The sequence below is a fragment of the Amblyomma americanum genome, chromosome 5 (genome assembly GCF_052857255.1).
Source record: "Amblyomma americanum isolate KBUSLIRL-KWMA chromosome 5, ASM5285725v1, whole genome shotgun sequence".
Classification (NCBI taxonomy): domain Eukaryota; kingdom Metazoa; phylum Arthropoda; class Arachnida; order Ixodida; family Ixodidae; genus Amblyomma; species Amblyomma americanum.
Genome location: NC_135501.1, coordinates 82,556,438 through 82,844,795, shown reverse-complemented (window position 1 = coordinate 82,844,795; position 288,358 = coordinate 82,556,438). Strand labels below are relative to the sequence as shown.

Here is a 288,358-nt window from a genome sequence, read left to right as displayed (position 1 = left end):
CTCGCTGCTATGAAGAGGTGAACGCCCAGCACACGACTACGGAATCATTTTTTGACGGAAGCGTACCTGGGTATCACGGTCGTCATCATCATCAACAATAACAGGTTTTTTTTTTGCAAGCGTCGAGGGTGATGCATTCAATGTAAACACTTGCACACAAAAATCCAATCCTCGATTCGATTCTGGTGCTCTAAGCATAAAGTAAGAAGAACCACGAAGCATATTGGCCCACTTCGGGACCAAGACATACTTTTATGGTGTAACGAGTAGCAACAATTTTCGTGTGCTTTGAAGAGTCAACCACTATGAGAAAAGCGGTTGTGTTTGTTTTTTTGTTTTGCGCCTCCTCCAAGAAATGCTTTAATAGAAGGTTCGTAAAAATAACGAGACAAGTTCGAGATTACTAAACCTATATAGCAGCAGTGATGGCCAAACGTTACATTCGTTCGCCATTCAAGGATTTAGTGTTTCGCTATAGAGCTTCAGTGTCCAGTTAATCTCTAATTGCGCTTATCCATAACCTAATGAACTCATTTTCCCAAACTTTACTGACCTATGAAGTCGTTTTCGTTCTGCAGGAGAATGTCCCGCGTTGATAACTTAGGAATCACCGAAAAGTATTGTTCTAATCAAATGGGTATAACACGCCTATGGGTAAGCACAGGGTAATGGGTAAACACAGCCTTTAAACACAGCCTGCACAAATGGGTAAACACAGCCTGCATATCTATTTGAGTTATCCACACGAACTAGTTGTCCGTATTTGAATTGCTGAGATCGCTCCAATGCATTGTGAAGCAAGGTATGTTGCTGGGAGAGTTGTTTGGCTACAATCATGCTTAGAAAAGCAGTCCTGGCGGACGAGAGCATGAAGTAGACACAACTGCGCTGACGCAACTAGTCCTTACCCTCGTCCGCCGTCCGCCAACGCTGATTTTCTCAGCGTGACAAGATTCCGAAGCCGCTGACTGCAGAGCTACATAGGACAGATATTGATGTTTACGTGGTTGGTACATTTTCAAAGCAGTTTATATTCCGGATACGCCTGAAAAAGGGAAGGTCAGACGTGCTTCACAGTTGTTCCTCGTTTAAGTACCAGCTTATTTACACCTATCCCGTTCATCGCCTTGCAACTCGGCTCGTTGGTCTAGGGGTATGATTCTCTCTTCGGGTGCGAGAGGTCGCGGGTTCAAATCACGGACGAGCCCGTTTTTTTAACTTTTATACCCGTGCCACACGTACACGAGAAATTGCTTGAGGCCGTAAGTTTGTTAGTGGCATTAGTTTCTGAGTCAATGCTACACATCCACTTTTGATATCATTATACCAAGGTTACAATAACGCCTGCAGGGCAGTCAGACAATTAACCTCAATATAAATAGTTCGAATGAGCACAATATCTCGTCGACGTCATTCTAACGTAATGTAAAAGTTTTTATGTACAAAACGCTGCATGCTTTTCGAATCGAAAAAGTAGCCATGAACTCCAATGTGCAAGCCGAGAGTACCTGCCAGAAGTGCAGGTAAAAATGGCTCACCTCGCATCAGAAATGCCATATAGAAACCTCATTTCACTGAAAAGTGTGAATTAACTATTTGCTATTGGATAGGAAGTAATCAGTAACAAAATTGGATGCATTTCTGCGTGTCAGATGGCAACGACAGTACGCGTTGCTCGGACGAATCTGCCGAACTCGGTCGCAAATAACAGTACGGCTAATGTCATTAAATTACTCGTGTTGCACCTGGCGAATTACATTAAAACTTGAAGCAGTTAGCACTTAATGACAGTGAATTTGTCTGTGTGCCACGGGTATTAGAGGCTCGAAGACGGAGAATCCAAGAGGTGAACTGACCGGTTTTCTTGAGTACGTTTTCAGTATTCCGCTCTGCGACACGTAAGACGCGTGGATGTTAGGACGCGAGAAGCTTCTGTGTTTTGGACCCGACCGTAAACCTGCTTTCCTACGTCGTCAGCGTGTCAGGGCAAAATAGGGAACCGGAAATTGTCCCTTAGTGGCCACATGTGACCTTCTAGCGATGACCCCTTATGCGGCATAGTATCTTATTTTTCAAAATTTTCTCGTGATACTGAGAGTTCTCCAGCTATCGCCAAAGGTAAATTTAATGTTTATGAGCTCCACAATCTAAGTTAATATTTCGAGAACTGCATGCACGGCTGGTTTGGTTCTTCTAGATTAGATTCCAGGATTGTCGCGATGAACTACGGGAAGCTGACAGACTTCATTTTCGGAAAGGGTGCTGCCGATATTGAGTCTGTAGATCTTGTCCTATACCGTGCTTTTCACAAACTCTTTATTTGTGCGTTGCACGCTGAATGTGCTCAACGCAGTGTTAGACCACGACCTCACCACGCAGTCCAGTTCATGTACTATGAGTTGTCATTATGAATGCGTGCTCAACGAACTTTTTAGGGGATAACCACTTCTGCTACAGGCAAGTCATTTCTTGGAAACAGCAAAAGCCGAATCTCTATTCTCGTAGGCCCTCCTTGTGTGATGTGGACACTGGTTGAATGGGAAATATCTTTGCAGTTTAGAGGCAATATATTTGATACAGAGACCCATCTACCACTTCCATGATGTCGTCATGTCGGGTACCAACGGAAGCTCATGCCTTGCTGCTTTAGGAGCGTTCAACCGTTGCCGCCTTAACGTCTCCGGGCTGCGTTGCTTACTGCCGCGGTGCAATGCTTAGTTTGTCTTTACATGCGGACATGGCCGTAGGAGGCACGTCTGGGGTCTTCTGCAATGCACCGTCACCTGTCGCCACTCCAGCTTCTTTCGCGTTGGCCTCGTCTATGACTGTAGTTCACCAAGGCGGCTGCAATTGGGTAATGCTAATGAGTAATTACTCCTTTAATACCAATCTATTTGACCTTGAGCGATTCCTACAAACACTGGAATAACTCGCGTGCCTGAGAACGCAGCTGCTCTTCATGCCAGTAGAGGCGACAGGCACCACAAAGTGGAGCCTTGCGCTGTCAGCGAATGTACACATTGCTGTGGCGGTGCACACAGAGCGAGGCTCTACACGGTACAACCACGGGAGCCAGCTCTCCGTCAGCCTTGAATTCATGGGGCAAGCCCTCCAGCTTCATTCACATCAGCCTTCATTTTCTATGAAACCAAACTTGTCGTTGACCCCCTTGTGGGAAACTTCTTAGGCGTGCCACCGTTCGTTAATGACTTTGCTCACCTTGCAGTATGGAGCCAATACTACCTGCATGTCTTTAGCGTTGTCACCATTGTGTTCAACGTGTGGTGTGTGTGGTGACATAGAACATTACCTCTTGTGCTGTACTTTGTACAACGCGGAACGGGCTGTGTTATTCGGATCCCTCAAGAAGGCAGGAGTTCCTCACAGTTCTCTTCAGGACATTGTTTTCCCGCGCGGGAGCCAATCGAGTAGAAGGGATGCTTCTCGCCTTCTTCTACTTTACCTGCAGGACACGGATTTGGCCTCCACATGGTGACCTCAGGAGTGTCTATTTGGGTTTTTGCGGACAGTGTTTCTGTGATTTCTATTTAAGTGTCTCTACGGTGGAGCAATTGCCGGCAGCAACTGCAAGGCTAATCCCACCGGTAGTTTACAACCACTCAACTCAACTCAACTCGTCAAGCGCGTTGTGTAAAAGACAGCGTAATTTCAGGCAAACGCTCTGGTCGGTAGAGTGGATGATATGACAGCGGCGGCCCTTGAAATTAACTTTACTGGCAGGTAAAATTTTCATAAGCACTTCTTCAGCTGCACATATATGGCTCATTTAATTTAAGGCGATAACAACGACGAACAGCAGGAGTCGAGCCATCACGTCTCTGAAATGTTCAACACGATAAAGGCGCGACCGCACGTCGATGTGTAAAAAGACAATTTAACACAACATATCCTGTGGGAAGGATTGGCAGAATCACCTGGTATTATCTGATCCAACAGACCTGTTTCCCAAAGATCCGCTTTAACAACCCTGGTCATTACATGTCGGTACGTTGTGGCAGACAGAAGTGGAATTCCTAACCAACGAGCCGAGGGTGACAGATTGCGTTGACCATTCCCTCCGCGTCATGGGACACACTTGGTGGTTAAAAAAACGCACCCTTCCGAAATTTGAACACGGGACCTCGCGCACCTATCTGCCGCGGTGGCTCAGTGGTTATCGCGCTCGGCTACTGATCCGGAGTACCCGGGTTCGAACCCGACCGCAGAGGCCGCGTTTCGATCGAGGCAAAACGCAAAGGCGCCCGTGTGCTGTGCGATGACAGTGCACGTTAAATATCCCCAGGTGATAGAAATTATTCCGGAGCCCGCCAATACCGGCACTTTCTTCTCTCAGTCCCTCCTTTATCCCTTCCCTTACGGCGCGGTACAGCAATCCGCCAAGACGTGAGACAGTTACTGCGCCATTTCCTTCCCCCAAGAACCAATTTAATTTACTACATCATGCGAAACATGGTCAGACGATTTTGAGAGATCGGGTTGCACCATCGAAACTCGTTCAGCAAGTGGGTCAGAATGATTCCAGCACCCTTCGCGCTACGCTAACATGCCAACACTGCGGACGGCCGGCCTCAACGCCGTGAGAAGCAGACGACACGACTATTGGCGTCTCCATCTCTACAGCAACTATAGTGTACTAAATTAGCAATGGGAGTGAGATCAAGAGAGCAATGGGAGTGAGATCATCAAACTTACTTTTTTCCTCCATGTGCAGGTGACAACAATCTGTCCCTAGCAAGTGCGCCCGCAGAATTTTTTTTTTTTTTGGGGGGGGGGGGGGCGTTGGTTGTTGGCGCCGGAGGGGTGGGGGGCAGCGGTATGTTCGCACCAAAACGCACAGTTTGTGGAGTACATATATTTATTTTTTTTATAAATAAGCAAAACACACACATGAAAGAAAAATTACAAACAGCAAATTAATGCGTGGCTTCGAGAGATACATTGGAGTTTATTAACGAACAAACAATTAAAATTAATAAAAAATGCAAAAAGATAGTATCACTTCGTGGAGAAGACTGCTCAGTCTTGCTGCATGCGGGTTCTCGATTCACCCGAGTTATGACCAGCACACAGCACAATATGTTCACAAACACGCAACTATACAGTCACAAGTGACGTCTTCCTTGAACAGCAACTGCAGACGCCTCGGATTTTTCTAAGCGAATTGCATGATCACACGAGGGATAAAGTCCATTCTGTGCTTCATTACACGCTCTCGGTGCACACTCATCATACAAAGGCCGTCTAACCTCTCGTTTGCCATCGTGGAGCGTAGCCAGGTTTCCACTCTCCTCATCGTACTGGAGGAGCGTTCGACCATACAGGTAGTAACTGGCAAAGCCAGAGCCACCTCAAAGGCTTTTGCAACACCGGGGAAGAATGTCTTGGCCTGATGTAGAAGCTCGCAGTAAGTTATTTCTGATGGGTCCCCAGTTTTGTTGCACCACATCTCGTACCAAGAGGTGGCTTCTTCCTTAACTTGTCGATGCCGTAAATGCATTGGAGTTCATCGGCGAGGGTAGAGAACTCAACCCGGCATAAGAGCTTCATTTTTTATGGATGCAGCTGGAGAAGTTTGAAGCTCCCCTCATTGCTTTCAGAAAAGCGGTGAGCTAAATAAGCAGTTAAAGGTGAGCTAAATAAGCAGTTAAAGAGTCTAAGTACGGCACATATATTGCCAAACGGTAGTTTTCCTTCGGCGACTGAATCCCGCAGTTGTCTCGGTGAGCCTGGCGAGAGACTTGTCTTGGTACAGAGATGTCACCACATTTAAGTTATTGGCTGCCTCCCTTGCTGCATTCATGATGTCAGAGAACTCCTCTACAGCGTTTGTCCGGTGGCCGCGAAAAATAAGTTGCAGCTCAGTGATGTGGTCTTGCACAGAATGGAAGTCCATGGATACACCTTGCAGAACGTTCGTAACTTGTTCGAGCCGAGCGCTGGAGTTCGCTACAAAGTGCAAGCAGACGATGAATGATGAGCTTGTTGTTGCGCAGTAGAGGATGTGAGCGCGTTGTCTAGTTGGAGCGTTCGAGCATGATTCAGTCGACGTCAGCTCCTCGAGTGCTTCGACTATGGCCACGTAATGCTGAGAGAAGATCCTAATAGGCTTGTATTTTGCAGACCATCTTGTCTCACACAGCATCGGAATGCTTAGCAGCCATTTTCTCCGGAGCACGCTTTCGCAGAAGAAGTTTATGGCTTGTTTGATTACCCGAATTGTGTTTCGAATTTCAGAGACGCCGTTCACATCGTTGATGACGAGATTTAGTTTGTGACTTGCGCAGTGGAAAACGAGTGACTTCGGGAACTGTTTCTGTATTATTTTGTTCACTCCAGCTTTTCCAGCCATTGTAAAGCATCCATCGTACCCCTGTCAAACGAGGTTCGAAAGAATCAACCCAGCATTCGTCAGAAGCTTCAAGATTACAGCGGTGATGCAAGCGGAGTTTAATTGCTACAGGTCTACAAATCACAAAAACTGCTCTCGAACGAACACTTCGGTTCCTGCCCAGTCAATAAAGCGAACGTCTACAGACCTCTGCTCTTTTCCTGAAATATCTGCAGTTTCGTCACCGAGAACGGAAAGAAGCAAACGCTGTGTTAGCTTCGGCAACTATCTGCTCTCTCGGGATGTCGTCACAGATTGTGATGATCTCGTTCTGGACGCGGACAGAAGTGTATTGAGCATTGCCAGCCAAAGAAGTGAAGTGCTCTTGAAGTCGAGTATCTCCAGATTCTACTCGAAAGTCAAGGAGTTGAATACTCCACTATCAGACTGCTTGCCGCGAATCGGCAAGTCATGCGTCGCGCAGAAGACAATGGTGGAAACTATTGGAAATAGTTCCTCACGATTCCTTTCAAAATGCTCGTGCAGAGCTCTATTCAGCTGCAGTACAGCGGGCAGCTGCTTGCATTTCATCACATCCATAAAGTTCTGTAAGGCCGTCATTGCCTCACGCCTCGTGCATTTTTCTGTAGCTACTGAAAGCGCGCACGATAAAACTACCTTGAGTAATCCGGTGAACAAGCGGAGGAAATGTGAGGCAAAAACGACAAAGGGCGCCTTTCGCTGTCACTGGGTACGCCAAGGGGTGTAACCTCCCAGCCATTGCTGGCTAAAAGGCCTCTTTCCAGGCGTTGTACCCTTCTTAAAGTCGTATGAGACATTTGGCGACCATGGCTAAGTAAGAAAACGTAACTTAAAGAAGTCCGGAATGCCAGTGAGTTTAGCTTTGTCCAGAAACTCTCCGAAGTCATATTCTTGAGGCAAGTTAGTTGTTTTCTTGCTGCTGTCTCCGGCTTACTGCGTGACTGGAGCTCGCTGATGGTGTAGTTCCTTCCATGGAGTCGACGACATCAGCTACTGTCCGGTGATCAAATCTTGCATCACTCTGGTCAAATGCAACACCGTTCTCCCATGTCACACCAGAATCTTCAGGGGCGCAATTGGATAACGCTTCGTCAGGCAGCCGCCGACCCTTCAAGAAGCGTCGGATGTCTATCATTCGGGACCGCGCGAGACAAAACTGGCTATGAAGTTCCTCGTGGTTGACAGTCTTAGAAATTATATATACATTGATCGGAAAAACAGTTGAACGCGTACGTTGAAAACAAAAAATGGCTATATATTGTCACGCGTGAATGCGGGAGATCACTGATCACAAGAGACAGCGGCGAGCTTCGACGAACGTCTTGACCACAGCTTCAGATCGCTTCTTCTTATTCTTCTTTTTGAGGCGGCGCATGGTTCAGGTCAGCGCTAAGCGAACATGCGGAATGCACCATGTCACTGGCCCTCCGGAAAGAGCATCGTCCCGATGCGTTGCCTGTGTGTTTAAAAAAAGTTCACTAGGCGATGCATGATGTGCGTGCGTAAGTCCAGCTCTACCGCTACCGCTCGTAGTACGGCTTGAGACGGACAACGTGTACCACCTCAGGGTGCAGGGATCGCCGAGACTTCTGAAAGCTGTCAGTAACGACCTCATAGTTGAGGTTTCCAATTGGCCTGATCCCTTTGTAGAGTCCGAAATACTGGCAGAGGAGCTTTTCGGTAAGTCCGCGTCGGCGAATGGGAAACCAGACCCACACATGGTCTCCTGATGTGTATCGGGCATCCCGGCGTCGGAGGTTATAGTGTTTGGAATCTCGGCATTGTTGGTCGAGAATCGGCACTCTGGCCAGCTGACGAGCCTCTTAAGCGACGTGCAGGAAGGTGTGAACATCCGTATTCTGGTCGATGTCGTCCACATGCGGTAACATGGTGTCCAGCATCGTGGTCATGTCGCGGCCGTAAACGAGACGGAACGGTGGCATGTTTGTCGTTTCCTGTACGGCCGTATTGTATGCAAAGGTGGCGTGTGGGAGCACTTTGTCCCAAGTTCTGTGCTGAGCGTCGACATACATCGAGAGCATGTCACCGAGCGTTTTGTTAAATCGTTCTGTAAAACCGTTCGTGTGAGGGTAGTAAGATGCCGTCTTTCGGTGGTCTGTATGACTGAGGCGCAAAAACTGCTGTAGGAGGTAAGCCACGAATGCTGTACCCCTATCGGTGATTAGGATCTCCGGTGCACCGTTACGCAAAACGATCTGATGGATGAAAAATTTTGCCACGTCAAGGGCTGTGGCGCTTGGCAGAGGTATGTTTCCGCGTATCGTGTCAGGTAGTCAGTTGCCACGATGATGCACTTGTTTCCCGAATGTGAAAGAAGGAATGGGCCCAGCATGTCCATCCAGATCTGCTGGAAAGGCCGCGATGGTGGTGCTATAGGCTTCAAGAATCCAGCTGGTTTTGTTGAGGGCACTTTGCGACGCTCACAGCCTCGGCACGTTCTGACGTAGTGTGCAACGTTCGAGCGAAGGCAAGGCCAGTAATACTTCTCTTTGATTCATGCAAGCGTGCGGGCTACACACAAATGTCCAGAAGTTGGTTCGTCGTGTGAAGCTTGAAAGATGTTGTCATGTAGGCTCATCGGTATGACAATAAGGTATTGCTGATTGTATGCGGCGAAATTTTTCTTCACGAGGACACCATGGCGAACGCAGAGTGACGCTATCGAGCGCTTGAAAGCCTTCGGGACAGTCGGGCGGGTACCGTTAAGACACTCCATGAGGTGCCGAAGTTCCGGGTGGGCGTATTGTTTTTCAGCGAGGCTCGTTGCACTGACCGCATTTAAGGTGATATCGTCGTTGTAGTTACCGTCCTTCGAAGGGATTCGACCGGGGCGCGCGAGAGGCAATCGGTGTCCGAGTGCTTCCGGCCGGACTTGTACGCCACTGTCATGTCGTATTCTGGGAGGCGCAGACTCCATCTGACAAGGCGGGCTGACCGATTTTTGAGGGTCGCGAGCCAACACAAGGCATGATGGTCCATAACTACAGTAAAACGTTTTCTATAAAGGTAGTGTCGAACTTTCGACGTTACCCGCACTATCGCTAGACACTCTTTCTCAGTTGCTGAGTGGTTAGCGTCAGCGTGAGACAAAGAGCGGCTGGCGTAATCGATGACTTGTTCTCGACTGCTCTGTATTTGAACTAGAACGGCACCCAAGCCGACGTTGCTTTCGTCAGTATGGAGCTCCGTATCTGCGTTTTCGTCGAAGTGAGCTAGAAATGGAGGTGCTTGCAGGTGGCGTTGAAGAGTTTGAAATGCTTGTGCTTGAGGGGCGTCCCACGTGAAAGGCGTGTCTGTCCTCTCCAAACGCGTCAGGCGCTCAGCGATTCGAGCGAAATTTTTCACAAAGCGACGGTATTAGGCACATAATCCTAGAAAGCGGCGGACTGCCTTTTAGTCCTGCGGTCGAGGGAAATTGGGAATAGGTTTGGTTTTGTCTGGGTCCGGCCGAACTCTCTCGTAACTAACGATGTGACCCAAGCACTTTCGCTCTGTATAAGCAAAGTGGCATTTCTCATTTTAAACGTTAGCCCACAAGACTTTATGGCTTCAAGCACAACTTCGAGACGCTTAAGGTCCTCCTCAAACGTTGGGGCGAACAAAACAACGTCATCAAGGTAGACGAGGCATGTCTGCCACTTCGGGTCTGCCAGAACCGAGTCCATCAACCGTTGGAACGTTGTGGGTGCAGAACACAAACCAAATGGTATTGCCTTAAACTCATAGAGGCCGTCCGGAGTAATAAATGCGGTTTTTTCTCGGTCCCGTTCATTTACCTCGACTTGCCAATATCCTGATTTGAGGTCCATGAATGAGAAATATTTTGCATAGCAGAGGCGATCGATAGCATCGTCGATTCGAGGAAGGGCATAAACATCTTTTTTAGTTACTTTGTTTAGGCGACGGTAGTCAGCACAAAACCGCAGTGTACCATCTTTTCTCTTCACGAAGACGACAGGTGCCGCACAGGGACTACGGGAGGGCTTAATGACGTCGTCTCGAAGCATCTCTTTAATTTGACAGCTGATTGTGGCGCGTTCAGTGGAAGACACACGGTAAGGTGACTGTCGGAGAGGGTGCACGGCGTCATCCGTAATTATCCGATGCTTGGCCAAGTGTGTTCTTCCGACGCGGGAAGAAGTCGAGAAGGTATCGCCGCAGTGCTGGAGGAGATTTTCTACTTGGCCTCGCTGCTGCGGTGAAAGCGCGGGATTAATGTCGTACTGGAAGTCGGGAACACCGGTGTGAACTTCTGTTGACGACACCATGGCAAGGCTGGGCGCTCGTGGAATGTCGGCAATACCATGAATGTGTGCCACAGTGGTCCAAAGGCTGAGATGTCGGTGCTCACCTCCGAAATTCGTAAGTATAGTACTTCGGTTTCTCCGTTTTCGAGGCAGACGACCCCTCTGGTGACAGGAAGACAGCGGTCGAAAAGCATAATTTGTTTGCTTTCGACGACACCTTCAAACTTCCGCAGCGTCTTCGCGCCGTCGGATACCAGAACGCTCGAACGGGGTGTAATGGTGACGTCATCAAGGATGTAAAGAGCAGCGGGACGCTCGGAAGCACTGTGGATTCCGTTCTCGGTGGATTACGTCACTGACTTTGATTTAAGGTCAATGACCGCGCTATTTTCTGTTAGAAACTCCATTTCGAGGATTACGTCCCGGGAACAATGGTCGAGTACGACGAAGGTGGCCAGGTACGTGTCCTTTTCGATGGTCACTCGTGACGTGCACTTGCCAGCTGCTGTGATCAATTGGCCCCCGGCAGTACGAAGCTGTGGGCCCGTCCAAGGTGTGTTCACCTTTTTCAGAGACTTGGCAAAAGGTCCACTGATTACCGAGTAGTCGGCGCCGGTGTCCAAAAGTGCGGTGACGTCGGTCCGTCGATTGAAATGAACTTCAATAAAACGGAGAGTTGAGCGAGTTGGTACATACAGCTGGGAATAACAGCGCGTAGACGAGGGACAAAGAAAGAATAAGACGACAGGACCGGCGATTGAAATGTTCAGATCAGCAGTTGTGGCCGTAGGCGTGCGGGAACGTCGCGGAGTCCGCACACGACTGCGGTGCGGCGCCTGGCGGTTTCGTTGCGGCGGAGAATTGATGCGGCGAGGCATGTTATCGGGCCGGTGATGGCGGTGCGTCGTAGAAGCGGTCGGTCATATCTGTGCAGCGGTCGAGGATCTTAGACGTGTCGCCGGTGAGCAACCTTCCCCCCAAAGGTTGCCGCTTCTAGTTTTCCCGACGGGGACTAGGAGACCTTCCACGCGAAATGTCGGCGGAAAAACGTCGCGAAGACGAGAAACGACGTGGAGACGGCGACCGGGCATAGCAGTGTGGTGCTTCGGGTGTCGCGGCCAGGTAATCGCTTATTTCTGGAGGCAATTCACCACGCTGCGGTAGGGGCGCATCGGCACTATATCCCTGCAGACCCGTACGTCGGTAACGATAGTTGCGGCAGACGTGACCCGGCCCGCCGCAGTGATAGCACAGATTTGCGATGATCGGCAGTACGCCAGGCGTCGCTCTTCCGAGGGGGGACCTGAGAAAGATGAGGAATGAGTGGTTGGCGGCGAATGTGTACAGCTGTATCGGGGCGACTTGGAGGAGGCGGTGGGCGGCGAACGGCTGCGGCGTATGTCATCATCTGGGGTGTTGTGTTCGGGTGAAGAGGGGCTGGCGGCGCGAGCGCCTGTTGGACCTCTTCACGAATAATGTCCGAAATGGAAGAAACTTGCGGTGACACCGGGGCTGGAAAGAGCTTTTGAAGCTCTTCGCGTACGACGGTCCGGATGGTCTCCCGAAGGACGTCGTGGCTAGAAGCATCGACACCGTAGACATCAGCGACGGCGGATGTCCGTACTGTCTGGATCTTATGTCGAGCATCTTCTCCATCGTAGTGGCTTCGGAGACAAATTCGGCGACTGTTCTGGGCGGGCTTCGCACTAACCCAGCGAAGACCTGCTCCCTGATGCCCCTCATAAGAAAACGCAGCTTCTTCTCTTCGGACATGTTGTGATCAGCCCGGCGGAGGAGCTTCGCCACGTCCTCGGAGTAAACGAGGACGGTCTCGTTTCTGGAGGAGCAGCTCGGAAAGTTCTTCCGGAGGACGGTGGTAAAATCTTTCAAAAATTGAGTCTTGAAGGAACCCCACGTTGTTATTGTCGCCTCTTGGTTCTCAAACCAAATACGAGCTGCACCCTCTAGCGAAACAAATAAGTGCTGCAGCTCCGAGTCGTAAGCCCACCTGTTGTATTAGGCTACGCGCTCGAACTTCTCGCGCCAGTCGTCCGGGTCCTCGCCTGGAAAACCTTGAAAGGTGGGTGGCTCGCGTGGCTGCAGCAGCACGACGGATGGCGAAGGGATGGCATCCGGCATGCTGACGGGGGTTTGTGTGGACACTGATGGTCGCGATGAATTGGAAGTCAGTGTTCTCACGGTCGGACGAGACTGCAGAGGATCGAACTGTGGTTACAGTCTGCAGCTGCCGGCTACCTTGCTCGGGGGCGTAACTTCGACTTTCAAGGATTCAGGCGGGCTGGAGTCCCGGCTTCGTTGAGGGCTCCTGACATGGGGTGCGTTAACCAGTGAACCTCCATCAAGATGCCACGCGTGAATGCGGGACATCACTGATCACAAGACAGCGGCGGACTTTGACGAAGGTTTTGACCACAGCTCCAGATCGCTTCTTCTTCTTTTTGAGGCGGCGCGTGCTTCAGGTAAGCGCTAAGCGAACATGCGGAATGCACCCTGCCAATATCCAACGAAAACTTAGTTACAGGATAAATGCACGCTTGTAGCTTCATACACCTCGCTCGATCTTGCTCGCGCATCTGCACAGTCGAGCAACCACACACACCCTGCTCGCCGCTCGTCGCTCTCTCGTCCGCTGTCTTCGTTGTTCCCAGCTCCGTTGACAACCGGCCACCTAAAAAGATCGAAGCACAAACAAACACAGATGAGCGCACATGTGCAAGGGCTTACTTGCGGCAATATCCCCGAGTGAGCACTTTGGGGCTGAAACTAACGCAGAGCGGCTTCCGAGGGGAAGACACACTCGCCACTCTGGTCGTAAAATTTGTATTGTGTGTTTTTATGGGGTTTAGAGTCCCCAAAAACGACTCAGACTATATCCCTGTTTGCATGAACCCGGCAGGACCGGGTAGAGTCAGCATCGGGCTAGGTGACTCGCCTCTGACTCGCCCCGATTGCTGTCTACATGAACTCTGTTGAAGCGCGTATCGCAGCGGCGCCTATAGCGTCGAGGTTCGCAGTTATTGTGCAAGCTTCCGGTTCCTGTTTTTGGCCCGCCGGTTCCCGCGCGTTTGCAATGGCAGTGTCGTCTGCTGTTTTGATCATGATGCTCACTCTCCATCAGCTTTATTTCATGACCCTTCTGATGTCATGGATAAGCGTTCATTATGTGCTGCTCTCTGCAGTGGTGATTCATTACCGGGCTTGTTGCCAACGTATACGGAGTTTGTCAACCAGCCGAACACCGCTCACCGCCGGTTGGTCCGTCCACGAAGTCGCCGTCATCTATGGTTAGTATCTATTTTTCTATGCCTGTCCTCGCTAATCCTGGTGGGCAGAAACAAATATAGCGGATGATGTGGCATTCCTAAAATCGCAAGCTACATCTCTCGAATACGGTAGGCTGCATGAGTTTAAACGGTGGAGTGTGAGATGAAAAATGAAGCGCGGAAGTGCCGTCTTTTCCAAAACTAACCGATTGACAGGTTTTGCATCTCAGCTGAGTAGCATGGCAGTTATAAGCTAACCCTGTTGCTTGCTTGGTTCCTTTTACAAAGGAGGTACCGCTTGTTACCAAACATGCACGGCGCTGTTACGGGAACACCTTCTCCTGTGTTTGGTGTAGTACTAAACAGCATGGTGACGCGGCTGCAAATGATCGCATTACATAATATTAAAAATCGTGACTTTTTGACACTCCATCAATCGCGAGGTTTTCATAAATTGCTCCTTGGTTTCCATAGGATTGCAGGATGCAAGCACATGTACGTAAAAGTAATTATATAACGTAGCAGGATTTTGGTAAGTGCTGCATAAGTTCATTAACCTCATAACGATGGAGTAACCTAAAAAAATATGCAATCCTGCATTTTCAATGATTACTTTTAATGACTGCACTAAAATCTAACAGCAAGCGAATTGGAAATACTCAAAATCAAGCAACAGGGTTCATGCTTTCCAGTACCTTATATAGCATCATGGCATCTTTTGTGCCACTCGATGTTTAGGACTGTGATATACACGCACTAGTCTCGAGTTTCTGCATATTCATGAAAAGGTAGTGAAAAAAAAGTTCATGTCAGATTGATAACACCAGGTATCTTGCAGGACTGGAATCCCTGGCACCACCACCAATGTGGCGCATGTGGATGAAGAACAGAAGCAGTGATAAGTGGGACAATATTGTTTGCTCAACTTTTGATGAAGGTGAATGGCAGGAAAACTTCAGGATGTCACGAGCAAATTTCTGTGAATTGGTTGCTGCCCTTGCTCCATTTATGTCACCAGATTGTAATTACGTTCGAGAGCCAGTACCAGTTGACAAAAGAATTGCAATTGCACTGTACAAACTGACTAGCTGTTGTGAGTACAGAGTAGTAGCAAAGCAGTTTGGAATTCACAAAAGCACTGTGCAGAAGTTTGTGTACCTTTTCTGCAGTACTGTAAAAAGGCACCTTGCAAACGAATTTATCTATCTGCCATTAACTGAAGAGGCCCCACTGACTGGCAGGAGGTTCTCCGAGAAGTGCCACGTCCCACAGATATGTGGTGCCATTGGTGGCACTCATATTCCCATCACTGCACCAAAAAAAGGGTACAGAGACTTTATTAACCGCAAAATGTGGGCATCCAAAACATGCAGGCAGTCGTGGACGACCATGGACTGGAAGTGTATTTGTTTATTCATTATTGGAACTAAGCTTTCCTGCTGTTTGTATGCAACACCAATAAATTAAAACTTATGGAAAACAGTATTGAAGCATTGTGCTGTCCCGAGTTGTGTTTCGAATTTCCCGCCCAGGCGCCGGCTTCATCTGCGAACACTGGACTCCTCTCTTCTTCGCTCTGTTTCTTCCTTCTCCCCGTGCGCCTTCAACCTCTCGCCTGCGTTCTTTCTCCCTCTTAAGTGCTCCCTCTCCCGGTGTTTTCATGTCAGGGGACTTGTGACTCATTCGTTGTTTCAACCGCGCTGCACAACTGTGGCAGCACCGTGTTTTTACAAATTTGTAAATGCAAGATAAAGTTTTAATTTTCCTTGTGTTTGCGACCTGTTAACTACCTGAGGAGTGGCCGCAGCCCCAACGCGTGCCGCGGAATCAGAACAGTAAAAACGCGATGAACGTCGAGTCGGTGTCTCACGCGCTCTTCGAAAGCACCTAGGCCTAGGCGGCTCCGCTGGCTGGCTTTGCTCTTCAGAAGTTCAGTTTTCGCATCGCAGCCATGGACGGAATGGCATCGCAAGACAGCAAGTCGCCCGCCGCTCAAGTGAGTCCGGAACATTCTCATCTCGCGTGCTCTAAGAAAATGGCAAGCTCTGTGCAGTCGCGGCATTCGTCGCGCTCAGCTCGTTAGGAGCGTTCGACCGTCTCGACAACGCCAAGCATGCTCGCCGCCAGAGCAAGAGCGGAGGCCGCCGCGGCGCGACTACAGGCTTCTCTTACGAAGAAAGAAGCCGCGGTGAAATTGGAAAAGGCCAAACTGGAAGAACAAGAACAAAATTCGGCTGCGGAAATCGAACGCAAGAAAGTGGAGCCGTACACTGAGCTACATGTGATGCAGTTGGAAAGAGAAGCGGCCGCCGCGGAAGCACAAGCAGAGATCCTGGAGTCTGCCGTAGATCAGCACGGCGGGGAGCATCACATCTGTCGGACTGTCTCCGAGGCATCCGAAGACCGCGCTCAACCTACATTTGACTACGTGCTTGACCAGGCTCACGTGCGACTCGGCCCGCGCCAGCAATCGCAGCAGCATGACGGCGGAGAGCATTGCGTCTCTCAGAACGTGGATGAAGCACGTGAGGACCACGCTCCATGTACACCAAGCGCTCACATCCAAGGGATCGCGCAGGACATTGCTCGTCAGCAGGGAGATGAAGCGAACGCCCCCGAACTGACCGCCATGGCAAAGTATCTGACTCGGCGCGACCTTGTGAGTACCTCGCTTACGAAGTTCGACGACTGCCCTCAAAACTACCGGTCGTGGAAAGCTACGTTCAAATGAATGGCACGGACTCTCGAAGTCAGGGCAAGGGAAGAACTTGACCTTCTTCTGAAATGGCTCGGGGCCGAGTCGTCAAGCTATGCAAAGCCTCTGCGTTCCGTGCACCTCGACAACACCGAGGCCGGGTTAAAGGTAGATTGGGAGAGACTTGAGGAATGCTACGGTCGACCGGAAATTATAGAAGAGGCCATCTTCAGGAGAATTTAAAGTTTCCGGAGGCTGTCCGAGAAAGACACCCAGAAACTGAGAGAGCTCGGAGACCTGCTTCTTGAAGTTGAGGCTGCAAAATGTGACCCTCACCTGACTGGGCTTTCTTAACTAGACACCGCGAGAAGGGTAAACCCCATTGTAGAAAAGCTGCCCCAGCGCTTGAAAGTCACGTGGATCGCGAAAGGCTCGAAATACAAACAAAATCATCAGGTTGCCTTTCCCCCTTTCTCGTTCTTTGCCAGCTTTATCAGGGACCAAGCGAAAACGAGAAACGATCCTAGCTTCAAACTCAACTCCGCAAGTAGCACCCCTTCAAGGCTCCCAAGAGCAGACAGATGGGCAACGAATGACAGCACGAGAAGAACGCCCATCTCAGTGCAACTGACGGACGTGGAGGCCAGCACTGACCATCTGCCCTCAAACGCACCAAAGTGGCATGATACAACCAAGTATTGTCCTCTGCACAGGAAACCTCACCCCCTCCGGAAGTGCCGCGCCTTCAGAGAAAAACCGCTGGATGAACGAAAATCTCTGCTGAAAAATTATGGGATATGCTTCAGGTGCTGCGCTTCCACAGACCACTTTGCAAGAGACTGCAAAACAGTTCTCAAATGTGACGATTGCGGTAGCGATAGGCATGCCACAGCACTTCATCCCGGAAATATCAGCCATAAGTCTCCTGTAGCTCATAACGGTTCTGAAGATGCAAGTCTAGACCAAGATTCCGCACCTGAAGTGTCTTCTAAGTGTACAGAGGTCTGCGGTCAAAGCAGCGGTGGCAAATCCTGCTCTAAGGTCTGCTTGGTGAAAGTCAGTCATCCGACTAAGCCTCACAACACTGAAAAAATGTATGCCATCTTAGACGACCAGAGCAACAGGTCCCTTGCAAGAACAGAGTTCTTCAACATTTTCGGGCTCAATGGTGACAGTTCCCCCTACACACTAAGGACATGAGCTCGAACTACAGAGGCGACAGGAAGAAGGGCATCCGGCTTTCTCATTGAAGACATTCATGGCTTCGTGAAGCTACCCTTGCCAACACTCATCGAGTGCAACGAGATGCCTAACAGGAACGAGATTCCAACACCGAAAGTGGCATCGCATCACCCTCATTCCTCGTTTGGACCCGGAGGCCAAGATTCTACTTCTCCTCGAGAGAGACATCCTCAGAGTACACAAGGTTCGACAACAGCGCAACGGACCGGCTGATGCTCCATTTGCTCAGAGACTGGATCTGGGATGGGTCATCGTAGGGAACGCCTGCATAAGTCGAAGTCGCACACCGGACTGTGTCAGCAACCTCAAAACAAACGTCCTTGAGAATGGACGTCCCTCCCTTTTCGAGCCATGTCAGAGTCATTTTCTAGTCAAGGAGAAGCTCGCTGGCACGCAAGGGTCGACACACTGGTTCCAACCAGCTCAGCACGCTGCTAGCAAAAAAAAGCTATGATGATGAAATTGCTGAAACGCTGTTCCAGACAACGGAGGATGACAACAGACCTTCCCTTTCTGTTGAGGACAGGAAGTTCTTGAAGCTGATGGACAACGAGTTCTCAAGGGAAAAATCCAACAGTTGGGTAGCGCCTCTTCCCTTTCGTTCTCCAAGACCTTGGCTTCCTCATAACAAATGCTTGGCCGAGTGACGCCTCACTGCTGTCCAACAGACCTTGAAGAGAAAGCCAGAACTGAGGGAACAATTCGCGAGCTTCATGGACAAGATGTTCAAGAACGGCCATGCCGAGGAAGCCGCACCGGTTCGAGAAGAAGAAGAATGTTGGTACCTCCCCATCTTCGGCGTTTGCCACCCACGAAAGCCCGGGGAAACACGAGTCGTGTTTGACTCCAGTGCACAGTTTAAGGGCGTGTCTCTAAACAGTGTGCTGCTTACCGGTCCAGACTTGATCAACAGCTTGCTTGGAGTACTCATCCGATTCCGAAAGGAAACTGTGGCCATAACTGTGGACATTAAGCACATGTTCTACTGCTTCCTGGTACGAGACGACCACCGAAACTAAGATTTCTGTGGTTCCGCAACAACGACATCTACAGTGACGTGGTGGAGTATCGAATGAAGGTACATGTGTTTGGAAATAGCCCTTCACCTGCAGTAGCAACGTACGGGCTGCGGGGAACAGCACGAAAAGGAGAGGAAGAATTTGGCAGCGACGTCAGGCAGTTCATCGAGAGGGATTTCTATGTTGACGATGGGTTGAAGTCTCTCTCCAAAGACAAGGACGCCATCAGCCTAATACGCCGCACGCAACAGATGTTGGCCGCATCAAACCTTAATCTCCACAAGATAGCCTCTAACTCCCCTACAGTGTTGGAAGCATTTTGAGAAGAAGACCGCGCCAAAGAATTGAAGGATCTTGACTTGTGTAATGGCTCACAGCCGATCCAACGTAGTCTGGGAGTTTCTTGTAATCTGAAGAAGGGTGTCTTCACATTTACGACTCCAATCCAAGAAAAGCAATTCACTCGGCGCGGTGTCTTGTCAGTGGTGAATATCCTGTACGGTCCACTTGGGTTTGTTGCTCCAGTCATCATTCAAGGAAAGTTCCTCCTCCGAGAGCTAGTCGCTGAGACATGCGACTGGGACTGCCCACTTCCTGACGACAACAGAGCCGCCTGGGAGACGTGGAAAGACTCCTTGCAAGTACTCGAGCAGCTGGACATAGCTCGCACCTATGCCCCTGCCTCACTCACTACTGCAGAGTGCAAGGAACTGCACATATTCTCTGATACATCAACCAAAGCTGTGGCTGCAGTGGCTTACCTCAGAGTGACATATCCAGATGGTGCGTTTCATGTCGGGTTCGTCATAGGAATGGCTAAGCTAGCCTCGCATCCGGAACACATTATCCCAAGGCTTGAACTGTGCGGCGCTGTGTTGGCAGTGGAGCTAGTAGAGCTTATCAGTCGTGAAATAGATATGGAACTTGATGCTGTAAACTTCAATACTGACAGCAAAGTCGTCCTAGGCTATATACATAATGAGACGCTAAGGTTTTTTGCGTATGTCAGCAACAGGGTGGAACGCATCAGGAGCTCTACACGGCCAGAACAATGGCACTATGTTCCTTCTGACATGAACCCTGCGGATCTCGGAACCAGGTCTGTGCCAGCAGCCCAAATGGCAGGATCGACCTGGCTGACAGGCCCGGACTTTCTGTATCGTCAAGATCACTGCTCACAGGTATTGAAGGGCAAGTTCGACTTAGTCGATGCGGATTCCGACACGGAGGTGTGGCCCCAGGCAAATGTTCTCACAACCAGTGTAGACGTGAAACAACTCGGCAGCAAGCGGTTCGAGCGCTTCTCAAGTTGGATTAGGCTGAATCACGCAGTTGCAATGCTCATACGGCTAGCGGACAAAATTCAGGGCACTTCTGAAAACGTGTCAAACTCCCCGCATAACAGCTCATCTCACCAACTGCGACCTTCTGCAGAACACCTAGCCCGAGCAAAGGCAGTCATTATTCTATCTGTACAGAAGGAAGCCTTTTCAGAGGAGTTGAAAAGCTTGCAACGAGGAAAGCGACTACCGAAGTCAAGCCCTCTGTGGAGACTGGATCCATGGGTTCATTCCGACCGCCTTTTGAGAATTGGTGGCCGACTAGGCAGAGCCAACCATTTCGACCAGCAACAGCAGAAGCCCGTCATCATGCCAGGGCGACACCATGTCACCACCCTGATTGTGCGGCATTATCACGAACAGGTCAAACATCAAGGACGCCATTTCACTGAGGGAGCAGTCAGGGCAGCTGGGTTCTGGATCGTCGGAGCTAAGCGTAGCATCGCCTCATACATACACAGTTGTGTTAAGTGTTGTAAGCTCAGAGGAAGGCAGCTACAGCAGAAGATGGCAGACCTGCCCGCAGAAAGACTAAGCACCGAGCCACCTTTCACTTATGTAGGACTAGATGTATTTGGTCCGTGGCAAGTCGCGTCTCGTCGCACCAGTGGCGGTGAGGCCAACAGCAAACGGTGGGCCGTACTCTTCACTTGCATGAGCATCCGCGCTGTTCATATCGAAGTAATCGAGAGCATGGACACCTCAAGTTTTATTAATGCGCTCCGGAAATTCGTTGCCATAAGGGGCCCGGCAAAGCAACTGAGGTCTGATTGCGGGACAAATTTTGTTGGAGCATGCTCCTAACTAAAAGTGAGCACCAGTGGCCCAGACCACGAGAAGCTAGGAACATTCCTGTCAGACCATGGATACACTTGGGTATTCAATCCCCCTCATGCTTCTCACATGGGAGGAGTGTGGGAAAGAATGATAGGAATCACACGGCGAATTTTGGACTCCATGCTTCTTGAGAGTACCTCTCGTCGCCTTACTCACGAAGTCATGGTAACCCTCTTGGCAGAAGTCTCAGGAATCAAATTCGCGTCCCCTCGTTCCTGTCTCAACGTACCCCGAGTGCTGGGAAGTGCTAACTTCTGCAATGCTTCTGACCCAGAAGGTCGGCGGCAACACAGTGGCACCAGTCTTAAATGACAAAGATATATATCGGCGACAGTGGCGGCAGGTTCAGTGGCTGGCCGACGCCTTTTGGTGCCGCTGGCGACGCGAGTTCCTTACTACCCTGCAGAGTCGTCGTAAGTGGCAGGGCCCAACTCGAAGTCTCAAGGCAGGTGACCTCGTTCTCCTGAGATACAGCCAAGTTCATCGCAATGAGTTGCCTATGGGACTCATTGTGAACGCTATCGCGAGTGCGGACGGCAAGGTGCGAAAGGTCGAGATCAAGACGGCAACACGGGGAGTGTGCAAGACGTTTCTCCGTCCTGTGACTGACACAGTCCTGCTTATTCCTCGTGAGGACCGAAAACATCATATAGTGGTTATATGTATAACCAGACGGGGAGTGTGCTGTCCCGACTTCAGTTTCGAATTTCCCGTCCAGGTGCCGGCTTCATCTGCGAACACTGGACTCCTCTCTTCGCTCTGTTTCTTCCTTCTCCCCGTGCGCCTTCACTTTCGCCTGCGTTCTTTCTCCCTCTTAAGTGCTCCCTCTCCCGGAGTTTTCATGTCAGGGGACTCGTGACTCATTCGTTGTTTCAACCGCGCTGCACGACTGTGGCAGCACCACGTTTTTATAAGTTTGTAAATGCAAGATGAAGTTTTATTTTCCTTGTGTTTGCGACCTGTTAACTGGGGAGTGGCCGCAGCCCCAACGCGTGCCACGGAATCAGAACAAGCATGCTGATGAAGTGTTTCACACTAAGTACTCTGGAGTTCGAAGCTAGATAATTATTTTTTGTGCTTGTATGCAAGGACTGGCATGACGAATTTTCAAACTTGATATTCTCGTGTGCTAGGACCTCTCCCAAGATATGCTTATGATTTACTAGCATGGCATCCATTTATTGGTACCGTAGTGCATGTATCTTATTCTATGTAAACTGTGGGACATTCATAAGTAATCTATTTGCCTTTAAAATCTCGCAACAGACTTCCAGCACACTTCCCGCCTAGCAATCTAGCGGTGTTGTATAGTTTGCTTGTGAACTATTTCTGTCAAACCTGTACTAACTTTTTGGCACTTAAATAGAAACAACCTATATGAATGCAACACATGGATAATTTGCAATTATAATCATAGCTATAGCAAAAAGATATATAAAGATTGCAGAAAGGAGCTCAACACAGCTCCTGTGGATGTGCCCAGTGGCATATTTTGTGGCAGTGATGCCACAAAGTTTTTAGAATGCAATTCAGAGTGGTCTACAGTTTGTTTTTGCTCTTTCAATATATTTTGTAATTGCTTCTATATTCTTTTTGACATTGTTTTGCTGGCTAATTTTGCTTCCCTTTGGTGCAATTCACCTACAAACGTATTGCTTTTATTTTGCACCAGTGCTCTAGCACCTAATAGATAGTGTAAATGATAGCCTTCAGAAGCTTCTTTGTCTGGACGGGCATCCATTTTTTCTGCATTCAGGTTTCGCAGCCTTTCATGCCTTGCGCCAGGCAGTGCGCATGACTCGACAGCATTCAAGAAGTCGAAGCTATACAAGAACAGCGACCAGCTGTTGCCCAAGGGCAGCCGGCTTTTCGAGGGGAAGCTTCTTCTCTTCGTGCTTCTCGCTGACCCTGCGTATCCCCCCTACCCTGGATCTTGAAAGGCTACACAGGGAGGCTATCCAAAGAAGCAGAGTCCTTCAACGTGCACCACAGCACTGGGAGGAATGTTGTAGAACAGGCATTTGGCAGGTTAAAGGGGCGTTGGCGCGTTTTATTTAAGCGCACAGATATAAATTTTTAAGTTTGGGTCTACCGTTGCTCTCACAGCATGCGTGCTGCACAATTTTTGTGAGCAGCATTCAGAAACCTATGAAGACTCCAGGGGTGCCATTGTTTAAGCTACTGAATCGGAAGACTTTCCGCAGCCCGTCAGCAAGCCTTATGCAGGCACCCAACAGTCTGACGTAAGGGACTGCCTGAGCAATTATTTAGCCCATAACTTCCCGATTCGCACAAGCAGCTTTCGCTAAAGTGAAAATGAAAACTGGTTTTGGGAAAAGAAAATGGCGCAGTATGTCTCACATATCGGCGGACACCTGTACCACGCCGCAATGGAAGGGATAAAGGAAGGAGTGAAAAAAGAAAGGAAGAAAGAGAGTAGAGGGCTCCGGAATAATTTCACCACCTGGGGATCTTTAACGTGCACTGACATTGCTCAGCAGATTGGCGCCTTAGCGTTTCGCCTCCATCGAAACGCAGCCGCCGCGGTCGGGTTCGAACACTAAAGCGCATTTAGCAGAAAATTGTTAGCACAGAAGACCGGAACGATGAGCGCAGTAACACAGGATAGGCATGAGATGTCAATAGAGCTTTGTTGTCAAGCAATTTTTACGGCATTTACCACATACAACTTGCATCTTGTGAAAGTAGACAGCAAAGAAGATCCCACGCATTATATCAAGCACGTCCATTTTGCACAGCCACTTATGTGAAGAGCACCACAACAAGCAATAATCAGGCAAAAGGCATTTGTTTTCAGTAGCCTGAAAAATCATTAATGCTTTCAGTATCTCAGCAATCTTGGGATTATTTTATATGGCTGTACAATAATGGCTGCTCTTCTGGTCTTGGTGATAACTGAACTACAGTGCCTGTGGACTGAATGGGCTTGAGATGTGCTCTGCTGCAGACAGACTATCATGATAGTCCTCATAGTATATGCGACTGTGTGTGCCACATGTTGCTTCAGATTTATCATGTAGAATCCTGTGTACTGCCTAGTTCCTTAGGTAGTGGATTGTATCTGGCAGTGTGTGATTGTCACCGAGAGCTTAGCTCGGCAATACTCTTCACTTCGCAGCTCGCGCCTGTCCTGTGTTATTGTGTTCTCTGTCATCTTTTGGCTTGGTTTGGTTTACGAAGTTTAACATCCCAAAGCGACTCAAGCTATGGGGGACGCCGTAGTGACGGGCTGCGGAAATTTCGACAACCTGGGATTCTTTAACATGCAGTGACATCGCACAGCACATGGGCCTCTAGAATTTCGCCTCCATTGAAATTCGAGCCCCGCGGCCGGGATCGAACTTGCGTCTTCCGGGTCAGCAGACGAGCGCCATAACCACTGATCCACTGCGGCGGCTACTCTGGCATCTTTAGTACTGAAAATAGTTTTGCTTTCGTAGCATGCGTCACTTACTCGAAACCAAAGTATTAGCGCATTTTGCAGTTTGTGCAGACATACTAGTACCCGCCGCGGTGGCTCAGTGGTTAGGGCGCTCGACTACTGATCCGGAGTTCCCGGGTTCGAACCCGACCGCGGCGGCTGCGTTTTTATGGAGGAAAAACGCTAAGGCGCCCGTGTGCTGTGCGATGTCAGTGCACGTTAAAGATCCCCAGGTGGTCGAAATTATTCCGGAGCCCTCCACTACGGCACCTCTTCTTCCTTTCTTCTTTCACTCCCTCCTTTCTCCCTTCCCTTACGGCGCGGTTCAGGTGTCCCACGATATATGAGACAGATACTGCGCCATTTCCTTTCCCCAAAAAACCAATTATTATTATTATTATAGTAGTACTGCCAGCCTGATCTTGAACAGCCCTACTATGCATGCATTAACCGAGTGTTGTTCAAAATTGCTTGACAGTGATTTGCCCAATGATTGGAAAATGGCGTATGTTGTGCCGATTCATAAATCAGGGCCACGTAATCTGGTTTCAAATTATCTCCCAGTGTCCCTCACAAGTGCAGTTTTCAAGGTTTTGGAGCATGCATCTTTTACAAACTTCGTACACCATCTTATTAAGTTTTCCCTCATAAATAATAACCAACATCGGTTTCGTAGTGTTTCCATGTGTCACACAGTTAACTGAACTTACCCGTGATATAGCTAGTTCTTTAGATAAAGGAGTTTCTGTTGAGTGCGTGTTTCTCGATTTTATGAAAGCGATTGACGTTGTACCACATACTCCATTCCTAGAAAAATTATCATTGTATAACATTAGCAGTAAAGTAGTAGCATGGATCAAAGCGTACCCTCATTGAAGAAAGCTAAGGGCGGTGGTTAGTGGTGAAATATTGGACGAAGTTGCTGTAACCTCAGGAGTACAGTCACGAGTAAAAGAGATAAGCACACATGATGGAACACCGGAGCGCCGGAATGACAACGCGTGGCGCTGCGGGTGACGAAGAGGCTGACAACGAGAGTGCCGGGCCGTTCATTCTGCAGTATTAGAGGGGTTCAGCGGACTGTCACGGCCCAGGAACATTTATTTTTCTGTCTCGCCCTCTCTCTTTGTTTTTAGCGCAGCCTTTCTCCCTCAGGCAACAGGTGAGGAATAGGATAGTTGTTTTTTTGCTTGTTTGGCAGTTATTTTTACGAGCAGCCTCAGCCGCGCTGCGCTTGGTAACTGCTTGAACAGCTCTGCATCCAGGAGCTGCCATGGCCTCCCAAAGGAGCAGGTTTGAAAATATTTGAAAATATATGGGGGTTAATGACTAGCTATACGGCAGCTGCACGAATCATCGCCAGATATTCTTTGGCCAGCGGTTCAGGAGGAATGGAGAAGGCTCCAGGCTCTTCCTGACCTTGCAAGCAGCCTGTTTGACTCCTTCCGTGAGCGCCTTCAAAGCGTTTTGAGGGTCGGTGGGACCTATGCACGCCATTATTGCAACGATGTGTTTGCTCTCGCATCACGACAGTGAGCTGGCTGTCCTCATTACTTCTTTTTTTGAATTGATGGGATAGTGTTCCTGTTAATAATGTTACTACACTTTAGAAACTAAGTTACTTCTGTGAATTAGTTGCATCGGGAAAATAAACTCTATCTATCAAGCTTATGTAACACTGCCTAAAAGTAGCTCTATCATCTCCAGCGAGTTCCTTTTGACAAACCATCACGGACATAAAAAAACAGTAATAAAATGAAGCCGTCCTCGCTCGCGATAACCGGGCCAAAGTAAATGCCGCACGCACAGTCGCATAGGGTCGGCACTTCGACGCTCGGCGATGGCACGCTTCATAACGTTTACTTCCTGCCGTAAATATGGAAACGGCCCTATAGGCAGGTCTGCGAACCACAGCGCCGCGTGGTGAGATATACAAATTCTGATCGCCAGTGATTTGTGCTAATGTTTTTTATTCGCGACTGTACCACAAGGGTCAATTCTGGGATACACTTTTATTTGTAATTTTTATAAATGACATTTTAGCTGGTATACCGTCTACATTGAGGCTGTTCGCAGATGACTGTGTTTTGTACCGAACTGTTTCTGATACTGCTGACCATGATGCTTTGCAATGTGACCTTGGCAGAAATTCTAAATGGTATGATAAATGGGGCGTCACTATTAATCTCCATAAAAGTCTCCATATGTGTTTTAATAAGAAGAAATCACCTTGTAATTTAATTTACAGCATTTACTCCGTGAATTTGTTGTCCGTCACTGAATACAATTATCTCAGTGTGTATTTAAATAGTGATCTGTGTTGGCATAGGCACATCAATTACATAACTGCAAACGCAGGTCGAATTTTGAGTTTCCTATGCAGGAATTCCAAGCGTTTTTCTTTACAAAGTAAAGAACTGCTATACACAACTTACGTAAGGCCTACACTGGAGTATTCTTGCACAGTAAGGGGCCCTGAAACTAAAAATATTGATAAATTAGAAAAGGCCCAAATCCTGGCTGTTCATTTTGTTTTAAATACTTACAGCAGAAATGTCAGTGTTTGAGCAGCGCAGAAGTCCTTCGGATGGGTTTCACTGCAGGGACGCAGATATGCACTTGGGCAGAAATTCTTGCAAACTATATACCATCCAAAAACAGGTATTGACCATGACCATTATTTCCACCAGACTATGCACCTGCAAAAAGGGACCACACTTTCAAAGTAAAGAAAAATGCCATTTTTTTCCAAAAACAATAAACGAATGGAATAGGTTGCCCCAGCAAGTCGTTTCAACAAAATCTAATGAATCATTTGCCGCGTTGCTGCTATTTTATGCTTGTGTTTGTTTGTATCAAATTATGCTGCAACGTATTTTCCGTGAGTTTTTTTCCCTGCCACTGTGTTATATGATTATGTTGTAAATCCTCCCCCCCCCCCCCCCCCCTGTAATGCCAAACAGGCGCTGTGGGTAATGTGATAAATAAATGCATTATACAGCCGAGTTTGGAATGTAGGTCTTCTGATATATTTGTCTCAGAAACCACATACAAGAAATATAAATGTGTTTTAGAACAACACAATGTGTTTTAGAACAACACAAGGGGTGCAGAAGTAAAAAACTGTCAGGAGGATCCCTGATTATTAATGTCATTGCTATTGTTTTCGCATCACATAAACACACCACTGTTTGTACCTCTCCGGTCAAGCAAAATAAATGTCACCCTTTGGCATGTAATAAAAGGAAAGCACGCACAAATACAGTTAATTAAAAGATACCCACAAAAAGCAGACATCACTAAATTGAAGGTTGTCACTTATTTGAAACAAGATTAGCAATATCTTAAAATCAAATTAGGAACTGAGAAACAGATCACACTGTTTTTACGTCTTTGGTGAAGGAAAACAAATGACCTTTAGCAAGTACTAAAAGAAAGCATTCATAAATATAATACATTAAAAGACACCAACAAAAAGCAGATGTCAATAAAATTCGCGATTATCACATATCTGAAACAACATTATCAAAAATCTTGAAATAAAATTAGGAACTGAGACACAGATCACACAGTTTGTACCTTTCTGGTGAAGGAAAACAAATGACCTTTGGCAAGTACAAAAAGAAAGCATGCATAAATATAGTTCATGAAAAGGCCCCAACGAAAAGCAGATTTCATTAATTAAAATTCGAGATTATCACATATCTGAAACAAGATTATCAGAAATCTTAAAATCAAATTACGAACTGGGAAACATATCACATAGTTTGTACCTCTCCAGTCAAGTAAAATAAATGACTTCGGCAAGTAATACAAAAAAACATGCATAAATACACTTCAATAAAAGACTCCAACATAAACCTGGCATCATTAAAACTGAAAGTTATTACATTTGAAACAAGATTACCAAAAATATACTAAAATCAAATTAGGAACTAAGAAACAGATCACATAGTTTGTACCTCTCAGATGGCGGAAAACAAGTGACCTTTGGCAAGAAACTAAAAGAAAGCATGCATAAATATAGTTCATTAAAAGACACCAACAAAAAGCAACCTTCATTAAAACTCTTAATATCTATATCTGAAAAAACATTGCCATTATCTTGTAAACAAATTAGGAACTGACAAACAGATCACACAAAAACACAAATTCAACCAATTATTATTAATTATTAAACTGAACAAGGACGCATGAAAAACCGCCACCTCGATAGATAATACTACTACTCCTACTAATAATATTAATAATAATAAAAATAATGAAAATAATGGAAATAGAATCCTATTATTAAAAACAAGAAAATACATTTACTTACTGCACACTTTTCGACTTGTCAGGAATCTAATAATGCACTTATGCTGTTTGTGATAATTCCCCATCCTTATAGTTACCCATAAGCTATTAGGGTAGATTAACGGGACACTGAGGACAAATGGAAGCTGGCCTGTATTGTAACGGGTTCGTGTTCAAACCACAAAGAGACCATTCTCACCAAAATTGGAGCTTTTGTAAGCTAAAAAAGAAAAACGCGTTGCCGTCAGCGGCCGATTTCTGAAGTGGAGTGCAGGTATCAACAAAGATTTTTCGGCGCGGATACCAGAAGCGAAGCTGCACCACCATTCACTTGTACACGGTGGCAGCCCGGTGGCAGAAAGTAAAGATGTCACGAATTTGAATTGATTGCTGGCAAGGTTATTTAATCCAATTTTCTATGCTACAGATGCATCTTTTGGTGCTAGAGAAATGTCAACACAACCAGAAACAGGAAAAGAATCAGCCGCTGCGGTAGCTCAGTGGTTATGGCGCTCCGCTGCTGACCCAAAAGATGCAGGTTCGATCCCGGCAGCGGCGCTCGAATTTCGATTGAGGCGAAATCGTGGAGGCCCGTGTACTGTGCGATGTCAGTGCACGTTAAAGAACCCCAGGTGGTCGAAATTTCCTGAGACATTCGCTACAGCATCCCTCATAGCCTGAGTCGCTTTGGGACGTTGAACCCCCATAAACTATAATTTGTATCAAAAACAATGATTGGATGGATTTGTCCTCGGCGTCCCTTTAATATTTCCGAGGCTGCTGCACGTTAAGGAGGCATCAGTCGCTATTTTGTATTCTCGAAGTGATTAAAGGAAACTGAGAAAGGTGGCAAGGTTACGGGTGTAGTTCACCGCAGTGTTTAGGTGTTGGTGGTGTGTTGGTGGCTCGTGGCGGTGGTGGAAATAGGCATTGAAAGTTCCTGTTTGGTGGTCCCATAAATTGTGGGAAGCTGGGCGCATGTTGTAGGGATGCCACCAATGCTGCCTGCTGCGAAAAAAACTGCCCCATTAAACCCTGTGGGCCCTGCACAAAGGTGCTGGAAATACCTTAGAGGAGCTCCTGCATGTGTTTGTTTTCATCTCCAAGCAGTTGTATTTGTCGCTCAAATTGCATGTCCCCTCTCTTCGTCAAAAATTCTTCGTTTTTGCGGTGCATACTCAACAGCACCTTTTCCTATTTCGCTTCTTCTATGCGGCGTCGTTTCTGTGGCGGTGATCTGCTTGAGGTGCTTGCTACAAAAAGAAGGAAAACACATCCAAATGGTAACATCAACCTTCCTTCGTTGACTATTCACACTTTGCTGAAAAATAACGAATTGTAGAGCAAAAAAAGGCAGGTTTGCTAAAAACAGGTTCGAACTTTTAACATTTTATACGTGCTGTGGCTGAAGCAACCAATTCTAATAATAATAATAATAAATGTGATAATAATAATAATAATAATAATAATAATAATAATAATAATAATAATAATAATAATAATAATAATAATAATAATAATAATAATAATAATAATAATAATGTCTTTATTTGTGTCGTAGTGTACATGATCGACACTGGAGGCCGGCAGTAAAAGCTGTCACAAACGACAGCTTGACAGAGCCGCGGGCCCCCATGCACTTGCAAACGGTAGAGCGGCAATACTTCAACGCAAGAAAAAAAGATGTAATACACAGCACAGCTCACAGTACACCCTGATAAATAAATTACATTTTCCTAGACTAAAATACAACATAAAATTTTGTATATACGGCAGAAATGATTAGATAGAACATAAAATAGAACATACAACCTAATAGAACATAAAATTATCTTGATTTAAGGCATGAAAGAATGATAAATCCAATTCTATGAACTAATAAGAAAAAAATGCATATGCGGTTATAGTCTTGTAAGGCAAGAAAACAGTCATATTTATAGTTCACTCGTCAGGAGGAAATAGTATGGATACAATACAGTAAAAAACCGGTAGGTAAACATGGTCACTTGGGGTAAGGATAAATGATTCAATTGAAAAAGATATAGGTGTAGAAACAGACTCAAGTGTTAAGAAACAGAAAAAAAAGGTGTAATTGCGGATTGTCAGTAACAATCAGGCATGATCATTTGGACATGAAGCATTTTCTGATTTCTTTAAATGCATATATTTCTAACTGTACATTTTCTCTGTTCAATTTATTTAATAATCTCGGCAACAGATTTTGCAGTGTTTGATGACCGTATGTTGTGCGGTATGTTTTGACATTCCAGTATTCGCTATAACGGGTGACGTGACTCGGGGTGTTGTTTTGTAAGTTCGCTAACTGTTTTAAAAATCTTCCACCATTCTTTACTTTCTGTTTATAAAGATTACTCAGTCGGTAGACATGTATTGTCATTATAGGCATCCCATTGTAATTTTAATGAGCTCACGGGTGTGAAAACGACTATGTACATTTTCTACTGTACGAAGAAACCTTTTCTCTAGTATATGGAGCTTTTGTACATTTTCCTTTGTTGTTGGCACCCAGACTAACTGACAGTAGTTTAACCTTGAGGAGAACAGGGTGTTATAAATGGCCAGCATAACCTTTCGGGGCAGAATACAATGGTTGCGATATATGAGGCCTATAACTTGAGAGAGTTTTGCTACTAGATGATTGATATAATAATCCCAGGATAAAGTTTCATGAAAAATAACTCCTAAAGTTTTAAAAGTATAAACAATTTCAATCGGAATAGAGTTTAAGGCTATATTTCTGTTTACTGTTATATTTCTCTCCTTAGACCTGAACAAAATGCATCTAGTTTTGGACACATTGACCGTCAGGCAGTTTTTCTGAGTTCATTCCTTTAAAGCAAGCAGTGTGGATTGTGCGGAGTCAAGTAATTCTTCAATATGTTTTCTTGCGAAAAAAATGCTCGTGTCGTCGGCATATATAATAAATTTGGCAGTGGAGGAAATGTTTGTAATATCGTTTATGTACATGTTGAACAAGAATGGACCCAAAATACTGGCCTGCGGTTCACCACTACACACCTCTAGTTGTTCAGAGACAGAGTCAGCGATTTTAAATATTTGTTTTCGATGTTCCAAGTAAGATTGCATTAGATGTATGGCTTTGCCACGAAAACCATACCGCTGACATTTAAGAATTAATATTTTATGATTTATGAGGTCGAACGCCTTGGAACAGTCTAGAAATATTCCAAGTATAAAGTTACCTTGCTCGAAATGTGCTAAAGTATTTTCCTTTAGTGTCAGAAGAGCAAATTCTGTACTTAGACTTCGCCGAAAGCCATACTGAGAGTTAGTTATTATCTTAAGTTTTTCTTCAAATTTGCTAAAACGGCTCAATATCACTTTCTCGAAGGCTTTAGATAAAATAGGCAAGATAGAGATAGGCCGATAATTGTTCATGTCATTCTTGTTGCCCTTGTTATGAACAGCAGTTACGCGTGGAAGCTGCATTTTGTGGGGAAAGACACCTTGGTTAACACCAAGGTTGAAGATATGTGTTATAACTGAGGCAAGGAGATCAGCTACGTATTTAAGAGGTTTCGTTTTAAAACAATCGACATATCTAGCATTACTGCTGCTTAGGCTCGTTATAACTGTAAACACTGCAGCCTCGCTTGTTGGGTGCCGAAAAATTGTCTCTCTTCCATCGAAGGTTTTCCATATTGTTCTGAACGCAATCTTGCACCATAAGATTGACTAGATATTTATTAAACACATCTTCAAGTGGTTTTCCAGTTAGTTCGGCGCCGTCTATATTCAGTTTCTGAATCACATTCGGTGATGCCTTATAATTCAATAGTGAAGATAATCTCTTCCATGTTACATCTGTGGATCCTGGTTTAAATTCCAGAAGATTTGCAAAATGTTCACGACGTGCTATTGCTAAGTCTTTGTTCAGGCGATTTCGATAGACTTTAAAATCTTTATATTTATTCAGATCTTTAGTTTTTATAAAGAGATTGTAAAGGTAATTTTTATAGTGAATTCTTGTTCTAAGTTCAGCTGTGACCCAAGGCTTTCTAATTTTCCTGTTTTGTTTAATACGCACTTCAGGAAAGCTAGCCGCATATACAGGCTGCGGTATTTCAAGAAACGTATCATAAGCTGCGTTGACATCATCACTTTCTAAAATCCCTTCCAGTATAGTTTTTCTATTTTTTCCCGAAATATAGAAAGGTTTTGTTCGGTAATATGTTGGACTTTTAATGTGGGTCTTGACAGCTTACTCCGTACATATCCTTTAGTGCAAAAGAATATCGATAAGTGATCAATTAAGTCGAAAGAAAGTACTCCCGACCTAAGTTTATCTTGGCTTATATTTGTAAGAAACATGTCAGTAAGCGACTGTGAATTCGCAGTTACTCTTGTCGGGAGGTTAATTACATTTATAAGCCCATTAACAGTTAACAAGACTTCAAAACTGGTTTTCGTAGTATCATTTTTAATCATATCAATATTCATGTCTCCACCGCAGATGAGACTCAGGTTATTATTAGTAATAAAGCTAAACAGTTTATCTAAATCGTTGATAAAACGCAATGTTGAACCATTCGGCGGCCGGTAGCACAAGACAAGTGCTGTGTTTTGTAGTTATCTACAAAACACAGCACTCTGAAACACTCTGAAACACTCTGAACAAAACACTCTGAAAGTATTTCGCAGTCGTAGTCCTTTCTAAACAAAATACATATCCCGCCACCTCGACCAAAGGGACGATTTAAATATAACGTTTCATGGGACGGAAGTCGGTAGATGTTTGTTTCATCAGTGCTCCACGTTTCCGTGAGAATAATGACGTCAAAAGGTTGCCCTATTTGATCAAACAGCAAGCTTAAATCCGATTCCTTATTGCTAACAGATCGAACATTAAGGTGAAAGCATTTAATTGACTTGAGGAACTGTTTTCCGATGCAGTTTCCAAAGGAATGTGGAAGTAGGTAGGCGTCAGTGTCGGAGCCTGCCATAGTATGTGACATTAACTGAGTTTTTCAAGATCAAGGCAGCTTGAGATGACCACTGCAGTTTCTCCGACATCCTTTCTGAGTAGAATTCGACCATTTGAGTGCCAAGCCTACGTACAGTTGTTCTGTTTGGCCCAGTTCTTTACATGAAAAAGTAGGTCGCGGGCCTGTTTTGTCAAATTTTCCAGCACGTATATTTTATCGTCACTTTTCTGCAGTTCCTTTCTGCTCTGCCACCATTTGTCTTGATCAGCTTGTTTGGCGAAACGGCAGGATAATACCCGGTGTTTTATCTTTCTTAGATCGAAGGTGATGTACAGCAACCACATTTTGATCCGATAACTGTGGCAGTTGAGTCTGCGCAGCCAGGACTTTTATCTTAGTCAGCAGATTTTCATTCTGGGTTTCTGGAATTCCGTGGAATTCAAGATTCAATTTTCGGCTTCGCCATTCAAGAGCATCAAGATCGGCTTTGAGCTTGGTTACTTCTGCGTCCTGTTTTTCTACTTTTTGTAGCCTTTGTTTGGCATCTTTTATGTCTTTTTCATGCTGTTCTGTACGCACTAAGAGGGTGTCGTATTTTTTACTCATGAAATGCAACGCCTCCTCAATGCTGTGAACAGTTTCAGTCAAGGGCAACAAATGCTCAAGTTTGGCACTGATTTCCTGCAACCATAGTGGTACATCTCGTGAGTCTGGTTCGGTGCTCGGTAGTGTGGTTGCTTCTGCATGAGTTTTTGCGCGTCGGCAGGCTGTGCAGCGCCACGCTTTGCGATAAACTTCACCCTTAGCTTTCAACGTGGCGTCTGAGGTTCCCGCACAATTTCCTGTGTGGTATGTACCATTGCACCTAATACACTCAATGACAGCTTCTTCTTTAGAAATCTACTCATCACATCCTAGACAGTTCATAACTGAAGGTAATAAGTACACCTTGGCAGCAGCAGCAGCAGTAGCAGGAACACTAGGAAGCGCGATATTCAATGGAAGGAAATGAACACTAACCTGCAATGATACAGGGCAGATTCTTAGCACAGGTGCCTCCGGTGCCACTGCCGCTGCCAAAGTGTCGGTCGCCTCCTTTCGTGCTTCCTTTAAACGGTTGTCTCGTTGACGGCAGCGCTCTCTCGATGCAGCGACGATGTGTGCGCTGTGACGTGTCTTCAGGCTGGCTTGTTGCACGTTCGTCGAAAAGCGGCGATATCACCGCGGCCGGGCACGGTCACGCTGGCCTCGTCGCTTCCTGCAATGGTGCAGGGCAGATTCTTAGCACAGGTGCCTCCGGTGCCACTGCCGCTGCATGAAAACTACATGGATTTTAAACGGAACAGTGCTACAGCTAACCTGCCACGCAGGACACTGTTTGTTGCTGGTGTAAAAAAAAAGAAGGGGTACTAGCAGTTTTCACTGACATTCTATTGAAGAAACGTAACTTGTTGGGCCGGAAAACCAGTGGAAAGGACGTGTTCACAAGCAGAAGTAGTACACAGGACAACTTTGCCCATTGTACTCCTCCTGCCTGTGAACACGTCCTTTCCGCGGGTTTTCCATGCATTACCGACATTCTTATTGCGTGCAGCGCGAATCAGAAAGTTTCTGAAAACAGCTCACAGCTTTCCCTCTGTGTTTATGCATATCCTAGAAATAGCCTTACCCAAATGTGACAAGTACCCATTACATTTCTAGCATCCTGCCAGCTGACCCCTTTAGTGAACAGACAAACACTGCCTCATGTTCTTGAACAGCACGCATTCTATACCAGGGTGCTCACTTCTTTGCACATAGTTTGCTTTTTCTTTGCTTGAGGAACCGGTGTTCTGAGTTCATGCAGGTTGGAAACTGAAGACAGCTCTGATTTTGTGTCATGACTATCATTCTGGTATATTGTTACGTGACGGCCAGCCGAAGAATGAGACGAGATGTCTGATGGCAATGAGATGATTTAATGGCCGCTGGCCTAGCCCGAGCGCTCCGTCCCACGCCACAGGCAACTTCGTCTTCTTCGTCACACTACCCGGGGTCACCGAGCGATCGTCCCGATCGGTGACAAAGAGACGCGCGAACTGGCGATGGACTTAAGAGGATGGCGGGACAGGAAGCAGAAAGTGGTGAGGTGCTGGCCACCACGATGAAGGAGATGGTTGAATGATTCCTGGCCCGCGAAGCTTCCGGGCCGCTGGTCACCAGGAGCCGACGGCCGAGGCCTCAGGACTCGCCGAACGGCATGGGCAGGGGAACGGTGTCGCCACGTGTGGGCAGCGTCTCGGGTCGATGGGGTCGGTTCCTTGCGTCAGGTTCAGGTCGTCGTGTGGAGTGGTGTGGGCGGTGGACGGGGCGGGGGAACAACGGCCAGATCGGTTCGGGTTTGAAAGGCTGGGGCACGCCCGAGAGACGCAAGCCAAGAACTCACGGCCGATGACCACGACTGACGCAGGACGCCGAAGCTCCCCGAACCAGGATGTCGATGATACCCCGCAAGCTCCACCAAATGTTACGTGACAGCCAGCCGAAGAATGAGACGAGATGACTGATGGCAATGAGATGATTTGTTGTTGTTGTTAGCCTATCAAAAGGTGGCACATACCCACACTGTGGGATCGGCCAAGAATCAGGTGACTATTCACCTGAACGCAGTTAATAAAAAAGAAATGCACGTGGGAGCGCAGCACCGGTGAATTCGTCGTGAACAGAAAAGGAATGAAAGTTTTGATTTCAAAATTATAAGAATAATAATAAAGAGAGGGAATAAATTTAACGGCCGCTGGCCTAGCGCGAGCGCTCCGTCTCACGCCGTTTCCAGCTTCGTCTTCTTCGTCACAATATAACACTCTCTGGATGCAGCAATAACTACAGACTCCTGCTGCCGGTGCTTGCCCAGGCAATTTGTTTTTTGTTGTAAAACACATTCTAGAATGCTACGACTCCGAAAGAGAGGAAAGATGCTGTGGCAAGGTACTGGACCTAGAATTTGAGACTACGTCCTCAGTCGTGATGTCCCGCTTTCACTAGTAAAATTTCTGTGCGATTCATGGCAATGCCCATGTTTAAAAGTGAGTTTTCAAAAGAGAGGTAACAGATTTAGCCATGTTCAATAAACCAAGAGACAATTTTCAATTAAAGGTAAAAAAAGTGAAATATTGCAGGCGCATACTCACCCTTAACCTTATGCAAGGGAAATTTTACCACCAGACCTTGTGGTACAAAGGTTACAGACAGTTTAGATGAAAACAATAAAATTACCAGATTGGGAAAATGCCATGTTATGCATAAATCCTGACCACCTCAGCATTGCGCATCACATGCAATCTGATCCTTTCACCATAAAAGAAAGATTTTTGTCGAAACACTGGTCACATATGTATTTAAGTTCGCACTACCTAAATATTCGTGGCAATACAACACATCAGTATTCTTCAAACAACCGCACTAAAAGAAAGCAAGTCACATAGCTTTACTTTGACAACACTTGCTAATAGCATAGGTATATTAGCTTTGTGCTGTGTCTGAATGATTTTTCTTGAATAAAATTTGTCTGCTACCCTTGTTCTCTCATTACTGCTGCATATAGATGAGCACCAGCGATGCCACTAGGCGTTCAGGGTGCAGTACAGTGGCCACTATAGTGGCCAGTTCAGTCGATACTGTGGTGGCGCAGAGGTAGAGCATCCGCCTCGCGTGCGGGAGACCCATGGTTCAAATCCTAGTGCCGCCACAATTCTCCACCAGAAAAAGAAAGATTGAGTGTTGAGGAAATTGAACAACAAGGTCTGTGGCGTAGAGTGATGTACCAAAATTCCAATCAGAAAGGGTGCTAGAGTAAGGCGACACAAGCTCTTTGATGCTATACACTGCATGTTTACAAGATTCAAAGGATTGGACTGGGAAGAGCTTGGGATAAAAATTAATGAAGGAAATTCTAGGAACCTCCAATTTGCTCGTTTCCCAGCGACGTAACTCAGAAGGAGTTCCATTGCACGACTCAGGGCTTCAGTATTCAAGCAGAATGGTAGAGCTAAAAGTTAATAAGAAGAAAACTGAAGTCATGTCCAGCAGTTTGGCAAGAGACAAACAGTTAAAGATATTCAGCAAAGTATTGTATATTGTAAGAAAATACATATATCTTGGGCAAGTAATTACCGTAGAGTTGGACCATGACAGTGAATAGCCAGGAGAATACAAATGGAACGGAGGGAATTTGGCAGGCACTTGCGTCATTTAGATCAGCACATAGTATGTGTGGAATGGTATGGTATTTGGTTTTGACATTCGAAAGCAACAAATGGGCCATGAGATATGCCATACTGGAAAGCTGTGGATTAATTTGAACCACCTCGTGTTCTTCCAGGATGCAGGAAAGACTAAAGTGCACGAAAAAAATTGATTTTTCGTTTTTCTACTAATATCAAACTCCAAAACCTTCATGAATATTATTCAGCGTCTCGCATGCTTTTCTGCCCTTCAATAGAGCCAGGACAGCCTTTTCTTTCGAAGCCAATTTCTTTGAAGCTTGCATTTGCTCACATTTCTGCCATAGAAAAAATGTCAGAATAAACACTGGAAATTTCATAAATTCAGCTGATCCAATAACTGCCTCCAGGCAATGCAAGAAAGGCACTATGCATGTTTTACTCAGTGCTGACAACATTTTACTCTGCGCTATTCTTTCCTCACGTGAAGCGTAAGACCTCGCTTTTGTATGGATGTATTTAAAGATTTCTTTTCCTTTTAGTGGGCACATAGAAGTTATGCGTAAGGCTGTTTGGCTCAGGTATTTCCACATGTTGGCTATGAACAGCAATGTCTGTCAAATGCTGTGTTCAAAAGATTGAGGAACCTGCTGTGCTGACAAGAGCCAAATGATGAACAAACCTTTCCTGCATAAGTAGTCGCTCAAATCAGTTCTTCACACCATAAAGCCTGCTCCCCAGCAAGTAGCGCAACGCGCAAACAAAGCTTCTAGAAAAGTGTTTCTACAGGAGAAGCAAAAATACTTACGAGTCATTTAATCATGCAGTTTGGGAATGTGCACCAAAGAATGCCTTCCTTACCAGGCACACACCCAAACTACCATCTTCGAGGCAGCACTCACATTCAGTCACGAGAGCATAGCCCAAATTGATGCCCTTTGATAGACCCGGTGTCATCCCAATGTATTTCGTGCATCACCGTGACGCTACGTCGTGGCATAGCTGTGTGAGATGGACCGTAGTAGAAAGTACTTCACTGAGAGAGATGCAGAACAGATCACAAAGGAAGCTCAGCAGAAAAATGACAAGCAAAGCAGAGTAAAATTTGCTTTCGTATTGACTACATGGCTAGTAGCTGTAGATTGAAGTTTCGGTGCTTGTTGGTTGTTTTAAAAAATTGAAGCAAATATGTTTTTGTCTTCATCTCGAAAGACTCAAAATGTCATTTTTGTTATATCTGAACAATTATTGGATCAACAAGAAAAGAAATGAGGTTGTTTTTTTCTTTCTTCAGCTACACAGAGATGCAAAACTACTGAATCAAAATCCTACACAGGAAATATGAAAGCAGGGCAAATATTCTAATTCCGACCTCTCGAGAGACTCGCAAGCATTCTTTGATTGATTGAAGCAGCAGAAGCAGTTGCGGCACTTGCATCGTCTGCACCTGCGGGTGAAAAGCCTGAACGGTGCCACAGTAGTGTAAACTGTTTATATAAAAAATAAAATGCAGTCACCTTGGAAACAAAACTCTGCGCCAATGAAATCATCACCATCCCACTCAAACGATGTCTGGAAATAATATTTTGCTCGTTAAAAAAATAAATATTTTAGCTGCTGCATTGGATCACAGCTGTATACATAAACGCCATGAGCACTTGTTCCAGAAACGGTGTGTCTCAAGACACTGCAGCCCCTGCAGACATCTGCATTGTCAGTAGCTATGCAGCAAAAAACAGGATTGCCAAATTACGTGCACTTCGATAATCACGTATACCTCATTATATTCAAGACTGATCCGACGACACTTTGCAGTGCAGCCGAGCAGTACATCCGCATCCGCTGCCTCGGTCAATCGTTGAGCACCTCTAGGGATCAATACCCGAGAGATCGAAATGTGAACATGGGCCCAGGGAACGAAATTTTGTCACTGTTCCTACAGTAAATATAATATTCGACTAGCTGTGCGTTGCAACTAAATCTCTTATATTTTCCCTGCCATGCATTCTATGTACAGCTCCAATACTTTGTTAGTAAGTTTTCTTTATTACACATTCGTCACTATTACTCACCAGCCACCCGTTGGTAACGCGTGTATAGGCGTGACACGATAGTACCCGTCCGGAGGCGAATGTATGATTTCCATGCTGTGATCTGTGTGGAGCTCAAGTGCCGCCACCGTAGTTCGTCTTTGAAAAGGATCCACTTGTGTACCGTCCCAACTGGTGGGCCCGCATGCTCGTGGGAGGCTGCGTTAACATTTTCGGTAATGTTGCATTTATTTTTATTGATTTTTAAATAGTGCTATAAAAACGTTTATTATATAACATTGCAAAAACATTAGAAAAAGTACATCATGAACTTACAATTAACTCTCGACTAAAGCAAAGAAAGTAACAGTCTTATGATCTTTCAGTCCTATATGGGATCAATATCAACGGATATGGTGCAAAGATGTGGCGGGCAGTTGCTTACGATTTTTTACTGCGTGGTAGCAATTGCCTCATCTAGCTTGGAATATGTCCTTCCTTTCCCAGTTTTATCATTTTTCTCGTGCCCTGACTTTGTTGATGACCATTTGTGAATTTTCAAGGTAGCACCAAAATCTTATAGCAATGTTACTTTTTGTTTGGTCGAACATTAATTCAATGTTCGTAATGTATTTGTAAGGCCGATGCATGTTCGGGCTACATTCACTTTAATTAGTGTATGGCGCCTACCCAGAACAAGATAGAGCGGTGCCACTCTGCCGGAGACGAGCCTGCCAAGGATCTACTCAAAAGGTTTCTCCTTGTACGACGATGCACGTGCTGGGAAACACGTGGCCGTGTCGGCTCCCCTTGTGGGAAGATGGTCGGATTCATTTACTCGCTGCCGCCGCTGTGGCAAGGCATCTCACGCCGCAATGGCACTCAGCCAAATGCACATTCACAATTGTTGCCGGTTCGGTGGCCGGCGTACGAACGTATTCTGATTATAGCGAGCGACGAAGGCGAAAACAAGATGCCCTGTGAACTGTCTGCCTCCGTGTCGCTATCTCTATAGAGATCACAGAAACAGACGCCCATCTCAAGATGGCTCGAACCACATACTCGCCGGTGCCGGTGTATGTCTGCAACAGGTCGCCCTTCAGCAGAGCTAACGATGGCGTCGTTTGAAAACGGCGGAACGACGCGTATCTGGACGCGGCACTTCGCAGACCTGTGACCCAAAGCGTGGAAGCGGGGCTGCTTTTGCCCTTTTGGCTGAGCGCACCGCCGTCCCTGGCGTGCGGTGCTTTCCCCTACGTTTTCCCCATTGACGCAGCCAGCACTCACGGTTCGAGTGAGCAGGTGCGTCGCAGTAGCACTCAATGCGACAATGACGGCGGCGATGTGCGGAGGTGGGGGGGGGGGGGGGGGGGGTAGAGAAGGCTCCCGACTAAAGAGAGCTCGGATGCCTTTCCTGGAAAGAGTATCTTGTATTTGGTCACGGTGTAGGAACATACTGTATCGTGTATTTGGTTTTACTTCGCTTTGTGTTACTGGCTAGGCGCTGGGGATGAGTTTTATGGTTTATGGTTTATTGGAGGTTTAACGTCCCAAAGCGACTCAGGCTATGAGAGACGCCGTAGTGAAGGGCTCCGGAAATTTAGACCACCTGGGGTTCTTTAACGTGCACTGACATCGCACAACACACGGGCCCCTATAATTTCGCCTACATCCAAATTCGACCGCCACGGCCGGGATAGAACCCGCGTCTTTCGGGCCAGCAGCCCAGCGCCATAAGCACTCAGCCACCGCGGCGGTCGGGCTGGGTTTGGGGCTGTAGTGTGGCGGCCGTTTCGAAAGCAGAATCTGCTCGTTGTCGGTCCCCTCGGCTCCCTGTTAAGTCGTTGATTCACTGGTCATTAAAAGCGTCCTGACGTATGCCAGCTCCCGCTCTCGAAGAGTGCTGGCTATGTTTTGTGGCCGTCATTTCCCCTCTTTTGCCGTTTCATATGCTTTTACTCGTTCTCTCCGAAGCCTACCTGCGGCGTTCCTTTATATCTGTTTTCATTACAGTACAGAAAAAGTGCTTGGGCCTCCATTTTTGGTGTTTCTCGCGAACACTTTTTATATATCAGAAAAAACGTTGTCTCGTTTCCTTTTCTCCAGCAAATCATACTGCAGACGCACTGCAGCTGTTTTCATGGCAGTTTGGCTCTTTGGGTGTTTAAACTGTATAATTTCGTCGGAAGCGCTTGACAATCCTTTTCGTAACAAGAAAATGAAGCAAAACATAGACTCCTATGAATTACACTCTTGCATTAATTAAAAAGCTTACTTAATAGACTATCCTATTTTGATAGGTAGCCATACACAAAATTTAATTGCGGTTGCATTTATCTTTTACCAAAATAATTATGTGGTCCAGTCTTAATTCGTTGAAATGGATTGCACAATGGCACAACTGGTATCGGCTTTCACTGCAATACAAGCGTAAAAGGTTTTTGAGGAGCGGATTTTTATAGGCTTGGTTTGGGTAGCGGGGTGGTCGAAATTTCTTCATTTCGGCAAGGAGTGTCTACCAGCAAGCATGACGCCATGGGAAGGTGTCACTTTTCTTACTAAGTGTGGCAGTCTAGACTTTTTCCGAAATGTAGCCGGCAATTTATGTCAAAGGGGAAGTTCTCACGATAACACTCCGTAGATCTCGAAGTTCAAAAAAGAAAACCTAAAGCGTTGCTGTCAGAATTGTTCCCTATCTTCACCCTGTCATTCTTTCACTGCCGTGCCATCACCAGCAAGATTACGTCATAATGTACAGAGTGCAAAGTTTGCTCGCAATCCTGAATGGCGCTTCTACGGATATCAAGAACATCAGTGTGCTAATCAACTTTTTTAGCTCGAGCGAAAAAATTATTGTCCATATTTCCAGAGGGATGCAGCCGCCCCCTCTTGTCCCCCCCCCTCCCCCCCCCCCAATCCGGACGCCCATGCTCCCTAGTCTTTAAGAGGCTGGATGCATTGGCCTAAGTATTTCTAAGGGCCATTTTAAATTTCAAGGCGCTAAAGCCTCTCTTGCAATTAAACTGATAACTCTCTAGTACCTTTAAGACAAAAGCTTCTAGTTCAACATGCGTTAATTATAAAAAAAAACATAACACAGGTTAAGTAAGAAATCGTACTAGAGGGCTACAGGGCAGTTATAAAAAGTTTGCAGCATGTATATATGTCCGCTTTAAGCGGATACAGTCAATATACACGATGCATTGTCTTATCCTTTTTCATCTTTGACGATTTCTTTAAGACATCAGAATGTGACATTCAACCAAGAAAAGGTGTGACTGGCAGCAGTCCGCCAACAGGGCACGGCAAGCGACCGAAATCTAGTTCACTGTATATAGTAGGATACAACTTAAAAAAAAACAGCAGTTGCTAACACTGGGCCACGGTTCACGGCGTACTGTATTACTCCGCTGATAAACGAAATGGACGTGTTAACGTTTGGTTATATTAAACAAGCAACGTATCAGAATTCTAGCTCCTATACTTTTTTCTTGTGATTAGTTTTATTTAGGCAACAAGAACAGTTTTAACAAGGGTCAACTTTTTTGTCTTGGAGAAATTCAGTGCCCCGGTGCTGAATGTGGGCGGAGGTTCACTGCTGAAATAAGTTGTATCCGACTATAGCAAACAAAACGAAGCTACATTCACTCTTAGGGCTTGTGTTGCCATCTAGCGAAGGGAGAGAAAACTACCTCCGAAATAGATTGGCCGCGCGGGAACTGTCTGTTTGGTTACATGACACGTATGAATAAAATGAATGAATAAGAACGCATGCGCGGTTTTAGCAACTTCAGCGCGAAACACGTCTGCAGCTGTCGCACAACGCCCCATTGATAATAACCCAGCTTCATTGAAGTTGAATAATCATGGTAAGCGCCTGTGGCATTCACCGCAGTTGTGGCCGAGGGGCTTGGGCGTCCGCCTCAGCTGCGGGAGGTGGTTGGTTCGAAACCCACCGCCGGCAACCCACCGGTAAAAATGGGTACAAGCGTCCCCCGGCCCGGCGCCGGCTTCCTCAGGGGTGTACGTTTGGAAGAAGCTCCACAAACCCCGCTGCGCCCTACGGGGCAAAACCAGTTTCGAACGCAATCAGCCTGCAAAGGTGGTTCGTAATGCACTTGAGGGTTGACAGGCTCAACACAGTGTCGATAGTTCGCTGCGCTCTGCGAGAGTACAGCAGATGAGTCTGTCTTCGAAGCGACTTCGGCACTGCGCCAACAGAAAAGAAAATCCTAGGTGTGGCCGTGACAACGGCAGGGGCTGCTGCTGATGATGATGATAACGATGTGCTCAGGCTTAATAATGGCACATACCCCCAGCGGGGGATTGCGGTCAGATCGCCCGCGGAGCTTCTTTTCTTTTTTTTTTTTGAAGCGTTTTGTTCAATTATGCTTCTTTGGCATGCGTCGCACAGGCGCCGTTCATTGCAACCCAATCCATCTTGTTCACCACTGAAAATTACTTATACTGCATGCAGGTCACTAGAACACAGAGATAATATGAGTTTCAGGAGGGAAAGCAAATATCCATGGCTTACTATGCGAAGTGGTATTGCCGCAACTGCACGAGGTTTTGGAGAGATAGATGGGAATTAAAACAGAGCAGTGAAAGCGCTTGATTGGATTTGAATGAATTTGAACGCATTCGCGGTGAACAGGCTGGAAAGCGCGTAGCATGCAGCATGATCTATTTTAGGACGTGACTCTTACCTTGGACCTACAGCGGCGTCCGCCGTATCTTTAATGATGACCAACTGGGTATGTAGGGTGTTTGTCTACACACTTCGATTTAAAAACAAAACGAAAATGGTGCGGAATCGAACTTTGAATGAAGCCGAGGGTAATAGACCGCGCACTGCTTGAAATTTCGATCGCCAGTGGGATGTACGGCATTTTTCTTCTAGCACCATGACCGTAGTAGAACGAAACATACCCCAAATTTTTGTAGGTGTAAAAACAGTGTTGAGTTTTGCGTAACAGCGTGTCAGAAAGCTCAAAACTCACGCAGCATGCATCTTTATCGCGAAGATTTTAAAAATCATCGCGGCTCAGCCGCTGGCTCGTTTGCAGCGAAACTGCGCGCCGAAATTTGATATTGTGGTAACTTTTGTCTCGTAAAAAGTTTAACAACGGTATACTTCCTTGCTTCAGCCGTGCACGATGCAACCGAGACCGTTACGCGCCGAGGCTCAGGGTTCAAAACCGGCCAACTAAATATTTTCGCAAAGTGGAGCTCGTGGCGGCATCTGTTGTTTGCAGCATAAAGCGCCACGGAGTGAAAGACGCCGAGGCGAGCGCTGCAAGGTGCGCGGGTCCCTCGATGGATGGATGGATGGATGGATGGATGGATGGATGGGCGGATGGATGGATGGATGGATAAGGCTGAACCCTTTATATTGGGCGGTGGCTCAAGCCACCTAGCCATGACTTACGTCTTCACTATGACCTAGCCATGACTTCGAGCAGCGTAGTGCGACCCGCCGTGGCGGCACCCGAGGTGACTGCCCGACTGCCCCCTAGCAGCCGTTACGTCACACGTCACGCCGCCGCCGCTGCTGGCCGTCGCCATCGTCGCTTTAGCCCATCGAGTTTCGAGTCTGCATCGAGTCTGCTGCCCACGATACTCAATGAAGCAGTATGCCGAGGCTCAGCTCGGCTCAAGGCTGTAAGAACGCTCCGTTCGGCGGAGACACACCATGTCACTGCTTTCCAAAGGATGCCAAACTATTGCAGAAGGATGATGAGTTGGCCGAGTTGGATGTAGTTCATTTTGGCGGTAAATTCAACGCAGAGGGACGAACGACACTGGAAGAGGACAGCGCTTGTTTTGTCCCCCTTCCAGTGTCCTTCGACCCTCCGGGCTGAATTTACCGCCAAAAATGCAAAACTACGACAGATATGCAAGCGTGCTGCTCTAATCCATCAAGACCAATGTGTGGGCACCTGCCGAGCGCGGTTTTCTTTGTTTCGACCATTTCGTCGTTACGAGCATGAAACAAGTCTTGTTTTGCTGCGGAGCCTCGGCATGTCCCTCAAACGACTGCGCCAGAAGCCTCTACGCTGTGCTGTCCGTGTTCTCGAGAGAACGCAATCTAGAAAGGATCAGCAGTGCATTTGAATAGAGGAGACGGAAGGAGGTACACACCTGTTTAGTTTCTAAGTAATTAAAAAGGGAAAGAACTGCTAGCGGGTGTTCATTTATGCGCCGTGTAAAAGACAGAAACCGATCGTACCGCGGAGCTTTCGGCGCGTTGTGAACAGATCCGATCACATTTGTCTTCAGCGCTCGAGCTGTGTGCTTCGGAGCAAATATGCTGAAAGCTTATCGCAGCTGTTTTTCTGGACGTAAGGCTCTTACGCAAGCACGGTTGTCATATGTGTTTGGCTGCGCTTGAGCGCAAATATTAACCGTGAAAGTGAGTACCTGCTCTAAAAATGATTTATTTCCTCCGCACAGCAACACTCGAGTAGTTAGACAAGCGTTATCGGGTGTGCATAGCTACTGTTTGATAATTTTAGCACCTTGGTAACTTATGGCCAACGCCGTCACGCTTTGTCGTATCTCCCGTTACCGTACCAAACCCAAACACGCTTAATACGAACGCTAGCTGAGCGTCCTGCGCTCGTATTACAGCCCCTGAGCGCTGGGCGCTTACTCCGAGACCACGCCGCGCGGTGTGTTTGCGGCGGTTGGAACAAGTTAGTGCTCCGCTTCCGCCCTAGTATTAATGCGAAAGCATTACTTGGCTATGTTCGCGAATTCGTGTCCCGAGAAAGTTGACGCACAAAGTGTCGGCAGCCCTTGCGTCGTTCGAAAGAGAATTAGAAGCAAATGAATAATTATATATGATAGAAGATGATAAAATGACAATGCGTGGCAAATTTGGTTGATGTGGAGTAATTATTTATTAGAGGCGAAAAAGTTGACGAGACGTCGAAATAGACCCAGAATTCTATATTGGGTCTGGACAGAACAGTCTGGACATGGAAACACTAGGAAAATAGGCAACCAAGCCGGATGAAGGTTCGAAATAGAATAAAATGTGATTAATAAACGATAATTAATCAAAGAAAGAAGTTTTTGTTCTGTGGAGTAATTATAGGTGAAAAAACCTACAGATGTCGATGTGGGAGGACGTCAAAACAGCCACGGACGTCGAAAGACTACAAAACAAAAAGAGGGTAAAAAAGAGTAAACTAATTTAAAAAGTGTTAATTCATGTAAAAGTAATAAAGAAAATCATAAGTAGTAGAAAAAATGCTGAAGAACAGAAACGAACGACATAAAAGCGCTTAGATGTCACCATAGTGAAGCGAAGAAAGGCGACGAGTGTGGAAGAGGCGTCAATTCTTTCCCATCTCACAATGAGAGTCGCCGCAGTGATCTCTAACCTTTTTGTCTCTCATACCCAGCGGCCGACGCCCAACGGCGCTAATGTCAATGGAAGACTCACGTCCGAGCGTTCATGTTAAGCGTGCTGACGATGGCACATGCTTGCCAAGCCCAATTAGCCGTATGGTCGTAGTTACCGTAGCATTCGTATTTACCGCGCGACAGCGCTCAAATTTTCGTCGGCTTAGCGCGAAAGCGCGCATCCAGACCTGAAAAGTTATAAAACCATAAATGCTATCCCTTACTATGTACTATCCCGCTTCGTAGGGCTTGCAACAAGCATCAGGTGTTGCGAGCTCACATTGTCAAGCCATGCAAGTCGGGCAGTGCTGCCAAGTTCTCTACATAGCTGCCCATCAGTGTTCCCGCGTACTCTGCCCATGCAGCGTGGTGGATTCATTTTGCTATCAAGCAGAAACCAGGAAAAGGTTGCCACCAGAAAGGTGTAAGTCATAATAAGCGCGATTGCGCCTTTATTTTACTGTGCATAAGAGTTAAGGCTCTGGAACATATGAACCGTAACTGCGCAAATTACTGCCGTCCCAGTGCGATTGTTTTGCCACATATTGGAAATTATTAGGCTTTATTTGGCACTTTTTTTTCTCACATGCTTCCAACGTTTACGCTATGTGTAAATAGGGTGGTAAAGGCATGAATATGTTTTCTACTGTTACAAACTTTCTGGCGGAGCATACTTTTGCGATGCAGATCTTTGAGCATCTCTTTAAGGACGACATGCAAGAAACAGTGAAAGAAGCAACAGAGCATGCTGCCTGCTTCAGTGGTGTTTTTCATGAGTCAACAGGAGATTGCGGAGCTGAACAGGAATTGGAATATGGACAACTTTAGCACATGGAAGGAATGCAAGGAGGATGGAGAGAAGAAAAATGATTCTGAGCGACCTGCATGCCAGCAAAACGCTTCCGCAGGCATGGAATAAGTGTCAGTCAGATATGCCACTGCCAAAATATGCATTTCTGTGCTACCACGCATTTGTGTGTGCCATGTTGTAACCCTATACGTCCTTAATCACTCTTTGGAGCAGCATTTGTCATCTTCTTGCTTGCACTGGAGCCGACACATGCGACTCATGCAAACACCATCAACACAGTGCCTGCTGGCGGTGTTTCATGACTTCATTAAAAAGATGAGCTCTGATTGAACAGTCCAAAAATATGGAGACAAGCCTTGTGTCTCGCAGGAGCAGCAAGTTACATACTACGTCCAGAACTGTAAGCATCTGTGGCAGTCCAAGCATCAATGATTTGTTGTAGCCAGGGTATGTGTCGATTAAACAATGCCTCCTTATGAATGGTATAATACTGGTTACCTGCTACCAATTACCGACACTGCTAGTTGTTTTGTGCCAAGCTGTGTGTTATAGAAAAGAAGGAGACTCAGATATAACTGAGTGACAACATCCTATGTCTAAAACCGAACAGAGAAACATATATATGAAGAAAAGGGTCATGGCATGAGTAAATTTTGAAGGTAAAATCAAACGATAACTCTGGACACTGTTCTAGTTTATCAGCACAGTAATTATTAGCTTTGTGCTGTGTATAACGTGTGTGCTTCACATCAGCTGTAGATAGCAACAGGTCATAAACAATTTTCCTTGCTTGTTTTCAACTAATTCGTGGTATATTTTTTGCACACTTTTCCAAACTACTTACAGTTCAGCCTTATGTAAATATGGAAGGACTAGATGACTGCATTTTATGTTTCAAATTGTTTTCAATTGTGCACCCTGCCGTCATTACACAATCACGAGGTGTACAGCTATACTGTTTTGAAATTCCACCATTTACATTGTACCCTGATGTCCATTGAAACATGTGACGAGGAAGACGATGAGAGAGTAAAGAGTGATTCGACCTACAGTCTTTCAACTTACAGCAGCCTAAGGTACGCTAATATATAGATAACACTGTAAAGCAATGGCATAACATACTGTTTCAGATGATTATATTAAGAACATCTGTCCCTTCACGAAGAATGTTCATCGTGTTTGAATCTGCTCTAGATAAGCTTTTTTAAAGTTCCTACTCTGCGCAGAAAAATGCACTTATGTGGACGAAGCAGTAAGTGGCACACTACTTTGGGTCAAGTGCATTCGTCAAAATAGCCATGCTTTTAGTTAAGCAAATCAACCATTGAACCACATTGCTGCCAGCAGCAGCACATTTTTTCCGGTTGCAACATTGCTCAGTTCCTTACAACATTGAAAAGCGTCCGGATAGTATGTGGCAGCTATCGTCCATAGTTTCCAGTTCAAAAATGCTATCTCTCGTCAGCAATCACGAAGGTAGGTGGAACGATAGTCGGCTTATTTATGTTAGTTGAAATTTGAGTTGTTTTGGGCAAGCCTTTATTTTTTGAATGCAGCTGTGGACGAAGCATCAAAGTCACTTTTTTGAAAACGTTGCTGGGCAGCCACTAAATATCGCAGGAGATGACAGGGCTGACTCCCCTGTCCATTCTGCAAAATATAGAACATACTCCTTTGTCGACATTGATCGCAACAAGTTCTGCACGTTGAAACTATGCAGGCATTTATGTTTTAGCGTAGAGAATGTTCGGACGATCATACTTCATTTGCCTACCTGCGTACAATATATCTTATGAACTGTGCGCACATTTCCTCATTTTGCAGTCAGATGAAACGAAGAGCAGTAGCCACATGGAACTTGAGCGTATTAAGAGAGTGCTGCTAACACATGGGGCAAACGGCTTGATTGTCAACCCGCTTCTCACAGATCGCCACCCCACATGCATACACGTACATCATCACACATGCAGCATCACTTGGTTGTTCCTCCATCTTTGGCAGGCTACATTAAAAAAAAAACTCCTTGAAATTGTTGTAAAACAGTGTCTTTCACAAGGAAGCGATGCAGCAAGCCAGTGTTGAAGTGCCACGACCTCTTAGCGCCATTTTCGAGCGTGCTGACAAAGGCTTCCTTGTGGTCACACATACAAGGCGTTTCAATGTTTCGAGAAACTATGTTGGACTGCTGGGGTGATGCATCATGCACTTGCTAAATGTATCATGTACAGTAGGTAGATATTCTATAATTTGTGGTTGATTTATGAAATAATGTTCTTGGACTCGAATTAAGGACTGCTTTAATTGCCAGTACAATATGAACACGTCTCAAATTAAAGACTCTTGCAGACATCCTATTATAAGCAACGAAAAGACATGAGACAACAGATAGCTGGTGATAATAAAAAGAAAGGTGCATGAATAAATACACCGCATAAGTAAGCCAACCAAAGGCAAACATATAAATTTAAAATGGTTACACAAAGCCTAAAACTCAATGTAAACAAATTGGCTTATTTGCCGCGAATCTTAGCAGTGTTTGTTCATTCTTAAAATCTGCCGCAACGCCGCTTTATTGCTTTGTTTGCGACGCAAGGCATGACTAGATTTATCTCGATTGATCGCAGCCAGGCAGAGCTAATTCTACGTTGTTCCGCAATGTTCTATTAACTTTGCGCGTTTAATCTCGAAAGTTCGCTATCAGCTTTAAATTGAGAACGGCCGGCAGCGGCGGGCATTCTGTTCGACGACCGCCGAGCACGTTTGGTGCTACGCCGCCACCGAGTGATTCAGTCCAATGTGGGCTCAAGTCAGTCCCAAATAAAGTTTTGCTTAGACGCCATCTTCGCTGTCGTTCTGCTCCTCGGATTGCAGTCACCACTTCGTGAAAATATCAAGTATTTATAGCAGCAACTAATGTGGTGTCAGTAAACAACATCATGTAGTAACTCATGGGCACAGGATTAAATAGAAAACAAACAGTGGTACAAACTAATGTTTTACTTCCGTTCTAAATTATGATTTGGAGGGCCGAAACTCCAGGTTGGTAAACTTGAAAATAATTACCATCTGTTTGCCATAGTTAGTTTCCACTTCAGGTAACATATATCCTTCCTTGAAAAGCACATTTTCAATAATCTATACGGGGCGCAATGGGTTTTGTCTCATTTTTTGTTTACACGAGACAGTACACTCCGGAGAGACAAAGTTAATTTGTCTGCCTTTTTATTTGTGTTTCCTTTTTAGTGAAAATAGCCTCTAAAATCTCCTCTTCTGATGGCAAGTGCTGCCTAATGCAGTGCACAACACAGCTCGGAAGTTTCGCCCTGTTCCTTCTTCCCAGCCTGCAGTGCATCCACCTTGTGATCTGCCTCTACGCGGTATGCCTGCACTGCCTGAAAGATAAAGCAACAATTTGTGTAATAATATTTTCCTGCGGCATACTAATACTTTCATAGCAGCGCTGCCATAGTAGCGAAAAACGTTCCCCAATGTTTTTGTGGGTGATAAACAAGGTTGCAGTTTGCGTAAGAGCATGCCAGTATGTTTGAAATTTACGCAGCGCATGAAGAACGGGGAGAAGAAGACGAAGTGCTTCTCTTGCGGAACACATCTCGCCCGTGTCAGTGTTTTTCTGGACTTCTTACTGCACCTGTGGGGTCTTCCGCCCCCTCCATCGCGGTGATAGATGTACAACACCCCGAGGATCCTCCCGCTTCCCGTTCACCCGCGGACATCGGTTCGCGGAAGCGAGGAAATACGTCGAGTGGTAGCGAGGACACACAGCTGTACTGCGCATCAGGTGACGAGTCCTCGGAAGACAGCTTTCGACTTGTCCAGTACCGCAAAGCCAAACGAAGAATTATCAACTCATCTTCGGCGTCCAGCTCGGACTCTGTGAAAACAGCTCCTCAGCGATGGCCTCACTCCATCCTGTTTGTGCCACAGAACGCTACCGACAGCCTGCGCGTCCTCAACAGGCAAGCACTCTCCGTGTATCTAGAAAACACCGTGCCAAATGAGATCAAGGATGTTAGGATAAACACTAGGCGAAACATCCTGGCAAACGATGTGATGAACCCGAGCGCACTGACCATACTACAACATGTAACGCAGCTGGGAAACATCAAGGTCCGATCCATCGTGCCAAAGAATGGTGCCACAATAACAGGAGTCATATATGACATTGACAATGAAATATCTAATGCAGACCTACCAATTGTCATAAAACCAGCAAGCGAACACAACGTGATTGTGCATGTTGGTCGCCTCGGCAACTCACGTTGTGTGAGGATAACCTTCAAAGGCGACTGCCTTCCACCCTACGTGAAGGTCGGCCACTTTCGCCACCCGGTTCGACCATTTATTCCAAGACCTATGCAATGCTTCAATTGCCAGAAGATTGGACATGTGAAGGGTGTTTGCAGAAATTCGGCCGTGTGCCCTCGATGTGCCGAACCCCACTCAGAAGACAACTGCAGCGCAACCACGTTGAAGTGTCCTAACTGTCAAGGTGATCACTGCGCCTCTTCCAAAGACTGTCCCCAGATCAAGAAAGAGATCACCATTCTTAAACAAATGGTGAGAGACAACTCTACCCACAAAGAGGCCGCTGTGAAAGTACGGCGAAGACGACGTCACCGACGAAGGTCTTTACGGCGGAAAACATCAAGCTTTCGTGAAAAGTCACCTCGTCAAGCATCATCATCAGCGGACGTTTCCAGCACTCCGAACACCGATGTTGGAAGGGAGAAAACTGCCAGATCTTTTTCCACAAAGTAATGGCCGCCACTTCCGCGTACACGACCGCCAGAAGAGCCGCAAAAGAAGCCGCCCCCAGTACAGCAAGGTGCTGTATCCGAGGAGTCGCGGAATACAGATTAGCAAGTGATAGCACTTATTAGGCATTTAATGAATGCCATTCGCGTGCTGCTAAGCAACATGCACACACCGTCTGCCAGAAGTGCGCTTCAAGTACTGGACGCTCTGAGTCCGGTGCTTGCAACCCTTGAGTAGATCATGGCTCCACAGCCTTGGTCTTTTACGGAAGAGGTCCGACAAGCAGCAATTTTTCAGTGGAATGCCCGCGGACTCAAAGCGCGCCTTTCGGATTTCCGTCGCTTCGTGTACGCCAATATGTTTCCCATTATCGTCATTTGCGAGCCGAACTTATCGAACAAAATCAGACTTTCTCGATATGAATCATTTATGTCGTCAGATGTTTATGAAAACAGTAAGGTATTGGTGTTTATTCGCCGTGACCTCACCTACACTCATCAGCCTGTACCACCTAATGACAGTAATCAATATATATGCCTAAACGTAAGGAAAAGGAATCTGGCCTTTACTTTTGTAGGCGCCTACCTATCTCCGTCAAGTCGATTTGATTACAAAAGACTACAAGACATCCTTTCCTCAACTTCCAATCCCTGGGTCATCATTGGAGATTTCAACGCCCATCATACACTCTGGGGAAGTCGGATCATCAACGCAAGAGGCAGAACTCTGGTATCTTTCGCCTCCAGTAATGAACATTGGCTGCTGAATGATGGAAGTCCTACGTTCTTACGTGGTTCCACGTACAGCAGCTGTCTTGACTTGGCTTTCGTCTCACGAAGCCTAGTCAGACGTGCAGGGTGGTTTGCGGACATAGAGACGCACGGAAGCGACCACATCCCCACGTATATCAAGATCAGAGGATTGACCGCTTCCAAAACACAGGATACGATCCAAAGAGTGGACTGGCCTAAATTTCAGTCTATTATGGAAGCACACTGCGACGCCAATTCATCTTTCGACTTGGAAGAGGCAATCAAGAGCGTGGTGCAAGACACTATGTGTACTCTAACATGCTCCTCGAAACTTAGTGATTTTGATGTGGAACTAGAACAACTACGAGCAATCCGACGACGTGCTGAACGAAGGTACCGACGTATGAAAACAATGGACGATCTACGAACCGCCAGGCGCACGCAAAAGAAGATACAGCGCCAGTTAGACAAGCTCGAATCACAACGTTGGGCTGCCTTCTGTGAGTCGCTAGATCCACGCAAGCCTTTATCTCAACTATGGAGAACGGTACGCGGGCTGCGGACACTTCCCGTACAGCGATTCCCATTCAAGGCGCTTGCCCTCTCTCAAAAGAGATCGGAGATTGACGTGGCAGAGGATTTCTGCGCCACATTATCCGGCCAACTCACAGCTACCAACATTCCATCGCCTTCGAGCAGCTACCCGCCACCACGTGATTTCCGGTTGGATCTACCATTCTCGATCCACGAACTTAAGGCAGCATTAGCTTTGTGTAGCCGCACATCAGCGCCAGGACCTGACGGAATTTCCTACCGAGCTCTGTGTCACCTGGGGGAGCGAGCGAGAGTTCTTCTAGAGGTATACAATGAATCTTGGAGAAATGGCACGCTACCAACAACCTGGAAGACAAGTCGCCTTGTTCCACTGCTGAAGCCTGGCAAGTCGCCGTTGGAGCTCTCATCACATCGCCCGATCGCTTTGGCGAGCTGTGTGGGTAAAGTAATGGAGAGGATAGTCCTAGGACGCCTGGAGTGGTACTTGGAGTACCACAACACCTGCCCAGATGCCATGGCGGGCTTCCGACGCGGTCGATCATTGATCTATAACATCGTCGACCTGGTGACCTACATTCAACATGAGAAATGCCGTAAGCGTCTCTGCGCATCCTTATTCCTCGACGTTAAAGGGGCGTATGACAACGTTACGCATGAAGCCATCCTCTCTGCTCTCGCAGAGGTAGGAGTGGGTGGTCGGATGTTTCAATGGATACGGAGCTATCTATCCATGCGATCCTTCTTTGTAAGCACTGAGGAAGGCCATACTTTTCTTCACTATAGCTACCGCGGCATCCCCCAGGGCGGTGTACTTAGCCCCGTGTTATTTAATCTAACACTAATTGCTCTCCTTGAGCACGTGCCAACCACAGCCAGGCTATCAATGTACGCGGATGACATCTGCATATGGACATCTGCAGTAACACGCCTACAGTTGCGAGCGAGAATTCAGAGAGCCGCCACACAAACTGTTATCTACCTCCGTAATCGAGGCCTGGAAATTTCCTCCGAGAAATGCGCACTAGTGCCATTTACGCGCGAACCCATGGCAAACTACAGTGTAATGATAAATGGCCAAATAATACGATGGGTCCGATCGTACAAGTTTCTAGGTGCCATAATCGACAGGGACTTGTCATGGAGCCCACACATATCATACGTGAAAAAACGGTTGACAGGCATCTGCCACCTGTTTAAGTTTTTCGCTGGCAAGACCTGGGGAATGTCGCCTAGTGCCATATTACAACTGTACAGGGTGCTTTTTCTAGGATTTCTGCGGTACAGCTTGCCAGCAATAAACAACACAGGCAAAACGAATCTACGCACAATACAAAGTCTCCAGGGTCAAGTGCTCCGGATCTGTCTAGGCCTGCTTCAAAGTGCTTCAATAGTGGCTACGATAGCAATCGCTAGAGACCACCTTGTCAGGACCCACATTGAAATTGAAGTATTCAGGACCCATATAAGGCATCTAGCCAGGAATCCTCGTCACCATTTAGCCTCTATACCAGCGGACAGGCCACACACATCTTTCAGCCAAACGATAACTGCATATGAAGAATCATTGCCAGCTTGTTTCACTCCGGCTGCGAGACCTTCGATCCCTCCATGGTGCCTCGCTCAGCCAAAAATCAACCTCGCAATACCAGGTATCTCGAAAAAAGCTGATCTGTCATCACCAGCCCTTAGACAGCTCACGCTACTACATTTGTACGAGAACTACCGTGACTCAACGCATATTTACACTGATGGATCTGTCCTTCCAAGCAGCTCCGCGGCGGCAATCTTCATTCCAGCGAAAGCTACACCAATCAAATTTAAGACGACCCACGCGACAACATCGACGGCAGCAGAGCTCGCAGCGCTCTTAACTGCCCTTCATCACATTGGTGATGAACCGTCACACAAATGGACAATATTCTGCGATTCGAAGCCGGCACTGCAGTCTCTACTGTCACCTCTACGACGCGGACCGCACGAACAACTAATCTTCCATATTACAAAGACGTTACACCATATAAGTGATGCCGGCCATGAAATAACGTTCCAGTGGCTTCCAAGTCACTGCGGGATTATCGGCAATGAACGGGCGGATCACGCTGCCCGCTCAGCCCATACTGATGAGCGCCACGTCCGAATTCCTCTTTCTAGAACTGACGCGGCACGGAAGCTCCGCCTACTTGCTCGGCAGTGCACCAAGTCGCAATGGAATGAGCCACATTTAAGAAATACGCGACTGTACTCACTTGATCCAACATTAAGTCTTCGAGCGCCATCACAGCTTCGCCGTAGAGACGCCACGCTTTTATATCGACTTTGGTTGGGTGTTGCCTTTACTAAAGCCTATGCCTTCCGCATAGGGATGACCGACCCCCCAACCTGTGACCACTGCGGCCATGAAGAATCAATTGGCCATATATTGTGCTCCTGCCCGCAGTACAGTCCACAGAGGGCATGCCTTAGCCACGAACTTGACCAACTGGACGACCAACCGCTATCAGAAAAAAGAATGCTACAACATCGAAAGGACCTACCGTCGCAGAAGAAGGCCGTGCAAGCGCTTTTGCGCTTCTTACAATCTACCGGCCTGTGTGAAAGACTTTAACTGGAACGCCTTGTGTGTGTGTGTGTGTCTCCATGTGTGCACGTTCCTTTTTTTTGCGTTTTCCTCTCTGTCATCTTTCTAACCCCTATCCCCCATCCCCAGTGTAGGGTAGCAAACCGGAGACTCACATCTGGTTAACCTCCCTGCGTTTCCTTCATTCTCTCTCTCTCTCTCTCTCTACGCAGCGCGTGTGCTATGTGTGGAAAACTTGATCATAGCGGCAACGCATTATTATTACAGTACACAAACGCCCACAGCTGGTTATACTTAAAGGGACACTGAGGAGAAATTGAAGTTGGCTTGTATCGATAGAACATCAGCTCCTGATCACAAAAACGCCGCTCTTACTTAAAACAAAGCACTTGTAAGGTAGGAAATAGCAAGAACCAAAATACAGGTATCGCCACCACAGGCCAATCTCGCAAGTGCAAGCGTGGTGACGCCATAGGACAAGAGACGCCACCTTGGAGGAATTTTCCATCCTACTTGGTTTCGCGAATCTCTGAGGCTGACAAAGGTAGGTTGCGCCGATCAATATTGAAGTAAGTTTTGTTTTAAAACCAATAGTGCACTTTTATCACACAAGAAAGGCAGGCAAAAGACAACCTGAATGTTGGAAGCAAAGAAAACCGATGCTTGGCGGCGCCACGGGCGGCCAGGAGAGAGTCGATTTTTTATGGCGCTTCGCGTCTATGAGCTTTGCGTGCCCCGTGGTTTTGTTTTTGACGCGCTTCGATTTACAAGCGCCGAACAGCAGAGGAACTCCAAGTGCCGCTTCAAGTGCTAGTTAATTTTTGAAGGAGCCTGTTAAGGCTTGAAGATGATTGCCACGGTCGATGAAAAGCTATGATGGCACGATGGTCGGTGCTCGTACAAGGCAAGGTGCTCGCACGCTTGCCCGGCGAAACATTCCCGGCTGTGCCAGTCAACTTCAAACTACTTAACGGAAATCGTTTATTAGGGACGGGAGACAAGGTACAAGGCAGTTCCGAAAAATTGTTGATGGCCTAGCTCTGTTAGGCCAGAATATACCTAGCGAAAGCGCGGAAATCGTTGCATCAGAAGAGTGCATTCACTAGATGCGCCTTTATCGACGGCTGTAACTTGAGCCGTCGTGGCGGAGCGGCAGCGTTTCCACCTCAAACGCCGAAGGCCCTGGTTTGATCCCGAACCCCGGCACCGGACTTCTTTTCTTTTATTCAGTGAGTGGGCGGGGGGTTTCAGTGGCTCCCATGGATGCCGCCGCTGAATACGTTGGTTAGCGGTTAAGCGCAGGCTCTGTTAAGGTGCGTTTATGCTGCGGCGAGGCGCGCGCCCTGCTCGGCGAAGTCACGTCGGTCAAAGCGAGACCCTCTATACTCCAACTGCGCTTGACCGCCGACGCGTTCGGCGGCTTCGGCGCACTCTGACCGCATTGGCGGGGAGATTGCAGCATGTATCTATTTCGCGCCGAGTGCGCTAGCCGCCGCCGGCCCGGCCAGACTGATTTGGCTCCGCGGCGAGGTGCGCGTTATATTCAATAGCTGCGGCAGCTCGGCGGAGCTGTTCTTTTCGAGCTCGGCTATTTTAATCAATTCACAGTACATATCTGAAGGTACATGCAAGTTGGCGAGATGCCACATACAGTGGACCCGTTGGATCTAGCGGAAGCCGTTGAAGCGTCGTGCGCCGGCTTTGGTTTCAAGCCGCCGACTTTAAACGCGACCGCCCTCGAGCACCCATTTGTTTTTTTTTTTGGCAAAAAAATAAATAAATAACTTTGCCCTTGCAACCGCGGGAGACCTCGACGCTGCCTGCTGCGCCGTGCAACCGCTCCGTTCAAGGAATCACAATCCGTTGGCCCCCACGCCCCGGCCAGCCTCTGATGGTCGCAACGCACCCCTCGCGACTCCCCGTACTGGGGTTATGATATTTAGTTTGCAACGACTGCTCTCTGAGGAAGGGGGAAACCACCCGCCGGCGCCTAGCCTAACGGTGCTCCCTCAAAAGCATCGCACGCTCTGTGGGGCTGAGGTCGCTGAAATGCAGGCCAGAGTTTTTGCGAGAACTACGTCGTCGGGTTCGGGAACGGGATCCATCGTAACGCTGGCAAGACGCCGGTGCAAACGTAAACGAAGTGACGGTGGCGACCCCCGGTAGATGCCTTCAACGTGCGGCGGCGGTAGCTTTCATTTCGGCAGCTGCTAGACCGCACCGCTAGCCGCCAGAAATCACGGAGTCTCCGTTTACGTCACGTTTCACGTCACTCCGTTCTGTGTCGTTATAAGAGTTATCCGTGTCGTCATAAGAGTTCTCGAGTTTGAATCGGAGCGGCGGGAAAAAATTTTTCGACTTCGAATCCAAATTTCTTTGAAATAGATGCGTCTTTCGCTCCCGGACAAGCGTCAGCAAAGCCATGAAATGCCGAACTATCAGATATTGCTAACAAAAAAATTTTGATAGGGTTCTCCTCAGTGTCCCTTTAACTACATTGTGGTCATTAGAAGAAGTCCTCTATGAAAAGTGAGACGTGTGTACAGCTTTAGGCATTTCCTCATCGCAAGTACCACAACGCAAGAAGCACGCGCGTGGCCTCTGGAACAGTTTGTGTATGTGCCCGCAGATGACGTAATAGTCTTATATGATTTTGTATAACTTAGCAGAGAGGTTTTTATCACCTTATTTCTACCCAGCACCACTCTCTGCGCATGCGCACCGTTGCTTCAGCGACGGAGACGCGATTGGGCGCGTCGCCTGCTTCCCACGCCGCCTCGTCCCCAATAGCCGTTGGCGGTGCTCACATGCGCTGCAAGTTCCATACACCTGCTTCTGCATTCTGCTTAAGCAGCGCTGGCGAGAAAGCTGAGAGTGTGATCGAGTCGTCTGCTTCCACGACGGCGTTAAATGAATATGGTAGCTTTGCAAGATCGCATGATATGATTTTGAACATAACAGCAGTGATAAAGGTCTACTCAAAGTCATTTTCACTTCTAGACGCACGAATTTTTGTTTTCATGTGAATTTTTGCGGAGGGCAAGCACTCCCTCCCCTCCAGCACCACGCGCTGCACAGCAGAAACTTTGAAAAATAAATGATCGGTAGTCCTTGTGGACTTCGTAGGCGCCGTTAGAGCAGTGCGCGAGCATGTTCGTGGCGATGCTGCGACCCTTTATAACACAGGTCTGAAGTGGGCCAACCAGCCTTGTTATCACTCTCTGCAGTCTACTGGCCAAAACCTTCATCAACATCTTCTAGTCCACATCAGTGAGGCTTATCGGGCGATAAGACCCCACCAGCAGTCGTTTTCCCGGTGCTCCAGTTTTAGGAATGACAACAATCTAAGAAGTTGCAAAGGAGAGTGGTAGGTGGTTTTGCTCGTAAGATTAGGCGAGAACTTTGAGCTGAACATGGGCTATCATTGTTTTGAAAGTTCTATTAAAAGCTACCCCCGGGCCATCAGGGCCAGTTGAATTACCAACTGGCAGTGCGTCTATTGCGCCCTCTATTTATTTTACTGAAATCGCCTGTTCCAGGCGCGTTTTTACTTCTTAGTCAAGATTTGGCATTAATGGCAAAACTTGCGCTTGAAAACTACCTACAACATAGCGCGAATGGCCAAGAAATTCTTTGAAATGATCGGATATCACGCTTTTGATAACACTGCTGTCAGCCGAAATGTCGTTCCCGTTTCTTATTTCCCGTAATTCCTTTTGGCACGCGTATTTTTTCTCGTCTGATAACGCATGCTTTGTTGGCGTTTCTTCGGCCAACAGCTTCTTGGACCGTCAACGAATAACCGCCGCTCTGTACCTGTCTTCATCCAGTCTTTCTAACCGATTTTTGATGTCTCTTAATTTTCCGCGGTATGTGCCAGGTTGGACGCATTCTATATCCGCAAGTAATTCAAGTTGCTCCCGAAACTGTGTTTCGCTTCCTTTCTCCTCATGCCGCAATGTGCAGCTCCTTTGGATGGCTTTCATTTTTGCTACCTGCTTAAATTCCTCCTATTCAACACTAACGTTTATCAGCTGCGTTTAGAGTAGCTTCTTTAGCTCCTCCTGTAGATAGTTAACAAAAGCCTCATCTGCCAACAATTTCGTATTCAATTTTCGAAGGCCGCAATTAAAATGCTTTTTGTTTTATTTTACAGCAAAGGTTGCAATCACAAGGATGTAATCAGTGAAAGACACTGGCTTAAATTCATACGTTGTACATAGTGGCACACGTTCAGGTGACACATACAACCTATCTAATCATGCATGGCTGCCGATTTAGAAATGAGTGTATTGCGGGCGAGCCCCACTTGTGAAAACTCTACCAGTACCTTTCATGCTGTGGTCGTGAACGAGTGCATTCAAAATTTATGGACTTTTATCTCGCACTGGCAAACATTTCACACAATATACCGCATGACAAACAAAGTTGAAATCACCCAACAGAACTAGTACTTTTTCATAATCCAAGTATATCTGGAAACATTCAAATAACAGTAATTTCTAGCTCTGCCATTCGGCGCGTATGCGCAAATTACTCTGAAGTTTAGGCCAAAATGCAGAAGATAGGTAGGTAAAAACGTTATTGATGAACCAAGTAAGGCAAGACGCTAAGGGAGGTTTGATTGGCTTGGTTCTTAAACCCGGATGGCAGCCATTAGTCCATGACTTCTGGCGACTTTCTCCGCCCATTCCACCTGCCTCTTCTATGAGGTAGAGACCGCGATCTCCCAACCTTCTAGGTCCACCAACGATATGGTGGTTGGAGTTCTCGGCATATGAAGAGCACGTGTTCGAAGTTTGCTCTCAGAGCCTCACAAAGAGAGCATGCGGGCTTGTATTGACCCGGGTGCGTTAGTGCCAGACAGGGTGGTGAAGGAAATGTTCTGTTGTTCCTTCGTGAGGGCGTGGTGTGGCGGTGGATATGTGAGCATTTCCTCTCTAGTGTGTAGTGTGATTTCAATGTAGGTGTTTAGTCTGTCCCTCGCGCAATCCCTGTCGAGTGTTTGGCCAGCTAGGTTGATGTACCCTCGAACAATAGAGTGCGCCTCCTCGTTTCCGGGGTTTCCTGCTTGGGCTGGCAACCAAACCAGCGAAATCCCTATCAATCAGCACAAGCAATCGGCCCAATATTGCAAAAGGACAGTCCCGCCCTGTTCCTTTGTAGGGCCGGCCTTTGCCGATACGATTTCGATATTGGGTAAATTACCTGTGCTAGCTCTAGACTGTTAGGCCTGCTCGGGTGACGTACACTCGAGCAATATAGTGCGCCTCCTCGTTTCCGGGGTTGCCTGCGTGGGCGGGCACCCAAATTAGTTGAATTGATTTCAGGTCATGGTATCTTTATAGGAGAACTTTGTAGGTGACAGAATGGATCTGTCCCTTAGCAAAATTCCTGGAAGATGCTATGGCCAGCGCTATATCACCTCGTTTAGCCGCCTATGGTGGCTAAACGAGGTGATATGGTGGCTAAACGAGGTGGTTGCCCTTATCTAGCCCGAAGCCCAGTGCTTGAGATCGTGTGACACCATGCAGAAAGTCCACAACAAGCAGGCGGCCGCTTTGACAAGAAAAAAAACGACTCCACCGTTACACCGACGTTATTGCGTATGAAAAGAGCACAACCGTCTTAGGCGCCTACAGAGTGGCACACACAAACATCAAAATGCAGACGGAAAGCGGGCACCAAACGACCGGTCGCTTCTTGGTTCTCAATTTTGGCTTCTACCCCTAGACGAATGATCCGACTTTTTTCTTTATTGAATGGAAATAGTGCCGAAAAGAGAAATCTGAGACAAAAGAGCCGAGGACGACGCCTTGTATTCGCCATTCAGTGTCATGGGATGCATTTGGTGGCTAAAGGAAAAAATACGGGCTCTCCGGGATTTTAAACTGTGACCTCTGGCACCCTGAGCGAGAATTATGCCCGCAGACCAACAAGTCGACTTTTTTGTCTTTATTGACTGTTTTGACAGTTTACACTAGACCAACGAGCCAAGGACGACGCCGTGCGTTGGCCATTTAGTGTCATGGGATGCATCTGGTGGCTAAAGAAAAAAATACGGGCTCGTTCGGGATTTGAACCCGGGACCTCCCGCACCCTAAGCGAGAATCATACCACTAGAGTGGACTTCCGGCCACTGAGCGTGACGGACGTGCGATCATGGGCTCCGTTGGAGCGGCTGAAGCGGCCATGTCCGGCCGCGCGAACCAGGTGCCTGCTACGGAAGAATATCAGGTGATTTTGCCTACTTTGCCAACCTGTCGTTTAGCTTTAAGTACTGTATTTCTGCACGCTGATACCCATTCTCGCCCCTACCGAGTCGAAGATTTCCGAGATATGCTTGCGCGTCAGTCGATGCTTGCTGACGTTTTGGCGCTAGGGGCGTATCGAATGAGTCACGTATGGGCGGTGACCTTCAAGGATGCGGAAGCGACTAAAAAGATGATGAGCCTTGGCGAAGTGAAGGTGAAGCGACGCCGCTGCGTTGTCATAGATCCGGCCAACCAAGGAACACGCATAAAGGTGCACTGGCTCCTTCACACGGTTCCAGACGAAGATGTTGCGGGTGGCTTTCGCTCCGTATGGCAAGGTCACCGAAGTGAGCAAGGAACGATGGCGGGTGCAAGGAATTTCCGACAAGGGATCAACGACACGCTAGGTGACGTTGATTCTGAAGGCTGGAACCAAGCTGGAGGACCTTCCGCATCAAATGAGCATCGCGGGTGAGCTGGCACTCGTCGAAGTGGCAGGTAGACAACCACTGTGCCTTCGTTGTCGCAGTCAGGACCACATACGCCGTGACTGCCGTGTGCCGCGGTGCAACACCTGTCGCCACTTTGGGCAGAGTGAGGAGCAGTGCGTACGTACGTACGCCAATGCCGTAGGAGTGGTGAGGATACATCCGAGCTGTTCATGGATGAAGCGGATGCCGAAGAAGTGGCGAAGACTGCAGAGAACAAGGCCTCGAAAGTGGTACCGCCAGCTCCGCCTCTCGAGCATACCACAGAGTTGAAGGAGAAGCTAGTCGAGGCGCCGAGGGCACAGGCTTCGGGGGCGGATAATTCTGCCAGCTCAAAGGAGGCTGTAAGCGATACCAATAACGTGCCGGTGACCACCCAGAGCCAACAGAACGATAACATGGAATTATGCGAGGATGGCGTGACCAACCAGACAGCCAAGCGCCCTTGGGATGACACCGAAGAGGCGAAAGGGACCAAGGAAGACTGCTCAACTGAGGAGCCACCTTCAAAAGCGACCGCAGATAGGCGGCCGTCGTTCAAACCGCGGCCGAATATACCGGCCGAACCACGGCCAGCGCCTAAACCGCCGTCGTAGTGCCCTACTTGTGTCCGGCAAGGTGGTACGACGCGGCATCAGAATTTGTGTCTATTATTAATTTGTGTGGTGCTGTGCTGACGGCAGATCGACTCTTCGCCAAAGATGGCAGAAGGAAGGACACGCACGTATATGATCTCATTGGCATCGATTCGTCAGTACGAGGTGGGCCCGGTTTTTTTTTTCTTCTGGCGGCTAACTTCAACTGATGGCTTATAAACTACGATCTCCTCTGCTGATTCCCACACTGAACGTGCGGGGACTGGGTGCCAGGAGAAGGCAGTGTCAACTCAGCCGCCTCTTCCTTGAAAATGAGCTTGACTTGGTGGCAGTCCCGGAAACAAAGTTGGAAAGCGAGGAGCAAACTGAGAGAAGGATGGAACCATTCCGAGCTCAGTATGACGTATGCGTATGGCACTCCAGTGGACGTGCTTTGTTTATAAGAAATAATTTGGGAATAATCGTTGAGTCTTTCACGGTCTGTCAAAGCGGGCGGCTACTTGTTGTTGATTTATCTTTTTCTGATAAGTGCTGGCGTGTGGTACATGTTTATGCTCCAAATGCTGAACGCGAGCGTAAAATTTTTTTCGAAGAGCTTGACATGTATATGAGCTGTGAAAAAATGATTATTTTGTTAGGGGATTTTAGCTGTGTTTGCAAAGCGGAAGACAGAGCGAACTGTCGCATTGTGCGTGACAAAAGTGCTCAAGTGTTGAACATATTGGTTTCAGAAAATAACCTAGAGGATCTAGGTAGTGTTATGACGGACGGTGTGCGCCCACAGTTCACACACTTCCAGCGGGGAAGTAACGCTAGGCTGGATAGGGTGTATGTTTCTTTGGAGATAGCGGCACTGTGCACCGGCTACGACGTTAAGCCGGTACATTTTAGTGACCACTGCTTCATAATACCCACGTTAGGGAATAAGGAGAGGAAGGCATGCTTTAACTGGCAGACCTGGAAACTGAATACAAAACTGCTGGACGACGAAGTTTTCGAAATATTCGTGGCGGAGGAAATTAAAAAGTTGCTGGTCGCCACGTCAAATTACAGCAAGGAATGGGAAGAATTTAAACAAAAAGTAAAAATAAAAGCTATTGAGATAAGTTCTGTAGCCAAGTACAACGAAAGAAAACAAGAAAAAGAATTATGCGATGAACTTGAGCACCTGATTGGACTGGAATCTGATCAACCAGGCTGCTTCACGAAAGAAATACGGGACGTTAAAAGCAAGCTCTGCCATATCAGCAGTGACTAGTATAGAGCCGCAGTGATTAGAGCGAGGGCCGAAACGCTCTGGGCAGGCGAAGCGCCGACAAAGCGGGCCCTAGCCGACGAAAAAAGGCACGCATGCAGAAAAGATATTAAGCAGATCATGTACAATAATGAGGCAGCAAATGAAAAAGAAAAAAATCCACGGATCCTTCAAAGAGTATTTTCAGGAGTTGTTTGCTCTCAAGAGCGTAACAAAAAATGATTTTGAGCAGGATTTTTTGCAATTGATGCCGAGGCTTGAAGATGAAGTTAAGGAGCGCCTCGAAGAACCAATCACTATTGGGGAGGTCGAATGCGCAATCGATGACGTGGCAGTTGGAAGATCAACCGGGCCTGATGGCCTCGGCGCGGCTTTTTACAAAGCCTTTAAGAGCACGATTGGTCAATTCCTGCTGAAGGTATTTGCTGAGGTCTATGAAACGAGGCATGCCCCTCCTTCGTTCCGCACGTCTCACACTGTGCTCATTCCAAAAACAGATGATCCACGGAAGAGATTGCCGATGGAGTCTTATCGTCCGATAAGCCTCACCAATGCCGATTAAAAATTTTCATGAAGATACTGGCGAAACTATTGAAAACTGTTGTAAAACTAGTTGTCGGACCTCACCAAACCTGCGGAATTAAAGGATGGACGATTGCCACCAATATTCATGTCGCTCGAAATGTTTTAGAGTGCTGTGACGCTTCTTCAGCCCGCATTGCAATGATGCAGCTTGACCTGGCGAAAGCCTTCGATCGCGTATCGCATGATATACTTTTCTGCATACTTGAACACTTAAATGTCGGGTATGTAATAGCTGAAGGCGTGAAGATGGCGTATGCTGACTGTACTACACGTGTCATGGTGAACGGGACCTCATCGAACCTGTGCATGTACATTCTTCAGTGCGGCAGGGATGTCCGCTCTCGCCTCTACTTTTTGCCCTTTATCTTGAACCGTTCTGCCTGGCGCTTTTCAATAGCAATAGGATAGTCGGCTACAGGCTAGAGCCAACAGAAGCAAAAGTACTTGCTTATGCTGATGATATTGCTGTGTTTTGCTCCGATAGAGACAGTGTCCGAGAAGTCGTTGCAGTTGCAGAAAAATATTGCAGACAGACCGGCAGTAAAATAAACTGGGATAAGTGTTCCGGTTTTTGGCATGGAAACTGGGATTCCACGCCTGAGCTTTCTGCTCAAATGCAGTTGTTGGTGGTGCCGCGGAAATATTTAGGAGTGCCCCTTGACAGTTACCGTGAAACCGAGCCTTACTGGAATGAGCAAACGAATCGGGCAAGAGAAAAAGGGAATGGATGGCAGGGCAGACAATTGTCAGTCTTTTCACGTGCCACTGTCTGCAACATCTTTCTGGTCTCCAAAATTTGGTATGTTATGAGCGTTTTGTGCATGTCGAGAGTCAATGTGCAGAAAATTCATCGTGTATTTGTGGTTTTCATTTGGGCTTCAACGTGGGAGAAGTCCAGCCGATGCAATTTGTTCCGCCCTGTGAAAAGCGGGGGCCTTGGCCTTGCACATTTATTTCTACGCCAGGTTGTGTCGCGATTTATGTACCTACGTGACCAGAATCATGCCTTGATACGGACCGCCATGCAACTTCGCTTATGGAAACATATCGCAGACTTCATTGTGTCGACTGCTCAAGGATCTGTATGTGCTGTTACTGGGTACCTGCGCGAGGTTGTGCTTGCATACCAACTGTTGCACGTGCGATTTTCGATGGAGTACCTCGCTACGGTGTCTAGGAAAAAACTATGCAAAGACCCAGTTGACACACTAATGCCAATACTCCTGTACCGCGCACCATACCGTGGAGGTCCAGGGCACGCTGTTCTGAAGAGATTGAAAAAGATGCCCGTTAAACCTTCTTTTAAAACCTTTTTCTTTAAATTGCACTCAGGGACACTTCCTGTGAGTACTTGGCTTGAAGAAAAGGGAATATATGTGCCATGAACAACAAATTGTTTACTTTGTAAAAAGCCGGAATCCCTAGAACACGTTTTATAGACCGCTGGGGCCCAATACTTCACTTGGACGTACTCCAGCGTACTAATAAAAAAGAGCTCCCCATAGACCCGTACGGAATAAGGTTTCTACCAACAGAAAACACAGGAGGTATACCCTACGACCTAATAATGCCCTTGGGTCTTCACAGTTTGTGGAGAACAAGAATGCAGGTGCGGCACGCAGACGTAAACATACGATCTGTGCGAGAAAATTTTAGAGTGTGCCGTGTCTATGAGAGAAGTGTGTCGAGCTCAGCCCAATCCGCCTGACTGGATTAGCCTTTTTGATGATTTGGCTGCTCAAATGAAAGTTGAGCCGATTCACGGCAGCTGAAGAAAGGCTGACGTGATTTATTTATTTGTATTGTGCTTCTGTGCTGCGTTGAAAATCAGGCAATAAATAAAAAGAAAAAGAATCATACCCCTAGACCAACGAGCCGAGGACAACACCGTGCGTTGTCCATTTAGTGCCATGGGATGCGTTTCGTGGCTAAAGAAAAAAAGACGGGCTCGTCCGGGATTTGAACCCGGGACCTCTCGCACCCTAAGCGAGAATCATACCCCTAGACCAACGAGCCGAGGACAACACCGTGCGTTGTCCATTTAGTGCCATGGGATGCGTTTCGTGGCTAAAGAAAAAAAGACGGGCTCGTCCGGGATTTGAACCCGGGACCTCTCGCACCCTAAGCGAGAATCATACCCCTAGACCAACGAGCCGAGGACAACACCGTGCGTTGTCCATTTAGTGCCATGGGATGCGTTTCGTGGCTAAAGAAAAAAAGACGGGCTCGTCCGGGATTTGAACCCGGGACCTCTCGCACCCTAAGCGAGAATCATAACCCTAGACCAACGAGCCGAGGACGACACCGTGCGTTGGCCATTTAGTGTCATGGGATGCATTTGGTGGCTAAAGAAAAAAAAGACGGCCTCGTCCGGGATTTCAACCAGGGACCTCTCGCACCCTAAACGAGAATCATACCCCTAGACCAACGAGCTATTTTTTTCTTTATTGCCTGGCTCTGACATAAACATAACATGAACACACGCCAACATATATACACAGCGTTGGAACAGCCTAAAACCCACGAGGGGCAGGCATTGTCATGCTCAAATTCCGTGAGTACCGTCAAGGGCTCCAGCCTTGACAGCCACTCGGGAACGCATGGTTGCAACTTCACCGTCTCCAGCCATATCTGTACGCTCTCACAGAAATACATGCGTGCCGGTCTTGCATCCGAATCGCAGTGATAACCGGCCATTCGACAGCGCCATATACTGTGGAGGAACAACATCAGTTGGTCTAATGGGACATCATCCTGGTTGTCGGTTGGTAAGTATCTTATTCCATGAGGATCTAGTGGCAACTCTTTTTTAATTGTTCTTTGCAGCACATCGCACAAATACACACCCTCCCAGCAATGAAGAAACACATGATTTACTGTCTCCGGCTGTTTGCAAATGATACAGTTGGCACCCCACGGAAGGAACAGGCCATTTTCCTCCAAAAATGATTTTGCTGTCAATGTACCGGTGTGTAACATGAAGAAAAATGTTTTGCTCCTGCTGAAACTTGCATGTTCTTTACGCCTTTCAACATTACTTCCTTTGCCTCCAGAGTATAAGGCCCTGTACAAAGGCACCGGGAACACTACATCACGAAGATTCTTGTATAATTTTTTCTAATCAACCGTACTCAAATACCCCATCGAAAAACGTACGCTGAGGAATTTCACACTTAGAACAATCTCTCTATAGAATCCAAAAATATGGCCAGGCATACATCGGGTAGGACTACAACATTAGGCAAAGCTCTACCAAGCCTTTGTTGTCAAACAGTTCGCAGGAATGGGTTTCGTACATCCCCAAAAAATATAACCGGTTTACGATCTGGCGTACAATTAAATAGCCCAACCTAAGGCCACCATCCTTCACATACCTAAACAAATTTGTCCTACTACTCCTCTCCCAGCTGGAGGCCCAAACAACACGGTAAAAATTCGGTGCAATTTTTGCACATTAACACGGGAGCAATGCAACGCTTCCATTATATATCAACTTGCTTATTAAAAAAAGATTACTAACTGTTGCTTTTGCAAATATTGACAAATGAGCGTTTTTCCATCTATCCGCTTTCTCGCGGATTTCTTGGATCAGCTGTGTGCGGAATGGCTCGGTGTCCTTATAAAACTCTAAAGGCACTCCTAGGTATTTGACAGGCGTTGTAGACCATGACATATTAGCGAAGGTGTCGGGGGTTGACTGCCATTCTCCATGCCAAAACCCCAGGCACTTACCCCCGTTAACTTAATTCCTGTGACTTCATTAAAATGCTTCACAGCATTGACTGTCCTCTTTATACTTCCCTCGTTTACACAAACAACCGCGATATCATCTGCGTAGGCCAGTAGTTTAATCTCAGTCGCCTGCAGTCGGAATCCATCAATGTCTTTGTTTTGTAGAATGCTTAAGCACAAAGCTTCAATATAAATACAGAACGAAAGAGGGCTGAGGGGGTAACCCTGGCGAACAGAACGTCGTACGTTGAAGGGGGGCCCCCATGAACTTATTGACAATTAATCTCATAGTGCAGTCACGGTACGCCAAGGCCACTCCTTCTCGAATGGCTTTACCAACATTAATGTAGTCTAAGATACTGAACAAAATGTTATGTGACACACAATCGAAAGCCTTTTCCAAGTCCAACTGCAGTAATGCTACACATGCTTGTGTTGCATCGCAGCATTCGAGCACACTTCTTACTTTATGAATGTTCTGAAAAACAGATCGCCCTTTGATGCCACACGTTTGGTGGGGGCCAACTATTTCGGTTTTAACTGTTTGTAGCCTGCCAGCAAGCACCTTCATATAAATCTTATAGTCAACGTTCGTCGGAGCAATGGGCCTGTATGACGACACCTGCTTAAGCTTATCCGGTTGGTCAGTTTTTGGGATAAGCACAGTATTAGACGACCTGAACGATGCTGGCAATGACTTCAGTTCATAGGCCTCATTAAATAAGGCACACAACACTGGTGATAATTGTTCTTTGAATGCTTTGTAAAAAGCCGCACTCAGGCCGTCAGGCCCGGGTGATTTTCCCGGATTTAGGTTATTTATTGCCTGCTGCACTTCTTGTTCAGTAATTGGCCGCTCAAGGCTAGCTTTTTTCTGGTCGTCAATTTTTGGCATTGCCTCAAGAAAGGATTCCTTAAATCGATCGAACTTGACACTTTGGTAACAAAAGAGCTGTTGGTAGTGTTCAAAGAAAGCTTTCACGATTCCTTCGTTATCTGTTTCTGTGCGGACCGCCCATTCTATCTCTCCTACGTGATTGCGCCTTGTGTTCGCTTTTTCAATTCCTAAAGATCTCTTTGTCGGCGCCTCGCCCACGGCCAGTTTCTCCGCTCTCGCGCGCACAAGTGCACCGCGATAACGGGCCTCATCGATAGTTGAAGCTTTTGTTTGATTTTTCTAACATCGTCCATGTATAAACCAGGCGCATTACAGTCCAGAGATAGCCATTTCTCAAGCAATGTCGTTAAATCCCTTTCATTTTGTTTTTCTTTATACCTAGTTCAGCTGGATTGTTCATTAGCTTTTACCTTAATCTCTTGCTTGCACAGTTACCATTCTTGACCCAGTCCATTATTGTTATCGAGAACAATGTTATTAATATCCACTTCTACTAGCCTAGTAAATAGATCATCATTTAACAGTTTATCGTTTAACTTCCAAAGGTCCCACTTAAAGCAACCGCCTCTCTTTCTGGTTCCAATAGTGCAATGAACCAAGCAGTGATTCGAATACGTTACGGGTAGAACATCATAACATTGGCACTTTGGGACCAGTTCCGCCGATATGTAAATCCTGTCGAGGCGGGCGTGGCTAGAACGCTGAAAATGCGTGTAGTGAAGCCGCCCGTTGCTTGTAAGACATTCCGCCACATCTTCCAAAACAAACTCGTCAATCGCGCGAGACAAAATTTCTGTGCTCTTATCTCTAAAAGCGCGCGGGCTAGTTTTGTCAGCGGAGCTCAAAACGCAATAGAAGTCGCCCATAACGACGAGTTGCTTGTCCGTGTTTAAATACTGCTGAACGAAATCAAACAGAACTGCCCTTTCATCAACAAAAGCAGATGCATATATACAGACAACACGCCATTGGGTAGAACAAAAACAAAAATCGAGGACCACTCCCCTACCAGACGAAAAAAAAACATGCGCTTCAACAACAAGACGTGGCAGCTTTTTAACGAACAAGACGCATCCTCCCGAAGTGCCAACCGCGTGACTCACAAGTGCATAAAACCGGGACGTGAAACGCTGCACCATGCTCTCGGTCTCTTTTTTTCCCTGTCACATATATTAAGGAGCCTAAATTAAATTTTAAAGGAAAAAGGTGTGAAGAAGACGACGCGAATTAACCGAAGAATAAAGAAGAGGAAGAAAAAGCATTCGCTGAGGTGGAGAGAGATGATTGGTGGAGAAGCATTCGGTGAGGTGGAGAGAGATGATTGGTGGAGAAGAGAAGAAGACGACGACAAGGCTTACGTGGACTAACACCAAGGCTATAAAAGGGGGAGTGAGAGCGAGGAACTGGGGGAAACAGCAGAGAAGCGGAGGCTCCGGCAGGTCAGGGACACATCGGCCGGAAGAGAGCGACGCCGGCTACTGCTCTGGTGAGCTCGCGTTCTACGACATCGCATCGTGGACTGCCTGCCGTGCCTGAGCCCGTTCCGGGGAGTCAACAGAGGACGCTACCACCTGCTACGGCCAGGGGTGTCTCCAGCGCTGTTGCCACCCATCCGGGTGGTGCCCCCAACGCCAACAACACCGGAATCACCTCCACGGGCGCTTGGACCTGGAGCTTGTACGACGCAGCCAGCGACGCCAACCTAAGCACGTCGGACGTCGCCAGCAACGCTAGCCCAAGCACGCCGAACGCCGCCTCGACGCCGGCTACGGGATCCATACAACGCCGCAGCCGCACCGAACCAACCGTGAGCCCGAACGCCGACCGCTAATAGTAGAACACTAGTAGTAGACGCTAGTAGCAGTGTGCCCGGGTCGTGTGTATTTATAGCCTTTGTTCTTTGTGTTAGTTTTGTTAGTTTTGTGTTCTAGTGTGTGTGCCACGTAGGGTCTATTAAATGTGCGTTTGTGTGGGTACACCCGTCGCCTAGTCCATTCTTTCGGTCCGAGTGTTCTCCGGTGAGATCCGTGACAAAGATAAGTGGCGAGCCTGTGCCAGGATACATTTCTTTTTTCTTGTTTGCTTTGTCTCGTATATTTCCGATCTCTCGACGGCAGAAAGTATGGATTTGGCAAGAACGTTAGAACTGCGCTCAAGCTTGGGTTAAGCAAGGAAGAGGCGATGTATCCATATGAGGAGGAGGGAAAGAGGCAGAGAGAGGAAAGGGCGCAAGCACGCGCAGACGGTCGTAAAGCAGAAGAACGCGAGGCGAAAAGAGCTCGCGAGGCAGAAGAGCGAGAAGCTAGTAGAGCTCGCGAGGCGGAAGAGCGTGGAGAGAAAGGAGCTCACGAGGCAGAAAAACAGGAGAAAAGGATAGAACGGGAGAAGGAGTTTATTTTGTGGAAACAGGCGCATGTCGCGGGAGGATATGAGGAGATCACGGACAATGATCAGCATTCCTTAGCGGGTACAGAATCTCCTAGACCGGCAAGAGTTTGTCCAATAAAGCTGATGGCTCCTTTTGATGACAAGAGAGATTATTTGGATGCATATCTGCAACGATTCGAGCGGATAGCTTTGGGGCAAGGCTGGGAGCGCAGTGAATGGGCCACGGCATTAAGCATGTGTTTAGTCGGAGAGGCGCTGAATGTGTTTGGAAGGATGCCTGCTGCTGATTCCATGGACTACGAGAAAGTCAAAAAGGCACTCCTCCAAAGATTCAGGCTTACGGCAGAGGGTGCTTTCGTGAGAGATTTCGCACCGCGAAACCTGAGGATTCGGAAACCGCTAAGCAATTTTCTTCCAGGCTATCCAACTATTTTGATAGTTGGCTTGATATGTCAAACACAGAAATGAGTTTTGAAGGTGTGCGTGACAAGCTGGTCCCAGAGCAATTTTTAGCGTATTGCAGCTCAAAGCTGGCGCTATTCCTGAAAGAAAGAAAGTTGTGTTCGTTGGAGGAGTTCGCCGACACTGCACACCAATTCCTCGAGGCTCAAGGGTTAAGAAATCTGAGCAAGGCAAAGGAGGTAACCCAAGAGACCCTAGAGACAGATGCGGCAAAACCAAGAGCATATGGCAGTGCATCTAAGGCGCCAGTAAGGTGTTTTCTCTGCGGCAAGGTGGGACACCGTGCAGCTGACTGCCGGACTAGTAGCGCTGCCCAAATAACACAGGTTGTTTGTCAAGGTTGTAAGAGGAGGGGTCATACACTGGATGAGTGCTGATACAGAACGCAGGACCGAGCTGCATGCGTTGTCTACTCAAGGGTAGAACTTGTCACGCCATCCGAAATTCCACAGCTGAAAGGAAAGCAAACACCACTGGAAAATGAGGCAGTGATTGGGACACCCAAGTCGAAAGCAGCAATGCCAGTGGTGGTTGGGCAAATAGGGGACCGTCCTATATTGGTGCTTAGAGACAGCGGAGCCAACACAGTCTTGGTTCGGAGAATCCTGGTGAAGGACGAGGATCTTACAGGGGAAGCGTCGGCCGTCACTCTTGTAGAGCGCACAGTGAGGTACCTTCCTGAAGCAAGGATTCTAGTGTCCACGCCATATTATACTGGGCAGGTAGTGGCAAAATGTGTAGAACAACCCATCTACGATCTCATCCTGGGAAACATTACGGGTGCAAGAAGTGTCGAAGACCCTGATCCCGAGTGGAGGATGCTCGACGTTGAAGAACATTCAAAGGAGGAAAGGCCTGCGACAGCTCAGACGGGTGCAGTCAGTTTCTCGTCGGCAATGGAGACAAGAGCTCAAGCGACAGCCCGAGCAACGCAGCGTCCGCTCTCTACTCCTGTTGCGATGTGCTTGAGCGTAACACCGGGCGAAATTGCAATTAGGCGAAAAGAAGACCCGAGCCTGAAGACCTGCTTCGAAAGAGTCGGGGAAAAGGTGAAAAGAAAGAAGAGTCGGACGTCATTCGAGTTTCAATTGGTAAATGGTCTTTTGCACAGGGAATGCATATTTAGTTCAGGAAGGCGGGTCCAACAGCTGGTGTCACCGAGAGATATGCGAGAGACCGTGCTACGCTTAGGACATGACGCCATTATGGCCGGACACCAGGGTGTTCAAAAAACGGTGTCTAGGATCACCGAGGAGTTCTTTTGGCCGGGTGTTCAGAGTGACTTTAAGCGCTTTGTTCGCTCATGTGATGTGTGCCAGCGCACAGTTCCGAAGGGAAGAGTTGGTCCTGTACCTCTGGGAAAGATGCCAGCCATCGACCTACCGTTTCAGCAAGTGGCTATTGACATTGTGGGGCCAATCTCTCCAGTATCCGCCAAAGGCAATAGATATGTGCTTACTCTAGTTGACGTGGCCACTCGTTATCCTGACGCTATTCCACTGAGAACTATTGACAGTATCCAAGTGGCGGAGGGTCTCGTGGAAATGTTTTCGCGTTATGGGTTCCCGAGGGAAGTTTTGAGTGACGGGGGCTCGAACTTCACATCGGAACTAATGAAGGAGGTTAACCGCCTTTTGTCAGTGAGGCAGTTACTGACGACGCCTTACCATCCCATGTGTAATGGGCCTGTAGAGCGTTTCAACGGCACCCTCAAAAACATCATCAAGAAAATGTGCCAGGAGAGACGTACTGATTGGGATAGATATCTCCCAGCTCTTTTGTTCGCTTACCGCGAAGTACCGCAAACGAGTCTTGGTTTCTCGCCCTTCGAGATGTTGTATGGGAGAACCGTTAGAGGTCCACTTACAATAATCAAGGAGCTGTGGGATAATAATGAGATTGCATCAGATCTCAAGACAACATACACATACGTTCTTGAGTTGCGGGACAAGTTGGAAGAAACATGCAGGCTTGCACATCAAGGCCTGGAAAGGGCGCGCGAACGCTATAAGGGCTACTATGACAAGAGAGCCACTCACAGGAATTTGAGTCCGGGAAACAAGGTTCTCATCCTGCTACCCACGGATCATAATAAGTTACTGATGCAGTGGAAGGGCCCTTACCTTGTGACGCAGAAGAAAAACGACATGGATTATGAGTTATTGATAACACCAAGAAGGTTTTCCATGCAAACATGTTGAAAAAGTACGAAGAAAGAGTTCCCATACAGTGCGCCCCCAAGGTAGTATGCTCGGTAGTAGCCGAGGAGACAGATGATGTTGTCGAGATGCCCACATGCAGTGGGAAGAAAACGGTAGGTTGGGATAAGGTGCTATTAAACCCCAATTTGAATGAATCCCGAAGCTCACAGATAAAGGCCCTACTCCAAAGCAAAGAGGTTGTGTTTTCAGATGTGCCGGGCAAAACGGATGTCATATGTTGCAGACTAGATCTCTCTACAGATAGAACAATCAGCGTGAAGCAATACCCACTACCTTTAGCAGTTCAAGAATCAATAGAAAAGGAGGTGCGGGATATGTTGGAGCTTGGTGTGATTGAGAGGTCGTGGTCAGCATACAATGCGCCTCGCGTGGTTGTCAAAAAACCCGATGGTACTAACCGACTGTGTGTAGATTTTCGTCGGCTAAATGACATCATAGTACCCGATGCAGAACCCATACCAAGAGCGGACGTGGTGTTCGCTAAGTTGGCTCACAAAAGCTTTTTCTCTAAATTTGACTTAGCTAAAGGGTATTGGCAAATACCAATGGAAGATTCTTCTAAAGAGAAGACTGCCTTCTCGTGCTCGGCGGGTTTATTCCACTTTAAATTCATGCCTTTTGGTTTGAAGACAGCGTCTGCAATATTCACGAAGCTGATGAGGAAGGTTTTGGATGGGCTCCAAAAGGTAGAACACTATATTTATGACATCCTGGTGGCAACAGATACGTGGGAAGAGCATGTAATTACGCTGGAAAAACTATTTGATAGAATTCAGCAAGCCAGGTTGGCCATAAAACCGGCAAAATGTGAGGTAGGCTTTGAAGTCATTTCTTTTCTCGGACACAAGCTGGGGATGGGCCGTATCGCGACGAAAGACGACATCTTGGACAAAATACAGCAGGCCGAGACACCGACGACCAAGAAAGAGGTACAGTCGTTCCTGGGTCTGACGGGATACAACGGGAACTTTATTCCCGATTATGCCCACATAGCCGACCCGCTTGTCGAACTAACTAAGAAGGGGGCAAGCAATAAGCTGAATTGGACTGCTGAACGTGAAAATTCATTCGTAATGTTAAAAGGGTATATGGCAAAACCGCCCGTTCTGCTTGCTCCTAATCTGGCTAAAGAGTTTGTGCTTCGCACTGATGCGTCAGACCGAGCTTTAGGAGCCGTACTCTTGCAAGAAGAGAATCGCGTGCTACATCCGGTATTTTTTGCAAGCAAGATATTATCGGCTGGTGAACGCAACTACTCCACTGTTGAAAAGGAATGTTTGGCGGTAGACGCTAGTAGCAGTATACCCGGGTCGTGTGTATTTATAGTCTTTGTGCTTTGTGTTATTTTTGTTAGTTTTGTGTTCTAGTGTGTGTGCCACGTAGGGTGTATTAAATATGCGTTTGTGTGGGTACACCCGTCGCCTAGTCCATTCTTTCGGTCCGAGTGTTCTCCGGAGAGATCCTTGACACTCCCCCGACTTTCGTCTCTAGAACACCTATAATATCTATGTCGCTGTCATTTAAGAGGCGCAGAACTTGGTTCTGTTTCATTTTCGCGGCAAAAGCTCGTAAGTTAAATGTGGCAATTTTTAGCGACTGTGCAGTAGCCATTTTATTGCAGTGAAAAGAGGCCAAGAGCATGGTGCTTACCTTTCACGTCTAGCATGAAGCTAGACGCCTTCGTTGACACCAGAGCCATGCGCTTGGACTGGCGTAGCTTGCGTCGGGGGCGGTTCTTCGACGGCTCTCTTGTCCGTCGAGGCATTCGGTTTGGGTTTAAAACTCGGTCTCCCCCCTAGTGGCGTTTTTGGTGGATCGATGCTAGTTGCCTCCGTCTTATCCTGTCCGCTGCCGTTCTCGTCGTGGGCTCGCTTCGCCGGTCCTAGGACGCTGGTCACTCGGCCGCCACTCTTCTCGAGAGGTTCCTGCTTGCTGGCTGACTCCGGTATCTCAGAATTCGGAGAGCGCTCAGCCACGCCCTCCATGCCTTCCACCGCATCTTCGTTTCCAGCTATTGCGGTTTCCTTGCCGGGCACACAGGGCGCCTCGTTCCCACCCCCCAGAGGTACCAGCTTGCCCGTAGTTCCAGCTGGCTTTCCCGCATCACCGACGCCACTTGCTGCTTCTTCTGTCTCGGCGACATCCATTTCGTGCTCCGCCAAGTCCCCCCTCGATGGTAGTCCTGTAGCCACCGCGTACGTTCGTACGCATTCAGAGTCAGCATGGCCGAACCGCTTACATATCGAGCAGCGCGGAATTTTACATTCCCGGCGTACATGACCGGTCCCGTGGCAGCGCAGGCACTGCATTGGCCGACCAGGCGCCACCACGAGGGCCAACTCTCCTGCAACACTTATCTGGTGGGGCAGGTCCTCTGTCTTCATCCCCGGCTTCATCTTTAGGAGCACGGTCCTTGTCGTTGAACCCTTTTTGTGAACGCCTTGGACGCGCCACCGCTCACGGGTAACTTCGGTCACCTGACCGGATGCCGCCAATGCAGTTCGAATGTCCTCATCGGCAACTGCATGCAACATCCAATGGAGCCGGAGCTTCACCTGTTGATCCTCAGGGTCGATGATGATGCACCGGCGCCCTTTCACTAGAAGCTCTTTGAAGGCAAGCAACCGTTTAGTTGCTTCAGCGCTGCTCAAATTCACGGCCCAAACGTGGTTGATTTGATACGCCCCCAGGGCCACCACGTCTGGGAGCGTACCAGTCTTCGCCAAGGCGTCCCGGAAATCTTCCACTCTAAAGGGTCGCACACGCATGTCTCCGTGCAAAAAAACTGTTCAAAACAACACGTCCGGTGGGCAGGTTCGGCAAAATGATCTGATATTCCTTATCGCCGTTTCCTTCAAGCCTGTTACCACGGCCGGCTTAGGCCGCTATCGCCGCTCCGCCGGAGCTCATGATCCTGCGTCCGCACTCGGCAGTGGCCGGAAGTAGAATGACCCTAGACCAACGAGCCGAGGACGACGTCGTGTGTTGGCCATTTAGTGTCATGGGATGTATTTGGTGGCTAAAGAAAAAAGACGGGCTCGTCCGGGATTTGAACCCGGGACCTCTCGCAGCCGAAGCGAGAATCATACCCCAAGACCAACGAGCCGAGGACGACGTCGTGTGTTGGCCATTTAGTGTCATGGGATGTATTTGGTGGCTAAAGAAAAAAGACGGGCTCGTCCGGGATTTGAACCCGGGACCTCTCGCACCCGAAGCGAGAATCATACCCCTAGACCAACGAGCCGAGGACGACGTCGTGTGTTGGCCATTTAGTGTCATGGGATGTATTTGGTGGCTAAAGAAAAAAGACGGGCTCGTCCGGGATTTGAACCCGGGACCTCTCGCACCCGAAACGAGAATCATACCCCTAGACCAACGAGCCGAGGACGACGTCGTGTGTTGGCCATTTAGTGTCATGGGATGCATTTCGTGGCTAAACAAAAAAAGACGGGCTCGTCCAGGATTTGGACCCGGGACCTCTCGCACCCTAAGCGAGAATCATACCCCTAGACCAACGAGCCGAGGGCGACGCTTTTGTTTTCTTTATTGCCTTCTTAGACAACAATTAAACAATACAGACACGGCTAAAATACACCAGTACAGGCAGGTCTGGCGTGGTTAAAATTTTCTCAGTCTGACCAAATCGTCACGAACAGCCATCCATTGCGGCGGCTCCTTTTGTGCGCGATACACCTCTCCAATGCATGTAACACTATCAATAAATTTTCACGCGCAGACCGAACAACAATGTCTGCATGTCGCGCAGCCATCCTTGTCTTCCACAAACTGTTGAGGCCCAGGAGCATGAGCATGTCATACGGTGTGCCATCATCAGTCTCTGCAGTTAAAAACCTGATTCCTGAAGGGATAATTGGTAGTTCCTTTTTAAGTGTGCGTTGTAAAATGTCCCAGAGAAAGATAGGATCCCAGCATTCAATGAAAACATGTTAAATTCTTTCTGGTTTTTTGCACAAAAGGCAATTTACTGTCCAGGGCACAAAAATTCCTTTGTCCTCGAGCCATGTCATTACTGGAAGAGCATTAGTGTGCAGCTTGAAAAAGAAAGTTTTAATTGAAGCTCTTACTGGCATCTTTTTCACTCTTTTCAGATCGTCATCTCCTGGGCCTCCGCAGTTCATCATTCTGTACAGTGGGACTGGCATCATGATGTCAATTAAGTCTTTGTACAACTTCTTTTTGTCAACCAATGACAAGTACTCTAATGAAAAATATGCCGTTAGTACGCGATATGACACAACAATTTCGTGCAGATAACCAGTTACACCACGATTCACAGCATTACTAGTGGTAACAATGAAATCAGGTAAAGTTTTAGCCAGTCGAACATGCAACATTGTGCGCGAAGAACCATCACTTTGGTCCCGTAAGAAAAAGAACCGTGACACAATTTGTCTAACAAACACATTTGATAAGCCAAGTCCTCCGTTGCGAACAAATAGAAAAAGATTTGAGTGACTAACCCTCTCTCAACTCGAGCCCCAAATGAACACTGCAAAAGCTCTGTGCATTTTTTGCACATTTGCACGAGACATAAAAAGAACTTGCAATACATACCAAATCTTAGCCACAAGAAATACATTGCACACTGTAGCCCGCGCAAACATCGAGAAACCACGACCTTGCCGTGATGGTCTTTTCTTTCAAGGTCTCCATCTCTGCCTTCCAATATTCGTTATTTCCTTTGTAATACTGCAGCGGGACTCCCAGGTATTTAGTTGGTGTCGCCGTCCACGCCATATTTGCAAAATAGCCGGAGTCATGTCCCAGTTGCCGTGCCAGAAGCCAACGCTCTTTTCCCAATTAATCTTGGAGCCTGTCTGTTAGCAAAATTTGTCGGCTACTTGAACCACCTCAAGGACACTGCTTCTGTCCCCGCAAAATAAAGCGATATCATCCGCGTAAGCTAAAACTTTAACTTCTGATGACTGCAGTTTGAAGCCATGAATGCTTTCATGACGTAACAGGGCCACACAAAAAAGTGCAAGATACAAGGCAAACAACAGTGGGGAGACTGGGCAGCCTTGCCTCACTGAGGACTGAACGGGAACAAGTTCACTAAGCGTCCTGTTTATTACAGTACGCGTTGTAAAGTCACTGTAAGCCATCCTGACACCTTCAGTAATCACGTTACTGATATTGATGTGTTTTAACACCTCGAACATTATTTCATGCGAGACCTTGTCGAAAGCTTTCGCAAGGTCGAGCTGCAACATGCAACTCGGCATGCAAACGCGTCACAACACTCTAACACACTTCTCGCAATATGAGTATTAGTTGTGATCGTGCGGCCCTTGATTCCGCATGTTTGGTGAGGCCCCACAAGACTTTTATTACTGTTCGTGTTCTCTTCGCCAAAACTTTCAGTAAAATTTTATTATCGGTGTTTGTTAATGTAATTGGCCTGTATGACTGAACCGACATCAGCTTCTCTGGGTCTTCTGTTCTTGGTATTTGCACCATGGGACTTGTCCTGTAAGAAGGGGGCAGACTATTTTGCTCATATACTTCAGCGTACACACGGTGTAAGCTCACTGACAGTTCGGGCACAGAAGCGTTGTAAAAGGCTGCTCCTAAGCCATCGGGCCCGGGCGACTTGCCTTCAGCTAATTCCTTTATCACCCTCACAATTCTGTCCGTGCTTATGGCACCTTCTAGGTTTCCTTTAGTTTCGTCATCTAATTTAGGCTTGTCAGCAAGAAACTGCTCTTCAAACCCACTTTGAACTTATTTTGCGCCGCCAAAAAGATACATATAGTGCTCGACGAATGCCCTTGCAATTACCGCGCTATCAGGACTCACTTCATTTTGATATCTGTTTGATTTCCTTCTTCGTAGCGTTTCGTTTTTCATCGCCCAACGCCCGTCCATTTCGAGTTTCCCCCAGCCACAACCTTTCTGCGCGTGCGCGAATCACTGCTGCTTTGTATTTTCCCACATCAAGCAGTTCCAATTCGCTTTTAATTTTGCTTACTTCTCTAGTGTACGCACCGGGTTCCGCTCCATTCATCTTTACAAGCCATTCAAGCTACCGGTTGAGCTCTTTTTCCTTTAACTTTTTGTTGTAGCATCGGATAGTGCCCCTTTCAATCGCAATCATTTTTACTTGTATTTTTATTTCCTCCCACGCGACCGCATATTGCGCGGGCTCTCTTGCCAACACATCGTCAACCCTTTCTTTTACTCTATCAGCAAAAGTGACATCTTCGAGCAGTTTCGCATTAAGCTTCCACATTTGCTAATTAAATTTTGACTGCTTTCGTTTCGTCCCTAGCGTAAATGAGGTTATACAGTGGTCACTAAAGGATACGGGCGTAACGGAGTAGCCGCTGCAATGAGGTATCAGATCCAGTGACAAATACGCTCGGTCTAGTCTCGCATGACTTTTCCCCTGAAAATGTATGTATTGTCATCTTCCCGCGTTCGACAAAATCATGCCGACATTTTCCAGGTTGCGGTCATTGATTAGCTTGCTCATAAGTTCAGCGCTTTTATCGCTAACGTGGCGATTGTTCGCACGATCTTCCGCACAACAGACACAGTTAAAATATCACATATCAGTCGCCATTGCGAACCGGAAAAAAAGGCATTTAAAACAATTAATGCCAGCGCATTTACGTGTTAGGACGGCACAACCACCAGATGTACCTACAGTACCTACAGCATGGCAAATAGAAACATTATATTGCGCCGTAAACGCTGCAACCATAGGATCAGTCTGCTCCTGGCTCTCAACTTTCGTTTCTTGCACAGCCACAATGTCAAGCTCATCGTCTAAGCAGATGCGTCTTAGCTGGTATTGTCGCCGCCTTGCTGAAAGACCTCGAACAATAATAGTGGCAATCCTTAGTGCTTTCTCCATATGTGCCGTGATTTAAGAGCAGGAACAGACAGCTCGTGCAGTGGAGAGAGACATGTGACGCGTAGCAGTAGTCAGAATTACTCTTTGCGTGCAGCATACAGTACTACATGCCCAACACTGTCTCCTCTCTTGTACCTTGGTAGCGTCACGCGAGCACACCGCTGCTTTTCCGTATATTGCTAGGCGTTGTGCTCCTAGGAGCCTTTCGAGGCACAGGTCGCGGCGTCTACGGGGGCGGTGGTGCCGCCGGTCTTCTGTCCGGCGGGATGGTAGGTTTCGGGCGAAAAGATGCCCAGTGTCCCCCCACCGTTTTGGGCGGTGGTTCATCGTTGCTGAGGGAAAGGAGCTCGCCGTCGTCTAACGTTTCCTTGCGCGATCTTTTGGCCGCTGCTCCGCTTCCGCTTGCCTCAACGCCGTCCATATCGACGACGCCCTCCTCAACCCCGGGCGTTTCCTCCGGCTCACCTACGCTTTTGGCTTCCAGGTCGCTGGAACCTGCTTCGAGGTGCTTGACGTCCTCCTGCTTTCTGTCCGTATCGGTGCTCTCAGGAGGCAGTTCAGGTGCAACCTTTGGCACGCTGTCGTTGCCACCTGAAACTTCCTCGGCGTCGGCCTCGTCCAGGAGCAGCTCGGAGACGTCCTCTTTCCCTCTCAGTCCAATGACACTGGCGTACGTTCTCACGCACTCAGACTCGTCGTGCCCGTAGCGTCGGCAAAGCGCACAACGTGGAACACGACAATCCCGCCGCACATGGCCTGTGTTACGGCACCGGAGGCAAAGCGGAGCAATCCCCGGGACAACAACGAGTGCCTGCTCCCAGCAATGTGTACTTGATGGGGCAAATCTTCGACCGACAGGCCCGCTTTGAGCCTAAGAGTCATGAGTCGCGTCGACGACCCTTTGTCCTGGACGCCTTGTACTCGCCACCGTTCCCTTGTAACTTCAGTCATATTTCCATATGTTGAAAAGGCATAGCGTATGTCTTTATCCGGCACGTTATGCAGCATCCAGTGTAGCTTCAAATGAATGTCTTGATTATTAGGGTCGATGACCACACAACGTCGCTTTTTCACTTTTATGTCGCCCTCGCCGAGTTTCTTCTTCACACCTTCGCCACTTTTAAATGCCACTGCTCACACGTGGCTCATCTGATACGCCCCCAAGGTGACTACGTCGGACAGCAGAGATAAGCCAGCCAGCGCATCTCGGAAATGTTCGACACGATACGGTCGATACCGCACATCTGCATGCAAAAAAACGGTATTTAAAGCAATACGACCTGTTGGTAGAAAATGGAATCCCGAGCCGAGGGCGACGCCCTGCGATGGCCATTCAGTGTCATGGGATGCTCTCGGTGGCTAAAGAAAGAAAAGACGTGCTCGTCCGGGATTTCAACCCGGGACCTCTCGCACCCTAAGCGAGATTCATACCCCTAGACCAACGAGCCAATGGCGACGTCTTTCGTTGGCCATTCAGTGTCATGGGATGCATTTGGTGGCTAAAGAAAGACTGAATCTTCCGGGATTTGTACCCGGGACCTCTCGCACCCTAATCTAGATTCATACCTGTAGGCCAACTTTTTTTATTTATTGCCTTTCTTCAAAGGGTAAAAACAAATAAAGCATATAAGCAACACTTGCAGTGACGCGGCGAGTTAGAATATTTCAAGTTCAACCACGTAATCAAGAACATTTATTCATGTTGGCTGATGAGGCAGTGCCCGATACACTTCCCTCGGACGTATCACACCTTCAATGAAATGCTTGCGTACAGGTCTCACTACTGCATCTACATTTCTTGTGTCCTCGTTGGCCAAGGAGCACAATAGTGTCAAAAGGGATGTCCTGTTTTCCTACCAGTAAAAATCTGATGCCATACGGACGTAATGATAACTCTATCATTAAAGTTCTTTGAAGCACACCCCAGAAAAAAACCCACCCCAACAATCTAAAAATACGTGATCTATTCTTCCAGGTTTTTTTACATAAAAAAAGACAATTTGTCGAGCAAGGGACAAGATACGTTTGCCATGCATCCATGTTTTAAACGACATTTTACCGGTGTGAAGTTTAAAGAGGAAAGTTTTAGAGATGGGTATACTGGCATTCTTTAACCCCTTCGAGCACATCTGCTCCTGAGCCTTCACAATTTGGCAAACGGTAAAAAGGTATAGGCAGCATTGTTTGTAATAAATCTGGATACAGATTTTTCCCAGTGACATTGCAGAGGTACTACATTCAAAATCGCACATGTGACATTCTGTACGCAAGCCCAACTTTACGCACATAACCTCTGACGGCACCACGCATTTCTTCAACCCAGCATCTACAAATCCTAGTAGCAATTGACATAAACGAACTTGCTTAATTGTGCGAAAAAAAATATTGCTTTTGTCGCGAATCCGTGTGCTGTGCGATGTCAGTGCACGTTAAAGATCCCCAGGTGGTTGAAATTATTCCGCAGCCCTCCACTACCGCACCTCTTTCTTCTTTCACTCCCTCCTTTATCCCTTCCCTTACGGCGCGGTTCAGGTGTCCAACGATATATGAGACAGATACTGCGCCATTTCCTTTCCCAAAAAACAATTATTATTATTATTATTATTATTATTATTATTATTATTATTATTATTATTATTATTATTATTATTATTATTATTATTATTATTATTATTATTATTATTATTATTATTATTATTCGCGAAGAAACAAAGCGCTGCACGATTTCTCGTAAATTGAAATGAGCAAGACCGAGACCTCCTCCGTTCACGGGCAAGAATAAGTTTGTTCGACTGGTTCTTCCCATGCCGACGCCCAAACAAAATGGCTAAAACCCGGTGGTTCTTTTCAATATTGACCCGCGAGGCGCTCAACACATTCATGACATACCATATCTTGGAGATGAGAAACTGGTTATACACAGTGGCGCGCGAGAACATTGATAGTCGTCGCCCTTGACACGCACGGGTCTTTTCCTTTGACGTTGCCGCCCCTTCATTCCAGTATGGTTGGGGGCTGCTGTAAGAGTCCAGTCACATAAAGGTACGTTGCCGAAATTGTCGCCTACCGCAGACGAGAGTGAGGGTCTGCCGTTTCCTCCCAGTCACAATGCCCGAACCCATAACATCTCTCCCAATTCATTTGCGACTCGAACTCTCAACAGCAGTCGTGGCATCACAGATACTTTGTCTACTTTAGCAGAAAACGGCTATGTCGTCTGCGTAAGCCAAGATTTTTACATGCGTTAACACTTTAGTATAACCAGACAAAGGGCTCGAAATAGACTGCGTAGAAGAGGGGTGCCAAAGGACATCCCTGCCTCACTGAATAGCGCACGTGCAGACTTTCAGTGAGCTCCCCATTAACAATGATGCTGCAATTCGCGTACGCCATTCGTGCGCCCTCCGTTATAACATTGCCTACGTCAGCATTACCTAGTAAGGTGAACAGAACATGTCACACGGTCAAGAGCCTTTGCGAGATCTAGCTGCATCATTGCCACCCTGTCACTTAGTGCATCGCAACATCCTAGCACACTTCGGACTGTGCGTACAGTGGCGATGCTCCGGCCCTTGATGCCACAAATTTGATGACTCCACCTAGCATTGTTATACACCCTGCATTCGTTTTGCTAGAACCTTCATTTTGGTGAGGCTTATCTGGCGATGAGACACCACCAACAGACGTTTTTCTGGCTCAGAAGACTTTGGGTATCAGTACATTGTGCGATGTTGTGAAAGAGAATGGCGTACATATCTTCTCGTAATCTTCGGCAAGAACTTTGAGCAAAATCTGGGCTATGGCTGTCTTGAAATGTTTGTGAAAGGCTGCCCCTAAACCATCAGGGACGGGTGCTTTACGTATAAGCAGTTGATCTATTGCATCCTCGAACTCTAACAGAAATTGGCTGTTCCAATCATACTTTGACTTCAACGTCGAGGCTTGGGATAAACGACAGAAATTCTTTATGGAAACCACCCTGCGCCTTCAGCCTGTGACCTAGCAAATCGTTGAAATGGTCCCTGATTACGCACCCTATAATGTTGCTGTCGGCCAACACCTTGTTCCCGTTCTGTATCTGGCGTATTTCTCTTTAGCAGCGTATCTTTTTTCATCGCCTAATGTGCGCTTTGTTGGCGATTACACTCCCCACAGTTTCTCAGCGTGTGCCTGAACCAGCACTGCTCTCTACTTATCTGAATCTATGTTTTCAACTGCACTTTTGTATTCCTTATTTCTTTAAAAAAAGTTCCTGTTTTAGTGCTTTCTGTACCAATCAGCAGCTCAAGTTGCTCACGGAGCTTGATTTCCTTTTGTTTTTCTTCAAACTTCATAATTCTGCGTGTTTCAATTGCCTTCATTTTGACTAACTGCTTAAATTCTTCCTACTGCACAGCGGAACTTGTCGGTTGCTCCGTCAGCAACTTTTCTAGCTCTTTTCCTACTGCACTGAGAAAGCCTTCTTGCTTCAACAATTGTGTATTCAGCTTCCATAAAGCCCAATTAAACCGCTTTTAAAGTGTTTGTTGCCAATGTTTTCAACCGCTAGGCAATGGTCGCTAAATGTCACCGGTTTGACTTCGTACGAGGTACACAAGAGAACGAAGTCTGTTGACACACATATATCCGGTGCAGTCGAGTATGGCTATCTCCTTGAAAGTGCCTGCATTGTGGACGCGTTCCATTCGTGTAAACACTTCCCATATCCTCTAAACGATAGTCACTGACCAGTGCATTCAAGAATTCTGCACTCTTATCACGGGCGAATTGACCCGATCATCTGCCTGACAAACACAGTTCACATTACCTAAGACCATAACAATCTTGTCGCATCTTAAGAACGACTCAATTCGCTCAAAAAAAATATTTATTTATTTGTTCATTTATTTACTTATTTTTTATTTTTTATTTATTTGTTTATTTATTGTACCCCTCAGGGGCCAGAGGTATTAAAGGGGAGTGGAAAAAAACAAGAAAAAAATAGAAAATATACAGCAGAGAGACAAATTTAAATAACACCTGAGTACACAATGCTAGCTATTTCGTAATTATTAAGGTCGGCAATATCTGTGGGAAAGTGATTCCAGTCGCGTGAGGTACGTGGCAAGAATGAACGAGAAAAATATTTGTTATTACAAGAATCAAAACCGACTTTATGAGGATGATCAGTACGATGGGATACATGAAATGGCTGTGGGATAAGTCGACCACGCAGTATGGAGTGATGGTACAATTTGTGCAACAAAGCGATACGAGGCACTTTGCGAAGAAGTGACAGCAATGGAAGAGAAAGGCTAGATTTCACTGAAGTTATGCTTGCAGTGCGGTTGTAATTAGTGAGAATGAAACGCACAGAGTTATTTTGAACCATCTCAAAAGCAGTAACATGAATGTCATAAGTAGGATGCCAGACTGATGTTGCATACTCCAGTCTGGAGCGTACTAGTGTTTTATGTAGCAAAAGTTTCAAAGAAGAAGGAACGTTGAAAAAATTGTGACGTAAGTAACCTAGCATGCGATTAGCATTGTTTATTACGTATTCGACGTGAAGAGACCAGCTTAAGTTATCAGTGATGTGAACGCCAAGGTATTTATATGATGTTAAAGACTCTAATAAATATTATCAATGTAATACGAAGACGGGGTGGTAGATTTTCTTGAAACACGCATGACTTTGCATTTGTTAATACTTAGTTGCATTGACCATTTCTTGCACCAGTTATCTACAGTGGTAAGGTCAGACTAAAGTATAGAGTTGTCATTAGTATCGCTTATTTCTCTAAAAATAACGCAATCATCCGCAAAAAGAAGTATATGAGAGTTAACAAGAGACGGAAGATAATTGATGCAGATTAAGAACAAAAGAGGCCCAAGGACTGAGCCTTGAGGACCGCCTGAATGCACTTCAGTAATACTATAGTTGAAACCATTAGCCGTAACAAAATGTGAACGATTAAGGAGAAAACTTTCAATTTATTTCATTTGATTAGGATCAATATTAAGGTTATTTAGTTTCAATAAGAAGAGCCTGTGACATACCATATCGAAAGCATTACTAAAATCCAGGAATATACAGTCAGCTAGTGATGATCGGTCGAGTATACGGTGTAATGCATGCGTAAAATATATTAGTTGAGTTTCGTAAGAGTAAAAATTTCGAAAACCGTGTTGTGCCAATGGGAAGAAAGCGTGTGATTCAAGAAAATGAACGGGATATGTAAATATTATATTTTCAAACATTTTGCAATACGTGCCAGTTAGAGAGATGGGACGATACTTGAGGGGAGATGTTCTGCTACCCGACTTGTAGACCTGAATCAACTTCCCAATTTTCCATTCGTTCGGTAGGATAGATTAGTCATAAGATTGCTGGAAAATTTTTGCTAGCATAAGGAAACATAGGCTGAAGTGTTTTTCAAAAACTTAGTATTAATAAGACAACTACCTGGAGCGGAATGAAGATTGAGATTATCAATAAGTTCCATGACACCAAAAGTGTCAAATAATATTGGCGACATAGTTGCGTAGTGGTGATTTTGAGTTGAAGTCATGTATGCAGCAGATATGGCAGAAACGTTCTCAGCAACTGAATGGTTAAGAATTGAGGCAACAAGGTCTTAAGGAATATGGTCACTAGAAGAGTCGGTTAGGGCGATGTTTTCATCAGCTGAGAGATTAATCACGCGGCAAAATTTTCTAATATTTGTTGTGAGCATAGACGGAAGAGTCTGTGAGCGAAGTGTTTCTATGCGTCTTTAACTGCCTGCACGTATGCCTCGGATGCAGCTGAGTACGAGTCCGAACGTTCTCCAGTATGGGAAAGCTAAGCGATACGATAATGTCGCTTCTTTTTATTGCAAAGCGCTTTATATGATTGCTATACCAGGGAGCATTAGTGTGGTTGATGATGGTGCGTCGAGGAATGAACCGCTCAGTGAACTCGTTTACTTTGGCCGAAAACATGCTCCAGTTAGATTGAACAGTACGATTGTCGGAGCCATACGTTTTATTTCTACATTTGCAGCGTAACACAAATCACTCGAAAATGCCGGTCACAGTGCAAGAAATCGGCGACAAGGAAGCGACCGCTTTCACACGAATAGAGCGACTGCATTCTTATGCCTTTATTGTTCCTCGCACCACGCGCGCACACACATAAAGTGAGCACGAAAGGTGGACACCATTCGGTCTGTTGCTTCTTGGCTTTCAGTTTTTGTGTCCTGAATAGCAGCTACGTGAAGGTCGTTCTCAAGAAGACGACTGAGCTGACCTGACTGACTGAGATGACTGAGACGACTAAGTTGTCACCTTCTTGCTACGAGGTCTCTTACGTTTCAGTCTGTTGCTTCTTGGCTTTCAATTTTTGTTTCCTGGATAGCAGCTACGTGAAGGTCGTTCTCAAGAAGACGACTGAGCTGACCTGACTGACTGAGATGACTGAGACGACTAAGTTGTCACCTTCTTGCTACGAGGTCTCTTACGTTTCAGTCTGTTGCTTCTTGGCTTTCAATTTTTGTTTCCTGGATAGCAGCTACGTGAAGGTCGTTCTCAAGAAGACGACTGAGCTGACCTGACTGACTGAGATGACTGAGACGACTAAGTTGTCACCTTCTTGCTACGAGGTCTCTTACGTTTCAGTCTGTTGCTTCTTGGCTTTCAATTTTTGTTTCCTGGATAGCAGCTACGTGAAGGTCGTTCTCAAGAAGACGACTGAGCTGACCTGACTGACTGAGATGACTGAGACGACTAAGTTGTCACCTTCTTGCTACGAGGTCTCTTACGTTTCAGTCTGTTGCTTCTTGGCTTTCAATTTTTGTTTCCTGGATAGCAGCTACGTGAAGGTCGTTCTCAAGAAGACGACTGAGCTGACCTGACCGACTGAGATGACTGAGACGACTAAGTTGTCACCTTCTTGCTACGAGGTCTCTTACGTTTCAGTCTGTTGCTTCGTGGCTTTCAATTTTTGTTTCCTGGATAGCAGCTACGTGAAGGTCGTTCTCAAGAAGACGACTGAGCTGACCTGACTGACTGAGATGACTGAGACGACTAAGTTGTCACCTTCTTGCTACGAGGTCTCTTACGTTTCAGGCTGTTGCTTCGTGGCTTTCAATTTTTGTTTCCTGGATAGCAGCTACGTGAAGGTCGTTCTCAAGAAGACGACTGAGCTGACCTGACCGACTGAGATGACTGAGACGACTAAGTTGTCACCTTCTTGCTACGAGGTCTCTTACGTTTCAGTCTGTTGCTTCGTGGCTTTCAATTTTTGTTTCCTGGATATCAGCTACGTGAAGGTCGTTCTCAAGAAGACGACTGAGCTGACCTGACTGACTGAGATGACTGAGACGACTAAGTTGTCACCTTCTTGCTACGAGGTCTCTTACGTTTCAGTCTGTTGCTTCTTGGCTTTCAATTTTTGTTTCCTGGATAGCAGCTACGTGAAGGTCGTTCTCAAGAAGACGACTGAGCTGACCTGACTGACTGAGATGACTGAGACGACTAAGTTGTCACCTTCTTGCTACGAGGTCTCTTACGTTTCAGTCTGTTGCTTCGTGGCTTTCAATTTTTGTTTCCTGGATAGCAGCTACGTGAAGGTCGTTCTCAAGAAGACGACTGAGCTGACCTGACTGACTGAGATGACTGAGACGACTAAGTTGTCACCTTCTTGCTACGAGGTCTCTTACGTTTCAGTCTGTTGCTTCGTGGCTTTCAATTTTTGTTTCCTGGATAGCAGCTACGTGAAGGTCGTTCTCAAGAAGACGACTGAGCTGACCTGACCGACTGAGATGACTGAGACGACTAAGTTGTCACCTTCTTGCTACGAGGTCTCTTACGTTTCAGTCTGTTGCTTCGTGGCTTTCAATTTTTGTTTCCTGGATAGCAGCTACGTGAAGGTCGTTCTCAAGAAGACGACTGAGCTGACCTGACTGACTGAGATGACTGAGACGACTAAGTTGTCACCTTCTTGCTACGAGGTCTCTTACGTTTCAGTCTGTTGCTTCGTGGCTTTCAATTTTTGTTTCCTGGATAGCAGCTACGTGAAGGTCGTTCTCAAGAAGACGACTGAGCTGACCTGACTGACTGAGATGCCTGAGACGACTAAGTTGTCACCTTCTTGCTACGAGGTCTCTTACGTTTCAGTCTGTTGCTTCTTGGCTTTCAATTTTTGTTGCCTGGATAGCAGCTACGTGAAGGTCGTTCTCAAGAAGACGACTGAGCTGACCTGACTGACTGAGATGACTGAGACGACTAAGTTGTCACCTTCTTGCTACGAGGTCTCTTACGTTTCAGTCTGTTGCTTCTTGGCTTTCAATTTTTGTTTCCTGGATAGCAGCTACGTGAAGGTCGTTCTCAAGAAGACGACTGAGCTGACCTGACTGACTGAGATGACTGAGACGACTAAGTTGTCACCTTCTTGCTACGAGGTCTCTTACGTTTCAGTCTGTTGCTTCGTGGCTTTCAATTTTTGTTTCCTGGATAGCAGCTACGTGAAGGTCGTTCTCAAGAAGACGACTGAGCTGACCTGACCGACTGAGATGACTGAGACGACTAAGTTGTCACCTTCTTGCTACGAGGTCTCTTACGTTTCAGTCTGTTGCTTCTTGGCTTTCAATTTTTGTTTCCTGGATAGCAGCTACGTGAAGGTCGTTCTCAAGAAGACGACTGAGCTGACCTGACTGACTGAGATGACTGAGACGACTAAGTTGTCACCTTCTTGCTACGAGGTCTCTTACGTTTCAGTCTGTTGCTTCTTGGCTTTCAATTTTTGTTTCCTGGATAGCAGCTACGTGAAGGTCGTTCTCAAGAAGACGACTGAGCTGACCTGACTGACTGAGATGACTGAGACGACTAAGTTGTCACCTTCTTGCTACGAGGTCTCTTACGTTTCAGTCTGTTGCTTCGTGGCTTTCAATTTTTGTTTCCTGGATAGCAGCTACGTGAAGGTCGTTCTCAAGAAGACGACTGAGCTGACCTGACTGACTGAGATGACTGAGACGACTAAGTTGTCACCTTCTTGCTACGAGGTCTCTTACGTTTCAGTCTGTTGCTTCGTGGCTTTCAATTTTTGTTTCCTGGATAGCAGCTACGTGAAGGTCGTTCTCAAGAAGACGACTGAGCTGACCTGACCGACTGAGATGACTGAGACGACTAAGTTGTCACTTTCTTGCTACGAGGTCTCTTACGTTTCAGTCTGTTGCTTCTTGGCTTTCAATTTTTGTTTCCTGGATAGCAGCTACGTGAAGGTCGTTCTCAAGAAGACGACTGAGCTGACCTGACTGACTGAGATGACTGAGACGACTAAGTTGTCACCTTCTTGCTACGAGGTCTCTTACGTTTCAGTCTGTTGCTTCGTGGCTTTCAATTTTTGTTTCCTGGATAGCAGCTACGTGAAGGTCGTTCTCAAGAAGACGACTGAGCTGACCTGACCGACTGAGATGACTGAGACGACTAAGTTGTCACCTTCTTGCTACGAGGTCTCTTACGTTTCAGTCTGTTGCTTCTTGGCTTTCAATTTTTGTTTCCTGGATAGCAGCTACGTGAAGGTCGTTCTCAAGAAGACGACTGAGCTGACCTGACTGACTGAGATGACTGAGACGACTAAGTTGTCACCTTCTTGCTACGAGGTCTCTTACGTTTCAGTCTGTTGCTTCGTGGCTTTCAATTTTTGTTTCCTGGATAGCAGCTAGGTGAAGGTCGTTCTCAAGAAGACGACTGAGCTGACCTGACTGACTGAGATGACTGAGACGACTAAGTTATCACCTTCTTGCTACGAGGTCTCTTACGTTTCAGTCTGTTGCTTCGTGGCTTTCAATTTTTGTTTCCTGGATAGCAGCTACGTGAAGGTCGTTCTCAAGAAGACGACTGAGCTGACCTGACTGACTGAGATGACTGAGACGACTAAGTTGTCACCTTCTTGCTACGAGGTCTCTTACGTTTCAGTCTGTTGCTTATTGGCTTTCAATTTTTGTTTCCTGGATAGCAGCTACGTGAAGGTCGTTCTCAAGAAGACGACTGAGCTGACCTGACTGACTGAGATGACTGAGACGACTAAGTTGTCACCTTCTTGCTACGAGGTCTCTTACGTTTCAGTCTGTTGCTTCGTGGCTTTCAATGTTTGTTTCCTGGATAGCAGCTACGTGAAGGTCGTTCTCAAGAAGACGACTGAGCTGACCTGACTGACTGAGATGACTGAGACGACTAAGTTGTCACCTTCTTGCTACGAGGTCTCTTACGTTTCAGTCTGTTGCTTCTTGGCTTTCAATTTTTGTTTCCTGGATAGCAGCTACGTGAAGGTCGTTCTCAAGAAGACGACTGAGCTGACCTGACTGACTGAGATGACTGAGACGACTAAGTTGTCACCTTCTTGCTACGAGGTCTCTTACGTTTCAGTCTGTTGCTTCTTGGCTTTCAATTTTTGTTTCCTGGATAGCAGCTACGTGAAGGTCGTTCTCAAGAAGACGACTGAGCTGACCTGACTGACTGAGATGACTGAGACGACTAAGTTGTCACCTTCTTGCTACGAGGTCTCTTACGTTTCAGTCTGTTGCTTCGTGGCTTTCAATTTTTGTTTCCTGGATAGCAGCTACGTGAAGGTCGTTCTCAAGAAGACGACTGAGCTGACCTGACTGACTGAGATGACTGAGACGACTAAGTTGTCACCTTCTTGCTACGAGGTCTCTTACGTTTCAGTCTGTTGCTTCTTGGCTTTCAATTTTTGTTTCCTGGATAGCAGCTACGTGAAGGTCGTTCTCAAGAAGACGACTGAGCTGACCTGACTGACTGAGATGACTGAGACGACTAAGTTGTCACCTTCTTGTTACGAGGTCTCTTACGTTTCAGTCTGTTGCTTCTTGGCTTTCAATTTTTGTTTCCTGGATAGCAGCTACGTGAAGGTCGTTCTCAAGAAGACGACTGAGCTGACCTGACTGACTGAGATGACTGAGACGACTAAGTTGTCACCTTCTTGCTACGAGGTCTCTTACGTTTCAGTCTGTTGCTTCGTGGCTTTCAATTTTTGTTTCCTGGATAGCAGCTACGTGAAGGTCGTTCTCAAGAAGACGACTGAGCTGACCTGACTGACTGAGATGACTGAGACGACTAAGTTGTCGCCTTCTTGCTACGAGGTCTCTTACGTTTCAGTCTGTTGCTTCGTGGCTTTCAATTTTTGTTTCCTGGATAGCAGCTACGTGAAGGTCGTTCTCAAGAAGACGACTGAGCTGACCTGACTGACTGAGATGACTGAGACGACTAAGTTGTCACCTTCTTGCTACGAGGTCTCTTACGTTTCAGTCTGTTGCTTCGTGGCTTTCAATTTTTGTTTCCTGGATAGCAGCTACGTGAAGGTCGTTCTCAAGAAGACGACTGAGCTGACCTGACTGACTGAGATGACTGAGACGACTAAGTTGTCACCTTCTTGCTACGAGGTCTCTTACGTTTCAGTCTGTTGCTTCTTGGCTTTCAATTTTTGTTTCCTGGATAGCAGCTACGTGAAGGTCGTTCTCAAGAAGACTACTGAGCTGACCTGACTGACTGAGATGACTGAGACGACTAAGTTGTCACCTTCTTGCTACGAGGTCTCTTACGTTTCAGTCTGTTGCTTCGTGGCTTTCAATTTTTGTTTCCTGGATAGCAGCTACGTGAAGGTCGTTCTCAAGAAGACGACTGAGCTGACCTGACTGACTGAGATGACTGAGACGACTAAGTTGTCACCTTCTTGCTACGAGGTCTCTTACGTTTCAGTCTGTTGCTTCTTGGCTTTCAATTTTTGTTTCCTGGATAGCAGCTACGTGAAGGTCGTTCTCAAGAAGACGACTGAGCTGACCTGACTGACTGAGATGACTGAGACGACTAAGTTGTCACCTTCTTGCTACGAGGTCTCTTACGTTTCAGTCTGTTGCTTCTTGGCTTTCAATTTTTGTTTCCTGGATAGCAGCTACGTGAAGGTCGTTCTCAAGAAGACGACTGAGCTGACCTGACTGACTGAGATGACTGAGACGACTAAGTTGTCACCTTCTTGCTACGAGGTCTCTTACGTTTCAGTCTGTTGCTTCTTGGCTTTCAATTTTTGTTTCCTGGATAGCAGCTACGTGAAGGTCGTTCTCAAGAAGACGACTGAGCTGACCTGACTGACTGAGATGACTGAGACGACTAAGTTGTCACCTTCTTGCTACGAGGTCTCTTACGTTTCAGTCTGTTGCTTCGTGGCTTTCAATTTTTGTTTCCTGGATAGCAGCTACGTGAAGTTCGTTCTCAAGAAGACGACTGAGCTGACCTGACTGACTGACTGAGATGACTGAGACGACTAAGTTGTCACCTTCTTGCTACGAGGTCTCTTACGTTTCAGTCTGTTGCTTCGTGGCTTTCAATTTTTGTTTCCTGGATAGCAGCTACGTGAAGGTCGTTCTCAAGAAGACGACTGAGCTGACCTGACTGACTGAGATGACTGAGACGACTAAGTTGTCACCTTCTTGCTACGAGGTCTCTTACGTTTCAGTCTGTTGCTTCTTGGCTTTCAATTTTTGTTTCCTGGATAGCAGCTACGTGAAGGTCGTTCTCAAGAAGACGACTGAGCTGACCTGACTGACTGAGATGACTGAGACGACTAAGTTGTCACCTTCTTGCTACGAGGTCTCTTACGTTTCAGTCTGTTGCTTCTTGGCTTTCAATTTTTGTTTCCTGGATAGCAGCTACGTGAAGGTCGTTCTCAAGAAGACGACTGAGCTGACCTGACTGACTGAGATGACTGAGACGACTAAGTTGTCACCTTTTTGCTACGAGGTCTCTTACGTTTCAGTCTGTTGCTTCGTGGCTTTCAATTTTTGTTTCCTGGATAGCAGCTACGTGAAGGCCGTTCTGAAGAAGACGACTGAGCTGACCTGACTGACTGAGATGACTGAGACGACTAAGTTGTCACCTTCTTGCTACGAGGTCTCTTACGTTTCAGTCTGTTGCTTCTTGGCTTTCAATTTTTGTTTCCTGGATAGCAGCTACGTGAAGGTCGTTCTCAAGAAGACGACTGAGCTGACCTGACTGACTGAGATGACTGAGACGACTAAGTTGTCACCTTCTTGCTACGAGGTCTCTTACGTTTCAGTCTGTTGCTTCTTGGCTTTCAATTTTTGTTTCCTGGATAGCAGCTACGTGAAGGTCGTTCTCAAGAAGACGACTGAGCTGACCTGACTGACTGAGATGACTGAGACGACTAAGTTGTCACCTTCTTGCTACGAGGTCTCTTACGTTTAAAGTGGCTACACACAGCCATAGGTCAGCACACTCGCTCATGAGTGCACTCATATCGCCTCACACTAGCACTCACTTCTGTTAATGTGAGTGAGTGAGTGGTTGTGAGTGCGGGTGGTCATGAGTGTGAGTGAGTGGATGTGAGTGTGAGTGGAGATGAGTGTGAGTGCGAGTGAGTGGATGTCAGTGTGGCTGGTCATGAGTGTGAGTGGGTGGATGTGAGTCGACATGAGGGGTGAGTAGGTTTGAGTGGGTGTTAGTGGATATGAGTGCACCTGAGTGGACATGAGTGGACGTGAGTGGCGGGTGTATGTGAGTTGCGAGTGGACGCGGCAGCGAAGTTTGTCGCGTGCTTCGAGACGACGGTATCCGCTTTGCTACTTCAATGGCGCTGACAGCTGTGGGAAGCAAATATTCACTGCCGAGGGTGCTCGAAGCAGCATAATACATCACGCCGGTGTCTTTGAATGACCGAAGCGGAGGATACCACTGGCGCGGAAAGGGTATCTTGAGTTGCTCCTCGCTTTACATGTTCACCGTTGCCATGCGCGCAGGCCCTTCGGGGGGCAATGAGCTGTTACGAGTTTTGTCAGATCCTTTGATTTAATTTTTAACGGCCACTGCTATAACGGTAATATCTCTCGTCACGCCTTTTACACGGCTCGAGCTCATATACGCAAAGTTCTGACGCTTGCTACTACAACTAGCGTAAGGTGGGATCTCGAGTACTGCAATATATGCGCTGGTTTTTCCTGTGCCCGGTTGTGTGGCATTGTAGAGCTCTGCTCTGGAAATAATTTTTTTATTGGACTGGATCCAGTAAGAGAACACGACTCACTTGGCCCTGCTCTTGAGCTGCATAAGTTCCGCTCAGCCCGGAAACGACATTGAAACGAAGCTCGGTACTTATACACCGTCCGAGACCACTGTCAAGCAAAGCAATTACTACTGTTAACAGATCGTTTTATGGGGCAAGTTGGACTTGCGCAATACTGAGATACAATACTAGAGCAACAATCAGGTAGGCAGGGAAATCTTCGAAACTTATTGCATCGCTAAGAACACGGACACGTTTGAGGCGAAACCATCCCTGGCTTTACAGAAAAATCAGATAGCCTCCCTCGATAAGAGCATTCGATTCGCTGTGTACTCTTCGATATGTTTCTGTTTTTGTTTGCTTGTTTTTTTGCTTTCGTGCGTTTTTAACTTCATATATTTCGCATGGTTTCCCAAAAAAATTCAGCTGCTAGGCAGCGCCCGTGTCGTCTTCTCTTTCCTAGGTCTGTTGGCCGTTTTGCGCTGGTCCACAATATGAATTATTGTTACTTAGACACAGAACATTGCAAAAAATGCCTGGGGTTTAGCGCTGGTTAAACCTGGAGTGACGCGATAGCTACAGCTGGCCGAGTGGAACTCGGTATGCCGAATTTCTAAGTAAGTCAGTCTTTCGCAGCTCCGTTTCACTGGGCGTTCCTTGTTCATCCCTGTCCCTAGACGTGGATTCACGCTCTCCTCCCTCTTCCGTCTCCCCATCTCCACTCCCCCCCCCTCCACTCGGTTTTGCCGGCGCGCCCCGCCGCCCGCAGCTGCTCTGCACCACGTGACCAACCACGTGACCAGCCACGGCGCCCAACGCTGAAGGCTCGAAATGCTAGCGTAATGTAGCTATCTCTACAAAACGTGTCTAAGCACCTTCGCTGAAGCTAAACAAGCACTCATCGTTTCAGCAGAAAGCGCGGGAGCATACGTGCGTAACATTCGTTCGGGACATGGAAGATGCGTGATGAGTTAACCCTTCCTTAGAGCATCGGAAATGTGAAAATTGGCTAAACAGTCCAAAAGAGCCCCGCGGGACCCACCACCACTTCGGTGCCACCTAGGCTGTGCGAGGGAAGCCACGAGCGCTGTCGGCTGCGCCAGTAAATTTCTCGTCCCCTTCGTTGTCAGCAAACAAGGGAACAGTGAGTGAATGTGAGTGAGTGGACATGAGCGTGAGTGAATGGGTGTGACTAGTGAGTGCGAGTGAGTGGTTTTTAGTGCGACTGAGTAGTTGTGAGAGCGACTGGTCATGAGTGTGAGTGAGTGGTTGTGAGTGTGAGTGAACGTGTGTGCGAGAGTGAATGAGTGGCTGTGAATGCGAGTGGTGATGAGTGCGAGTGTGATAGAGTGGTTGTGTGGTTGTGATGTGCGAGTGTGATGAGTGGTTGTGAGTGTGAGTGAGTGGATGTGAGTACACGTGATCGTAAGTGTGATCGAGCCACCTTTCATGGTGCCGAGGTATCGCTTCGCGTATGTTAGCTGCCATATCGAAAACGAAAGACGCTTTATTCTATGGTTTTTACCTTCGCGACGCACCACTCTGATCATCCCATACCCCGAAGCAAGCTGAGCAGCAAAAATACTATGGAGGCGATTTACCCGCACGCCGTAATTCAACCGCTAAGTTTGGCCACGGCTTTAAGGCCGAACGCCTCACACCTGGCGCTTTGGGTGGAGGCTGATTGCTACCGCTGGCGTCCAGTTCAGGCGCATTACATCCGGCTTCATCTTGCGTACGCTTTCCGGCTGCGACGTTGGTTGTGACTGACGGAACATCCATGGGTTCGGCCGAAGGTTGGGGGTCCCAAGATTCCACAGATGGTCCAGTTGCACGTTTAGGCGTGACGAAGACTGCAGCAGGAGCTTCGAACAGCTGGCCGGGCGCAACGGAGACGTTGGGTAGCCCCTCAGGTTGATCCGTCCAGGGAGGCGTCAACGTGGTTTTTTGCTCCGTTGGCTCACTTGCCGCATTCGATGCCTCCTCTGCGTCGGCTTCGTCCATTAGCAGCTCCGAGCCGTCCTCAGTGCTCATATTCCCGGTTACGTTGGCGTGCTCTTCCTCATGCCCGAACCGACAGCAGCAACCGCACCGTGGGATCCGGCACTCACGGCGGATATGTCCTGTGCCCCGGCATCGGAGGCAGAGCGGAGTAGTGCCCGGGACGACCATAAGTGCCAGCTCGCCAGCGACGCTCACCTGACGGAGCAGGTCGTCCGGCTTCACACCGGCGTCCAGCCTCAAAGGCACGGTCCTCGTCGTTAAGCCCTTGTCGCACGCCTTGTGTACGCGCCACCGCTCCGTCGACACGTCCGTCACCTTTCCAAATGGTCCGAAGGCAAGCCGCACATCTTCGCCAGGAACACTGTGAAGTAGCCAGTGCAGCTTCACTCGTACTACATCCTGTTAGCGGGCTCAACTACAAGACAGCGGGCATTTCGTACTTGCAACTTCGCGGCGCTGAATGTTCTTTAGCGTTTCATCGTCTTTGCATGTTGTCACTGCCCAAACATGATTCATGCGATACTCCAGAAGGTTCATCCGGCTCAACGGCAGATGCGCCCCTCTGCTTTCCCGAAATGCCGAACTGCTCGTAAGTGATCTGCCCCCAGGGCCAATGGCCATCCATTCTACACTTCCAGATGGGCCTCAAACCGCGCGGCATGATTAATCGAGCACTCCAATGGACTTATCGGCTCCTCTACCTGTGCGAAAGTGCCCTTGTGCACCTCACAAGCGTCCTTCAAACGACAGTCAACCGATTCGACCTTCGGAAAAAGATGGCTCTCAAGGCAAGCGCTCTTGAGCCTACTCCCTCGGTTGAGCCTACACCCGGATCGTCATCTTACAAAGTGACCATTATATCTCTGGCCAACAAACTCCTCACAGATATACCAAACAATATTCTACAGGCTAACTTGGACGAGTGCCTCGGAACCAAAAGTTTTCGGGGCTTCACAGCCAGGACAAAGTCCAACACTATTGCGGTGTGGCTTAATTCCGACTCTGGCTGCCGTAGAATGTCTACAAACGCTCAGGAATATTTCACTCACAAGCAAATTTTTAGTGTCAGTACAAGTGTATTTAGTTGAAGGCTTCAATTTGCAGCGCTGCGTCGTCTACAACGTCGACATCACTCAGTATCAAACTGCACTCCAGCGTGAGGTGTACTCTGCCACGCACCGTGTCATCCAGGCCCGACGCATGGGAAAGGGGCGCTCTTGAATAGTAACCTTTGTTTGCAATGCCCTCTGACACTACCAGGCCGTCTGTATTATTATGGCTGTATTTTACGGTCTCGGCCATACAAACCGAGTGCGGCATATTTTTACAACTGCTTTCGTTTTGGGCATATGCGCAAATTCTTCCCCTTCGCTGCGGCCGGTGAAGGTACATCGGAACGCAAAGTGTCTTATCGATGCGGCCTCTGTAAATCCGATGACCACGAGATAGCATATCGAAGCTGTCCAACAAACCAAAAGGCAACACAAAAAAACTCGTCGTCGAATGACTAAGCATTGGCCGATACATGACAGTATAACTTCATTGCAGACATCCCATCCTTTCGCAGCTCTCCAGTGGGATGGCGACGAGTGGCCGGAGCTCCCTGAGCAGAGCTCGCATGATCCTTCAACTCAGCAGTCTGCTAACGTTACTGTGCGAAAATAACGCATCCGAAAACAGCCAACAAAAGAGCGCAGTATGCCTGAGCTACCGCAGGACGATATGGCCGCAGTCGACGAACAAATCGCATGTCTTTTAGCGGAGGTCACCAAGGTCCGGCAACACCGTAAACTGCTCGCTCGACGTAGACGGGCAGCGGAATCATCCGCCACATTTGTCAATGCCGCAGCAACATCGCTTTCCTGCCGCCAACCAGTGTCATTTCCTGCCGCCTCTTCCCAGATTATCGCAATGCCACTGGACAACTCTGCGACTTTGCTGCGGTTTATGGTCAACCAGTTGTCCAACCTTACGTCCGTGATACTACAGCGCTTGGACTAGTAACTGGAAATGCAAGTTCCGGTCGTGGTGGTGTGCTGCAGTGGAGCTGCAGAGGAATTTCTACGAAGGTGGGAGAGCTCAAGACCAGACCACGGATTCACAAGTTGCAGGTATGGGCCATGTTGCTACAGGAAACAAACGCCTTGCCATCGGGTCCAGGCTTCACTGCGTACATGTCTCCTTAAATGACAGGCCGTCGTGTACACACTGCTGCTCCCACGAGAAAGGCGGCGGTGTATGAGTACTCACGTTTTCCCTATGTACGCCTTGCACTCGAAAACTGGGGCACGTCATACCAAGAGGTAGTGGCAGTGGCTGCTAAATTTAAGAAGGGAAACGTTGTGGTCGTTTCGTTTTACGTTAGAGCAGCCGGTGGCACTACCTCCCGTATTTATCTTGGCTGGTTAACAAGTGTCAGTCGGCAGTATCCCAAGTGTCCGAGTTTAGTCGGAGGCGACTTTAACGCCCCTCACAAGGAATCGGGGTACCCCACTTCGAGCCCTCGTGGCAGGCGTGCGCGGGACGCCTTCACGGATGCCCAGTTTGTTTTGCTCAACCATACTGGGATAGCAACACGGCCAGTGCGTCAAACGTGCAGTGCTTCCTATGCTCCAGACTTGACGTGGTGGTCGGTTCCGGGTACTCTCTCCTGGCACTTGGAGCCAGGCTGCTGGGGAAGTGATCATCACCCTATCATCATCAGTCTTCATGCCTCACATTTCCGCCCTTAACGCTACAAATGTTCTGTGATCAATAGGAACAGTTTTCGCTTCTGTCTGGACAATATCTTTTAGGATTCTGCGCCAATCCTTGTTGAGCGCTACAAACAGCGCTGAACAGTGCTACAATTACCACCTGGACTGATGCTGGTCGAGCGGCACCTGACCTCGGCCTTCTTAACTTGTGGGCAGCGCGCCGTCAAGCCGAGCTGGCTGCTACGCGAGACCCTACTTTGTCGCAGGCACGCACGCGATTGCGCTATTTTACAGCTAAGGCAAGCAAATATGAACGCGACCTCTCACGACGGCAACGGCATGTGTGGTGTGAATAACTTTCTGCAAAATCCTCGAATATGTCTCTCTCTGGCGAACGCTCCGTAAAAAGGAATGCAGGCATCCCACCACATGTATATCAAACGCCGTCTGATGTCGACGCAGATGGAATGGGGTGTCCGTTCTGCATGCCCGAGTGTCCGTTCTGCATGCCCCACAAATTGGCTTTCGTTCATATATTGGTACAGAGGACGGGTTGGCTGTCTTGGAATCTGCAGTTTTGTCATCTAACCGCAGCCACAATGTGCGTACCGTTTTATCAATGGACGTTGAAAAGGCGTACGACAGCATCACTCATGCAGCCATTCCCAACTCCATTGACATGCTTCATCTCCCTCTGTAAGTACGTTGTTTTGTGGAGTCATTTCTGAAAGGCAGGAAATTTGCAATACGCCTCAGCGGCGAAGCGGTCGGATGAGTTGTTCCTCTCTGCAGCGTGCCCCAGGGATCAGTATTGTCGCCGACGTTATTTAATATTGCTTTCATCCCGCTGGCTTGTTGCTTACATGACATCTGTGACAAAATTTCTTGTGGTACGCTGATGGCATCACAGTGAGGAGTAAACACCAAGATCTGCGTACTCAGGAGGCTGCCCTTCAATCTACCTTGGATGTTACCTCCAATTACGCATCATCCATCGGATTTCCTCTTTCCGCGCATAAAACAACATACACGCCGGTCGCCAACCGCTGGGGACGCCGTAAACATGCTGCAAGCGCAATCCGTCTTTGTCTATCAGGCACCCCACTACTACAAATCCTTGGCTTAACGATTCACCAGTCAGGATCAGCGACTGCATGGCTTTCTGAAGCAAAAGGGCAAGCTATTCAGACTTCTGGTTTGATTAGAAGAATTCCTCCTAAAGACGGTGGCACAGGCTCGTTCGTTGCGCGGCAGTTGGGGAGGGCAGTTCTGCAGCCACGTATTGTTTATCAAGCCCAGTTTCAACATCTTACAAGAGCCCAATGGGATCGCCTTGAAGCCGTGAACCAAGAGGCTATGAAGACCATTACATGCCTTCCACGCATCACACCGGTCACAGAATTACAAGAGAATGCGCAGCTCAGTACCATTCATGAGCTGGTGCAGCAGCGCCGTGATGCGCGCAGCCTTAAGGCCAGTCTATCGCACTCCACGCATGCACTGAGGACGTATGCAACGTCCCACTCCATTCGTCAGCCGCCAACGCCACTTCTTCCCCCATGGAAGTTTGTTCAGCTCAGCGACAACAAGCCAACAGATAATCACCGACCAACATCTGCCAATTCGGCATCGTTGCTTCGCAAGATATTTCAAGAACAAGATCCTTGCCTGCCTGAAGGATTCATTGTTGTCTACGTAGACGCTAGCATCCAAGCCTGCGAAGCAACAACAGCAATCCACTGCCCGTGCAGACTTGCCCTAAATCAAACCTCTAGGTTTCAACTTACGGAACCCCCTACGTCATTTTGTGCTGAGCTCGTTGCAGTTCAAGAAGCACTCTGCTCCGTGGCCGCCACAACTATGCTGCCTGAGGCCCGCGTTGTCATCCGCACTGACGCCCTTCAAGTAATCCGGTTGCTACGACGTGTTAGCCGCTGTCCATCGATATGTCAGCACATCCACCGGCTCGAGGCACGCATCCCGCAGCCAGTACGTATTTAGTGGGTCCCACGGGATCTGCTGACCTCTCAAAGCCAGGCAGATTTAGCGACCCGCCTCGCGACTCCAAGCTCATCATTGCCTTGTATCTTTTATTTGAACAACTTTACCCTCCTTTCATCACGAAAGGAACTCATTCGGCCCCGCACACGTGCTCTCATCCCTCTGTGTGCAGTAACCCTCCCATGCGGTCTTACCCGTGCAGAGGAGGTTGCGCTTAGGAGGATCCGGGTCGGGGTTGCCCTCACACCTGCCGTCATTCGGAAATGGCCTCAGTACAAAGATTTCTGTCCTCGGCCTGGGTGTCCGATACGTAAACGCGATGAAATTGAAGCAAACATTCACCGCGTACTGTGGGACTGCCCTGCTCACAAGCCTACAAGGGTTCGGCATCAGAAGGTAGCGGGTCTCTTTCACCGCGCAACCCTGCTTCACATATTGCCTGGACGCAGGGACCATACCATCGCTCTCTACTGGACGTCATAAAATCAGCTATCCTTTTTCCATTAATTTAATCATTACCACATCTTTCATCACACTTTCGCCCATAATTTGTGCTCTGAGGCAATAGATCTTGATTTAAAAAAATACTCCAGAAGGACGACCACTTCCGGCAAGAGCGAGAGCCCAGCGAGCGCATCTCGTAAATAATTCACGTAGTATTGGCGGGCCCAGACATCACCCTGCAAAAACAGTGTTCACAATGAAGCGCCCTGTAGGCAGACCCGGCAATACAACCTGGTACTCGGTTCCTGAAGAAAAAGTAGCAGCAAAAGGCCTATTTCCGCGGTTGCGCATGGCCGCTTTAGCCGCTCCAACGGAACTAGTAATTTCATCTCCGTCACGCTTTGTGGCCGGCAGTGTAATTCTATAGACCAAGTTTTTTTTAAGTCCGTCTTTGACTTTCGAGAAAAAAAAAGGCAACAGATAAAACGTGCCAGCGAAGTTTCTGCAGACACAAGTTAAAATTGCTGAACTGTGCAAACCCGTCAAGTACATCAATCCATTCTGGCGGTTAGGGGAGTGCCCGCTACCCTTCCCTGAAACAGACAGCACTTTCGATAAAAAGGTCAAGCACGGAAAAGACTTCAACATCCGCATTGCCGAACTTTATCCTTGCTTTCCACAAGTTATGGAGGCCCAGGAGCACTGTCGCGTCAGATGGAATGCAGTCGGTGTTATAAACCGGCAAAAATCTCGCACCGTGCGAATTTGTGGGTAAATCCTTTTAAGAGCATTACCTCTTACCAGTCGCATTCGAACGTTTTTTTCCCGACAGAGATTTCAAGATGGCGGCTGATCATGTGATGATCGAATTTCTGCAGCATCGTTCAGAATGTAACCCCCCCCCCCCTCATCTGACCGCGCCCACGAACTCGTCGGTCCGGCACGGCGGTCGGTTTTCCTCCTATGCTGGTGTTCCGCTATATATCTACCATCTAGGCGGGTGCCAAGACTGGTGCCACATGAGGTCGACATTGGTGACAAAAGTGTGGCGCACCCGTTTTTTTGGTGCAGATGTTTCGAAGTGGTTGCAAACGAATTGGCGCGATTCGGTGCGCAAAGTTGTTAGTGGAGTTGAAGCCTCGTGCATGTGAGGGATTCGTACCGACGACCTTTGGTCCTCGAAACCATAATGAGGGCGACCATTTGACGGCCGTGGCGCGCGATCCAGTGGTCGCATAGGGTGCGGGTGGTATCTAACAAATCGTCGTTTCGTGAAGTAGATGTCGGTATCCAAATTTGTAAAATGCATAAGTAGGTGAAAACAACTTAGCTAACGCTCTTCATTTGGTTTCGCTAATTATTTTATAATTGTTTAGACTTCTTTGAAAAGCATTTCAGAAAACAAATTGCATCCCAACAGTCCAGAAACACATGTTCTATGGTTTCAGGTTTTCTACATAGGTAAGCCTTCCAAGCCTTCCTTCCAAGGGACGAAAATGCCTTTATCTTGCACGTATGTTTTGACTGATAATGTGTTAGCATGCAGTTTAGAGAAAAAAAGATTTTACTGGTGATAGTACTGGCATCTTCTTAGCTCTCTTGAGAACATCTCCTGGGCATCTGCGTTTTGGCGATCGGTAAATCGGTACAGGAAGCATTACGTCCACTAAATGCGAGGGCAATTCCTTCCGCGTAACATTACTCAAGTATTCAGCAGAGAATCGATCGTGCATCATCCTATATGACAGCACCACTTGTATGTACCCTCTAAGAGCACAGTTTGACAAGAGAATAGAGCAAATTCTCACAGATGTCGACTGAGCCGAACTTGCACTGCTGTTCGATGGAACATTTCATTTTGGTCACGGAGAAACATGAAGCCTGAGACAACATTTCCGCAAAAGCAAAGTGAAAGACCTAGCCCACCCTTTCTCGCAGACAGAAACAAATTCGTTCGACTGGTCCTTTCCGAAGTCGAGACCCAATAAAAACGGCAACGACTCGGTGAATTTTTTTAATGGTAACCCGTGATGCACTAAGCACATTCATCACGTACCATATCGTTGCAACGAGTGAATATATTGCAAAGAGTGGCGCGCGAGAACCGAGTCAATTGTCTTCCTTGCCATGCGTCTGCCTTCTCCTTCGCCCTTGAAGTTTGGTCATTTTATTACGAATCAAGGTCCCGGTAACAGTCGAGAGGTACAACAAGGTACGTTGTCGGTATGGCCGACCAGGCCATTCTACAGTTATGGATTAATGATCTGCTGCGATTGCCTGACTTCCACGCCATAGCTTTTTTTCCCAATTTATCAGCGCCCCTGTGTACTAGCAGATTTTACGGACCACATTTGTTGCCTCACAAATGCTTTCTTTATCGGAATATAAAAAGGCAATGTCGTCAGCGTAAGCCAAAATGTTCCGATGCGCTGACTGCAGCTTAAAGCTCATCATGCGTCCGTTACTTTGAGTGGCTGTGCAGAGCGTCTCAAGGTAAGCAGCAAACAACAGGGGCGACAGCGGACATCCCTGCCTCACAGATGAGCGCACTTGCAGGCTATCAGTCATGTCTCCGCTGACAATGATCTGTGCTGTGCAGTTGGCATACGCCATTTTGACGCCGCCGGTTATTACGCTTCTTACGTTGGAATGGTCTAATATTGCGAACAGCACATCATGCGAAACATAGTTGAACGCTTTTGCGAGATCGAGTTCATCATCGCAATTCAGCACGTGCGTCACAATGTTTCCAGCACCCTTTACGCTACGCTAACACGTCAACACCGCGGACGGCCGGCAGCGACGCCGTGAGAAGGAGACGGCGCGACTAATGGCGTCTCCGTCGCTATAGCAATTATAGTGTACTACATTAGGACAACGCCGCGCAGGCGCAGAGAGCCGTGGGAGTGAGATCATCCAACTTACTTTTCTTCCTCCATGTGCAGGTGACGACTACAACCTCTCTTTGGTCCTTCAGAGTCTGGCTGCATCGGCGTTAGTATTTCTAGGAGCCATTTTACATTTCTCGGCGCTAAAGCCGAAACTCTCTTATATTTTAACTGTTAACTCTCGAGTACCTTTAAGGCAAAAACTTCCAGTTCAACATGCGCAAATTTTTCTTTAGGTCGCTGCAATTATAAAAAAAAAAACATGTCGCTGGTTTAATAATAAATCGTACTAGAGTGCTACAGTGTACTTATAAAAAGGTTTCCTGAATGTCTATATGTGCGCTTCAAGCGGATACAGTCAATATGCACGATGCATTGTCCTTATTGCATCTTTGACATTTTCTTTAGGATATAGACCTCCTGCATGTTTGTAAACAAACGAGGTGCCGCTGCAGTCGTTAGCGGGCTCGCGGTAGGCAAAAGGCCAGGGAGTGGCGTCGCGGAGAGGTGTTGAACGCGGGTTTTCAAGGCTCGTAGGCGCGTTTTCAGTTTCTGCGAATCACAGCAGCGGTTGATGCTTCCAACTTAGTAATTTCTCGAAGTACACGAGCTCGCGTAGGCCACGTGCGGCGTATTCAGATAAATAGTTTGCCACTTTGTAATGTATATATGGTTAGTAGTAAACATGCAAAAAGCATTTCTGCCGTTGATTTATGCGCTAGGCATTGAATAAAATAATTTTAGACACTCTGCACCAGCCGGAATGATTTTACTTCGGGACAGTAGTGAGGAGAAGTGCTGGCGTTGTTTCGGCGGAGCAGACGTGCGCTCACCGTCAGCTGACATACGTACGTGTCGCGCTGTGCAAAAAGTGGGGACAGCGTCGTGTCCCGGATATCCTCTGCCTAACCGCTATTTTTAGCCGCATGATAACGCACCAGCCAGGCCGAAGTCTCGCCTTGTTAAACTGGTCGATTTGCTGAAAATGTTTGATTTCTGGAATTATTGTCTTTCCCAGCCCTGGAGTCTTGTTTCGTGACGAAAAATTATAGCAAAATATTCAGTACAAATTTATAAATTACGCTTTTTAGATGTGTGGCCATAGAAAATTGTGTGTTATTTTCTTTGATTTCAGTGTCGCATTTCTTTGACCAAAGCGCGAGCGAAGAGTCCATAAACGAGGGAATAAACATTAAGGTTCGTTTTCTGACCTCTCACATTTTCTACGACTGGCATCACTGAAACATTCGTAATTCCCTAACGCATGAAAATAAAATGATTCCATTTGTCGCAAACTATTCCTGGGACGTTGAGGAGCTATAATCTATCAATTTTTTCCCTACACGTGCAGTACTATGTTAGTTATTTTGTAAGAAACGTTTTCATGTAACTATGCATGCTTAAGTACTGAACATCTGAAAAAAGAACTAATCGCGTCATCATACAGAACAGGGCTTTGTGTACATGCCGGCATAAAAAAAATTGCGCATTTTCTACTCAATTATCTAAGATTCGGGGTGACTTGACGGGGATGTTAATTATAATTATCCAGAACTGCACCAGGTATAGCTAAAAATCAAAGGCATTACTGAAACTAGGGTAGCAATTTCATATTTGCACCAAGTTTAGTTACACATCGCATGCATAAATAACGAAAACACTTTTCATAGCCGCGTCCCCTCTCAATCTAGATACGTGTCTGTTAGTAGCAAGCTTGCGGTTGCTTCTTTCCAAACAAGCTTCGCGATCATGTACTACCTCATAAGACAAGACACATGCATGATGCAATGAAAAAGCATAAGGCATTTAGCACACTTAAGGTACGCTATTCTAAGCACGCCAACGCGACCGCGCAAGATTGACACAACTTACCAGACTTCTTTCTAATCGAATCAAAATAATTCCGTCGGTCATATTAAGAAACAGTTTCAAGTAAATATTAAATGCCATAAAACGCGCCATTAAAACATGCTGTGCTTTAACAAAAGAACGCATTCCTTAAGGGCGAGTGAGCCTGCCGCCGCCCCGTGCACACCGGCTCAAGGTGATAAATACGTGTGCAGCTACATATGTGCTTTTTTTTTCCTTGCGCAATAATCAGCCTACTATAATGATGTTCAGGTGAATGAAAGCAGTAACTTGCATGCTATTAAGTGCACTGAGTGGCAGTGCCGATCGACTCCCATACTTCGCGCTTTACTACCGTTGCCCATTGCCTGTTAGCCAGTTTCGTAATGCGGTATTTATGTGCGAGAAACCTATCGAGGCTAATCTAAATTTCCTTTTATGCTACTACGCGGAAACAACAGTGACGCAGCTGGTCAATGCATGCTGCTTCTGCAGTGTACAGGTGGTGGTGGTGGTGGTGGTGGTGGTGAAAGCATTTATTTGAATATTGCAGAGAGGTTGCGTGGGGAGAAATCCCTAGTGGGCCGCTCCCCTTACAGTACTAGGTGGAGTCCCTTATTCAGAAACCCCATTGGTCTGGGCCGCCACTCGAGCTCGCTGAACTAGGGCTTGTTGGGCCGGTAGGTCCAAGCAGCTGAGCAGGGCCGCTTCCCAGTCATCTCGGGTAGGGAAAGGGGCTAGGGTCGGAAGAGAAGGATTGTGTTGACATGCCCAGACCATGTGGAACGTGTAAGCCACCTCCCCACAGAAAGAGCAGAGGCCAGAGAAAGAAGTGTCGAATTGTTTGAGCACTGCCGGGCACAGCACAGTGTTAGTAAAAAGTCTAAGCAGTAATAAGCGCAGGTATCTTTGAAAGTTAACAGAGGATAGGAGTCCTGGTCTAGATCGGTATGGTCTGCGTCCGGGGCCCGGTTAGTGAGTGCGCGGGCGACCGAGTTGGCGGCCTCATTCCCTGGTAGGCCCTGGTGGCCTGGAGTCCAAATGAGAAATCGTGTCGTGGGGTCCAGATCCCGAGCTGCTCTCCGAAGTATTCGTTGCGCTGTTGGCGTTATTCTGCCCAGTTCATAATTCTAGCAAGACATTCGCGAGTCAGATATGATGAATTTAGATTCAGCGTGGGAGGCGGCTAGGGCGATTGCTACCTCCTCCGCGTGGGTTGTGCTAAGTGCCTTAAAAGTGAGACCGTTCACCTGTCTTCCCTCGTGAACGACTGCGGCCGTGCCCCATCCTCCCCTGGAATGATGTGGGCCCGCAATGTCTACATAGAAAACGCTGTGTTTGGAGCCATAATGGCGGTGCAGGGCATTCGCCCGCGCCTGACGCCGTCCATTGTGGTTCTCTCTGTCCATTTTGGTAGGAAGGGCTCGAACGCGGACGGCACCTCTCCATAGTTCTGGCACTCGTACTCTTTCCTCAATGTGATGGTCATGTTGTATATGTAGCCGGCCCAGTAGGCGACGACCGGACACGGTCTGGGAAAGACGCGCGAATTTATTAGCGAGGTGCGCCTCGCGCAGCTCCCGATAGGTGTTCACCACCCCCAGTGCAAGGAGCCTCGCATTTGAGGTAGAGATCCGGAGATCGAGCGCCCTTTTGATCATCTTGCGGAGAGTAACCTCCAAGATGTCTTCGTCATGCTTGCGCAAGTGCAGGTATGGAGTCGAATATAGAATACGACTCGTCACAAAAGCATGGGCGAGTCGCATCGCATCCCTACTTCTGAGGCCCCCACGCTTATTGGAGACGCGGCGGACCATGCGGCCCACTTGATCGCCAACCTTGCGAAGCTTGGCTATGGTTGTGTCAGCGCGACGGTTCTGGTGAATAAATAGTCCGAGGACTCTAATCTCAGTGGCTTCGTGTATGGGTCCGTTAGCCAGAGAGAGAAGTATTGGGGTCTTGCATCTCTGCGAGGAGCGGAGATTTACGAATTCTGATTTTTGAGGAGAGCACTGGAGACCACAGTACGTAGCATAGCGTTTCACTATACGCTCGCCGCTGTTTGCAGGCGGTCTTCCAGTTGACCAATATTGCCCTCTGTTGCCAAAATGGTGATGTCGTCGGCATATAGCGCATGCTGTACACCTTCAACCTCAGCCAGTTGGGCAGGGAGATGGAGCATTGCGAGATTAAAGGGTAGTGGAGACAGCACTGCGCCTTGTGGAGTGCCCCGTGTACCCATAGTCTAAGAACCGTGCTCCTTGTCCTGAATGCGGATATTGGCTTCGCGGTTGGTTAGGAAATGTTTAATGTAATTAAAAGTGTTGTGTCCACAGTGTGTCTCGCTGAGGTGAGGGAGAATGACGCTGTTTCACGTTGTCGAAGGCACCCTTCAAATCCAAGGCGAGAACCACCTTGTCACTATGAGGGTGCTCGACAGGCGTGAGTACCTCGTGGCTGAGTTGAAGCAAAATGCCTTGCGCCGACTTGTGAGGCCGGAATCCAAACATCGTGTCTGCGAAAGTGTTACTGGCCTCCAGATATTGGGAGAGGCGATCTCGAACCATGGCCTCCATAAGCTTGCCCACACAAGACGTTAAAGAGATGGGTCGGAGATGATCGGTATTGATGGGCTTGCCTGCCTTTGGGATGAAGGTGACAAGAGCCGTTTTCCATTCTAGGGGGAGGGGTGTATCGTTTTTCCAGATTGCGTTGATGTATTCTAGCAGGGCCTCGTACGCCGGCTCAGGAAGGTTGGCCAAGAGCTTGACCGTAACCTTGTCCCTGCTCGGCGCGGTACCTCGTCTCATATTAGTAAGAGCCGCCCGCAGATCGTGCAGCTGGAACGGACGATCCAGATCCGGATTATCTCTGCCTGCATAGAGATATACCTGTCCACAGGGGTCTTGGACTTGACACAGATACTGATCCCGTAAAGTCTGGGCAAGTTGGTCCGTATTACCTTTGAAATTGTGAATCGCTCGTTGCAGATGTTTCTGTGCTTCAGCGCGGGTATGAGTTGGATCTATCAGGCTGCGGAATAGCTTCCAAGTGTTGCGACTAGACATTTGTCTAGCAACAGAGTTACAGCGATCCATCCAGTTTGAATCGGCGAGCTGGGCAGCATATTCAGCCGCTTTCTGGGTGAGGTCGTGAATCCGCAAGCGGAGTTTCCTGTTATGTTTCTGACGGCGCCACCTCTTAGTGAGGCTGCGCCGCGCTTCCCAAAGATGGAGATGGTTGTCCACATCCGTCACCTTATCTGTGAGTTGTATTTGCTTCTCGTGTTTGTGTAACGTTCGGAGGAGGGTGTGGGCCTAGAAAGAATAGTCGTTTTCGAGCAGACTGTACGGAGGCAGCGATTGCCGGAAAGCCGTCCAGTCTGGCACGTGGGCCTGCGCTATGGAGCGGTGTAAGGGGCGAGTGTAAATGATAGTGTTGATAATGCCGTGGTCACTGCCAAGGGTGTCCTCGGTGTTGACACAGTCTGCGTGTCTTATGTTGCGGGTGAGGGTGAGATCGGGACAGGTGCCTCAAGTTACGGAGTTACCCACACGTGTTGGATAGACAGGGTCAGTATGGAGAGTAATGCCCAGCATGGAGATTAGTTCCGCAAGCTTTCTGCCACGCGACTCTTCCTTGCGATAGCCCCACAAGCGACTGGGGGCGTTAAAATCACCCACAATAAGAAGGGGTACAGGGGTGATACAGCCGCCGGAGCTGCGGCAGCTGCGGTAGGCACGGGTACAGTGCTCTAGAATATGGGTAGTGGGTTCAGGAGCCGGCGCGCTCCATGCGATGCGGTGAGGCGGCGAGTGTCGACAGGCCCGGATGTAAGCGGTGGCGCTGTTGTAGCGTGGGCTGTAGGCTCGGCGCGCCCGCGCGCGCGGCTAGCAGTCCCGCCAAGCTGCCTGCAGCTGCTTGTTGCTTTTTGTGCGGTGCATTTTTCCTCTTTGTGAGTTCGCGGCGTCAAGACTACGGTCATGCCGGATCGTCCGCGTCAACGGCATTGTTTTGCTTCCGGGTGCAAAACGGGATACCATAGGACGAAAGGCGATCAGCCGTCGCTCTTCGCTGTGCCAAAGAATGAGAACCGACGGAAGCAGTGGGAACGCAACCTTCATCGAAAAGATAAGGTTTTGGACGAAACCTGCTGTGTGTGTGAGCTACATTTCGAGCCATCATGCATTGTGAGGGACTTTATACACATCATTGACGGCAAAGAAGTCCGCATCCCGCGTGGAAAGCCGGAACTTTTACCCGATGCGGTGCCAACTTTGCTGCCGAACGCGCCGAGCTATCTGTCAAAGAAAACACCGCTACAGAGACCACCTAGAAAGAGGAAAAGCACAAGTACATATCCTAATGAAGCAAAAAGACCACAAAGTAATGCTTCCGACGTTAACAAGGAATCGAGGTGTCCGGGCATTGACACTGAGAGTAGCGTGTTGGCGAACGACCAAGACCCTTGTGAAGTTGACGAAGCATCTGTGCCGGACGATTTTTCTAAGCTGGATGTTCCTTCAGAATACTGGAGCTGCCATCGCATACCTGATTACAGTGGTAATGTGTACTGCAAGCTAAGAATGGGCGAAAATCAATGCGTGGAGTCAGAGAGGGTGGCGATGCTTTCACGCGATGATGGGCCCGGCGCCGCATATAGTGCGCTCCTTTGCGGCCACTTAGTAGAAACGGGGCGCATTGCCAGCCGTGAGGAAGGAAACAGACTGCTTCGAAGTGTCGACCTATACCGCGTATGTAAAGGATCACTCTCCGTTAGCAGCATGCCGAAAAACAGCCTTACCAAAGTACTTCAAGCGCAGTTGACCCTACACGACGGCACATACTTCAGTAAACGATGCGCCGGAAAGGAGCCATCTGAAGGTGTGCAGATTTCTTTCAAATTAATTATTTCAATTTTGCTTCGAACTTCAGAATGTAATACATGTACGATTAGAGCCGACGTTGTGGTCAGTTATTTTTCCTCTGTTTTGTTCTACTTCGCAGGACAGGCATGAGTAACCTGCCGCTACCTCAGAAAGGTCTTACTGACGCGGTGTTCAAGGGTAAAGCGGTCAATTGGAAAGACTGTGCAAAGTACAACGCAGAAGCTGCGTTCAGTGCGACAAAAGAACCGGAGGCTATCATCACGAATGAGTGACCTGAAAGATGAGCTCTGCAAGATGCAAGAGAAAAATGCTTCTAAGCCTATGGAAGTGATCGAGGCAGAGATCTCAGCCCTGAATCCTAAACAGCAAGAATGCGCGAGACAATGTTTCTCGGCAGCGAAAAAAAAAGCAGCAAGGGAAATGTGTACAGTAAAGCTTGGATTCTAGAATGCATATTAATGAAGATGAAAAGTGCCAAGTTGTATGAACATCTCCGAAATCACAACATTATTTGCCTGCCAAGCAAGAGTACACTAAAGCGCTATTTACGGGCTTACAAAACCACTTTTGGGTTCAGCCACAGAGTACTTTGCCAATTGAAGAAAAAAACTCGACGCATGGATGGCTTCAAGCTTCGTGGCGGCCTTTTGGTTGATGAAATCAAATTGTCTGAACACCTAAATGTGACATCATCTGGTCGTATTGAAGGATTCGTTGACTTGGGCCCGTTTACAACTGACGGACAGAATGTTCCATCTGACCATGCGATGGTCGTAATGTTTGTGCCCTTTACTGGACGATGGTCGCAAGTTATTGGCACTTTTGCTACTAGTGGCAATGTCAAGGCTGAAATGCTGGCAAAAATTCTAATAGAAGCCACAATTGTCGCCGAGGCCAGTGGACTTCTGGTTGATTTCATTACATGTGATGGTGCGTCATGGAATCGTCGTATGTGGAACCTATTGGGAATTGGCGTAAAAAATGGAAATATTACGTGTAGCCGAGAACACCCTGTGGACCGTTCTCGACAGCTGTTTTTCCTATCGGATTTTCCGCATCTCCTAAAATGCCTGAGGAACTCTCTACTCAAAGGTCCTCTGAACACTCCAACTGGTATGGTAAGTGCCCATCCTTGTATAATAGCAGTTGTCCTAGCAAGTCTTATGAAAGCTGCGTTCTAGCTACTGCATTTTTTGACCGCTCAACATGTGGTATGTTAACTGTTCCAGGTTTTCATCCAGCCTATAAAACAGGCCTTCAAGCTCGACTCGAGCCAGCTCACTCTAAAGGCAATGCCTGGCTTGACATCTGCACACTTGGAACCTAATGGGTTTGAAAAGATGAGGGTGACACTTGCATTCCAGCTATTTGGAAATCGTGTTATCAATGGCCTACACTTCTACAAGGAGAAGTTAGAATCGTCTTGGGGCAACATTGATGCAACAATATCATTCTTGAGGTAAGCAAGCGCTTTTTCAGAAACATCACTACCTATTCGTAATTGGATTGAAGGGCACTAAGATATTATCGCGAACCATTCAAAGCTCTGTTTTTTAGCTGCCATCGACATGTGGCCTTATCAGTGTGATTGTAGCGCGCGGATCATTTATATATGTATTCTCTGTTCGACGGGTAAATGGGTATTCTCTGTTCGATGACCAGCGAGTACGTTTGTGGCTATCGCCAACGCCGAGTAGATTTGCGGGCGCGAGTCAGCCCCCATAAAAGAGTTCATACGAGTGCTACACCTACCTGCCAGTTCATTTGTTGCCTGCGGCATTGTCACCACCACGTTACATTATAGCACTGACAGCAATAGCATTTGTTCATGATTGCCGGACAAGTTAACCTCAATGTTCATTTCTCACTTTTCCGCATAACTGCGTTCTTGCTCCTATGCTTATTTAAGGTATCGTTTCGACAGCAACGTAATTTGGTTATTGTACCATGTGGTGTCCTATGTCTGCACTAAAGTTCGCTTTTCATTTTTTCAGAACTGTCAGCAGTCTCATAAGGATCATGACGTCTCGGTTTACAGCGCAAGCATTGCGTCCAGGCTCTCGTCGTGTACAGCAAATCAAGGACTTCCAGCAGCTGTTATCACGCTGGGAAACGCATGCAAATGGTGCAGGATTCATAAGTTTGTCAACAGCAGTTGGCTTTAAGGTCACACTTACTGCCACCATCGAACTATTGGACTTCCTGAGTACACAGGGCTTTAAGTATTTAATGACATCGCGCTTGAGTCAGGATCCATTGGAGAACTTTTTCGGTATAGTTAGGCAGTCCTGTGGATCTAACGATCACCCTACACCAACCCAATTTTTGATTGTAGTGAATTGGCTTTCGTTTTACAATCTAGCGAGAGTAGTGAGATCAGGCAACGCCGACAGCAACGAGCCACTTAGTTCCTTGCTGGACGCATATAATGCCAACACTGCAGAGGAAGACATTGACAAACTCATAGAGTCGGGCAATCTCTCATTGGCTGAAGGCAAACTACGCCAAATATCTCCAGATCACAGCGGTTGTTATTGAAAACAGCGATGACCGGCTAATACACTACATGGCAGGTTATGTAGCGCGCAAGTTCATTGCACGCAATGACTGTGTCGAATGCAAAAACTTGCTTCTACAGGCGCCAAATGAGGAAAGCCAGGACAGTGAGTTTACTGCAATTTGTGACAAAGGAGGGTTGCTCTACCCGTCTCGTGTGCTTTTGATGGTGAGAAGGCTGGAAAACCTTTTCACAACTTTTTTTTAGTCAGGAAAAGCTGTGCAGTAACAGCATAGTAGATGTTATGGTGCTGAGAAAATCTCAGATTTCATGTGGTGTAGGGTGCAGCCAGCACTCAGAAGCGCTCACAGTCAGCATTCTCAAGTTTTATGTTTTGACAAGGCTGCATTTTTATGTTAAATCAATCAATGAGTCGCGAGAAGCTCGCAGGAAAAAGAAGCTTCATGCTAAGATGGGCAAGTGCTCATAGTCGCGCGGCTAAATGTACTGTGCAAACAAGAAAACACAGCATTCCTTTGAGAAATTCAAGAATATGTCTCACACTGTGCATAGTTGGAGCGCTGCAATAAAGGAGTGGTTTGTTTTATAAAAGTTATTTTATCTTGTCTTGCATTCATCAGCGTTTATACATCGGCGGCAATTGACCCTTCGTTTTGATGAAAAAAATGCATGCATCAAAACAACAAATAAAACAGGGGCATGAAATCTAAAGTTCGACGAAAACTCGTCCGGTCAGGTAGAAGATTCATGTAAAAAGGAAAGGAACGCCGACCAAAGGTTGTTAGAAAAAAATACGTTTCGGCTTCCCTACGGAAGCCTTGATCAGAGTTATCAAGGCTTCCATAGGGAAGCCAGAACGTCTTCTTTTTTAACAACAACCTTTGGTCGGCGTTCCTTTCCTTTTTTCAAAACAGAGGCATGCATACCGCACTTAAAATTATCGCATTCACATATAGTACGCTGTACACACAACGGTCTCTAAGTGAAGCGTTTTTTTTATTCCAATTTCTTGTTGCCCCGCCCCTCTACTAAAACACTTCCGATGGCTCAAGCTGGAGTACACTCGGCCACGTTTGCCGACAGCTTCGAGTTGGCCGCTGGATAACCCCGATGATCGATAGAATGTTTGCTCCTCTCCCTGTACTCAGCCTTTCCTATGGGCGGCGATAATACTAGTATGCACTAACGTTGAAATATGGGAGCCGTACCTGCAAAAAAGCACGATCAGCGTTGCGAAGCATTAACGGGGCCGCTCGTCCGCACCACCGCGCTATCGGCTGTTGGCTACTACTACATCTAATTTTCTTGATTCGCCGACAATATCTGTGTACAGCTTCACCTATTTGTAGGACCTGTTTTAAAAGACAGAGCCTTGCTTATTTCTCCGACGATTCTATGCACAGCGCGCATCCACGGCGCGGCGCGCCGCATTTCATACAGCCCATGCTCTGATGGCGCCATCTGGTATCGTCGACACAAGTCGCCTCACCGCTGGCCGCTCCCTGAATTCACTACCCATATTCTAGAGCACTGTAGCACGGGCAGCAGGAACCTGTTTTGCCTACCATGCGAGAGTCGCTGCTGACATCAGCGCCACCGCATCTTCGTGACGTCGCGGGGTGAAGGAGGTCTATAAAACTGAGTGACTGGCACAAGTCGGCCACCACGGCACGACGAGTAGGGGAAACTATTTCACTGTAGAGTAAACGACACGAAGCTGCAATCTCTCTTAAGACGGGTGCAGCCATCTAGCTGCGGGACAGAAAACTACCTCCGTAGGTAGCTTGAACGCGCGGTATCTGTCTTGAACATATGGATGAGAGAATGAAAACGCATGCGGCGTTTTGTGATAAAAGTTCAACGCGAAACGCGTCTGCAGCTGTCGCGCGGCGCCTCATTGGCAATAACCCAGCTTCATTGCAGTTAAATAACCAAGGGAAACGCCTGGGCATTCACCGCAGTTGTGGCCGAGGGGCTTGGGCGTCCGCCTCAGCTGCGGAAGGTGGCTGGTTCGAAACCCACCGCCGGCAACCCACCGGTAAAAATGGGTACAAGCGTCCCCCGGCCCGGCGCCCGGCTTCCTCAGGGGTGTACACTTGGAAGAAGCTCCACAAACCCCGCTTCGCCCTCCGGGGCAAAACCGGTTTCGAACACAATCAACCTGCAAAGGTGGTTCGTGAGTAAATTGAGACGTGGCAACGAGTGTTGCGAGTAAAGTAAAGTTTAAATGAGTGCGCTCTGCGAGAGTTCAGCACATAGGAAAAATCTGTCTTCGAAGACAGTTCGGCACGGCGCCAACAGAAAAAGAGACCCTAGGCGGGGGTCGTTGATGATGATGTCCTCAGGCTTAATGGCACTTACCCACGGCGGGGCTTGCGGTTAGATCGCCCGCGGAGCTTCTTTTTTATTTTTTAAAGCGAAAGCTGCACTACGCAATGTAAGGCCAAGGTCATCGGGCTGAGCCGCAGCTTTTAATGCGCATGAGCCGAGCAACAGGTGCGTCGCACGTGACATTAGAGTTGCACCGACTTCGCTGCAAGCGCCGCGGTGCGCTGTGAATGCGCAGTTGGGCAACAGATGCGCGTCATTGCTCGGCCACTTTATAAACAGCGGGTCTCTGGTCTCAAACAGAAGAACCGCGCGCTGCAAACGGTCTATACTGCGACCGACATCGACTGCGGGAGGCCACGTCGACAGATCCCGAAGTTTTGCGGTATAAGGCGAGTCGACAACCAGCCCAAGAAGCCAGGAGTGCCAAACGACGCCGTGAAGAAGCGGAGAAACGACAGCGACAAGCCGAGAGCAAACCCACGTCTTCTTCGAGTCAACTATCGCGTACACACTAGGTTTAACCGGAGCAAAACCAACAGCAATTTTTTAAGCGTTTTGTTCAATTAAGCTTCTTTTGGCATGCTTCGCACAGGCGCCATTCATTACAAATCATCTTTTTCAGCGCTGAAAATTGCTAATACCTGCCGTTCGCTACAACACAGAGATAATATTTGATGCAAGAGGGAAAGGGAAATTTGCCTCTCTTACCGTGCGATGTGGTATCGCCGCAACTGCACCAGGTGTTGGAGAGGTAGAGTGGAATTAAAACAAAGGGATGAAAGCGCTCGCATGGATATGAACGCCTTCTCGGGAAAGAGGCGGGAAAGCGCGCAGCATCTGGATGATGCACCTTAGGGACGTGACTGTAGCTGTGGACCTACAGCGACGTCCTCTGTATCGTTAATGAGGATCAACTGGGTATGTAGGACGTTTCTTTAGACACTTCAATTTAAAAACAACAATGGTTCGGAATTGAGTTTTGAATGAAGCCGCGGGTAATAGACCGCGCACTGCTTGAAGTTTCGGTCGCCACTGTGATGTACGGCATCGCTCTACTAGCAACGTGGCCGTAGTAGAGCGAAACTTGTTGTAACAGCATGCCAGAAAGCTCAAAATTCACGCAGCGTGCATCTTTATCGTGAAGAATTTTAAAAATCATCGCTCCTCAACCGCTAGCTCCTTTGTAGCGAAACTGAGCGCAGAACATAGGTAGTGTGGTAACTTTTGCCTCGTACCGAGTTTGATAACGGTATACTCACTTTGTTCTGCCGCGCATGGTGCAACCCGAGACCTTTACGCGCAGGGACTGAGGAACCAAAAACCGCCAACGACAGATTTTTGCCAAATGGATCTGGTGGCACCATCTTTTGTCTGCAGCGGAAAGCGCCACGACGTGAAAGTCGCCGTGGCGAGCGTTGCAAGGTGCGCTCGTCCTTCCATGGCGCCACCGCTGCCCATCAGCGGCAACCTGGCGCTGGCGGCTTTCAGTTCGTTGATCCCTACGCTGACGATTATGGGTTTTCATCATGCGGGGCTTAATCAGGTAAGTGCATTTTTAGACTTAATACAAGACAAATGTTACCGCAATACCCAAGCTCTGTGCTTAGTTTCCCTACAAATGAGCCGGCGGTCGGCGCACAAAAAAAAAAGTCTTCAGGATAACGTACTACAGGGCGATCCGTATATATCTGTACGGATTGTAAAAAATTCTCCTGCGCAAACTATTTGCTATTAGCGCTCAACTACAAACAACAAGGTAGTCTGAGATACCCTGTCTTTTGTGAGTAATTTACCATTGCAACTTGCCTGGATTGTCCGGAATCGGCGAATAACCGCAGTCTTCTGCGCGCAGAATTTTCGTCGAGGCGAGCAGAGAAGCGGATTTGACAGGCTGCCCCAGCTCCAAGCAGGCACATTGGTTGCCTCGCAGTCAGCCAGATGGCGCAGCCTGTCAACGCGGCTAGTCCGCTCGCCTCGACGAAAATTCTGCGCGCAGACAACTGCAATTTTCGCCGATTACAAGCGGTCCATGCAAGTACTGATGTTCAATTATTTATCGGAAAACGTAGACTATCATAATTAAGCTACACTGCGGTCTCTGATCGTGAACAACTAGTCTAGCAGTTTTCGCAGGAGAAATTTTTACAATGACGATCGGGAACATCCTGTATATACCGCGCGTTCCGCATTTATTTGTCAGGGTTGAAAAAAAATTCTCCTGCGCAAACTACTTATCCAATCGGGCTCAATCATCAACCACAAGGTAGCTTATGCGAGTGCTATCCTCGATAAAATATTTCACAAGCAACTTGCCTGGATTATCCGGAATCAACGGAAAACTTCAGTTTGCTGCAGCATAATTTCTGCCGCGGAGAGCGGAGCAGCCGATTGGAGAGGCTGCGTCATCTGGGAAACTGCGAGACCTACCCAAGCTAGAGTGGCTAGAAGGGGGAAGTGTAAGGAGCGCACCCGGCCGGGCGAAGCGTTTGGCGAGCAAAGCGGCAGATGGCGCTGCAGCACACTTACACGTCATTAAAAATAGGGCACTGTGGAATTACAATAGGTATGAAGTGGTAAGAGGGATCTGGAAAGGGGTGATGGTTCCTAGCCTGACTTTCGGTACTGCGGTCCTGTGCATGAGACCAGATCTTCAAGCAAGGTTAGAAATCAAACAACGTGGCGTAGAGAGGCTAGCTTTGGGAGCACATGGCAATACACCAAATCAGGGGGTACAGGGTGATATGGGATGGGCGTCGTTCGAGACCACAGAAGCTATCAGTAAGATAGCACTTTAGAAGCGATTGAGAAAAATGGGGGAAAAACAGTGGGCTAGGATAGTTTTCAGATACCTGTATATAAGGAATGTTGACACGAAATGGAGAAAGAGAACTAGAAAATTGACAAGCAAGTATCTGGAAAGCAGTAGGGGGCAAGTCAGCAATTATCGGTTAAGAAAAAAGTTAAAAAAAACAGAGAGAGCTCTGTGGAAAACAGGGATGCTCACGAGATCAGCACTGGGAACATACAGGATTTTTAAGCAGGAAATTGCCAAAGAAAATATCTATGATAAATGTAGGGCAAGCGCTTCGTTGTTTGAGGCCAAGACGGGGGTTTTGCGGACTAAGACATATAGAGTCAGGTACAACGAGATAGACACGTTGTGCGTTGAGTGCCGAAAGGAGGAGGAAACGGCTGAACACTTGATACTTTTCTGTAAAGGGCTTCACCCTGCAGTGGAAAGCAGCCGGGCTAATTTACCCAAAACATTGGGGTTTAAGGACAGTGAAGGGAAAGTATATTTTAAGCGGCTAAAAGTAACCGTGCTAATGCTATCTGATTGGTGGCTAAAATCAAGACAAGAGTAAAATTTACATGTCATGGCGAGGTGGCTTGAGCCACCATCCGATTTAAAGGGTTCAGCTATCCATACGTGCCTGTTAAAAGATTAAGGTATCGGTCATGAGCAACTTGATTTTCCACAGGAAATATATCCAGAAAATACAGTTGAAATTACATGGGACGGGAGAAAAAATACAACTGTCGAAGTACACAAAGCATTAAGTCAAGGCTGTCCACCATCGCCGCTGCTGTTCATGCTTTTTATGATAAATATGGAAAGAAGGCTACAAGGAAGCAGTCTAGGTTATAATCTTTCGCACAGATTTTGCGGAGAGGTCTTTGAGCAACGGCTACCGGGTTTAATGTATACGGACGATATTGTGCTGTTAGAAGATAGCCAGGAGATTTTGCAAGCTCTGGTAAATTGCTGTGGTGACGAAGGAGATACTCTAGGTTTCAGTTTTAGCGCCACTGTGTCAGGTGTGATGATCTTCAACGATACAAATGATCAGGTACTTACAATACAAGGCCATGAAATACCCAAAGTAGCCGAATGCAAATATCTCGGGGGTATGGGTAAACGAAGGACACATATACACAGAAAAGCACGAACAGTCTCTTATGGCAAAAGGGCGAAGAGATGCCGGGATAATGAAACATAGGGCATTGTGGGGGTACAACAAATATTAAGTACTGAGAGGTATTTGGAAAGGAATAATGGTGCCCGAGCTTACTTTCGGGAATGCGGTTCTGTGCTTAAAGGCAGAAGTTCAGGCGAGATTAGAAGTAAATCAGAGAGCTGTTGGAAAATAAGCATTGGGTGCCTACGGTATAACTGCAAATGAGGCAGTGCAGGGAGATATTTATTTATTTATTTATTACATACTGTTGGCATCACTTGAGGCTTAACAGGATCGGGTTTGCATACATATGAAAAAATGCAAAATAAAATGAAAAGAAACAGCAGAGAAGAAACTTTTTTCACTTTTAGACAAAGGAACATGTAAACCACAAATGGTGACAGTGTCGTTAACAATTTTCAAAGTGCTTTGTTAGCTTCGATAGAAATGCTTCAGGACACACCTGGTTCGCAATTTCAGGGGGCAACATATTCCACTCACGAATCACATGTGGGAAAAATGACGATTTGAATGCATCACTATGGTATATCTGTATTTGGACAGATGCTTGATGTTTTGTTTTTGTGACACGTGTGTTAAGCTCAAGCGGATATCAAGTCTTATCAAGTATTGTGCCATCATTCAAAACGAGGAACAGAAACTGAAGTGGCAACAGTCTGGCTCGTGTGTGGATGGTAGAGAGGCCGGCTTTTTGCAGAAGCAGTGTGGCGGATTGATGACTGTATTTGTTGAAAATAAATCGGACAGCTTTTCGCTGGACACTTTCTAATCCATCAATATATTGTTTAGCGTAGGGCTGCAAGGTAACAATAGTCTTTTATATCACAGAACGAACCAAGTGAAATTATGCCAAAAGTTTTGTTTCCGGGGAAGCAAGTCTTATCGTGTAAAAAACAGAATGCGCCTTTGTGGTAATGTGTGACACGTGCTCGTTCTATCGTAGGTCCGAGGCAATAATCACGCCAAGATACTTGAACTGTTCTACCTTTATGAGTGTATTCTGTTCGATCTCGTCGTGCGCAAGAAAGCTGAACCTACTAATTGCTCTTATTTTAAGCTCTCCTTTACAAAGCTTCTACTGCTGCGAAGTTTTAAGTTGATTATTAAGCTCTATTTTGCGTATTTCTTTCGTTACTGTACTTCTGAAAACGTCGCCTTTAATCAGCTTGTCAATTAATTTCTACAGTTCCCACTTAAAAGCACTGTCCCGCTTTTTAGATCCGATCACACACGTTACCAAAGAGTGGTCAGAGAAAGACACCCGCACTACATAGTAACTGTTACATTTCGGGATCACATCAAGCGATACATATATGTGGTCTCTACGAGCGCGGCTACCACGCTTAAAGTGTGTGTATTTCACACCACAGTAACTTCCAAACACTCCGCCACATCCTCAAGGTTCCACCTCTCCACGATTTGGGATAGCATCTCAGTACTCGCGTCCCCAAATACCCGTGCAGTAGTCTTACCGCAACCACTCAGGACGCAGTTGAAGTCACCCATAACAATCAGCTAAATTTCTGCACTCAGACGTGTTCAATATTTAAAAAAAAATGCCCTTTCATCTGTCAGATTTGGTGCATACAAACAACCAATATACCACTCATTGTCGCCGAACGTAAGATCAACAATGACGTACCGACGAGACAAACATGAGAAATGACCTTGAACCTCAAGACCCGGAAGCTTTTTAAGAAAAAGAACACAGCCTGCAGAAATGCCCATCGCATGGCTCACTACAGCGTAAAACCTAGACGTAAGAAGTCGCACCATGCTCCCAGTCTCTTCCTCACCCGCAACTTTTGTTTCCCGCACAGCCAACAGACCGATGTCCTGCTCCGCTAAAAGTCGGTACACTTGGCTGTTCTCTCCTTCCTGCCAAACCCCTGATACTAAGTGGGGCTACATTCAACGGAGATGCAGGAGACATTTTTGTAGAGTGAAGAGGCCTAGCGTCTAGCATGTGGCTAGACGCGAGAAATAAGCGAGAAATACAGCCGCCCTTGACGCCAGATCCATCCGGTGCGAGGGCCTCGGCTTGCTGCAGTAGCTCATTAGCGACAGCCCGGTTGCCCGCTGAAAAATTAGGCCGTGGCTTGAGAGCTGAGCGCCAGGCTTGCGCCGTTTTTGCCGGCGGATTCTCAACGCTGGAAGCTGACGCCTTGTCTCCTTCGTTGTTAGTCTGGGTGTGTGGGCACTTGGCGGGGGCCGTCACGTTGGTGATGTGGCTGTCGCTCTTTTATTGCTGTCCTTCACTCTCGATGTATCATCGACATTGGAAGCCCCAGAGTTTGTGAGGCTTGACGTTCTCTCGTCTTTATGAGCAGACAGTGCCGTTTCAGGAAGCTTCCCAACGCTGATGGGCGGGCTGCCGTCATCGTTTGGGAGTTCTGAAAAATGTGTCGTCTCCACCGGCTTCCCGGACCCTTCGGTACCTTTTGCCGCTTCTTCTGCTTCATCGATGTCTATTAGGAGGTGGGCCGTCGCGCCGCTAGCCGCATGAACCGTAGCTGACGCACAGGTGCGGTCCTTGTCAGCCGTAGCGTCTGCTCTTTGAACAGCGGGGCATCTTGCATTCACGACGGACGTTACCAGTGCCATGACAGCGCAAGCACGGCATGGGACGTCCAGGCACGACAGCGACAAGAGCCAACTCTCCGTCAACGTGCACCTGGTGGGGCAGGTCATCGACTTTCAAACCGGGCTTCAATTTCAGCAAGACGGTTTTTGTTGTTGAGCCCTTGTCAGTCACGCCTTGGACCCGCCACCGTTCACGGGTCTATTCCGTCACCTTGCCAAACGCATCGAATGCCGTCCGGATGTCATCGTCGGCACGCCATAAACCATCCAGTGCAGCCCCAGCTTTATCTGCTGGTCTTCAGGGTCGATAATGAGGCACCGAAGATTTTTTTCACTTGCAGCCGACAGCTTCTTGGCTGCTTGGGCTCTCCTCGGCGTAACCGGCCAGACGTGATTGATTTGGTACACCCCCAACGCGACCACTTCGGAGAGCGTACCGGTCCCGACCAGTCCCGGAAATCCTCGGCTCGAAAAGGTTTCACTCGCACGTCGCCGTGATGAAAAAAACGTGTTCAGAACAACACAACCGGTGGGCAATGTCGGCAGAACAATTTGGTAGTCCTTATCTCCGTTATCTGCAAGTCTGTTTCCGCGGCTGGCAAGGGCCGCTATAGCAAAACCCTCTCAATACTTAAGGCCTCTCCACCAGTCGCATGACGTCACGCCAAGTGACCGAGCCGGAGCTGCGCTCCGCGATTTCAGCGCGCCGCGCCCGTCTGCACGATTCGAGTACTGCCGCACGTAGCTTCTAAGAAGCTCCTAGCTGTCTTATATGTTTTTCCCTCGTTTTTATTTTTGTCGTTGCTGCAGAAAAGAAATGCGCGAGTTTGTGCACGCCTTAGGCTATCCTTTTTCCGCTTTATATATTATTTGTTTCAGAACACCTTATTGTCAAGAAAGTTCGTGCTTCGAGCTGCTAATCTAGTTTTTTTTATAATGAACAATTTAGTATACTTCTGCCAATTTCGCAATATAATATTGGTCATTATAATCAAAAAACGATTAGTTAATTTCAATTATAGATCTAATGATTACGCTTGATCACGTACGTGATGTCCGCCTTGCGGTAAAACCGAACGACACAGAGCACACATGCGCATATCTAGTTTTTAAAGTAGAAGTTCCTGAAAGGTGAAAAAAAGAAAACACAGTCTACTGCGCATTGTGGTAGCATTATTATGTATTGTGTTTCGCCTAAAACTTTCACACACAGGTATAGTGACACTCACAATAATGTTGCGCTGTTAAGTTCTACCACGTGTGTTAGCATTTGCCTGCATAAGTGAAGTATTTCTACAGCTAGTCTGACCCTTACAATACCAAACGACGAGACACCAGCAATGAAGTGTTCGCAAGGCATTTTCATTGCTTTGGGAAAAAAAAACTTCTTCTTAAGCGTTGCTGCTTTCCGGGCTGCGGCCTTCTTTGGCGCATTGTCCTGTATGGCGTCATTTCTTAGTTTGCAAAAGTTGTTTAACACAACGTTGGTTGTAACGCGAACTACCAAGCGCAGGAGAGTTTGTGCAGTGTGGCCATTTTCACATGTCTCAATGTCATTTTCTTCCAGGAAGCAAATCGTCTGTGAGGTCATGACACCACGTTGATTACTCCAGGAGAAAAAATCTTCCGCGTTTGATCCGAAAGACAACTTCTCAACAACTAGTTTTGTCATCAGTACCATGTGAACTGTGCATGGCTGGGGAAACATGAGCCCTCCTCGGTTAGGTATTATGGCAGTGTTTTCCGCTTCGTTCTCTCGATTTTCAATGCCCAATGTGCTGAAGCAAGCAGAAGCAAGCAATCAGCAAGCAGCAAGAGCAGCGTATCCTGCTATGTAAACAATAGCATCCATGTCAGAGTGGGCCCGTGTAATATCGTCGTCGCTGACAGCCACATAAAAGTTGTACACCACAAGATCCTCACTTACATCTTCACCCTGTTTCCTCGCGTTAAAATGTCAAAAGTTTTTGAAGATGAAGCTTATTCTCACATTCGTAGAGCTGACGCACGGAAATGTGGTACTGTGATCCTGCCAGCTGGCGGTAACGGTCGAACCAGTCTTCTAGCGCGTCCGTCTGAAATTTGCCCAGCAGAACGTACTTGAAGTGAAGTACTTCTAAGCAGTAGCGCAAGAGTTCTACCACAGAATAGCATGTCAATCGCAAAGCACTGTGTGCCTCTTTCGTCAGCGAGCCACTGGTGATGTCGATTCTCGCCAAAGCGCCCAACCACTCGACAACGGCACTCAGGAAAGCTGCCTGTGTGTCATCAACAGACCTTACAGGTTCTTGCATGCTGTCCCTTAGCCTCTGGCCTTTGCAAGGGGTCTTAACATTGACTGTTTGCCACCATGTGAGGATAATGTCAATGAAAAGAGCGGTCGACTCAACTTGAGGAATGTTGAAAGTGAAATCATGTGTTCTGAGGGCATTTGACACAAACTGATTAATGACGTTGAGAACGAGCTTTACATTTTGCCGCTCCATTGAAGTTGGATTGACGGCTTTTGCGTTCAGTCTGTAAGATGCCTTCACAAGCAACGTCTTCTCTGATGAATAAAGCTGCCGCACAGCTGCGAAAGAAGCAGTTTTAATACGAGGAGGCCCGTCGGGCATTGTTCCACTCAAGTCTATTTCGGGAAAATAGAGGCATGTTTCAGGGTTTTTCTGGCTAATCCAATTGTTCCTGATGCACTTTAAGAGATGCACAGGATCGACCACGTAGAAAAGAGGGCGAGTGTTATCGGCTGGTTTGGGATAGACAATGCTCACTTGAGGACTTGTAGCAAATAACGACATCATCTTGCGGCTCAAATCATTTTTGTCGATTATCATGGTGATAATTTTAAGCCGCATTCTCTCAACATTAATGATTATGTACTTGGAATGCTCGTGCAAAATTTCTGCGCTCAGTTTGCTCACAGGTAATATGTGAATGACGTCCTTGTTTGCAGAAAGGAATGACTACCATGAACACTTGGGAAGTTGTCGCTTGTTGCGTGGAATGTACCGATGATCTTACTATTTGTGCCTACTTTGTAGTCGAAGTATGGTTTTATGTTGATCTCATCGATCATCAGGGTCACTGCCTTCTCGTGGTCTTTCATTGATTTCACTTGTTCTCGGATGTAGGAGAGACAGTGCGGTTGATTTTGCTCCACTAGAGCGTCAGCTTTGTAATTTGAGCAAACACGGCTCAGTGGAGAAGGATGGGGCAGAATGATTCTTGATGCAGATCTTCTAAAGTGATATGCGTGAGGAGAAGTGGAATTCAAAATACTTGCGAATACCATCAGCTCTGCGCTATACACAGGCTGTTTCGCGAGATCTATCTGATCAGCCAGAAATTTCAGCAAAGCAGGGTTCTTTTGGCGTATCATTGTCCTCAATGAGGTCTGCAAGCAGTGAACTGACAAACTGCAATACTTCAGTATGCTTCGTCTCTTTCGTCATCTCAGGAATATTACACAAGCCTTTCTCGAGTTCTTCTAGCAGCAAGGACAGGCTGGAGGTGTCACACACTTGAATTGGCAGAGTGCTGCCCAAAGAAAGCGACTGAAGCTTCACTCCGTTCAGGAAAACAGAAAGTGACAGATAGTGAGAACTACCAAGGCACACTACACATTAGGTGAAAGATCAATCTCGATGAGAACGAACCTAACGCACTGCTCATCGACAGAAACGGTCTAGAATTTTGTGTTGCAAATCCCAGGCAGCTTAGATTTTAACTCCTCGTAAGATGAAATTTTGTTTTTTTTCTGTTCAAGTTCATTAGACTCAAGTGACTTTCTCATAGCCTCTTGCAAAGCAGCATTTTCCCTTCTTGCTTTTTTTGGCTCTGGCAATTCACTCCGTCCTGGCGTTTAGGGCAAGTATATTGGACAGTTAGGAAACACAGAAGGCACAGCATCATTCTTCAACTGTAGTCTATAACGCTTCACCTCTATTGTTTTCCCTGTCAGTTCATCTTGGTGAGACAACGCCGTAATAAAGTCGCCTGCGTGGGGAAGTGCTGTTCACACACCTGCAGTAGAAAATGACGCAAGGCCATTCACCATGACTCTCCATTGCATAAAACGCTAAGTAAAAAGAGTTAACAGTGCGCAGCTTTTACACATTTGCCTCACAAACAAGAACAAACCGCAGCGCGGAGACCAAAACAGGCGTAATTTATAGTAAGAGGGACAAACAAAGTTATACGAGCTAAAACGTGAGAGTTACGTTCGTCTGAGTTTCGGCAGCGAGAATATTCATATCCCTGAACAAAGGCATCGGAAGCCTTATGCACATCCACGGAAATAAATGCTTCCTGGACAATTGATACATAACTTATAGAAGTACTATCATTGCCTACAAAGGAAGCATGCCTTTCCCGGGGTAGCAGCCCTTAACAATCGTGACAGCTCAAAACTAAGATAATTACCAGCGCCTATTAAGCAATATATCAGGGTCAATTACCCTCGAATGCACTGTAGGTTTGAAACCCTTCTGTGGAATGGCTCGCAACCATGCTTTTCTTCGTACTTCGTCCCTTGGGAAGCAATAAACACGTACTTTTGGGCCATTGTCGTAGTTTCCGCGGCACCCGGTAACACAGCACCGGCCCATGTTTTACGAAGTTGCACTCGCGACACGACAGGCATTCAGCGATGAACTTCCAGCGAGCTTCCCATTCGTGCGCTAGCACAGGTACGCACGCCGCACAAGAAATGACCACACGATGCAGATACAGTCGTGCGAGGAATGAAAAGAAATGAACCCAACGCCAGACTCTGGCAGCAGCTAGACGCTCACTGCGAGACTACGTTCGTGCCTGCGCTTGCCCGGGCAAGCGCCAGCATGCCCGGCACGCCGAGGGAGACGAAGGAGCCAGTCGAGCAGCCGGACACTTGGCGTGACGTAGCGCGTGTGGAAAGGAGGGCCTGGAGAGGCCTGAAGGAAGTATCAAGAGAGTGTTGGCTGTAGCCGCTCCAAGGGAGCCCTGTATCCTGCGTCCGTTTACGGGCGTGGCCGGAAGCAGTATCCTCAAACGACTCGCCTGACCAACGAGCTAAGGACGACGCCGTGCGTTGAACATTTAGTGTCATGGGATGCATTTCGTAAGATCTTACCAGCACTCAAGAATACGGGGCAGAAACGTCGAGGCTAACGAAAAGGGTTAGGCTTAAGTTAAGGATAACGCCGCGAGCCATGGAAAGAAAAATGATAGGTGGAATTTTAAGAGACAGGAAGATGGCAAAGCGGGTTAGGGAACAAACGCGGGTTAATGACATCCTAGTCAAAATCAAGAGGAAGAAATGGGCTTGGGCAGGGCATGTACTGCGAAGGCAAGATAACCGCTGGTCATTAAAGGTAACAGAGTGGATTCCAAGAGAAGGCAGGCGTAGCAGGGGGCGGCCGAAAGTTAGGTGGGTGGATGAGATCAAGAAGTTTGCGGGCATATACGGGGGGGGGGGGGGGGGGGGGGGGAGGGAGGGGCATGTGACAAACGAGAGTGTTAATTCTAGAGGCATGGGAGACGAATTCGCCCCGCAGTGGGCGTAGTCAGGCTGATGATCATGACGATGAAGCATTTGGTGGCTAAAAAAAAAAGACGGGCTCGTCCGGGATTTGAACCCGGGACCTCTCGCACACTAAGCGAGAATCATACCACTAGACCAACGATTTTTTTTCTTTATTTCCTGGCTTTGGCATTGCACAAGAATGACTAGAACAAAATCGCAGAACACAATGAACACACGGTATTGATATAGTCAGCCTGCCATGGGCTTGCATCGTCACATTAAAATTCCTTTAGGGCCATCAAAGGCTCCACCCTTGACAACCACCCGGAAGCATCGCCAGCAGCTTTGACCCTCCCAACAAACCTGTGCACAGTTTCACGAAAAAAAATTCGTGCTGGCCTTGCGTCAGGATCACAGCAATATCCTGCCATTCGCGAGCGTCAAATACTGTGGAGGCCCATTACCATTATTAAATCAAATGGTAATTCATCCTCGTTATCAATGAACAGGTACCGTATTCCATGGGGGTGAAGTGGAAATTGTTTCTTTATCGTCCTTTGGAGTATGTCCCAAAAGTAAACCCCTTCCCAACAATGCAGAGAAATGTGATTTATCGTTTCTGGTTGCTTGCAGATAAGGCAGGACACCAGGGAACAAACAAGCCCTTATCCTGTAAAAAGCATTTTGACTGATAACGTTCCAGTGCGCAACTTGAAAAAGAAAGTTTTAGCCCCTTGATCGACGTTCATTCTCCTTACCCTCTTTAACACATTCCTTCCAGGGCGTCCACTGTACAAGGCCCTGTACACAGGTTCCGGCAGAACAACTTCACATAAATCCTTATACAGCTTCTTCTTATTCACTGTAGATAAATATTCGTTGGAAAACCTCGCTGAGAGAAACCGCACACTTGCGACAACTTCTCTAAAGTACCCAGAAATTCCGCCCGGTAGGGTACTGGTTGCCACAACAAAGTCAGGCAGCGCGCGCTGGAGCCTTACTTGGCACACGGCGCGCAAAAACGGATCACTGACACCACGCAAAAACATAAATCTATTAACAATCTGCCGCAAGAAAAGGTGTTCCAGGCCCAGTCCACCATCCTTAACTCTTCTAATTAATTCGTCCGGCTGCACCTTTCCCATTGCGCAGCCCACACAAAAACTGCGAAAATTTGATGTAGCTTCTGTATATACGTTCATCCTTCCACAATGCAACACTTGCATCACATACCACACCCTGCTGATAAAGAAAAGGTTGCACACGGTGGCTCTGGCGAAAATTGATAATCCTGTTCCGTTCCATCTTTCCGCCATGTCACGCGCATCTTGGGTCTGTGCTTTCCAATATGTCTCGCTATCGCGATAGCATTCTAGCGGTACTTCACCCAGGGTACGTTTTCAAAGTGGTAAGGCGTCGTTTGCCATTCTCCGTGCCAGAACCCCACTGACATAGACCAGTTCACACTGCTGCCTGAGGTTTTGCAGAATTCTGCGACGCATTCAACGGCCTCAGTTACACCTTCTCGATGAACGGAAAAAACCGCCAAATCATCCGCATATGCCAGCAGCTTGACCTCCGCAGCTTGCAGCCGAAAACCAGGAATTCTCTCGTTTCCAATTATGTTTAAACACAGCGTCTCAATGTAAATGGCAAACAGAAGAGGGCTGAAGGGGCAGCCTTGACGTACCGAACGCTGCACGAAAATGGGGGCCCCCAGACTCTGGTTAACAATCAATCTTGTCGTGCAGTTCCGATACGCCAAGGCGACTCCCTCCCGGATAACAGAACCAACATTCACGTAATCAAGAATGCACAGCAAAATTTTATGCGCTACACAGTCGAACGCCTTTTCGAAGTCAAGCTGCACGATGGCTACACGACTATTTGTAAGGTCACAGCAATCGAGCACACATCTTTCCTTTTCTATGTTAGTAAGAATAGACCAGCCCTTTATCCCACACGTTTGATGGGGGCCAACAATTCCCTGGATTACAAACTGTCCCCTTTGCGCCAACACCTTCATGTAAATTTTGCAATCCACGTTTGTGAGTGCAATTGGCCTGTACCCTGTTACGTGTCGTAACTTGTCAGCTTCATCAGTTTTTGGGATTAGGACAGCGTGTGATTTACCAAAAGACGGAGGCAATTCATCTACGTCGTAAGCTTCATTAAAGACCGTTGTCAACACAGGCGCGATTCTGCTCTTAAATGCTTTGTAAAACGCCGCACTTAACCCATCTGGTCCTGGTGATTTCCCAGGATTTAAATTGTCTATTGCCATTTCAACGTCTGATTCGGTTATTGCGAGCTCTAACCCGTCATTCTGCACGTCACTAAGCCGCGGCATTGCCCCCAGAAACCTGTCCTTAAACGTGTTCGTGTCTGAGTCATGTAATGCGAAGAGCGCCTGATAGTACTCAAAAAACGCACGCTGTATATGTTCGTTTTCGTCTGATAAGATGCCACCCCACTCTATGCTGTCAATGTGATTTCGCCGCGCATGGGCTTTTTCAATGCCCAAGGCTCGTTTTGTCGGTGTCTCCCTTGCAGCAACATCTTCCGCTTTGGCCCGCGCCAACGCTCCGCGATATCGGTCCTCTTCTATTAGTTGAATTTTTTGTTTTATTTTCCTGATGTCATCGATCCATTTACCAGGCGCTTCACATTCCCTTTCGAGCAGTTTTGCAAGCATACACCTTAGATTGCTTTCGTTTAGTTTCTCTTCGTACGCAATGGCACTAGACCGTTTGACTGCTTTTATTTTAACCTGTTCTTTGCTAAGTTCCCTCTGTTGCCATGTTTTCAGTTGACTACAAGGCTCTATTTTGCTGATTTCTTCAATTACTGCGCGGTTAAAGTCATTGTCCTTAATCAGCTTACTTTTTTTCCACAGATCCCAAATAAAACCACTGCCCCGTTTTTTCACTCCTATCCCACATTCTACTAAACAGTGGTCTGAAAAAGACACCGGCACTACATGGTAACTGTTGCATTTTGGAATCACGTCAAGCGATACATAAATTCGGTTAAGTCGAGCATGGCTTGTCCTTTGAAAGTGCGTGTACTTCACACCGCTCGCGCCTTGCATACACTCCGCCACATCCTCAAGGTTCCATTTGTCCGTGATTTGCGACAGTACCTTCGTACTTGTGTCCCTGAACACCCTTGCACTGGTCTTATCGCAGCCGTTCAGGACGCATTTGAAGTCGCCCATGATGATAAGCTGTTTCTCGAAACGAAGATGCTGTTCCACACTTTGAAAAAACGCGGCCCTTTCGTCCGCAACATTTGGGACATACACACGGACAACCCGCCACTCAGCGTTTTTCAATGTAACATCGACACACCGACCTGAAGGGCAAGAGAAATGATAGTGCACGAAAAGACCCGGCAACTTCTTTACAAAAAGCACGCTACCAGCAGATGTACCTATCGTATGGCTTACAACAGCGTAGAATCTAGACGTGAAACGTCGCATCATGCTCCCGGTCTCTTCCTCCCCGTCTACTTTTGTCTCCTGCACGACCAGTAGGTCGATATCGTGCTCCGTTAAAAGCCGGAACACTTGGCTTTGCTTTTTCTTTCCTGCCAAGCCCCTGACATTTAGCGTGGCTACTTTCAACATGGTTACAGAAGCCATTTTCGCACAGAGTGAAGAGGCCAAGAGCATGGTGCTTACCCTTCCCGTCTAGCGCATGGCTAGACGCCGTCGTTGCCACCGGAGGCATCCGGTGCAGGCCCCTGAGCTTGCCACGGGCTGCCTTATCGCCGGCACGCTTGTCCGCTAAAAAGTTTGGTGTCGGTCTGAGGGAAGACCGTCGGGACTGAGCAGTTTTCGCTGGCGGCTCCTCACCACTGAAAGCGGCCGCCTTGTCCCCTTGGTTGCCGGTCAGGGCATGAGGGCGCTTGGCTAAGGCGGTGCCGCTCGCTGAACGGGCACAGCTCTGGTCCTGCTGTTTCTCGCTGTTCATTGGCTCGGCGTCCTTCGTTGCCGGGACGCTCTCCCCGTTTGTCGAAGTGTTCGCCTGACTCACGAGTAATTCTTGCTCTTCACCTTGCTTCCCCTCGTTGCCCTCTTCACTAGTGTCTCCGCTGGGAGGCCCCGAAATATCGGTCGTCCCTGCGGCCTGGCCAAATTCCTCGGCTCCTTTTGCCGCCTCCTCCGCCTCGACGACATCCATCAGAAGCTCTGGCGTATCGTCTCTCGATACCGCACCGGTAGCCACCGCGTATGTGGGAACACACTCACTATCGCCGTGGCCGTAACGCCTGCATTTAGAGCACCGGGGTACCTTGCATTGACGTCGAACGTGACCCGTTCCACGGCACTGTAGGCACTGCATAGGCCGCCCAGGCACCACAACAAGGACGAGCTCCCCGGCGACGCGTAACTGGTGTGGCGGGTCGTCAACCGTCATGCCGGGTTTCAGTTTCAGGAGAACGGTCCTGGCTGTAGGCCCCTTCTCCTTGACGCCTGAAACACGCCAGTGCTCCCGGGTCACCTCCGTTACGTTCCCAAATGCCGCAAGTGCCGTCCGAATGTCGTCGTCGGCTACATCGTGCAGCATCCAGTGCAGCCGTATTTTCACCTGTTGGTCGGCAGGACCGATGATAATGCAGCGCCGTCCTTTAACTTCCAGTTCCTTGAACGCTGCCAGCTTCGTTGCTTCGATACTGTTGAGCGTGACCGACCAAACATGGTTGACCTGATACGCCCCCAACGCCACAACATCGGGGAGCGCACCGGCGTTGGCTAGGGCGTCGCGAAAATCCTCGACCCTGTAGGGCCTAACTCGTACGTCGTCATGCAAAAAAAAAAACGGTGTTGAACACAACACGACCGGTAGGCAACGTAGGCAAAATAACTTCGTAGTCTTGGTCTTCTTTATCTTCAATCCTGTTTCCGCGGCCCGCAACGGTCGCTATCGCCGCTCCGCCGGAGCTCATGATCCTGCGTCGGCACCGAACGGTAGCCGGAAGTAGAATGAAACCAACGAGCCGAGCACTACGCCGTGTGTTGGCCATTTAGTGTCATGGGATGGCTAAAGAAAAAGAAGACGGGCTATGCGAGAATCATACCCCTAGACCAACGAGCCGAGGACGACGCCTTATGTTGGCCATTCAGTGTCATGGGATGCATTTGGTGGCTAAAGAAAAAAGACGGGCTCGTCCGGGATTTGAACCCTGAACCTCTCGCACCCTACGCGAGAATCATACCCCTAGACCAACGAGCCGAGGACGAAGCCTATGTTGGCCATTCAGTGTCATGGGATGCATTTGGTGGCTAAAGAAAAAAAAGACGGGCTCGTCCGGGATTTGAACCCGGGACCTCTCGCACCCTAAGCGAGAATCATACCCCTAGACCAACGAGCCGAGGACGACGCCTATGTTGGCCATACAGTGTCATGGGATGCATTTGGTGGCTAAAGAAAAAAGACGGGCTCGTCCGGGATTTGAGCCCTGGACCTCTCGCACCCTACGCGAGAATCATACCCCTAGACCAACGAGCCGAGGACGAAGCCTATGTTGGCCATTCAGTGTCATGGGATGCATTTGGTGGCTAAAGAAAAAAAAGACGGGCTCGTCCGGGATTTGAACCCGGGACCTCTCGCACCCTAAGCGAGAATCATACCCCTAGACCAACGAGCCGATTTTTTTTTTCTTTATTGCCGGTGAACAATACATACGCAGGAATAAAATGAACAATACATACGCAGGAATAAAAAACATTGGCCTAGACGATGGGTTAAAACATTTTCATATCAATCAATTCATCCATAACTGCCACCCAGTCCGGCGGCTGGGGTTGACTGCGGAGAACATCTCTCAGGAAAACTGCACTTTCTATAAAGTTTTCCCTCACTGGTTGCACATTTGCCTCTGCGTGCCTGGCCGCCATTCTCGTTTTCCAGATGCTGTGGAGGCCCAGTAGCATAAACCTGTCGTATGGAGCTTCCTCACTTTCTACAGGTAGAAACCGGATGCCGTAAGGAGTTACAGGTAGTTCTTTCTTTAATGTTCTTTGCAAGATGTCCCGGTGGAAAACCGGGTCGCGGCAGTCAATAAACACATGCTCGATGGTCCGGGGTTTTTTTTTTTTTTTGCAGAGTATGCAGTCGATGGTCCATGGGACAAAAATGCCTTTATCGTTTAGCCACGTTTTCACCGGAAGGGTACCAGCATGAAGTTTAAAGAAAAAGGATTTGACAGTCGGTCTTACCGGCATCTTCTTAACTCGCTTTAGCACATCTTTGCCTGGGCCTCCGCAGTAAAAGGATCGGTATAAGGGAGTAGGTATAAAGATATCTAGCAAATCTTTGTACAGTTTTTTCCTGGGTGCAGCACTTAGATACTATGTCGAAAAGTGAGCGCTCCAAGTGCGAAAGGCAGCCACAACTTCACGCCAAAAACCTGTTACAGCACGATTCGTGGCCGGGAAACTGGACACAACAAATTCCGGCAACACATTGCCTAAGCGCACCTGCAACATTGTGCGCAACAAAGGATCGGTTTGATCACGTAGAAACAAAAATCTTGAGACTTGTTTCAGAAACAAATTAGAAAGACCAAGGCCGCCCCTTTTGAGCGGAAGGAACAGATTAACTCGACTTGTTCGCTCCCAATTTGAGCTCCAAATAAAAACAGCAAACACTCTATGCAGCTTCTGCAGATTTGTTCGGGTAATGAGCACGAACTGCAATAAATACCAAATTCTGGCTATTAAAAATACATTGCACACACTTGCGCGCGCGAAAACAGAAAGGTCACGTCCTTTCCATCCATCCGCTTTTTTCCTTGCACTCTGCGCTATCTCACCCCACAATTCCGTACTGCTTTTATAGTGCTCCCAGGGTACCCCCAAGTACTTCGCAGGGGAGGTCATCCATTTCATGTTAGCAAACACGGCAGGTGTGCTGTCCCAATCACCGTGCCAAAAACCTATGCACTTATCCAAGTTAATTTTGGACTGTCTTTTTGCAATATTCCCCCGCAACTTTCACAACTTCTTTAACGCTTTCTTGATCAGCGCAAAAAACAGCAATATCATCAGCGTAAGCAAGCACATTTACTTGCGCCGACAGAAGAGTGAAACCGCAGATCCCATCATTGTGTAACAGTGATAACAGAAAAGGCTCAAGGTAGATCGCAAAGAGCAGACGCGAGAGCGGGCAACCCTGCCTGACCGAAGAACGCACTGGCACAGGTTCAGTCAGCTGTTTGTTCACTATAATACGGGTAGCACAGTTTTCGTACGCCATCTGTACACCTTGTATTATCACAGAGCCTACGTTGGCATATTCTAGAATGGCTAAAAGAATTTCGCGCGACACTCGATCGAAGGCATTTGCAAGGTCAAGCTGCGTCACGGCAACTCGGCCCCCGAAGGCATCGCAACATTCAAGAACAGTTCTAGCAATGTGCACGTTTGTTCCAATGGTGCGACCTTTAATACCGCACGTTTGCTGGGGCCCTACAAAGTCCTTTATAACCTTTTGCAGTCTGTTGGCACGAATCATCATAAACACTTTATAGTTAACGTTGGTTTGGCTTATCGGCCGATTAGCCCCAACGGAAAGCAGTTTAGCCCGGTGCTCACTCTTGGGTATTAAAACCACGTGTGCTGTTTTAAATGATGGTGGCATTTTCTTTGTTTTATAAATTTCAGTGAAGACGCAGTGGAGAGCTCGGGTGAGCTCGGCTTTGAACCTCTTATAAAAATCACTATCTAGGCCGTCAGGACCGGGAGATTTTCCGACACTCAGCTCTTCGATTGCTCTTCCCACTTCGCTTAGATTGGTACCTCCAGCCCTTGTTTTATTTCGTCTCTTAGCTTTGGCATACGGGACAAGCCGTCGCCGCCCAAGCAATTCCCGGTACTGCTCAACAAACGCAAACTGAATCACTTTGCTATCATTCGTTACCGCGTTTCTGTACCTGATTTGCCTTACTTATATCTGAGTCGCATACTTCTTTTCATCACTAAGCGAGCGTTCAGTAGGTACTTGGTCAAGCCAGAGACGTTCAGCACGGGCCCGTATCACGGCAGCTGTACTCTTGTCTTTTTCGATAATCTCAAGTTTACTTTGTGTATCACTTATTTCTTATATCTTCCCGGCTGGGAACTTTCCAGGCTTACGAGCAAGTTGCCAATGTAGTTCTTTTTCTATAACACGTTTATCGTGGCATATAATGCTTGCCCTTTGAATCGCGTTTATTTTCACTTGCTGTTTGAAATCTTCCCACCTAATTACCCAGTACCCAGACTCTGCTGATAGCAATGCTTTAATGCATTCATTAACTTTAATGCCATAGCGTTCATCCTCGAGTAACTGTGCGTTAAACTTCCACAGGTCCCACGAGAAACGAGATTTCTTGTCTTTTTTCCCCAGGGTAAACGTAACTAAGCTGTGGTCGGTAAATGACGTGTTTCACCTCGTAGCTGTTGCACAAAGGAATCAGATGAAGCGACACATACGCTCTGTCAAGTCTCGCGTGACTTTCACCCTGGAAGTGAGTAAAATGCGGCGCTACCGAAAGAACTTCAGCAACATTATCTAAACCATTTTCTTGCACAATCGAATTCAACAATTCCGCACCTTTGTCAAGAAGGAGTCTTTTTGTAATTCTATCCTCTGCTTTACACACGCAGTTAAAGTCACCCAAAAGCACAATTAACCGCTCACAGCACAGATATTGTTCAAGGCGCTCAAAAAAATCCTTGCGCTCGTTCTTGCTGTTAGTGGCATACACGCATATGACCCTCCATAGCAAATTGCAATAAAAAAAATAAACTACAACCAAACGGCCAGTTTGACACACACAGTTAAATTCTGCTCGACAATCCCCAGAGAATTCTTAATACATACAGCACAACCGCCCGATGTGCCAGAAGAATGGCACACACAAACATTGTAGCGTGCCGTAAAAGGCTGCACCATACGGTCCGCCTGTTCCTCTCTTTCGACTTTCGTCTCCTGTACGGCTATTATGTCTAGGTCATTATCAAGGAACAGCCGGCTTAGCTGGTACTGACGTTTCTTGGAAGCCAGTCCCCTGACAATAATTGTTGCAATGCGCAACGCTCTAAGAGGTTTAGAAACCATCTGGGTTAGGTACAGGAGCCATATGGTGCATACCTCGGGACACGAGGCGACGGTGCGGGTGACTTGCGTAGTCTAAGGTGCTCGCTGGGTGCGGTAGCGGTAATCCAACGTCTCTTGCAAAAGTGCCTCATGCGTATGGACTGGAAAATCAGCCTATGCAGTCCGTCAAGGAAAAAGGACATCTCACGTCCACAGGAACCACTCACAGCGCACTCACTTCAACTAAGGCGGCGGCTTAGCCGCCACTCGTTGATCGGCCTGTACATTCGGCCGCGGTTTAACACCAACAGCCTTCTGAGGTGGCTCGTCGCTTTCGCTCACTTCGGGCTCTTCATTCGCACTGTGCTCGTGCGGTCGCTTCCCTGCTTGGTTGCTGGTTGACGCATCTGACATTTCCATGCTGTCACCATGCTGGGAACGACGGGAGCTGACGCCCCACTGCTCAAGGCTTTGTCCGTTGGCGCCTTAACTTCTGCAGGCTGCGCTACCTGTTGCTGCCGCTTACTGTGGGGCTCCTCTACGCTTGTGGATGTTTCCGGAGGGGACACAGCTGTGGATTTCTCCTTCTCCACCCTGTCCCCTGCCTCTGCTGCAGCGTCTTCAGCGTCAGCCTCGTCCATGACAAGCTCGGACGAAATGTCAGTGTTGACTGGGACGGCAGCACTCGCGTACGTGCGTACGCAGCTGCATTCTTCGTGCCCGTAGCGACGACAGACGCCGCATCGTGGAACCTTGCACTCACGGCGAATGTGCCCAGTACCGTGGCAGCGCAGACACAGCGGAGCTCTGCCCGGTACAACCACGAGAGCCAACTCATCGCCAACCCTGACTTCGTGAGGGAGGTCTTCCAGCTTCACGCCAGGATTCATTTTCAATGAAACCAAGCGTGTCGTCGACCCCTTGCTGGCGACACCCTGGACGCGCCACCGCTCCTTGGTGACTTCGCTCACCTTGCCGTGCGGAGCAAAGGCTACCCTGACGTCGTCGTCGGGCACGTTGTGCAGCTGCCAGTGCAGCTTGACGCGGACGTCCTGGTTTGCCGGGTCGATGACGAGACAGCGGCGGTCCTTGACTTTCAGTTCTCCGGCAGAAAGAATTTTCGTCACCGCCTCAACACTCGCGAAAGTAACAGCCCATACATGGCTCATGCGATACGCCCCCAAGGCGATAACCTCGGGGAGCAGCATCAGCTGAGCCAGCGCATCCCTGAAATCTTCGACCCGATAAGGACGGGCCCGCACGTCAGCGTGCAAAAAAACTGTTTAACACAACACGTCCTGTAGGAAGGGTAGGCAGAATCACCTGATACTCTTCATCCGAGGCAAAAGCCCTGCTTCCGCGGCCAGACATGGCCGCTGTAGCTGCTCCAACGGAGCCCGTCATCGCACGTCCGTCACGCTCGGTGGCCGGAAGTCGAATCCTAGACCTACGATCCGAGGACGACGCCGTTTGTTGGCCATTTAGTTTCATGGAATGCATTTGGTGGCTAAAGAAAAAAAGACGGGCTCTCCAGGATTTGAACCCGGGACCTCTCGCACCCTAAGCGAGATTCATACCCCTAGACCAACGAGCCGAGGACGACGCCGTGTGTTGGCCATTTAGTCATGGAATGCATTTGGTGGCTAAAGAAAAAAAGACGGGCTCTCCAGGATTTGAACCCGGGACCTCTCGCACCCTAAGCGAGATTCATACCCCTAGACCAACGAGCCGAGGACGACGCCGTGTGTTGGCCATTTAGTTTCATGGAATGCATTTGGTGGCTAAAGAAAAAAAAAAGACGGGCTCGTCCGGGATTTCAACCCGGGACCTCTCGCACCCTAAGCGAGAATCATAACCCTAGACCAACGAGCCGAGGACGACGCCGTCTGTTCGCCATTTAGTTTCATGGAATGCATTTGGTGGCTAAAGAAAAAAAGACGGGCTCGTCCGGGATTTGAACCCGGGACCTCTCGCACCCTAAGCGAGAATCATAACCCTAGCCCAACGAGCCGAGGACGAACGCCGTGTGTTGGCCATTTAATTTCATGGAATGCATTTGGTGGCTAAAGAAAAAAAAGGACGGGCTCGTCCGGGATTTCAACCCGGGACCTCTCGCACCCTAAGCGAGAATCATAACCCTAGACCAACGAGCCGAGGACGACGCCGTGTGTTGGCCCTTTAGTTTCATGGAATGCATTTGGTGGCTAAAGAAAAAAAAGACGGGCTCGTCCGGGATTTGAACCCGGGACCTCTCGCACCCTAAGCGAGAATCATAACCCTAGACCAACGAGCCGAGGACGACGCCGTGTGTTGTTCAAGAAGAACAGCGCGAAAAGACAAGGACCACAGGATGATACACAAAGACAAGCGCTGACTTTCAACTAAACATTTATTGCTCGGAACGTGGTAATAAATACATCAGGCTCTAAGCAACAAAAAGAACAAATAGGAGTGATACACACTTGTCCACGCACACAAAAAATACCAAACAGATACAGCAGCATTACTTCCTTGCAGATAGAAATTCTAATTCTTTCTTTGACAAAGATAAGGAGGGACTACTGATACATGCGTCATTTAGCCGGGCGATTTCAGCAGCTTCAATGATTTCTCGAGTCAGCGTATTGGGGTGTCTACTTAACACTTTTGTTTGTTGGAAGACTGGTTGGCACGTTTTGCTTTCGCAGTCTCGGCAGTGGATGCCGAGGTGCCCTTTAACAGTATTATAAACAGTGTTATTATGTTCTCTTAGGCGCTCGTTCACACATCTGCCCGTCTGGCCAACATACTGTTTCCCGCACGAAAGTGGAATAGAATAAATGACACCTTCTTGGCATGCAACAAACTTATTTTCATTCTATATGGAACACTTTTTTGGCGTGAATTCATCATTAACTCGTTTACACAATTTCCCAAGCTTTTCGGGAGCCGAAAAAACAACTCTTACTTGAGCTCGGTTGCCTATCTTTTTTAGCTTATGGGAAAATTTATGAATGTAAGGAACAACTGTTGTTTTTTCTTTTTCCTTGGCAGACTCTCTCAGATCATTCTTGTTGTTTTTGCTTAAACTTGCGAGCATCGATTCAGAAACGGACACGAGCAGTTGCTTGGGATATCCTGCCTTTACAAGGCGATCAGTTTGCTGGTTGAAACTGTCTTGTTGAGCATGAATGCAAGATTTATTTAGAGCGTTGTAATAGCATGACTTAGCCACGGCACGTTTAACTAGCTTGGAATGCGACGATGCGAATGGAAGTAGAGGCTTGTTGCTTCGCGGTTCAAACGACCAGCAGGTATGATTCGGCGTAAAGCTGAGTCTAAGATCAAGAAATCTAATCGTATTATTTTCAGGAACTTCGGAAGTCAACATGAATGGATGAAGGTACTGGACAAAAATATCTTGAATCTCTTGCTTGACTGGTTCAAAATTGTGGACATCGGTGTCCAACAGAACAAAGAAATCGTCAACAAACCGAAAACAGCGCAAGGCTTTTGACCCTTCTAATTGTCGTTGGAGCCTTCTGTCCTTTTGTGCGAGCAACAGATCACTATTACCACGTTCCGAGCAATAAATCTTTAGTTGAAAGTCAGCGCTTGTCTTTGTGTATCATCCTGTGGTCCTTGTCTTTTCGCGCTGTTCTTCTTGAACATGGCATACCAACTCGCCCAAGCATCAGTCCTAACGAGCCGTGTGTTGGCCATTTAGTTTCATGGAATGCATTTGGTGGCTAAAGAAAAAAAGACGGGCTCGTCCGGGATTTGAACCCGGGACCTCTCGCACCCTAAGCGAGAATCACACCCCTAGACCAACGAGCCGAGGACGACGCCGTGTGTTGGCCATTTAGTTTCATGGAATGCATTTGGTGGCTAAAGAAAAAAAGACGGGCTCGTCCGGGATTTGAACCCGGGACCTCTCGCACCCTAAGCGAGAATCATACCCCTAGACCAACGAGCCGAGGACGACGCCGTGTGTTGGCCATTTAGTTTCATGTAATGCATTAGGTGGCTAAAGAAAAAAAGACGGGCTCGTCCGGGATTTGAACCCGGGACCTCTCGCACCCTAAGCGAGAATCATAGCCCTAGACCAACGATCTTTTTTTTTCTTCATTGCCGATCTCCGACAATGCGCAGTAACACATGATGGTACACAGAAATAGAAACAAAAAATAAGGCAGACAAAAATGCCGCAGCAGTCAGCTTTGTATTGACGTTGTCATATTAAAATTCTTTCAGCGCTGTCAAGGCTTCTACTCTCGGCAGCCACTGTGGTACAGGCTCAAGCGACTTCTGCACTTCAACAAATCTCGCTATACTCTCGCGAAAATACATCCGTGCGGGCCTCGCATCCGGATCACAATGGAAACCGGCCATGCGGGAGCGCCATACAGAGTGGAGTCCGGCCAGCATTATGAGGTCGAATGGAATTCCGTCTTCATTGTTTATTGAGGTATCTAATGCCGTGTGGGTCCAGTGGAAAATCTTTTTTGACCGTTCGCTGCAGAACATCCCAAAAGTACACACCTTCCCAGCAATGCAGAAAAACATGATCTATAGTTTCGGGCTGTTTGCATATCATACAGTCAGCTCCCCACGGTAAGAAAAAGCCCCGTTGCTCTAGGAATTTCTTTACTGGCAGTGTTTCAGTGTGTAGCTTGAAGAAAAAGAATTTCATTCCAGGCGTCACCTGCATTTTTTTTTACCCTTTTTAAAACATTCTGACCGGGTTCTCCACTATGCAAGGCTCTGTACAATGGTTCCGGAAAAATGCTGTCACACACATCTTTGTACAGTGTTGTTCTTTTCACTGAAGAAAGATAATCAATCGAAAAACGCGCCGACAAGAATCGTACACTAGTCACGACCTCCTTGAAAAAACCTGAAATGGATCCATGCATCACATTTGTGCCAACAACAAAACTAGGCAACGCACCTCTTAATCTGACTTGGCACACTGTGCGTAAAAAAGGATCGCTCGTGTGACGAAAAAACATAAACCTATTAAAGAGCTGTCGCACAAAGAGATGCGACAGGCTAAGACCGCCGTCTTTCACCCTTCTGAACAAGTTCGTTGACTACACCTTTCCCATTGCGATGCCCATATAAAGGTGGCGAACACTCTGTGTAGCGTTTGCACATTCAGCCGCGAGCAGTGCAGTACCTGCATCAAATACCACAACTTACTTACAAAAAAAATATTGCACACTGTGGCCCTGGCGAAGAAAGAAAGGGGAACCCCCTTCCACCTGTCTGCTTTTTCTCGCGTTTCGTGCAGCTGGCTTAGCCAGAGGTCGTCATTGTTTTTGTAGCATTCCAGAGGGACACCTAGGTACTTCGCTGGGGTGTTCACCCACGTCACGCTAGCAAATGTGTCTGGGGTTGTCGGCCATTCTCCATGCCAGAATCCCAGGCATTTACCCAAGTTAATTAAACTGCCCGTGAGATCCCGGAAACACTTCACTACTCCAACCGTTGCTGTAATACTTCCTTGGTCGATGCAGCATACGGCGACATCATCGGCATATGCTAAGAGCTTTACTTCAGAAGCTTGCTGTTGAAACCCGCGAATCGAATCATTCTGGATAATAGCCAAGCACAGTGTTTCAATGTAAAGACAAAATAAAAGTGGACTGAGTGGGCAACCCTGGCGTACAGAACGCCGCACGGCAATGGGGGCCCCCAGACTCTTGTTTATGATAAGCTGCGTGGTGCAATTCCTGTACGCCATGGCCACTCCATCTTTGATAATCGAACCGACATTAATATGATCGAGAATAGCGAACAAAATAACATGTGGGACACAGTCAAAGGCCTTCTCTAGGTCGAGCTGCAGCACAGCGACACAAGCTTTCATGATGTCACAGCACTCAAGCACGCACCGCATCTTATGTATGTTAGTCACTATAGACCTGCCCCTGATTCCACATGTCTGGTGGCAGCCTACTAGGTCTTTAATCACTGTTTGGAGTCTTCTCGCTAAAACTTTCATTAAAATTTTGTAGTCAACATTAGTTAAAGAGATTGGTCTGTTATATGTCACCAGTCTAAGTTTTTCTGCGGCATCAGTCTTAGGTATAAGAACAGTGTGTGACGTACTATAAGACTGCGGTAAAACTTTCATGTGGTACGCCTCATTGAACACTGCCGTGAGCACTGCAGCCAGCTTTTCTTTGAAAAACTTATAAAACGAGGCGGATAAGCCATCGGGCCCAGGCGACTTTCCGTCGTTTAAGTTTTCAATTGCTAGGCACACTTCACTTTCACTTATTGGTCGCTCCAAGAATTCTCTTATCTCATCGTCCAGTCGCGGCATATGGCCAAGAAATGTCTTTTTAAATCCGTCCATGTCGGCATGATGAAACGCAAATAGCGCCTGATAATGCTCAGAAAACTGGCGCCGAATGCCCTCGTTATCATTCACCACGACGCCATTCCGCTCTATCTCGGCTATGTGGTTTCGTCGGGCGTTTGTCTTTTCAATCCCTAAAGCCCGCTTCGTAGGTACCTCGCCTGCTTCCAGTGAATTTGTTCGTGCCCGCACCAGCGCACCGCGATAGCGCTCTTCTTCGATCAACTGCAGTTTCTGCTTTACATTCCTGATATCTTTGAAAATGCCGGGCGTTTTGCACTCCTCTGCTATCAGTTTCTCCAATATTGTGCGCAGCTCGGTTTCCTTCATTTTTTCTTGGAAACGAATCGCACTGGCCCTGTCAATTGCTGTGACTTTAATCTGCTGCTTGCATAGTTCCCACTGCTGACCCAGATTAAGGCTAGTGTTTGGTTTTATTCTGCTAATTTCTTCTAATGCTTTTGTTACAAATTGTTCGTCGCCAAGTAGCATAGATTTCATTTTCCACATGTCCCATACAATGTGTTTCAGTTGTTTCTTTGTTCCTATTGCGCATTTAACGAGGCAGTGATCAGTAAAACATATTGGTACAACATCGTAGCTACGGCACATCGGGATCATATCCAGGGCAACGTATATGCCATCCAGGCGTGCGTGGCTAGAACCCTGGAAATGAGTGTACTTTACCGCGCATGCGCTCTGTAGGCATTCAGCCACATCTGCTAATTCCGCTTCGGCAACGACCTCAGCTAATAAGTCCGTACTCCTGTCACGAAAAGCTATGCAGCTGGTTTTGTCCGCAGAACTCAGTACGCAGTTAAAGACCCTCATAATAATGAGGCGTTTCTCAGGCATCATGTACTGCCTAACATAAGCAAAAAAAAAATTGTCTTTCCTCCAATGTGTTCGGCGCGTACACACAAATCACTCGATATTCCGCGTTACAGAAAAGGAAATCACACACTATTAATCTCCCAGACGGGCATGACATGATGCTTTGAACAGTAAGACCGGGCAACTTTTTCGAAAAGAGTACACATCCTGCTGACAGTCCTACAGCGTGGCTAACTACGGCGTAGTACGTTGCTGTGAAACGCTGCACCATGCTCCCGGTCTCCCCCTCTCCCTCGACTTTGCTCTCCTGGACGGCGAAAATGTCATTGTCATTTTCTGTTACCAGCCGATACAATTGACTTTGTTTTCGTTTCTGCCCTAAACCTCTGACATTCAACGTAGCTACACAGAGGGCTGGTTCAGGAGCCATTTCGGTTCGCAGTAGGGGGGAGGCCCGGAGCATGGTGCTCACCTTTAGCATCTAGCGTACCGCTAGACGCCTCCGGGGCCGTCCGGTTGTCTGCTCTCGCTTCTCGACGGCGGTGGCTTGTCGGCAGGCTTTCTTTCCGCGTTGACGTTTGGCCGTGGCTTGAAGGTAGCCCGCCGTCCTTGCACCGCTTTCACTGGCGGCTCGTCAACGCTGCTAGCGAGTTCCTGGTCGTCGTGGTTTCCGGAGACTTCGTGGGGGCGTTTCGTTGCAGTCCCAGTACCCGTTGTAACGGGAGCGTCACTGGCTGGCGGTTCCTGGCCCTTAGACGATAGAGACGGCAGTGCATGAGTACTCGCTCCGCTTTTGTCGACACTCTGCTGCACCAGTGGTGGACCAGGTGACGGTTCACTCGGACGTTCCGCGCTGGTGTCCTGCGGTTCACCAGCGAGGGCTGCTTGCTCTGCCGCAGCGGTAGGCAGCGGCTCGCCAGTTCCCTTCGCCGCGTCCTCTGCCACGGTCGCGTCCATTAAGTGCTCGGCTTCATCGCTTTCCCCCGGGCCCATTGCTGAGGCATACGTGCGGACGCACTGGGAGTCCTCGTGTCCGAAACGCCGGCAGTTCGAGCAGCGCGGCACCTTGCACTCTCTTCGGACGTGGGCAGTGCCGTGACAGCGCAAGCACTGCATCGGACGACCGGGTGCCACGACTAAGGCCAGTTATCCTCCCACCCGTATTTGATGCGGAAAATCTTCAACTGTCGTGCCCTTCTTGAGCTTCAGGACGACCGTCCTCGTCATGGAACCCTTGTCGCTCATACCTTGCACACGCCACCGCTCTGTGCTAACGTCCATGACAGTCCCGAACGCCGCTAGTGCGCTCCGCACATCCTCGTCGGCCACGCCGTGCAGCAGCCAGTGACGCCTAAGCCTCACCTGATGATCCTGCGGGTCGATGATGACGCAGCGACGGTTCTTCACCTTCAGTTCCTTAAAGGCCAGCAGCCGCCTTGTAGCCTCCGAGCCGTTCAGGGTGACTGCCCACACGTGGTTGACCTGGTAGGCTCCCAGGGCCACCACGTCCGGCAGCAAACCGGTAGGCACGAGAGCATCCCTAAAATCTTCGACCCGGTAGGGCCTCGCTCGCACGTCGCCGTGCAAAAACACGGTGTTCAAAACGATGCTTCCTGTTGGCAGTTGAGGCAGTATCAGCTGATGATCCGTGTCGTCGATATCGGTGATCCTGTTTCCGCGGCCAGCAAGGGCCGCCGTCGCCGCTCCGCCGGAGCTCATGATTCTGCGTCCGTCACGCGCGGTGGCCGGAAGTAGAATGTCCCTAGACCAACGATCCGAGGACGACGCCGTGTGTTGGCCATTTAGTTTCATGGAATGCATTTGGTGGCTAAAGAAAAAAAGACGGGCTCGACCGGGATTTGAACCCGGGACCTCTCGCACCCTAAGCGAGAATCATACCCCTGAACTTTTTTTCTTTATTGCCTGGCTTTGACCCATAACATTTAAACAACAAACACTCAACAAAAAACACACAAAACGCTATGTACATACGACACTGTCGTGGTCCAACGAGCCGAGGACGACGCGGTGTGTTGACCATTTAGTTTCATGGAATGCATTTGGTGGCTAAAGAAAAAAAAAAGACGGGCTCGTCCGGGATTTGAACCCGGGACCTCTCGCACCCTAAGCGAGAATCATACCCCTAGACCAACGAGCCGAGGACGACGCCGTGTGTTGGCCATTTAGTTTCATGGAATGCATTTGGTGGCAAAGAAAAAAAAAGACGGGCTCGTCCGGGATTTGAACCCGGGACCTCTCGCACCCTAAGCGAGAATCATACCCCGAGACCAACGAGCCGAGGACGACACTGTGTGTTGGCCATTTAGTTTCATGGAATGCATTTGGTGGCTAAAGAAAAAAAAACGGGCTCGTCCGGGATTTGAGCCCGGGACCTCTCGCACCCTAAGCGAGAATCATACCCCTAGACCAACGAGCCGAATTTTTTTTTCTTTATTGCATGGAAGAACTTCTGTAGAAAGGAGGAAACTTCAATCAGACTAGTTCGCGTCTCAAGTTACCGGGCTGCTTAATATGAGCCCCCCCATAGCCCTAACTCATCACTGCATCCCCATCAAAACATCAAAATTCAGGGAGGCACACACAAGCATCTCGGCACGGCAGCCAGCTTGGAGGTTCGTCGCGAGCAGCATATACACTCCTCACCAACGCACACTGTTCCCGAAACACAGATTTGGACGATCTTGGTGGCTCGGCATGTCTGTCCATCATACGGCTTTTCCAAAGACTGAATAGTCCCATCAACACAAACACGTCATAAGGCACAACAGAGTTTTTGTCAACAGGCAGAAATCTAATAGTGTATGGTGTAATTTCAATGTCCTTCTTAAGAGTTCGTTGTAGTATGTCCCAAAAGAACATGGCATCACGGCACAGGATGAAGCAATGATCAATTGTCTCAGGCACGTTACACAGACGACAATTCACATTCCAGGGTACAAACATCCCCTTGTCATTAAGAAATGTCTTGACAGGCAGCGTCGCTGTGTGTAGTTTGAAAAAGAACGTTTTAGCGGCTGCCTGAATGCACATCCGCCTAACACGCTTTAGAACACTGATGTCCAAAGACCCCAAATAAGGCTGCCGATACAATGGTGTAGGGAACAAAGACTCAGTGAGAGCCTGGGTCATCTGCTTTCTCGAGAGGCTATACAGGTAATCTAAAGAGAAGCGCACAGTGAGAAAATTGAAAGTGTCAGCAACCTCCTTAAGAAATCCCCATAAAGTCCCCTCACGAGCCTGCACAGTCGGTGCGAATAAGTAAGGCAAATGAAAACTAAGCCGCCTAATGAGCACAGCTACCAGAAACGGGTCGTTTGCCGATTTGAGAAAGAAAAAACGGGAAACGAGTTGATGCACGAACAGGTGAACAAGGCCCACTCCACCACCCTCTAAGGGAAGGAACAAGTTGTCACGCCTCATCGGCTCCCATTGAGAGCGCCAAACGAATGCTGCAAATATTTTATGTATTGCTTGCACCTTCCTCCTCGCACAATGCAGGACTTGAAGGACATACGCGAGCTTTGCAAACAAAAAAATGTTACAGACCTGTGCCCTCGCAAACACTGAGAGTTCCCTACCTATCCAAGCCTGTGTTTGCCGCCGTAGAGTTACAGTTTGTGAATCCCAGTAGGCTGTACTGTTGCGAACTTGGTGCAGCGGAACGCCTAGGTACTCAAGAGGGCTACAGTTCCAGCATATACCACCGAACTGGCTTGGCCTAGTTCCCCAATAACCCAACCAAAAGCCTTTGGATTTCTCTAAATTAAGAGCCGCGCCTGATACATCGCAGAACTGTTTAGTCAAGTTTAGAGCCTCGAGTACACTCTTTTTGTCAGAACAAAAGAGGGCGACATCATCAGCGTAAGCTAAAACTTTAACTTCACATTGAGCCAGAGAGAAACCGCGGATAGCTGCGCTGTTAATTATACTGAGACAGAGGGGTTCCAGATATAGGGCAAACAACAATGGAGACAGTGGACATCCTTGACGAACAGATGCTTCTAGTGGTACTGGTTTCGTTAGCTCCTGATTAACAATAACCCTTGTATAGGAGTTCTTATAGCACAGCCTTATGCCTTTGAGCAAGACGTCACCAATATTTCCATACTCCAAGACCGCGAACAAGAAATCGTGCCGAACTTTATCAAACGCCTTAGCCAAGTCAATTTGAATCAGAGCTACTTAGCCTATCTCATCTGATACTGTCTCTAATACTGAACGTGCAATATGGATATGTGTTTGAATACTGCGGCCTCTAATACCACAGACCTGATGCGGACCTATCAAGTCCATAATGACGAGCTGCAGACGACTGCTAAGAACCTTGGCAAAAATTTTGTAATCAACATTGCAAAGGGAAATTGGACGATATCCCTCAACAGTTTTCAACCGATTAGTATCTTTGCTTTTGGGAATTAATATTGTGTGCCCAGAATAAAAAGTGGGAGGCAGGACACCCACATCATAAGATGCTTTGAAAACTTCCATCAAAACAGGCACTAGGCAAGGCGAAAATGTTTTATAGAATTCGCTAGTAATACCATCTGGCCCAGGAGATTTCTGGCTCTGCAGGGCAGAAATGGCTGATTGAATTTCATCCAAAGTGATAGGTCCCTTCACTATAGCACACTTCTCATCATCAAGTCTAGGGAAGTTTCCGAGCAAGGAACTGTAATCGAAACCCTGACTAGGATCTTCGCAACTGCCAAACAGCTTCCGATAATAGTCGAAGAAAGCAGCAAGAATACCAGGCGCATCACTGTATGTGCAATCACCATACTGAATTTCCAATATTTCCTTCGCAAGAGCATTCTCTCTTTCATCACTCAGGGCCCGACGAGAAGGTTGCTCATCAAGAAACCTTCGGGACCTAGATCGTATCAAGGCCCCCTTATATCTGTCTGTCGCAAATTGTTGAAGCTGTGCTTTTACGTTATTAATCTCTTCGAGATAGGCACCCGGGCTTACCCTCTCTAGCTCATGTAGCTCCGTTAGGGTGCGCCCAAGCTCACGAAGGTGGTGTCTCTTCAGGAAAGCGATTCTTGCTGAGGCCTCAATTGCCAAGTTTTTGATCTCCTGTTTAAACAAGTCCCACTTTTGAAAAATGGAAAGATCACGGCGTGACCATACGTCCTTCAAACAAGTAGGTACAGCACGCTGAAAGATTTCGTCTGAGAGCAGACAGTTATTCATCTTCCACAACTCCCATCGAGGGTGAAGTACATGCCGAGTGTACTTTCCTATCTGAAGAGACACCATACAGTGGTCACTGAAGAAAATGGGCCGCACCCAGTAGCCAAACACACTTGCTAATGCGTCAACAGAAACGTAAATTCTGTCAAGGCGAGCATTAGAGGAAAACTGAAAATGAGTGAAATGTATACTGTCGCCTTTTTCCTGCCCCACATCCACAAGACTATATTCAGAAACCAAATCAGTAAGTAATGCAGCACTATGGTCGTATCTCTTACATACCACTGAACGGTCCTCATCCCTACAAACGCAATTAAAATCTCCCAACAATATAATTTTGCGGTCCGTGCACAAATGTTCAACTAATGACAGAAAAAAAAGCGTTCTATCGCGCTGCTTTGTGGGGGCATAAACACAAATAATCCGCCACTGTACACCTGAAATTGTGAGATCACAGCATATAAGTCGCCCCTCGTCATCTATGCAATAAGACATGGCTGTCATCTCTAGCGTGTTCGCCAGGAATAGCATACAACCTCCGGATAAGCCTCTCGCGTGGCTAACAATAATGCTGTATTCCGACAAAAAAGGCTCAAGAGCAGCTGCTGTCTCTTCATTAGAGGACAACTTTGTTTCCTGGATAGCGGCTACACACACACTCCATTTCTTTAAGAGATGCCGTACCTGCTGTTGCCTCCTGCGATTACGCATACCCCTAACGTTAAGGGTAGCGACTTGATATGCTGCGACGCTCGCCATTTTGGTGCCAGTCTTAACAAACGCCATCCCCTGGAATGTGGTGGCCCGCCGCCAAATTGGCGGCCTCTCGGGCAGACATCGCCCTCCTCTTTAACACCACCCTTCCCGTGGCCTCTACACATTGTGCCTTCTGGTCAGCGCCATCGATACACACCTCGTCAGCATCTGCAGGACGTTTCAAAGGTGCGGTGCTGTCCATGTCTTCCTCTGAGACAGCCAAGGCCTCAGCCCACGAACCCGAGGGGAGCACATCACTCGCTGCCACACTGACAGCCGACAGAGAACCTGACACGCCAGAGATCGACGCCACACACGTCTCACCGTTACCCTCCAACGACGAAGCAGAAACAGCATCAGAGGAGGATCGGCGAGCATTCACTGGCTGTATCGCCTCGACTGACTCCACAGGAGGCATATCCGGACGTTGACCTGTGGCAACGAGGTGTTCCTGTGCAGCAAGCACAGCAGTCTCTGTAACACTCACGGGGGGGCCCGGGTCCGGCGGTTTTCGTCCTGGAGGCGTGGATGCTAGATGGCCAGTCGCTTCATATTCCGTGTTGTTTTGAGGTGTTGAAGTCTTCTGTTCCCCATCTATTCGATGCGCATGACTTAGTTCTCCGGTCGCGTCCACAACCTCAGACACATCCATAATGTGTTCTGATGCCAAGTCATCTTCCCGTGACCACTGGCCTTGACGCAGCCTGTCAGCGTAACTCAAGACACAGTTCTCCGCAGTATGGCCAAAGCGTCGGCAGTGAGTGCATCGAGGCGTGCGACACTGGCGCCGGACATGTCCAACCCGGCTACATCGGAGGCACAGTGGAGGTCTCCCTGGGATAAGGACTAATGCCTGCACTCCATAAACATTAAGTGTGTGTGGAATGGTGCTAGCTGACACTCCATCCTTGAGTGTGAGGGAGAGTTCACGGTTCGCCGTTTCCATATGCTCCATCCCTGGGCACCGCCACTTTTCACGCTCCACAGACTGGACCGTGCCATAAGTCTCTAATGCTTCCACAATCCTCCGGTGTTCCATATAGCGGGGAAGCCAAAGGAGCCAACGAGCCGAAGACGACGCCGTGTGTTGGTCATTTAGTGTCATGGGATGCATTTGGTGGCTAAAGAAAAAAATTGCGGTGGTTTAGCTTTGGTTAAACCTGGAGTGACGTGTAGCTACAGCTGACCAAGTGGAGCTTGGTCACGTGACCAACCACGTGATCAGCCACGGCGCTGCGCCGCCGGCAGCTGCTCCGCACCACGTCACCAACCAGGTGACAGCGTGGCGGCGCAGCCACAGGGTGGTGGCGGCGCCACGCTGAAGGCTCGAAATGCTACCGTAATGTAGCTATCGCTACAAAAACGACGGGCTAGTCCAGGATTTGAACCCGGGACCTCGCGCACCTTAAACGAAAGTCATGCCCCTAGACCGAAGAGCTTTTTTTTGCAGCACTGTATTACGGTGATGCAATGTTTTATGTACATGAACTATGTACAAGCGTGAGAAAAACACTGCCAAATCAAAACTATGCATAAGGGCCGTTGTACGATCGTTTTGGAGCGCCTTCCGCCTCGTCCGTTTCGGGAGCGGTCCGCCAGTTTTCGGCCGCCAGGCGGACGTGAGGCGGAAAGGTGTTGTACGATCACTTTGGCGCTTGCGAGCGAGACGGATGGTCCCAGCATGCCGATTGGCGCGCCGGGCATATCCGTCTGTCCAATAGCCTTCTCCGGCTGGTGGCAACCTAGCCGGCGCGAGCGCACCGCCAGCATCGCTCCACGCGCCGAAACGGGCTCCCGCATCCCAAGGGGCAGATCGGTATGCGCCCGACTACATTGCACGGTACTCTAATGGAAATGTTGAAGGTGATGGTCTATCCCTTCAGTGTCTTGTAAGTTTTCCATCGCTCGCATCGGCCAGTTGACGATACCAAAACGTTAATAGCAAGCCTGTAGATGCGTGATTGTTATAGCCAAATATTCCAATATAAGAAAAAATGTGTCTATGCACCCCTCCTCGTTAGAAACGAAACACTTTTTTTGCCAGTAAAGCCCTGCGCCAGTCCAGTCCGGGAATGCGAAATATTGTTTTGGAGACTGACATCAACAGCTGCGTTATGCAGACGCATGTGAGACAAGGGCAATGATCGGCTTATTGTTCCGGCGTGTGATGCCCGGCTTAATTTCCGAAGTTACTTAACTACATCTAAACAATTACTAAAAGTAAAAGTAGTCGAAATGTCTGCTTGCACTTGAATGAGCATTTGCATATCAGCGACGGCTCTGCACATTCATCGTTTTGGGGATACGCGTACGCTGTGATCGGCATTAAAATAAACACACCAGCCGTTTATCTCAGTGGTAGATTAACTTTAGATCATTTTTCCGTTAGCCATAAGCGAGCAGCTGCTAGGCGCATTTCGTGAGTGTTTTAGTTTTTCTCTTCAGCCTCGCGTATCGCCTTATGGGCACTTCATTTTATGCTGAAATAAAAAATATTGCAATTCTTATGCAGCGAAGAACGAAACGAAATGCCAACTATTTCGCCAACAGAGTTGCGTGCACCGACCTGCTCAGCCACACCTACAAAATTAAGTATTTTGCGAAAATGACCGCCCCAAAACAGAAAAGGTATTCACTTTGAATTCCACATTCCCTTTACTTTTTCTCTCCTTTTTTTCCCTTTTCTTTTTTTCAAGTTCGCGCTGGGAAAAGAAATGCGAAGCTGCGTTCTCTCCCTCGCGTGCTCGCGAGGGACCGATGCATAGGCGCCCCCCCCCCCCCCCTCCGCTCCCCAAGAGTGATGCCCAAAGGAACGACATGCGTCGGGACCAGATCCCCCTCCCCCCCCTTCATAGCAACAACCACCACCACCACCACCATCGCTGCCACTGCCCAGGCCGCGCTCCCCAGTTCAGTCGACGGATGGCCATTTTGCCCCGGCAGGCCGGGGCAGAGCAGAACCGAGGCGGAGGGAGGAGGGGCTCGGACGTCACTGACGTCACGGGAAAAGCAGCCAATAGCTGCAATCCGGTCCCCGGCCGGATGCGCTCGTCCGCCAGAAAGTTGAAGTTCACCAACTTTCCATCCGTTCGCCGAACGAGGCGGATCCGCCAGCTCCGCTCGCGAAACGGACGAGGCGGAAGGCGCTCCAAAACGATCGTACAACGGCCCTAACACGACACACCTTAACAAACACAAGAGGCAATTCAAAGCAACTAATAGATCACAATATGATACACCTAAGAAACAAAGGACTATAAAAAAGGCAGTGAAGATCCCGCGGAATCAAGAGTGTGTGCCATCCGGTTCAAACTCGGTCTGGGCATACTCTTCTTTTAGGTGTACACTCACTCTACTGAAGTTATTTTTTTTTTGCAGAAACAATTCAGATTCACAATGTTGGTCCATCATGCGTGTTTTCAAGAGCCTGTACAATCATATTAGAAAGAACATATCTTAGGGTTCACCAGGAAATGGCAATGCAGGGAGATATTGTACAGAATGCGGTGTTAAAATGTCTGTTTTTTTCAGTGTCGGTTGCATAATAACCCATAAGAGTATTGCATATTTGCAGTTGATGAAACAATGATCAATCGTTTCGGGAGTACCACAAAGGCGGCAACTTACCGCAGAGACAAAAATACCCTTTTTGTATAAGCATGTTTTAGTGGCTAATATTTCTTATAAAAAAATGTTTTGTACACGGTGAGAGGGACATTTTACATACTTTTCAGTACGTCGTCTCGGTAAACCAAAGTACACGGAGGGATCAATTAGCGCAGGGAAGAGCATGCAAATTAAGTTCTTCTACAACCGTTTCTCTGGCACCGAAAAGAGGAACTCTGGGGAAAAACGAACAAGTAGGAAACGAACAGCCAAACACACCTCATGCATGAATTCCGACACAGACGATCAGCAACATTAAAAGACACAATGAAACTCAGTGCAGCATTTTCATTCTTTCACAGTCAAGCAAGATTACAAAGCTATCGTCACTCGCTGCTGTGATATAGTGTGGGTTCTTCGTCGCACCAGGGACATTTGTCCGCGCATATCATAGGGTGCATTTTGTTTAGTATGTGTAGGTTTGGGCAAAAACCTGTCTGTAATGTCCCTGACGGGACCCTTAAGGGTTAATAAATGATGATGATGAAGTGATAGCTTCCTCTCTGTTGAGAGATGCGTGCGGCGGGAGATATCGAATTCTTCTGCCTCTATAGTTTTGTAGTATGGCCAAGTATTCCTTGGGTGCTGGCACGAGTTCCGGTATCTCGTCGCATGCTCGGAAAATAGTGTATCCTCGAGCTATCTTGTCGGCCTCTTCGTTCCCTGCACTCCCGCGTGTCGCACTTCCCACACAATTGTGTGTGTGGTGTTGTCCTTTTCTTCTTCGTTGTTTTTAATTATGTCGCTCGCTGCGAGGATTACACGGAGCATGTGAAGACCTATCCTGCCATTCATGTAATTTCGGCAGGCTGTTTGAGAGTCCGTGAGTACTGTTAGCGACCGCCCGCTTCTATACCCCTCCGCCACCGCTAGAGCAACGGCTACTTCCACGACCTCTGCTACCGTGTAGTCTCGTATAGACGCGCTGGTGATTTCGAGTATGGACGAATCGACCACCGTGGCCACTGCAATTTCGGTGTCTGCCCCTCTCGAGGACGCGTCTGAATCACTTGGGCCTGTCGAAACATAGACGTGGTCCCCAAATTATAAAACCCGAGTGCGGAGCAGTGGGAGAGACTGCTGTCCAGCGACCGCTGTGAAGGTCAACAGGGTTTATTACTCAACGGGCGGCAGTGAACTGAGGGCAGCCGATCCGTGGTTAAAAGTGGACAAGGACCACACAGGACTCCTGACTATAAAACCTGGGAGAGAAAATCTCTGATGAAGCCCCAAAACCACAGGGCACAATAAAGTTTTCTCTTCCTCCTCCTCACTCGCCGCCTAAAGTCTTCCTTGTTTAGCAACGAAGAATTAAGATTCCACAACGCCCAATGTCGCTGAAACGTTGGACGGGTACATCTCCAGTCCGCGCAATGACAATGAAAATCGGTTTTTGAGGAAAGGAAATTGCGCAGTAATTGTCTGAAATATCTCGGTGGACACACGAACCGCGCCTTAAAGGGGCCATGACATGGTCGTTCTTCAAATTGCAGTTTTTTGCTTCAGTAACTAATGCAAGAGTTTGTGTTTCAATTTCCGAAATTTGGCTGCCCTGGACGCGCTGTGTTTTCCAAAAAATACAATCGAAATTGAGACCGGAAGACTCCTCCCACCGGCAGCGACCGCCATATTGAAAGCTCTCGTGAGGTCACTAGCACATGCATGGAGCAACGTAGTCTGCTCTCGTTGCTGCAATATGGGCAGCGAGGTCTCATTTCCCCCTGTAATTTCGCGGGCGATCGAAGTAGCAGTCGTCCCCCATGTATGAATGACTGGTACTGCAAAAGCGATAATAACAGCGACGCAGTTTTTCTTCGGTATAGGTATGGTCCGGTAACACTATAGGCCGATGCGACGGCGATCGACGGTCGGTGGGCTGGTCGGTACGCAAATGCCGTCGCTGACGCACTGGTCTGCCACGCTAGACCGACGACTACGCCAGCACGAACAACGATCGCGTATCGTAGTAATGTTAAAGAGTCAGCTTAGTGGGAACCAGAAAAACTTAAAAAAACAGCAGTTGTTAACACTGGGCCACGGTCCGCGGCGTATTACTCCGCTAACCAGTCACAAAAGTGAACGAAATCAGATTTTTAATATTTGACTTTATTAAACAAGCCAGGTATCAAAATTCTAGAGCTTATAACATTTTTCTCATGGTTAGCTTCTTGTTTAGGTGGTGGTGGTGGTAGTGGTTTTATTAAAAATAATAGTAAAAAGGAAGGAAAAGATTTTTGCTAGCCCCGGCATCTGCCATCGATACTGAAGCACCTGTGCTGGGGCAGCGGAAATAAAGGACAGCAGGCAGAATGAAGAAATGAAATGAAAGAGGTGAGGGGACAGGAATAGAGGACAGGGGGAGAAGTAATATGTACAAACTATTTACACAATAAGAAATGTGTCCAGGTTGTGCGCGTGATTAGTTCATTTCAGAGGAATTAAATCACACACGCGCACAGCACTGTGTAGGTTACAACTGGAGTGGGGCGTCCAGTTATTAATCGTTCAAGGTAGAACTCGCGGAGCGTTCGGTCACTGCGTGTAACTACCTGACGGAGAACAGACGGGACGGGACGTCAAGCCCGTGTGTTCGAGGAATGCACAGAGGCTCACCAAAGTTCGCTCACGAGTGCGCGCACTGCCCTGCGGCCACAATAGCGTCTTGATGGAGTCTGGTAGTATGCCCTGCGCCCTATAGGCCGCGAGCATATCGCGACGAGCATCGGCGAACGCGGAGCAGCGAAGGAGCAGATGTTCTAGTGTTTCCACTGCACCGCATCCGTCACACACATCACTCGTCGCGATTCCGTGACGCACCCGTCGTTCCCCGGGCCACACGCAGCCAATGCGCGCGCGGAGGATCATTGCACGTTGTGACCGTGTAAGTGCGCGACAGCCGGTGACACTGTCGATGCGCTCACCTCCCGCGATGCGTGGGTCGGGGTGCTGCTTTCGGAGATGGTCGTGAATGGCCGCACGCACGTCCTCCAGCGCAAGGGGCAGATCGCTGGCAGGTAGTTGGTGTGCAGCGGTCGCGAGGTCGTCAGCTTCTTCGTTGCCGGCGATGCTGCACAGCGCAGAGGGGTGTGCTCCGCTTTCCCGCGATGCCGACGATCTCTCGCTGTACCTCCGAGGCAGCAGGCCAGGGCGCGCAGGAGCCGTAGGGGGGTGGGCCTTGGGTCAATTGCTCATACTCAAGCAGCGCCGCGCCCATTCGTGAGCGCGGGTGCGAGCGCATACGCTGCAGAAGCGAGCCGCCGTCCGGTGCTCGGTGAAGCCGGTCGATGTGATTCAGTGCCCTGCGCGCTGCTTGGAGCTCAAGGGGCCACGCTCCTGCCTCGGCCAGCGTTGCGGCGCACTGCGAGTTTTTGGGCAGGCCTAGGCACACGCGCAGGGACTTGCGGTGCTGAAGCTCGAGCTTCTTCCAGCACGGCTTGCGCACCGTGACGAGCGGCAGCGCATAGAGCACCGCCCCCAAAGCTGCGGCATTGTATAGACGCAGCGCGGCTTGCTGGGAGATGCACTGGCCTCGAGCGGTGAGCTTGTGCACGGCAGCGGTGATCCTCTTCACCTGCAGACTGACCTTGGTCGCCGCGGGGCGGAAGGAAAGGCGCCAGTCGATGTCCAGGCCAAGGTACCGCACCGATTTACGCCAAGGAATCGGAGTCCCGTCCAGTGACAGTGGCGCAAGGTGCGCGCGCGAGCGCGAAACGCAGGCCATGGCCACCGATTTGCCCGCACTCAGCGACAGACCAAGGCCGCGCAAGCTGGCATCGATTGCGGTCAGGGCTCCCTGAAGGCACCCCCGCACGCGGAACGCCTCGCCCGGTGGTCCCCGGCACCACAGAGCTATGTCGTCTGCATATATGGACATGTACACATGGTGTCGCCCGCTCGTGGGGAGGGAGGCCGGCACCACCGACATGGCCACATTAAACAGAAATGGTGATAGGACAGAGCCCTGCGGCAAGCCCATGTCAACCGGGCGAGGCTTGGAGAGCTTACCCCCTACTCGTACGCGCATGGTGCGCCCGCTCAGGAAGCCATGAACGTATCGCAAAAGGCGCCCGCTCACACCGGCCCCCTCAAGCACCGCGAGAATTGGTGCGCGGTGAACGTTGTCAAAAGCGCCCGAGACGTCCAGTAGCAGCAGCAGCGCAACCTGGCCTGCTGCCCTGGCATGCTCCAGCGCTGTAACAACGTCCGATATAGAATCAGCCGTGCACCGCATCCCACGGAAACCCGTCTGCCGCTCGTCAAACAAATCAGCCTCCGCAGCCCGCTCGTTCAGACGCTGCAACGCCATATGCTCCATGAGCTTACCTGCCGCCGATGTTAATGCCACTGGCCGGTATCCGCTCAGCTCCGTAGGTGGGCGCCCCGCCTTTCGTATGGGACAAACGACCGCGGTTCGCCAATCCTCCGGTAGCTCCCCGCGTTCCCACACCAGGTTCATCTGCTGCAGGAGGATCAGTCGTTGCTGCGCACCCAGGTTTCGCAGCATTTGGTATGTCACCCCGTCCGGTCCGGGCGCCGAGCGGCGGCGGCAGCGCTGCAGCGCACTGTTCTATTCCGCCGCGGTGAACGGCGCATCACATGGTCCTTCCGAGGCGACGGGCGAGGGACTGGCGTCGCTTCTGGGGCTCTCAGAAGCAGCTATGTTAGCGGCGTTTGCGGTGACAAGAGAAGTTTTAACAACGACCTACATTTTTGTCGTGGAGGAATTCTGTGCGCCGGTCCTGAATGTTGACGGAGCTTCATTGCAGACTGAAGTCGTATCCGACTATAGTTGGTATTACATTCTATAAACTTAAGAATTTTAAAACTTATTCGACCTCATGAGCCACGGCGACATATGCGAGGTGCGTGCACCAGCGAAGATGTGCTTTCATTCAGTGCCTGCGCACAGAACTGATCGGCGAGGCAAGCGACACGTGCACAAAACGCCGCACGACGGTGCCGCTCGCCGCCGTCGCCTGGGCTTGTGCGGCAGAGCGAATGCTTCACGCCCGCTGAGGCGACGGCTGGAAAAACTGCGCTTGTGTACCTTATCCGTGCCTAAAAAAAGCGAAACAAGTGGCTACATATCACATCTTCACACTTTGTTGCTAATCAGTGAGGAACTTTTGCCATATTCTTGAATTTCGGTTGACGGTGGACCGCTGGCCCATTTCGTGACGAGGCCTATAGCGAGAACGCAGGATTCGTGTGTGTGATTTCGGTGATTGCGGAGAGCGAATTCGCAAGTTTTAGCGCCTGCAAATACCTGTCGAGCGTAGTTTTGACTACAGTGCCCTCAAAGAGACGACTGCCTACATCGCAGGACGCGAGTACAATAAAGGGGAAGTGCCGATATATGTGACCCGGTCTGCATAGCATGAGCAGAAGGCAGCCGTCGGCGTCGACTGTGGACAACAAATCTGGTTGTTTTCATTAATTCAAGTAATGTCCGAGCGTATTCCTAACTAAACAGGTCTAAAATTAAATTTTGGTGACATAAGAGACAGCAGATACAATTGGCGGAAAGCGCCGGCATCCCACGCGAAGCGTTTCCCCAGCAGGCGATATAGCATCATCGGCGCTTAATGCAGTGTTATCATGGTGTGTAAATGAGTAAAAGTGCAATTTGTGAGCAAGAGTACACCCGCCGCGGTGGCTCAGTGGTTAGGGCGCTCGGCTATTGATCCGGAGTTCCCTGGTTCGAACCCGACCGCGGCGGCTGAGTTTTTATGGAGGAAAAACGCTAAGGCGCCCGTGTGCTGTGCGATGTCAGTGCACGTTAAAGATCCCCAGGTGGTCGAAATTATTCCGGAGCCCTCCACTACGGCACCTCTTTCTTTCACTCCCTCCTTTATCCCACAGCAATGTTCAGGTGTCCAACGATATATGAGACATATACTGCGCCGTTTCCTTTCCCCCAAAACCAATTATTATTATTAGCAAGAGTACGTAATATTTAAGATAAGGATAACCCACCTGGCGTTTTATGCCACGCAAGCGAGCAGTACTGTTTGCGCACAGCCATGTAAACAACCTCAGCGCTGGGCTGCAATTGTAATCGTCGCACTCCTGGGGCACAATGCGCACGCACAGTGAAATGGTGTACTATTATTTCGAAGCACACATTTAGACAGCGGCGACTATTCTTGACAATGAAAGCATTCGAATCACGTCGGGTTTTGCAAGCGGCTTGGTTCCTGCAAAAAGGTTCTATGAGTCGAAGGAAATGTATGTTCGATTTACAAACGCGGCGGAAGTCTCCGCACTCGGCACTTTTCTCTGCCCTTTTAGTGCCTCAAGGTTACTGTAGTGCACCTTTTGATTGTTGAGTTTAATTATCGAGCGACGAATAGCGGACAAGAACTTGGTAGCTATATATACAAAACGCCGAGGCTTTCACGGCGCACATCGGCGAAGGCATGCACGGGAAGTGCCGCTTTTCACATACTGGAGCACTTGACCGCTAAAAAGAGACCACACTCATAACATACGAACCGCATGCTTCTAAGCGTAAATAATAAAGCAGGCGTACATCAACTTCTGTTTCCTCAACAATCAGAAAAGGGGTGCCACGAGCAAGTCCGCTTTCCCAAGGACCACTCAGCTCGCGTACTAAGTTGAAGGCTTCCCAAAAGAGAACACGGAAAATGCATTTTATTTCGCTAGGCTAAAAGAAAAAACTTTTCGAGCGACTGCTGTCTACTGTGTGCATGCAAGCACCTCAACAGCTCGCAGCAGACGACGCGTGGCGTGTATGCGCTCGTGACGTCAGCGATCAGAGGTTGCCAGACCAGCAAGCAGTTCGCAAAAAAAAAACGAAAAAATTTTGATTTAAAAATATTTATCGCACAGAACCAACTGAAAACGGGGGGAATTGTAATTAAACCTGTTGGGAATTAAAGGCGATAAGCAGGGTATGCGTTAAAATAGGCTGTCATGGCCACATTAAGGAAAGGGATAGAGGGAATAATAATAATAATAATTGGTTTTTGGGGGAAAGGAAATGGCGCAGTATCTGTCTCATATATCGTTGGACACCTGAACCGCGCCGTAAGGGAAGGGATAAGAGAGGGGGTGAAAGAAGAAAGGAAGAATTAGGTGCCGTAGTGGAGGGCTCCGGAGTAATTTCGACCACCTGGGGATCTTTAACGTGCACTGACATCGCACAGCACACGGGCGCCTTAGCGTTTTTCCTCCATAAAAACGCAGCCGCCGCGGTCGGGTTCGAACCCGGGAACTCCGGATCAGTAGTCGAGCGCCCTAACCACTGAGCCACCGCGGCGGGTTGGATAGAGGGAGTGAAAGAAGAAATGAAGAAAGATGTGCCGTAGTGGAGGGCTCCGGAATAATTTCAATCACCTGGGAATCTTTAACGTGCATTGACATCGCACAGCACGCCGGTGCCTTTTGAAGCGAAAGCTTCACTACGCTAGGCAAAGCCGATTTCGCCGTGCGTTGCTGGTTGACCTTTAAGTAAGCCAAAGGTGAAGTGTGGTTACAGGCCTTACCATATGTGATCCACCATGGTGTCGCACCGCTTGACCTTCTAGCTTTCGATTCACCAGTAGAGGGCGGTAGAATAGGCCGCAGCGTTCATTGGATGACCAACCTCTCGCGATGAGCCATTGCTTTAACTGCCACTTGCCAGGGCGTCAGGGTGGGCGCACTGCCTATTCAGTGTGCGCAACGCACTCAACGTTACAGACGCCAAGCTGCGTCTACTTGCCCGATACACCACAGCTTTCGCTCTTTAACCAGGTTCATCATGATCATCATTAGCCTGGCTACACCAACTGCAGGGCAAAGGCCTCTCCCATGTCTCTCCAATTAACTCAGCTTCAGCAGTGGTTAAACCACAGATAATTTTTTGCGTTTCGCCTCCACCGAAACGGGGCCGCCGTGGTCGGGTTCGAACCCGGGTACTCGGGCTCAGAGGACGAGCGCCTTAACCACTGAGCCACCGCGGCGGATCCATGACCATGGCATGGCGAGAGAAATAAAGACATGACATCGCAGGACATTCGCCTTTTAAGGAGACCTGCGGCAACGTAAATCCGATCCAGACGCGAATGTGAAGCTCCTCTAATACATGCGAAGGTGGGTGACAATCCGGCATCAATTAAGCCAGCGTTTTTTATGTCTGCGATATAATACCAGGTATCTTATCAGCGTTTTCGCTAGGTCCTGTATGGTCGAGTGGGTCACACACGTAGTTAGTCACCCATGAATGCTGCATACAAGATCACAGTCTAGAAGAGTTGCAGTACCCTGAAAGAAAATTTTTCGCTGCACCTGATTATTTGAAGCATACAAGTTGAACCTCCATGATTCGCCATGCAGCCGAAACTGACATATCAGGCGCCCTTGTGAGTTTCGGCTGCATGGCGAATCGTGGCGAAACGCTAAGGCGCCCGCGTGCTGTGCGATGTCAGTGCACGTTAAAGATCCCCAGGTGGTCGAAATTAATCCGGAGCCCTCCACTACGGCATCTCTTTCTTCCTTTCTTTAACTCCCTCCGTTATCACTTCCCTTGCGGCGCGGTTAAGGTGCCCGCCGATATATGAGACAGATACTGCGCCATTTACTTTCCCCAAAAAGACCAATTTTCATTTTCAAGCCGGTCTATGCCAACAAAGATGTTACAACTTACTATCAAGATATATTCATCGCTTTTACCCTCGCCCGTGTAAAGGCCTCAAGAAGGCGGATGAGCGGCTCCTTCTCTGCCTTCTCCTCAATACATTGCTGTGCCCGGCAGCACTAAAACATTTTGACCCCTCCTTTAACGGCAGCTGCCCCCACTGTGGAACGGTGTCTTCTGACACCTATCACATGGTGTGGGCCTGCCCATCCAACCCGGTTATCTCCCCCCATTCCCAACTCAACCCGGGAGGACTGGGAGGAGACCCTGCTCGGTTGCCACAGCTGAAAGGCCCCACAAGCCTTAGTCTGGCGCGCCCGGGCGGCGGCCACCGCCACTGGGGTCCCAAACTAGTGCTTGTAAGGATCGGTGCCTTACGGGTTGATCCAAACGTACCCCCTGTCCCTTCCTACTAATGTTTTCACCACCATAACCACCAACCGCACCGTAAGAAAAAAAAGGGAGGTGGGAGTGAAAGAAGAGAAATAGGTGCCCTAGATATGATTTATAGGGTTTAACTTCCCAAAGCGACTCAGGCTATTAGGGACGCCGTAGTGGAGGGCTCCGGATAATTTCGACCACCTAGGGATCTTTAACGCGCACTGACGTCGCAGAGGACACGGGCGCCTCTGCGTTTCACCTCCATCGAAGCGCGGCCACCGCGGTCGGGTTCGAACTCGGGTACTTGGAATTAATGCACAGAGCGGGCCAGCTAGCTAATAATATCGACGAGGCTTTCCTCGGGACACGAAAGCTACGGAGTAAGAAATTAGCAAATTGTCTCTAGGTAGTGCGCTCGTCGTGTGTGCGCAGCTGGAGCAGAAGACTACTCGCATTGCCAGCCGTATACTTCCGCTAACACACACACGGGCATTTATGCTATCGCTTGTTCCGCATGTATTTGTTGCACTGCAGCTTTCCGAGCTTCCAAAGTCTAATTACATATGACCATGGCCACGACCTCTCCTACGCCAATGTGCATCCACAGCTGAAGGGAGCACGATGTGATTGACCTGACAATGCGACAGAGAAGACGCCAAGGGGCCGAGGAGCAGCGAGAGTGGCGCGAGTCTCCCTCCAAATCTTATTCGGAGGGAGAAATTTTGGGAAGTGACTCGCAAATTACAGTCGCCTGTGTGAAGACCATGTCACTCGGCGCGTCACGAGTCCACCATGTAGTAGTGGTAAAAGTCTTTTTCAGGTGGAACTGGAGCATGGGGGCTGAAGAAGAGATATAGCTTCGGTGGTCGGTCTTCCTTAAGTCCAAGATCCCGTTGGCCTCCGAAGCCGCCTTGGCCCTTGCCACCAGCATGAGCTGTGTTGGAGTCGGCCAGGATGGCCCCCCGCTTCTCTAGACTAGAGTTATTAATCTTGGTCAATAAAAGGGTCCTTTCGCAGACCCAGGTGAGGTGACACTTCGTGGCGTAGCCCTACACCACATGCATCCTTTCATGTATCCAGTCAGCCAGATTTCATGAAACATGACTCAACTTGGAGATGTGTGTTTGAATCACTTGAGCGTGGTTGCCTGCTCTCCATTGACGTTATAGGCCGGAACCGCGCTCTCAGGAACGGCTTCCTTTTTTCCTCGTAAGGTTCTGGCATGCTGAAGGGTTCGACCGGCAAAACTGCCATCCAGTTCGTGTGCCCTCGGACAACGGTATCTATCGTGACATTTCTCTCAACCCCAGTGTATAGAATTTTTTGGTGTGTTGAATTTTTTATTTCAATTGGAAACACTGTAGAGAATGCCCACTGGTAAATCACTACTGGTAAAGCTAGGATACCCGGCGGAAGACGGGGCAAAGACAAGATAGACATTGAAAGCAATATAAGGGGCACTTTCCTGGTGAAGCCGGTGCCCATCAAAATAGGACCCGAATAACCATGACAGGAAAAGGGTGGCGAGATCGTCAAAGTAAGACGCGTGCCTCAAGAAGAAACAGATGGTTCCGTATGTGGACGCGTCCAAGTAGAGAAAGGAGGAAAACGCGAGGGCGGTAGCAGTAGTGAACCCCAAAGGAAAGGCCATCATCACCGGTGCGTCTGTACGCACAAGGGCCGCAGGAAAAGAACGCCGCAGCCCTGACTCCGACGGAGGCTAACCGTCAGGGACTGAGCTGCTGGATAGCGATGGATTCTCACGCCGAGACGAGGGCATACGGGGACGGAAAGATCGGCCGCAAAGCTGAAAGGACCCTCCCCGATCGAAAACAATCCATACACAGAACTAACGACGAGTCGACCAAAACCAGTCGTTTTTCGCTACGCGGCAGAACATTCGCAGCGCGGCCTGAACACCGCAGGTTCCCTCGAGAGAAAAGACGACGATCTCCGCAAGCAGCGTGCGTGGCGGGTGCAAAGCACACAACACGCGCTAAGTGGATGCCTGCCTGAAGATGGAGAGTGAACAGGCGACGTGGAAGCGACGAAACATAACAAGAGACGGCCCAGCTACAGCGGCCACCATGGACAGCGAGGCCCGACATTTACGAGGGGCGGGAATACAGGATGCCCTTCACTGCCGAGTCGTTGCGGCTGATTACAGCAGTCGATTGGCGCGCCGTGCGACCGACATGTGCCATTTCGCAGCCCACACGGCTTCTGGTGACTTGTGACGTTCAACATTTCCCGATGTAAATAAGGGCAATATGTGCTGCATGTCACGTCCCCGGACGCAATACGACGGTCCAGACAGCCCTCCATATGGTGCGGATGCAGGACGGGCGACATCACCTGTTCTGCCAGTAACACCTGCACGATGGTCAGGATGGTGCCCCCGGAGTTTTCAGGAGCGGCAACGTCTTCTGCTGCACAAAACTCATGTCGGGAAGCTAGTATAATCTGGAAATGAAAGGACGAGCAACAAACCGCACACAAGCGGACGCACAGCTCACCGCCGTACGACCTTCATAATGTTGGTACAACAAGCGGCAGAAGATGCACCGAAGAGAAGTCGAAGCAAGGTGTCATAGGCGCACTGAATATAGGACCAGAGGTCGAAGTGAATCCAGGACCAGACGGCGCCGTGAATCCAGAGCCAGGCTGCACATTTCGGCGGATGTTACAAAGCATGTTAGTAGGGCCATGAATGCGCCACCTGTTTCTGGAGCACGGCAGGTCTAATTGTGTTGTTACCACAGGTCATGGAGCACAAGCCCTCAGATGCTACGAAACCGTTTGCGTCTGCTCACCAAAAGACACACAAGCATTGCCGTAGTAGACAAACTCAAAGCAAGGCCCACAGGAATAATGGAGAGAGGAGTGGCGCACTTTCTGACGATACTGCAAAGCAAGCGTCAGGGAAGAAAAAACTGAACATATCAGGTCCCTTACGAAGGAATTAAAAGTCGCCCTAACCAATGAGTCTTCGCTGTTTTACCCACGGCGGCGACAAAGGAAGACTGTTCCCGTATTTAAGATAATGGCATAGAACAAGCACAAGATGCCTGCAAAGCTTACGTGCCCTATGATGGTTCGCACACCTTGGAGCGCACCATTCTCACCAACGGGTCTGGCCTTTAAGCTTATCCATGCATCTTACTTCTGAAGGTTTTGTAGGCACCAACAGTTTTACCTTTTCTCTCCCTTGCCCTATGACCCTGATACCTTACGCAGACGCGCAGCTTGTGAGGGCGAGAGACATGATCCAACAGTTCCTCGCGCCACTCCAGCCGATGAGAAGGCTGCTGCAACTCAGCTTATGAATTCCCGAAGAACCTAACTAAACGTACCGGTCGCTCAGAATGCTATAGCATTCTGAGCGATATATACCCCTCTTGCTGAACTGCTGTTACCATTCTTCAGAAGAGCGGGAGACGTGAATCCCACGGTTAATCAGTGCCTGAAGGGTTCATTTCCTGGCGAAAATGGTGCACGTGGCCGGCACGTAGGTAACCGAGACCGGTGGTGAGGATGGGGGGTATCTCTGAGTAAAATTGCCTCTATCCGTTTGGTGTGGGAATAACAGCATATGGCCCTCGAGCGGCCAAAATCCACATGAACCCTTGACCATCGTTCCTGTATGGCATGGGCTGCTTGGCTGGTGGCATGTTGCTCCATTGGATGCGTATCAGGCACAAGCTCACCATTTCCTTCAATGTCCCGGTCGAGCCCTAGATAGTATAAGAGTGCGCGAGTGGTCTAACGTTTTCATCACTATGGTTCCCTGATGTCTGTCGTGCAACATGTTATTGCTTGCCGCGCGGCAGTAGGTATAACGGCTCGATGACAAATAAGTCCGTGGTTGAACGTTACCTCGTCTCTTTTTTTAATAATCATGCAGCAGTTCTTGAGACGGCTCCAACTTTCGAGGCCAGCCATTCAGTGTCACAAGGCTGATAAACTACAGGAGTCCTCCCACTCAAGTTGCCCTTGGCGTTCTTAGAACAGCATGTTACCGGCCTTCAGAAACAAGCCCTCTGTATTGCTACGGTGGACTAGGTACTCGATTTCCGCCAATCTGAGTATGCACTTTCTGGATGCAACATGACCTGTAATGACGGAATCTGCTGAATACTTCGCGAAAAGTGTCTCAGTTTTTCTGCTACCACAATGCCGTCCAAGTAAACTTGGACACCTCGCAGACCTTGTGAAATTTCTTCCATACACCTCTGAAATACCGCCATGGCAGAAGCCACACCAAACGGGCATCCTGTTGGAACAGTATAACCTTTTCCGGGTATTTACCTCCAAGCTTTGCTTTGAGGCTTCATCCAACAGCAGTTGATTGTAAGCGTCCTTCAGGTCAATAGAACTCAAAACCTCGTCGCCGTTCAAACCAGCAACAATATCGCGGACTCTGCGGCGTGTGCAGTCACCTTTAAATCTCCACACAATCGCAGGGACCTATATTTTTTTTTTTTACTACGGAAGCTAGAGGCGTCGCCCATGGGGCACTGGATACTGGTGAAAGAATGCCTTCTTTGACCAGGCGATCCAACTGCTTGCTTGGAAAGCTGGTCGCGCATTGCGTAAGGCAGTGACAGAGAAGCATTGCGTGAAGCGTCAGGCTCTGCTTGAAGCACCGAAACTCTGAAAGCGTGGTTTGCCATATTGCAGGCCTCAAGCCCCTTTCTAGCCAGAATAATGTGACATGCCGCAAGGCTTCGCTTTGAAGTCGTCCATCATTCGTAGCCTGGTTCGGGAGAGGACGGCGCGGCCGGAGTAGCGAGCCGGACAATGCTGGAGAAGACTACACAAATTTATTTACATTTTTTAGAGTAGTCAAGCTCGGAACGAGAGGAAAGGCGAGAAGCACGTGAGTAGCACGCCATACTCTCCACAGTCCCTCTGCTTAAACATAGTTCAAGAGTCTGAGTGGGGAATCTCTGCACTCGGTCAACGTCCAGTCAAGGAGTGATTCCTCAGGATGACTTGGGGAGCCGCCCACTACAGGAGGCGGCACTGTTGGCCACGACTGCCCTCTTGCAGCTTTCTCGCGTGAGGGCGCGCACTTTCGATGGCAATGCCGATTCTGTCGCAGTTTGCCCGCTTCGCCGATGGTGGCGGAGAGAAATTCAGTACTATATGAATAAACGGCCCTGGGTGCATTGGTCGTTGCCGAAGTTCAACTGGAAGTACTGCGTCCCGCAAGGCCACCAACTTTCAACCCCGACGATTCGTGGAGATGGGAGGCTTGGAGCTGTCGTTAATCAAGGAAGAGGGATGGTTGGCTTCCCACACAGGGCTTCTCCCAGCGACGCTATTAGCCCCGAGCGGTTACGCAACGGAACGTCCACCTCGTCAGGCTACTGGTCGGAAAACCCTTCCTCCCGCGGATAAAGGAAGACTCATCCGTTCTTGACACTGTTAAGCCCGGCGTGCCCTCCATACTAAAAGGATAAAGGCAAGGACTCCCTCATACGGGCCGGGCAACCATGGCGGCGGCAACAGCAGCAGCGTCAAGTGGCCGAGTCTGACCTCGGCTCGCCATACGGCGTGATGCTTAGTTGAAAGGTCACGCTGGAGATGCCAAAGGCGGCTACGACCTCGACAGAGATCCCGTGTTTCGGACAACAGGCGGGAAGTGCAAGGTTGTTCAATCACCTGCTGGGAGACTGCTTGACATTCCTTTCCCTCGAACGCTCCGAAACCGCCAGAATGGTGAAAGAGACAAGAGTGTTCAATGGTCTTTTTTCCATCCACCTGCCATTCCTTTCCCACGGAGGCATCGACATGACTGTGGTGAAGACGTCAACGCGACAGTGTTCAAGAATTCCCCTTTCCTTCGACCAAGCTGCGAGACAGCATCAGCACCGGCCCCTGCTCTGGGTGGCACCACCAGTATCTACATCTGCGCTGCTTGATTGGACATCGTTCTGCAAACTTTATTCCCCAGTCAGGGATCTGGGGAATATGAAGGGTATTTAACAGGCTGCTGGTTTGTTACCGCGGCACTCTCGTTTGTTAAGAAGTTCCTTTAACTGAAAGCCATTCTCAGTTGCTCTTACTTGTACATTATGTAAATAGTCTGGATGTTCTCCTTTTCTCTTCGTAACCACGTCTCCGATAATCCTAATCTTTTTTCCAGCCTGACCACGCTCCTCTGAGTCCCAACAACACCACTGCTGTGGGTGTTGGCTCCACGCTGGCGCCTATTTTAAGCATGCCTATTGACAGGCCACGGGAGGTCCAGCTTGACAATTCTCTTTGTTCTTGAGGTTGGTGCCCGATCATAACAGCCTTAAACACCTGCCTGGCCTGATACGCCAGCCATGTCGCAAGCCCTTGCAAAGACCCAGAAACCCAGAAAAAAACCCAGTCGGAAGCGAACACAAAAGCTCTCCTCTGCAAACAGAATGCTTCAGGTTCCAAAGCTGCAAGTGCCATCTGTAAGCTCAACAGCTGGTGCCAACGGTGTCTTTCGGCTGCGTGAGTAGGAGTTCGGGTTTAAAATAAAGCTCCCAGAAAAGCGCAACCGTTCTGGCCAAACTGGACACTGTCAGAATCCGACCCACCTGCGAAGAACTTGAACTGTCTGCCTAGAGCACGTGCACTGATTGCATAGCCTCTTTGGTGATCTTTGGTTTTGCTTTGGAGTCTTTCTACTTTTGTATGTTGCTAGGAGTACGCTATGCCACAAGGTACTTGTCTATAAAAGCTGGGGTCATACAGACCTATTTTCCAAGCATTTTATCCCCCCCCAGGTCGAGCACCATGCTAAAGGAAAGCTTGTACCCATTCTAGTACCACCGGTGGCTACCGAGCACTGCTCAGGATGGAACTCCACACCTCCTGCATACGAGGCAGATGCTCAAACCACTAGGCCACTGCTGGGGTCGCTGTATATGTGTTATTGTCAGCTTCTTAGCCATATGTTCCACATCATGCCTTGGCGTTTTGCTCCTTTTCCCTAGCCTTCTGCTATTCCTTTGCTGTGCCCCTTTTTGGACCCCAATGATAGAATGACACTTTGGCTGGAAAGGGGGATTTGGACGTGAGATGGAAGCCCCCCTCTAGCTGCCCATCCATTCTTGGCCAAGAGCCCACTAGATGGCAGCAGCAGTCTTTGCCCTTGTGTTTCCCGCCACTTAGCCCGCTGAGACGCCGCAAACAGTCATAGCCTAAACGTCGAGACGATGGTCTCGCGTAGCCTCAGCCTTTGACGTAGCGACAGCCCTTTTGCCATGCCCAATGTCGCTGTCCACTAAACGATGCCTAATCAAGCAGCCTCTGCCTTGGTTGTCTTCATATCTGACACAATCATCAGCCTAGCCCTCTTGTTCACCTTTGGCACAGTCGCTCACAATAGTGCGCCACGTATCTCCAGCTTGAATACAACGAAGTAAATTTTGCTGCACTTTCAATGTAACGAAATTGCATTGCTGACTATGAACGAACCCAATGGAAAATTGCACGGGCCCGAGGCCGGCAGATGCACAGCTCATAAGCAGACTGAAATTCAATGGTCCAAATGGGGCCGTGAGGCAAGGATGATCAAAGTGGGGCGCCATCTGGGGCAGCACAAGTGTCGGTGCAGCCAGCCGGTAGCTCTCATAAACTCTTGCCCAAAATCGGCACCGAGAGTCTGCGCGCCACGTTTATCGATCCCTAAATCTCGGCAAAAAAACTCTGCAAAGGTCACTGCCATTGGTAAATACATTGGCTGCAAAGGCATAGATTAGTACAGCGTGACCCACGGCTGCGGAGCACCACTATGCATGCACAGAGCACCCCTACGGCGCGACCAACCAGCATGTGCGCACTGGCAGCGTGCAGAATCAGATTGCGCAATGCTAAATCTCTCATTTTACGCTTCACACCTCACAACCTCGTTTCTTACTCCAACAATGCATGCACACGCACAAAAGCGCATGAGATATGGCACAGCGCTATCAGTGTTCCGCTACTGTGATCCACTTGAGAGGGGACCCAGCGCAGTATGCACGTGTAACCGCTTCTGGCCGCTGGAGTCCATCTGCGCATGCACAAAGAGTGCTGTGCTAACCGCGGTATGCGAAAACTCTTGCGCTTACAGTGGAAAAGTGACGAGGCGCGGAATGGACCTGATTTCATTTCATGACAAGGGCGTTCTTCTCGCTCTCCCTGAAATTTAGAAAAAGGGGGCGTGGGCGTGGAGGTGGTGACGAAATTCACCATCATGGTTTGCTGCATTGCAATGTGCTCTGTGCTCGGGGACACGTAAGAAGATGAAAACTGCAAAACCAAAATTTAAGGCAGGTTTGCCATTTCCAGCATCCGCAAGGTGCTTTATGTGATATACGTGCTGACGCGAGCTTGCAAGACACCATGGAATTTCTATAGTCATACAAACGATGCGTAACGCCATTGAAGCATCAATGGCGAGGACAGCGTGAAAGTAACAGCCTACTTTCACAGCAGACAAAGTCTTTTGCAGTGGGTGATCCAGAATAAGTTTTGAACGATGTTTTGCATGCTACAAGATGAACCTCAACGTAACGAAATTTCAATGCAGCATGTGAATTTCACTGACTTCGTTATATCAAGGTCTAACTGTACACACCTTGAACTTTTGGCTGTGCAAATGCGACATGCACTACTTTCGTGTACCATGCAGATAACATTTTTTGCTGTACTTTGTTGTTTGAGACACTCCCATGAGGCAATTATTTTGTGCTTTTCAATTGCTTGTGTAACAATGTGCCATTTGTAGGCATCAACATCTGTGGAGCAACACATGGTGCAAAACATTTAAACCAGACACTAGTGAGGAATACATATAATTACATGCTCTGTCAGGCACTTCCACTGCAGAAATTTAAAACACACAAGAGTAGGCAACAAGATTACAATGCACGATTGCTAAAATATAAAAAAATTCGCCACAACCACAGTAACACTCTGTAAATGTTTTAGGAAGTGCTATAACTGGCTCGAAATTGACACAATGCATCATCTAAAAGAGTAATCAACACCTCTGTATTATACAGAAACCAACGTAATGAAAAACATTCTAGTCTTCTGTGCTTTTACGTAGTCACGGCAACCGGTTTTGGCCCAGCCAACTTTTGCTGTATGTCTTGGTAGCGTGCCAGTTCAGATGGTGAGACGGAGGGCACAAGCTCTTTCAGGGCAGCCTGGAAGTCTTCTAGGGTCACCAGAACATTGTGATCGCCCATTGGTATAACACCTGCACGAGGAAAGTCGAGAGAAAACAAGACAACGGAAGCGTAAACCTCATTGCTATCTACAAAGCTTGACATAATATGACCAGTTTCTAATCTGCAGGCACTCCAAGCGTACTGTGCAATGAAGTGTCACCTGGCTGCACATACACAACATGTTCCGAGCAGGAAAAACATAACAGTGGCACGTGTTTTATATTCATTTTCACATGGCGCCACTCCAAGTAAGCAGCGTTATCAAGCTGATTGTCCAGCGCTGGTCACCCTGCAATGTTATGTTACTTGCACAGATCCTAGTAAAAAGTGATTGGTTAAAAGATAATATAAAAATGCAATTCCGCTAGAAAGTACGACGATGACAAACCAAGAAAAGCAGGCAGCTCAGAAGGAGCACAAGCCAACAGACAGTCAAGAAGCGTGCTAGCTTGTTTTGGAGCAGCAGGGTCTCTTGCGGCAGGCAGAAGCTCACTCCACAAACAGCACGCTTTCTTGCTTGTCGAATACAACTCTGTGAGGTCGCAACAAGCAACAGACAAACTGACTTTGTATGCTGTCTGTGCTTAGATGCAGTAGTGACAACAGTAACATCTGAGGAGCACAATTTGCTTCCTGCCATGTGGAACAGATCATGGATAGACTGAGTGATGCCATTATTGCTACCAACAAGGAATGCATTTGTTCCCTTTCTCATTTTATGAAGGTCTACGAATGCAAAACGCAGAGATGTTAGCAGTGCCGCTTGATCAATGCGGTGCCATGTGCTTAAGCGGCTGTTGTGGCATATGCACAGGATGCACTGGACATGTCAAAAGGTGGTTTGGGTGTTGCTAAAAAGAAGCAACGGAATGAAGAAAGCGTTTACAAAGAGCAACGCCAAGGCACAGGCTACTTGGATTACACAAGGTAGCACAAAACAAAGCAAAGCAAAAAAACCCATTGTGAAAAGTAATGAACGAAAAGAACCTAATATGCTATTCAAAAAGTTTACTGAGTCCCTTAATTATGCACAAAACAAAAGCACATAGGTGAGGTAACTAATGACTATACTTGGTTGCATACATAGCAGTCAACGCTGCCGAAGTTAGCATGCCTGTTCGCACAGGCTAGGTAAGTCCCCACCCAAAAAGTAGTTCACCCTACAGCCAAAGTGAACGCATGCCTATTTCGTTGCAGCAAATCTCAAGTACCACGACTGGCAACCTTCTGCAGTTCATTTTACCTTTCGTCACAATTCCGTAAAGTGACTAATTCAGATTTCAAGAAGTAAGAATGTCATGTGGCAGTATGGTATGCAGCTGGTAGGGAGAATCACTTAAACTCTATCCACACCTAAAAAGTAGTTCACACTCAGTGAATACCACAGCCAGAGGGCCTGAACACAGAGCGCCTCACAGCTTCGACCGTGGTTCCCAACACTAGTACTCAGCTTTATACTACTCTTTGTTTTCGTCCAATCATTCGCTGAGGCTTGGAGAGGAACGAATGATACGTGGTGGAGTAACAGCATGGTTTTGCAGGCACACTATTTCCACAGCGTTGACTGCTATGTATGAAACGAAGTACAGGATTGCTTTAAGCATTCTGCCTTCCTTCTTTCCTGATGTATGGTGACTCATTGTTATGCGGTGTGAATCCGTATTGCTGTTGTCAACTGGGTGTCAAGGAGCTGCCATTAAAGCCAAGTGAGCGCGAACCTGCAAGAGTCGGCTCACCTTGTTCTAGTTGATCAATGTGCCTTCGTGTGGCACGCACCACGGCGGCCGAACAGAGAGAGTAGAAGTCGGCACCGGTGAGATTTGGTGGACATTCTTCCACCACCGAGGCCAGATCCAAGCGCTCGGCCAGTCGAAACCTTCAAGGGAATGGTATATTTTACATCTGAAACTGGCACCAAGGTTATAAGAGATTTAGCAGTAGTGCAAGGCCCTAAATTATTACACTCACTTATCTGGGGAGTTCCACGTGGTGCGCCGAAATCTCACCAAGGCTGCTTTGGCATTTTGCTACCATAAAATGTCTTTACCTAGCCAGGCATCACACATGCCACCTCATCACGCTCAGCAGCCGAGCACAAAAGCTACCAAATAAATGTGCCATACAAAATGCAACGAAAAATCTTGCCCTTATGCTCGGGAGGAGGCACTGAGTGGTGGTGGTGTATCCCAAACCAACAGGTGGGTAATGAGAGATGCTGTTGTAGAGGGCTCTGGATGAATTTCAACTTAAAAATGCACTGACATCACACAGCACACAAAGGTGCCTTGCACTGGCACGTTGTTCTGAATGACAGATATTTGTTCATGTTCTTTATGTTTACCTGCTCTTTTATCACCAACTTGCGTACTTCCACACAGGAAGTACATGAAATGCTTATATGAACATGAACACATGAACATGAAGACTGATATCACTATCGTGCACATAGTAGTATCTCAGTGATACAAACACAGCTGATAAGAATTTCAGGACGACATAAATTCGTAAAATCCCTCAGTCGGACAGTGCTACGTACAATGTGCCCAATTTCGGATGTCCCATACACTCTCTCAAGTCACTACAGATGACACGTATGCACAAGCAGTGACAGTATTCTCGAGCCCTAAGTGCTGCCCATACATTGCTGACTCCGCAATTGCTAGTTGCACTGCATGCACCGCTACCAGTGAGCGGCAGCATGCGGCCCACACATCACTAATGTTGCAATCACCAGTCTCGCTGTAAGCACCGCAAGCAGTGACCTATGGCCGAGAGGCCATAAATAAATCCCGTCAGCCATAAACAAATATGAGTGAATTCATTTCCCATGCATCTGTATACGGATTTTGTTCATTCTGGATGATTATAAATTTCAGAAGATACGAATTTTTTTCTGGGCCCCACGAGATTAGTATCAATGAGATTGTACTGTATATGATAGTTTACTCTCTTGCATTAGGACCACACATCGAAACAACACTGAAAACATTATTTCGAGACGCCATCTAGTTGGGCACCAGGGACAAGACTGGTGCTTCAATACAAAAACATGGAAGAAAGCACCTTTGGCAAACCCCGAAAGGTGGCGTGCTCTTGACACCCCTTGTTGCGCTCCCCTCCTAGTCAGAAGTTCTGCTAGCGGTGGCATACAGCCTTCATGCACAACTATACCGGTTGTACAGGAGCAGGGCTTTTGATGCACGGGCATGGTTGTTAGCATCTGATGCTTGCATGCTCTGTGCTGAAGCCCCTCATGAGTCCCATCTTGCATGTCTACACAAATAACTGAGCCTTCGTCAACCCAGGGATCATAACCTTGGTGGATATTTACAAGCTAAAACAGCACAGAAATCGAACTTCTACAGAACTAGGCGTTTTTGGGTAACACACATTTGGGGAACGCTGTGGTGCAGCCTCTTCACCAGAGCCCCTGTCTCATGGGGTCTCAGATATTTCAGGTGCTTTGTTGATATACTAATCAAATTGAAGAAGGACCACATGGTACGCATTAGGAACAAATATCAAGGAACAAACGAAAACCAGATAACTTGCTTTCTGGTGAGGGCCTTGAGGATCTTGAGCTGCGAGTCCTTGTCAGAGGGAATGCCCACGTACAGGAGCTGGTCAAACCTGCAACATGCCGTCGTGGACGCAATAAGAAAGTGGAGACTTGCACAAACATTAACACACAGCCAAGCTTTGAAACTGCCAGGCACGTGAATGCCACAGCCATTTGGCACCTCAGCCACTCACGAAAAGACATACTACAGTAGAACAACTGTGCTCAAATGTGTCCATATTACAAGTGATCAGCACTGGATGGCAGGAATCCTGGCTGAAGAAATAAAAGCAGGCTCACAAAAGTGACTGCTCTAGTACAGAACATCAATTCTCACTGCCACTGCAGATGCGCTATGGGGTTTATCTGGATGCTGAGCACACTGTAGGGCTCTGCCACCTTTGCTTTCAAAGTTGGTATAACAGGCACGTGACTAATTTATATCCTCAAAGTTGTTGCACACCTATCTAGTGTTCACTTAGAGTGACAATCAGAAGTTCAGACTTGAGAGGAAGGGCGAATGACAAAGATATGAGAGAGTAATTAGATTTACCAGGGTAGTTCGTTCATACTGACGACAGGTGTAACTGCGTGAAAGGGTTAGGGCAACACGAACGAACAGACACGACATATAGATTGCTCAAGGAACAGGTGGATAACATGTATGGCGCCTTATCAGAGCGTCAAAGAGAGCACTTAAATACGCCTTGCGCTTCGAAGTGCCTTGCGTGTTCCTTTACGTTGGCCTAACCCTTTTGCACAGTTCCACCTTTCATGAGAGAGTGCCTTTAAGCAGCAGAGCAGCGACAGCAGCTAGACAGAGCAACGACAGCATCACTGCACACTCGCCTCCCCGGCCGCAGAATGGCTGGGTCCAGCAAGTCGGGCCGGTTTGTGGCGCCAATGACGAACACGTCCGCCGACTTGTTGAGGCCATCCATTTCGGCCAGCAGCTGGGAAACCACTCTGTCAAAGAGGGAGAAAGAAAAAGAAAATCCACGAGATTGACAAACTATGGCATGGCCATGCAAAAGCAGGAACTTGCTGCCTATAAATAACTGTGGGCCAACAACCAGATATCAACTTGTGCACTGTTCACATTTTCTGTCGCTTTGTTTCTTTGGTGTATGTCGCTGCTCTTTGCAGGAAATCCTGCTACATCTTCTATTTCCCAGCATTTCACAGTGAGGTATCTTGGTCACAGTTCTCAATCTTGTTTTCAACTAGCTATGTGTTGCTATTACATTCTAAATTTCATTAATTAGCATCATCAAGCATTAGCTTTCATTCTGAGCATTTTGACACCTTTGAACCCCCCTTTTTGCAATTTTTTTAATTTCTTCAATTAGTCAATTAACTACAATTCTTTCATTAACTCGTCACCACCTATCACACACCACTCGCTCATCAATCACTAGAAGCACAAATTACCATGATACCATTTTTGTAACGCAGCCACCGATTATTTCCGACACACAGTGCCGATGACTACTACGCCAACGGCTTTTCAACTGAACAAGCTATATATGCCACCGTGTAACAGACATAGAGGATATGCCAGTGCAGAGCATGCAAATGCAGTAGCACCTGGTCATGTGGATTTCAGCATCCCAGCACAGCAGCTGGCTATGGGGCCAATACCAAGCCAGGACATTACTGTGCACGAGGCTGAGTTCATTCCAACACAGCTAGGCTCCACAAGGGCATAGAATTCGCACTGCTGCATACTTTATGCTTTGCAGATAAAATTAAAGACGAGGCAACAGTTTTCATCTGCACCAATTGACAGGCAGCAATTCATTTAACACATGTTCCATTATCTCTTCTATTATGTCATGTGCACATTGTTCCTAGATTTGGGAGTGTGGTTTTTTGAAGTTCATTCAATCCATGTGAATATGATAACACTTAAGAGTAAAGCATCATCATCAGCCTGACTACACCCAATGCAGGGCAAAGGCCTCTCCCATGTCTCTCCAATTAACCATGCCCTTTGCCAGCTGCGGCCACCGTAAGCCCGCAGACTTCTTAATCTCATCCGCCCACCTAAGCTTCTGCCGCCCACTGCAACGCTTGCCTTCTCTTGCAATCCACTCCGTTACCGTTAAGGACCAGCGGTTATCTTGCCTTCGCATTACATGCCCTGCCCAAGCCCATTTCTTCCTCTTGAATTCGACTAGGATGTCATTAACTCGCGTTTGTTTTCTCATCCACTCTGCCCACTTCTGGTCTTCAAACGTTACACCTATCATTTTCCTTTCCACGGCTCGCTGCGTTGTCCTTAACTTAAGCTGAACCCTTTTCCTTAGCCTCCATGTTTCTGCCCAGTAGGTGAGTACCAGTAAGATACAAGTGTTGTAACACTTTTCTCTTGAGGGAAATTAGTAAATAGCCATTCATGATCTGAGAGAACCTGCCATAAGAACTCCACCCCATTATTATTCTTGTAGTTATGTCACTCTCATTATCTGGATCTGCGGTCACTATTTAAGTAGACGTATTCCCTCAGCAATTCCACCGCCTCGCTACCAATTGTAAACTGCTCTTTCCTTGCAAGACTGTTAAGATTACCTTGGTTTTCTGCATGTTAATTTCTAGACCCACAGTACTGCTCTGCCTGTCTAACTCATTGATCATGATTTGCAGTTCATCTCCTGAGTGACTCAGCAAGGCAATGTCACCAGCAAATCGCAGATTATTTAGATATTATCCATTAAACCTTATTCCCAACTGCTTCCAATCCAGGTCTCTGAATGCCTCCTGTAAACAGGTGGTGAATAGCGTCATGTAGTGGTGACAGCAGTCTGCCAGTCACGAAGCCAGAAAAAAAAGGGCTTTCAAAAGAAACTGTTTCTTGGGCTAACTCGCACCCACAAAAAATGTCAGTGCACTTTAAAGTTGACCAGGTGGTTGAACTGAATGACTCGACAGCAGCATTAGCAACAAGTGTACTCAGCGGTTGCAGAACGGAATGCCTACAACTCTCCGCCACGCTCGATTTAAAGCTGGTAAGGAACCATCGACATAAGGCGCCAAAGCAACTACAGCAATCTTGACAAATGTGGAAGCAGTCACTCATGGCTGCCATCATTCGAGATAAGTCTGCTTGCATCTATCATCGCAAGCAAAATGATAAAGCTGAGTGCTTGCGGATTTGAGCGGGAAAAAAAAACAGTACAAAGATTTGCGGCAATATAAAGGATTATTCGATCTGAGCTCAATATAATTGGGTTCGAGAGTAGTACCTTCTTGTCCTCATGTCTTGTGCTGTGTCTGAGCTAAAAACAGGCTTATGGTTCATGGGGGTTTAATGTCCCAAAGCAACTCAGGCTATGAGGGACGCCATAGTGAAGGGCTCCAGAAATTTCGACCACCTGGGGTTCTTTTACGTGCACTGACATCGCACAGTACATGGGCCTCTGGAATTTCGCCTCGATCGAAATTCGACCACCACGGCTGGGATTGAACCCGCGTCTTTCGGGTCAGCAGCCGGGCGCTATAACCACTCAGTCACCGCGGCGGCCAGAGCTAAAAACAGTAGCTTTTAAACTATCAGTTAGCATTTAAAAGGTTAAGCAAATCAAAGTGTGAATGGGAACTATGATCACTGTGACTGGGAACTATGATAAGTATCTGCTCTTCAATAAGAATATGAGATCATTCATTAAACATGAGCCTTTTTTGACTAAGGTGCTTCACTTCGTTCAGCACTGCTAGCATGGCGGAAGGTGGAAGCTGTGGTGCTGGGTCAAGCCTGTAACATTATGCTGCGTCTATTGCACCATCTCTTTCAACCAATGCTTCATAAACATGCTTTCTTTCCCCCCCCAACAAGATAACTCTCAGTGGCAGTAGAAAGGGCCAAAAAGCATTTTCCGTTCACCGCCCAAGCCAGTGCTTGAGAGCCAAAGAAATGCGACACGATAAAAACACACAGTACAGGAGAGAAGCTTTTCAACACTGCAATGGTGCAATAAACACACCGTCCCCAGTTTCCTTCCAAAGAAATAGCACTTCAACACATGCAACTTTGGCAAACCAACACTACCTTGAACCACATGCTGCATGAAGACCCACCTGTCCATGACGCCTCCAGAGTCTCCACTGCGGCCACGGTTGGGAGCTAGGGAGTCCAGCTCGTCGAAGAATATGACGCAGGGAGCCGCACTTCGGGCACGGGCAAACACTAGGAAACACAGAGCACACAAATGTGGCGATCCGATTTTGCAGCAATAGGAAAAAAAAAGCAAAAGTCCACGCTTGGTGGAATGCCAGCAATTATCTTCCTTCAGCCCCTATTCTTGCAGTAAGCTGTGCTGATTTGCAGATCACAACATTCGCGGGCATGTACCATAGGGCAAAAAGAATTCAAGTGCAACACAACTGGAATAGCATCATGCTACCCTCGCCCAGCATGCACAGTTTTGGCCTTACAGGGCAACACAAGAGGTGTTCGGAGGTTTGCGTAAGATAAATGCTTGTTGCGCATTCTCCTTTTCGTGCAGATAAAGGCTGTCATGTCATTTCCTCCCTCTGCAAAATCAGTTTCCAAGACTGGTAGCAATCAATCGCACGTCAATGCGTCAAATGGACCAGTGTGGTCAGCACCGCCACCACTCCTGCCACCTGTCACCTAGAAGTGTTGCTCAGCTCTAGCTCAATGAAAAAAATAACACACGTGCCTGTGTTCCATCACCTTAGACAATTCACGAATAGAGACTATAGTTCCGATCAACACTGTAGCCTATGAGTGCCCGCACAAGACCTTTTTTGTACCATGCCACCCTATTTGGTTTTCGGTTGTCTGCTTAGAGCTGCTTTAGCATTGTTTCACACAGTATTTAAAAAGAAAACACTACACTTAAAGTAACAAAGGTAAGGAACTCCAAGCAGTGCAATGCAATCACCAACTCAAAATGACTGAATGAGAAGCCTGTATAAAACACTCAAGCCAATCGTTGTGGGTAAACTTTGGTTCCTGTGTGATACAACTGCACCCCAGAATGTCGGTTGATGGTGCCCAATGTCATAACAACTACGATGGGCCCAAAACACTCAAGTCCTATGTCGTCAGTAGGCACATAGCACAAGCAAATTCCATTAAAAGCTCACAGCCAATGAAATTTACAGTGGTGAGGTTCCGTTTAGTGAAAGAAGCCCATTTTTTTAATGATAGCATGAACCAGTATTAGCAGCGCAGTAAGCATTTTGTTCACAACGAGAAAATGGCTCTTGCAGCACACTCTGAATGAGTAGCATAGCGAGCTCCGAGATTCATAATTGTGAAATGGTCCGGTAACACAAATCTACACGATTCGCACATGCCTTTACAAAACGGAACCAGAAGGAAACTTTCACAGACAGTGCTCATGTCTGCAACTGTAGGCAATGCAACAAGCAACAATGTCTCAAAGACCACTTGGTCCACCTAAAATAGCCTAAATTGGACAGCCTTGTCTGTAGTCTGCCTTACCGAATGTAAAAAGCACTAGCAAAAACTAATTATTTTGCTGTCTATAGCAAAGGCCACTGTTTGCTTCTGAGTTAAGCCTATTTGAAAAAAACAGAACAGCAATCAAGAGATGTCAAATTATCCCAGCAATAAAGAAAGGTAGCACTGCTCTCCTGTCACATTTCGAGGCTAAGGCCCGTTTCCTATGCTGCGACTGGACCGAAAATATCCGGTGTAGTCGGTGAGGCCGCAGTGTGATTTTCGGTCATTGCTTTCATATGCAACACCGACACAACAAATTCGGTCGGAGGAACATTCAAGGTTTCTTGATATTTGCATAGGCAACTCATTATTAAACGCGACAGAAACATTACACGGAAAGTGTTGATTTTATGACCAGCATATTTTTAGTAGGGGTGTGCGAATATTCGAAATTTCGAATACGAATCGAATATGTTTGATATTCGATTCATATTTGTATTCGGAAATTGATATTCGTGAATTTCCGAATATTCCAAAATTCACGAATACTCGCCAGCGATCGTATACTGCGCATACTTTCATAAATTCGACCATGGCAAAACAACAATATCTGGGAAAATTAGTCGATAATAGAGTTAAAAATTCCAGGAAAACAATACAGAGGTCCTATCCGCTTCCTTCCGCGCCGTTTATCACGCGGACCGAGCGCATCCCGACGCCGCAAGGCTTCACCTCGTGAGAATTTCCCCAAGTGGGCTTTCCCACATATCACCCGTGCTGCGAACAAGATGGCCGACGGCCCGCTTCAAGCAATCGCAACGCGAAATCGCGCTTTCATTTTTTAATCCTTCGGTAATACGTTACATATTTAATGCCCACATCCGAAGAATGCGCCCTGTCGCCTTCATAACTCTCCGAGGGTGACTTCCGCCATCCCGTCTTGTAAACTACGCTATGCGGGAAAGCCTACTTGCGGAATGCCGCGGGAGCCTCCTGAAGGGGCGCGTCGAGTAGTCACAATAGGGCAAGCGATCCTGTTAAAATCCCGTCTATTGCATGGTGCGTTGTAACCTGCACACCTCTTTAGCGGACGTAACGGCAGGCGTGGCAACGACCGGAAGGCCTCTGTCGCTGGGCAAAAAAATAGCCTGGCCGCGTAGTTTCGGTTTCTGAGCTTCACCGCTGTCCCGCGGCAACTTCAAATGTCGGCCCGCGCATTCGCCGATAGTCCAATCCCAGCTCCGCGCGGCTTATTTCTTTTTCCTTTTTAGGAACCGCCTCGCCGCTCTGACGCCAGTGCGTGTTCCCTGGCCCCTTGCTTGCATTTGTGTTGTTCTTCCAGCATTCCAAAACGGGTGGCTCGACACGGGCTTACAGGTGTTAGCGCGATGGAGCCGCCTCATAAGGCCTTACTGCACCTTCAGCATTTTCGGCAGCATTTTTTTTTCTCGGGGGGGGGGGGGGGGGGGGGGGGTGGAGGGGGGCAATTTTGTCAACAGAGGCCTTCGGATGAACCGGGCATTTCTTCCAGTCCCTTGAACTCCGAATGAATGAGGTTTAATAGACATCATGTTATTTTTTTGTTGCCAGTCTTGTCATTTTATGGATTTTGTTTTGCATGACCTCATTATAGTTTGGATACTGTTATGCTGTCTAATCAAGTAGTATACATTTCTGTGCACATCATGTTTTTTTATATGGTACTGAGGCAGTCTAGTTTTGTTTATTTTAGTTGCAAAGACCATACACTATTTTGAAAAAAATAAGGGCAACAATGTTTGCTTGCTCATCATTTTCTAAAATTTTTTTTGTACTGAACAGATATTCGATTCGATATTCGAAGCCATTTTTTCTTCATATTCATATTCGAAAATTTCAATATTCGCACACCCCTAATTTTTAGATACAAGGTAATATTTCTTTTGTTTAGAAATTAGAATATACAGTTCTGCTTCCACAGCGGCAACAGCTACCATGTGACCCAAAGTAGCACGCCGTCTCGGCACTCCCCATTGGTCAGTCACAGAGCGAACACACCGACGTTGCGACTGAACGCCAACCGGCCGGAACTTGATCGCAAGCCGTCTGCAACTAGACTGATGGCCCTTCCCTGTCGCAGAGCGACAGAATTCGCAGTGTCGCAGGAGAAAATTGCATGCATGTGAAACGGGCCTAATACACTCCTTCAATAGACTATCATACTCTGGCTATAAAAGATGCCATGTAGAAGTGAATCTGATCAATTATGACAATCCTAAATTTTTTCTTCTGTATGTTGCAACGGCATTACACAGCAGTGAACAACCAGCCTTAACCTAGAATTTTTGGCTTGTTGGTCACACCGCAGGACGAAGGGAGCTAGTTCGAACAGACAAGGACAAACACGAACCAGACGCCAGGCCAGGTGCTGCTTCATACCAAAAAGTAGACACAACTCATGTTCCTGGAAGTTTCTCAGAGATAAGCTTGTCGGCTGTGGCCAGGCAGGTGGCGCAGAGAGCAGGCACAACGGACGACCCAGTGCAGATTCTCGTCTTTTGTGCCACCACGTTGTGTTGTCGGTTGAAATGAGCCTCTCTGCTTCCGTTTATATATGCACCCATTGCAGCTGGATGGCAATGCATTACTCGTGATCTCACCAGGACCTTGAGCCTCTCAATCCACGATCTCAGGCTTGGCAGAATGATGCCACATCCCCATAACTACAGCAGCGATATTTTTTTTTCTGCTTCATTATGCTTTCTTGTTTTTCCATTCCTCTGTTTTCTGAAAGACGACGGGGACTCACCGGCTCGGACGTTCTCCTCGCTCTGCCCAACGTACATGTTGATCAACTCCGGCCCCTTGACACTGCAGGACAGAAAAGGAAAAAAGAACGAAAGCCAAAACATTGACTGCTGTTTGGGAAAAAGACTCAGGCAATAAATCATTTGTCTCAGCCTTTTTGAAACAGATGTCCTTGGTGTGCAAGCTTATCTCAACAGTAAGAAAAAACTGCTGAGTGATCAATAAGCTCAGGAAAGCGACATTGCGAATGTTTTGTAGTGATAGCTACATTACGGTAGCATTTCGAGCCTTCAGCGTGGTGGCTTCGTGGTGGTGGCTGCACCGCCGTGCTGTCACGTGGTTGGCCACGTGGTGCGGAGCAGCTGCCGGCGGTGCGGCACCGTGGCTGATCACGTGGTTTGTCACCTGGTTGGTCACGTGACCAAGTTCCACTTGGCCAGCTGTAGCTATCGCGTCATTCCAGGTTTAACCAGAGCTAAACCACCGCCAATTTTTTATTTACTCATTTACCTAACTATCTGAAGTGTGCTCTAAAGAATAGAGCACAGTGGCAACAAAAAAAGAAAGTGGTTAGCAAACTTATAGGTAACCATTTACAATTTTGTCCCTTCAGCCTGTATCGACAGACTGGTGTTTACACTTCTCAAAGTTTGTAATATATCCCGCAGAAAGAAAATGCGACAAATGCACATTAACGGCCTTATGTACTGCGCAGCTTTTAAAAATTTTTTAGGAAGGTGCCACCTCCTAAACTATGTGTTATTACCCAATTCATGACGCATTTGTTTAAATTTATTTATACTACGCATCATACTTAAACCTGGCCTCGCCCTTTGCGTAGTATCCCTGATGTCTTTTAGATTTAGTCACCAGTAATGTCGCTCCTCTCTTGTTCACTAATACTGAAAAATAGCGAGTAATAGATGCAGAAACCACATGGCAATTGTATGGCTTAGCTGTCACACCAACTGTTTTGAGCAAAGATGGCTTACATTCCTGTCACAACAATATCAAGCACTTCAAACCTTAAGCCTGTCTGTCTGCATTTCTTTTTGATATTTTTTAAAAGCCTCAATATAATCTTTGTCTCCAAGCCCCTCACCTTTAACAACTGAATTAACAGTCAGGCCCTTTACAAAGAGGGAAAACCGCCCCTCCACCTGTAATGCAAACTAGCAGAGTTTAGTTCCAAAGCCATGAAGTCAGCGCAAAGATGAGAAATATGAGGTGCGAACAAAGATGCTTATTCTACACCCAAAACCTCCCTCAGATGCACAAACAATGCGGTGAACAAGTCCAGGGGGGGGCAACCTGCCTGAGAAAGCTGAGGGCGCACTCGGTGGCGACTGCCTTGGCCAGCAGCGTCTTGCCCGTGCCAGGAGGACCGTACAGCAGCACTCCTGCATCCCCACACCATGGCCACTGAGGTAAGCAACGGCCTCCAAACATTGCACTCAAAACACCTACCGGTTTCTATTCCTGGAAAACCTTACGCTAGCAAGTCACTGCACGCTGCACACTTTGGAAAAGCAGAAAGAGAAGAGGAGGAAACTTTTTTTGGACTCCCTCGAGGTGACGAAGACGGGGAAATACCTGCAGTACACCCCAGTCCACTGCATGGGCCTAATTCTGGGGCCACTGCCCGACCAGAGCCCGAGACTAAAAAGCCTGAGCCTGACCCAGACCTTCGAGCAGTTATATGAAGGTCCTCTAGTAGTTCTTATGAAGCTTCAAATGTGCAGTCATTAAGAGTAACACAAACCAGACCAGATATGGACTGCCTCTGCTAGATCCAGTGGTATGTGCTCACTGATAGCTGAAACAGGCCAAGCCAGCAGTGTTCTGTACTTGAGTAGACAAACGCACTTGTGCAGATGAGCCATGTGTAAGGTGTTACAACGGTCTACTAAGAATGCCGCAGTATAGCATAGCCCACTGCTGCATTTTGCACTTCAGACCCTGCAAGAGCAGTCTTTCAATGCAGGTCTTCAATCACTGAAAAATGTAGCCTCTCTTGTATCATTCAATGTGGCCAAGCATGCACGTGCGCAGTTACCTGACTCTGATTAAACTCAGCCCACAAATGATGCAGCTAAAATTTCTTTTATTCCATGCCAATGACAAACTCCCTGCAAGGACTCTAGCGCAAGAATTCTTATATGTCCAAGACATTCCGGACCATGAGGACAAAATAATAATAATAAAAAAACATTGTCTAGCTGTTCTCACTTGTTCGAGAAAAATGCAACCATAACAGACACTAATAAATAAGTAATTAAGCACTGAGTAATTTTGTTTCTCAGTTCCCATCATGGCTGTTTCATCCACGTCATTCACAGAGCACCCAAAATGTACTTCATTTTGCAATGATCAATCAAAAGCCATACAAAGGACCTCTATGTACGGGCCTGAGTCCACCCCAGACCCACAGCTTCAAGACCAGATCCAACCCAGGGCCGGCGAAACAGCACATTTTCCAGCCTGGCTTTCTTGGGCCAGGGGAATTTTTTTCATGAAGTTACAATTCTGCACTTTAGGCTCATGTAAAACAAGTCCTGGTGCACAAGAAATTTTGCTGCATGGAACATATGAAAATACATGACATTGGTTTGTCTTGACATCAAAGAATGCAATCATATAAACTTATCATCTTGCTAGTCACAGAAGCTGAGTTATGAGGTTTTAAAGTTGCCACTTCAGAAACAGGGAAAAAATTCTGTACTATTCCTGTGTCTGGAGTGGCAACTTGAAAATCCTATAAAGCAACTTCTATGATAGGCAGGATGCTCTTATTGCATTGATGACATGAAAAAGCAGCAATGGCATGCATTTCGTCAAGTTACTTACAGCACAATCTGTTAAAAGCTCCCGACAAAAAGTTACATAACATATTACATCAGTGCACAAGTATTAGCGTTACATAAAACTAAATGGCACATGTACCGTATTTACACGATTTTAAGTCAACCTATTTTTCAAATTTTGAAAACCCAAAGTAGGTGGTCGACTTAAAAGCGAAACCAAAGCATCGCACCATTAAATAAGGGCAAGACAAACGAGATATCAGGCACGCTACAGCGTCGTTGCATTTTTTTTGCTGCGCGGCTCCGTCACACTGCTCTTGGTGCTGGCCTTGAGCAGCTGTCAACACAACGCGCAGAACCAGCATCCCCATCCCGTGCGAGGCGGCCGATGGTGGCTGTCGATAAGCAGCAGCCCACTCCCCACACGTGGCCACAGATTGCGTCTGCTGATAAGCGGGGGCGGCCCGATAATGCATTCGCATTCTACTCTTAATAGGCGTCGTCAAAGTTTTTTTTTGTTGTTTACTTTCAACCGCGCACTCAGCGCTCAAATAGCGTCGATAGTTGATGGAAGGGCCCCTGTTCCAATGGTGGTGCCACCCCCCTCAGAACTGCAGTGGCGCTGAGGAGTGTCGGCAGCCAACGGAAGAGCCGACGCTCTCTTTGGCTCTGACGAATTTTACTACTGCCGGCCGCATTTCAAAAGTATTTAATGTACTGTTTCGTCATTCGTCATTTGTGCTCTGGGTCCTCCAGTAAGCGACCGGTGCCTGTTCACGGCTGCATTCAAGATGGCTGTCATTCTTTACGCCGATGAAACGAACAACTGCGCGCCAGGCCACAAGTTTGACGTTCGCAACGGGTGATCAGATGTGGCAGCTGCAGCGAGGAAAAATTTTCAGCTGTTCCACGTGATGTCGTGATGTGGCTGTTTGCGAAGTGCGGGATTTCGCTGCACGACGATGTTAGAACAACGAGCTGTAGGACCGCAGCAGCGATAACGACGGCAATGCTAGTGAGGACAATGGCGCAAGTGTGGACGAGTAGTCTAGTGACTAATACATTTTCATTTTGAAATGTGCCCACGGGCGCTCCCGCGCACGGCAGCCGACAGCCGCTGGCGATAAGCGGAGGCCGCAGGATAGTACTATTATGTTCTAATATTAAAGACATTTTTTTTCCAGAAATGTGATGTGGGGGCGTCGACTTACATTCGAGTCGACTTACAATCGTGTAAATATGATATCTGAAATCAGCATACAAAAACGTTCTCCTTGATAATTTAATAGGTGTAACAATGATATTAGCAATATTTTTTAAGATCAGCCCCTCTTTAAGATCAACCAGAACTGTGTGATGATTACGTGATGTAACTGAGTGACATAATCTAAGCTTTCCCTTAAAGGGACAGTGAGGAGAACTCTATCAAATTTTTTTTGTTAGCAAAATTTGATAGTTCGGCATTTCATGGCTTGTTTTTCCCGCCGCTCCGATTCAAACTCGGGGCACTCTTATGATGTCACGGCATCCTCTTATGACGTCATAGGACGGAGTGACGTGAAACGCGACGTAATCGCAAACTCCGTGATTTCTGGCGGCTAGCGGTGCAGCCTAGCAGCAGCCGAAATGAAAGCTACCGCCGCCACACGTTGATCGAGGCCGCTACCGTTGCTTCGTTTACGTTTGCACCGGCGTCTTGCCAGCGTTACGATGGATCCCGTTCCCGAACCCGACGATGAAGCTCTCGCAAAAAAATATGCCCTGCATTTCAGCGACCTACGCCCTACAGAGCGTGCAATGCTTTTGAGGGTGCACGGTTAGGTTAGGCGCTGGCAGGTCGTTTTCCTCTTCCGCCGTGAGCAGCCGTTGCTAAATATTGTAACGTGAAGATGTGCACACCAAAAGGGAAAAATATATTTACAGGGAAACAGCTTACAGCCACGCAGCCGAACAACCGGGCACGCGAAGCCCAGCAGCAGAAACGCACTTCGTCCTCTTCGCGTTCCAAGCGCGAGCGCACCAAGCACGAGCGTTCCAAGCACAAGCACAACCGTAGCATAACTCCCGGCGGCAAAAGCACCGTCCCGGTGCTAAGTGGATGATGTAGCAGGCGTGTGGTACGGTTTGAGACGGACTACATGAACGACGTCAGTCAAAGGGCTAGTGGACGACGTCGGAGCATGAAGAGGTGTAATCTCGTAGGTCACGTCGGTCACCTGACGGAGAACTCGATAAGGGCCACTGTACTGATGTAGAAGTTTCTCAGAGAGACCGACATGGCGAGAAGGAGACCAAAGGAGGACGAGTGAGCCCGGCGGATAGTGTACTGGGCGATGCCGGCGGTCGTAAACTGACTTCTGGTAGGTCTGAGATGCGGTGAGCCGGTCTCGGGCGATTTCACGGGCCATAGTTGCTCGGGAGATGGCGTCACGTGCATACTCTGTGGTCGAGGCAGTAGAACTCGGTAGTAATGTATCCAATGGCAGCGCAGGATGCCGACCAAACAGAAGGTAGAAAGGAGAATAGCCGGTGGTATCATGCCGCGACGAATTATAAGCAAATGTTACATAAGGCAAGGCAACGTCCCAATCGCGGTGGTCGGGCGAGACATACATGGATAGCATATCGGTCAGAGTCCTGTTGAGGCGCTCGGTAAGCCCGTTCGTCTGGGGATGGTAAGCTGTAGTGAGCTTATGCTGCGTGCCACAGGACCGGAGGATATCGTCAACTACTCGGGACAAAAAGTAGCGGCCGCGGTCCGTCAGCAATTGGTGTGGAGCGCCGTGGTGAAGGATTACGTTCTGCAATAGGAAGTCGGCGACATCGGTTGCGCAACTTGTTGGTAACGCACGCGTGATAGCGTACCGGGTCGCATAGTCGGTCGCGACAGCAATCCAACGGTTGCCGGAGCAGGACGTCGGGAAAGGTCCGAGAAGGTCGAGTCCAACACGGTAGAATGGTTCGAGAGGTACGTCAATAGGCTGTAGAAGGCCAGCAGGCAACGTTGATGGTCTCTTCCTGCGTTGACAGAGGTCGCAGGAGGCAACGTAACGCCGAACAGAGCGGTACAGACCAGGCCAAAAGAAGCGGCGTCGGACCCGATCGTATGTGCGGGAGACGCCGAGGTGGCCTGCGGTCGGTAGGTCGTGTAGTTCCGCTAGGACAGATGAACGGAGACGCTGGGGAACGACTAGCAGGAGCGGAGGTCCGTCAGGACGAAGGTTGCGGCGGTATAGGACGCCATCCTGAATGACGAACAGTTGCAATGAAGGATCTCGGCTGGCACAGTTGAGGCGATCAATGAGAATACGCAAGGAAGAGTCTTGTCGCTGCTCGTCCGCGATGTTAACCAGATCGGAGATAGCGAAGAGGCACGGGCCGAGGTCGTTGTCTCCAGGATCAGGCGGCTCTACAGGGTGCCGAGACAGGCAGTCGGCGTCTTGATGGAGACGCCCTGACTTGTAATGAACAGTGTAAGAATACTCTTGGAGGCGCAACGTCCAACGTCCGAGCCGGCCTGTGGGTCTTTCAGTGAAGACAGCCAACAAAGGGCGTGGTGATCGGTCACCACGGAGAATGGACAGCCAAACAGGTACGGTCGGAACTTAGCTACGGCCCAAACAAGAGCTAGACACTCGCGCTCTGTAATTGAGTAATTTCGCTCAGCTGTAGAAAGGAGGCGGCTGGCATATGCAATAACGCGTTCTTGCCCTTGGTGACGTTGGGCGAGCACGGCGCCAATCCCATAACCGCAGGCGTCTGTGCGAACTTCAGTCGGAGCCGACGGATCAAAATGGGCCAGAATAGGTGGGGAGGTGAGTAAGTCGACTAGCGAAGAAAAGGCCTCCTCTTGGGCAGGGCCCCAGGTAAAAGGGGTGTCTTTCTTTAGAAGGTCGGTCAGGGGGCGAGCGGTGCCGGCAAAATTTTTGATGAAACGGCGGAAGTACGAGCAGAGGCCGACGAAGCTGCGCACATCCGTAGACGACTGGGAAATAGGGAAGTCCTTGACGGCTTTAACTTTAACAGGATCCGGGTGGACACCAGAAGCGTCGACTAGATGTCCGAGAATGGTGAGTTGGCGGCGACCGAATTGACATTTCGACGAATTGAGCTGTAGCCCGGCTCGGCGGAAGACAGAAAGAATGCTCGCCAGTCTTTCGAGGTGCGTGGTAAACGTGGGCGAAAAAACCACAACATCGTCGAGGTAACATAGACATGTGGACCATTTAAAGCCGCGAAGCAAGGAGTCCATCATTCTTTCGAAGGTAGCTGGCGCATTACAGAGACCGAATGGCATAACTTTAAACTGATATAAGCCGTCCGGTGTGACGAATGCCGTCTTTTCGCGGTCATTGTCATCAACAGAGATTTGCCAATACCCGGACCGAAGGTCAATTGAAGAGAAAAATTTGGCTCCGTGAAGGCAGTCCAAAGCATCGTCTATTCTTGGGAGTGGATAGACGTCTTTTTTTGTTATGTTGTTTAGGTGCCGGTAATCAACGCAAAAGCGCCAGCTGCCGTCCTTCTTTTTAACCAGCACAACTGGTGAGGCCCAAGGGCTCGACGAGGGCTCTATGATGTCTTTACTGAGCATCTTGTCCACCTCTTGCTGTATGATGGTGCGTTCTGTACTGGACACTCTGTAGGGTCGTCTGTGAATAGGAGCTGCGTCACCGGTGTTGATGCGATGCGTGACCACAGATGTTCGAGCCAAAGGGCGGTCATCGAAGTCAAAGATGTCGCGAAAAGACGACAGAAGATACCGAAGGTCGTGAGCTTGCCCTGGTAAGAGGTCAGCAGCAATCATTTTTGCATATTCATCAGGTGGTGGGACGTCAGAGTCGCGGCAGTTCGACGAGGGTGGGACACTTCTCACCGCCGATACGACGCATTCGCCAGCAGGGCACAGCGTGGCGAGCGACATACCTTGTGGGAGCGGCTGAACGTAAGAGGCAAAGTTGAGAACCGGAAGGGACGCTTGATTTGCCGACATGGTGACAACTGTATGCGCAAGGGCAACACTGCGTGTAAAGGGCACATCAGGAACCGGAGTAATGATGTAGTCACCATCGGGAACTGGCGGGACCGAGGAGAAACGGACATAAGTGGCGGCATCGGGGTCCAGGCGGACAAAGTCGGCGGTGCACAGTCGGTGAACAATTGGATCCGGTGGCTCTGAAGGAACAGGTAGAGCGAGTTGAACGATGCTTGTGGCGCAATCTATAAGGGCGGAATGGTCGGTGAGAAAGTCAAGGCCGAGAATGATGTCATGAGGGCAGTGTTCGAGGACAGTGAAGAGCACAGAAGTATGGCGGCCGGCTATTGAAACACGAGCAGTACACATTCTGACGACAATAGACATACCGCCATCTGCAACACGGACCACAGTTGAGGGGGCAGGAGTGAGCACTTTCCTTAGGCGACGGCGAAGACGAGCATTCATGACTGAGACGTGCGCTCCAGTGTCGATCAGAGCTGTAACAGGGACCCCGTCCACGTCGACGTTAAGGATGTTCCGATGAGCATGAAGAGTTAAAGGAGGGTTTTCTGGTCGGGTCGTCAGAGCAGCATCACCCCCAGACGCTGCAGCCATCAGTTTTCCGACCGGGAGCGGGCATATGGGGCCGGCGACGAAGGGCGGCGAGGTCGGGGCGATGGAGATCGACGGCGCTGAGGTGACGACGAACGGTTGGTAAGCGGGGTCTGAGCGTTGTGGCCAGAAGAGGTCGTTTCCGAGGGCGAGGGAGAGCGGCGGGAATATGCAGAACCCGGCGGGTAGCGGCTGTAGGTCGAGGACGGACGGCTTCGGCAGTGTCGAGATATGTGGCCAACTCGGGAGCAGTTAAAGCAGATGGGCCTGTCATCAGGTGTTCTCCATTCATCTGGATTGCGGCTGCGTCGAGGGTAGTATGCACGTTCAGAACCGAGCTCCGGGGACATGCGGCGAGCATATGGGGCACTAACTGAGCAAACAGGTTGAATCCCAAGATTGGCAAATTCTTTGCGAACGACAGCCTGTATAAGGGATACTGCTGGAGTACTGTCTGTTGCGGGTGGATGAAACGCAACGGGGGACATTGCCTCTACTTCTTGGCGCACAAGTCGTGTCAGGCTTTCAGATGTCGGCAGACGGCTCGGTGGAGTCGAGTCTACACAGGACGACGTCGCAGTCGTATTCGGCAACCGCGTGAACTGCGGAGAAATTCGGCGGCTCTTCGCTTGTTGGAACCGGCGGCATTCCTTGATGATTGCGTCAACCGTTCCGCAGTCCTTGTGTACAAGAAGGTTAAAGGCGTCATCTGCGATGCCTTTGAGCACGTGACCTACTTTGTCGCACTCTGACATAGTGGCGTCGACTTTCATGCAGAGAGCTAATATGTCCTGAATGTATGATACATAGGACTCTGTGGACGTTTGTGCACGGCATGCGAGCTCCTTCTTCGCAGCGAGCTGACGCCCGAATGGCTTACCAAACAGGTCACAAAGCTTGCGCTTGCAGAGATCCCAGCTGGTGAGTTCATCCTCGTGGGTCTCGAACCATACCCTGGCAGTGCCCGTCAGGTAGAAGATGACGTTGGCCAACTTTAGGGTCGGGTCCCACCTGTTGTGTGTGCTCACGCGCTCGTACATTGCGAGCCAGTCCTCCACGTCGACGCCGTCCGTTCCGTTGAAGGTCCCAGGATCTCTCGGATGGGCAATGATGAACGCCGGGTTGGCGGACGCCGACGGAGCGGCCCCTTCGCTGGTCATGGTTGAAGAGCCGGCGAGCTGACGACCGCTGCGAAGTTCCGTGCTTGCTGTGGCTGTACCCAGCACCTCCACCAATAATGTAACGTGAAGATGTGCACACCAAAAGGGAAAAATATATTTACAGGGAAACAGCTTACAGCCACGCAGCCGAACAACCGGGCACGCGAAGCCCAGCAGCAGAAACGCACTTCGTCCTCTTCGCGTTCCAAGCGCGAGCGCACCAAGCACGAGCGTTCCAAGCACAAGCACAACCGTAGCAATATCGTAAACCCAGTGCGGGGAGTCGTGAGGGGCGACGACAAGGTCGGCGCGTCGCGCCCATCGGAGGCTGGCCAATGGATTGTGATTCCTTGAACGGCGCTGTTGCACGGTGCAGCAGGCGGCGTCGAGGAGGTTTCCCACGGTTGCAAGGGCCAGGTTATTTATTTTTATTTTTTTGCCAAAAAAAACGGATGGATGCTCAAGGATGCTCGTGTTTAAAGTTGGCGGCTTGAAAGTAAAGCCGACGCATGACGCTTCAACGGGTTCCGCGCATATCCGGAGGTACGGGGTCCACTGCATCCAGCTCTCTCGCCCTTAAGATGTGTACTGTGAATGGATTAAATTAGGCGAGAGCTAGAATAGAACAGCTGCGCCCAACTGCCAAAGCTATTGAATGGAGCCGCAAACAAATGAGTTGGAGGAGAGTGGAGTCACGGTCTCTGCAGGTTCCAAATCTCTTTTTCTTAGCTGCCTTGTATCTTGTCTCCTGTCCTTAATAAACGATTTCCGTTAAGTAGTTTGAAGTTGACTGGCACAGCCGGGAACATTTTGCCAGACGAGCGTACGAAGACACAAGTGTTTTTTATACTGCTAACTGCCTTGTATGACCACCGATCATCATGCCATCATATTTTCATCGACTGTGGCGATCATCTGACCAGCCTTAACAGGCTCCTTCAAAGGCTAACTAGCACTTGAAGCGGCACTTATAGTTCCTCTGCCGTTCGACGTTCGACGAGGCTAGTCAAAAACAAAACCACGGGGCACGCAAAGCTCATCAACGCGAAGCGCCATAAAAAATCGAAACTCCCCTGGCCGCCTGTGGCGCCACCAAGCATCGGTTTTCTTTGCTTCCAACATTCAGGTTGCCTTTTGTCTGTCTTCCTTGTGTGATAAAAGTGCACTATCGGTTCCAAAACCAAACTTACTTCAATACTGAACCATGCAACCTTCCTTTGTCAGCCTCAGAGATTCGTGGAGTCCATGTAGGAAGGAAAATTCCTCCAAGGTGGCATCTCTTGTCCTATGACGTCATCACGCTTGTACTTGCGAGATTGGCCTGTGGTGGCGATACCTGTATTTTGGTTCTTGCTATTTTCTACTTTACAAGAGCTTTGTTTTCAGTAAGAGTGGCATTTTTGTGATCAGGAGCTGGTATTCTATCGATACAAGCCAACTTAAATTTCTCCTCAGTGTTCCTTTACAGTGGATACAACGCTCAAGAGTCAACTTAAGCACAGCAGCTCCAATTTCATCGTCATCAGTCTGGCAAAGGCCTCTCCCATGTCTCTCCAATTAACCCTGTCCTTTTCAACCTGCATCCATTGTCTGCCCGCAAACTTCCTAATCTCATCCGCCCAGCTAACTTCTGCCGCCCCCTGCTATGCTTACTTTCTCTTGGAATCCACTCCGTTACCTTCAAGGACCAGCGGTTATCTTGCCTTTGCATTATATGCCCTGCCCAAGCCCATTTATTGCTCTTGATTTCGACTAGGATATCATTACCACGTGTTTGTTCCCTCAACCACTCTGCCCGCTTCCAGTCTCTTAATGTTACACTTATGACTTTTCTTCCCACGGCTAGCTGCATTGTCCTTGATAGAGCAATTTATGATACAACTTTCAGGGACCATGCATCTTTGTGCCATTAGAACACAACATAAATTCTAATACTGTATCCTGAGTGTCAAAAGCACTCATATCACAATGAGCAAGAATGTCGGGATTTAGGAAAACTTATTTTACAGAGATTGCTCATGTTTCCTTTTCGTTGGCACATTTTCACCCAGAAAAGTCCCTCATACTGAATAAGGGTCAGACATTGTTTCACGAGCACATTTTCTGAAAATCACACGCCTTAAAAGCAACCTTGTTTTTTTGTTTGCTGGTAATGTACCTTTTTGACGAGATGTGGCGCCCTCTCAGGAGTGTGCGAAAATTTCTGCTACGTACTCAGGAAATTGGTTGAAAACAAACGCACAGTGGGTGACTCGGGTGTCAGAGTCCCACCAGGTGCCAACTGCACCTGCGAAATGGCAGCTGCTGCCACGTGATGCTCGCAACTGTCGCTAACAAGAACTGCGCATGCACAATAGAGGCAGGCAGTTTGTTTTCAACCAGTGGAGATCAAGGAGGAGAGGCATGCATGCGCACAGCAGTACAGTGTGAAAAAGGCAGACCAAATGCAATAAGTCGATAGTCTTGCTCTAACAAAATTTTGCTCCAGAAAGCACCTCTGAAGTTAAATTTTGAATATACAGTACAATAGTTTCCCTAAACACTCAACTAGGCCCAAAAATGCAAAGTGAGCAAAGAAGTTCAAAGATTTGCAAATCCCTAATTTTATTTTCTGAGCTTTTTTTCACTGCAACAACTGAAAGCCCTTGCTACTACACAGGTACGACCTCCTTTGAGGCAACGCTTCTCAGTGGCAAGTGCTCGTAGTTCTGTTTCTTTTTCCTTTCGCATATGATCTATGCAATGACTTTGAAAGTGCTTGGGAACACGCGGAAATAAGCGCTCTCAACAGCTGTTAAGCCAGGGTTTTATGGAGAACGCAATGTTAGTGCTCCTCTCTTGTTTTAATCCCCTCCGAATCTCTTATCCAACACTGCTCGAGAAGTGAACTAACAGCTGTTGCATATTGCACTTTTTTTGTGCCTCACGCGGTCTAACATCTGCTTGCGATGTCACAATCAATGCCCAACTGATGAAACTGAAACAACCCTAGAGAAAATTCTAAAAGCAGAACTAACATCCTATTTGCTTATCGACAGCTAATAAGCAATTAGTGTAATAAAGATCCATCGAACAGAAAATCAGTTAGGCTATTAGATTTTCCGAACATGGAAGGCAGCATCTGCAAGGCCACTATCGTGGAAGAGGCCCCCGATTGAAGCACAAGTGAATTAGCGTCCTCTGGTAACACAGCGGCATCATAAAGACATGACGAGCTTAAAGGCACACTGAGGAGCCAGCTCAAATCGAAGACGGCCTGTATCAACAAAATACTACATTTTTAGACGCAAAGAGAATACTCTCATTGGAAGCAGAGCTTTTATAAGGTAAAAAAGAACAAAGGACAAAATACAGGAGGTGCCATCACTTGACTGTTTCACAAGTAAAATGCGTGTGTGGGCATCGATTTTCGCGGGCGGATCCCAGAGGCTATGCCACATCGTCACTGACTTCAAAAGATGTCACGAGTTTGAATCGACTCGTGGGAAGAGTTTTAAATCCAATTTTTCTCAGCGATAGACGCACGTTTCGCTCCCAGAGAAGCGGCAACATACAGAGCAAGAGCCAGGGAATCGATTTTTACCAAGAACAAGAACTGGATGGAGTTGTCCTCGGGATTAATTTTAATCCTGTACCTTTACAGTGTATAAATAGGGCCCTTCATTGCCAGGTCAAGCTCAATTTTACGCGATTCTTGCACCCCGAACACATTTCACAAGAAATGAACTAAACATTATTTCTATATGAAAATTTACCTTTCGGAGAACATCATTTCCCAATACACAAACTGAAGGCACCTTTCGGAGTGGTGTTTTGCAGTTAAATGGTGTTTTGAACATCTTTTAATGCCTATTTTCAAGATGTGATTTAGTTATAAGGCAAGCTTGAACAGCATGCTACAAAAGCAAGAGGCCAAAGCACAATTACTGACCAGACATCTTACCAGCATGTACAGTTGCGAGCAAAAGTGGTGTACAACACACACCCAGTGGTGGAGCTAAAAAAAACTGCATTGCAATGCCATCTAGCAACAGCTATCTAGGATCGAGACGATTGTGGTGATGCTCCAATTTATCAACAAGCATGTCAGTTAGCTCAGCTCGATGGGTAGTGCTCCATCTCGCCTAAATGCTCCAACGTGATAAAAGTCGCACGGGTGGCATTTTTCTTCATATTTCGGTTTACACTGCATGCTCGAGATATGGCAAGGCAACCGGTGCACAACCGCTGCTCGCCACTCTGCGATATTGCTACCTTAATGGTCGTTTGCATGACACTAACTCGAGGAACAAATAGCCATGTCTGTGGTGTTTAATTTTAACTCAACGTTTTCGCCAACGTTACAGGTATGGTACTGCTGCAGCACCGCTCGGCATTTCATTGAACAGGAGCACGGCACAGCGAAAGGAGCCAAATGGCATGCCTGCAGATAACATAGGTTGCCCTTGAGCTGTCTCGACCCGTCGCTCTCGCTAGGTGGCGATTCGATGCAGTTTTCAAGAGCTCCACGACCGGCTGGGTGTTGTACACCACTTTTGCTCATGACTGTACATCGTAATTGCACGTACTGCTGCTTCTAAGACTAAGTGAAATCCATTTAAGACTAATCGGAGGCCTACACGGCAAATACAGGAATGGATTAGACCTGAACATACATGTTTTAAAAGTTTCGCTAGTGAACGTAACAGCGGAAATTAAATCATAAATTATTTACTGAGTGCAGGCAAATTCCACATCGTGATGCATGTTTACTAATGCTTCGTGCATACTTCCAAAGAAAAAAGCGCATCATAAAAAATTTGGCGCCTCTGCCCTCTTCACATCTCCTGTAGGTGGGGTATGCTCTATCCCCTTCCCCTCACCGGATCGCTTCAGTCCCGCTTCGAGCAGCTGCGGGTGGCGCAGGGGCAGCTGCAGGGTGTCGGTCAGGGTGCGCTTGGCGTCCGCCAGGCCCCCCACATCCTCCCAGTGGACGGCCGGAATGCGGGGTGCGCCGACTGCCTGCGCCTGCATGCCCTGCAGCCACTCCAGGGACGACACCAGGTCGCCCTGCAGCAGGAGGGGGCCTGCCACACACAGGCCAGCCTCCTCCTCTCCTCCTTCCTCCTCCCCTCTCCTCCCCTTGCCGAGAACAACACTGTCCCTTCGACTGCAACACAGTGCGGGTCACACACTTCCTTTAATTCAGAAACAAATGAACTCCTCAACATCATTACTCTTTATTCTGCTGTGGTGACAAAGTGGTTGTAACTGCTTCACCTCTGCACAGCTAGAGGGAGCCTCCACCAAGCCCCACAGATGGCAACACTCTGACTGAGGGGCAGGTAAATACAGAAAGGCATCATCTTCGCTGGTGAGAAGGGCACGGTCTCAGTGCCGTGGTATCAACAACTTATCACAGCTTACAAACAACCAACATGCAACCAACCGAGGAAAACAAAAAAACTCTGGAAGAACAAGACTTCAGGACTGCTGAATGCTGCAAGCGAAGCAAAACAAAGAAACCTATTCCAATGTTGTCCTCCTCTAGGCAATTCTGCTCGTCTTTCCTATTTCGCTTAATGTGGACAGAAATATTCACAGAAACACCCATCTCATGCTTGCTATGCACCGTCCATAGCCACTTCATGTGTGCCTTCCAATTTCCAAGTCCTTCCTTGCGACTAAATTAATTTGTGGCACTAAAAACACATGAGGGGCTTGTCTCTATGGCTTTGTTTGATTCCACGTGACAGAAGAAGGCTTCGGTGTCTGCAAGTGTAAGCCAGGCCACCTTGCCTGAGGCTGCACCCTTGCCCCATCACCGAGGTAACAATGTATGCAAGGTCTGAGCACAGTCAGCTGGCAGGCCCAGCCGAAGTGAAAGGAACGACAGTGCGAAACCACAGTGCAAGGAGTTTGCATACTGACCCTGTGAGCCTCTCGTAAGCCTTCATGGTGGCCTGACCGACCAGGGCGCACAGGTCACCCAGGTTGAAGCCCTGCAAGAGACAAAAACACTAATTCGGGTGCTTGAAGGAGCAAGCAGTCCGTCAATGCGAATTCTTCGGAGGACACATTGTAGCCAAGGCCTTTCATGCACGGAAACCTACTACAGTCACAGAAACCATTTAAAGCATAGGAGACCCCTACTTTACAGTCTCATTGAAATGGTTTCTAAAAAATGCGGGGCAAAGTACATTACCTAGGAAACCGTATGATCCAAAACAACTGGGGTTTTCAAAAGTGCGACTCAGCGCGAAGTGCAAAGGCATATAGCCGGTCACCGCTTGTTGGCGCAACATCTGAGTGTTTTTTCTAAAACTTGTAGACTTCTACCCACATCTGAGTTGCTCTTAGAATGAAAGGAACTTGGTAACACATGCAGTCTGGTGGATGCAAAGGCGTCAGTAGCCAAAATCTCTTTGTTCTGACGGTCGTTGTTTTCAGATGGTTCGCCTCATGGCACGTATTGCAGAGAAGCCACTCCGGTAGCTGACTACTACTGCGGCCCAATGTTAGGTTAACGCACTGTGTTCATTTTTTTGGACGCTTCACCCCGCTGTACTTTGCTACTTTGCTACTGCTACTCTGCAGATCTCTAGTTTAATTTCGACCCTTCCAGCCATTTTATTGCATGCTGACATTGCTGACATTGTGCACATGGACATTCTTTTTTTTTTTTTGCACTTTGCTTCCATAAAAATGCAGCCACTGCATCAGGATCAGAACCCACAAACTTGTGCTCGGAAGCAGAAAGTAAGAGCCATTGGACCAGTCTGGTGAGTCCTCGGAGAAGCACATCAACCTCAGTCTCCCATACGCCTTAGATGCACAAAGGGATAACATAATCAAGGGTTTTACTACGACTCGTCTCGTCAGGCATAGGATTGGGTGAATCACAGTCACTGACCCTGTCTGAGAATAGATGGATGTCTTGGAACCACGCCCGGGTTACTTTGCTCATTGAGCAGGACAAGGCATCATCATTACTTATGTACTACTGGGGACAAAAGATTCCGGGACGCAAGTTCTAGGAAGAACGTCTCTTGCAGCTACACCTCGCTACTCAGTCGCCTGATAATATGAAGAGAGGAAGAAGCATTTAGGCCTTTAATGCCTTCATACAATATCAGGCGACTGGGTAGTGAGGTGGAGCTGCAATAGACGTTCTTCCTAGAACTCGCGTCCCGGAGCCTTTTGTCCCCAGTAGCACATAACACTTCATGTAATGAGCATAAGTAGCCCTTCCGTCTGGCTCATCGTAGCCGGCAGTAATCATCCAGTAGATGCCAGCTACAATGAACTGGACAAAGGGGAATATTAATGGTCGTCTACAGGCCTTCATTATGTTGCACATGCAGGTGGAAACAATGCCATGTCCTTCTCAGTGAATGAGGTATTCCCGTAAGTGGTTCCGAAACGCCCGCCCATCTTAAGAGTGGGTCGGCGATCGTGATTCCCTCAAGCCCACAGGGTGAGAAGAGGAGATAGGAAGAAGAGAGTGCCCTCACGGCCGTCCTCTGGGCCAGGTAGGAGATGTCCACCGAGTTGCTCTTGGGCAGGCTCCACAGCAGCGCATCCAGCAACTGGGCACGCCCATCTTCGTCAGGGTACTGCACAGCGCAACAGCACACCCAACCCTCAACCAGCGTGCCAGGAGTGAGCACCACTCACACGCTCAGACCAAACAGGTCGTGGCACAATCCTGTGATGACCGGTGGCGGTGGAAGACAACGCCATCCAACTATTGCTCTGAGTATAAATCAAACGTTAAGCTCTCTATGGGCATGCTATATTGGCTTGAGCGATTTCTTCAAATTTGCTGCTCACAATATGGAACTAATACTGGACAAAGAAGTCCCCCCCTCTTTATTCAGGAGGCGTGTGTCTAGAATACACGCATGCTAGCTCAAGGGGAGCCAGACTGGTGGCACCACAATTGCACTGTGGCGACCTCTGCGGGGACAATTATTTGTGGACACTACATCAACAGAGAATTTTGTGCATAAATTGGAAACGTATGTTAAATAATAATTTTATTCCCTTGAATACTTGTCAGTTCAATGGTTGTCTAGGTATTATTGTGATTCCAGCCATTCCAAACTGACTAAGCACCACAGAAGAAGAAAAAAGAAGAAAGAAGCATGACATGCACAGAAATGTAAACTGCTTCATTAGACAACAAGTAACATTATGCAACCTATAATGTGGTCTTGAACTTACACATGACTGGCAGCCAAAGATATCATGATCAGAAGTAAAACCTCATTAATTTAGCCTCCAAAGGACCAGTAGAAATGCCTGAATTATCCGAAGGTCAAATTGTCAAATTCATCCCCCCCCCCCCCAGTGAAAAGAAATTTTTAAAATACCAGACAGCTTACCACGGCTAAAAGAGGAATATCATGCCGTAGCACTGGGGCCTTTAGGGTGAAGGCCTTTACCATAAGGCTTCCAAAGGCCTTTACCACAAACGCCTTTACCTGGAGACCTTTACCGTGAAGGCATTTACCTTGAAGGCCTGCCAGGTGTACACACTTGGTAGGTTACCTACAACCTGGAGGGCCACCTGCCATAAAGCAGGATTTCAGACACGTACGTATGTATGGCCGAAATCGAAAAAGGTGCCTAGTAGTGCTACCATACTAAAATTGCCAAAAATGCAAAAATGCACTGAAGCCTTGTGAGTAGGCTCCATCACACAAGCAGTGAACAACCCATGATGTACCTACAGTTTCAGCGTGCTACAACAACAACGCAGATGCAGCCGAGGAGAATGAACATTGGCATTGAAACAGTGAGGCTGCTTACAACTTGTCATTTGGTGTCTAAAAGCAGTGCACAGCTCGGTTTGGACAGCTGTCTAATGTGCGGCCGTTGCCGTGGGTTGGCGGCAAAGCTAAACCAAAAATATGCGGCCAGGCTATTTTTTGACCTAGTGACAGGGGCCCGCCATCATCATACCGCCTGCAGTTATGCACACATCAGAGTTGAATGGGCTACAATGCACCATGCAATAGGGAGATTTTTACATGGTCGTTTCCCCAGCTGGAGACACCTGGACTCGATCCCCTCTGGGGAGCCCTATGTGAAATTCTGCTAGCTTGATTTTCCACATACACACCTGATCGAAACGACACGGCAGAGCTCAAGCTTGAAGTGTTGAAAGCGACAGGGTGAGTGCCAGCAGAGTGGGCGTTAAGTGTGAAAAGTATGACATACTCCGGAAGGACAAAAGGAGAAACTGCAGGCTTCTGCATTGTGATTGCCTGCAGCAGGTGGCCAGCCACCTAGTTTACATGAAGTGAACAGTGTGGGGAGAAAGCCCACTAGAGGAATTTTGCACAAGGTTTAAGCTTAGCAGTCTGAATCTGACCGTGGAAAACAGCAGAGAACAAAGCAAAGAGGACACCTTTGCAGTGTCTTCCTGACACTTTTAACCAGATTTTCAAACAATTTTGAAGAAATGAAAATTGGTTTTGAGGAAGGGAACTGACATAGTAACTGTCTCACATACCTTGGTGGACACCTCAACCACACCATAAGGGAAGGGACAAAGCAGGGAGTGAAAGAAGGAAGGAAGAAAGAGTAGTGGAGGCCTCTTGAATAATTCTCGTTTCATTCACTCTGCATATTCATACACCACCAGCGTTTCAGCTCTGAAGGAGAATTCCGGTCTTGAAAGCCTCGCAGTCCGCCGCCGCATTGCCAGCCTCGGTTTGCTCCACAAATTTTTCCATACCTCTCTAAATCAACCACCCTGCATTACTCATCCGAACCGCATATCTCACCGCACTGCTTATCCGTTTCAGATTGCCCGCCCTGTGTCCCGTACTGCAACTTGTTGAGGCTCATTTTTTCCCCGAACTGTAGTGGACTAGAGTGCCCTCCCCACCGATATCGCTGCCATCAAGCACCCGTCTGTATTTTCAGATACTGCAGGCAATTATTTCAAGAAATGACTTGTACTTGTTGATGAACATGTTAACCCACCCCTTATGTAATACCCCCTTAAGGGGGTCCTTAAGGTGAATAAAGTGAAGTGACGTGAAGTGAAGAATGTCGCCACCGGGGGCCTTTAACGTGCACTGATATTGCACAGCACACGGGTGCCTTTTGCTTTACACCTCCATCAAAACACAGCCCCCATCGGGTTTGAACTCTGGTACTACAGCTCAGTAGATGAGCCCCTTAACCACTGAGCCACTGCGGTGGCCCCGATACTGGATTTTGTCAAAGCTGAATTATGAAAGTCAGCGGCATTGAGTCATTTATGAAGATTCCAAAATTTTTGAATATGTGCCTATCCCTTTCTTGAGTCAAACATAGACCAAATAACAAACATGGTATTCAACACACATTCAAAATTTTGAATATTCACACATCCATCACACCTTGACGTGCCTATGGTAATTTGTCATTGTAATTGGTGTGTGCTAATTTACATGTTGCATTACTGCAACACATGTTATGCTGTGTTGCAGTGTCAGGTGCACCAGGGGGGATGGGCCTCGTCAGGCTTACTATGCCTCCCCCCCCTCAAGTACGTACACATGCTTAGAATAAATAACGTCCTTCCTTCTTTCCACCCTGGAATTTGTGTCACGTTTTCAGTTGGTTTTTTGTCTATTCTCCGACTGCAGAGCAGCTATCCTGCCACAAGTGAAGAAGCAACAAGCCTGCCAGCACAGTGAATCAAAACACGGCAACACAGCAGGTGGCAGCAGGCAATGATGGCTCACCGGAATGGTGATGGAGTGGAGGAACAAGTGGGCCAGGTCGGGGTGAAGCGTGTCCAGGCTGGCGGTGGTCGTGGCCACCACAACCGCGGGCAGCTCGTCCGCAGCGTCGTTGATCATACGCAGTGTCTCGCCCAGGCACCGAACCACACGGGGATCTGCAAAGAGTTTCACAGATGGATGCTCGACGGGCTGTGGACCCAGTGGGATGGGAGCTCACCCAAACCGCTGCAATCGTGAAGCAAAGCAAGCCAATACCACTCCTCGCATGCACAGTTCAACAAAACTTGCAACACTTACAGCTCCCATTTCACGCAAACGAAAGCGACGCAAGCATGCCTGTGTACAGCAACAGTTCGTTAATTCGAATTTCAAGGGGACGGAAAAAATAATCGAATTATCCAATGTTCAAGTTATTGAACGACCTCAGAAAAAAAAAATACTGACAGGAACTGCTTGCATCACAGAAAATTTATTTCCCGAAAGATTGAGCAGTGGTCGCCAGCTTTTGGGACGAGAACAGTGCAACAATCACATTTTTCTCACACCAACGCCTTACTGTGTGCACACTGTCGGAAGCATCAAAGCAGAACTGCTCCGGAATGGTAAAGGTCTCCCTGGCAAATGGCACATGACGCTTGAGCGTCAAGTTTCACCACAGTGGAAGAATAAAAGAACCACGTGGATGGAAGCGTAGGAAACGTGCAGCAGCACCAGTCAGCACCCGAAATGGCACGCAGCTGAGCATGGTTGGCTCCTTGATGCGCTGGCACAAGCCACCACCGCAGTCTGACGTGAAGCTCAGAAAAGCAAAGCCGAAATTATGCTGTCGGACAATTCTCGAAGACGAGGCTGTCCAGGGCCTGTCCCAATTCTTGTCATGTCTTTCGTTGGGTGCACATTGGCGGTGCAAAGGCGACTTTGCAGTATGCAATTCAAGTTCGACTAGGGATATTTTGATGACGGCTTGCTGTGCCAGTCATTCCGAGGTGCGGCCTCCCTTCGGAAGCTCAATCGAATTAACCGCGGCGACACCCGGTGCATCCAAATTCGCAAGCGTCCAACGCCACAGGCTTACATAGGCAATGGCCAGGACCGTGCCGGGAGTTAGAATTATCTGGATTTCCGAATTAATGAGGGTCAAATTAATGATCTTTTCCTACATACATATGCAGTGCATCAGCAATGAGACAAAATGAATGTCTGCTAGCACGGAACAGATGTTATGACAAGAAGACAGTTTAGATGCAAACTCCAGTGTGAAGCCGCACCGTGCCAATGAAGATTTCATTGCAAATATGAAGTGCCAATCCTTGATGGTGGTTGTCGCTAGTGCAAAGGCTGTCAAAACATTTACCATTGGCAATCTTAGAAAGGGAATGAATGCCACATATGCAACAATGAAGTATGACCACATCCCTAGACCCGCTTTGAGAACAAATTGTCTCACTCCAAAACTTCCTTACCAACTAACCCAGCAATGTGTAAAGAGTAACAGATAAGAAGGTGAAATCATTTTTTTTCTTCCTTTTACTCTACCACATGCACTGCTTTTTTTACAAGTGCTGGAGAAAATATTCTGACACACACCAGAATAATAAGGACTTCTCTGTAAGAACTTTTTCAGATTAAATGAAGAAAATATGACAGTTGTTTGACACGAGCACATCAGTACGATTTGCTGGCATATATACTAGGTAGTACTGCCTAATTTTCGCCAGGCAGGGCGTGAGAGGAGTTTGATCATCAAAGCATGATCCATATTATTTTGACCACGACTGTAAATACTGGTGTTCTTCAAATGCTTCCATGTGCTTCTATATGTAGTAGGTTTTGTTTTAAGGTGTTTAACACCCCAAGGCAACTCAGGCTATGAGAGACACCATGGTGGAGGGCTCCGAATTATTTCGCCCACCTGGAGTTGCTTAAGTGCACCAACATCACACAGAACGTGGGCCCATAGCATTTTGTCTCCATCGAAACGCGACCGCCGTGGCTGGGACCAAACCCGCGTCTTTCAGGTCAGCAGCCGGGCGCCATAAGTTCCACTGAGCCACCACAACGGGTACTTCTATGTGTAGTGGCTGCATCCCTATAAAGCCACAGAATGCCATTTCAACCTTCACTCCCATCGCTTTTTATGCCCTAACCCTCCTCCCAGCACTGAAAACATTGCGACAGGTCAAGAAGTCCCCACAACACTTTTCCTAAATGCATTGCCCCTAATCCAGGCACCTAACCAAAAAAAAGACACTTGCATTCATTAGAATAGCAGACAGGATTCCAAAGGCACTGGGAAGCGTTACACCCCATGCATGCACGGTGTCAGGCAAGCATTGGATTTGCCTTGAGAGAGACACTCACCTCCACCAGAGCCCATTTCTCGGTCCTGGCAGAAGACCTCCACGTTGCAGAGCTGGACAAGGCAGGGCGTGAACTGCTGGGCTGCAGGGGAGACACAGGAGGCACAGCTCAGCATCCATGGGCAGAAAACAGCAACGACCTTGGAACTATAGGCAGAGTACAGCCAGCTTAGCTCCACCTGGTGGAGCGCAGAGAAGTTAAGTTGGTCCCACCGTGTCCAACTTCCCATTATTTGAACTGGAAATGGGTACAGGAAGGCTTACTAGGGCCCATATTCCAACTGATACCTGCCAGGATTGAGCCCCAGAACTGTGCACCAACTGGCTGAATAAGTGGAAGTGTCCCGGCATCACAATGGCAGCAACAGTTCACAGCAGCAATGAAAAACATTGTCTGACCGCCAGTCAAAGGCATGAAACAGGTATTAGTAGCCCGATGAACACAATGTAATTCTGCTGCCCAATGTAATTTTGCTGCAATCTTACAATCTCAATGATGAGGCGATACGTTGGGAAAACCACTCAGTCATTTGAATGCATTTCTGTAAAGGTTAAGGTGCTCAAATGCTCCCATGGCTGTGTAGTAGCTGCAGCTAAAAACAGTGTCTCCAAACTTTTTTTTTTTTTTGCATATGAACAGCAACATGTTTCTCAACCTATTAGTACTTGAAAGCAATGGCCACACCGCAGCGTGGTCCTCCCTTAGGAACAGAAAGGTCACAACATGCAATATGCCATATACTGCCGCGTATAAGCAGACGTTATATTACAAAAATGATCATAGGAAATTGGGAGGTCAATGTATACGTGGGATCGACCTATAAGCAGGGTCTAACGTAGTTTCGCCCAAGCCACGGGTAGTATGCACCCTGTGCCGATGCCAATGCCCGAAGGATACGTGGAGCTCCACGAGTGAAAAAAAATGTTAAATTAATTTGTAAATTGGTTCCAGTACCTCACTATCGAACTGTTTCGGTTTGCTGCTGGCTTTACAACTGTATCGCTGCACGTTTATTGCTTTGAGCTGGGCACGTGCAGTCGAACCATCTCGCTGGTCAAAGGGAGGGTGGGGGAATGTTTCGATTTATATTTGGATTCAACTTATTTTTGTATTTGGCCAGCCTGGGATGCGAGCTGGGAGGCTGACGTATAGGCAGCAACATACGGTATGTAGTACTGCGTTTTAAGACCACTGCAGTTTTTTAAGACGTGTTCATGAAATTTCCATGTAATTTGCCTCATTTTTAAATTAAAAAAGTGGCCCTCTACTAATCCTACCGTGCTCTCCTGCGGTACACCCTACGCTTACGTTCAGTGCCTGCAGTGCTTCACAAACAAGCCAAGAGGGATGACCTTTCAGGAGGGCATTCTTGATGCGTGTCTCAGTGGCAGCTGGTGACTCGCCCAGAAGATCCTGGCATCGGATCTGCAGGTAAGCAGGGGGAGGGGGAACAGGTTACGCAGACACAGCCAGCGCTGCCAAAGTGTGACACCAATCATAACGCCTGCATGAAAACGCCTCTCTCAAACATCAAGCAGCTGCGTCCTCCTCTCTTCACCTGATTTTTATTTCATTACAGGATGAACAAACATGCTTTCAGCCGACAACACAATTGGCTCTTTGCAAAAATCGTGAGAACTGGGCTTAGTAGATGTTTCACGGTGGTTCAACGCGCTTAACTTTTCACGGAACGAGATGAAGACACAGCAACACAAAGTGCGAGAGCTCTTTGCCTAGAAGCTCAACGGACATGCCAACATTATGTTGTTATATTGAGAATGCTGTTACGGGAGAAGCTAAGTAAAGGGTGAAAAATGGAGCTGCACAGGTCGCAGTGCACCATCGTGGGTGAAAGGTTGGTACGGGTGTGCGAATATTCGAAATTTCGAATACGAATCGAATATCTTAGAATCAAATATGTTTGATATTCGATTCGTATTCGAGAAATTTATATTCGAGAATTTACGAATATTTGAAAATTCCCGAATACTCGCCAGCGATAGTATACTGTGCAGACTTTCATAAATTCGACCGTGGCAAAACCACAATATCTGGGCAAATTAGCCGATGATCCAGTTAAAAATTTCATGAAAATGATACAGAGGTCCTATTCCCTTCCTTTTCCGTCGTTTATCATGTGGTCCGATCGCGTTCCGACGCTGCTACGCTTGACCTCAATAATAACAGAAAATAGGAGCACTCGCCAAACAAAGGAAAAAAGGAAAAACAATTGCCGTTTCGGGGCTTGTACAGGTCCCTTGTTCACAATGGCAGCGGACGGACAAAGGTGGTGACTTATGTACGGTGCAGGTGGCGTAATGAGCATGCGTAAATCTCGGGAAGATTACCCCGCGTTCGGTTCAAGACATGTGGTGTCGTTTGAATGTGAAGTGATTCTAGAAGTGGGACGATAAATACTTCTCCGTCGCGATGACTGAGGCGCTGTTCCAATCGATGGCATGGGATGCAGCTTGATAGTGTCCAGCCAAGGCATTTTCTTTTGTGCGGCCTTTGGTGACTTCATTTTGATGTTGTTTTAAGCGCCTAAAGAAATTGCTTTATTCGCCGATGTATACAGCTTTGCAGTCCTTGCAGGAAATTTTGTACACCACTTCGGGAAATCTGTTTCTTTCAACGCGGTCTTTAACTCTGACAAGTTTTTTTTTCAGTTTACTTGGTGGCATGTGGGCGATATGGACATTGTAGTCCTTGAAGACCATGGCTAAGGCTTCGCTGACTCCTGGAGCGTAGGGGATGTTTGCCCGCAAGATCCTTCCTCACGGTTTTTAGTTCGGATCTGAGTGTCCTCAGGCTTGAACAAAGGCGGAAAGCGCAGCCCACCTTTGTCCTTCCGCTGCCATTGTGAACAAGGCAACCGTACGGCCCCGAAACGTCAATTGTTTTTTCTTTTTTGGTGAGTGCTCCTTTTTTCTGTTATTATGTCTTCTCCTTGCCAGACGGGATACCTTCAAACACTCTACTAGATAGGCTTGACCTCATGCGAAATTCCGCAAGTGGGCTTTCCCACATATCACCCGTGCTGCGAACATCCCGTCTTGTAAACTACGCTATACGGGAAAGCCTACTTGCGGAATTTCGCGGGAGCCTAATAAAGGGGCGCGTCGAGTTGTCACAATAGTACAAGCGATCCTGTAAAAATCCCCACCTATTGCATGGTGCATTGTAACCCGCGCACCTCTTTAGTGGATAAAATGCGCATTTCTTATGGTGCCTTGAACTCCGAATGAATGAGGTTTTACTGGTCATCATGCTATTTTTTGTTGCCAGTCTTGTCATTTTATGGATTTTGTTTTGCATGAACTCATTACAGTTTGGATACTGTTATTCGGTGATCAATAACGAACTCGCCCAACAACTGGTTTTGGTTTTGGATACTGTTGTGCCATCTCATCTCATTTCTGTGCACGTTTTTTTTTTTTTTTTTACAGTACTGAGGAAGTCTAGTTTTGTTTTAGTTGCAAAGACCATATACTATCTTGAAAAAATAAGGGCAACAACATTTGCTTGTTTATCATTTTATGAAATTTTTTCGATATTCGATATTCGATTCGATATTCGAAGCCATTTTTTCTTCATATTCATAGTCGATTCGTAATCAAAAATTTCAATATTCACACAACCCTAGTTAGAAGCTAATGACAAATGCATTAAGATATGCGTGCCAGCGGGCATAGGCAGCGCACACTTCGCAGAAGTAAGCAGTGAAAAAAAAAAAGCTCATGAAATGCAAGACCAGGTACACAGCATTGCAGTGAGAATTGTTCACAATGAGATTATAAAGGTGGTCCTAATGAATGCGCCCTTACAACAAACCCCCCCCCCCCCCCCCCAAAAAAAAAAAAAAAACAGCACGTGCCTCAAACCCACATCAGACAACTGAAAAGCAGCCCTAGCTGCTTCTGCTCTTTATCTTCGATGGTGTATTAATTATAATAATAAAATTTGTGAACGGCTGCTTATCATTTCAGGTCTGCCCACTCTGTTTACACCAAGTTGCTGATTCACTTGCTTGGAAAAGACACCGCAGGGTTTTTCAGGGGTTAATGTGTTTAACCACTTAACTGCCAAATTAATTGCCAAAAAGCACGCCAAAATAGCCAAATTCTTTTTGTGGCTTTTGACGAAAATATTTGCTGTCAGGCTTAAAATGCGCTAAAGGTGCAAAACGTCTTTTGTAGACAACTACCACCATGTAGCCAAAGCAATTGTGGACTGTAACTCGTCTTTGGCAGTTGGAGCACCGCAACATTGGGAGAGACGACCAAGCCTCGTCAATGACAATATTGGTACGATCTCCAAGGACGAGTACATCTCGGAGTTGGTGGCTGAACGGTTAATGAAACCTTTATTGTACATCCTCCACTCTGCCCTCACAATTTCCGTCAAATTACACAGCTGCAAGGCATTTTTTTTTTTTGAGAGTGCAAATCAGTCATTTCATGGCCTCAGTCCAAGTAGATCGACGGGCAGCACTTTTTGCTATGCCATGAACATTACCTAGCCATTGATACCAGCTCTGTGCTCACTGAACAAAAAATGCTGGGCTTGTTGTCAGTGATTTCAGACAAGTCATAAGACTCATAACTAAAGCAATTACCTGCAGCTGGAAGTTTAACCACGTACTCAGCATGTGTACGATAATTTGACCGATAACATTTCCGACATCACCACTTCCCCACACGAACTACTCACAGGAGTGCTGGCCAGTCTCAATTTTTCAGTTTGACTTTCATGTTTTAATGTTAGTTTTGCTCAGTAGTCAAAATTTTTAAATTCGGACTTCAATGCCCCAATTATCCGTAGGTCTGAATAAACAAACTTCCCCCAAACAAACTGTCAGAAACTGTCCGCATCATGGTAAATTTATTTAATCTATACCTCTGAGGTGGTCACCCACTTTTGAGATGAAAATTGTGTGGCAATGACAATTTTCCGCAGTTCAGTCACTTGCTTTACCAAATCAATACTGTCAGGAATGTCAACACAGAACTACTCCAAAATGGTAAAGGATTCTGCAGCTTTAGCATTCTGGAGTGAAGTAAGGCTGGATTTATGGGTCGGGTGGTCCCATCTGAACCACACGTTTTTCTGAATTTTTTGCCAAAAAGGGGGGGGGGGGGGGGGGGGGGGTGAGCATGGTTCCCCCAGGTAAAATTTCTCGCCTGCAGTGGAGCCTCCTCACAAGCAGCATCTTTGCATGCAAAAGTGCACCGCCACACAAAGTGGGAGAAGCGCTTGACGAGCATGCAGTTTCAGCGCACAGGAACAATGGAAGAACCATGCGGATGGAAGCACACATCAGTGCCAGAACAACGAGGCAGCTTCTAAAAGAAAAAATACCAGCGACGCGCCAATGAGTGTCCAAATGGTGCGCAGCTCTCTTCTCCTGGCAGGCCAATGGCCGGCCGACAGCCGCCGCCACCACCGACCAGCACGAAGACTGTTTTCTGGAGGTGGTGCCCACCTATTTTCATTATCCCTCAAAAGAAGCCCTGAAAGCACTGGATCCCCTCGAAAACGGCACAAATACAGACGAGCACCTGCCGGTAGTCCGGTCTAGTAAGAGAAATCATATCAGTCCAATCGAAACTAAGATGAATGGACATCATCTTTTTGCACAAAGCAGTCGCTTGCACCTAGACAGTTGAGTGTCGATGCTGCTAAATTGTGAGAACACTGCCAGTGCTGAACAGGATCACAGTTTTGTTTTAAAACCAATAGTGCACTTTTATCACACAAGGAAGGCAGGAAAAAAACAACCTGAATGTTGGAAGCAAAAAAAACGGATGCTTGGCGGCGCCACAGGCGGCCAGGAGAGTTTCGATTTGTTATGGCACTTCGCGCATATCAGCTTTGCGTGCCCCGTGGTTTTGTTTTTGACGCGCTTCGATTTACAAGCGCTGAACAGCAGAGGAACTCCAAGTCCCGCTTCAAGTGCTAGTTAACCTTTGAAGGAGCCTGTTAAGGCTTGTCAGATGATCGCCACGGTCGATGAAAAGCTATGATGGCACGATGGTTGTTGATCGTACAAGGCAGCACTTGTGTATTCGCACGCTTGCCCGGCGAAACATTCCAGGCTGTGTCAGTCAACTTCAAACTACTTAACGGAAATCGTATATTAGGGACGGGAGACAAGGTACAAGGCAGTTCAGAAAAATTGCTGATAGCCTAGCTCTGTTAGGCCAGGGTACACATAGCGAAAGCGCGGAGATTTCTGCATCAGAAGAGTGCATTCAGTAGATATGCGCCTTTATCGACGGCTGTAACTTGAGCCGTCGTGGCGGAGCGGCAGCGTTTCCACCTCAAACGCCGAAGGCCCTGGTTCGATTCCGAACCTCGGCACCAAACTTCTTTTCTTTTATTCAGTGAGTGGGCGGGGGGTTTGAGTGGCTCCCATGGATGCCGCCGCTAAATACGTTGGTTAGCGGTTAAGTGCAGGCCCTGTTAAGGCGCGTTTATGCTGCGGCGAGGCGCGCGAGCGCGCTGCACGGCGAAGTCACGTCGGTCAAAGCAAGACCCTACTGCACTTGACCGCCGACGCGTTCGGCGACTTCGGCGCACTGTGACCGCACTGGCGGGGAGATTGGAGCATGCATCTATTTCGCGCCGAGTGCGCCAGCCGCCGTCGGCCCGGCCAGATTGATTTGGCCCCGCAGCGAGGTGCGCGTTATATTCAATAGCTGCGGCAGTTGGGCGGAGCTGTTCTTTTCGAGCTCGGATATTTTAATCCATTCACAGTACATATCTGAAGGTACATGCAAGTTGGCGAGAGAGCCAGATCCAGTGGACCTGTTGGATCGAGCGGAAGCCGTTGAAGCGTCGTACGCCGGCTTTGGTTTCAAGCCGCCGACTTTAAACGCGACCGCCCTCGAGCACCCATTTGTTTTTTTTTGGCAATAAATAAATAAATAACTTGGCCCTTGCAACTGTGGGAGACCTCTATGCCGCCTGCTGCGCCGTGCAACCGCGCCGTTCAAGGAATCACAATCCGTTGTCCCCAAAGCCCCGGCCAGCCTCCGATGGGCGCAAGGCGCCGACGTTGTCCTGGCCCCTTGCGACTCCCCGCACTGGGGTTATGATATTTAGTTTGCAACGGCTACTCTCTGAGGAAAGGGGAAACCACCCGCCGGCGCCTAACCTAACCGTGCTCCGTCAAAAGCATCGCACGCTCTGTGGGGCTGAGGTCGCTGAAATGCAGGCCAGTTTTTTCGAGAACTACGACGTCGGGCTCGGGAACGGGATCCATCGTAACGCTGGCAAGACGCCGGTGCAAACGTAAACGAAGCGACGGTGGCGACCCCCGATAGATACCTTCAACGTGCGGCGGCGGTAGCTTTCATTTCGGCATCTGCTAGACCGCACCACTAGCCGCCAGAAATCACGGAGTCTCCGTTTACGTCACGTTTCACGTCACTCCGTTCTGTGTCGTCATAAGAGTTCTCGAGTTTGAATCGGAGCGGCGGGAAAAAAAATTTTCCACTTCGGATCCAAATTTCTTTGAAATAAATGCATCTTTTGCTCCCGGACAAGCGTCAACAAAGCCATGAAATGCTGAGCTATCAGATATTGCTAACAAAAAAATACTGATAGGGTTCTCCTCAGTGTCCCTTTAAGCATCCCCATAGTTTCCTTTTCTTTCTTTCTTTTCACCATGGTCCTGATTCCAGAATGCATGCTTGTAACTGGCCAATGGGTTTCTTAAACACTGCCGAAGAGGAACACCGGCAGCAACGACTGACCTGGTAGTGGTGCAGGCCCAATGACCGCGTCAGGGCGGCCAGGGTGGTGCGCTTGCCACAGCCACGCGAGCCACTCAGCAGCACACAAGGGGGCATCCGCTGTCGCAGTGACCTGCAAAGGGTGGCAGCTTGCTTACCTCAGCTGCTCCAGTGTCGGCTATGGAACATACAACCAAACAATGCCGGGATAATCAGACATCTGATGCAACATAACTACGAAAGCAGTAAGATTTGCCCTCCTTTGGCTGCACCCAGAAGCATGGCCGCATATAGAAGAGGAGAATAAAGATGGCGGCGGACTGCGGTGCATGACACAATGGCAAGGCAGTTCAGCTATGCTCTTCATACGTGTCTGTGTTCTTTCCCTTCATCTCTGAGACATAAGCCTAAACTCTCAATGATTACCCTGATGCTTTTACTCTAAGCCAAGGCCAAGGCCTCACATGCAACAAAATTTTTTTGCAGGATAACGGTAGGCCGAGGTGGGGTGGAGAGGTTGGGTCGACGTGTGGACGTGGGTGGGTGGGTGGGCAGCCACCTACCTAGGTGGATGCAGTGGGGAGGCGGCTGGCAGGCAGTGCTGCTGCCACCGAGGCTTCCGCCCCCTAACTGGTGTGTTCTCATAGAGTGACAACAGCACTGCTTCCACAGTAAAAAAATCGTATTAATGCAATAGCATTAGAGGCCCCATTCTCTAGAAGAGCCGGCACCCGTCTGCCTGTGTCACAGAAAAGCAGCTGGCCCACCTACCATGGTGGGCAGGTGGCAATGAAATTAATTCAAATAAATTAAATGCAACTGACACCTGTCCACCGCTGCACTCTGCATCAGCCCACTGGTCGAGGAATAGACAAAAACCCAAGCAACTATACGTGCAAAAATTAGTCTAACAAGAACTCAGGAATAGCCACAAGCCCCGCTGGTGTCTGCGTGAAACACAACCTGAAGGGGCAGCGGCACATCGCTTAACCGCTGCACTAGTAGTGGCATGAAGACTCCCCACGATCTATGAATGCACGAAAGAGAAGGAGTACTTGTGCGGGAGGGATGCCTAGCACTATCGCATTGTACTCTTAACGGTAGATTAAGCATCATCCAAGTTTTTTTTATTCATTTATTTTGATGGAAACTAAACACCTAATCAGCATTGGTGCATGGAGGTGCAAACATAAAAATTGATTCAGAAGCACTGTAGCCCATTCTACCCACCCTGCTGCCTCTCACAATGATAATGAGTACAAAAGGCGCTTCGAGTGTCTCCTCCTGTTTGCCAGCCTCATTTTCCCCATGGGCCGCACAGTCAGTTCGTTATGAGACTGCGGGCTATGGCCATGAGACTTGATCCAAGGTTTCACGCTACATCATCACAGCACACATGCCCTGCATAAGCCTTCAGGCCGCACTAGCGCAATCAGAACTGCAATGCTGCAAACACAAGAGGACCAGCAACAGTGTTTTTGCAATCTACTCCACCACCCAGGCCACATAGGTGACAAAACAACACACCCCAGTTTGCTCCATTACACTAGCACTGCACGACACAAGCCCTAGAAAAGCTGATGTGCCGAAACCTGGTCACCTGCTCACAACCACGAGTGCAAGTCAGTTTCCAATGTTGGCAGACAAAAATGGACCGCAGATAAATGCTATCAGGCACTCTGCTACATGGCACTAGGCATGCCACACACAAAATTGGCACTAACCCTCAATGCCCACATCAGGCAGGCATTCTTGGTTGGTTATTAGGCCGAGGGCCATCAAGATTCTCAAATCTATTCAACTTGAATATGTTTGCTGCTACAGGACTGTCGAGAGAATACAGTAAAACCTCGCTAATTCGAACTCGGTTAATTCGAAATCCTGGATAATTCGAAGGTTTTCTGCGGTCCCGTATTTTCTAATGTAAATTTGGCTGGATAATTCAAACAGGTGGCCTGCGCCAGCCCGGTTAATTCGAAAATTTGGGGTGCTATGCGGCAATGCCTGATCCATGTTTCACCGCAAACCCGGCAAAACGACGGCCCTACAGAGCCGCGAGGCAAAGCCACATAGCAACGGCGATGATTTGTAGGCGAAGCGCCCCAGCCGGAGCACTCTCGGCACAAAAATCGGTCTGCAGTGCACCTCGCGGACCGCCGAAACGCGCGCCTGCAGAGGAGAAGACGTGCTTCACTGCAGCGCAGCGGGCATACCGGTTTTTATCACGTGATCTCGACCCCACTCCGTCCCATGGCGTGCTTCGTCCACTCTTCCCCCGTGCCTCCGACGCTGCAAGTACGCCGCCACCACCGCCACGCAGGGACGCAGGTCTCGCCTACGCCATTTCTTTGTGTTGTGCGCCGCGTTTGGGGGTCGGCTACTGTGCCGTTGTTTTTTGCGGGGACTGCAGAAGTGCTAGCATTTTGACCGTAGCAGTGGACGAAATGCCAAAGTACAAGACTTTAACGCTGCAGCAGAAGTTCTGCTTGATCCAGGAAGCAGGCAAGAGCACTTGTTCGAAGACCGAGTTGGCCAAAAGGCGTGCCCCTCTCGACGTTGTCCACAATATTGAGCAACAAGTCAAAAATACTAGAGGCTTACGGCAAGACATATTCGAAGCGGTCACGAGTGCGGGCTCCCACGTATCAAGATGTGGAATCTGCTCTGCTTCGCTGGCTGCAGAAAGCAAACGCAGCCCACCTTCCCGTCAATGGAACGCTACTGCGGGAGAAGGCCAACGACCTAGCCCTACAACTTAAGCACGAAGAATTTAAGTGCAGCAATGGATGGTTTTGCCGTTTTAAAGAACGCAATAATTTAACCTTTCTGACCGTCTGTGGTGAGAGCGGCAGCACTAACGAGAGCGTTGTCGAAGATTGGAAAAACCACACATTGGCGCCGCTGCTTAGCGAGTACGGTGCAGACGACTTTATAACCTTGATGAGGCTGCACTTTTTTATAAGATGCTGCCAACAAAAACATTCGCAGTGAAGAACACCGCCATCAAGGGTAGGAAACAGGCCAAGGACAGGATTACTGTGCTGTTCGGCGCGAACATGTGCGGTAAACACAAGCTGCCGCTACTGGTTGTCGGGAAGACGGGGAAGCCTCGCTGCTTCAAAAATGCGCGGCTGCCGCCAAAGGATGAACTCGTCTACAGGCACAATAAGAAAGCCTGGATGACAGGTGCAATATTTGAGGAGTACGTGCGGCAACTTGACCGCAAGTTCACGGCCACAGGCAGGAATGTCCTGTTTGTCGTCGACAACTGCCCGGCACATGGCGACATCCCACATCTCCAGGCCATCAGGATGGTATTTTTACCTCCGAACACCACTTCGATCTCACAGCCGATGGACCAAGGCGTCATTCACCACACTAGGAAGATTTATCGGCACCACCTGCTCAAGAGCATGCTCCTTTGCTACGACAATGGCAAGGAGTACTCCATCAACCTCCTCGGAGCCATATGCCTCATGGTGTACGTTTGGAAACAAGTGGAGCCCGCATTGATCAGGCGTTGTTTTGAACACGCTGGTTTTTCCAGTGAAAGCACCGTTGATGCCGATGCAGACTACCCATGTGCTACACTTGACGAAGAAGGAGCAGAGTATTGCGACTGCATCAATGCACTCTGCGCAGAGGAGGGCGAGTCCAACACAGTCGGCTTCGCCGAGTATCTCAACTTTGAGAGCGAAGAGCAGACAGGCTACTCTGACTTGGAGAGTGAGATTACTGCTGTTACGAACAAGCGCGATGACAGCGACGATAGCGACGACGACACCGACGAGCCTCCCCGAGCACCTGCACTCGGTGAGGTTATCGGATCGCTGAACGTTATCCGCAGTTTCGTTGAGTGCCACGGTGGAAGTACAGAGATGTTTCACCTAGTTGGCCAACTCGAGGGCATGACCTTCGGAGCCGCAAACTACAGGACGCGGCAAACCAGCATCTCTGATTATTTTCAGTAGTAATTCAAAGCATGCCAAATAAAGGTAGCACGTTCCTGCAACGAATTTTTTTGCGTAAGTCGTATTTCTTGGTGTGTTCGGTTAATTCGAAAACCCGCTTAATTCGAAGATTTCTCGCGGTCCCAATGACTTCGAATTAACGAGGTTGTACTGTACATAGCCTTGCTGCATTTTCACTGTCAATAGTTTTGCGAGCACGCAAACAATCAGCTCGCAAGATTTTCAGTTTGGTTTATGTGGTTTAACGTCTCAAAGAGACTCAGGCTATGAGGGACGCCATAGTGGAGGGCTTCAGAAAATTTTGACCACCGGGGTTTCTCTAATGTGCACTGAAATCACATAGCACACAGGCCTCTAGCATGTCACCTCCATTGAAATGTGACCACTGCAGCCGGGATCACACCTACGTTTTTCAGGTCAGCAGCTCAGCGACATAACCCCTGAGCCACCGCAGCGGCTAGTGAAATTATTGTACATTACAGTATTTTAATTTGTTTTCAAAAGTAATTTCGTTCTTTTTAGAAAAGCTCGCACTACAGTAAAGCACTACAGTAAAAGAGTGCTAACTGGGACTTGAAGGGACCGGAAAAAAAAGAGTTCAAATTATCGAATGAACCCCAAAAAACTGCCAAGAACTGCTTGCATTATGGTAAATTTAACTGGTGAAAGACTGGGGCAATGGCCGCCTGATTATAAGATGAGAACAGCAGGGCAATGACTGTTTTCCACATTTCCATCAATGCTTAATTGCGTACTGTAGGGTGCATCGAAGCAGAACTACTCCAAACTCGTAAGGGACTCCGGCACACTACACAGTGAGAAGCGGTGGAGCTCGAATGCTGCTGCACCACACACATCATAAGCAGCACTGTTGCGTGTGAGGACGTTTCACCACACAGACGGCGAATGGCACGTGACGAGCACGCAGTTTTGATGCACTGAAAGAACGAAACCATGCGGGTGTAAGCAAAGGAAGCGACTCAGCAGCAATGAAGCGGCGAGAAAAAAAAAAATGACTGACGATTTATAAAAAAGCATGGTGAGGCCAAATGCAAATTAGGTTCGCTCACACTTCAGTTTCGGTTCGCGGCTCTGCTTAAGAGGGCAGTGCACTGGAGGTGTGGTCTGGATTTACTGCACATGGATGGAAGTTGATGAAGACGACGACATCCATAGCACAGCGCAAGAGAATGGCAGTTAAACAGAAACTTCAGCTGCAGTGATGACGCAGTGGTCTAATGCAGAAGCCAGCAAAGTTGATCTGTTTGCGCCACTGCGGGTTCGAAATCCACTTGCGGCCTGAGGGCGTTTTGCCATCAAATGTTTTGCATAGTTGGCCATGAAGCCTGCTGGCAGGTTGCCCACAACCCGTCTGGCAGGTGGGCCACCTGCCAGAGACTCCAGCCAGACAAACATCGGCAAAACCCGAGATTGGGGGTTTTAGGGCTAGCGCACCACATTGGGGGCAAAAATACCAGCGACGCGCCTACCAGTGTCCGAAACGATGCTCAGCTGGGTCACGTTGGCTGGTAGATGCTGGCTGGTTGAGCCACCATCGTTGTGGGCCGGCATGAAGCTTAGAAAATCGAAACCAAAACTAACTGGTGGGACTGTTCTCAGAGACAGGGCCACCTGTTCGCCACCACGTATGCTGTCGTGTGCACATCAGAAATGCTCGAGTGACTCTGCGGCATGGAACTCACGCTGTAAGTAGGGCAATTTTCATGATCTCTTACCACGCCAGTCATGCCTGAACCAGCCTGGATGTGACCTTCCTCCAGAAACCCGTTCGAATAATTTGGTAGGAGACCCATGTTGTCCGAAATTAGCGAGCGTCTGAGGCCGCCGACTTACATGAGCATTGGCCGAGAATGATCTGGATTTACGAATTAACGAGGGTCAAATTAACGAGCTGTTATTGTAATGCACTTCTGGGCAAACAGCTGTCAGGAATGCTGTACAATTGGCAACATTCACATTATTGTGCAGCCGGGCTACTTTTTACTTAGGTTTCCTACCTACGCTACGTTAATTCTCGGAAAGTTTACTGTTACAATTCTGCTTTTCAGCATGCAGCTGTTAGAGCTCCATGTCTTATAGTGCATGCTGCTGACATATGAAGACCCTTGCAATCCTGAGTTTTGTGTTGCTTGGTTAACTTGATTGAGCACAGACTTGATGACCATTGGGGCCACCCATTCAGCAGTGCTTGACTAGCAGTTGAGCCAATAAGCTGCCGCTTTGGGGGCCTTAAAGCTGCTCCTGTGACAAGGGTTTAATACTTTTGTGGTTTGGTGTATGCACTTTGTGCCCCTTTGCTTTTAAGTTGCACAATTTTCTTGCCACCAGTGAGATTTTTTCAACACCTATTAGCCTTCTCCTTAAGTGCCCGAGAGACAGCCTCGCTTCCCGCTCACCCCGAGTGCAGAAACGGCAGCAGGATGGACTGGAGTCGCTCGACCACTGGTGCCAGCTGTGGTGGCTGAGGCGTATCCCACACCGGATGCGGAGGCCATCGCAGGTGGTAGGCTACCATGGCTGCCGGTATGTATGAACCCTTGGTGCCCACCTACAAAGCACAGTGCCACAATTTGCCCCATCAACAACGCGAGCACAGTTGTGCCTGCAGGAGGAAACAGGCAGCCCTTCCAACATTTCCCCTTCAACACCTGTCCTGCATCAGCAGTGGCCACCCCACACTATATCTGTGGAACTCTTGAATGCGTCACTCATTTCTTTGACTACGATGCAATTTCCAGACAACAGTCCACACCAAGTGTACTGAGTGCACGGCTCAATTCTAACTAAAGACAAAAAGTTTCTTTTGCGATGCCTTTTCTGATGCAGAGAACAAGAGCCACTTTTTTTTTGTCCAGGGGAGGGGCGCCACAGACATGTTTAACAGCAACAATACAATGAACTGTCAATAATCTGAACTCGCTTAACTCAAATGGCCGAATATATTCAAGTGTTGAATTGATGCTTTGGTCTCATCAACAGTGTCTATTAAAAATACCGTATTTACACGATTGTAAGTAGAACTATTTTTTTAAATTTGAAAGCCGATGCAGGGGTCAATTAACAATAAAACTACAGCATGGCACTATAAACAAAGGCGAGACAAACAAGTACCAGGGATGCCACACGATGGTTGAAATTTTGTCTGCTTTACGACTCTACCCAGTAGCATCTGGCTATCCTGCGCACTTGTGCAGAAGGATTTTCTCTTTTTTTTTGCTTTTAACTGCACACTCGGCACTGTTGGGAATGTCAATAGTTGAGGGAAGGGCCACTGTAACAATCACAGCAGCACCGCCACTCGGAACGGCAGTGCTTCCAGGGAGTGCTGGTACCTGATGGAAGAGCCAACACCGCACAAGCATAGCTTCTCTTTGGCTCTCTTTCGACTCATTTAATGACTACCAGCCATGTTTTACCAGTTTTTAATGCAGTGCATCGTCAATCTTTATTTGTGTGCTAGGGCCAGTAAGTGTTTGGCTCTTGCTCACGATTACCTTCAAGATAGCTTTCATTCTTTACGCTGACGAAACGAACAACCATGCGCCTGGCCCCAAGTTCGACGTTTCAGAACGAGTGATAAAATATATTGGCTGCTGTGAGGCAAAATTTTCGGCTGTTCCACACAATGTCGTGGTGCGGCTGTTAGCGAAGTGGGAGATTTCGCTGGACAATGATGTTAGAACGATGTGCTTTGGGACTGCAGCAGCGATGATGATGGTGCAAGGGTGGACGAGTAGTCCAGATAGAACACGGCGCATTCTGAAAAAAAGACACCTAGTGTCACTTGAGCCATAATGTAACACACAGTTTTGGTCAGTTGTTAGTCTTTTTATTTCCAACTAGGACACCCCAGTTAAGCCTTGCCGGGTTTATTTTTCCATGAGCATCATTTGTCCCCAACTGCCACCCCTAACCGGCTGCTGAAATACCTAGGCACATTTTACACCCCAATCTTCCCATTTGTGGTTTGCACCCATACGGACATCAAAGCAAGCATCTTGGACCACACCTGGTGCATCCCTGGTGTGCGTGGGCAAAACGGGAAAAACGACAAATCACCTGATAGAGCCTGGTGTTGACGCTACAGAAACAGCCAGCAGCATTGTTTGGGCCAATCAGCTGAGTGACCTTGAAGAACACCACGTGGTTCCTGTGCAACAAACAAGAAGCCAGTGTGGTGCTTACCACTCGCAAAGCTGAACACTGGAAACACTGGAAACAGCATAATACTGAAATCTCAAGTCTGAATTTGTTTGACTGATTGCCTGTTTTGGAATAAAACACTGACGAATTTGAAAACTAACGCCTGATCTCAACACCTATTTCTTTCATTTCACACTGAGTTCATTTAAAGGAAGATATTTTGCCACTGAGTTTCATGATGATGATGATTTACCATTGAGTTTCAGTAAATGAACTTCAATACGTGAATGGCTCGGCAAATCAAATACCATGTTCAAGATCACTGCAGCATTTTCCCACTTTCCATTTACCAGAATAGTTGATGCAGCAACAGATTTTTATATGTATGCCTTGTTACACATGGACGCATGGTTCTTTGCACAACTTTACATAGGCTTGCATACAGTTTCATACACTCATATGTATTCAATGAATCGGTAACAGGCATTGGCAGCAAATAAAATTTTTCACTTTTCACATAGCAAGTTTGTACAGTACTTGTATACGTGAGCCCATAGTGACCTTGTATACTTGTACAGTGGGCTTCTGAATGTGCCCACACACCATAAGGGGCTCTGCAAAAACATTTAGGCCAGAGCACAGGCCACATTTTTAAGGCTGTGTACTACAGCGGCATTATTAAAAACGAGGGGGAACATTGTCCCTGCCTGCCAATCCAAACCTGCAAAGCTGCAAGAAGTGCTCTCCACCAAGGCGGGCATGAAATGCGCATCTATAAATGGAAGTCATGAATTTATACATAAATTATACATATATTTAGCGCAACCAGGACAAGAAACAAAGAACAGAGACAAACACAAGCGATAAAAATAAATGCGCACCCAGAACACACCACTACTAATGCACATCCTCCCTCCAAACAAAGGTTGCCACCCTAAAGAATAGCATGCAGACCAGACGCCCATCAGAAACAAGCACCACCAAAACACTGGGGCTCTTCTGCAGTGATAGCTACATCAGGAAAGGTTTGCAAAGTTTGCAGCATAGTTGTCCGCTCTCACACACAGTCAGTGCAGTATGCTGCAGACAAGAGCTATCATGCCGACTAGCTGGAGATTACAACCCTACCACTTAAGTCTGCACTGTAAGGCTAAGGACCACCCTCACTATGGGGGTGTCACAAGTTCATGAGAGCGTCACACAGGCATGAACTTGCTGTGACAGAGGGTCTCTTAAACCACCAGGTCTCTAGTTAATAATGTCTGGCTGCATAGTGAAAGACTGCAATATGCAGCCACAAGATGATTAGTCCAAAGTAAATTAGATCAAGAACAGGTTGATGCACACATCAATGAAAGTGCTTGGGCAGCCCGATAGGCAAATGTAATCCTCTTTCCAAACATATGCGCTACCTAAAAAACACTAGAGGACAAAATGACGTACGACACAAATGCAAACTTGCAACTCCTTATTACTTATCGAAGGGGGCACACCTCAGTAAGCAATAAACGGTTGCAAGTTTGCACTTGTTTCATGCGTCATTTTGTCCTCGTGTTTTCTATGTAGCGCATATGTTTTGAGAACAGGATCAACAAACTGGCCTCGTTGTTAACATTGTTAGTATTGATCCACGGAACACAGCTTGAAAACCACTGATCTAGTGTGGAACAGCCACCTGTAAATCAAGTTATTTACTAGCCTCAGTAAAGTAGGCATTCAAGGCCAGATCAAATTCAGCTCGTTCTTCTGAGATTCACAGTGAAGAACATCCACACAATAACTGCTCATGGAAAGGCTATACATGCCCAGCAGCTGAATATTCTCCCTCTTCAGGTGGAAGCGCTCAAAGACAAAGCTCAGACGGCCCCACACAGATTGCATGAGAAATACGCACGCACACATCTTCACAAGCTTTCAAACGTGAAAAGCGCACCTTAGTGATGAACCATCTGGCAAGTATTTCTCCGGGCAGGGTGAGCCTGAAAAATATTGAAGCACACCTCAAGGGGAGACATGGGCATCACATCGCAAAGATCTTGAATCAAATTTTGGAAAACGTCAGATTCGGCATCTATACGGTCTTTTCAATTGCATCCCAAAAACAGCCCAGATGTGACTTTAACAAATGTTTTTCTGACCGCAGGTAGCGAAATGTGGCTGCTTGTGCAACTTCAATGCCAGTTTTCTCTAAAAGTATTTTTTGGCCCGACTTCCTTGCTTGCACAAGGCATAGCATGAAAATGGCTTCACAGATTTTAATGTGGTTTGTTGCATTTTGTTCCTTTATAAATTCATTATGTAGTGACAATCTCGATTTTTGAATTACTTCCTTGATTTTTTACCCTGCAATTACTTTACGTGACGATAACAACTGTATTAATACAAGCACGACTATAATGATACATATTAAAGCGGAAATCTGGGCTAGTTGGAACTCATTCACAATCATATTTGCTAGTGCTTGTTTCGACACAAGGACAGAGTAACACATACACACAGGACAGACGCCAGTCCTGTGACCGTGCTGTGTGCATGTGTTACTCTGTCCTCGTGTCGAAACAAGCACTAGCAAATATGATTGGGAATGAATATAATGGTCAGTGTAGAAAAAATACCAGGTTGGCAAAAATACTTGAAGAATGTCACAGCACTAACCATCCCTCTGGCTAAAATTGAAGAGCAACTCTAGGCAAGCACAAAAAAAAATTTATAATGTCAAAACTGCTCGAGATGTGAAAATTTTATTTAATCATTTGGTGCACTGTCCTATAAGCATGAAAAATTTCATCGCTCTACACCAAAAAATAACAAAATTTTTCATCCGAAACCCAACCTTAACTTGAATGCCTGGGGGACCACCTTACCCGCCACAGTGCCTGTCCCATTCTGCTAATTATCATTAGTGTGCAGATACAATGTGCGGCTACTACAGTCACAACGTTTAAATGGAGACAACATGCAGGAACAGCTGTGTGCCAATATTTCAGTGCCCACTGAAAAGCCCCACCTGGTCAGAAGGTGTCAGGATTAATGCGACACCTTCGACTGCAACATTCCCCAAATCTCTTCCCTCAGCTGGGACAAGTAAGGAATCTGTAAATCTATACAATTAGTCACTAGGGTGCCAACTTGCGGAGTTTCAAGGGGCTACTTGTCACAGTGGAGAACAAGATAAGCAGAAGGATTCCAGTTAGACAAAGTTTGTTCCTGCGCATGCAAATGCCTATATCGAATATCACTTACGACCCTTTCACTGCATGGCAGATGCATGGCACTTGATTACACCAGCCTTAACCTCAGCCATAAGAAGGCCACCTTCATGCAAAATGTGGACATTAGCCCAGGTGAAGTTCAAGGTCCCTACAAGGAGGTCTGTTTCCTAAGGCCAAGGTGCCACTGTCAAGAAATGTCTCAGTGACTCTTGGCTACAATGGCCTAATACACTACTGTCATGCCAGCATTTGTGAACCAAATTAAGGTTCCGAGCTCATTTGGCCTGCTAAGAGTTCGTTTGGCCTGCTAAAATTCCTGGCGGCACTGCTCGTACGCGCAGTTGCACAAATGGTGGCAAACAAACTTATCACATTTTTAGGCAGAAAAGTAAAAACAAAACAGCCAATAGGCACGGCAGAACACAATGCCATTCCACACGCCAAACAAAGCGAACATATCTGCCAAAGCAAATGAGTCAGAAGGTAGCCTAGGTCGCCCAACTGGGCCTTGTTCCCAAATGGGTTTGTAATTGAGTAGAAGTAAAGAAGAGCACTTCTGATCGCAGGCGCGAGGCTGTTTCGAGACGCACTAAATAATTTAAAGTATACTTTTAAAATTTTGCTATTCTTGTGAACACCTTCTGGAGGCTTTATATTTAGTTTGACTTTGAATGTTTCCTGAGCACGAGGGTAGCAGCCCTCGACAGGGATCAAACAGTTCAACCACACTTCAGGATCCAGTTTCCAGGTTTCACTGGATAAGGATTGCGACTGAACTGGACCTGCACCCTGTACCAATGTCAGATCCATGTAGAGTTTGATGTTGATTGACTCAATCCGAATGCCAGCAAGACCGACTTTTGTTCACCTCCGAAAGTAGGAGTCAGCCAACGCGTGGAGGGCCTTTTAGCCAATCGTGTGGTTTGCTGCTCTGCCATCGGTGAAGTGACACACAAAGCAGAGAGTCCGTGGGCCCAATTTGCAGCTATGTTGTCTGCGACTGAAGCTGTTTATTCACGAAAACCTAAAAACAAAACAAAAGCGACAGCAAAGGTGCCATGCAACTGGCTGAACGGAACTCCACACGTTGGTTGACTCCACCTACTCTCTGAGGCCAGTTAAAAAAAAAAAAAGGCAGGAGCCGGGATGTTTAACTAGATTTAGCAGGGAAATTTACCACAAAGGACAACAATTCGAAGTTTCTAACAATGCTTGGAGCATGTAGATAGAGTTCCCGCGGTAAAAAGACGAGTTCAGAATCCTCTTTAGTGCACCTTTAACAGTGTAATTAGCCCTGACAGCAACCTCAACCATCGAATAAATACAAAGAATAGCTAGCACCCGTATTACTTTGGCTACAAGGAACTGAGCTCACGTGGCTGCCTGGAATGTTATTGTTATATGCCAAGAAAAAGCAGAACAAACTACTCTACAGCTCTTGTCCACACCGTTTATTCTGCTTTCACCCGGCAAATGTTGAGACTGGTTCAAATGGCTACGTGGGTTCAGTTTCCCGAGACAAAGCTCGCTGGTGACACTGGTTTTTTCATTTGTACAGATAAAGCGCACAAGCACGAATGTCAACTGCCCTGTTAAAAAATAAACAAACTGCAAAATGTGACTAACAAATGCGACTAACAATTGGGAAATGGGTGCAGCAATGGCAGAGGGCGCAGCCAGAGTAGTTTTCAAATGCTGTCAACAGAACCTATAGCTATGCAAGGATGACAGGCTTTGCTACGACACCTGCAGTCACAAACACCATCCGCACCAAATGCAGCAGGAGGCATATGCCCTCAGATATTTTTGCTGACACGGACTCCAAAATGTTGAAGAAAGTAAGCCAGCCAGAAAGATGAAGCACAAGGCTCAGAGAGCCATGCAGAAGAGGATGAGCTGACAGATATGACTTTCAAGTTTAAACCAAGCAAACAGGAAAAGAAAACCTTAGTTTGTTTCTCAGTCTTCATCGTATGCCAATCTATGTTTCAGTTTTCATCTCTTCAGCCTTTAATATTAAAAGTCATACACAAATAGCCTACCATTCAGCGCTGTTACAGAACTCCAGATTTCACTGGAGTTCTCCCTAAAATATTTCGCGATATCTTACTGCATGCTATATGCAAGCAGAAAAGCAAGTCAGGCAAAAAAATGGCTGCAGCTTAGCTCGGTTAAGCCCGGTTATGCAAGCGAAAGCTTTGTTATGCGTGGTTAAACTGTGCTGCCAAGCCAGGTTAGACTCAACCTCTCCGTCCATCGCAGAAGTCGTGGCGGAGGCAGAAGCAGCAGCGGCTGCATCCAAAGCTGTTAGCTGCTGCCTTTTGGCATCTTTCAGCCGCAGTTGAGCCAGTAGATGCTCCTGTTCTTCGTTGGTCTCCGCCGCTAGCTTGAAACTTCCCTGCCTCTAGCTAAATACTTAGCTTTGTGGCAATACGAGCTGGACGATCAGACTTAGCCTGCCGTGTACAAGACCATCCCAAAGGCGTAGATTTTTCCGGCTGACTCGCTTCATCCATAGCAAGAAACTGCGAGGCGGCAATGTGTGTGTATGAATGGGAGAGTGGCGCCATCTCCCCTCCAAGTGAATGGCAAGTCACGTGGTTAGTCACGTGAACACAGCTGGCGAGGCGGCGGCAGCGGAGCGTGGCTGCAGCTGCGGCGAGTCACGTGGTATGTCACGTGGGTGGCACACCTCCACTTGCAGGTAAAATGTAGCGCGCCAATGACCTTGGCTAGATGAGGCTAGTAAAGCTTTCACTTTAAAAAGTTAGGAGAAACTAGAGAATCCCGCCCACCACAAGAACCACACAAAAGCATGCACCATCTCAGAACTGTCACTCAACAGGCGATCAAAGTATTCTGACCGCTCACAGCTTGTTTAACTCTTGTTTCTGAAGTACGTACGTATAAGTGAAATGCAGAGAATTCAAAAGCAGAACTCACTGTGAAGGTCGACGGTGACGATGTCACCCTTACAGATGTACCTGGAAAGAATCAGAAGGCCCAGGAATGAGCAAGTCTTCACAGCCTGCACATGCTCAAAGTTCAGTGGGGAGCAAGAATGAGCCAAATATTCCAGCACATAGTCTACTACAGCTGTCCTAAGAGAGATGTTAGTACAGTCGCCGACCGATATTTCGGAAGCGAAGGAACCCAAAAAATGCTCCGAACAATCGAACAGCCCGAAAAATCCGTGAAGTACAAAAAAATCACTTTATTGTGATGAAATAGGCTTTAAAAAGTCACCGATTTTACCTTGCAGCAAATTTCTCTTGCTGACAACAATATGCGCCTGTATATGCGCCAAAGTTGTGCTTTCACTGTACACGCTAGACAGCAAGGTCATGGCGTTTAGCTGAATACTTCCCATGCTTCTTTGACAGACACGGCGGCACAGGCGGGGCCATGTTGTCCACAACCCAAGTGTGCACCACACCGCTCGTCGAACACACGCAAAGACAAGGCGCTTTTCGTTCAAAGCGGTGGAACAGCCAGACGCAATCACAAAACGGCGAACGGATGTAACTTGGTGAAGACGGAGCTCCACTCAGTTGACGTGGTCGAAAAAATCAAAGTGATGAAATGGCGAATGACGAACGTATGAGACCCGCCACGGTGGCTGTGGTTAGGGAGCTCGGCTACTGATTCGGAGCACCCGGGTTCGAACCCAACGGTGGCAGCCGCGTTTCAATGAAGGCGAAACGCAAAGGCGCCCATGTGCTGTGGGATGTCAGTGGGCGTTAAAGATCCCCAGGTGGTCGAAATTATTCTGGAGCCCTCCACTACGGCACCTTTCTCTTCTTTCACTCCCTCCTTTATTCCTTCCCTTAATGCCCAGTGTCAGGTGTCTGCCGAGATGTGAGACGGTTACTGCGCCATTTCCTTCCCCCAACAACCAATTTTGCAATTTTTAACGTATGAGACAAGCGATAACTGCCCGCGACAACGTTAGAGACAAAAGCAAGTTGACGGCGATGACGATCCGACTGCCACCTCGAAGTGTCAGGGATCGCAGGGGCCTCTAATGGCAAAAAAGAGGTACCGAAAGTATGTCAAGCCAATCCAACTGCAGAGTAAATGCACCGCAATCCAATATGGCGGCTTTTTTTGCGCCTTTTGCGTCGGCGAAAAGCCAATAAGATGGTTGATTTTGGCCCACAGGCGACTGAAATTAGTCCGAAAAATCGAACTTTCGGACTTTTTAAGTCCGAAATATTTGTCGCGAATATGCACGCACTTCTCTGGGATGACTGACGGTGCCTCACCGAAGTCCAAAATATCCTACAAGTCTGAATTATTGGGGTCCGAATTACCCATCGGCTACTGTAATTTATGTCAGCTGCTATGTTCACCTGTTCTATAAAATGGCCTCATCTGTGATCTGGACACTCGTCAAAGAAAGAATATATATAGGGTACCAAATACATACAGGTGGCCTCATGGAATTATGACAACGCAAAACCACTAGGCAGTGCACAATGATCATTACACGAAAGAAAATGTAAAGGTGTGACGAAAGTGAAATTTCCCCTGGCGCAAGATCTGCATCAAAAAACAAAATGGCACAAAAAAATAAATTTAACCGAAATTTGTATATTGAAAACTGCATGCATAGAAGTCAGAAAGTAATGAACAAAACAGCCATGTAGTCGGCTGCAATGCAAGGTTAACAACATTATGCACACCACACACACAAAGCCCCAAGTTGCTTGCTGTCTTAATAGGTATTATTTGAACTTGATGCCTGTCAAACAATCTCACCTTATTTGTGAGTTAAATACTGTGATGATAATTAGTGGTTTTTGAGAAACAGAAAAGGCACAGTAACTGTCTCGCATCCCGGTGGACAATAGAAGGGAACACACCCATAAGGGAAGGGATAAAGAAGGGAGTGAAAGAAGAAAGAGGTGCCCTAGTGGAGGGCATAGCGGAGGGCTCCAGAATAACTTCGACCACCTGGAGGTATTTAACGTGCATTGACATCGCACAGCACATGGGCACCTTTGCGTTTCACATACATCGAAACGCAGCCGCCGCGGTCGGGTTTGAACTCGGGAACTCCGGCCCAGTAGCCGAGTGCCCTAACCACTGAGCCACGGCGCCGGGTACAGTGACGGCATGGAGTGCTGCTGCACTGTCAAAAGCATAACAGGCATGCAGACTGTGCACATGTTATACCGAAATGATTTTGGTAAATGCGACTGTGTGCTAGCCAAAACATGCTGCAGGTAAAGTGACAGTGATGGAGGCGACGTCTGTTCGACAGACTTTGGGTCCCCAACGGAGCGGGACTACCCAATGCTAAAGGGAAGCTGAAACGGTTTTCAAATTGCATGAAATGCTTGTGGTTGGGAAGAAGGGACCTTGAAAATCATGTGTGTAAATTTTTTCGCGGTTCTGTCTGCAAAAAGAGCTGCAATCGCTTCTTAATAACCTGCCGCCGACACGCCCTCATCGCTTCCGGAAGCGCCTGGTGGGGGACGGCAAAAAAGGAGAACTGGCGGAAGTGACGCTATTCACGGAGTGTTGGCCGGCAGTCCGGCTGTGCTTGCTCTGCAGTGGCCTGCGCTTTGGTGAACCACAGATCAACGTAACCTTCTGCCAGTGCCGATTGCTTTCTCTGGTTCGGGTGTTCTCTGTAATGCTTGTGTATATAAGCCAGTTTTGGCATGGTACTTCTTTCGAACAGCGCTCAGCGCACAGCTTGGTAGAATCCGTCGGTTGTTCTCCCCCAGCCTCTTCCACATCAACCAGACAATCTGGTGGTACGCAGCATACCGAAACTGCCAGCACAAAATATGTGCATCAATATTTCTCTTTTCGTAATATTACTTCCTTACCTGTATGTAAACTCTTTGCCTTTTCCAGCTGGTTCACATCCATGCTGAGCTAAGGCCACTTCCAGCACTGCTTTACTGAGGCACACAGCCTTGAACTCTTTTGAGCTCGTTACGCACCGTGCGCCTTTTTGCTTTTTCCTGATTTCTTGCACCTCCTGTCAGCAGAAGCCATCCCCTTAATCTTTCACCAGTGCGCAGCAAACGCAGCTGCACTGAAGAAAAAAGCGATTATATAAGCCTAGTATACTTCAGCAACGCAAACATTAGCATTCATGAACGCTTGGTCATGGCTGACAATCGACAATGGCATCAGAATTCATGCAAATTTGTCCTTGAGTCAGAACGGCAAAGTCGTTGAGCCACGGTACGAATATACCTGCCAAAAGTAATTGTGCTGGTTGCCTCGATACACAACAGCAGCAGCTATATCTCGCAGCACACTAGTTTTGATAAGCAGCCCTGCAAGCCCTGAAATGCAGCCATAATTAGCGTTCAATAGCGTGTTCGGCATGCGGAAAAAAAAAACGTACGGGGGTAAGTGCAGAAGTTTCGTGGTTTAACCATAGCCCGAACGTGCGACAGAAGGAATAGCGCACACGAGAGCTTCCTCCGTCGTCTCGTCTCTTCGCACTGCAGTGCAGCAGTGAACCCACTCTAACTCATACAGTTCTGGCATTCTTTTGTTGCTCTAAGAGAGCAACGGGTGTAATTAGGTATGTCACTATAAACAAGTGAACAGACAAATGCTTTCCCTCGCGTGACTCATGTAAACATGCCAGTGATCTGAATTCGATCATGTTTAGAGGCGTTACAAGAAGTTGGTGGCCAGGATTTTATGCAGAAGCGGTAGACAACAACATTTAGACGCAGTTTTATTGTTATTTGCACATGCACCTGCCCAAAAGATATGCACGCGCATGCACCTACGCAAAACATACGTTATCAGTCGAGCACCGCGCTGGCTCAGTGGTCATGGCGCTCGTCTACTGACCCGAAAGACGCAGGTACGATCATGGCCGTTGCGGTCAAATTTCGATGAAGGTGAAATTCTAGAGGCCCGTGTACTGTGCGATGTCAGCACACATTAAAGAACCTCAGGTGGTCGAAATTTCCGGAGCCCTCCACTACAGCTTCTCTGATAGCCCGAGTCGCTCTGGAACGTCAGACCCCCATAAACCAAAACAAATTGAGATTTCCAACACGTGAAAATGTCGTGACTTGACTTTCGGTGCCAGCGCACTCTGTGGCATTGTCGGTTCTGCCGTGTTCTGAAGCTGCTGATGGCTCGAACATGTATGGTGAGAGTCCACACTGTTCAACACTGCTTGAATTATCCATAATTTTAAAACTTAGTTCTTAAGCCAGCTGAAGCAATGCGCTACACAGCAATGCTGCAGGTACTGGCCGGAGATCCCCGTGGATGACGTCACGACGGTCCCAGCCAATCGCGGGCAACAGCGGCGTTCGCTCGGCACCCTGAGGTGATGGGGCGAGTTTTCTTCTAAAAAAACAGCTTTTTGCGTGTTTCCACTCTGTTTAAATGGTATATTTTTTTTCAGGGGACTAAAAACTATAAAATGCTGCAGAGAACTCACTTTTTTCGAACAGTGCTTCAGCTTCCCTTTAAGTGTGTGCTTTGTGTCACAAATCAGCCTTTTCATTTATGACACATTTTTGCATCTCACTCAGCATTATGGCTGGCCCTCCTCAAATGCTGTGATATCATACTCCCTTCAAAAACATAGTGTTCATTGAAAAGTCCAAACCATCTCTTTGTCACAATTCAGATTACATTTAAAGAGAGAGCATTAGTATCCTCATGTCGGAAAAAAAATTGGCAGTGGTTTAGCACTGGTTAAACCTGGAATGATGTGATGGCTACAGCTGGCCGAGTGGAACTTGCTCAGTTGAATTGCAAAGTCAGTCTTTCGACGCTTTGTTTCGCTGGGCATTCCTTCTTCATCTTCGTCCCACTTGACACGGCGCATGCGCAAAGCTGTGCCAGCTCGGTTTCGCCGCCGCGCCGCCGGCAGCAGCAGCTGCTGCGCACCGCATGGCTGGTCACGTGACCAACCAAGGGACAAACCACGTGATCGGCCACGGCACCGCGCTGCTGGCAGCTGCTCTGCACCACGTGACCAACCAAGTGACAGTGCGGCGGCGACGCTACGCTCAAGGCTCGAAATGCTATCGTAATGTAGCTATCACTACAAAACTGTCTGGTGTCGCTGACCGTTTGAAGCCTCGCAGTCAGAGCAGCCGGAGCCACTCTGGCAACCTGCCCATCAGACTGTGAGCAAACTGACTACCGTGGTATGTGCCACCTTAATTCATGTTTGTTTGCAACAGGTTGCTCAGGAAGAGCAGCCTGGGCTGCACAAGCCCCACTGGTGGCAGCTCCTGCCATCGCAGGGCAGTGGTACACCGCTCAACCGCTGCACCACAGCGCCAGGAGTGGCAAGAGGACTCGCAGGGATCCATGAATGTAAAGCAGAGAATGACCGATTCCGCACATATATGTACATTAACCCATTACTGCTGCCGAGTCATACGCTTAGGCCGAACTACAACAGGATCAGGAGCAACAGAAAATTCTGACGCATTCAAGCAATCCACCAAGGATCACCTATGAGTTTTCGTTCTAAAGTGTTTCATCACCGTGTGCTTCCTTTCTCAGAAGGCAATGGCCAACAACTTCTGTTCTAAAGCCCAAGCTTGGCAGAAAACTTCATCCTCACAACTGAAGAAGTGGGAAGCGCTCCATGTGTCCAAATTTGTGCAGTAGAGGGTCGCACCAGAGGCATGCTGCCACCTGACAGCATGGTCACACGGCTGCTATTTTCGACCAAAACTGACAGTGCAACCTCATCGCCTCACAAATTCACACTTGGGAGTAACGGAAGTGGCACAACTGTTTAGGTACAAAAGAGAAAGTGGCCAGGACAGCCACATATGCATTACCCAATTTTCCTGCCAAAACTACCAAACCAATGAGCATGCTTTTTGGCAATATCCTGTTCCCATAACACACCGGCATCGACTTCATGCATGGTTTCAATATTCTCTTCAAGCATTAGGACACCATAATTACCACAGACAGAAGACATTTCTAAATCACTACACCATGGCACACCGTGTAGGTTGACCGCTATGGCTGCATCCAATTGCATGGAATGCAACGGAAAACGCACTGGAAAGCCGAGGCAAAGGCGTGCAGCAAACTTCAACGAAAGCTTCAATCTATTCATTTCACAAACATCGTGTTTCCTGCACTACCGCAGCTTCAGAGACGCTGCAATGTTTCTGATTCACTGTAACTTGTCGCTGTTTGCGTGATTGATCATTTAAAAGCAATAGCTAGCACAGCAGGCTACTGAAGCCTTCAAGACCAACACTTAAAACCAAGCCAGGTACAAATCTCTGAGGTCACGCAGTTAGCTACCACTGCCATGCTGCTGCTAACATGAAGATACAGTGCCCCCATCCCCCGTTTACCCGGCCTAACACCTCACCTGGCAATTTTGAGGCAGCGCAGCCTCACAAAAGCATTGTTTTGTTCACCGCGTGCCCAGGCCACCAAGGTGTAGTGGTGCAACCCATTCACATTCAAATCAACAGGCTGTGGTTTGTACAGACTCCAACAGAGCATAAACTGACCAAGTCATACAGGTCAAATTATTCAGAGATTCAAATTAATGAAGTTCAAATTAACGATTTTTCACTGTACAAAAACTTATGCCAAAATGCATATGCTCACGAGAAACAACAGTGACCGTCCTATGCAGCAGAGCTGTCTCACCTAGGTCGTGAGAAGTGGGCTCTGAGCAGATCCACGCACTCAATGGTGCTGCTGTATGCTGGACTGCGGACAATAGCCAGGGAGAACTCTTGGGCCTCGGGTGGGGCCGCACTCTTTGGGCCAGATGGGGCCTCCTGAAAGGCAGAGAGAGAAAGATTAGAGAAGCACATCTGAAGCAAAGATGAAATGGTTCAGATTGTGGTGCCTGGGCGAAGCCAAGTCCAAGCCCCTGTTTTGTGCAAATAAGAGCCAAATGCAAGACAAGCTGGTCAGAACTGTTAAAGCAAAAGCCAACTGACTTCTTGAGTGGTGACAAAAAGAAACACTTGGACTGCAAGAAATGTCAATTCAAGCTGAGGCATTTGTCTGATGGCAGTATTAATAATAACAATAATTATAATAATAATAATAATAAGAAGAAGAAGAAGAAGAAGAAGAAGAAGAAATCCCCTATATGCTCACGTACTGAAAACACTTTTTCAAGAAAAGTTGACATCAATTCAAGGAGTGTCAACAGATGTTTTTGGGAGTTGAAATTTGCTATCATACTCCCGCCCGCCGGCCTGCCCGACTGTCTGTCCATCTAGCATCAACAAAAACAAGCGGTCAGACGCATTTATGCCACCGGTATTTAGCATTGTTCACTTCGAAATGCTGTATAACCACGCAATCCAATGATGGGCTCAGAACTGGTCAGTACCTACCTGGTCATGCAGGCATTCTGCACAAAGAGTCCGAACATCCGTCCGAACATCTCGGGCCCGACCTGGTCTATTCAGCTGCTGCGCCAGTTCATGCCACCCGAGTGCACCTCCCTGGCATTTTCTCGGCTTTCATCATCAGTGTATGTGAATGAAGTTTCCACCATTCCAGATTTCACAACCCCTGCCCTGTAGTCCTGGCTGACCACAGATACACGGTCTGTGTTCCTCGGTCAGGACCTGGGCTCATGCAGCTATGCATCTGCCTGGCATGTTCCCATCCGCTGACCCTTAATATTGGACCACAACAAACTGTTTCGAGTGCAGAGTCACCAGATCAGGACAGTCATGCTGGACATCAACAGCCATCAAGACGTTATGTCAGCCAACCAAGTCAAACTGGCTCATATTGATACCGCCACAGCCACTGCCATGACAACGACCCTTACCACATTGTCTCCCATCCTCAGCTCCAATGGGACCTTCAAGTTAATGCTAAGCAATTAAATCACACTGGAAACATGCGCTTACTTGTGAACGTTCTTGGCATCACAAGGAGCACAGGAAAGCATTTTTGGAAAAGGAAAAATTGCCAAGTCAGTACCAGGCGGAGCCGTGCCGTCGGTCGGACAAGCAGGATAGGTCGGTCCCGGTTGTGCAGGTGGAACCACAGGTGGGGGCCCATGTAGACCACATCCTCCGCCACTGCACCGCCACTCGCCATCTCGCTCTCCAGAATCTGCAGCTTGTCCAGGCTGTACACCACCACCTGCCGGCTACAACAGGAAGCGAAAAACTGTAACCAGAGGTCTGCTACTGCTCGGGCAAGTGGCAGCAGCAACGGCTTCTGTGATGTCCCCCGATACTAAGGTTGCTCAGCACAAGGCGAGCACAATGTTACGTCGAAACACGAAGCCATATTGTTTGAAATATGCACCAAATTGCCCAGCAGCAAGTTTTACTCAATTACTTTTTTTGTGACGCCTCTGCTTGTCAGCTATCACAAACAGTTTGCCTTTGAAGGTGTTTCTACATGAAGCCATCTCGCCATCTTGTCTCGCTTTAGAGCCCAATTAGACATAGCGCCATAAAAATATAGGTTGCACCACACCCCAAAAACAAAACACATGCAGCGTGACAGTGACAATGTTCAAAAATTCTCGTATCTTCTTTCGTGTTGTCACCATGCTACATGTGCTTTTAAAGTCTAATAGTCAGGTTGAACCAACTAACCCAGCAGCAAGTGTAACCGAACTGCTATTGTACAGACTTGAGGAAGGCTCAGACAAGACGAGTACTTGAAAGAAACGTGGAAATGACAACCGACGCTTGCCACGTGCAGCTGCACTCATTCTGCTGCTGTGGTTCATCAGAGCAGAGCTTGGTTTAGCAAATCAAGGGATACACTGAAGTGTACAGGCTTCTGCTTTACTAACCGGGCACAATAAAAAGGAAAGTATGAGACTGATGCATTAGTCACAGTGACAACTTCTGGCAACCTCTCCGCATGCCCTGTTTGTAATTTCACATCACAATCTTCTGAACATTTATAAAAAATTTGAAAAGCAAAACTGCACATTCTGTGTGCTTGCAGCATCTACAGAAAGCTACTCCACAGGGAGAAAGAGAGAGCCGGGAGACAGAAGAGGAATTGAGGATGTTAACCAGGCTCAGGTTCTATTAGCGAACATACCCAAGGGGGAGAAAGTTACCAAAGGGATCTTACCTTTCTTTACACAATACTAAGTCAGTGGCAAAGATATGCAAGCTTATACTAAGCCTCACATTTGCATGTTCTAACTGGAGCTTACACACTGCCAAGAACCCTTCACCTCTTCCCTCCACATCCTCTCCCTCTGCTCGGCGGACCCTCCCCCACATGGCGCAGAGGACCTCCAGACCTGGGAGGACTGGGAGACGCTGCTGCGCTGGGAGGACCTGGCCGTGCATACCATCGCCAACGGTCCACTGCCAGTGTTATTGAACTCAGGAACATAAACACTTGAGTGCAGTGGGGTCGTCCAGGGACCCAGGGGTGTGCCTCGAATTTCTCTCCATTTACGCAATGCAGTTTTCCTTTAAGTACTATACTTCATTATTTCATTCCAGTGAGATTAACTGTAAGTATTGGACAAACAGGGAACAATCATTGACAGATTAGTGGGAGAAAAATATTGAGTGCCTGATATAAATGAGCAAAGCTAAAGCTAACTGTGAGATCCTTGGACATAATGTTCAGAGACCAGAAAGCAGGTGAAGCCCTTTACCTTTAAGACATCAATCTTACAATTTGTGAAAGATATGGAGCCGTGCGAAATTATAGCTTTTTGCAAACTCCTCATAAAACAAAAAAATTAGCAGTGGCTTAGCTCGGCTATGCCAGGATATACGTAGCGTGAGCTACGCTGAACCGCTGAGCATCAATTGCCATAGAGCAGCAATTTCGCTCTCCTTCTCCGTGGCTATACCACACTGGCAAACGCCCCGCTACATGTATACCCCCACTGATACATCTGTGCATGCACACAAAATGAGATGCGCTATCAAGCAGCTGCGACGCAGCGTCAGACTTGGCTAATGCGCAACAGAGGCGCACAGCTGGGCACGCGCCGGCGCCAGTGCGTCTGCCACGGCTATGAAGTCACTCCTCTGGAATGCGCAGACCAGCTCCGGCGCGCCAGCTGTGAGCCGTGTGACGTCACTGCTCCTCGTGCATGCACAGCATGGCTCTCCAGGAGCCACGCGAAACTGCTCAACCTCGGCCAGTGTAGCTCACGCTACAAAAACTGCCAAGGAGGTAAGCCCAAAATCTAGAGCTCCACACTCTACAGTGCCCATTGCAGGCAGCCAAAACAACTGTGCCAAACTGCTCGTAAAGTTTAATGCCACAATGAAAATAGCTGATCCTTCAGTTCAAAAACGGCACATATGCCTGCTAGCACCTAAAAGACCTCTCCAAAGAAGGTGAAAAGATTATTTAATTTTTACAGAGCTTCATAACTGATGGTTTTAACAAACTCTAGGCGCAGAACTCCTAAGCTCCATGCCAGCACTGATTTTAGTTCCTCACATCAGACGTTGTTCAGCTCCTACGGTGCCAGGATCATGCAGCCATGCCTTAGCCCATGATCCCTCGTCGAGACGCATGGCAGTCATGGCTGAGTTGGTGAGGAAGACGCAACTGAGTGGATCAGCCATCGACGGGATGTTGTGCTCTGGCAGCTGCGGAAGGATGTGCACCCGCAGAAGGTCTGGGGGCTGCCTCCGCGAAATCGCACTGGCCGCTGCCACCGCCAAGCTGCACAGTGGGGGCACACGTACAGAAATGGTCTCTCAGCGTTTGTCCACTGTTTAAAAAGCAAAACGCTTTGAATCAGTGCTGTAGGGGCCTCGAGGCGAGAGTTAATAAAATCAGTGAACAGAAACGTCAGAGAAACACTCAGAATTTCTCCACCCAACAGCTCGTCAAAACAGTGGCCAAAGTCCATGGGGGGCACTAAACGCTAGCATTGAGTTATACCATGGTGCGGTATTAGCACAATTAATATGCAGTGGTACTGGAACCCAGCTCTGGTACAGCACTGCACCGAAGGCCTGCACAGCTGAGATTTGCAGCGCGAGATATTTGGGCCAGGGAGGAATGAAACATACAACTCTAATAGAAAAAACAGGAGTGACCGCTTGGTAAAATGCAGCGAAGCTTCTTAGTTAAGTACCAGATAGTGCTAAGCTATCAAATGTGGCACAATGACTCAGTTAAAGCATTCTTGTCCAGGACAATGCCATTTTTGTTTGCAATAGTTGGCCGGACAGACGTTGGATGCGATCAAGATGTTCGTAAATTTTCATCAAGAAGGAGAACTCAAATGGACAATCAAGACAACTCCCAATTTTTATTTTTAATAAAAGTCAATTCCATGGTTCTATGTGGGTATGGCAGCATTTGATGGCCAGCAAGAGATGGCCAGCATTCACTGCCGAGAAAATTGCACCATCCACTAGTCGATTCAAACTCGTGATGTATGCACTGTAAAGGACTCTGCGATCACCACTTAGGAGTGAACGGCACAGCAGCCTGACATCTGGAATCCACATCCGAAAGACTGTGCTGATGCATAGCAGTTTACTTGCAAAACTGGCCAATGGAGGCGATGCCTGTATTTTGCTCTTTAATGAAGCCTTTCGAGCTCACAAACGTTCTGTTTTTGGTGAAAGTAGCGTCTGTCATTAACATTCCAACAGGCCAACTTCATATACAGCCAGACTTCAACTGTTCTTTTGAGCCCTTCAATGGCAGACCGGAGTTCTGTGGCACATCTTGAGCCCACAATGCTTGAAATGCTGCTCTGCGCAATGACGACACCACAATGACAGAAAGCCGCATCTTCGAACCAAAATGCCAGCACTGTGGTTTTGCTGCTCAAGGTGACTCAGACTGTGCAGGATTTCCATAAGTTATAGCGCGAGAAAACAAGAATTTTGTCCTTTGTGTCCTTTTAACTATTTCCATAGTGCGCTTGTGTCAAATACCTTGCCGGTGCAACTGATACAGTGCTATCAAAACCAGGCCTTTCCGAAGCTATCGTGGTCAACTTTTGTTCTGTTTTGAATGTTACCAAGCCCTAGCTGGGCCAGCCTCCTCATGCAGAAATGCTCAAGGACCTTCACAAGCACCTGTAGACCCCTTGGATGTGCTGTCAGTGGTTTGTAAACCTAACCGAAGAGGACACGGCCACCAGCAATTCATGAATGAAATCTTTACAGAACGGTCACCAAATTTACACACTTCACTGAACAGTCTACAATCAGGACAGATGTGAAAAATTAGAAACTACAAAATTTCTTCAAACCGGTCTTTGCCATTTGTTTTGGTAATGTCACAGTGCATAGCGGCCAAAGCGTCCAAGTCTTCTGGTTAACTGCTGAAACTTATGCAAGGCCTCTGACAGCAATGTTATAGTTTTCTAAGGAGCACTGAAAGCTGTTTGAAATCAGAAAAAGATGCACCTGTTGCATGGAACAAACATAAACATTCTTTTTAAAACAAGACTAGGCCCTTGCACACCGTTATAGCAGCACTCAGCACCTTCTCACCTCACACCTTTTTTGCCACATACCTGTCTTGACCTGGACTCCTTTTTTCGTCCTTAGTTACACTTAGTACGTGAGGACATGTCAAAATATTAGCTTACGCACTTCTTTTATGATAAACTGGCAAACAAGAAAGCTAATAGTTAAGTATGCTAAAAAGGAGCTTTAGCTTTTATATAACTATGTTTGCAAGCAGTATGTAGACCAGACTTCAACTGTTCGAAATTCAAAACTTAGATGTGCAATTTGTTTCACCATCCATTTTTACTGTTCACATCTCCTTCAAAGTCCGAAAAAGCCTTGCAGTGTGAGTTGGAGCTTTTAAAGGGGCACTGAGGAGAACTCTATCGATTTTTTTTTTGTTAGCAAAATCTGATAGTTCGCAATTTCATGGTATTGTTGCCGCTTGTCCGGGAGCGAAAGATGCATTTATTTCAAAGAAATTTGGATTGAAAGTTTAAAAAGCTTTTCCAGCCACTCCGATTCAAACTCAAGAACTGTTATGACGTCACGGAGAACTCTTATGACGTCATAGGACGGAGCGATGTGAAACGTGACGTAAACACAGACTCCGTGATTTCTGGTGCCTAGCGGTGCGGTATAGCAGCTGCCGAAATGAAGGCTACCGCCACAGCATGTTAAAGGCATCTATCGGGGGTCGCTACTGTTGCTTCGTTTACGTTTGCACCGGCGTCTTGCCAGCGTTACGATGGATCCCGTTCCCGAACACGACGACGTAGTTCTCGCAAAAACTCTGGCCTGCATTTCAGCGACCTCAGCCCCACAGAGCGTGCGATGCTTTTGAAGGAGCGCGGTTAAGTTAGGCGCCGGCGGGTCATTTTCCCCTTCCGCCGTGAGCAGCCGCTGCAAACTAAATATCATAACCCCAGTGTGGGGAGTCGCGAGGGGCCGGGACAAGGTCGACGCGTTGCGCCCATCGGAGGCTGGCCGGGGCTTTGTAGTCAACGGATTGTGATTCCTTGAATAACGCGGTTGCACGGTGCAGCAGGCGGTGTCGAGGTCTCCCACGGTTGCAAGGGCCTAGTTACTTATTTATTTTATTGCCACAAAAAAAGCAAAAACGAATGGGTGCTCAAGGGCGGTCGCGTTTAAAGTTGGAGGCTTGAAACCGAAGCTGACGCACGACGCTTCAACAGCTTCCGCTAGATCCAACGGGTCCACTAGATCGGGCTTTCTCACCCACTTGCATGTACCTTCAGATGTGTACTGTGAATGGATTAAATTAGCCGAGAGCTCGAACAGAACAGCTTCGCCCAACTGCCGAAGCTATCGAATTACGTCACAACGCGCACTTCGCCGTGGAGCCGAATCAGTCTGGCCGGGCTGGCGGCAGCTGGCGCACTCGGCGCGAAATAGAGACATGCTGCAAGACTCCGCCAGTGCAGTGCAGTCAGTGTGCCGAAGCCGCCGAACGGGTCGGCGGTCAAGCGCAGTTGATGTATAGAGGGTCTCGCTTTGGACAGCGTGACGGCGCCGTGCAGGACGCGCGCACGCATTACGCCAGAGCATAAACGCGCCTTAACAGAGCCTGCGCTTAACCGCTAACCAACGTATTCAGTGGCGGCATCTATGGGAGCCACTTAAACCCCCCGCCCACCGACTGAATAAAAAAAAATCCTGTGCCGAGGCTCGGAATCGAGCTAGGCTTTTGGCGTTTGAGGCAGAGACGCTGCCACTCCGTCACGACAGCTCATGGTATAACTATCAATAAAGGCGCATCTAGTGAATGCACTCTACCGATGCAGAAATCTCTGCACTTTCGCTGCGTATATTCTGGCCTAACAAAGCGAAGCCATCAGAAATTTTTCTTAACTGCCTTGTACCTTGTCTCCCGTCCCTAATAAACGGTTTCCGTTAAGTAGTTTGAAGTTGACTGGCACAGCCGGGAATGTTTCGCCGGGCGAGTGTGCGAAGACACAAGTGCTCTTTATACTGCGAATTGCCTTGTACGATCACCGACCATCGTGCCATCATAGTTTTTCATCATAGTTTTTCACGCAAAGCTCATAGACGCGAAGCACCATAACAAATCGAAACTCTCCTGGCGGCCTGTGGCACCACCAAGCATCAGTTTTCTTTGCTTCCAACATACAGGTTGCCTTTTGCCTGTCTTCCTTGTGTGATAAAAGTGCACTATTGGTTTTAAATTAAAACTTACTTCCATATTGAACCGCGCAACCTTCCTTTGTCAGCCTCAGAGATTCGCGATGCCATGTAGGAAGAGAAATTCCTCCAAGGTGGTGACTCTTGTCCTATAACGTTACCACAGTTGTACTTGCGAGATTGGCCTGTGGCGGCGATACCTGTATTTTGGTTCTTGCTATTTCTACCTTACAAGAACTTTGTTTTCAGTAAGAGCGGCGTTTTTGTGATCAGGAGCTGGTATCCTATCGATACAAGCCAACTTAAATTTCTCCTCAGTGTTCCTTTAAGGGAATGCTGCTGTTGACTGAAATGTTAAGGGTAACTGCCGCAAGAAAGCAATATGCTATCTCAAGAGAATGAACAGCTATTAACCAGTCTACCAGTCATATTTTAATCCAGAGTTAGCCATCAGAAGCTTTCACCGTTAGCAATCCTAAACACAGCTCAACAAACCAATTACAGGCACCGTATTCAAAATCGAGTTATCGATATCGTTTGCAATGTTGCCTCACAACGTCCACTTCACACAGCTTTGGTTGTCTACACCAGGAGGATTTTCTCAGATTCTGAAATTTCTTCAAGATGCCTGTAGTATTGCGTCAAACTGGTGGACGGCTGCCCACCTGTCATGTTTGCTCCAGTGAGAGGACTGAAGGATTCTGCTGGTGTACAAGATGGTCCCAGCCAACTTTGCAACGTCATCACGCGATGCAACAGACTCTCCACCTGGCGAATGCTCCAACGATGATCGGATGACCACAACCTGCATGGCATGCATGCACCGTTTCAGTTCTGTGAAGCAGACTGAACTAAATGTGAGTCACACAAAAGGCTTCGTAGCTGATTAAAAATAACAAGAAAGAACCACTCAAACAAAAAAAAAAAAACTTCAACCACGTATAAGCAGCACAGAAAACTCAAATGGCTTTAAATATGTTTATAGCTTTCCTTCGAGCTTCAGTCGTTTTTGCCATCTTTCTTATTTAAATGGATTATTTCTGAAGGATCACAACTGGAAATTTAGAGACGCTATATCGCCTGTGTCTCTGACTAGTGTGCACTTTAGCATTCAGCTGGAAATTTATCCTGAAGTTCTTATTTGCTCCTTCTGAAGCAGAGTACTACAGAAATTCAAATTTGCTGCAGGATTTAAGAACTTAATGTGGTGAAGCGTCCTCTTCCATCTGTGGAAGTTTGTGTGGAAATGTGAACCTGTAGTTTTTCCCTTGTCCAACATTACTTCTTTGTCCTTGAAGAGCTATGCTGTGAAAAAAACAAGTTGTCTCGTAAGTAAAGCCTCTAGAAAAGTAGTTTGAGAATGTGTAAACTTTAAGAAAGATGTGCCCCAAGCCCAACCAGGATTCTGCGTCAATGTGGTGACAAGAGTAACTCTGGGAAGATGATGCAATGTGCATTCAGCACGCAGCTTCCACAATGCATTTCGAAGCAGGTTGCAACAAGCAATTTGGAGAAATGCGCCGCTTTCCAGTCATTTCACATGCAAGCGAAAACGGTAGCGAATACTGCCGCCGCAGCACTAAAACTTGTTTTGAGTTGTTGCAGCTGCCGAAAGCTCGAGCGGAGAGGTTCCAACAAAATGAAAATATTTTGCTGCGACGCACCACTCAGTTTGCTCAGTTGCTCTGCATGTGAACCAGCCTTTACTCTTGGGCTCCAATTTTCAGGCCACTATTATTTCAGTGCAAGTCATTCGTGGACATGAACAGCTGCTGTCAACTGACTAGTGAGACTCTAGACACCATAGCACTGTTTATGCATGCAAAACCTTTGGTCTCAAGGTGCCTTGCAACACAAATGATAGCTCACGTGGTACCGCCTGCAAAAAAAAAGGCTGACCCAAGTAACGTCTACAGTTCCTAAGGTTTGCCCAATTTGCTGGCATGCCAATCTTTCCTTTGAAAAATTTCTACAGTTTCAAAGGTCCCATAAAGCTTAGGTTGGAAGGTGACAGAGTGATGAAGTGACAGATAGCATCATGATAGCCGTCAACCTCATAAAAATTCAATGTTCAGTGCTATCTATGCGACTTCGAACTGGAATTACCTGACTCGTTTCATCCCAACGTAAACGTCGTGCTCGTTAAGAACTCTGGAGCAAAAAGGACCACATTCTTTATGCTGCCCGTAACAGCACACTGACTTCCTTAAAGTTCGCATTCTTTAGAAGCATTCGTTTTCGGCCCCTAGCGGAGAGCGGCGGCACCTGTGTCTCCGGCACGATGAGCCCCTGGCGGGTCGGTTCGCAGTCGACCACGAGCACCGAGTCGCCCTCGAAGGCGGCCAGGCTGTCGTCCATGCGGCACAGGATGCCAGCAGCACCGCGCTCGTCCCGCTCCCCGCCCCCCAGGGCCTCCCAGAGACGCGGGCCATTCAGCTTCTCGTAGGCTTCGGCGCCCCTCGCCAGCAAGGACACCTTCGCGAGACGCGGGCAGCGCACACCGCACAGCACGTCGACTTCGCGGTGGGCCCATTTGGGATGCCGCCTCCGGAACTCCCGCGTCACGAACAGCCTGACGGACTCCCCGGCCGACGAAGGTTCAGCCTCGGCGGCCGGCGCTCCGCCGACAATTTTGTAGTTGACGAAAAGACCCGGAGACCTCAGAGCGACGTTTTCGGGAGATACGAGGGCGAGGGTGCCGTCGTCGTCGGAGGGGTCAGCCAGTAGCTGGTCGGCAGTGGTTTTGCTGATCCTGACGTGCAAGGACTGACCGAAGCCGTCGCCGCTGGACGACTCGTCAAGGAGTTGCACCTTCGCTCGAACGCGCTTCTTCACCGCCGCAGGCATCATTTGCGGCCACTGGCGAGCCGCAGCTTACTGGCGTACAAACTCGAGAAACGAAGCGAAGTGGGTTCCCACTGAGATGGGGCGACGAGCGAAGAAGACTTCCTTGTCCGCGGAATGCGGGCCTAGGATAACATCAGTAAACGCAGCACAGCACTGACAGCTTCTCAGCTCAGGTTGGGTTCGTTGTCGTGTTGAGCTGGTATCACCGGACGTTATCTCAGGGTGTGTGCAATCGAGACGCGGAACTTCCGAGCCACTATCAAAACTTCCCGCACTTGGGGATGATGTCACGCACGCGCAGTGCGCACATAAAGTAATGAAGCGAACATCTGCTGAAACTTCGGGCACTTTGCACATAAGAAACACAATCACGTGCGCACACACTGAACAACAGGTGACCAGAGGAACATTTCGGAGCACATTAAAAAACGATCGAGACGAACTCAAAACCGCGGTATGGTGGCCGTTTACTTGGCGTAACCATATTAGCTGTCGTTGCCTGTACAGTATTTTAAAAACTGCCTAAATTTAGCAGAATCATAGCAAAAAACAACATGTTTGCACGATCATTTTTTATATTTATGTGCCAACTTTGAATTTTTTTAGTACTGTAACGCGTTTTGTTGAATTGTTTTGGTACTGGAATGCGTTTTATTTTTGTATAAAGACCAGAAAATTTTATTAGGACCCTGCACTGATCTGCTGCTGGATGCCGCATTCCCGCTTTCCGAAAGTTCGAACCCGACCGCGGCGGCTGCGTTTTTATGGAGGAAAAACGCTAAGGCGCCCGTGTGCTGTGCGATGTCAGTGCACGTTAAAGATCCCCAGGTGGTCGAAATTATTCCGGAGCCCTCCACTACGGCACCTCTCTTCCTTTCTCCTTTCCCTCGCTCCTTTATCCCTTCCCTTACGGCGCGGTTCAGGTGTCCAACGATATATGAGACAGATACTGCGCCATTTCCTTTCCCCAAAAACCAATTATTATTATTATTACTTTCCGAAGTGGGCGCAAGTCATGGAGGAGCCTTCCTCCATGGCGCAAGTGAAGCCACCGGAAGTTCTATGTGTGCTGTGCACTTCTATGCAGAAAGTCGCGTCTTTCGCCCTTCGGTTCTCAGTTTTTCGCGTTGTTTTCGTATAAAGTCAACGCGAGAATAGTGTGCATTGTTTGGGGAACCCTGTAATTTCAGAGAAACAGACGAAAACAGGCATGCAGGTCTCACCATGCCGCGGCAAAGGGGTACGTGCATTAAACACTATTTTCTGATCTGGTTCTTGTCTTCCGAGCGTAATTAGGGGAAGTAGTGGAATGACGATGAGTCTAGGTCATCTTAAAAACAAATTTTCGTGTTGCAAAGAAAAGGCAATGGTGCCGAAATCCTGAAACTCGAACTGCCGCTATTTCAGTTTCGGGTTGGTGGCGGACGATGTCTCTTCTCATCGACGGCAGGTGACGTTTATCGCTTTAGTGTGTCATTTACCTTCCATACGTGCTTTTAATCTAACTCAATAGCACAGCCACGTTTCACCTACACAGCACGAGAGAAACGACTGACGAGAAAGACGAATGCAGCAGCGCATGTGACAAGCACAGTTTGAAGTGAACTGTGCCAAGCATCGCACGAATAACAGCCCATTCAGGCATAATTTGCAACAGCACGAAACAGTACCTGATACGCTTCGATGAAAAAGCAGTAACATATACTTTTTGGACGCGCTAATGTGAACCAGCAGAACACCGACGGCACCTCACCAGATTGTGGCCTCGCTCCGGTTCGGTCTGAACATAATTCGGTAAAATGGTGCACTGCAAAGTCAGCTGCCTAATGAAGGTTTCCACCTATTCTTTCTTAACTTTATCCCTCATTCATGGTATAACTTTGGCTTAGAGCGTGACAACATACATCACAACAAAGAGCAGAGTTGGCGACGCTAGCGCAACGGGACGACACAGAGATGAGCAGACGAGGTTCCGTACGTACTGGGCTTCTTCGATTATCAGTCCCGGACTCACCGCGGACTCGCCATGACGCCAGACCGACGCTCGTTTTTCTCCGCCAGGGCGCGAAGCTCCGCCCACCAGTCCGCTGCCTGCCGGAAGCGCGCTCGATTTTCTCCGTCCGGCTCACCGTGGACTGCCGGAGCTGCCGGCACCCGCACTAAAAAGTTCTAGCCACCCTACCCGCACGAGCCGGCAGCTAGCAGACGACGCTGCCAGAGACGATAGCAGACGATCGATTCACGCGCCTGCGCATTTGGCGCCTCTGCGCTCATTTACGCGCGCTTTCGCTCCTTTGTTTGCTCCTTTGTTTTGACGTGAATGGTTGCGCGACATGGCTGCTGAAATCGTTGTGCTGGACGGAGTGCAGACGCTCGCGTACCCGGAGCTTGGCCCGGACGGCATGCCCGTCTTTGAAGAAGGATTGCCGGTTTATGTCACTGGGCTTCTTCGATTTACCGGGCTCTGATAGTCCTCGGGCAGCTCGCGGTTTCCTGTCAAGCAGGAAGCTACGTCATGATCACGTGCGAGCGGTGCCAGCCGGCCGTCCGCGGGCAGTCGGCGCAGTCAGCAGTCAGAAAAAAACGAGGAGGGGCGCGAGAATGCCGGTCGAGGAATTTGGCGCGCTTTTCGGAGCAGACCACTTGCTGGAGTCCGATAGTTCCGACTCGGAAGATTCCGACGAGGAGGATTTTGGCGACACATTTATAATGTGCCTTCTACTTGCACAACTGGAACGGCAGAACCGGCACAGAGTGCAATTATATGTCGAAGAGGTTGTGCCGCGCTACTTGGATTTTGAGTTCAGCAAGCTTTTTCGCCTTTCTCGCTCTACAGCAGCTACTCCAGTGGAGGAGTTTCAGCGCTCGTGTTTCTATCCCGAGGGCCTGAGAGGGAGGCCAAAAATATCGGCCGAGAAGACTGTTCTTATAGCGCTTACTTACATCGGGACGCAGTGGGCGCTATATCAGATCGCTGACAAGTTTGATGTCAGTGAGTCGACGGCTCATGTCGCTGTAAGCCGAGTACTGGACTTTCTGTGGTCCATAAGTGCACGGGAGATCTGCTGGCCGGATCGAGAAGAGCAGGCGAGAAACAAGCGAGCATTTCGAGCTCTGCTAACTCGCCAAGGGGAGCCAACTGGCCTGCCAGACGTGATCGGCGCAATTGACGGGTGCCATGTTCGCATTTCGAGGCCAACCGAATCGGAAGAGAGCTACTACAACAGGAAGAAATTTCACTCAATATTACTGCAAGGCGTGTGCAATGCGGACATGATGTTCACGGACGTGTTCATCGGTTTCCCTGGGAGTGCTCATGACGCCCGAGTCCTACGGCACAGCTTCCTGTTCGAGGACTCAGCTTTGAAATGCGAAGGTAAGGAGCATTTTATAACTTGGCAACTTAAGGGCGCTTTGTAGAAACAGTATGAAGAGAATAAGAAAAAAAAAGGGGGGGGGGGGTAGCCACACACAAGTAAGAGTGCGAGAAGGGGCTTTATGTTCATTTTTTTTTCACTTTTGACTCTCTGTCCCAGTTCCTGTTTCAAATGCATCTTCGGGGTGTTGTTTCAAACATTTCGAGTTGACATTGTTTGGTGACCGTTCTCTTCTCTCCATATCACGACCCATTTGTCAAAGTACAATTAAATAATTTTAAAGCATCAAAAACTGCAAACCAAAACTCAGTTCGTGGTTAGAGTGGCTGAAAGGTCTTTCAAGGATCAAAATATTTAGCATAGAATTTGTGTGCTATTTTTGCATAGTATATACAATAGCTCAGGGTCATGGTAACAATTAATCTGCATCATTTCCAGGCGGCTACCTGCTAGGAGACGCAGCTTACCCACTACTGCCATGGCTTCTGCCTCCATATCGCCAGACAGGAGCTTGGCAGCCATGGATGGCTACTTTCAACAGTGCCCATACTAGGCAACGAGTAGTCATTGAAGGTACATTTGGCCTCGTCAAAGCTCGATTTCAGCGCTTGAACTACATAGATGTGTGGGATACATCGAAGGCTGCGTATGTTGTCTTGGCAGCATGTGTGCTCCACAATATGGCAAGGCGCCGTGCTGATGCACTGGAGAATTTGCCAGATGCCACAGACATTGACGCCGACGTTGAATCCACTGATTCCGTTGAAACAAACGAAGCACCTGCTTTTGCTGTTGCTTTAAGGGACAGCATAGCGCAAAATCTGTGCGGTAGTCCAACGGAGGCTTCTTGTGCAGAACTTGCATGTGAAGTGCCCCAGTGAATATTTTCAGATATGCACTCAAGACTGAGCCAAAACTATTGTGCAATATTTTTATTGAACATGTAAATAATACCGTTTGAAGTCACAGTGCAATGTAAACTGACAGCAAACAGAAATGGAAATAAAATTTGTACTTCCTGCATGGAACTCTATGCGTGAGATGATTGAACAGCAACAAACCAAAACAGTAACTACGAATACGCAACGTATATAACTGAGGAACAAATCACGGATTGCCTTAATAAGGGAGACGGACCAGTCAAGCTGCCTTATTTGTCACCCTGTAATTGTAAGAAAACAAACCCAAACTGTAAGCAATTAGCCTACTCATTTTCAGGCTCAACATCTGGTGGCTGACGCTCGAATCTTGCAGCAAATTTTTCGAGCGCAGCAAGACGCTGAACGTGGGCCTGCCTGCGAGCAGCCATGCGGTCCTCGTGCCTTTTTTGTCGGTTCTGTTCACCTTCGCGGAGGTGGTTGAAGAAGCCTTGTACCACGGCACGTGTTGAGTCCAGGCGGACCCTCTTTGCAGCAGTTGGTCGGTCTTGGGATGGACACTCAACGGGTACATCCCTGCCACCGGTGCTTTCGTCTCCTACTGCCGAAGCCGGACTCTGCTGAACGCTGACGGGTGCAGGTTGCAGAGATGATAGGAAATGTAGGTAGTAAATGTTCAGTGCCAATGAAAAAGGCTCACTTGAGTAAAGCTGATATTGAAGAAAACTTATCTTTTTTTTCATGAATCTAGCTATGTCCATGATTTACAGCTTAAAAACCCTTATAAAAACCCTTATAGTGCTTCTTTAAAGGAGTATCGACAACCTAAATTTCATTCGTGTTAGCACTGTAGGTGAGGAGAAAAATAAATTAAAAAAACTAAATAAATTAGCACTGTGAGGATAAAACTAAGTGGGCTTACGGAACAGTTATTCAAATTTATCGACCAACTTCAAAAAAAAAAAGAAGAGTAAACGAAAATTCCCGGATAATCACTATCAGAATCCCAGCATTTCTCTGACGTTTCTTTCGACTGCTTCAACTCCCGGAAGAAACATATATGACTAAATAAAACCAGTGATTGGGCGATAAAGAGTAATAAACTTACTCGCTTTGGGTCCGCGCAACTCCGGGCCCCAGCAAACACGGCGGGTTCACGGCGTGGCTTTTATCTAGCAGCTCACTGAGCTCCCTGGGCATAACAAATGACACCCACCTACGTTAGCAGGCGCGTCAGTTTTAAAGGAGTGATTCGAGTTAATGCTTAAATACGTGTCAACTCAGAGGAAAATCATGAGAGTGGACTCACTCTTCAAACTCGCACGACCTACGGTCGTTACCAGAACGAGAATTGTGCTCCCGCACTCGCTTGTAACCCCGCTCTGGCGTTCGCCACTTATTTTCGATTTGACTTGGTGTCAGGTTGCCTCCGAAAACCTCGGTAATCTTCGCCGCCAGCATCTCCCACATTTGTTTCTTGGTCTTTAGTCGCCTCCCGGGGCTCTCTTTGAACTCCTTATAGAGTTGAATGAGGAGCAGAGTCTTCTGCTTCGGCCAAAGCTCATCTGTCTGAGCACTGTCTGAGCTGACACCTGCTGCTTCCTGCTCGCGAGATTCGGCGCTGTCTGAGCCAACTGCACCTGCAGCTTCCTGCTCGCGAATTGCAAGGCGCAGTCGAACGCCACCTGCAAATGCGATGCTTAGCTCATAAGTGCGACAAGAATTATGATAGTCCAAGCAGGAGGCAAACGCATGAAAAGCAGTACGTACCATCAGTGACATAAACCGGCAATCCTTCTTCAAAGACGGGCATGCCGTCCGGGCCAAGCTCCGGGTACGCGAGCGTCTGCACTCCGTCCAGCACAACGATTTCAGCAGCCATGTCGCGCAACCATTCACGTCAAAACAAAGGAGCAAACAAAGGAGCGAAAGCGCGCGTAAATGAGCGCAGAGGCGCCAAATGCGCTGGCGCGTGAATCGATCGTCTGCTATCGTCTCTGGCAGCGTCGTCTGCTAGCTGCCGGCTCGTGCGGGTAGTGCGGGTGCCGGCAGCTCCGGCAGTCCACGGTGAGCCGGACGGAGAAAATCGAGCGCGCTTCCGGCAGGCAGCGGACTGGTGGGCGGAGCTTCGCGCCCTGGCGGAGAAAAACGAGCGTCGGTCTGGCGTCATGGCGAGTCCGCGGTGAGTCCGGGACTGATAATCGAAGAAGCCCACTGATGGTACGTACTGCTTTTCATGCGTTTGCCTCCTGCTTTGACTATCATAATTCTTGTCGCACTTATGAGCTAAGCATCGCATTTGCAGGTGGCGTTCGACTGCGGCTTGCAATTCGCGAGCAGGAAGCTGCAGGTGCAGTTGGCTCAGACAGCGCCGAATCTCGCGAGCAGGAAGCAGCAGCTGTCAGCTCAGACAGTGCTCAGACAGATGAGCTTTGGCCGAAGCAGAAGACTCTGCTCCTCATTCAACTCTATAAGGAGTTCAAAGAGAGCCCCGGGAGGCGACTAAAGACCAAGAAACAAATGTGGGAGATGCTGGCGGCGAAGATTACCGAGGTTTTCGGAGGCAACCTGACACCAAGTCAAATCGAAAATAAGTGGCGAACGCCAGAGCGGGGTTACAAGCGAGTGCGGGAGCACAATTCTCGTTCTGGTAACGACCGTAGGTCGTGCGAGTTTGAATAGTGAGTCCACTCTCATGATTTTCCTCTGAGTTGACACGTATTTAAGCATTAACTCGAATCACTCCTTTAAAACTGACGCGCCTGCTAACGTAGGTGGGTGTCATTTGTTATGCCCAGGGAGCTCAGTGAGCTGCTAGATAAAAGCCACGCCGTGAACCCGCCGTGTTTGCTGGGGCCCGGAGTTGCGCGGACCCAAAGCGAGTAAGTTTATTACTCTTTATCGCCCAATCACTGGTTTTATTTAGTCATATATGTTTCTTCCGGGAGTTGAAGCAGTCGAAAGAAACGTCAGAGAAATGCTGGGATTCTGATAGTGATTATCCGGGAATTTTCGTTTACTCTTCTTTTTTTTTTTTGAAGTTGGTCGATAAATTTGAATAACTGTTCCGTAAGCCCACTTAGTTTTATCCTCACAGTGCTAATTTATTTAGTTTTTTTAATTTATTTTTCTCCTCACCTACAGTGCTAACACGAATGAAATTTAGGTTGTCGATACTCCTTTAAAGAAGCACTATAAGGGTTTTTATAAGGGTTTTTAAGCTGTAAATCATGGACATAGCTAGATTCATGAAAAAAAAGATAAGTTTTCTTCAATATCAGCTTTACTCAAGTGAGCCTTTTTCATTGGCACTGAACATTTACTACCTACATTTCCTATCATCTCTGCAACCTGCACCCGTCAGCGTTCAGCAGAGTCCGGCTTCGGCAGTAGGAGACGAAAGCACCGGTGGCAGGGATGTACCCGTTGAGTGTCCATCCCAAGACCGACCAACTGCTGCAAAGAGGGTCCGCCTGGACTCAACACGTGCCGTGGTACAAGGCTTCTTCAACCACCTCCGCGAAGGTGAACAGAACCGACAAAAAAGGCACGAGGACCGCATGGCTGCTCGCAGGCAGGCCCACGTTGAGCGTCTTGCTGCGCTCGAAAAATTTGCTGCAAGATTCGAGCGTCAGCCACCACATGTTGAGCCTGAAAATGAGTAGGCTAATTGCTTACAGTTTGGGTTTGTTTTCTTACAATTACAGGGTGACAAATAAGGCAGCTTGACTGGTCCGTCTCCCTTATTAAGGCAATCCGTGATTTGTTCCTCAGTTATATACGTTGCGTATTCGTAGTTACTGTTTTGGTTTGTTGCTGTTCAATCATCTCGCGCATAGAGTTCCATGCAGGAAGTACAAATTTTATTTCCATTTCTGTTTGCTGTCAGTTTACATTGCACTGTGACTTCAAACGGTATTATTTACATGTTCAATAAAAATATTGCACAATAGTTTTGGCTCAGTCTTGAGTGCATATCTGAAAATATTCACTGGGGCACTTCACATGCAAGTTCTGCACAAGAAGCCTCCGTTGGACTACCGCACAGATTTTGCGCTATGCTGTCCCTTAAAGCAACAGCAAAAGCAGGTGCTTCGTTTGTTTCAACGGAATCAGTGGATTCAACGTCGGCGTCAATGTCTGTGGCATCTGGCAAATCCTCCAGTGCATCAGCACGGCGCCTTGCCATATTGTGGAGCACACATGCTGCCAAGACAACATACGCAGCCTTCGATGTATCCCACACATCTATGTAGTTCAAGCGCTGAAATCGAGCTTTGACGAGGCCAAATGTACCTTCAATGACTACTCGTTGCCTAGTATGGGCACTGTTGAAAGTAGCCATCCATGGCTGCCAAGCTCCTGTCTGGCGATATGGAGGCAGAAGCCATGGCAGTAGTGGGTAAGCTGCGTCTCCTAGCAGGTAGCCGCCTGGAAATGATGCAGATTAATTGTTACCATGACCCTGAGCTATTGTATATACTATGCAAAAATAGCACACAAATTCTATGCTAAATATTTTGATCCTTGAAAGACCTTTCAGCCACTCTAACCACGAACTGAGTTTTGGTTTGCAGTTTTTGATGCTTTAAAATTATTTAATTGTACTTTGACAAATGGGTCGTGATATGGAGAGAAGAGAACGGTCACCAAACAATGTCAACTCGAAATGTTTGAAACAACACCCCGAAGATGCATTTGAAACAGGAACTGGGACAGAGAGTCAAAAGTGAAAAAAAAATGAACATAAAGCCCCTTCTCGCACTCTTACTTGTGTGTGGCTACCCCCCCCCCCTTTTTTTTTTCTTATTCTCTTCATACTGTTTCTACAAAGCGCCCTTAAGTTGCCAAGTTATAAAATGCTCCTTACCTTCGCATTTCAAAGCTGAGTCCTCGAACAGGAAGCTGTGCCGTAGGACTCGGGCGTCATGAGCACTCCCAGGGAAACCGATGAACACGTCCGTGAACATCATGTCCGCATTGCACACGCCTTGCAGTAATATTGAGTGAAATTTCTTCCTGTTGTAGTAGCTCTCTTCCGATTCGGTTGGCCTCGAAATGCGAACATGGCACCCGTCAATTGCGCCGATCACGTCTGGCAGGCCAGTTGGCTCCCCTTGGCGAGTTAGCAGAGCTCGAAATGCTCGCTTGTTTCTCGCCTGCTCTTCTCGATCCGGCCAGCAGATCTCCCGTGCACTTATGGACCACAGAAAGTCCAGTACTCGGCTTACAGCGACATGAGCCGTCGACTCACTGACATCAAACTTGTCAGCGATCTGATATAGCGCCCACTGCGTCCCGATGTAAGTAAGCGCTATAAGAACAGTCTTCTCGGCCGATATTTTTGGCCTCCCTCTCAGGCCCTCGGGATAGAAACACGAGCGCTGAAACTCCTCCACTGGAGTAGCTGCTGTAGAGCGAGAAAGGCGAAAAAGCTTGCTGAACTCAAAATCCAAGTAGCGCGGCACAACCTCTTCGACATATAATTGCACTCTGTGCCGGTTCTGCCGTTCCAGTTGTGCAAGTAGAAGGCACATTATAAATGTGTCGCCAAAATCCTCCTCGTCGGAATCTTCCGAGTCGGAACTATCGGACTCCAGCAAGTGGTCTGCTCCGAAAAGCGCGCCAAATTCCTCGACCGGCATTCTCGCGCCCCTCCTCGTTTTTTTCTGACTGCTGACTGCGCCGACTGCCCGCGGACGGCCGGCTGGCACCGCTCGCACGTGATCATGACGTAGCTTCCTGCTTGACAGGAAACCGCGAGCTGCCCGAGGACTATCAGAGCCCGGTAAATCGAAGAAGCCCATTGTGTGTAGCGACTTTCTGTCGTCTGCTAGTGTCGTCCCATAGCGATGCAATGGACCCTTATTTTTGAAACGTCTTTCCCGGGGACTTTGCTGCTCTCCTCATGAAGTTGGAGGCGCAACAGGTAGGCACTGTCATGAAAAACGACGAGAATGTCGAAAAGACAAAATGCTAAGTGGAAAACGAGAACTGAAACTGAAAAACCGTGCTGAGGCCCTATTTCGTGCACTGCCAAAGGCTGACTTCCGGGACATGCCACCCAACTTCCGGTGGCTTCACTTTCGGGCGCCTATAGTGAACTATTCTAGTTCACTATACGGGCGCCCGATGCGGCATCCAGCCCCCTAGTGGAGATCAGTGGGACCCTGTCTTTTGTGATGGCGTCGCGTAGTGGCGGAGCAGACAACAGCTATTTGCGCGCGCACATCAAATTACATGGAATCGGGGTGGGAGAAGTGCTTGAAATTTAAAGCGTTCAACGAACGTTTTGAACTCAACAGTCATAAATAACACATATAGAGTGATGATGAACGTTACTTGCCATTTTGGTGCACCTGGTGCGCTGCGTCCAAGCGCCCTAGTCCCAATTAAAATGGACACTCTGGGTACGTTCCCTGAGCGAATCACAATATCCTCCATATCGAGGTTCCATAGCGCACAACAAGGGAGGGACGCAACACGAGCGCTAAACTTCCACTAGAAGATTTTTATTTGGAGCTTACAGCTTTGTAAAGCAACAAGCAGGGTACGATGATAGAAGCGTACCAACGATCATCTTGTCAACGGCATGGTGTGTTGAAACGTAAAAACAAAATCACACAAAAACAAAAAAACTACTAGTGAGCACGTTTCACACTATCGCCCGCTGCCCTGGATTCAAGAAAGCTAAGTTCTTTTTAAATATAACAGGTAACCAGTCCGATTTCTTGACAGCACGCGAACGGGCCACGGGCCTGTGTTAAACAGCGGCCGCGTCTTTGTCATCACCTTTCGAGATTTTCAGCGCCATATGACTCGGTTAAAAACGGCTATTTCAGCAATTACACGTTTGGAGGCACTCATGTCGTGAGCGCACGTGAATGGACACGCGTTTTTAAAGCAAAAGCTTTACTACTCCCCTCTGTAGCTTCTTCGCCATGTGCGCGAGTTTGACCTTGGACCGACGAGAAACCACGTGACAGCTATGACGTCACTCTAGCGCCCCCGCCGAAAATTAGTCTTTGGGGAAAGGAAATGTCGCTGTGCCTGTCTCACATACCGGCTCACACCTGAACCGCGTCGTGAGGGAAGAGACACAGGAGGGACTGAGAGAAGAAAGTAGTGCCGTGGTGGAAGCATCCGGAATAGTTTCGACCACCTGGGGATCTTTAACGTGCTGCACTGGCATCGCAGAGCACACAGGTGCCTTTGCGCTTCGCCTTCAAAGAAACGCTTCCGCCGTGGTTATAGGCTCGAATCCGGGTACAACGGATCACTAGCCGAGCGCCCTAAGCACTGAGCCGCGGCCGCTGCCGAAAGCGAGCGCTCGCCTGTTTCTACAGGCCGTCGGCGTTGTGTTCGTTGGCGTCGACAACGTTCTAGACTCCGGTGATTTTGAGGAAAGGAAGTGCGCATAACGGGCTCCCTGGAGCAGTGGACGCATCAATCGCGCTTTGAGGTACGTGGAGGTGAATAATATTAATAATTGGTTTTTGGGGAAAGGAAATGGCGCAGTATCTGTCTCATATATCGTTGGACACCTGAACAGCGCCGTAAGGGAAGGGATGAGGGAGGGAGTGAAAGAAGAAAGAGAAATAGGTGCCGTAGTGGAGGGCTCCGGCATAATTTCGACCACCTGGGGATCTTTAACGTGCACTGACATCGCACAGCACACGGGCGCCTTAGCGTTTTTCCTCCATAAAAACGCAGCCGCCGCGGTCGGGTTCGAACCCGGGAACTCCGGATCAGTAGTCGAGCGTCCTAACCACTATATGAGAGAGAAATGTGGGCTGCATGCATTAGCGATGACAACGTTGTGGCAAACACGCGGCACCGCAGAGGCTCTCTCAACCAGGCACCGGTGGCCTCCGATTTAGGGTTTTCGCGGGAGCACGTGTTCATTCAGTGAACTGACGCACGCCTGCAAAGCCGAGCGTCGGCTGTACCCCCCAGCCCGTCCCTCCCTCGACAATTATCACCAGACACTTGGGAGGCGGCTCCAAACACGCACTTACCCTCCCTTTATATACGCTCGAGCTATCAGCAAGTCCACACAAACCCCTCCTGTGCCCTCTGCAACCACCCCAAAGCCACTCTCGACCATATCAATTTCCTCTGCCCGGCGGTTCCTCCACCCCCGCGGTGCCTGGAGCACCTTACCACTTGGGAGGCTTGGGAGACCCTACTGCGCTCCAAGGACCCGGCCAAGCAACCCATCGCCGCAGGCCGGGCTGCCGCGTCATGAGGTTCCGGGCGTCATGAACGTTTGAATGCAGTGGGCCGTACGGGGCCCAAGGACCTGCGTGTCCTAAACGCCTGTGTTTCAAGTAAAGTTTTCACCGCCACCAGGCCGCAGCGTTATTTGGGTGACCAACCTCTCGCGATCAACCACAAATTTAACTGCCACCTGCCAGGGTGGCAGGGTCGTCGCGCTGCCTATCCAGTGTGTGTAGCGCACTCAACGTTATAGGCGCCAAGCCACGTCTAGTTGCACCACAACGTTCGCTCTTGTGGGGAATCAGCCCCGAAGTTTCCCCTTGTGGTTTGCTTTCCCGCGATGCACCGTGCAGCCTCGCCTCGAGGAGGGGCACATTCCCTGGTTAGTTGCCTTAACTAATAAGGGAGGGCGCCAGCGTCGCATCGCAAGAGACGGCTTGCATCTCGCGCGCGGGAGAGCAGGACCCTCTTCGGCTGGTATCGTCGGCTCCGCTCTTCGCCAGCGAGGCGAGGAAGTGGCGGGGAGCCTCGCTCCCGTATCTTGTCCCTTCCGGCCTCGGAATATCCCTAGCGCGGGCGAACATTCGCTCGTAACCTTGCTGGTGGGTCGGACGACCTCGATTCATTAGCGTGTTTTGTTGCTAACTGGCGTCATTGTTGTTGTAGCAATAGATGCCTGTTTGTGTCAGCCAATGTGTCTTTCCTTTGTTCCTTCAGAGCGAGGCCCGCCGTGGTCGACGTGCGCTCGGTAGCGTACGCGATTACGGGGTGGTGTCTGGCGGTTTTGAACTGTGTCAGCCGCGGTTAAGCGGGGAAAGCGCATTTACCTCCCAATAGAACCCCACACTCTCTAACCAGGTTCAGCACTAGTTAAACCGCAGCTAATTTCTACAGGGAAGCTGCATACCTCTACCGTCTAAGGAAATTTTCGTGTCGTCGTCAGCAAAAAATCGCCAGGCTACCCAACATCATAGAAATCGTATATCATGCCGACCATAAGGCAGTCGTAATATAAAAAATTAAAAAGATATAATTAAAAGACAATAAAAATGAAAAATTGAAAAATAAATATACATACCAAAATTAAATACAAAACACACAAATACGTTAAGGATAAACCTCCTTTGCTCAGTACTCGTTTTCATTAAGAAAAAATTTGCTGGTGGTTTAGCTCTGGTTAACCCTGGTCGAAAGCGAAAAGCTGAATCTAAATTTGGATAATTAGTTTTTGTGGAAAGGAATTGGCGCAGTATCTGTCTGACATCTCTCCGGACACCTGAACCGCGCCATAAGGGAAAGGGACATAGGAGGGAACTTCGAAGCAGATTGCGGATGTGGTCTTGTCTGTTCCGGGGCAGGGCTGGATTGATGTCGAAAGTGGGCGAGTTCTCTTGGTCAGGCGAATCTTCTGCAGAGGGGTCGGAGAGGGCGAAGGAGTCTCGTACGTCGGATATTTCGTCGAAGAAAGCAATCGTCGTTCCTCTGTTAATGTGCCGGTATTCTTCGCTGAAGTTAGCAGTACTTTGGCCTGGCCATTGCGGAAATGTGCGATGCCTCTTGCGATGCTGATTTCTCGGTCTAGAAGCAACTGCATGTTCCCCTCGATGATAGCTTCAGCGTTAATGGCTTTCGTGGCGCCTACGGTCACGATAATGCTTGAACGGGGTGAGACGCTCACTTCTTCCTCCAGGACACCTAGGGCAACGTGATTTTCCCGAGTTTTCATCGAAGCGATGGCCTCGTCCGTCGAAAGCGTGATTAGCTTCGATCACAGGTCGATGATCGCCTGATGCTCATTAAGGAAATCCATACCCAAGATCACTTCGCGGGAGCATTGCGGTAGGACAACAAATGTTGCAGGATAGGTATGTCCTTTGACAGTCACTCGCGCTGTGCATCGTCCTGATGGCGTAATGAGGTGGCTCCCTGCGGTGCGAATTTCCGGGCCGTCCCAAGCCGATGTGACTTTTCTCAGATGCGCAGCGAATGTTCCATCCATCACCGAGTAATCGGCTCCTGTGTCGACTAGAGCGGTAACTTTCTGGCCGTCGATAGTCACTTCTAAGTCGGAGGTCCTGGCTCTTGCATTGCATGTCGCTCTCGGCGTCGGGTCACGGCTTCGTCGCGTATGTGAGTCGCGGGTGGGGTGTGTGGTCGAAGCTTTTCTGGGTGGCGGCGTCGTTTTGAAGGCAGTTTGCGTCGTGGTCGGGGCTGTCATTGTGTGCGACGTCGGTGCAGCGAGTGTCGGTTCTTCATGCGACGTCGCGGGTGCAGTGTCTTCATGCGGCGTGGTCGGTGGAGGATCTTCGGCCTTTCGCTCGTGAGCAACCTCACCTCCAGAGGTTCCTGTCTTTAGTTTCCCCAACGAGGGCTGGGAGACCTTCCTCGTACAGCGACTGCGTAGTTGCAGCGTGGCGACGCAAAGCGCGAGTTAGACGGCGATGGTGAGCGCGAAAAGCGGTTCGGAGTGTGCTCCTCTCGACGCAGGTACACTCGCCGATTTCCTGCGGACGTTGTCCGAAGCGTGATCGTGGTGCGTTAACGGCAAATCCTCGAAGACCGATACGTCGGTACGGGCAGTGACGAAGAATATGGCCGGCCTCAGCGGAATAGAAGCACAACGGCCGGTTGTCGCAAGTCCTCCAGGCGTCGCATTTCCTGGGGCTTGAGCGTCGATCGTAGGCTTCATTTCGGACAGGATGCAGGAGTTGTCGTTGGGGCTGAGGAGTCCTTACTGCCGCGGCGTAGGTCATGGCCTGGGGTTCTGTGACCGTCGGGGTGCCAAGTGCCTTTTGCACTTCTTCCCGTACCACATCCATCAGAGTCGCAGCTTGTGGCTGAGGGGAGGATGGCAGTAATCGGCGTAGCTCCTCTCAAACGATTTCCCGGATAACTTCCCGCAAGCTGTCACTGGTGGTGGCCGTCGTGTCCGAACGGATTGCACAGGCAGAGGACGGGCGATTGTACTGCCGAGCTCGAACGTCGAGGGTCTTCTCAATCGTGCAGGCTTCTTGCATGAATTCCTCGACTGTTTTTGGCGGCTGGCGGACGAGGCTGCCAAAGAGTTGTTCTTTTGCGCCGCGCATTAAAAACTTAACTTTCTTTTCCTCGGTCATCTCGGGGTCGGCGCGGCGAAATAGACGCTTCATCTCCTCGACGTAACCGAGGCTTAACATGGGATCGCTAAGCCTCGCAAGCACTTCGGCACCGGGCCCGGCTTCCGTTGCCGCATTCGGCCTGACCAGCGAGCAGCTACTCCGCTACGGCTTCGACGATGGATGTGGACCACACCCATGGCTACGACCCCGAGTCTGGAGGATTCGGAAGTGTTCCGAGCAGCAGCAAACAAGGCGAGGCGAACTTTGATAATTCACAGCCAGAACCTGGATGGGAGACGATATACCTCAGGGCAGGACAGCGGGCACAAGGGCACTCGGCTCCGAAGGCATACGAAGATGACCCGAAGTCACCAGCAGCGGATCCCACGAGCCGCAAAAGGCCCCCGAGACTGCCTGACCTCGACAAGTATGAATTTAAAGTGATTATCAAGCCGAAAGACCGTTTGGACCTAAAAATGTGGGGTGGGAGTGTACACCCACTTAACGTCGCCTTCGAAAACGCGTTGCGTGGCAAGACGCTACGCGCCAAACATTACATCAGAGTTATTGAAGAGCAAAACCTCATCATCGCGGCAACTTCCCATGTCGAAGACGCCACAGTACTTGCGAAGATCGATCACACCAACCTAGACGGGAAAAACTATCACCTCAATGCCTACGTGAGAACACCGCAAGGCTCATGCAAAGAGGTGGTGCACGGGATTGACCCCAACGCATCAGACAGAGACCTAGAGAAAGACTTTTCCTCGGAAACCCACGAATATGAGGCGTCCGAAGGCTCGGCAGATCCAACTCGGCGGTGATACTGTTCAGTGGATACAAAGTCCCTTCTTTGTTACGTACGGGTGGATCGAGCGCAAATGTTTTCTTTATAGGAAAACTAGACCGTTTTGCGTACTGTGCGGCAGGGAAGGACATGGACCGGACGTCTGCCCCAGCCCAGCTGAATCTAAATGTGACTCGTGCGGCAAGCTGAATCCCGGGGAAGCTCACGATTGCACCCCAACTTGTGCGGCATGCCAGGGGAATCACCACACCTACTCAAGGGAATGCAAAGCAAAGTTTCTGGATCCCATCAATAAGCCTAGGAAACATCCACATTTCGGTGATCAGGAAGAGAAACCGACAACCAGTGGCACCAGCAAGAGCTACGCGGCAGCTGTACGCACCAGCCGAAAAGAGCAGTTCGAGAAGAAGGAATCCAGAAGAGCGGCTTCCAATTCTACGTCCAGGTCAAGATCTAAGTCTAGTCAACGTCGCAACTCGTCAGGCAGATCCGGAACGGAAGAGTCAAGACATCATAAAGAGCAGGGGACCACCAGGTCGGTCTCCTTTGCATCTAAGGCGGATCCGCCGGCACAGGACACGCCACGCACCCGAGAACGCGGACCGTCTTCTGAGAAGCAAGAAGACTTAAGACACATCGTAAAGGTGGGCTATGCTGGGTTGCCTCCATCCCTCCCCGGAAACGCGATATCTAAGGAGTTTAACGACCTGAAAGCAGAAATCATTCAGCTAAAAAAACAGAACGAGGCGTTGCGAGCTGAACTTAAATTGGTCAGGCTGCAGTCACAAACAACTCCCGACAAAACACCCGAAGCCCGGCCAAACTCACAGTCAGTTTATGACCTCGTCATTGCAGAGCTGAGGGCTCACAGAGAGGAGCAGGATAAAAAGTTCCTACAAGTTATTCAGATGGTCAAAAGCGAGCTCGCAAACGAGTCCGCCAACACTAGGAAATACATAAACTCCGCCATTGCCACAGTCCGAGACATTCAAATCTAAACTCAACGAGTGCAACTTCCGAAATAGGAAATACAAATATGCCGACAGGCACCCCCTTGCAGAAGAGGACGAATAAGGACCATGGAACATAGGGGACAGGAAACAATAATTTGGCAATGGAATTGTCGGGGATTCAGAAAGAAAAAAGCAAGCCTTCAATTTTCCATCGACACGTCGGAGACGCCACCTGCTGTAGTAGTATTTCAAGAAGCAAATACGGTCATCAGCATGAAGGGGTACAAAACTTTCCAAGACGAGCATAGCCTAGGGATACTTGTTCACAAGGAGTTTACCGCAACGCTGCAAGAACCGCTAGCCGAAAATATCGAACATGCTTACATTGAAATTCTAGCTTACATTTAAATTCTTCCCAAACACAGGAGAAAACGCAGTTTGCACATACTGAACTTGCCCCGCCGCGATGGCTCAATGGTTAGGGCGCTCGACTACTGATCCGGAGTTCCCGGGTTCGAACCCGACCGCGGCGGCTGCGTTTTTATGGAGGAAAAACGCTAAGGCGCCCGTGTGCTGTGCAATGTCAGTGCACGTTAAAGATCCCCAGGTGGTCGAAATTATTCCGGAGCCCTCCACTACGGCACCTATCTCTTCATTTCTTCTTTCACTCCCTCCTTTACCCTTCCCTTACGGCGCGGTTCAGGTGTCCAACGATATATGAGACAGATACTGCGCCATTTCCTTTCCCCCCAAACCAATTAAAAAAAATACTGAACTTGTACAGTCGCCCCAGGGACTCATGTCGTCAGATAGCCACGCTATTTAATAATTTTATCAAGAGGGCAGGTAAGGACCCCCTCGTCATAGCCGGTGATTTCAATGCGCCCCATCAAGCATGGGATATCACTTTAACAGCCCGAAAGGTAGGAGGATCCTTGAGATCGCTAACAGAGAAGGGCTCACAATCTTAACGGATCCCCTGCAACCCACCAGAGCGGGTAATAGCGTCAGCAGAGACACCTGTCCAGATCTCACGCTTGTGAAAAACTGCCTGCAGGCCACCTGGTCTAAAACTGGCGAGTCCCTGGGCAGTGATCACCTCATCGTCTCCTGCACTGTTCAGTGAGTTAAATGTCGGAAACCATTTGGCAAGGCTAAGATTGTGAACTGGGGCAAGTGGAGAGTGGAAATAACACGTCTCCCGGACGAAGATATCACAGATATTGAGGCATGGACAGCGCTGCAGATGAAAACCATCGCCAGGCACTCTACGACAGCGAACACCACGGAGGAAGCTCCGGCAGTTGACCCGCACCTGTTACATCTGTGGGAAGCCGGGAGATCTCTGACAAGGAGATGGAAAAGGCAAAAGTTAAATCGCAAGATGAAGACCAAGATTGCAGAACTCACCAAAGAAGCGGATGACTACGCACATAACCTCTCTAACCAAAACTGGCTCAAGCTGTGTGATGAGCTCAACGGTAGAATGGGCACGGCTAAAGCATGGGGACTCCTCAGATCCCTTATTGAGCCGAACTCAAACCGGAAAGAGCAAACAGACACGCTCTGTAACGCCTTGCACAGCTACAAAGGGGACAACGAAGCCCTCATTGCAGAACTTGCACGGATATTCCTCGATCTGGGATCCTCGTGCCCTCTCCCTGCATACACCGGTGCACCCAATGAATAGATGGACCAAGACGTAACGGTTGAGGAACTAAGGGCAGAGCTTGACGTCATGCGTAAGAACACCGCTCCTGGACCGGACCAGATAAACACCAAGATGCTCTTTAATATGGATGACATCTCCATAAGAAAATTAGTGAAATACTTCAACACGCAGTGCTGGAACAAGGGCCAGATCCCCGACTCCTGGAAATTGGCTTTAGTGCGATTTATTCCCAAGCCCAAAAAGCCATGCGATATTGATCATTTACGACCGATCTCCCTGACGTCGTGTCTGGGTAAACTGTTCAAGAGGGTCGTGAACGCCCGACTGAAGCGACTTCTGAGGAAGACTGATATCCTCCCTGACACGCTGTACGGGTTTAGAGAAAAGCTGCCTACACAGGATATTCTCCTCCGTATCAGAGAGGATATTCTGGCCAACCTCGGCAGATGTCAGGTCAAGGCCATCCTTGCGCTCGATTTAAAAGGGGCATTTGACAATGTCAACCACCAGGGAATACTGGATGAGCTTAACAGCATCAACTGTGGTGGCCGCACATATAATTACGTGAGGGACTTTCTCTCCAATAGAAAAGCGTCAATATGTATTGGTGATCGGACCTCCTCTCCGTTCAATCTAGGTTCCAAGGGCACCCCGCAGGGAGCGGTCTTGTCTCCGCTTCTCTTCAACCTGGCCATTCGTGGGCTACCAGAGAAGCTAGACCGCATCCAAGGCATTGAGCACGCTATATACGCCGACGACATTAAGATCTGGTGTTGCAGCGGTAATGAAGGGGGAAATTCAAGACCGGCTTCAGGAAGGAGCGAATGTCCTGTGCCAGCATGCGGCGAGGCATGGGTTAAAGTGCTCTCCCGAGAAATCAGAGTTACTCCTGATCGACCGTGGCAAGAAGTAGAATACGGGGCTTTTGCCGTCCACTCCCTCTGTCGCCATTACGGTCCAGAGTATGAGCATTCCGATCAAGAGATCAAGATCCTGGGAGCCATCATATCCAGCGGCAACACTAACACCACTACAATCAGACAGCTCCAAGCCTATTCCGAGCAAGTCTCTAGAATGCTACGCCGGGTAATCAAGAAAAGAAATGGGCTAAGAGAGAAGGATGCCCTAAGATTAGTCCAGGCTGTAACGGGGGGTTTGTTACGAGGTACTGGGGCGACGGGAACGGCAACGGCAGCAGTCTGGGATCAGATCGGCAAAAGACACACAAGCGTAGCGCTGGCAAAAACTCTCGAGAACACTGTCACCTCGTCTTCGTCTTTTCAAATCATCCGACGCATCTTCTTCTTTAGCCTTACAATCACCCCGGGGACAAGAGGAGCCATCCTGGCGACTTAGGATGATGGCAAGACGGCGGGGTCGTAGTAGGGCTTGAGGCGCTGGACATGAACGGTCTCCCGTCCTCGGCGGCGGAGATCAGGAGACGGCGTGAGGGGTTCCACGATATAATTAACCGGAGAGGTGCGCTCCAGCACACGGTAGGGACCATGGTACTTCGCAAGAAATTTTGAGGAGAGACCGGGAGTTCCTGAAGGGATCCAGAGCCACACAAGTGCACCAGAAGTGTAGTTCGGTGGGGTTTGGTCTTGGTCGAGGCGGGAGCGCTGGCGATGCTGGGTGTCAGTGGTGAGTGACCGGGCAATTTGGCGGCAGGCTTCGGCGTGTTGCGCGGCGTCGGAAACAGGCCGATATTCGGATTCATCAGGGCGGTAAGGGAGGATAGTGTCGATAGTAGCAGAGGGTTGGCGGCCGTAAAGTAGGAAGAAAGGAGAGAATCCGGTGGTAGACTGCGTAGCGGTATTGTACGCATAAGTAACGTACGGAAGGACGAGATCCCAATTCGTGTGGTCAGAAGCGACGTACTTGGAGAGCATGTCTCCGAGTGTGCGGTTAAATCGCTCAGTGAGGCCATTGGTCTGCGGATGATAGGCGGTGGTAGTTCGGTGAATCGTGTTGCACTCTTTGAGAAGCGCCTTCACCACCTCAGATAAGAACACGCGGCCTCGGTCACTGAGCAGTTCACGAGGTGCACCGTGGCGAAGGATGAATCGGTGCAAAATGAAGGAGGCGACGTCCGTCGCTGTGGCAGCCGGAAGGGCAGCAGTTTCGGCATATCGTGTAAGGTGATCCACCACTACTATAGCCCAACGGTTGCCGTCTGCAGTGTATGGAAGCGGACAGTATAAATCAATGCCAACGCGGTCGAACGGGCGTGGAGGGCATAATAACGGCTGCAGCTCAGCAGCAGAACGATGGGGAGGTGTCTTGCGACGTTGGCAGGGAATGCATGCGCGCACGTACTTCATGATAAAGGTGTACATTCCGCGCCAGTAGTAGCGCAGCCGTATGCGGGTGTAGGTCTTGAAAACGCCCGCGTGACCGCTGTGGGGGGCAGCATGGAAGTATGCGCATATCTCCGAGCGTAAGTGACGTGGAATAACGAGCAGCCACTTGCGACCTTCGGAGTTGTAGTTACGGCGATAAAGTAGGGTGTCACGGATCGCAAAATGGGCAGCTTGGCGGCGGAGCGCACGTGACGGTGAAGCAGCCGTCGGGTTGGCGAGAAAGTCGAGAAGGGAAGCGATCCAGAGATCCATGCGTTGCGCTGAAGGCATGTCGCTGAGGCGAAGCAAGGGCAGAGAAGCGTCGGAGGTGGAAAGGCTGGCGATCTCGGCTGGAAGGGGGCAGCATGACAGTGCATCGGCGTCTTGATGCTTGCGGCCGGTGCGATACACGACGCGGATATCATATTCTAGCAAGCGAAGGGCCCACCTAGCGAGGCGGCCGGAGGGGTCTTTCAGGTTGCAAAGCCAACAGAGCGCATGGTGGTCGGTCACAACGTCAAAAGGGCGCCCATAAATGTACGGTCGAAACTTCGCGAGGGCCCATACAATCGCCAAACACTCTTTTTCAGTTACGGAGTAGTTGCGTTCTGCTGGTGTGAGTGTGCGGCTAGCATAAGCAACGACGTATTCGTCAAAGCCAGGTTTTCGTTGGGCGAGGACAGCGCCGAGGCCAACACCGCTGGCGTCCGTGTGCACTTCGGTAGGAGCGGCCGAGTCGAAATGGCGCAGAATGGGCGGCGCCGTGAGGAGACGGCGCAAGGTGGTGTATGCGTCGTCGCACGCTGGAGACCACAGTGATAAATCCGCACTTCCAGACAGCAGTTGAGTCAAAGGCGCAGCAATGGACGCAAAGTTGCGAATAAACCGGCGGAAATATGAGCACAAACCCAGGAAGCTGCGCAGGTCTTTGATGGAGGTAGGTTTGGGAAAGTCAACCACAGCACGAAGTTTCGCTGGGTCGGGACTGACGCCCTGCTTAGAGACAACATGACCTAAGATGGTTAATTGACGAGCGGCAAAACGGCATTTTTTTAAGTTCAGCTGCAGGCCGGCGTCAGAGAGGCAGGTCAAGACGTGCTTCAAACGGGAGAGGTGGGTGTCAAAGTCCGGGGAAAAGACCACAATGTCGTCGAGGTAGCAAAGGCATGTCTTCCACTTAAGTCCGCGCAAAATGGTGTCCATCATCCTCTCAAAAGTCGCGGGGGCGTTACAAAGCCCGAAGGGCATCACCATAAATTCATACAAGCCATCCGGTGTCACAAAGGCGGTTTTGGGGCGATCGGCTTCTTTCATAGGAACTTGCCAGTACCCGGAACGCAAATCAAGAGATGAAAAGAGTTCGGCCCCTTGCAAAGAGTCCAGAGCGTCGTCTATGCGCGGGAGGGGATAGACATCTTTGCGCGTAATCTTATTAAGGCGGCGGTAATCTACACAGAAGCGTATGGAGCCATCCTTCTTTTTGACGAGCACCACAGGCGACGCCCATGGGCTGCTTGAGGGCTGAATGACGCCGCTCTGGAGCATCTTGTCGACTTGGTCTTCAATAACTTGGCGCTCGGCGACAGACACACGATAGGGACGTTGTCGCAGCGGTGCGTGGTCACCTGTGTCGATGGCATGGGTGACAGTGGAAGTTTGGCCCAAGGAACTTTGATGTGAGTCAAATGATGAGCGAAACTGATTAAGTAAAGTGAGAAGCTGTGCCCTTTGCGGCGCTGGAAGGTTGTCGTCGATGGAGCGAAGGAATGCTTCGGTTGAGGAGGGGATCGGGCGCAGCAGTAGGTGGGCTGAGTGCGGCTATGGAGAGGTGCGGCGCGTCGTCCGTCTCTTCGCGGATGAGCAGAGACGCGAATGGTTGTACCGTGCCGAGACATTCACCTAGGCGCAAGGCGTTGGGGAACGAGAATGGGTTAGACACGAACAGTACGGAGAGGCCAGCGGATATAGTCAGTACAGCGTATGGCAGAGGCAGACACTTGTGGTGCAGAAAGATAGGGGACGGAGTGAAGAGGACAGTGTCGTCGCGAAGAGGGCCGCAAGAGAGGGGTACGAGGACTGAAGAGCAGGGAGGCAGGTCAATGTCTTCGGCAACTAGGGCCTTAACACAGGCACCAGGAGGGGCAGTGTCCAAGACAGCTTCGGGCAGGTGAGAGAACTCGACTTCAGCTCGAGCACAATCGATGATAGCAGCATGGCGCGATAGGAAATCCCAGCCCAGGATAACAGCATGAGAACAGCAGGGCAGTACGACGAATTCGACGGCATAAATGGTCCCCTGGATTACAACGCGAGCGGTACACGCTGCTGACGGCTGGATGTTCTGAGCGCTGGCGGTGCGCAGTGAGAGTCCAGCAATTGGCGTCCTTACTTTTCTTAAAGAACTACACAGCTTTGCGTCCATGACGGAAACGGCAGCACCAGTGTCGACAAGCGCCATGACAGAAACGCCGTCGACGGAAATTTCAATGAGGTTAGCGGCTGACGGATGAGGCCTTTCGAAGTTCGTTGTGGACGCAGTTCTCGCCTCAGGAACTGCGGCGCCTAGTTTTCCTCCTGGTTAGCGGTGGGGCGACGTCGCATAGGCGAAATAGACCAGCGTCGTGGAGAAGAGGGCCGGCGGCTGGAGAGGGTAGAACGGTCCGGCGAGGAAGTACGACTTTGCGGCGGCGCAGCTGGTACAGAGTACTGACTCGGTGGGGGCCAGTACCCAGGAGCTTGGGGAGGAATTTCCGCGTCCGGGAGACGACGGCGGCAATGCCGAGCTACATGACCTGGGAGACCACAAAAGAAGCAAATCGGCCGATTGTTCGTTGTGCGCCAGGAATCGCTGACCCTTGGAGTAGGTCGTCGGTAAGCCACTGGCCCTAGCAAATGCGCCGGAGGCGCACTATAGATTGGCGGCTGCGGTCTTGCTACGACATCGGCATATGTCACCGGAGCCGCGACAGGAGGCGGTCTCGCGACGGCTTCGGCATATGTGAGCGGAGCCGCCACAGGTTGTGGTCTGGCGACAACGTCAGCGTATGTCAGCGGAACCGTGACAGGTGGTGACGGATGAGCCGGTGGAAGAGCCTCAGCAACTTGCTCTTGAATTGTATGTCGGAGCGCTGGAGTCAGATATGATGGTCGGTCGTGAGCGCTCGGCAGAAAGGAAAGTTGACGTGCCACTTCTTCCCGCACGAAGTCTTTAATCTGCTGTAGCAGCGAGGGGTCAGGAGCAGGCGTGAGCCCAGCGAGCGACTCAACCTGCTGTGGCCGCTGGCGTGTCAGAATCCGCTGCTTGCGCAACTGCTCAAAGCTTTGACACAGCGTGACGACTTCAGCAACGGTACGCAAGTCGCGCGCTAGAAGCATCTGAAAAGCGTCGTCATCGATGCCTTTCAAGATGTGTTGGATCTTGTCGGCTTCCGACATACGAGCGTTGACCCGCTTGCACAAGTCGACGACATCTTCAATGTAGCTAGTGAAGCTTTCACTAGCCTGCTGAGATCGTTCACGCAATCGCTGTTCGGCTCGGAGTTGCCTGACAGCCGGTCGACCAAATACGTCTGCAAATTTAGTCTTAAAAATGGACCAGGTTTGAATATCTGCCTCATGGTTGCGATACCAGAGGTTAGCCACACCGGCGAGATAAAAGATGACGTTGTTTAGCTTCGTCACATCGTCCCATTTGTTGTATACGCTCACCCGCTCGTACGATGTGAGCCAATCTTCCACATCGTTCTCGTCAGTCCCGCTGAAAATGGTCGGGTCCCGTTGACGAAGAGAGCCGGCACAGATGACAGCCTGGCCCACTTGTACGGCCTGGTGTTGGACGTCCTCAGGCATCGTGCGTGCCGGGAGAGCACGACTACGGAGCTCCAGGGCCGATGTTTTTACCCAGCACCTCCACCAAATGTAACGGGGGGTTTGTTACGAGGTACTGGGGCGACGGGAACGGCAACGGCAGCAGTCTGGGATCAGATCGGCAAAAGACACACAAGCGTAGCGCTGGCAAAAACTCTCGAGAACACTGTCACCTCGGCTTCGTCTTTTCAAATCATCCGACGCATCTTCTTCTTTAGCCTTACAAGGCTTTCATTCTCTCTAAACTAACATACGCCACCCCGTACTTACGGCTTAGCAAAAAAGGAGAAAGACCAACTAGATGCTATTATTCGAAAGGCAGTTAAGACGGCGCTGTGACTCCATTTATGCACGTCCACTAAGCGCTTACTACAGCTGGGGATCCATAACACCATCGACGAACTAATAGAGGCCCACCGTGTAAATCAAACTGTCAGGCTCTCAACATCTAAGCCTGGCAGGAAAATATTACAGAAGCTGAGAATCAGTCCACCCCGGGAAGTCGCTGACAAGATCGACATGCCCATGCAGATGAGATCACACATCACGACTCACCCCATACCAAAACGCATGGATGAGGAATAAAACAGAGGACGAAGACTAGCCAGAGCTAGACACCTCTCTAAGCGCTGGGATGGAAACAAGGACACGATCTACGTCGATGCGGCTGGACCCGTTAACGGAGTCGCGGCAATTGCAGCAGTTTCATCCCGTGGGGATATATCATTGCAAGCAGTCTTATCGAAGCGGTGGATACCACATCAGCTGAAGAAGCAGCTATCGCACTAGCGATATCAAAGAACAGCGAGGCAACGGTTATGTCCGACTCACAAGCAGCGGTACGCAATTACCTCAGAGGCCGCGTTGGCGCTGGGTGTTGGGAAATTTTGGAAAGGTCTAATCCTTCCAACATCCAGATCTTCTGGACTCCAGGGCACCTCTCAATGACGGGCAATGAGGCGGCCAACACAGCTGCTAGAGCTCTCCTCCTCCGAGCATCTGGCACGCAGCCTCTCTCTGACACAGTTGACAACCCCTCACCCTTACTAAGCTACGCAGAAATTACGGAGTACTATAAGATCACAAGAAGGAAATATCCTCTTCCTCACAGAACCCTAAGTAAATATGAAGAGCACATAATAAGGCGACTACAAACTAATACTCTGCCCAATCCTTACCTAATGAGTAAATGGTACCCAGGCACCTACGATTCGTCCTGCCCCTTCTGTGGAGCAGTTGGCACTTTTCACGCGGTTTGGGAATGTCAAGAAAACCCAGACTTGGACAGCAATCCCGATCCGACTTATGAGCGCTGGGAGGCAGCCCTTCATATCCACAGCCCCTTCGACCAGAAATCGCTGGTTGAGAGGGGCAGGATTATGATGGCGACCAATGGGTTCTCTGAACCCACCCAGTTTTTATGCTCTGAATAAATGTTTCTCCTCCTCCTCGACGTAACCGCGGACGGGCTCATTCGGAAGCTGGATCCTGGACTCGATGAGTCGTTTGGCTCTTTCTTTCCTCACTACACTGGTGAATACCTTGAATAGTTCTCTCTTGAATAGCTCCCATATGTCGTAAGGGATGACTCGTAGTTTTCGTACCACGTGCGTGCGGAGCCATCCAATGAGAAAAACATGTCCAATTTTTGCCGCATCATCCCACTTGTTGAATGACGCCACGCGCTCAAATTGGTCCAACTATTCTTCAGAGTCTTCGCGTAGGGATCCATTAAAAGTTGGCGGCATCTGCGGCTGCTGCAGTATGTTCGATGTCGACATCTTCGGCGAGGTTGCGGTGCTCGTAGCAGCTTCTTTTCGCTCTCTGGTGCGGTCCAGCAGGGTCCCGAACTCAGGCTCCTCTCCCTGGAGACGACGTCGGCTGGTCGCTGAGCTGCTGGTTCGTCCTCGGGTGCGCAGAGCTGAGGGCTGGCTTCAAGACCTGAATGGGTCGTCCGCAACATGGACGGCTACCCCGCACCTCCACAAGATGTCACGTAGTGGTAACGGCAGTCGAAGCAGCGATGAAGACGGACAAAAGGGTCTTCTAAAAGAAAACTGTTCATTGGGCTGACTTGCGCCCAAAATGGTCTGAATCACTCGGCGGCGGCGAAGCGACAAGCGTGCTCGGCGGTCGTCGAGCAGAACGCCCGCCGCTGTCGGCCGTGCTCAATTTAAAGCTGATAGCGAACTTTCAAGATAAAACGTGCAAAGTAACTACAACATTCCGGAACAACGTAGAATCAGCGCTTCCAGGCTGCGATCAGTCGAGATAAATCTAGTCGTGTCTTGCGTCGCAAACAAAGCGATAAAGTTGTGTGGCGGCAGATTTGAAGAATGAACACAGCAAATGTTCGCGGCAATATAAACGTGTGGAATGCGTCTATAGTACAACATTCATTGAAAATATTTCTAAAATGTATTGCTCAAGATCGCGTTTAGAACCCTCACAAAAATGGACATGGAATCTTTGTTGAGTTCTCATGGAGATCTTATGGACACATCAGGATGTCGACAGAAACTCTGGTTCTGTAGAGAGACCTCCATTTAAACCACACGAAACGTTTGATGCGAATTTGCATCAGAAATTTAGTCCATACAAACTCGTCAAAAATATTGATGTATTTTTCACCACAGAAATTCATCCAATATAAATTCCTCAGATATTTTTGATGTGATTTCACTAAAGACATTCAGTCCACACGAACCTATCAAAGTTCTTGATGTACTTTCATTACTGAAATTCATTCAATACAAATTGCTCAAATATTCTTGATGTGGCTTCACTACAGAAATTAACTCCGCATAAACTCATCGAAGTTATTGATGTTTCACTTAAGAAAATCATTCAATACGAATTGCTCAAATATTCTTGATGTGGCTTCACTACAGACATTCAGCCCGCATAAACTGATTGAAGTTATTGACGTCGTTTCACTTCAAAATTTCAATCAATACAAATTGCTCAAATATTCTTGATGTGGCTTCACTGCAGACATTCAGTCCGCATAATCTCAGCAAAATTATTGATGTTATTTATCTGCAGAAATTCATTCAATACAAATTGCTCAGACGTTGTTGGTGTGGCTTCACTGCAGAAATATATTCCTCACTAAGTCATCAAAGTTCTTGATGTATTTCCGCTAGTGAAATTCATTCCATATGAATTCCTCAAACATTTTTGATGAAGCTTCACTAGAGGAATTCAGTCGGCACAAGCTATTCAAATTTGTTGATGCAAATCCCCCAACAGAAGTTCATTTAATACAAATTCCGCAAATAACACGAGACATAACCACACAGCCACACACCTGGGAGGAATTATTCAGCATAACTGAATAAGAGATACATATCGTTTTTTGGTAGAGAGCTTTCGACCTGCTGCTGATGTAAATGTCATTTCTTTAGTTGATATAGGATTCTGAAATGAGCCTTTATATCGCGTTTTTATACCTGGGAATGATTGCGGTTCGATTCAAAACCGCTTCACAGTTTTCGCACTCAGCACAGTGTATGGCTCCTAGATGGTTTCTGCGTGACTTATTCTCTATTTATTTTTCAAGCTCACTGATTGAATCGCTGATGCAGCATTCCGTCTCACCGATAAAAAAGTTGCCGCGTCGAAATGGTATTTAACAGAGCAACGATACATCAAAGCTCTGGTGCTGTTTCCGATAATATTTTCGTGCTGAAGAACTACTTCACGAGCTCTGTAACCGGCTCAACGAGTTGTTGTGAAGCTTGACATTGACGGCAATCAACCTGGCCCATGCAGGAATGAAATGAATCTAAATATTATCGTGACTTGGTGTTTAATTCACGGTGGCGCGCGAATAGATTCATGAGCTTTGCCGGTCATTGCACGAGAGCCCTAACACATGCTTTCGCACGTATACTCGGTTTATAACTGTACTTTAAAAACTACTACTTTTTCTTCCCCGTCCACTGGTTTGCTCAGCTTCACCTAGTTTATACAGGACCAAAATGGAAACCTCACGCCAGCTTTGCTCGCAGCTTTTTTTGTGCACGTCCTAGATGAACTCTGTTTCCTTCCTGACTGTTTGGTCCACATTAATGCGCTTGTTATTTTGGTCCTGCATCTGGCAAGCAAGCTTGTGAACTAAGCTACGCTGAAAAAAATGGATATCCTGCCACGCTTGGCCTCCTCACCTGTTCGTGGAGGCGGGTTTTGGTTATAAAGGCATGCACACATAACCTCTGCAAGGCGGCTTTTAGTTATGCGCGCTTTTGCGATGCCGCGCATGACAATTTTTCGACACTGCACCTTAAAGTGCAGAATTAAGGATCGTCAGGGACGGCTAGTACACACTCAATACACATGAAATTGTCGTTAGAAACTACGACTTCTAGATTTAAAACCCAGAGATTGTAAGTGGAAAGCTCCTTAGTCAAATAAAAATCAAGTCCGGTACATACAGAGCAAATTCAAACGGTAAGAAAAGAAAAATCAGGACAGACCATAAAGTATACTTAAAAATGAGAAACATTAATTTATTAATAAATTCAAGAGACGTCCATCAAAAGACGTCCATCTCTTTCATTGAGTCAAATGCGTGCTGACGCCAGCCATTGGGTTGGATTGGATTGGAGCAAACTTTATTTGTGCCTGCAGTTGGGCGCTCGCGCGCCCCGACGAGGGCCTACGTCGTCTACGAGGTTGCCGTTACTCGGCGCGGTTCTCCGCTCGCCGTTGCCAGCTCGCTGTATCCCTGCCTTTCGAGCGCCCCGAGGACCTGCTGGACGGCCCATAGCTGTTGGTCTTGGTCGTTGCTCTTCGCGGCTGCCTCCAGCCGCGGAGGGATTGCTCTTGATCTTGCTTCGTTTGGATTTTTGATGCAGTCCCACAAGATGTGCGTGTGATCTGCTGTCTCCCTCCGGCAGATTCTACACGTATCGGTCGGGTAGGTCTCGGGCTACATGCGATGCATCAGTCCCGGGCTCGGTAGCGATCCGGTCTGGAGCTGTCTCAGTAGTACCGGCTCCGCTCGACTCAGCCTCGAGTGCGGGGGTGGGAGAGTCCTGCGAGCCAAGCGGTAGGCCTTCGTGATTTCGCTGTAGTCCGCCATGCGGTCCTTGGCTCCGAACCACGTCGGACGGTGTGTTGCCGGGGCGCGGTTGGTTAGCGCTCGCGCCTCTGCGTGTGCCGTCTCATTGTGGTTCTCACTGCGTTCCGACCCGTCACCCGCGTGCGCCGGAGACCACCTGATTATTACTCTTCTGTCGTGCAGTTTGGTCGCTCGTAGTACGCGCTCGGCCTCCCTGCAGACTTGGCCTTTGGCGAAGTTCCGCACCGCCTGTCTCGAGTCACTCAGCACCGTGTAGCAGTCTGCGTCGGCGATGGCCATCTCCTCCGTTTGTTCCGCTCCGGCGCTTCTCACGCTCGCTGCCGTCCTTGTGGCGCCGGTGGACGCTTCTATAACGACCGCTGCGAAGGCGTTCCGTTAGTATTCGACTGCGTCCACGTACCGCGCGTGCTCGTCGTTGGCGTCCAGGTCGATGAGAGCCTTGGCCTTCGCCGCTCTTCTTCCCTTGTTAAACTCAGGGTTCATGTTCTTGGGTATGGGGTCGATTCCGGTCTGACGTCGGACCTCTTCGGGGACGGGGAGCTTCATCTCCGCCTCGTTCGAGTGTCCTATTCCCAGGTCATCCAGTATCTTCCTCCCGGCTTTGGTCGTAGACAGCCGCTCCAGCTGAGAGGTCCGTTGCGCTTCGGCTATTTCTTCGAGCGTGTTGTGCATCCCGAGTTGTAGGAGGCGGGTCGTGCTCGTGGACTCGAACAGGCCCAGCGCCGTCTTGTACGCTCTTCTGATGATTACATTGATTTTGTTGCGTTCGTGTTGCAGCCATCTGTGGTAGGCTGCAACGTACGCGACGTGGCTGATGATGAAGGATTGGACGAGCCTGATTAGGCTCTGCTCTCTCATGCCAGCATTCCGGGAAGTGACTCTTTTGAGGAGTCGCATAGCGTTGGCCGCTTTTGCCGTGAGACGGGCGATGGTTTCGCCGTTTCTTCCATGCTTTTCGATGACCATGCCTAGGATCCTGATTTTGCTGACCTCGGGGATCACGTTGCCGGATTTGGTTACGATTCTGATTTTTTCGCATTCGCGTTTTCTGGTCTTGCCTCTGCCATTGTTGGTAGGTGTGAGTATACGAAGCTCACATTTGCTCGGCGAACATCTCAGTCCGGTGCCTTCCAGCTGGTCTTCTATCGCGTCGACGGCGGCTTGCAGCGCGCCCTCGATGTGGGCGTCACTGCCGCCGGTCACCCACAGTGCGATATCGTCCGCGTAGATGGTGTGCCTGACGTCTTCGATGTCCGCGAGCTTCTCGGCCACTGCAATCATTACCAGGTTGAACAGCACCGGCGAAATGACCGATCCCTGCGGTGTGCGGGTACTCCGAAGCTTCTTCTCTTGCGTGTGTAGGTCGCCTGCTCGTAGCTCGGCGGTCCTGTCCGTGAGGAAGTCCTTGATGTAGTTGTAGGATCTTTCGCCCATGTTGAGCTTAGAGACTTGGGACAGAATCGCCGAGTGTTTCACATTATCGAAGGCGCTCTTTAGGTCGAGCCCCAGGATTGCCTTGTTGTCGTGGGCGCTGCTGCCATCGTCTATGATTTGGTATTTGAGCTGCAGCATCGCGTCCTGCGTGCTTAGGTGCTGTCTGAAGCCGATCACCGTGGCCGGGTACAGCCCTTCTCGTTCCAGGTTGTCTTGCCACCTGTTGAGCAGGACGTGCTCCAGCACCTTGCCCACGCAGGACGTGAGCGAGATGGGCCGGAGGTTGTCCATGTCCGGTGGCTTCCCCGGCTTGGGTATCAGGATAGTCTTGGCTGTCTTCCGCTGCTTTGGTAGCGCGGCCCCTCTCCAGCACTTGTTGAAGTATTTTGCGAGGTTCTCAATCGAGCCGTCGTCGAGGTTCTTGAGCGCCTTGTTCGTGACGAGGCCCGGGCCAGCTGCCGACCGGCTGTTGAGGCCGTGCAGGGCCGCGCGGACCTCCTCGACGTCGATGTCACGATCGAGCTTCGCGTTGGGTAGGCCGCCGTACGGCGCGTGTTCGGTAGGTGTAGTGGGTAGGTATTTGTCATTGATGCACCTGGTGACTTCGTCGGCGCCGTGTACCGAGACCGTCCGATGTATGAGCTTGGCGAGTCTGTCCCTTTGGTGCGACTTGGTCTTGGTTTCGTCGAGCAGGTGCTGCAGCAGGTTCCACGTCTTCCCGCTATGCATCTGCCCGTCTGCCGCGTTGCAGATCTCGATTCACTGTTGTGTGCATAGCGCGCGGCAGTGCTCCTCGGTCGCTCGGTTGACCTCCGCCACCTTCTTTCTGAGTTTGCGGTTGAGCCGTTGTTTCTTCCAGCGACTGAGTATCGACTGCTTGGCTTCGATGAGATGCGCTAGCCGGCTGTCTACTTTATCAATCGCCGCGTCCGTTTCAATTTCTTTGGTCGCGTCGCGTGCGCTCTTGGTGATTTCGGCCGTCCACGACTCTATGTCTTCGATCTCGTCGTCAGCGTCGTCTTCTGGCGTCTCGGAAGGCATCCCAGTCTATCCATCTGTGTGTTTTGATGCTGGTGTCATTGTGTTCCGGTATGCTGATTTCCATGATGATGTGGTCGCTGCCGAGGTCGGTTCCCGTGTTTCTCCAGGTGATCGCGCCCCGACGTCATTCTTGACGAACGTGAGGTCCGGAGTGGTGTCCCGGGACACAGAGTTACCGATTCTCGCCGGATGCGTCGGGTCCGTGATGAGGGTGAAGTCGAGTTGCATGGCGTCTTGGTACAGGTCGCGGCCCTTTGCTGTGTACTTGTAGCCCCAGGCTGGGTTCATCGCGTTGAAGTCGCCGCAGACGATCAGCGTGTTGCGGCCTGCTGCGGTGCTGGCTCTGTGCAGTATTGTTTTGAATCTGTTTTCTCTGCGATGGGTTGCTGTGATCTTGAGCAGGAATATGCTTCCTTTTTTTTCTCTTCTTGCCCGGGATGATTTCGGTGAGTGTGCGCTCGATCTTAATAATGCTTTGCAGCTCGTGCTCAACGAACGTGAGTCCCTTCCTGACCATTGTGCACAGGCCTCTCCCGTCGGGCTGGCCCTTGTGCACTCTGTAGCCGGGGAGGGACGGTGCGTCGGTGAGTGTTTCTTGTAATAGGATCACGTCCGGCTTGCGCGCGGCATGTGCGATGTGGATGACTGCCTTCTTCCTTCCGAGGCCGCGACAGTTCCACTGCCACGCTGTTGAGCCTGCTGCTGTTGGTGCGTTGGCGGCCATGATTGCGTTGGTGTGTACGTGGTTCCCTGGTTGGGTGGATGTTGCGCGAAGAGGGGCGCAAACGTCGGGTGACTCACTATCGGCTGTAGGGTCCTTTCGATGTAGGCGAATCTGTTCGTGTTCTCAGCTTGGTAGGTCTCCATTGTTTGTTTGATTGCTGTCACTGCTGCGATGTTCGCCGTGATTAATTGTTCGAGTTTGGTGAATCTCGCTTCGAATTTGGCCTCGGGGTTGTCGATTCGATCGTTTTCTGTTTGCTTGCGCGTGGCCTCGACGGCTCGCTTCTTCGGTGCCGGTTCCTCTACGGCTGTCTCCTGGGTGTTCATGGTAGTTTCGTCGGTCTTGCTTGTGCTTGGCGTGGGAGTCTGTAGAGGCTCGTTGTTGCATAGCAGCAACTTACGGATCTCGGCGATCTCTCTCGTGAGGATGTTGATGGTCGTTCGCAACGCCGCGTTCTTTTGTCTTAAGGTCTCGTTGGCTTCTCGCACCTTGTGTATATCGTCTTTCTTCGTGGCTTCGGCGATTTTCTGCGCGTTACTTATATTGTTCTCTTTAGCTGCGTCGACCAAGCTGACTCGCTCACGTGATGGTGACCTTTTCCTACTGAGGCTTCTCTTGCAGCAGCTGCTGTCTATGGATTTTGGCGCGCGGTTCTCTGATGGAGTGCTTGACTTTCCCGCAGCTGGCGGCTTGTCGAGTGGCGGGAAATCGCTCTCCGACAGCAGCTGGCGTTCGGCCTGTCGGCGCTCCCATTGTCGCTTGCGCACTACGTAGGGGATCTTGTATTTCGCCTCGCACGTTCGGTCTCCGGTCGGGTGTTCGTCCCCGTACAACTTACATTTTGGGGTACAGCGATGGTCTTCTTTGGGGTTGGCGAGTCCGCAGGCCAGGCACGTCTTGATTGTGGGGGTCGGGCACACGCCCTTTCGGTGTCCCACTCGGCCGCACTGCTGGCAAACGTCGATCTGTTTTCTGTAGAGGCGGCACGGTATCAGGGTGACTCCGTATCGGACGAAGTTCGGTACCTTTGGTCCCTGGAACACCACGATCGTGGTGGTCGTGCTGTCGATCCTCTTTGCGCCCACTGCTAGCGGGTTTCTCTCGTTGACGATGTTCCTATCTAGCTCGGCGGTGCTCGCGTCGATGGGGATGCCTCTGATGACGCCCTTTACGGTGTCGTGAGGAGCCGTGCGATATGTGCTGACCTCGTAGGGTTTGCCTTGAATATAGATTTCCTGGATTTTAGCGTACCTTGCCGCGTTGTCTTCGTTCGGTGTACTGACGACCATGATGTTCTGTTGCGTGTTGGGGCAGATGGTGTCCGCGGCGCTTTCCTCGCTCGTGATCTTGGCCGCGGCGATTATGACCGCAGCGACGGTGGTGGTGCCGGTCTTGACGATGTCCAGTCCCCCTCTGGGTCTGACGACTATCTTGCTCTCTTCCAGTGGCACGGCTGGCATGCGTGCTGCCTTGGTGGCCGAGGCTCTGACGTTCTTGTTGAATTTCGATTTCGGGCTTGTTTGGCTCCCGCTGGGTCCGTCGGGCTTGCCGCTGTCGGGGGTCCGCTGGCGCAGCCTCGACATGCGTTCCCCCGCGAGCGTCCACCCGGCGTCGTTGTGATATTCCTCGGGTGATATCTCTTTTCCTTGAACTTGAAAGCACATTTGGTTGTCCACGATCATTGTTTTCATAGCGGACGCCTCCATCTCGGAGCTGACGAGCGGCCTAGCACTCCTTCACACGGCGGCGGTAGAAAAAGTCACAAAATTTGGCAAAGAAAAACGCACCTCTAGGGTCAGCTGGTATCGGTCGATGCCGCTCGCCTTCACGGATACATTGGTGCAAGGAAAACTTCGTTTCGAGGTAATTAGCACTGCATAATTGGTTAGCAATGACAGAGCCGATGTGAACACGTATGCTCACCTCGGCGATCGCAGCGCCAAGAGCAGCCATTGGGTGAAACTTTCTGTGAAAGCAAGAACATTTCAAGTAAATTTTATTCCACACTACAAAAGCTACGCGTGCGATCCGATCATTGATGAGGTCGCCAGTGCATGGAGCGCAGTTCTTTCATGTCTCACGTGACCTGGCTGTCAGCGGACGTTGATGCCGAAGTCAACGTTCGGCTGTTGAAACCGAAACTGTAGGGGAAAGAAATTTGTAAATTATTTAGCGGTCTTAGGAGAATACCACATGGTATTCTCCATGGACTATGCAAAAAATTCAAAGTCGCTTGTAAATGCTTTCTATGTTTAGAAATCATGATAATGAGCATTCACACAAAGTGTAAGTCTTCGGAACTGAGCCGGCAATTTATTATAAATAAAAAAAACGTGTTTTTTAAAATTCGCGGGCCGATTGGTGTGCTCGTAGTGACCGATTTTGGAACTAAAATCGTGGAAGAAAGACGTCACACTACCCATGACGTCGCCAGGCCACCACGCGCTCTCATTGGCTGGAGCCACGGCAGTCACAACGTCATGGGCACACTTCCGGTAGCAGTGAAAAGCGTCTGCTCGTGCCGCCGCGCGACCCTCTCGGGCAAGCGCGAGACAGGGCATTGCCTTTGCGCATATGGTTTCAATTTTCCTCTGCCGCCTCCTTCTGTCGGGAGTTCCGGAGCCACTCGCACGGCTCTTCGTGGGCACGCATAGGGCTCGATGCCAATCGCGGCCGTAAGAGCGAGCAGTCGCGCCTCGAGGTCCGGGTTTATTACTGCTAACTACCACAGACGACAAGGAAAGAAACCCGACGCGCGCCGCAATCCAGGAAGGCGAAGAGAGACCGGAGAGATGCCACCACGCCGCCGACGCTGCTGCTGGGGTGCTAGGAGCGACAACCGGAAGTTGCAAAGTGAACGTCATCTGATCAAGCAAGCATCTAATGACGTATTCAAAGGCGCGGCCCAGTCCCAGAGCTGTTTTCTTTATTTTTGTCTGGTGCCCCGCATGTACGAGTTGAGGGGGGAGAGGAGGAGCGTAATTTTTAATCGTCTATATCTTCGTTGATATTGATGCTAGCTTAAAAAATCTTGCGTTGGGGTGACGAGTGATGAAATGCCTATCTCTCGTTTGCTTTACGTAATCTCAATTAGTTTACTGCATAGTCCCTTTAATGCCTTTCGCATCGTTACAAAGAAAACACGTACGCACCCAAAGCTAGGTTTAAACGAGTGACAGAATCGCTGCGGAGGACACAGCAGGGCCAGGAGCTGCATACGCTCCGTACAGTGGCCAGAGGGAGCTGCGGAGCAGCGCCGCCGAAAATAGCAAGGGGCTTTAGCACCGCTTTCAACGCCGCCGTGGGAGGTATGATGATGCTGGGTAGGCGAACGCGCTGTCCACACTACCTGCTCTCAAGTGCTCGCTGCGTTCTGTATACGACCGCCGGCCGTTTTCTTGTGTTGCACCATTCGCTGTGCTTTCCAATGCTGCAAGTGACCTTTTCTGCTTTCATGCCCATTAAAGGCTTATAGCAATTTGTTGCCGCCGCTCTGCATGGCTTAATCCAGTTGTGTTTTATTTTATCGCGGCAATTCATTCTTTGGCATCAGTGGAACTCGGACTCGAATGATTGTGTAGTGCATACCACGGTTGTTATAGGGTGGTTATGGTGTATGAAGCACATCAGATATCTCTAATCTTTTGAAGACCTCTTGGTTGCGTAGACTCGGCTAATTATAGCAATTTTCAACTGCGTTTTATTTTGCATACGCTTGCGAGGTGCTTAGTGTGGATGATTACTAATTCGGCACAAATTCGCAGCCATCGCTCCGAATATAAAATCAGCTAATTTGCAGCATCTAATTCGCACTACGGCGAGGTATACGCATGCCGCGTAAAACAGGCGAACACAAAAGCTTATGGAACATGGGGATCGTAAAAAACGCCTGATTGTTTGGCACTCGATCTGAGCATGCAGCCGCATACTGGAGCGTGTTCTTTGCACTTCCCTGCGCGACCTGCGCAATGCGCCTCTCAATCGCTGGCCACGCCTCCAACAGGCGAGAGAATCCAGCTTTTTCGTGATTTCGATGCTCAGAAAACTTTTGTGGCAATCAGAACGTGGTATTGGCAGCGAAGCTTACTAGATGCAAATTCTGGGATAAAAAAAAAGTTGTAGCGTTGCCTCGCAACCCAGTCGCTAGGTAATATCACCAGTTGAAGTACACGCCTCGTCATACATTCGTACATTTCGGACGATATGCTTGCGTGACAATGCCGAAATACCCCCCCCCCCCCCCCCCCCTTGCATTGCGTTAACTTCGGATTTCGACAGTACGTACGTGTTTCAAATGATCACAAAGTGAACGTCAAATAAACTGAAGCGCGACGAGAAGCCGCACAAACGCCAAAGGCGCGGTTAGACGCCCGCCATTAGAAGTTAACTCTAGCGCTGTCAAAATTCGAAATGCAATGCCGCAGGAGTTGTAATGTGGACGTAATTTGAAAATGCACGGCTCTATGAGTGACGTTGAACGTGACAGAGATTGTCAACTTGACTCTACGGACTGTTCGTACATTAATCCACTTCTCGGTGGTGCAGCCTAACCGAAAACTTTCATATGTTGATGCCAAGCTTTCTGCCCAGCTGGGACAATTCTGGACGCATAATAATAATAATAATAATAATAATAATAATAATAATAATAATAATAATAATAATTGGTTTGGGGGGAAAGGAAATGGCTTAGTATCTGTCTCATATATCGTTGGACACCTGAACCGCGCCGTAAGGGAAGGGATAAAGGAAACCGGCTTTTGTGTATGTCGCTTCCTGGAATTACGTCATTTTCTCTAGTGCTCGTCATGGTTTCAGTGCAGTGAAAGCACCCGAAAGTATGCTGCAGCACGAGGCGCTTCCGCTCCCCTCGCCCCACAGTTTTGTGAAAGTTGCTATAGGTGGCGCAGGGCTCGTGACCAAACTAGGGTGCCTCGATGCCCGCTCGCCTCGCCTAGCTTCTGGTGCTGGCTCGCTCCTCCTCTCGAGCGGTTATGTTAGTGGCTATTTATTTTTAAAAAAAACAACGCAAGGAAAAGACAGGCAAAGAAACGGAAAAGAGCCGCGGCATCAGCCACCGAAACCTGAAGCACCTGAGCTGCGATTAGCGGGAATGAAAGGACAGGGAGAGGGAACGATAGTGAGAAAGGATAGGCGTCGGAGGCGTGAATGGGCAACTTAAACCGTGAAGATAAATTCCGGGAACCTGGAAGAGCTCCAGGTCATGGAACAAAGAGTCACCGGGAAGCCCCCTGTCCTCCAATGGTTGCAAACCCGGCCCCGCTTCCGATGCGAGAGCGACCGCCTATGTGCAGGCACTTGTATCTGACAGAGATATCCGCGCCCCGCTCACGCCTGTCGCTCGCGCCTGCTCGCGCGTCGCGCATGCGCAGACAGGCTCCGACGTACGCCCATGCGCGTGAAAA

At 48.5% G+C, this 288,358-nt stretch overlaps 3 protein-coding genes, 16 non-coding genes and 3 pseudogenes across 19 annotated transcripts; 1 reads left to right on the top strand and 21 right to left on the bottom strand.

Annotated features, from left to right (window-relative positions):
* Positions 1–63,060: 63,060 nt before the first annotated feature.
* On the top strand, positions 63,061–64,236 carry LOC144134007 (uncharacterized; annotated as a pseudogene).
* Positions 64,237–68,020: 3,784 nt separating this feature from the next.
* Positions 68,021–68,092, bottom strand: TRNAP-AGG (transfer RNA proline (anticodon AGG)). The gene has a single exon. It is a non-coding gene; the product is annotated as a tRNA-Pro (tRNA).
* Positions 68,093–68,159: 67 nt separating this feature from the next.
* TRNAP-AGG (transfer RNA proline (anticodon AGG)) lies at positions 68,160–68,231 on the bottom strand. Its single transcript has one exon. It is a non-coding gene; the product is annotated as a tRNA-Pro (tRNA).
* A 67-nt stretch (positions 68,232–68,298) lies between these two features.
* TRNAP-AGG (transfer RNA proline (anticodon AGG)) lies at positions 68,299–68,370 on the bottom strand. Its single transcript has one exon. It is a non-coding gene; the product is annotated as a tRNA-Pro (tRNA).
* A 10,442-nt stretch (positions 68,371–78,812) lies between these two features.
* Positions 78,813–78,884, bottom strand: TRNAP-CGG (transfer RNA proline (anticodon CGG)). The gene has a single exon. It is a non-coding gene; the product is annotated as a tRNA-Pro (tRNA).
* A 66-nt stretch (positions 78,885–78,950) lies between these two features.
* On the bottom strand, positions 78,951–79,022 carry TRNAP-CGG (transfer RNA proline (anticodon CGG)). Its single transcript has one exon. It is a non-coding gene; the product is annotated as a tRNA-Pro (tRNA).
* A 66-nt stretch (positions 79,023–79,088) lies between these two features.
* Positions 79,089–79,160, bottom strand: TRNAP-CGG (transfer RNA proline (anticodon CGG)). The gene has a single exon. It is a non-coding gene; the product is annotated as a tRNA-Pro (tRNA).
* A 67-nt stretch (positions 79,161–79,227) lies between these two features.
* TRNAP-AGG (transfer RNA proline (anticodon AGG)) lies at positions 79,228–79,299 on the bottom strand. Its single transcript has one exon. It is a non-coding gene; the product is annotated as a tRNA-Pro (tRNA).
* A 57,264-nt stretch (positions 79,300–136,563) lies between these two features.
* TRNAP-AGG (transfer RNA proline (anticodon AGG)) lies at positions 136,564–136,635 on the bottom strand. The gene has a single exon. It is a non-coding gene; the product is annotated as a tRNA-Pro (tRNA).
* Positions 136,636–136,702: 67 nt separating this feature from the next.
* TRNAP-AGG (transfer RNA proline (anticodon AGG)) lies at positions 136,703–136,774 on the bottom strand. The gene has a single exon. It is a non-coding gene; the product is annotated as a tRNA-Pro (tRNA).
* A 204-nt stretch (positions 136,775–136,978) lies between these two features.
* On the bottom strand, positions 136,979–137,050 carry TRNAP-AGG (transfer RNA proline (anticodon AGG)). Its single transcript has one exon. It is a non-coding gene; the product is annotated as a tRNA-Pro (tRNA).
* A 5,655-nt stretch (positions 137,051–142,705) lies between these two features.
* On the bottom strand, positions 142,706–142,777 carry TRNAP-AGG (transfer RNA proline (anticodon AGG)). Its single transcript has one exon. It is a non-coding gene; the product is annotated as a tRNA-Pro (tRNA).
* Positions 142,778–144,228: 1,451 nt separating this feature from the next.
* On the bottom strand, positions 144,229–144,300 carry TRNAP-AGG (transfer RNA proline (anticodon AGG)). The gene has a single exon. It is a non-coding gene; the product is annotated as a tRNA-Pro (tRNA).
* A 67-nt stretch (positions 144,301–144,367) lies between these two features.
* On the bottom strand, positions 144,368–144,439 carry TRNAP-AGG (transfer RNA proline (anticodon AGG)). The gene has a single exon. It is a non-coding gene; the product is annotated as a tRNA-Pro (tRNA).
* A 3,717-nt stretch (positions 144,440–148,156) lies between these two features.
* On the bottom strand, positions 148,157–149,724 carry LOC144134006 (uncharacterized; annotated as a pseudogene).
* Positions 149,725–149,750: 26 nt separating this feature from the next.
* On the bottom strand, positions 149,751–149,822 carry TRNAP-AGG (transfer RNA proline (anticodon AGG)). The gene has a single exon. It is a non-coding gene; the product is annotated as a tRNA-Pro (tRNA).
* Positions 149,823–149,890: 68 nt separating this feature from the next.
* TRNAP-AGG (transfer RNA proline (anticodon AGG)) lies at positions 149,891–149,962 on the bottom strand. Its single transcript has one exon. It is a non-coding gene; the product is annotated as a tRNA-Pro (tRNA).
* A 67-nt stretch (positions 149,963–150,029) lies between these two features.
* Positions 150,030–150,101, bottom strand: TRNAP-AGG (transfer RNA proline (anticodon AGG)). Its single transcript has one exon. It is a non-coding gene; the product is annotated as a tRNA-Pro (tRNA).
* A 143-nt stretch (positions 150,102–150,244) lies between these two features.
* Positions 150,245–169,441, bottom strand: LOC144134005 (uncharacterized). The gene is made up of 4 exons (XM_077667027.1): positions 169,427–169,441; positions 168,678–168,785; positions 167,106–167,371; positions 150,245–151,403 (listed from the first exon to the last, which is right to left on the bottom strand). Exons 1-4 carry the CDS (start codon positions 169,439–169,441, stop codon positions 150,245–150,247), a joined length of 1,548 nt encoding a protein of 515 aa, XP_077523153.1.
* A 5,175-nt stretch (positions 169,442–174,616) lies between these two features.
* Positions 174,617–249,926, bottom strand: LOC144132570 (peroxisomal ATPase PEX6-like). Its single transcript, XM_077665062.1, has 23 exons — positions 248,851–249,926; positions 247,251–247,390; positions 242,441–242,668; positions 239,975–240,146; positions 238,670–238,803; positions 231,974–232,014; positions 227,752–227,797; positions 225,735–225,825; positions 224,072–224,223; positions 217,705–217,816; positions 211,297–211,369; positions 209,945–210,025; positions 207,584–207,738; positions 204,353–204,454; positions 202,770–202,840; positions 201,722–202,008; positions 188,621–188,705; positions 187,307–187,368; positions 183,162–183,270; positions 179,934–180,050; positions 179,078–179,155; positions 177,262–177,401; positions 174,617–175,554 (listed from the first exon to the last, which is right to left on the bottom strand). Exons 1-23 carry the CDS (start codon positions 249,433–249,435, stop codon positions 175,394–175,396), a joined length of 3,222 nt encoding a protein of 1,073 aa, XP_077521188.1. The 5' UTR covers positions 249,436–249,926; the 3' UTR covers positions 174,617–175,393.
* Positions 249,927–279,316: 29,390 nt separating this feature from the next.
* LOC144134004 (uncharacterized) lies at positions 279,317–282,994 on the bottom strand (annotated as a pseudogene).
* A 98-nt stretch (positions 282,995–283,092) lies between these two features.
* On the bottom strand, positions 283,093–284,638 carry LOC144134003 (uncharacterized). Its single transcript, XM_077667026.1, has 2 exons — positions 283,145–284,638; positions 283,093–283,098 (listed from the first exon to the last, which is right to left on the bottom strand). The coding sequence occupies exons 1-2, from the start codon at positions 284,636–284,638 to the stop codon at positions 283,093–283,095; spliced, it is 1,500 nt and encodes a 499-aa protein (XP_077523152.1).
* Positions 284,639–288,358: the final 3,720 nt, after the last annotated feature.

What these genes read in the sequence shown, in the direction of transcription:
- LOC144134005 (XM_077667027.1), bottom strand. An exon ending in AGGTGTTACTGGCAGAACAG is followed by an intron (nt 167,372 to 168,677) that starts GTGATGTCGCCC and finishes CATGTGGTGTAG; the next exon opens with GGCTACGCCACGAAGTGTCA. An exon ending in CACTACTACATGGTGGACTC is followed by an intron (nt 151,404 to 167,105) that starts GTGACGCGCCGA and finishes TTGGGGAACTAG; the next exon opens with GCCAAGCCAGTTCGGTGGTA.
- LOC144132570 (XM_077665062.1), bottom strand. Translation starts at nt 249,435, where the DNA reads ATGATGCCTGCGGCGGTGAAGAAGCGCGTTCGAGCGAAGGTGCAACTC. An exon ending in GCCCACTTCTCACGACCTAG is followed by an intron (nt 232,015 to 238,669) that starts GTGAGACAGCTC and finishes GATTCTTTCCAG; the next exon opens with GTACATCTGTAAGGGTGACA. An exon ending in TCAACACCAGGCTCTATCAG is followed by an intron (nt 224,224 to 225,734) that starts GTGATTTGTCGT and finishes TGTGCTTTGTAG; the next exon opens with GTGGGCACCAAGGGTTCATA.
- LOC144134003 (XM_077667026.1), bottom strand. Translation starts at nt 284,638, where the DNA reads ATGGAGGCGTCCGCTATGAAAACAATGATCGTGGACAACCAAATGTGC.